Raw genomic sequence first — 282772 nt, 5'->3', positions numbered from 1 at the left:
AGAGATTTTATTCTTTCTGCTGCCTTTTTATGTCATGGCTCAGGATAGTTGTGAGCCAGTTAAAGGCTTGGGACCTTAATACGATATATTAATAAGATTAATAGGATACTCCACCCAAAAATTAAAACACTCTCATCATTTATGCCGTACCAGATGTACAGTATATGACTTTCTTTCTACAGATAAAAAATAAAAATAATAATAATACATCTCTGTGAGTCCATATAACGCAATTGTACAGGACATCCAAAGTTGATGCTTCAAAGTCCACACAGAACAAACACAATGGTAATACATATGACCCCAGTTGATGAATCAATGAAACAGTATTTAAATAAATGTTTTAACTGTAAAACATTGCTTGGCAAACTGTCAAACAAATGCACACATCTAGCAGTTGGCCTATCATTGAGTTTCAGAAGACATTAATTCCTCAACTGGGGTCATCGTGTTACCTTATTTTAACTTTGTGTGGTTTTTGAACCTCAGATTTGGAGGTCCATGTGAGACATGGACTCACAGAGATGGATTATTTTTCTAAACATCCCTGTGTTCATCTGAAGAAAAAATCATATTCATCTGACTGCATGAGGAATTTTTGGGTGAACTATCTCTTAAAGATTTTTTCCAGGGATTTTTTAAATCTTATATGGATGCTGACAACAAAACGTACATCTATAGTAGTGTATGTGCAGTAGTTTGTAGCCAGCAAAAAGCAGTGTTGATCATCAGCTCTGTCCACAGATTTTTGCCATGGGGCTAATGTCATTTTGTTGTCCACAGAACATGCGTTCATATCAAACACTCTGTGCCACATCAGTTGAGTCAGCCCTCAGGCCAGGGACTGAAGACTTTGTTTTATGGCTCCAGTGTTCTTTAGCTTCATGAAGTTTGCAGGAAAGTCTGTCCCTATAGTTCTTCCAGGGATTACAGTGATAAACATGATATTGATGTCAGATAGCAGATTTTGTTGGGTTGTATCACTAAAAGCATCTGTCATGATACGGCAAACCGTCAGTGCACAATTACTTTATTCATAAGCTTATATCATTGTGCAACATACATCTTATGAGTACATGCATTACAATGAAACGGCAGGCCCATCACATTCAAAGTGTGTCATATAAAGCATGAAAAGCTACATATATAAACATAATAAATAGTAAAAAAGCAAAATTTTAATTTACACTCATTTTGCTGACGTTTTTTGCACGCTTGGCTGATGCTGTCATCCATTCACACAATCCAAACCTCAGGGACTGCATGCAGTTCGTCCTTATCCTCCCCTTTCACTCCATCAGTATTATCTTTTCCTCCTCAAGGCCAAAACAAAGAGCTGAAATGGTTAATGCTTCCACCAGGAAGGCTGACAAATGACAGTCAAGGTTTTTTTGTTTGAAAATCACAGCATTTTAGTGAAACTGTATTTGTTTTCTCTGCTTTTTTATGTTAAATCCACTTTGCTGTAGATGTGGCACAAATGTTTTGATATTGGTATTACAGTTGATTACAGATTTGCTGAATTTATTATTTAAGGTTTCTGCTGCTGTTAGTTTTCTGAGAGAACATCTGACAAACATTATAAACTTGGGACATAACATTGCGGACATGACTGGCATAAATAAGCTTTTCAGCAAATAAATTACAACCTCCATGCAATGCATGGCCTATTGGTTACTACAAAGCATCTGTTTGCATCACAGTATGTACTACTATGATTTAAAACGCTGTTTCCACCTAGTTACATTTAGGTTTTGAGCAAATAATCAAAATTATAATAATACTGACAAACAGATAAGCAAAGGCATTGCTTGAAGCAATTCCAAACAAGCGTTTTTGTCTGTGCTGAAAATACTGCTTTAAGCCCCATCTCCCCCAAGGATTGTATATGTTTTTTTCTTTTCTTTTCTGGGCGATATGATCTTGGAACAAAATAACTTTTATAATACAGACAATTTATATACATTCCTTTAGTTTTAATCTCCGTGAAATGCAAGAGATGTAGCCCCCAGGCCATAGTCCACATGGGATCCAATTTAAAATCTTTATTTGAAGTTTTACAGTGTGTCCACTGCAGACGAGGTATCATTTCTATCCCTTCTGCTCCAGTGAAGTGAGTTCTCTTTCAACAGTGTAAAATCTTAATGAAAGCTTTGCGAAACTCAATGTTGAAAGTAGTGTATATGATGGGATTTACGGCACTGTTCACGTAGCCCAGCCACGTAAAGGCAGTGTAGAGTTCGGGAGGTACTTGGCAGTAAGTGTTCACTATGTGTGTGATGAAGAATGGCAGCCAGCAGATGATAAATACACCTGAAAATAAAGCACAGAGGTAATAATTCAGGTTTGGGTGGGAAACGTTAAGAAACTTGAGTTGAAAACCTATATAAAATGTTTCATTCAGGGGTATATATGTACGTACTGAACAATATTCAGTTACATGAAATCAAACAGTATTGTTAAAGCTGAAGTGGGTAATTTTCACACCATTAGTATCACCAAATGAAACTGCAAAAATCAAACACAATATTCTGCCTGTATGCTATCGGTTGGACAAACGGATAGTCCTGCCCCAAAAGTCACATCATTGGCTGTGCCAGTGTCGTTGTTGTCAGGCCGGTTTTTGGGGTTGCTAAGTCTACAGTCTTCCCTCAAATTGGGCTACTTTTCAACTGTTGCTGTGGGATACTGTTTCTTCTCTGCTGGTTAACGTTTTGACAGATTATTGAACTGTGCTAGATCTTCACAGTTTGGTAATGGAGGGACACTGGTAGGGATCTTGAGGTCCTTTACAAAGACTAACTGCAATTATGATAATTATGCTACTATATATTTCATCTACAAATTGAAATTGTGTATAATGCATTACAGTGACGGAGAAATTTGCATTTTAGGTATGGGAGTAGCACATGTTGAGTTTTGATATTTGGGGGATAGGGTCATTGACCTAGTTTTGGGCTATTTTTGATTGGCCATTGGGCTACTTTTGATATGCAGATCTGGCAACCCTACTGGTTGTGATGATGAAATACAAAGTAATGTTTTGAAAGTGCCACAGTGTTTACACTTTACAAGCAAATCAACCAAAAATGTTTAACTTCTAGTATTTTAACATAAAAAAAAAATCACACTCTTCACCATTAAAGTACTGCAAAGCAACACTTACCAAGGACAATAGCTAACATTTGAGTAGCCTTCTTCTCCTTCTGCTGGGAGATTTTGCGTTTGTTAAGAGTCTTGACCGATGTCTGTGTTTTGCCAGCGGGGGAGACCTGGATCCCAAATGCTTTGGCCCCTTTTGTGATATTGCTGGTGTTGCCATTTCTCTCAGGTTTGACACCAGCTTCAGGCGATGAGGGTGATATGTCAGTCTCTCTTAGATTAGAGTTAACCAGCCTGCTGTGTTGTTGACTTGTACCAGACTGATCCTGCTTCATCTGTCTCGGAGGGTTTAAGTTTGTTATTTCATCCATTTGGATGTCATCGCCATTGTTTATCACCTCCTTTATGAAGATCTAACAAAAAAAGATGAAAAAGAAGTCATTTTGGTTAAAAGTAGTGCTCAGGCTTTGATAATAAAAATGAAATGAATTGGTTCACTTTATCAAACAGCTCATTTAATAACAGAACAGTGTCTTGTTTCAGTCAACATAACTTTATATGAAGTCTACAATGGATGCAGAGATTCAATATTTTCTGACACACTGTCATTTTTCAAATGTCATCTGTCGTTATTACTTCTGGTACATATGACAAGCAGTTAGAAGCTCAAGAATCCTGTCAAGCGCAATATTTGGAAAGGGAAAGTAAACTTCGCTCTACCACGTTTTTGGTGTTCACAGGAAAATTCCCACTGGACTTGACGATCACAGTGCAGAGTTTCACATCATCAGGGTGGGTGCATTTCTGAAACACATGGGAGAAACACCAGACTGTTTTGACAGATTTAGACCAGAAAGGAATTAGTTGTCCTACCCTAGGCTCAGTTTAAATTTATTTGCAATTATAGAAACGTGCAACAGGAAGGTTGGCAATTCCGTTCAGTCAGTGATATTTTTCGCAAATGTCAGCTTATAGATCATTTTTATAGGTAATGTGCTAGGAAAAGTTTCCAAATCCTTTAACATTTTAAATGAGCTGAGGATTGCCAAAGCTTTGCATTCTCAATCTCCAAAGCATATGTTTTGGATGCACAAGTGGCCAATCTGTGTGACCTAAATCCAAAAGTTCAGCGTTTTGAAAACAAGACATTTGCTATATAGAAGGATAAGGATGAATTTTGCACTTCAAAATGAAAGCGCTCTTGAAATAAACATGATGTTGATCTGAGCCTGTTTTCATATCAGAATGCTTTGTAGGAGACACAGCAGTGACATAAACCACTGATAGGAGATGCTATGTTTACTTATGCCGTCAGGACACAGTATGAGAACTCCCTAACCACAAATGGCTCTCAATAATGCACTGATGCCCTTGCAGAAGCTTAGGATGGGTAGATAAGCTATCAGTTTCTTTGAATAATGCTATATTGAATTTATTTTGCTGCGGCACACGCTCCATGGAGAAGCCTGGATGTCTTTGCTCCATGTAAAACAATGCAGACTATAGCCATGTATTATAATAACAGTCATATGAAGTAGCGGTCATTTCCTGCATGGCACACATTGATTTGCTGTATGTCGGCAGAATCAATACGAGCAAAAAAAGAGGAAAAGGTCATTCTAGACACGTTATGATCATAGATCTAAAAAAATATATGCTACTATTTACTACTATCCAACTGTTCGTTACAGATATACTGCTACAGCTATATCACTGATATCCTGCTAATGGGAATTGCAGTGCTGATTAATTACTTTGAAATTCATTGACTCTGCAGTTTTTAACAATCCCAATTCACTAAACTCAACTGGAGTGCCAAGTAAGTAGAAACTTTCATCATCCTGCAGCTGTTCTCACCTTTAACGTCGAGCTCATATCCATGTCCGTAACTGGGCATGTGCGTTTGGTGTTGACTCGTTTCCGTCTCTTTTGCAGTACCACGTAGATCTGCACGTATACTAGCAGTGTTATGATGAAGGGAACGTAGAAGGATACAATAGAGGAGTACACTACAAAGGCAGGGTTTGCGATCACACACAGAGCATCGTTATGAGTGACTGCAATCAAAAATAAAGTGAAAATTAGTGACACTGTCTTATATATCATATAAACAAAATGAAGTTTACTGACCAGATAGGTAGAATAGATGTCTGGGTCAATAACATATATGACTGTACATGTTACAGAAAGTTAAAACACTTATTAAATATACTTTGTATGGATATTGGTTTTACGTGGTTTTGAATTTTTTTATATAATTTTCAAAAAAATAAATAAATTGTCACGTGGTATATCCAACTAAAAACTAAACACATATTTCTTTGCACTTTGAATTCATTCAACTTTTTAAATTTATTCACATTCAAAGTCATGCAGGGGTCTTTTTGTGATATTATTTCCTGTTTTATGTTTGATTGATTTATTTATTGAATGTTGGTTGCACCAAACGACCTCAGGAGACAAAGTTATTCAAAAATTAATGAGTTAAAATATTTTTAACTAGATAATTTTGAATTTTCCCCCTGTAAAAAAAAAGAAGAAAAAACTAAATTAATTCAGAAATGAAAAACATGTTCATCTTAGAAGTGTATTTAAATCACTGTATGTGTATTTTTAATCTGTTTTTGAACAATGAAAGATTAAGTGGAAAAAAATCTTAAAATTCTCTCCTGAATACATACTAATATTAAAAATAAATAAAAAAATAAATAAAAAGCACAGACAGAAACATAAAGGTATCAATGAAGCAGCTGGCATTACTTGTATTAAATACTGCAGAGTATAACGCTCAACTTCCCAGTCTCTTACATTATGATTTGTATTGTTCATGCCCACAAATCCCTGACCTCGTCCTCCCAGCACGAGCATTCAAGCAGAAGAATGCTGATTAAATGACTTCGTCTAATAAAACTTTTAAATGAAGTGGTGACCTAACTTAATTGTAGCTGCCCCTAACACCAGTGTGCATGCAAGTTAATGATACTAATACTCTTTAAATTCAGCTCTTACGTGCAAGCTGTTGTGCCATAATAATATTAATAAGCAGAAACCATTTGTTCAAGTTTAAGACAAGGCGATCCACTTACACAGAGTTTAGCTATCATATTCCTTTTGGATATTTAATCACATGCAGACTAATGCATATAAGATGAGACAAAGTGCACAGCAATGGACAGTAGATCAGAGATAAACTTACAGATATAAAACCGTATATTACCTTTTAATGCTTCTTTTCATAATGTCTGCCACAAAAATGTAATGTCTTTAATTTAATTCAAGGGCATTTCTCCACAAATGCATGCAGTGAATTGCCTTTAATTTGATTAATTAATCAGAATATCATAGGATTACAAAGTGTAATTAATTGACAGCTCTATGAAAAACATGTAATGTAATGTACAAGATTTTTTTTAAAGTCTCTCATGCTCACCAAGGCTGCATTTGTTTGATCAAAAAATAAATAAAGTAAAACAATAATATTATAAAATATTATTACAGTTTAAAACAACTGTTTTCTATGTGAATATGTTTTTAAACGTAATTTATTCACTTGATAAAAAGCTGAATTTTCAGCAGCAATTACTCCAGTCTTCAGTGTCAAATTATCCACAGAAATCATAGTAATATGCTGATTTGATGCTCAAGATTTATTTTCAGTGTTGAAAACAGTTGTGCTTTTGTAAAAACCATGATATTTTTTTCAGGATTCTTTGATTAATACAAAGTTCCAAAGAACAGCATTTTTTTTGACATATAAATCTTTGGTACCATTATACTGTAAATGTCTTTACTGTCACTTTTGACCAATTCAGTGCATCCTTGCTGAATAGAAATATTCATTCCTTTTCCAAAAAATAAAAAAGAATAATTCATAAATAAATTCATACTGACCCTGAACTATTAAATAGTTGGCCTGGCAATCTAGTTAGTGAATATATTTTCCCCTATATTTACCAGTATTATTGAGTCCAAACAGCAGTGGACATGATATTGCAAAAGACAGAATCCAGACGACAGAAATCATGACTGTGACCCTCCTCTTGGAGCTGTAGCGTGTGTTGTACAACATTGGCATGGCTACAGCTGTGTACCTGTGGGAGATACAAGACATAAATAAATTTGTTGTTATCTTACAGCTTTATATTACCTGTATCATATTCCTGCATGCCTCTGCACACAATTTTCCAAATATACCTGCATTCATGTGACCTATGATGTATAGAACCACATATCGGTGCTTCCCATGACCTCTGTAATCATTTTAAGACTTTTCTTCTAGTATCTGATTACTTACTATATAAATAGAGGAGAAGTTTAGCATGAACCGCTATTGATCTCACAAGTATTTCTTACTATTCTGAGCTCATGTGACATTGTAAGTGACAATGTACAATGAAGTTGTTGTCTTCATATATAACAACCACAGCACCAGATCTGGTTTATTTTCAGGTGTGCGGAAGCTGAGTTGGTCCCTCTTTTGAGCTGAGCCACCAAATTATGTCTCGGTCAGCATTAGACCACTCTTATAATAGCAGTGCAGAAACACCTACCTGTCGATACTGATGGCACATAGATTGAGTATGCTCGCTGTACACATCATCACGTCCAGGGTGACAAAGATGTCACAATGGATTGTGCTGAACCGCCACTCTCCCACCACCTGGGAGGACAGACATGGACAACTAAACGCTCTGCTAATTCTAGAACAATGCATCTGAATGCAAATCTACACTGTTAACTTGCAAATGTGCAATAGTTGTCAGAAGCTCTCTGGTAAGCATTGCGTATTACAAATATCTTTAGATTCTAAATATTCATGTTAACACCACAACCACCTGTCTTTCTCGTCTGCAAGTCTGTAGGAGTCAATTTGCAACAGCTTTAGCCACTATAATAATGTTTAAACAAATAAAATATTGGCACTTTCTCTGGTTTATGCGATAAAACTGGCAGAAAGAAGCAATATTATATAGCACAGGTCAGCTTCATCCACAGGTCACATCTCCTGAGTTGGCTGGCAGAGCTTTCTGAGCTGCCTCTGATTAATGTGTGTCCTCAGGCAAGACGAGGGACTCAGAAACCTCTTGATGGTCTTAGGTCCCCACCTCTGGAGTTTGCATTGCTGTCATTGATTAAAGAATTATTTGACACCTCTAATGAAAGCGGCTGTGAGTTGCCTGAATCAGTTCATCAGATGAAATGAGCCTCGCCGCTATCATTCTCAGACATCGCTAGTGATCAAAACATGTCCTTGCACTAATAGAGGGAGAAAAAGAGAGGGAAGTCGGCAAGTATGTAGTTTGTGAAATAGAAACTTTTTTAAATTGTTGTGCACAGAAAGAGCTAATCAGTATGGAAGCTTCTTTCCACCACAGAATAAAAATTGCAACGTTTTACCTCATAAATCTGACTTTTTTTCTTGCAATTCTTAATTTATATATCACAATTTGGACTTTGCTTTTCACAATTCAAAGAAGAAATGTCAGAATTGTGAGACATAAACTCGCAATTTTATTTATTGTTTAAAAGCTGTTTTTATTTCGTAACAGAAACGTGCTACCATAAATCAGAGCTGTGTGGCAATCAGAACTGACCTGAGAATGCATAGTTCTATTTGAGTCCTCAATTAAGAAAAAAAGATTGAAATAGAATGAAATAATGGTTGTGAAGAATGGATGGATGGAAATGTATTCCACTGCTAAGAATGAACTATGTTAGAATGCAAGTTGACATTTCATTCTCGTTGAACAGTAATCTGTGTATGTGACAAATAAGTTTTGAATTTGAATAATTTTTGAAATCTTGAATTTAGTTTGTGGCAGTGACTCTTTTTACCAGTTACATTGTTATGTCAGTAGTTGGTGATGAAGGACTGTTTTTATGAGTGAGGCATTGAATCAATTCTAATTCAACACACTGTGAGGCATGGACAATTCAATTCAAATTCATATTAATAAACTGAAAGGAGAACATTTCTTAAATTGTCAGTTTGGCCCAACCCTGCAGCTAAGCTAAAGAGCTTGATTTTATTGGTCATTTCTTGCTAGCATAATCAGGTTATTTTCATGACTCATTTTCATTCATGTTCTGAAGATATTCTGAAGTTGTTTATGGAAATTTGGAATGATGATCTCATCGGCCCTAATAATAATATTGAAGACTCTCATATTGCAATGCAACAACAGCAATTTTTATTTAGCCAATAAACATTTTAACCATCTCACAATAGCGCTCTTTAATGTTCTGTTCACGCATATAAATGATTCAAACTAAATAAATGATGAGAACGCAGTTACTCGGTGCTGCTCTTTAGGAGAAAAACAACACATCACAAGATATCAAAAGGCAAATTTAATATAGCCAGTTATAATAATGCTGTAAATTTGATGTGCTGCATCTGAAGTGTCACTTTTGACCCATTGTTCAGAGCTCAGTTTAAAATCACACAATCAACCTGCTTGCATTATTCTCTGAAAAACATTATTTTCTGCATGTACATTACAAACCTATGGATTTTGCTTGATATTTCATAGCTTTGCTAATATGTATGGCTCAATAACATCCACCAGGGAGGCTTCTCTTGGTTGAAAATAACTACTAACCCGTGGCTAGGATCAGATTTTCTAGAATTAGACATGTGCTGGTGGCTACTGCAAATTGATTGGCTAGAATGAGGTTTAAGACGGTGCCTGCAGCTTTTCTTTGTTAATTCATGCCCAGATTGATTCTAATGAGTTATGAAGATGGCGCAAGAATTTACAGTCTTATCATATGAGAATAATTCAATAACCCGTCCTTGCATTAATGTAAACCACAGATGGTCGGTTGTTAATCCATTTTAGCATCCAATCACGCTGATACCTACCTCAAGGTAAACCACCCATGGCATTACAAGTGTGGCAACTAGCAGATCAGCCACAGCCAGGCTGACTATCAGGTAGTTGGTAGTGGTCTGCAGGGCTTTCTCCCTCGAGACGGCCATGCACACAAGCACGTTACCGAAGACAATGACGAAAATGAGCAGTGTGAGAAGCATGGCGTAATAATTGTACTGGTGCCGCCCCCCTTGTTCCGTGCCATTGAAGCCCCGGGATCCATTTTCAAAGAAGCTGTCATTATAGGCATACTCTGTGAAGACTTCCATCAGATGGTTGAAGCCAAGCCGAGACCCTACAACCAAAGACAAGAGATTTTTTTATGAAAGAAATCCAGAACTAAATTTTTTTAAGTCACGTGTTTTGTATCCCAGTGTGTGTTTTATCATATTAACCAGATTGCACAGCGTGTGCCACTAAGTTTTGGCATAAAAAATAAATGTCTTATTGGAACACCTGAGCAGAAGCTTTCACTAGAAAGCACAGGGCCGTGGCCTTGCACTGCATGGTACACTGTGTAAAGTCTATCGGTTATTTATGGGTGATCGTTCGCACAGCTGTCCTGAAAAGCCTGTGTTTGAACTCTAGACGTGACTTGACTAACTAGGACAGAAGTCTCCTCCCTACTGTTTCCCTTGTACGATGTCCAAGAAAACAGACAGAAACATAAGCAGTATAAGCTAAATAATAAGTGGACGCGGGGAGGTGAGAGCATTTCACAAAATATCACAACAAACGGGCTTGTAGTATATACCGTCTCTGCAAATTGAGAAAAAAGGAAACTGCACAGTGAGCAGTTGCTTTTCATTCCATATTTATTATGGAATTTATTATAGTCTTAATGTGGAAATGGATGAAATTAATTTGCATTTCATGACAAATGAACCCATTCTGGCCATCTAAATGATATCAAACTCAGAACAAAGGTCTATTTGTCTTCTCAAATTATTTTGTATGTCATGAATAGATAATTTCTTATGGCTTTGAGAAAGAAGGTAATTCTTAAAGAGAAAGTTCAAAGGAATTCTATTTTTTTTCCCCAGCATGCAATAAATGTAAATCTTATTTTGTGTTCCTCTGAAGAAAGTAAGTCACACAGGTTTGGAACGACGTCCTAGAGATTACAGATTTTCCATTTTTGGGTGGACTGTTTTTACCATAAAAGTTTTATAAATGCCTGGCTAGATATCAAATTGTAGCATGTTGCAAATTCTATTTGAACACATCACATTGGTCATTTTACACTGCTTTGACTAACGTAATGTAAATAAGAAAGATACATAAGGGAAAAAGACAGAGGCAAGAATGCTTGAACCTTGCCGCACCTCGAATGTAACATCACTCAGGGTCTGAGCAGCGCCTTGTCGGCACATGTGCCACATAAATGAGCAAATGTGCAATAGCAATATTTCATCACTTAAACCGTTCAATATGATAGTAAAAATGCATTCTGTTGGGAAAAAAACCCCATACAAAACATCATCGTCACAGATATAACCCACTCTTGTGTAAAGGGACCACCACTTATTGGTTTTTCCACATAATTGCCTCTTTAGCCTTCTCAGTGTCAGTTTTGATCATGAAAGCTGTCTCAGAATTGACACTCCCTGCAGAGGAAGAAATAGGCATCACAGCTCAATTCTCATATCAATAATTTGTGATTGTGCTTGTTTGTTTGTTAGGTTTGTGATGGGATTTTCAATCAGAACAATTGAGGATGTGCATGCATCTTTAGATTAGTTTTAGTTAATTACAAGAAAAAAAATGTCTGCAGGAACAAACACAAGTAACTACTTATATTATGTTTGGTGTCCTATTTAGATACAGTGTAATTGTTGTGTACATACATGCTGTTATGTGAAACATGAGATTTGCATCTGCTGCATTATTATTATAACATTATGGTTATGGTTACTGCGGGACTCCAAATAAACAGTGTACTGTATGAATATCAGCCACCCTCTGTCACATTCTTCTCCCTATTGTTTCCTGTCTTTACTGTCTCCATCAATACAGAAGTCTATCTATCTATCTATCTATCTATCTATCTATCTATCTATCTATCTATCTATCTATCTATCTATCTATCTATCTATCTATCTATCTATAATTACACTGTATATTATGTATATAATACATGTAAATACTATTTATATTGTGATAGATTTTAACGCAGGTATGTATAATTAGACATTTAATTAACATAATTGCATACGTAGTGCAGTCTGATCTATATAATAGATACTATTAAAAATGTATACAGAGATTAGTTAAATTCTAATATTCTAATATAATGTGAGACCCTAAACACCAAAACTAAAACTCTAAAATTAAGCTATTCTAAGTTAAGATGAATTAAAAACAAGAGTGACAAAAGACATGGGTTAAAACCATGTCCTCTCCCTTACGATCTTATTCCCTCTCTCCCGTTCTCTCTCTGTCAAACACACGCTCACACATCATTGTACGCATAGAGAAATTACATTAATTAATTAATTAATTGGAAAAGATTACAACCAGCAGTTCACCCATACTCGTCTAAAACAAAATGCTTGTTTTTCTTCACGCAGTGGAATAAAGTTTCTCTGAAAGTGTCAGCATCAGCGAATATCTGTTAATTAGCAGCTCTATGCTTTCTAATTATTCATGAGCAGAAAATAAAAAAAGTTCACAAACGAGAGAAAATGCCGTGCTGTACCTTCAAAACCGCGACTTTCATCCAAAGAGCGGAAGTATCCTGTTTCTTAGATTTTAAATCCACTTTTCTCCATCGGATACACTTGTCCATCCGAGCGACTGTAACTGTATTCCTCTTCTGTCTCAATTACAGCTCCACGGCTGGAAACAACCACTGTAAACCGGCAAACACGACTACTTCCACGAGGAAATTTCATTTTGGCGATTAAAAGAAACTGAACATGATGTAAATATGCTTCTCCTTGTTTTGTGGAGGTGTTAAACTACACTTAGCAGGAGCAACCCATATCCGTTTGAGTCAAAGCGGAGTGTGAGCAACGCGCAGCATCTGAGCGCGTGCTTTACGCACGCGGTAACCTTCAGCATCCACTGAGGGACAATCTCAGTCCCTCCAACAGAGATTGAGAAGGTTGGAAACGAGGCGGGGCTGTTACATAAACATCAGTAAGAATAAAACACAAGTGCTGCATTCTTTAATCACAATCTCCTTCTTTTCAAAACCCTGTAATTGATCTGACTGATAGAATTACTTTCCTGGCCCTTTTTTTTTAAGGAAATTAATAATAAATTCCCATTTCAAACTGTAAAGTTTATCTATTAGTATATGAGTAAGCTGCTTATTATATATATATATATATATATATATATATATATATATATATATATATATATATATATATATATATATATATATTTATATATATATATATATATATATATATATATTTTTTTTTTTTTTTTTTTTTTTTTTTTTTTTAATTAAATATTTGTTTGGAATTAAAATGGTTATAATTAATTTAGGTTGGCGATGAGAGATGGCATTTGGACCTATCTTTTTGTTTAATCTACAATGGACCTCCAGATATCATGATTTATATCAATAAATTTTTTTATTTTCACCATTATCAAAATTGTCAGTTCTAAATTAATGTGCCCCCATAATCAAAAAACAACAACAACAACAAACCTATTCAGTCGGTTCCCAATGGACAAATTCAAGCCCTACCCTAATTCTTTTCCCATTTGAGAAGGCATTGGAATATACTTCACAACAGGGAAGAAAAGATGATCGCAGTTTCCATTCCATGTGACTTTAAATGGCCTTTATCTGTTATAGCTCAATCTCCTGATTCTTACTAACAGCTGTTAGGTGACAAATTTTCTAAGACTAGATTACATGGCACATTACAGCCAAACATGAGCAAACATCACTGGTACCCACAGAAGATTAGCTGTGCGTCTTGTCTTGGGGGCAAGGATGGAATTAGATGCCTTCAAATGGTCTTCAAGACTTTGGACACAAAAAAACCAAGCCCCCACTTCCCCTACAGCAACTGAAAGCAGATTTGAGGACTGGATCTGAGTGCATGGACTTTAGACATGGTAGACAGAAAAATTGATTTGGTGCCAACGTGTGGTCTCAACCATGTGTGCTAGGGCTATGAGACTATAATGCAATGAAACCACGGTGAGGTTATAAGTGCAAATACTGTGTGCAGCACTGATATGGCTTTAACAATGTAGGTAACTTCAAATATATACATGCATGAATGAAGATATTTGATGGATTTATAATCATGTTTCAGATTTGTAGTAGTTCATATACTGTATGTGCACTACATTGCCAGTGTCTCACTTATAGTCAGCCAGTGGATAAGCTATTACTCTCCTTAGAGAATGATGATAAGATGTGGGTAAATCATACAACCCTGTTGATATTCCTCAGAAATCAGATTGATTCTCCCCAAAAAATAAAAATTCTGATATCATACTCAACCTCATATCCTTCGAAACCTTACTTTCTTTCCTCTGTGGACTCCGCTGACTTTCATTATATGGACAAAAACATTCATTCTCAAAAATATTTTTTTTCGGGTTCTGCAGAAGTATTAAGCTCATACAGGGTTGGAATCACATGAAGGAGTGCAAATAATGACAGAATGGTCTTTTTTTGAGTGAATCTCTTTAAGCACAGTTGAAAAAATAAAAATTATACGTGGTTGAACTCAGTTCAACAAGCACTGTGGTTACAGTTTATTTATACCAAAGCTCTGTATCGTAAACTATTCAGAAAGCGGCTTACAACTTTCAAGTTGAAAAGTTCAGCACTCAAATAGCCTGGTGGAAAATGTAGGAGTCAGCATTCATTTGGCTCTGAAAGTCAAATGTGAAAGTGACTTCTGGTCTCTGCCGTCGGCGCGCTCTTTCCTTCCAACAAGGTGATTCAGACCAAAAATCTGTCAGTTATTCAAGTAAATAGAGTAGGTGTGAAGGAAAAGTCTTCCCTTGATTGGTTTACTTGGAACTCTATGCATAAATTCATGTTGTAAATGAAAGGACGTTTCTTGTAAGGCCAAAATGTCACAAGTTTGTGTACAAATTAAAGGAATAGTTCGCTGAAAATAAGGAGAATACTGCCAACATTTTCTCACCCTGTCAATTTATGGATTACTTTCTTGTTTCTTTTATAATACTTTGTGGTACTCTTTGTTTTGTTTTTTAAAGCTAGACAGTGCCTTACCCCCATCCACTTTCATTTTCGTAATAGAGCAGCTCAGACATTTTTCAAAATATCTTCTTTTCTACAAAATAGTTTGTAACAACATGAGGGAGAATAAATGATCACAGAATTTACATTTTTGGTTGACTAACTCCTGAAATCCTCATAATAAGTTCATATAAATAAAAGGAGTCATTTGACAATACAATTTACTAGGCATAAACTGCCAAGGGTAAACGCTGGTTCATGAAAATATAGCTTGTTTTTTTTTGTTGTTTTTTTTTTTTTTGTGGTAGTTTCGATGCTGATATATGTAAGGAAATTCACCTGGATATGCAGAGCTCCATCACAAATGTAACAGTGAATTCTTGGGTAATTTTTAAAGGTCAGCTTGTTTAAAAACTTTCCAGTGGATTGTTTTGGGGACACAAATCTGAAAATGCCATCCCACAATGATGATAAATCACAATGCACAACACAAAGCAGCAAAACTTTCTGAGACTAATGTCCTTTAAAGTGTGTGAGGGACGGCCTTACATTACCCAAACGACTTGCTGCCATCCCTCAGGAGAATACAGTACAGTCTGATCAGGAACATTTCCTCCACTTTCAGGGCTGTACTATAACAATGAAACTTCTATTTAAATAACTGACCCTGGGTTCCAGCAAATCGTGGGAGAGAGAGAGAGCCACAGGGCTACCATTATAACCCAGCTCAGACTGAATGGCCTCTATTAACTCCTGCTGATGAGCAGGCTTATATAGAATTCAAAACAAATCATTCTGACTTCAATAGCAGCCACTATGAAATGTGACTTTAAACTTTATTTTGAACTATTGACAGCCAGTGAGCTCTATGAAAATAGTTATTTAATAAACAGACCTGTGTTGATACTGCATGTTCTCGATGGTGAAAAGCCGCGCGAAGAGAGTCTGGCTGCATGAGGCTGGAGTTCTCAGAACAGATGGTAGAAAAAAATGTTATTTTTCTGACTCAGTGAATGTGAAGACTTGACAATGGCACATGCAGAACTTGAGAGCTGTCTGTCTGGCAAGTTGATGCAATGAGCTTTTGGCCAAGACGTCTTTGGAAAAGGTGCACTGAAGCATGATTGCTTTCCCTGCCTGTCTTTGAGCGAACTCTCCGCCTAGTTTATCTGTGAATGGAACTTTGAAGCACCATTATGCAGTTCAGTCAAGTCTGTGCCAAACAGCACACCAGCAAAAGCACTTTAAATGAAGCTAATTTATTACATATTCATATACAGTATTTAAAGGTATAGTTCACCCAAAAATGAAATTTTAACATTAATTACTCACCCTCATGTTGTTCCAAACCCATAAGACCTTTGTTCATCTTCGGTACACAAATTAAGATATTTGAAAAGATATATGAAATCCGAGAGCTTTCTGACCCTGCATAGACAGCAACATAACTGACACGTTTAAGGCCCAGAAAGGTTAAAGTATTTAAATACTTGTATAAATATAATATTTAAATACACAACAACAACAACAGCAACAACAACAATAATAATAATAATAATAATAGCATTTTATCATACATTTGGACTTTTTTTTGTCACTGTGGAGCTTGATAGCTCCAGTACTCATTTACTTTCATTTTGAATAAAAACAATTGCCAGGATATTCTTCGCATAAAATGTAGTGCCAGAACATTTATTTTTGGGTGAGCCATCCCTTTAATGCTAAAAAATAGATGCACAGAATTTTTTTTGTGAATTCACATATTTGATCTATCAACTTTAGCCATCAGGAGCATTAAATATATTTCGCAGACACTGCTGAACAAGCCATTTTTGATTGACACTGATTTGCACCAATTTAGTTTACTACACGGTGTTTTAAAATTCCTTTTTAAGCTGATATGGCAATAAGTCATGCTTATTTTAACTCTATCAAACTATTTGTGATAATACACATTGAAATGAAAATACATTTAGCCTGTTTTACTGGAATAATTGACCTTCGATAGTGTAATAGAGATGAATGACATGCAGTATGTGAAAATAATTCCAGTATTTGGTTCCAAGGTGACTTAAATTAATGTCTGAGCCTAGTCTATGAAAAGTATTACTCATATTTGTAAAAATAACCAATCAAAGTTGAGGTCTGACAGGACCACGGTGACCCTCTGTATTTAGCTAAACATGAAGATTTATATCTTATTGCAGGAAAAGATTCATCATAATGAATGCTTATACTTCAACTAAAAGTGCAGTTCTTGGCATTAGACTCGATTCATCCTTAATCACTCATTTCCATCAGTAAGTGCATCTGGGACATATCCTACAATATTAATGAATGATGCTATATATTAACAAAATGCATATCTTCATTAATATACATTAAGTGTGAGCAGCTGAGATCCTCACTGTTTATTTATGAACAAAGAGGTTATAAAAAGAGATCTGATGAAGGCATAGGCTGATTTAATGTAAATCCTGTTCCTGTCAATTAATCATTCTGCTGACAGAAGAGAAAAAAAATGGGAGGACTGATAGAAGGATGAGATTAGAAACAGAATTAAGGAGGAAAATATTGATTTCTTTGTTTTCTTCTTGTCTTTTCACATTCACAGATTTAGCTAATGATGGACTGTCTAAAAGGAGCACGGAGCAAGGAACGAGAAGACGAGGAATTTAGCACATCTAGAGTCTTTAATAGCCCAACGGGGAACATAGAGCACAGGGAAGACATTCAAGAACCAACAAACACTAACTGAGAGGACTAGGGCTTATAAACACAGGGTAATCAGGGAAGACAAGACACACCTGGAATCAAATTAACAGTCAGACTGGGGAGAAATTGGGTCACACGGAACACATGGGGAGCAAAACACACAAAACAGTCCACAATCCTGACATATCGACCCCCTCCCGGAAGGTGTGTCCTCGCACCGTAGTAACATCCAAAGGGGAGGGACGGGCGGGAACTAAGGAGGAGGCTCAGGAGGAGGACGGACACCCAGGAGGGGGCCAGCAGACAGAGACCAGGGAGGCGGCGAAGGAGGGAGGAGCCAGGGAAGAGACAGGAGGGACCCGGAGCAGGAGGCGCACAGCTGGACCCAGGCCACAACCGTGAAGATGGCCCACGGTGGAGCCGATGGAAGGAGGAGCCATGGAGGAGGGATGGCCGCCAACTCCAGGGGGCCGACCAACGGCGGCGGAGCAGGTGGTGGAGGAGCCCGAGTCGGAGATGGAGAGCCAATGAGCCAGGGGGATGCCGAGGATCCGGGGGGTGAGGGTGGAGCCGAGGGCTCCGGTGACCAAGGCAGAGGCCCAGAGATCCGCAGCGGAGCTGGAGCGACTGAGGACCCAGGTGGAGCTGAAAGGAGGAAGGAGCCCAATGGAGCCGGTGGGACGGAGTGACAAGGCGCAGCCAGAGGAGAGGAGTCCTGAGGCGATGGCGGGTCGACGCCTGACTAAGGCGGAGCCGGAGGGACGAGGGAGCCCGGTGGATCGATGGGTGACGGTGGAGACGAGGGAGCTAGGAGCCAAGGTGGAGCCACTGGGTCTACAGGCCGAGGCGGAGTCCGGGCCTCAGAGGCTGGAGGCGGAGGTGAGGGATACTCCAGCCCTGGCGACGCTGGAGGATGGCAGACCCATGGGGCTCGCACCGTATCGATAGGGGGCTGAGGGCGAGTGGGGGGGCTGCCAGACGACAGCGGTGGAGGAGGCAGGAGCGTGTGTGAGGGCGGGCATTTTCGAGGAGCGGGCACAGGAGGGCATTTTCGAGGAATGGGTACTGTCCACTCCACGAAGGCGGCGAAATCCTCTTGAGGATCATCTTCGGATGACAGCGCTCTGCACGCGGTGTTTAGGCTTGCATTATAGAATGAGCAGAGCGCGTCGTCCGGGTAGCTGGTGGCGTTAGCTAACAAGAGGAACAGTCTGGTATGGTCCTCGTGAGATAGGAGGAATTTAGGCCGGACGAGGGGATCCGTGGGAACACAACGGAAACAAAAAAACTGAGCAAAATGGCAAACAAAACAGAGGGTAGACGCAGAGGTTTTTGGTTGGTTCTTCTGTCACACTTTACCAAGAGCACGGAGACGAGGAATTTCGCACATCTAAAGACTTTAATAGTCCAATAAGGAACATAGAGCACAGGGAAGACGTTCAAGAACTGACAAACACTAACTCAAAGGACTAGGGCTTATAAACACAGGGTAATCAGGGAAGACGAGACACACCTGGAATCAAATTAACAATCAGACTGGGGAGAAACTGGGTCACACGCAACACATGGGGAGCAAAACATACACAACACAGTCCACAATCCATTAAGTGACAGTTAGCCATTAAAAATAAATAAAGAATTAAAAATAAAAAAATCATTAAAGATGACTTTTTCCTTGAGAATTTTAAAACTCAATAGCAACATGAGAAAATATCACAACTTGTAGTGTTAAAATGAAAAATATATATAAAAAATATCCATATAACAATGTTACACATGCACAAAACATATAGTGATTTTATATAGAGCTATATATCTATAGGCTATGTAACAATTTGACTCTTTCTGCAGCTTACATATGCAAGTAGGTGGTGACAAATGACCACTTTTTTTTAATCAACCCTTATGTTTTTATTGCGTTCAAAAACGCAGATTTATTCGAAACTACTCACCACTATTCCATGCTGTTTGGAGTTTGTGCTTGGAGCTGCACGTGAACTGATCGTCTTTTCATATTTACTTAGAACGCGAAATAAACATGTATGAACATCAGAGGTTATTTTATTTAAACTGCGGAAAGATGATGAAACAAACCATTTTTCATTAATCTAATCTCTTTGTTTGTTGGAAAAAATGGCAGATACGGCATTGTAATTGGTTAGATAGCCTGTCAGTCATGCAGGGTAAATTCAATACGTGTTGTTTAAAAGTTAAACGTGGTTAGTGTGTCGACATATAGCGCAACTGCGTTCACGGCGACCTAAGTTCGATTCCAGTCTCGGGGTCGTTTGCCGATCCCGCTCCCCTCTCTCCTGCCAGTAATTTCCTGTTGTATCTCTATTGTCCTATCTGAATAAAAAGGCATAAAGTGAAAGTGATGTGACATACAGCCAAGTATGGTGACCCATACTCAGAATTCGTGCTCTGCATTTATCCCATCCAAAGTGCACATACAGAGCAGTGAACACACACCCGGAGCAGTGGGCAGCCATTTATGCTGTGGCGCCCGGGGAGTAGTTGGGGGTTCGGTACCTTGCTCAAGGGCACCTCAGTCGTGGTATTGAGGGTGGAGAGAGCGCTGGACATTCACTCCCCCCACCTACAATCCCTGCCGGCCCGAGACTCGCACCCACAACCTTTGGATTACGAGTCCGAATCTCTAACCATTAGTCCACGACTTCCCAAAGAGTTATAAAAATAACTCAACAACAAAAAAAAAGTTAAACTTTTTATGTGAGCAGTGGTTTTTTGGAATGCTATAGGAAGCGTTCAGATGTAAAAGCCTCATAGTGCCTTTGAAATTTTCTTCTAAAATTAGCATTTTTATTAGGCTCCTGTGTGTAGGTTCAGTAATTTCACTTTAATGGCAATTAATAGGTTCTTTTTGTTGCCATTAATGTGAAATAATTGAACATAAACATAGGAGCCTGATAAAAATGCTCATTTTAGAAGAAAATTTCAAATGGCAGTGAGAGGCTTTTGTATCTGAACTCTTCAACCCCGGCTCATTTGAAATATGTACCTCCAAATATATTTCTGCAGCACCGTTTTTGTTATGTTGCTATAGGCACATATTGCTGTGTTTTTATTGCTTGTTTCAGGTACTTATTGAAGTGGTTCATAATTCAAATATCCGATGAGTGTTGTTAAAAGTTAATACTCTGTCGTGTTGGAAATATCCCCTACACCAAACCCACACCTAAACCTACCCGATAGTGTTAACAAGTGCAAAAGTGATAATAAATATGCATTTGTTGATGCAGCCGTGCTATTTTAACTTCCTTATGAGGATTTGAGCTGTTTTGTTGAACCGTAGTTTCACGGGATTCGTACTGAAACTCTTCATCATCTAAGTGCAACCCCGTATGGCGTGAGCTACCAAGCAAATAGTCTCAGCCTCAGACGTCAAACCAACAGAACGTTGATGAATATGGCACACAAAAGTGGAAATGTTTCAGGAGTTTCGAAGTCATTATTGGATTGGTTGAATTATACAGGATTTCCGGGAGACATGTGTGTCGCATCCTTTAACATTCCGCTTGGAAACAAAGATGCCGTGATGCCAAACCCCCTCACGAAAGAAGAAAGCCATCATGTTTACAACTGTGATGATGAGCACTTATCAGGATCAACTAAACACTGGATTTTCAAAAGTAAAAGTATGTGAAATATTTAAAGTTCTTTAATATACGTCCTAGAGTTTTACACACATGTAATTGTGGTGACATTTCCATGCCCCGAAATGTGACGCTGAACGAAACGAACTGTGATTGGTTGTTTGACATGTCTGTCAAACGGCCTCCTGGGCGGGCCTTGGCCAATTAAAGCTGCCATGGATTCCAGACCTTCAGCCGTCTGTCTGAAGGTCTGGCTACGCGAGAATACCAAGCAAACCTACTGAGTTAGAAAACTCATGCATATGAAGCTGGATATGTGACTCTAACCTTCAAATGCATCAGTTTTCAAATCTTGCAGCATGTTAAAATTGTCTTGAATTAATAACATAATATTTCTCAAGTAACTATGCCAAAATTAGGCTTTATTAATCGAAACTGTGGAACTGCAAATTAATAAAATAAAAAAGGAATGAAAAGGAATAAAAGTTGTGGGAGTTTTACTTCCTCTACTATTCATTTCAACTGGAATCTACAGAGATTCGTACATACAAGTACGTTTTTTGAGTTTTGCAGGAATGTAGGTAGAGGTGCGTATTTCCAATGAGCCCGTGTTGGAACTCTTCATATCATGTTCAAAATAGCAAAAAACTGTGTGCATATGTGAAAATGGTCTTTGACTCAGAACGTGGTGATCTGACTCTGACGTGCATCTGCCTTTTTAAGCCTGTTAAGCTGTGCTGTGCTGTCAAGGCTGTGAGCCTGCTGCTTCTAAATGATAAGAGTAAGATAAAACTGTGTCGAGAAAACACTTACGAGTCTTATCCTTCTTTTCTGTGATATGCAAGAATGAATCGGATCTCCATTAAAAATGAAGATGGAGGATGGGCTGATCAAGATAATACAAATCATATTAGATTGATTATTTCCACTTAATAGTTTGATTTTTTTTTTTTTTCCTAAATTGTTTTTTTTGTTCTATTGATAGAGGAACATTAATGCATGCAAATAGGATGAGCGTGATAAAGCAGGCCCAAAGTGATGTCTCTGGCTTTGACAATTTATCAGTCTGAAAACTCCATCTCTGCCACAATGTAAAATTCAACCTCCTCCTAGAATGTCATTATAAAATTCACAACTGACTGACTCACTATTCTCCTCCACCGGTTGGCTATGGGTGACTGACAGGTGTGTTGTCATCCATTTTTATGACAAATCAGACAGACTGCTCTGTTGAATAACGCTTCTCATACATTAACTTATTCTCTCTTTCTCAGTGTCCCGCAGAGCGTTTAATGGTTTGTGTGTCAGTTGGAGAACTGCTGACATAGATCTTTAGTTTTTGACAGAAGAGGAGAAAACTTTCAAGGTTCCTTTTGAAAAACAACAACAACAGCGGAATATTACTCTTGTGAGATTAATCATACACTGCAGAAAAGACGTTCCTACTCTATGTATGTCTTGAAGAATAACATTTTCTTTGATATTTTGATTTATAAGAAGTCACTGTACTACACTGTACTACAAAAATTACTCTTCAGTTCAAAAACTACTTTTCAGCATTCACTCTTTGCACGTTAAAATATAACATATGTTTAGTTCTGATTACTGTAGTTATTTCTTTTGAAAAACCCACACACAATGATTTTGCACAATTCTACGTCATGGTGATGGAAAAATGAGATGGGAGCAAATATTCTGTTCAAACATTTGATTGCTTTACATGTATATTTATTTTGTGTTTGCTTGCAAAACTTTTGCATTCCTCAGAGAATCTTTGTTTGCTTGCTAAATGTAAAGGTTTTGCAAAGGAATGCAAGAAAAAGAAATTTTCTCTGGGGAAAACAATAATTTTGCAAGAGAACGCAATATTTGAATGCAAAAGAATAGCACGATAATTTTTCTCCCATCTCATTTTTTTTCATCACCATGTCCCTTTAGAGGCTTCGTACTTTCAAGCTTTCATTAATTGTATGGACGAAATGGAGGAATTCATATAAGGATTCAGGCTTAGGCGCTTTATCACCTATTGCCATCTGAATTTTTTTCCAGACCAATTTTAAAAAGATACATTTAAACGCAAAATTGCAAAAGGTACTCTATAAAGACGTTTTTAAGATGTTTTTATAAAGTAAACCATGAAAACCTTGAACCTTGAATTAATTTTTCTTACATTATTGGAGAAAATAATAATTGTCTAACAAAATGTAGTAAGATTTATGCTTTAAAAAGTAAAAAAAAATCAAAAAGTGAAACTAAAAACATAACAGCCTGTGGTCCAGTTGATAATATTGATGCTCCAGCAGTTTTCACACACACCGGTGAAGTCTGGCAGGTGTGTTGCACATTTAGAATATATCAGTGGGATACTGGCAGATGGGAGTGAGAGGGTAGGGTTTGGGAACACCATGACCTTCAGCGTTGTGAAAGCTTGGCGTGCTCAACACTTAACGTCCCTGTGTAATTGTGAGGCAGATGAAGGTGCTCTGTGCCATGATGTGTTCATCAACTGCTGTTTGAGTTGAATCACACTTTTCATAGTTCAATGAACCCAGTAATTACTGAATAGCGAAATGAACTGCTGTGAAGAGCAGGGCCGAAAGCATCGACTCGGCTGTGTCTGAGAAATGCCGGGCAGTTAAGATCTTGTTAAACATATTGAACTTCAAGATGGACTTGAATATTTCAGTGAGGTCAGTGTAAGCACATTAGGAGGTCTAGCGCTCAGTTCTGCGGTGAGATTAGGGTTGATGTGGCATGACGTAAAATACACTTTTGACGGATTTTATTTTTGTCAGTTTCTTCCTAAATGCTTAAAGTAGGTCTATAATATCTAGAGAAAGTTATCTGTAGCATTCAATTCATCTGCCATAGCACCATCCAGGATTATTATATGAAATTGGCCCTGGTGAAATATCCACTATAATGTGACCCTGAACCACAAAACCAGTAATAAATGTCAATATTTTTAAATTGAGATTTATACACCATGAATAAATAAGATTTCCATTGCTGTATGGTTTGTTAAGATAGGACAATATTTGGCTGAGATACACCTTTTTGAAAATCGGGAATCTGAGGGTAACGAAAACAAAAAAAAAACGAAATATTGAGAAAATCGACTTTAAACTTGTCAAAATGAAGTTCTTAGCAATGCATGTTACTAATATATTTACAGTAGGAAATTTGCTAAATATCTTCACGGAACATGATCTTTACTTAATATCCTAATGATTTTTGACATAAAAGAGAAATCAATTATTTTGACCCATATGTATTGTTGGCTCTTGCTACAAATATACCCGTGCTACTTACGACTGGTTGTGTGGTCCAAGGTCACATATAAATAAATATTCGCATTAAAAAGTTGCTTGCACAAATTTCTGAATCAGAATTAGAATAAGCTGAATGGCTGTCAATGGAGACAGATGGTTTTTGCAGCCAGATAGCATTGTGGATAGAGAGATGGACTTGTAACCTGAAGGTCGTGGGTTCGAGTCTCAGGTCCGGCAGGGATTGTAGGTGGGGGAGTGAATATCTAACACTCTCTCCACTCTCAATACCACGACTGAGGTGAGACCCTTGAGCAAGGCACCAAACCCCCAACTGCTCCCTGGGCGCCGCATCATTGGCTGCCCACTGCTCCGGGTGTATGTTCACTACTGTGTGTACACTTGGATGGGTTAAATGCAGAGCACAAATTTGGCCACACACCACTTCCCCTTTTTTCCTTTTCCCTTACAGTATGGAAGCCCATTTCCACCATGGAGTAAAACTAAATATAATAAAATAAATGAACGAACAAATGAATAAACTTTTTTCTTGCAATTCTGAGAAAAAATGTCAGAATTGTGAAATATAAACTTCAAAATGTGAGATATGAACTCAGAATTGTGAGATGTAAATTCAGAATGGCAAGATATAAACCCAGAATTGTGAGATAGAAAAACAAAGAATTGCAAGATATAAACTCACAATAGTGAGACATAATCTCAGAATTGTGAGATATAAACTCAGAATTGGGAGATATAAACTCTGAATTAAGAGATATGAACTCATAATTGTGAGATATAAACTGAATTGTGAGATATGAACTCATAATTGTGAGATACACAGTAAACTCTTAATTGTGAGATATGAACTCATAATTGTGAGATATAAACTCTGAATTTTGAGATATAAATAAAAAATTGTGAGATGTTAACTCAGAATTGTGATGTTATAATTTTGAATGGTAAAATAAAAACTCACTATTGTGAGAAAAAGTCTGAATTCTGAGATCAAAATTCACAAATGCATTTTTTATTTTTTATTCCAAATTGTGAGATATAAGTTCAGAATTCAGAACAAATTCTGTTCTTATATCTAGCAACTCTGGTTTTATATCCTGCAATTCTGAATTGTGAAAAGAATAGTCTGAATAGCGAGAAAAAAAGAATCATTTACTTTTATTTCTGTATTCTGTCTCAGATACGGGCTTCCATAAATACAACATCTACCAGCAAGAGGCAATTATGCTAACCAGCCTCTTTGACCCCCTAAACTGCTGTATACATTTCAGTATCATTTTATGTTCTTACACACATGACTGCAACTCATATACACAAGAGATTTCTGTAATTCCTCCAAGTGCACAGGTTAGCAACAAATTGATTGTACATTTTGGGCTAGGATATCCAGCGTGATAATTTTTAGAGCACTTTGGTGTAATTAGAGGTATTTGAGCACAAGGTTTAATGGAGCTAAAGGTCACATCTTCTGATGGAATCTTATCCCATAATACCTTATTGAAACAATTACAGGGCTACAGCTCTGAAACAGGGATAACCTTTCCTCACAGAGCGCTTGATCCTTGTTCACTTTTTTGAAATATTAAAAAGTCCAGTGGAAATTCAATACCTCACTTAAAACATATTGGACACACTTGATCTGGAATATGAAACTCTTCCATACGAGACGTTGACAGATTTTTAAAGTAAACAGAAAGTTTTTTGGGAACTGAATGTGGCTTTTGGTTATTATTGTCCATTTAAAATGATTCTCTTCTTTATCTGTTCCTGTTCCAAAGCTATAAACCTCAGGCGCATGAGTTCATACTGAGGAGGGCAAATCGGCTGTCCTGCTAAACCTACTGGGCGACTGTGCTCCCAAAAAGTCAGGACAGAAAGGTTAACACCAGCATAGAACCACTGCTCAGGAAGAATAGTTTCCTCCCTGCCAATATCCAAAACTACTTCGTTCTGCACCACAAGGGAGTCGGAGGCAAAGCAAAGCTTCCCTGCCAAGTGTTTAAATTGCTTGTACTCCTTTGAATGGATTGAAATCCAGCATTTTCATGTTAGCTATAGTTAATCTCTCATCACTGATCCTTTCAAAGGGAAAACTGGTTTCACATTCACTGGTCAAAGTGAGTTTCTTTTAAAACTGACTCATTTTAGTTGATGTATTTAGTGAGCTTCAGAGCCACTTATAATCTATATGTTGTTTTCCTGTTTCTGAAAGGGTTGGGGGTTTTAGTGGGAATTTGGGGAAATCCTAAAGTCTCAGTGGATAGAAATGTTCTTTTAGTGAAATGCTAAAAAAATAGACTCATTTACATATTTCCTTCTTCTGTAGTCATTTATTTGGCTTTTGGATAGCTATGCGTGATTCGAGAAGCATATGCTACAAAAACACATTCTGAGAGCAAAACCATGTGGATAAAAATGATAAATCTAAATTGTCAAGACACCTTATTGTGACAAATGATGTTTACTGAGTCATCAGTGCAATAATCACAAAAACATTCAACAGGTGATTTACAAAAGCAAACATTATTTTCAGTTCTATCAGAAGAAGTGCAACATCAGGCCATGAGAAAGAAAATCAACATGGCTTATGATGTTATGTTGCGCTTTCATCCTTCCTTAGAGGCTTAGTGACACCTCAAGGACTAGTGACACCAAATGGTGAAGATAAATCACTAATCAAAAATAAACACACATAGGGTTACATTTACTTTTACAGAGCATTCTCATGCAGTATGTATAGTCTACCAAAGGTGGTTTTATGAGGTTCAAGAAACACAGTGTGAAATCCAGCTGTGAAAATGTGACAATCCAATTAATTGCTCATTTCTGGCAGTGAAGTGGGATAACATGTATTTCAGGAAAACATGATTGCACACAAATGAAATTTGTGCAGATAATGTTTATTGTTATTGTCCAATTATGCTGAATCTGTACTGTAAACAGATTAAATATGTACTATGAAAAACAAAGGTTGATATCTGTCATCCAAAAGATTAAAACCTCAGATTGCTTTTAGGAACAATCTGCCCCAGCCCCTCTACTGTCATTTATTATTCTGTGAGGATAAGCACAGATTCTGCAACAGAGTTTTAAGGTAAAGATATCTCAAACCATCGCACTCAAAAAAGAGCTGATGTCCACCGAGTTACTGGCCCATACAACAACTGATGTAATATGCACTGAGAAGTGATAATGCAAGCTCTTGGTTTAGGCATCTTGTCCTCTCAAAACACATTTTTCACAATTGCATGCTATTTGGATGACAACCCCAGTAAATGAAAGCAGCACTTCAAAGGCACCCCTAAAGCTAGCTAGTGTTGTCTGACAGATGTGATCATTATTAACTAATTTCTTCCTCATTACAGCTGTTGGCTAATATATTCAGTAGTAATTGAGTAGTTTTCATATGCACATGTATAAGCCACTGCTATAATCGCACTGCAGTCTTAAAAAGCTACAGAATATTATGACAATATAAAGCACAATTTATACACTGTAATATAAATTATAACAATATTCATAATACATGATTTATATATTCTGTAGAGAGAGAGAGACAGAGATTTATGTTTCAAGAGATTTCTGTCAAATTAATGCTGTTTTTGGAATGTTCTATTCATCAAAGAATACTGTAAAATAAAATGAAAATGCAGAAACAGAAAACAGGCTTGACAGGTTTTTGATTCAATAATTGCAGCCTTGGTGAGCATAAGAGACTTCTTTCTTAAAAAGAAAATCTTACCAACCCCAAACATTTGAACAGTATACACACTATATACTACGTACTTTTTGTATATAAATACATATGATACAAAGAAATCTGAGCTAGACTTGATAGACTTGGGAGATATTGTAGACCATGGCTCTACTATATGAAGTATGATAAAATAATCATCAAAGAAGGAACCTTTCCTACTTTCACTCCTGCTGTGATGTCAGCTGCTTGTCTGAAAAAGTCAAGGCGTAACTGTCTGTAAGTTTCATAATCTTTTATGGATTTTAATTGGTCTCTTCAGTTTGGTCGAATTGGCTTCAGCTACACATGGATCATTAAAAACATCTGTACCCAATGCGCTGGAATGGACCACATACTGACCACTGCTTTCACTGAATGATCTTAAAGAAATGTACCTTAGCAGCAATTAATGAAAATTTGCCATCAAGAGCAATATCAGTTTCCCCCAAGGAGGGCTTGTTATTTTTAATCACGCTACTTAATGAAATTCTGGCATGTTAAATTATGCACACGCTCCTGCAGTCTCCATTGTTGTGTAGTTTAGTGAGAGAGGGGTGTTCTTATGATTTTGCTTTTGAATGTGGCTGATGAAATTTCTAACAATTTTGATTTCTGTTAGTGTAAGTTAGACTCTAATGATGGAAAAGTCTCTGTCTTGTTTGTCCACAAACTGTCTGTCTTATGTCCCGACAAAGATCGATGGTCTGTGTAATTGCTGTGATACTGGTGACACCAAACAAAACTGCAAAAATAATTGATGTTCAAACTACTCCACAAACATTTTGAAACCTATTTGTATTTACTAGAAAGTGAAGCTTGTTACTTATAGTGGTTGTGGTATGATAGAAGTGCAGTTCAAACATCCTCCTGTTGTGTCTTAACTTACTAAACTACACTACTGGGCAAAATTTTGAAATAATTAAGATTTTTTCATGTGTTTGAAAGAAGTCTCTAATGCTCAATGGTGAATTTATTTGATCAAAATACAAAACAGTAGCATTGTTAAATATTATTACAATTTAAACTGTTTTCTACTTGAATACGTTTTAAAAAGCTATTTATTCCTGTGATGCAAAGCTGAATTTTCAGCATCATTAGTCCAGTCGTCAGTGTCACATGATCCTTCAGAAATCATTCTAATATGCTGATTTGCTACTCAATGTATTATTGTTGCTCAATTATTAATAATGGGTCTTATTATCATCAGTGTTGAAAACAGTTTTTGTTGCTTATTTTGTTGCTTTTGAAAGAAAGTTCAAAAGAATATATTTGAAATAGAAAACTTTTGTAAATGTCTTTACTGTCACTTTTGATCAATGTAATGGTGAATAAAATTATAGTTTTTTTTTATTAAAAGTTGTAATTACCCTAAACTTTTGAATGTTAATGTATCACAGTTTTGACAAAAATATTATACAGTGCAACCGTTTTCTACATTGATAATATTAATAAATGTTTCTTAATCACCAAAGTAGCATATTAGAATGATTTCTGAAGGATCAAGTGACAATGAAGACTGGAGTAATGATGCTGAAAATGCAGGTTTTCCATCACAGGAATAAATTACATTTATACTGAACTAGAAAACAGTTATTTTAAATTGTAACAACATAATACACATAATGCAGCCTTGGTGAGCATAAGAGATTTATTTCAAAAACATGAAAGATTATTCCATCTTTATAGTGTACAGTGTGAGCTAAAACGTTGGCATCTTTCGCAGCTTTCCTAACTACAAAGATTTCATTTTGAAAAGGAAGCGTCTTGCGTTTCAGCGCTACAGATGTGAAGAGTGGCTGCTTCCCCGTGTCTGATTTAGCACTACACTGATGTCCAGGTGTTCATTACACTAACAATAGAGCACATACGTTACCCTGTGCTGTAGTCCACGCTGCTTCTGTGACACGCATTACCAATGCGGCCTGGGTTGTTAATGCTCTTTTTGTTTAAGGCAACACCAGCCTGGATTTTAAATACAGATTAAATAAATTAGAGAAAGGCTTAGGTGTTGATCTGTATGTGCATGTTCTGCTGATTCGTGCTTTCTGACGTTTTGAGCCAGTGATTTCACTATTACCTTGCAACAAAACCATTTACATACACAATTACTGTGACGATCAACCAATTCCGAAAGTATTCCAGAGTCACAAACTCTTCAGGCATCCACAGAAACAGAGCAACATAACACATTGCTACATTGTTGTTTTCCCACTCTGAGATGTTAGTATGCAGAACATGCTCATATAGGAGTGAAAGCAGGTGAAAGTGCTACAAATAGAAAAATTTGCCACTGTGGCGGGCTTAAGCAAGCCGCTCACGATGCCCCCCATCCGTGGTGACACTTTGACAGTAATTTTTCAAAAACAGAGTGACACAACAAAGCTCCAACATAATCTTTGCGTACAAGCGGAGGACAGTATGAGAGACCGTTACTAACTTTCTGTGAAATTGATAGAGTGTGGAACAGAGAAATAAAGTAACGGCAGCACATCCTAGAGGAACGTTTGAGTGAAAAGCATTTCTAAAAGGATCTGACAGATTCCATATTAACAATGCGATTTTGTGGAAGGAGGTTTTTAAAATGATAATGTCTCTAAGAGCACTGGGAAAAGTCCTCTTATGGATTCATTTCTTGTTCTTAATTAAATAAAGCAAGAACTCTGTCGTCTCTCATAGCAATATTCTCATTAGCGGAGATTAAAATTAGATTAATTCAGTGCTGAGGCTGTAAACTTAATTCATCTTTCTCTCAGAAGAGTCTGTTTGCGTGAGAAGCGGAGATGAATGTCTTATTTGACGTTTTATGGTTTGCGATGACAACATGCTGGGCATGGGTGACTGCATTACAGTAATTTAAGCTTATGTAAAACTGGGGCCCAAGGGCAGTCACCATGACGTTGAGCTCCAATTACTCCAAGTCTAGAAGCCCATTGCTGCGGAAAAGCTGACATTGACCACAAGCAGTATGTAATGCACTTTTTATTGAAGCTATAAACTGACAGGGAAAGATATTTCATATTTGGGTGAAATGACGTTGAGAAGTTAATTAATTAGATTTTTTTTTATTTGATTTTAAAGTCCGCATGAAACCAAAAATTACAATATTCATTTTGTTAGTGCCTATTGAGGTGAACAATTAATTTGTTGGAAAAAAAAAACATTTTGTCTTGGTAATCTTTAATCAAAATCTGAACATTTGCTTCCACTCTGGAATGGCGTTCCTACTCTGATGAAGTCAGTTTGACAGTTTGGTTAGAATTTCCTTAACCACACACCTCTCCAACCAAATGAGAGATGGAGAGAAGGAGTGCAGAAATAAATTGGTGCTTGGGCTTCTTTAAAGAACTGTTAATTAAAAAAAAAAAAATGCCCATAGAAACTGCTAAATTGTTAAAGCTTCCACTAAAAAAAAAAATAGTCCACTGCAATATACAAAAAAACAACAACAAAAAACAAACAAATATGAAAGTAGCGGCGATTTCATTTTACAGTGAAGAGTGGACTCATACAGCTGTGCAGCGTTTCCATTGAGTCGATGGTGAAAGCAAGGAAATAGGTGAGAAAATAATTTAAGTAGTGAGAAGGTATTTTCCCCTCCAACACCCCAACAGTAATGATGTCCTTTTATACAGTAGCGCTTCTTGCTAAAGAGAAGAAAAAAAAAAATCTCATAGAGGCTCCAGCGAATCGAATCAGATCAGAGTGAACTCACTGAGGTGCGTCGGTTTTTCTCCCTGCATGGCCTGCAGTGCAGTGCATCAGATCATCTACGCCCCCTCTGGTTTTTGGTCGGGATAGATCTTCTCGATTTCTAAGAAATAGATTTCTGCCTCTTTCTTATTCTCTGCCATTATTCAGTCTTACAGATCTCTGAGTTGAAAATACATTCCCCCGTACCGCGTCTTAAAATGAGCTCAGTAGGGACTGCGCTTTGTAAGGAATTTTCTGAGAGCACTTTAATCAGCAGGACTCTATATTTGCCTTTCTTCTGTCCCTAATCTCTGAACTTTGAGAGGCAATTACCAGACAAAACAAAGAGTCTTTTTTCATTTAAGAGGAGCACACTGAGCTCTCCTGCAATATCATTAGGAGCCCCAGAAAGACACCTCAGAGGATGCTGACACGGGTAGGATCAAAAAGAACAACGCTGAGCGAGGTAAGAGACGCCCGGAGCACATGGAAATCAACCTAAATCAATTTGTTTTCAGATGTTGTCTCCAGGGACCACTTCACAAATGTCAGCCGCGAGGCCAAAGCATATGACAGGACTTGGTCTCTGTATAGTTCATTTTTAAACGAATAAGTGTGCTTTAAACGTCTACTTCAGTCAACTGCAATTACACTGTATGAACTACAGAGGGAGACAAAGACCATTGTTGACAATACAACATACCCTTTTTTCATTAGTGGCATTACATCTTCATTATATAACTATAGAATATTTGTTCAGTGTGTGATCATACAGACCAGCTATGATGATCAGGGTTATAAGACAATTAGATTTTTTTTTTTTTTTTGTAAACTACATACTATACATGTGATTTATAAGTGCACATATGATATATGGGAACTGTGATTGTCTAAGGTGTTGAAAATCTAGCATGCTTTCTCAAAGCTTTAATTTTAAAATAAAAAGTGTGTGTGTGTGTGTGTGTGTGTTTAGCACTCAGATGACATGCCATGTGTTAAGGCTGGGGGAAAATGACTCAAAATAATAAGCAGTCAGACATTTTTTGGAATGCATCACCTGGTTTAATATACATGACAAACTTTGACAAGTGATGAGCAGCTCCATTATAATAGGGTAGAGCAAGCGTAGTGTTTCTGTGGTGGCAACTGTGACCTATATAAAACAATGCAAAGGGCAAAGTTAACAGTGGCAAGCCGGCACCAATAGAAATAAAACATGAAAAATCCAAATCTATAAATTCATTATAGCAACAGTGAAAAAAGGAAATACATAGTCAAGTGTTATTTTAACAGCTGAATAGATTGTGTTACGAGTTCCAACAACTGTTCACAGTCAATCTGAAATGAGTGTGTAGAATTATAAAGCAAGTGTTTAAGGTATACAGATCGCACTGCTGCTGCTGAACATCACTGAACAATAACAACATGTTAGGCAATGTGGCTTCAGTACAAACGGCCATTGTTGGAATAATGTAATAATTATGCTGTTCAATCTAGTGCTAGTATTAATTCCAAGAACTTGCTTTAATGCTGCAAGATCATTCAGAAGACAAACTGACTGCTATGACCAATGTAAACACAAATGACACCATGTGTTCAATCACACTGCTGTACACAGTATGTCCTCATTACAGCCGTTTACGTGCCACCGTTTCGCTGATGATAGATTGCAAAGTGAGTTTGTTTGTTTTTTTTTAAATAAAAAGCAATAAAAACCCAAAATACTACAATGGGATTCCTTGTAGAGAAAATACAACAATAAAAACCAAGTCTAATTGGAATCCAGACTTATCTTCATCTATTTCTATCAAAAGAGTAAGAACAGCGCATACCAAAGAGGGAAAGGCTAACATGGGCATTGTGACAGTAATGATTGACATTTGGTTAAGAAAAGTGCGTGTATAGGCAGTATGATAGCTCTTCAGCTCTGGGCTGCTGTATTTGTATCTCTACTAAGGCAAAAGTTGAGGACAGATACATACAGATCCTCATCAGTCTGAGATTAGACGAGTGTTACTGCTGACCTCCACTGAGACAGCGGGAGATAATGAACCAGTTGATAGTTTGTTCCACACATCACATTATCAAGACGAGGGATTTGATTTGGCAGGTTTCCTGGTTTCTCAGAGCAGCTCTTGGAGTGTCAGAACAAGATCAGTGCCTTTTCTCCATTTTAAACAGGTTGATATTAAAAATCGTCAGTATCTGAAACAAAAATCAATGTCCAGATTTGGTTAGCTAAGATATATTGTATTATAAATCCTTATATATATATATATATATATATATATATATATATATATTAGTATAAGTATTTGAATTAAAACTTGATTATTAGATAAATGATCATTAGAATTACTATTCCACGTTTTTATTTTTATGCAAAAAGGAAGCTATTCTTCAAAAAAAAAATACACACATATATGTATTTAATTTGATATATATATATATATATATATATATATATATATATATATATATATATATATATATATACACACACATCTAATTATAAAAAAATATTCAAAATTATTACATAGTTGAAAAAAATGAAATTTTTTAAAATTGCAACCGTGCATATATGAAATATTATGTATATATGAAATTACAATTACAAAATAGTAGTAAAAAAATTAAAATAGTAGTAAAAAAAATTAAAATTAGAAATGCAATTGTGTTTCATTAATAAAAATCTGCACTTCCACACTACTCAAATCATGTTTCTAGAAAATTCCACACTGTTTTCTTTTCGAAGAGGATGTTACACAACCCCCACCAACAACAAAAAGTCTTCCTCAAATTACAAATCACTCCAGTTCTGGTAAAACATATCAGATGGCACTGCAGGAAGCTGCATAGAAATAATAAAAAAAGTAAATATAAAAGAGCAGTGCAATTTAGAATAAATGGATCCATGTCACATCACATCTATCAATGCATTCTCATATTCCAAATCACTTTAAACAATGTAAAATCATTGATCAAGGAGTTTGCAAAGAGAACAAACCCTGACCTCAGGATTACCGCGGCTATACTTTACTTCTCTTTGAATTATCTTGAGAGATCAGCTGTAGTTAGTAATTGCTTGGACAGATATGGCAATGAACAGAAGAGTGGCGTGTGTTTGAGTGGATGGAATGAAGACCCCTTTAACGATGTTAAAGGGGTCATGACATGAGAAATCAAATTTGCCTAGATCTATTTGTATATAAGAGGTCTTTGTACCATTAAAACACCCTGCAAGTTTCATAGCTTAAACCCTTCTCCTCAATAAGAACAAAGCATTTTTTTTTATCAAGTTCCAAAAACGGCTCGTTTGGATCTGATGTGCCAGATGACATCACAGGGGCACAAACATTTGCATAAACATTGCCTCCAGAGCAAGACACCGACGAATAGTCATCTTCTCACCATAGGCCCCGCCCACCGGCGTTCAATCGCTCAACGGCTGACACTTGATTACGCTGAAGGCGAGTGTCGCGTCGCGTCGCGTCAAAAGAAACTAGAAATTACAATCACTGCCGCTATCTTGATTACAATGGATACAGTATACAGATGCACATTCGCTTTCTGATGCAGTCCACACGCTTGAGTCTGTTGTCAATAGCACAAATGGAGTGAAAGAACGCTTGCTTTAACGCGTTTGATTTAAACAGCTCATTTGAGCTGCAAAAAAACTTTATTAACATTATAAGTAAACCTCAAGGAACATATTAAAATAATAATAAAAAAAATCCATGTCATGGCCCCTTTAAGAGAGGATGTGAACAAGGAAAGAGAGAAACAGACAGCGATGGTGGAAGGGTTCTAGTCAGCTACTTGGGATGAGCGGGGAATTGAAGATGTTTCTAATTGAGAGGTCAATTCAAAAATACCTTAACAGTGTGAGACTTTTATTCCGTTACAGCGGGTCCCGGGTTTTCTTTATTTTCAGAGGGAATGGCTAAGTAGTCTGTCCTGTAGACAAATAGGTACAAAAGAAAAAGGCAAAACTAAGAGTTGAAGGTGCACTGCTGCACCAACTTAGCCAGGACTCCTACCATCACCACATCAAAGGGATTGTTCACCCAAATTATTATAATTTTTTTTTACGCCTCACCATGTCATTCCAAATCTGTATGGTGTTTGTTTCCATGTAACACAAAAGTATTTTTAATGCAGCTCTTGCACAATAAAAAAGTGATAATTTTAAGGAGATATTCATTTATTTCATTCATTGTTAAATAATTACAATATAACAAATTATAAAATTACAATTTAATACAAATATATTGTTGTCTTGGATAAAAATTGAATGTAGATATTAACAGATGAAGCATGTTTTCAGTGTGCCATATAAAGTCAAGGGCTCCAAAATATGCAAATAGACCCTTAAATATAATAAAAGTAATTTAAGTTCAAATGCAAGTCATTATTACCTAATAATCACTATGTGTTTGTTGTATGACAAGCTGTGTAATTATTCTTCACAAATGTCTTTTTTGGAGAAAAAAAAATGACACCACAGGTCTGGAATGACAATTTATTTTTTGGCTGACTTATCCCTATAATACTCAGTGACCCTGGTATTGAATACTCGATGATGCTAAAATTTGGGGATCTCCGTGTTTTTTTCCTGCTGGCAGAGTGAGGACAGCAATATAATCACATATTCACATGACTGACAAACAAATCAAGAAGAAATGACCGAGAACAAATTAAAATGTGTTAAAGAGAGAGTAGAAAGAAAAGAGAGGATCAGATGACAGTAAAATCAATGAGTATCAGTTTGGAATCTGATTACTACAGGTAAGGCTGACAGGCCAGCACTTTATTTTCCATATGCTCTGCTTGACTGATTGGATTGAGTCACACTAATGCATGCTTTTAAAGCACTTATGCCCATTACCCGTATCTGTGTGTGTGCATGCCTGTGTTTGTGTGTCATGGTAGTCTATCATGCATCTAAACAACTCAAACTCCTGAATACAGTGTTAAATTTATCGTTAATGACTGAACCTTCAAGTTAGTCGATATTAATTGAATGTCATGTCTGTGTAAGAGTATATATTTTATCCTACTTTTCCATTAAGCTTGGAGAGCATTGAATAATTTAGTAAATATAGATAAATTTGATGGACGTAGGAATAGTATACCCAAAAATGAAAATTAGTTAATTTATTCACCCTCAGGCCACCAAGGATATAGATGAGTTTGTTTTTTTCAGCAGAACTGATTTGTAGAAATTTAGCATTGCATCACTTGTTCACCAATGGATCCTCTGCAGTGAATGGGTGCCGTCAGAATGAGAGACCAAGCGGTTTATAAAAAAACATCACAATAATCCACAAATCATTCACACGACTCCAGTCCATCAGATACCATCTTGTGACATTAAAAGTTGTTTGTGAGAAACAAGTTGTTTTCAACTTTAAATCATCGTTTCCAGCTAAAATCCGTCATCCTCTACCCATAATATTGCTTTCTCCAGTGAAAAATAAAAGAGAGAAATATGCACAGACCAAGCACTGTTCAAGTGAAAACAGCCTAAAACATTTCTAAACAAATATGTCAGTGGATTTTGATGTGAGAGGACAACAGAGGATGGGCTTTTTTACTGAAAGAAGCATTATAATGAATATGGACTGCTATTTTGGCCAGAAGTGACAGTTTAATGCCTTAATGCTGGGGAAGTCGTGGCCTAATGGTTAGAGAGTCGGACTCGTAATCAAAAGGTTGCGAGTTCGAGCCCCCGGCCGGCAGGAATTGTAGGTGGGGGGAGGGAATGTCCAGCGCTCTCTCCACCCTCAATACCACGACTGAGGTGCCCTTGAGCAAGGCACCGAACCCCCAATTGCTCCCCGGGGCGCTGCAGCATGGCTGCCCACTGCTCCGGGTGTGTGTTCACGGTGTGTGTGTGCATTTGTTCACTACTCACTGCTGTGTGTGTGCACTTGGATGGGTTAAACGCAGAGCACCAATTTCGAGTATGGGTCACCATACTTGACAATACGTCACGACTTTAATAATGGATTTGCTTCATACAAACAACATACATATTTTCACTTTACAAGACATTAATTGATGTGCTGGAGTTGTGTGGAATTACTTGTTGATTATTGTGATGTTTTTATCAGCTGTTTGAACTCTCATTCTGACGGCACCCATTCACTGCAGAGCAAGTGATGTAAAATTCTCCAAATCTTTTCTGAAGTAACAAACTCATCTATGTCTTGGATGCCAGAGAGTGAGTAAATATTTAGCAAGTTATAATTTTTGTGTGAACTATTCCTTTAAATGTTCCCCTCAAACCTGTAAACGTAAGACTAACTGAAGACACATGATAACGTAATACTCACGCAGGGTCCTGAGCCAGCTCCTCAGATTTGGAGATCTTCCTGTAGCAGTAGATCATTTCCACCAGCAACCATAATGTGAGGAACACCAGCAGCACATACATCATGATCTCTGAGTACAACGCTGTGATGTCTACACTCGCTGAGAAAATGAAAATATGCAATCAGAGGAAATTTTGTACAATTAATTGAGCAATCAGAGGAGGCCAGTTGGACTGATAAGGTGCCACTAAGGATGTCTGTGATGAATTCATCCAGAAAGTGACTCAGACAGTCTCAAGTGTACTGAAAATGAGGTCAAAAGTGCAAAATGCATGAGTGGGCAAGTCAACATATAGCTGATCTGCTGTAATGCATTAGGAGAGTCATTAAAGCTATTTCAGGTCACCAGAAAACTATAACCAAGTGCAACTATAAGTCACCTCAGAGATGAGCAGTTATGCTTTGCATCCAGGTGGTACTGTACATTTCTGATTGAATGGTTTCATATAACAATTTTAACCACTTTTTTTGAATGTTTATTTTTTTTTATTGTTATATGAACAAAAGCATAGCATGCACAGAAGATCTGCAGAGAATCCAAATGAATCAACTACTGGTAAGAAATTGTAAAAAATTAATTTAATTTAAGTTGATTTTAATTTAAAGTTTGCCCAAAAATGGAAATTCAGTCATTTACTCAGCCTCACGTATTTCCAAATTTGTATGACTTACTTTTTTGGAACATAAAAATAATTTATTTTGAAGAGTGTTGGTAACCAAACAGTTCTGGTCCCCATTGACTTCCATTGCATTGATATAATTGAAGTAAATGGGAACCACAACTATTTGGTTACCAAAATTCTTCAAAAAATATTATTTTGTGTTCTGCAGAAGAAAGTCAGTCGTACAGGTTCGGAAAGGCATGATGAGGGTAAGTAAACGATGACTGAATTTCAATTTCAATTTCCAATATCCTTTTAAAGTTCAGTTAGGTGTTCATTAGGCAGAAATGTATACATTTCATTTTTCTGCCCGTCCCTTAGAAGACACATTACAGTAAATCATTTGCATGCAAACACAAAACCACACAATGAAACAAACATGCACAGATACTTCATGTCAGCTTTCCCTTGGAGGACAATAAGACTCAAAGGTTATATGACACACTGTAAGACAGGTAAATTGTCTTTTAAAGATCAACGCAAAGTGATTGTGTGATCAGAGGTTCTCAGCTTCACCCTTCAAAGCAGAAGCCCACCCACAATGATCTGATTATATGAATAATTTATCAACAGACTATTCTGCATTTGAAAATGTGTTTTAAAAGGTGAGAACCACTGTATACAACAATGATAGTGCAGCGCATGTGACATTTTAGAGGCAACAAGTGCATATAAGTTTACTAAATCTAGTAAGATTGTAAAAAAAGGACCTGTGATCACATTATAAAGAGTATCTTTACAAATGTCTCATGCACTGCAGTGAACAGATCTAAAATGGCACTGAATGTAAAAGCAGAGTTGTACTGTAAGTATGTGGTTCTGGAAGGCTGCTTGCAATTCAAAATATCCTCTAAACCCACCACTTAAATACAACATTGTCTATGTCTATCTGTGAACCGAGACACTCACAGATAGAGATGATGCGTTGCGGTTGCATGATTAAATATAGACAAATATACATTAGGTAAAGTATATTCGATTGAAGTGAGAGGAAGTACTCTGCGTTTTTTCAGAAGTCTCAGGCATCCAGAGAATAGCATACAAACCAGAATATTTACATTACCCCTTACAACAGATAGAGAGGTAAGTGGCTGCTTAGATAAAGCCCTGAAAACAACTTCCTGCCTTCCAATAAGTAGGCTTAAATAACAATAAAAACAGAACAGAGCACAGCATTACTAGAACAACACAAACAACACATCAGGACACATATTGAAGGAAGGACACTGTACTGAGGTCAACAGTATCTGATTTTTAGGTTACAGCATGTTTGGAAATGGCCTGCGGCGCAACCATCCAAATCACACTGCAGATATGGAGTAATCAGATCGAATATGGCTAGACGAGGTACTGTAAGCGTCCAGCAGTGTTCGCTCACTTACCTTGCATTTTTACCTTCAGATCAATTCTGATTGTCATGGTGGTGGAATGCTTAAACGAATCGAACTCAAAGAAGCGTGACACCACACATTCGTATGTGCCAGAGTCATTTGCTGTGACATTTACGATGCTAATGGAGATGTCCTGCAGGTCTTTGCTGCCGTTCCATTTCAGACGGCCCTTCCAGTACATTTCTGCATCCTCTGGCTCCTGTGGCTCGCGATCATACTGATAGATCTGCACAGAGGAGATGATTGTGTGTCAGATATGCTTATTTTTAAATACATGTAGCAAAAAAGCTAAGAGGTAATCTCACAAGCATTCTTCTGTAATCTGATGCAGAACCGTTGTAGAACCAGTCCACTTTGGTCTCAGCAGAGATCTCCTCTCGTTTCATGCAGTAGATGCAGGTTAACTTCATAACACGGCCTACGGTGGCCTCTGTGTCTGATGACACGTTCACACACACCAGCCTGACCTCCTGAACTGCAGAAAACACAGAGTATTACCACACACACTGCATCTTTCATCAACATGTAGGACATCCAATCATGGCCTTTGGAGTGAGAACTTTCCACCTTTCCAAAAGCGTAGCATCAATCTGCATATACTTTATGGAGGTCAATTAAATCTGAAACTGAGATTTCTCAAGGGAGCACCAGAAAATGAGAAAGAGAGACAGAGAGAGATCATTATCCATTACAAGCTCCAATTCCAGAAGGAGCTCACAGCACTCCCAACTCCCGCTCAGACAAAAACATACCTTATTGCTGCAGACACATGTTAGTACCGGCAGCAGAGAACGCCCCATTGAGCAGGGACCAGGCCGAGGCCTCAATGATGTTAAGATTGTTCTGGAGTGTTCGCTCGACTGTGAACACAACCTCTCTGCCATTGTTGATATGGAGGCCATATTTACATAACTCACAGCCTCAAGCACAAGCTGTCTTATCGCGCCTTTTCAGTTTGAAGGGTCATATGGGCCAATGGAAATGGCAAGGACAATGTATAATAATGACTAGTTGTGAAATATTTTGCCGCAAGTCAAAGAATGCGAAGTTAGCGGTAGATGAAATTCTGCTTTAAATCTCTTAATGTTCTGATGACACCAGACTGCCACAATCTGTGAGGAGAAGCAGTGTGAGTCATTGGCACTTATGGGACCGTTTAGAGCTGAATTAATGCCATCTCTGTATGGGATTGTATTTTATTTTATTTTTTTACAGATATGTGAATTTGTGACTCACAAATAAGTACCTCGCATACCTCAAACAATGTCTGTACTAATGTTCTGATGTATGATTAACTGGTTTATGTACTACTAGATACAGACATTTAAGAGGCTACTGAAAGTAATTCTGGGGGGGAAAAAAGTGAACGGGGTCCCTGCAAATACTCAAGTGGTTTGATATATATATGCGTATATAATACTTGCAAAAAACCTAAAAAATTATAATAATAAATAAATATATTAATAAATTAATTAATAAAAAAAATTAATACATATTATTTGAGTTGTAATATGCTGATATCCTGTAGTGCTTATCACAACCACACATTATCTTAGAAATTACTTTAAATTACAAAAACTCTTATGCTTATTATTAATAAGATCAGTTTAACACATTTAAATACTATTACATTTTTGAAAAAAATGAAGACAAGAATTTGCATTTGCATCTATAGCATTTTCTTTCCTTATTTTAAATGACAAAATGGTGTGTGTCATTATTTATTGTTCAAATTATTCATTTAAAATTTCGAAACACTTACCAGCAAATATGAAGAGCAATAGCAAATGCAACACAAGCCTCATGTTAGTTGCCATACTGGGAGATCTAACAACAGGGCGGCGTCTCAGTCTTCCTGTAAGTACAGAGAGAAAAAAGAAAACTGACACTAACTTGATTTTGAAGAGGTTAAAATGTTTATATATGTATATATAGGCTATATAAAAAATTAAGATTCAGATATGAACTCCTATAGGTTCAGCACCACGGACAGCGCCCAATCGCGCGTAATTGTTTATTGATTACATTACATTTGACTTCAGATGTTAAAGTTACATCACTAGACAGAGAGACGTCGCACTGAAATAGCAAACTGAGGGAAACAACTCGGGGCTGAGGTTTCATGCAGGTCTAAATAAAGTTTGAGCTTTCTTACCGAGATACAAACATCCGTACCGTAAACGTCTTAAACTAGAAGCGGACGCTGCCGGTCCAAGGCGATGCTCGTGAATCTAAAGACCTGTGGATCTTAATGATTCCTGTAGAAAACTCGCGCGGAATAAAGAAATCCAGCGTCTCCACAACGAGCTCTTTCAGAAGATGTCATTGACAGATAAGAATTACTGTTTCCTTTTGCATCCACATGAGCAGTACAGATGCTCCGCCGTCAAATCTCCGCCGCTGTAGAATAACAGACGCCTGTCTTTGTTTTCTTACCAAGTAGCCACTTACTCATGACAGACATGCTCAGTGCGCATGTGCAGATGGGTCTACTTTCAAACTGACTTCTACAAACGTTGCTTAGTAAAAAACTGCTATTTTAAGGATACTTTTCATAAACGTTGACATAAGGTTGAAATAGTCACGTATTTAAAATGTTATAATATTTTAGAATTTCACTATACTGTTTAATCACAATATTGGCAGGCTAAAACACGTTTTAGCATGTTACCTTTTAGCGTTTTTTTGTTTGTTTGTTTGTATATCGATATGATTCATAATTGTTTTATTGTTTAATTTGGCTGAAAAGCCTATTATAGAATGTTCAGTGGCAGGTTTAATTGTGACAACTTACCCCATATACAGTATGACAACTTTAGCCCGCAATTTTTAATAAATGTTATTTAAAGTTTTCAATGAACTGTATCAGTGAAAATGTTCATTACTGTAGACTTTGTGTCTACACAAAAATTGTCTTTGAAGAATGAACCCAACTGTATTAACTGATCTTAAAAGTGTGACTAGCCTAGTCTCGCTATACTGGATTGTTCTGTTCAAGGCTGATACCTAATAAGTGATTTGTTTATAAGTGGTTGTGGAGTCCTGGGGCCCGTTTCAATAAGGAGGTTCAACCGACGAACTCTGAGGATGTTAACCCTGAAATGAGGAAAACTCTTGAGTTTCCCATCTCACAGTAAGTCAACTCAGAGTTTTCACTTAACCTCCTTTCTGAAACGGGCCCCTGATGTCCTGGCAACGTAGGCAACAGAAAGAGACAGATATGAAGCCGAGGCTTCGTCAGAGTCCACAAATTTAACACACATCACTGAGTTGTACACTAGCATTCATCCTTCAGTCGTCATCTCTTGTCTCTTCTCCCCTCATAAACAACATCCATCAACCCCAGCGAGAACAGCACATCATGAGCTGTATGCATCTGTAGGCTTCAATTGTCTCCGCTCGAGAACAGTATTTCATCATTCAAACCCACACGCTGGTCCTACTTAACCTATGCGTGGTCGGGGAAGCAGCTTCATCGCAATTACTGCAATTATTACATGAGTCACACCGAATCTAACCTTTCCAGTTTGCAGTCACCACATGAATGATGACTGTTGAAGAAACTGACAAATGCAAAATGGCATTTTTGAGCTTAAAAATGTGGCATATGGTCAAATGAAACCACAAAATTACAGCACACAACTTTTAGACTGCATGGGCTATTAAAGGAATAGCCAAAAATACTCACTCTCAGGCCATCCAAGATGTAGACCAGTTCGTTTCCTTAGAATTACTATACACCACTTGCTCACCAATGGATCCTCTGCAGGGAATGGATATAGTCAAAATGAGAGTCTAATCATCTGATAAAAACATCACAATAATCCACAAAACACTTTGTAAGAAACAAATCCATCATTGGACTTGTAACCTGAAGGTCGTGGGTTCAAGTCTCAGGTCCGGCAGGGATTGTAGGTGGGGGAGTGAATAACCAACACTCTCTCCACCCTCAACACGACTGAGGTGAGACCCTTGAGCAAGGCACCGAATCCCCCAACTGCTCCCCGGGCGCCGCAGCATTGGCTGCCCACTGCTCCGGGTGTATGTTCACTACTGTGTGTACACTTGGATGGGTTAAATGCAGAGCACAAATTCCGAGTATGGGTCACCATACTTGGCCACACACCACTTCCCTTTCCCTTTTCCCTATATATATATATATATATATATACAGTGCCCTCCAAAAGTATTAGAGCAGTAAGGCCAATTCCTTTATTTTTACTGTAGACTGAAAACATTTGGGTTTGACATCAAAGGATGAATATGAGATGAGAGATGAACATTTCAGCTTTTATTTACAGGTATTTTCATCTGGATCTGATACACAACTTAGAAGATAGCACCTTTTGTTTGAACCCACCCATTTTTCATGTTACCAAAAGTATTGGAACAGATAGAATTAACATAGATTAAAGTGAAAAAGACTTAATATTTAGTTGCAAATCCTTTGCTTTCAATAACTGCATCAAGCCTGTGACCCACTGACATCACCAAACCTTTGCATTATTCTTTTGTGATGCTTTTCCAAGCTTTCACCGCAGCCTCTTTCAGTTTTGGGGGGTTACTCTTTTCATCTTCTCTCAGTTTCAGTCCAATCAGTTTGGTTGCATCTTTCTGTAAATTGTCAGACACAATATTTCTGTAGACTTCTGAGTTAATTTTGCTGCTGCCATCATGTGTTACATCATTAATGAGGATTAATGAGCCTGTCCCAGAAGAAGCGATGAACGCCCAGGCCATTACATTACTTATGTAATGTGTACTATAATGTACACCTGTGTACACTGTGTTTTAGATGAGCTTGTATGTTTGGGATCATGAGCAGATCCTTTCTTTCTCCAAACTTTAGCTTTTCCATCACTTTGGTCCATAAAATCAGTCCATAAAACCTTGTCCCAGAATTTTTGAGGCTCGTCTCCTATTCTTCTTGCTAATGAGTGGTTTGCATCTTCTGGTGTAGCCTCTGTACTTTTGTTCATGAAGTCTTCTGCGAACAGTAGATAGTGATACCTTCACTCCTGCCCTCTGGAGGTTGTTGCTGATGTCACTAACAGTTGATTTAGGGTCTTTCTTTACAGCTGTCACAATGTTTCTGTCATCAACTGCAGATGTTTTCCATGATCTACCCGTTTGAGGTGTGTTACTTAGTACACCAGTGGTTTCTTTCTTCCTCAGGAGATTCCAAATGGTTGTACTTGCTATTGCCAGTGTTTGTGCAATGGTTTGATTGATTTTTCATCTTCTCTCAGCTTCACAATTGCTCGTTTTCACCCATAGACACCTCTCTGGTTTTCATGTTGGTTACACGTCTAACTAACTATAATTGCAGTCTGCATGGATCTGAAACTGAGCGCAGACATTCAGTGCTATTTATTGTTTGAATAATCTATTAATAGGACACACAAGGGCAACAAAACACAGCTGTCAGTCACATGTTCCAATACTTTTGGTAACATGAAAAATGGGTGGATTCAAACAAAAGGTGGTATCTTCTAAATTGTGTATCAGATCCAGATGAAAATACATGTAAATAAAAGATGAAATGATAATCTCTCATCTCATATTCATCTTTTGATGTCAAACCCAAATGTTTACAGTCTATAGCAAAAATAAAGGAATTGGCCTTACTGTTCCAATACTTTTGGAGGGCACTGTGTATATATACACATACACACACTGTATATATATATATATATATATATATATATATATACACTGTCCTATATCTATAATATTGCTTTCTACAGTGAAAAAGTCCAAATCATGAGAGAAATATACACAGATAATGATTCAAGCAAAAACAGTCCAAACAGTTCTACACAAAAATGTAAGCTGATTTTGATGTGAGACAACAACGGGGGATGGACTTTTTCCACTGGAGTAAGTGTTTTTATGGATTATGGATTTATTAAATTAAAATGCCTTAAATAACTATGGAACTGATGGACTGGAGATTTGTGGATTACTTCTGGATTATTGTGATGTTTTTATCAGCTGTTTGGACTCATTCTGACGGCACCCATTCACTGCTGAGGATCAATTAGTGAACAAGTGATGTGATGCCAAATTTCTCCAAATGTGTTCCGATGAAGAAACAAACTCATCTACATCTTGGATGGCCCAAGAGAGTAAATTTTAAGCACATTTTCATTCTCAGGTGAACTATTCCTGAGGTGAAAGTTAAAATGCTTTCAGTCATATAAATAGCAGCATATCTAAATAATGCACATAAGGACAAAAACTTAGAAAACATTTGAGAATTAGGATAAACATTTTTCTGACACTCCAGTAATCCATCCAGTTTGAAATGCAAATGCTATACGATAATGCTCACAATGGTTTAGACATATGCAAAAGTATACATGTATTCCCATCTTGCTTTTCCATACATATAAAACAGATTCCTCTTCTTTACAGTACAATTGGGAAGGATAATTTGTTGAGATTAGATCCCTGTTTGGATGCTACAGTACCACAAATGTAAGACTTACAATCTTTCTCATCTCACAATGAGAAAAACAACTATTTAATCTAGCTAAAGTAGTAATGTATGGGAACCCAGTGAAGCTTAGTCCAAAGGTCAGGATTACAGATTTCATCATTGGGATTATGGATGCTTTATTATGACAGCCTCTCAGGAAGAGAAGAACACATGGCTCACAGACCTAGAAATTATTTCTACACAGCACAGAGACCATTTGTTTCCACCAGCGCCAGATGCTTTCCAATCTTTTCCGACTCTGGATGAAACAATGAAGCAAGAAGTGAATTATGGATGGGATTGAAAGGGATGTCTCTCAGCAAAGTTCATCTGTACAGAGCTATAATACAATAGCAGGAGTGCGCTGCTTGGCGAGGGAGATGTTGCTGCAGGCTTGGTCTCAGCACTGACTAAAAAGGGCAGGCCTGCTGGTTCCTATACCCAGGATGCAGGGAAACCATGGCAACAGCAATGCAAAATGACAGTGTGGAGAGAGCAGGCCAGTGTAATGTTTTCATCCAGCCATGAAGAATGAAACCCTGTGAGTCTGTGTATTAGTATCAGCATGTTAATATCTTTATGAATAAATAAAAGCTCATCTATTTTTTATATAATATAATATAATATATAACATATTTAAAAAAATAAAATAATTTGCTCTCTATATTTTGGATTCAAAATTTAAAATGGGGGCGGGGTATGATATTTAAACATTTAAAACAAGAAATAGCATGTCATAAAATGAAAAATAAATATTTCTAAATGATAAAACATTATTGTCTCATTATTAGCTTAAGTATATGAATATTTTACTCTGTATGGGTAAAAGCCCATGTAATAATTAATAGAACGTAATACAGTATAATATAATAATATTCAATAAATAAATAAAATTCAAAATAATAAATGAAAGTGCTCTCTAAACTCCAAAAAGTCAAAAAATGTAAGACTTCAATAAAAACCTGGGGGTTCCTAATGTAAAGCTGAAAATAAAAATGTTTTAGGATATTTATAAATTTAAAATATGAAATGGCATGCCATAAAATGCAAAATACATATTTATAAACTATAATTAAAATTTTAGGTCACTAATCAAATAAGCAAATTTCTGAATATTGATCTCAGCTTCACAGTGATGACCTGCATGTTTCTCAGAAAAAGTCCTGTCTGAAACACTCGCATGCTGAGTAGGTCAAGAAACACTGAGGCTGTTATGTGAGTCTGCAGAAACTGGGCGGGCATGAGCAGCCTTTTTGTTTGCTGCTGAAGTATTTACCAATGAAAGGATTCCTTTCAACTTTTTAGAACAAGTTTCAACAGGTGACAAAAATGGTGTGTCATTCTGACTGCTTTTCCGGGCCTCTTACTATTGCAAACACAAGTGTTCTTTAAAAAATAAAAAATATATTTTTTACTTTCTACTGACAAAAACTATATTTTCACTGGATTTATGCTTTGAAGTTTAAATGCAATCACAATCAAAACCTGGTACATGCCTCTTGTAAATTATTTCCATCAGGGAACACTTGCCACATCCTACAGCCTCATCCTACTCCGTCTCTGTTTGAAACCATCTCCCATGAGGAAACACTGCAGCTTTTTAAACACCTACTGCTGAACTGCCTCTCCACACAAACCTCCAAAATATCTCTTCTGACCTCTTCCCATCAATCTCACCTCATTAATCCATTCTTGACCAGTAACTCTGCTGCATCAGGTTTTAAAGGGGCCATGTAATACGATTTCACCTTTTTAAATTTTATTAGTGTGTAATGCAGCTGTGTGAGCATAAACAACATCTGCAAAGTCTTTTACAGAATTAGCATAGTATCGCCTACAACGAACGGCTGGTAAGGGACTACAACAAAATAATTAAGGGTTAGTGACATCATAAACCCATATAAACCCCGCCCAATCCTGTTCCTTGCGTCCTCCTGCTCCCCACACGCTCTGCTCTGCATCTCTCTCTCTCTCTCTCAGTCAGATCAGCTCAGCTGCTCCAACAATGAAGTGTCCCAACTTATTTTCACATAGCTATGATAAACGTTAAACATGGACGTGCATGCGGTTGCCGTGCTGTATCAAAGCTTTAATCATGATAAAAACGTACATTAAAAGCTAACATAAGCATTAGCATAATAATAGCGTATCTAAAAGTATGAGACAACAACAAACAGGACCTTGTGTTCTGTAGTGAGGACCATCTCGGTTTAGACGCGCACTAGAGGCGGTTTAGCCAATCACAACACACTGGGCCAGCTAACCAATCGGAGCTCATCGTATATTTCTGAGGGAGGGGCCTCATAAAAGCAGGAAATTATCAGCCTGTTTATCAAAGAAGGGACAGAGAGGTGTGGAATAAAGGTAAATGATGTGACAAATAATGAATTGTTTAACAAACGAAGCATTAACACGTTAGATTGCACCCCATAAACACAATCAAGCCTCAAAAAAAACCAGTCAACCACCCCTTTAAAACTACCCCTCGGACATTATTTTCCAGGTCTGCTTCTTATCCAGCATGCTAAAAGATCCGGAAAGGGCTGAAAAATCAAAACTGGACAGACAACCCATCTTTTGTTTTGTTTTTTGTATTATTTTGGATCTATTTGAAGTTGCAATGTACCTTACCAGTACTCTTATCAAATAGTATTGATGAAACTATCAAAACAAAGTTTTGCCATCTATTGGCCATCTTTATGTTCTGTTATGTGTGTGGCAATGTTTCATTGAATAACAACCAGTAGCAAGATTACGCAAGCCATTTTCACACATCACTGGACTTGAAAACAGAAATGCCTGTCTAGCACTAAAGGAAGTCTGGTATTTTGTGCTACATTACAAACCTTTCAAATGAAATATCTCTATGGATCTCTGGCCCTTTATTAACTGGTGTAAACCATGTAAAATGAAGAAGTGCATTTCAAGAGATCTAGAGCACTTTCAGGTTTACGACATGAATTTTTGCTCAGTCTGTTAACCACAGGCAAGTGAAATATGGCACCCTGTTCTATGAATTAATTTATTTTGCCAATCCAACTTTGTCTAATGTATTTCAGAAGAAATGTTATCCAACGCTGATTCTAAGAAATAAGCTTGAAAAATGCCTAAATTATATCCTATAGTTCATTTGTTTTTCTTTCTCTGTCAGTTTTAATGTAAATAGATGTCATACTTGCTCTTTACAAGAGGCATTATCAACAGATTTCTCTAGAAGATCTACAAATGGACACAATTTCCATTTAAAACATTTACATGCCATATATAATAAATGACATCACTTACTGGAGGATGCTCCCTTAATGGACTTACCAGTGGATCTTCAGCCCTATAACAGAGGACAATATTTCTGCAAATAAAACGGTAGTCTCTGTAATATGTGACGCTGGGCTGTAGACTAGATTTCTGACTATGAGTTTATTACTCAAGCGGAGGCCTCTCAGGTATTGCAGCTGTCCGTTTGTAATGAAGAGAGCCAGGACAGAAATAGGCATGATCACAGCTACCTCCTCCAGAAATACAGCATGACAACCTGTTCATAAATAATGTATATTAAATAAACACTCAGAAAAACAGCAAGGCAAAAGCAAAAACATTTGCATTTCCTAAAGGAAATACAGTGCTTGCCGGGCAGCAAAAATATTTTTTGTACTAATAAGTAAACTGATATCCACAAATAATAATAATAATTATTATTATTATTACTGTATTGTTATTGTTGTTGTCACTACAATAATAATAATTATATTATTAAAAACAACAAACATAATTGGGCATTGTCGTTATTGTTGTTGCCGTTATTTAAAGTAGGTGCAGGGATAATAACAACAAAACAATCATAATAATAATAATTATTATTATTATTAATAACAACAACTATGACCATTATTATTGTCACTACAACAACAATAATAATAGTTCTTGTTATTTTGAACGTAACAACAATGATAATAGTAATTGTCGTTATTATTATCATGATTTTGTTGTTGTTGTTTATTTACTATTGTTGTTATAGCTGTTATTTATATTTGTTGCGGTAATAAAATAAAATAAAATTAATAATAATTAATAATAATAATAATAACCTATAAAATAAATGTTAGGTCACAAATCAAATAAGCAATTTCTGAATCTTAAAATGATAAATCTTAATTCAAAATCTTAAATATATTAATTTGTAACTGAACTTTCAAATGCAAAGTCAAACTGCTATGATTATGTAATTTGTAATGAAGAAACTATACTAAATTTAAATTACATTTAAACAAAATATATATAGACCAAAATAGACCATTTCACTAGCGGTCAATTTGAGCTCAAACAAAGATTTTCTTTAAGTTCAAAACTGTTATTTATTTTATTTGCAGGGATAATAATAACAGTAATGACAATGATCGCTATTATTGTTATTGTTGTCACTACAACAACAACAATAATAATAATAGTTGTTGTTGATCTTAAAAGCAACAATAATAGTATTTTTTGTTATTATGATTTTGTTGTTGTTTATCTATTATTGTTGTTGTGGCTGTTATTTATATTAGTTGTAGTGATAATAAATAAATAAATATAATAATCATAATAAACATATTATTATTATTATCAGCCTACAAAAAATAAAAATGACATTACATCTGTGTCAGTAGAGAATTTTATAACTTTGCATGCTGCTTTTCTCAAAAACAAAGTACAAGAGCATTAAAAATGAATGGCATATCTACGAAAAAAATCTAAACTTCTACAAAACAAAGTCTGAATGTGAGAGTATTATTCCGTATGAGGGCCTTGCAAACACTGCATCTACTTCAGCAGCAGTACGTTGAGTCTGACAAGTATGTTAAGTGGAAAGTCCGCCCTGGATGCTGCGTGGATACACTATTTGTTTAATCTAAACCGATAAAGGCAGACGGCACACAGCCAATGGAACTTTCTTGAGCGTATCAGCTCAAGGACAGAGAGTTGTAACACTGATAGCGGCTGATGACAGCTACCGCTCACCCTCCCTCCCAATCTGTTCACAGTCTGTTCCCCCTAGAGGAAAAGAGTTTAGCTCGGCTCTGAGCATGAGCGTGCTTGAACTGTTAGATCATTGACTTGAAAAGCACCGGAGGATGAAGTCCAGTTAAAACATGCTACACATGTTACTGCTCAGAAGTGCATAGCATGTTTAATTAGTGAATTTTTCCCTGGTTATTTTATTGACATAAGAAATTACACTTTTAAGATGATGTGTTTTATATCTTTGATTTGTTTTTATACATTTAGTATTTAAATCACATTCAAATGAATGACAATTAATAAAAACATTAACATTCAAAAGTTTGGGGTCAGTAAGATTTTTTTAAAATAAATTAATACTTTCATTCAACAATGAAGCATTAAAAAGTGACAGTAAAGATATATATATACATATATATTATAATACAAAAGACTTATATAAATGTAATTAATAAATGCTGTTCTCTTGAACTGTATGTTCATTTAAGAATCCTGAACAGAAATTTATCTTGTTTTCCACAAAAATATTAAGCAGCACAACTGTTTTCAACACTGATAATAAGAAATATCTCTTGATATTAGAATGATTTCTAAAGGATCATGTAACACTGAAGACTGCAATTACATTTTAAAATATATTTAAATAGAAAACAACATTTTAAATTGTAAAAATATTTGACAATAATGTTTTTTTACCACATTTTTTATCAAATAAATGCAGCCTTTAGATATTTCTTTCAAAAACATAAAAAAAAATATGTACCAATCCTAAATGTTTGAACAGTAGTGTAAATATTTGCATACATTGATAAAAATAAAAAATAAACCATAAAGATTCACAGTTTTAAGGTTGTGACTACATTTGCTAAGTTGTTTAGCATAACACTGCTTCTAAACCAGGGGTGTTAAACGTTAAATCCATCTCCTCCATGTCAGTTTTTGTCATAAACAGCAATGACATCTTCAAGTGACAACTGAAAGGACATTTTGATTTCTGTTTCTATTTCGTCTTGCCCTACTCATCATAACTGTACATTAAACATTAAATAGCTTCTGACTGGCTGTGACTGTGCCACACAAGTTTCACAGTCATTATGAATGGATAAAATGATTGTAACTTGTAAGATCTGTAAGAATAGAACATGGTGTAAAAACAAGAAACTGATTATTTTTAGAATAATCACCATTTTCAAAACTTATTCCTCATGCAGTCACACCCTTTTCCTCATCTTTGTCCATATGCTTGCTCTGCTTCTTGTTGCTCGATTGTCCTGCAGCAGGTGTCTGCTTCTCTGCTCCTCCACTGTCTGGTTTGTGTTTGCTTGGCGTCTGGCTGGCTTTCTGAGCCAGGACTGTGTCATGAGCCGGTCTGATTTCATTAGGACTCAAGCTCAGTTTAGAAAGTCTGTCTCTCATCTCCTTCAGTCTCTGATCCACTGTACACTTCTGTAGCTCCAGCATCACCTGCTGCTCCTGCAAGCATGGGGAGCGTCAGAGACACAGACAGAAGGGGTGAGAAATACATTTTACAATGTAAATTAATTTGGCCCTCTTGCAAATATAGCGTATAAGGGTCTCCATGAGGTGAGTCAGACTGGCTGTTACCTGAAGCGGTTTGTCAAACCTGGGTTCTTTCTTCTCCGGTGGCCTGCGTATGTGTATCCTGTGGAGTTCAGAGGAGAGCTGCTGGTAAACTTCATTAAGTCTGTTTATTTCTCTTTCCATACACAGCACCTGAAGCACAGAGGAAATATTTCCATAGACGTACACTCTTCAGAATAAATAAAACATAACATGCAAAACGTGCTTTCACTCACTGGGACTTGAGGCTTTAGGCTAGTTTGCCCTCGTCCTGTGCACAAAAGACCCACAATTGTACCAGTGTTCAAGTGTTTGCAAGGCTAAGAATGTTTTCTGTTAAAAATCGCTCTCAAAATATCTCACCATCTCCAGGTCTGTCTTTAAGAGTTGGTTTTAGTTCTTGGAGGAGCTGCTCCAACTTGAAGTATTTATAGACTTGAAGTCTAAAATTGATTAAAGTGAATGTTTTTAATGTTTTAATATATTCTTAATGTCAAAAACTCACCTCAGATTGGATACTAACCTCTCTGGCAGCAGGTGCTCAGTGAAATGGGTTTCAGTAGGTATTTTTACACCGAAGAAGTCCTCTACTAATGTTCCAAAGGCCTCCGGTGTGTTTTCCTCATCCATCTAACATGTGAGCGAAAGTCTGTTATAGCTCTTCCCTGGATTTAATATATATTTCAAACACGAGCCTTACCTTTCCATTCCTCTGGTCCTCAGTGAAAGAGTGATGAAACAACTGCATGCTTAATGCTGAAATGGCCAAGTGGAAGGCTTTTATGAAATCGAGAGTTTTTGAGCCTGTAAAAAATAGAAATGCCAAAAGAAAAACGTTTAATGTTTTTTATGTTTGGAGAACTTTGCAGATGTTACTGAAAGATGATACTTATCTCTTTATCGAAGCTTTTATAAAACAAAACACAAGCATTTTAGATCTATTTTATATGTTTTAATTGTCTTATTTTGTGTATTAGTACCTTTTATGTATTATACACTACTGTTTAAAAGTCAGTAAGTTTTTTGGTTGTAATATTTTTATTGATTTTTTCTGATATACATCACATTTAACAATCTCCAAACCCTTACCAACCTTAGAGTAACGCTCATGCTGTCCAATAATTCAAAAAGGAATTACAGGTTTAAAAATAAATATATAAATAAAAATAATAATAATAGTAATAATGATGATAGTAATTGTAAAAAAAAAAAAATAATCAGTGCATACATATAAATGTCTACATCAGAGAAAAGAGGGAAATATATAGATAAAATACAAAAAAACTAAATGTAAATTCAAATCAATGAAAGGGTATTATTTCAAATTGTCAACATAATCAATGAAAGGTTGCCACATCTTAAAGAATTGTTTTCCCGATCCTCTTAATGAGTACCTAATCTTTTCAAGGTATAGACAAGACATCGTTTCTCTAATCCATTGAATATGTGTTGGTGGGAGAGAATTCTTCCATTTTAATAGAATGGCTCTACGTGCCAACAAAGAGGAGAAGGCAAGCTTTTTACACATTGATACAGACAGCTGTAACTCCTCTGGAGCAACTCCAAACAATGCCACAATTGGTTCTGGTACTTAGCTAATATGTTGCACGAAAGATAGCTATCCAAAGGTTTTTCAGGAGAGATCGTTGGAAAATCAGATAAAAATGACCTAACATAATCTTACTTGCAAGACTCTAAAGAAATCAAATTTAGTAAGACCAAAGTGTGACACTAACTGTTCAAAAGAAGCAAATAAATTGTCGATAAATAAATCTTTAAAGCATGTTATCTCCTTGTCAGACCAACTCCTAAACGACCCATCATGCATTGAAGGTAAGAAAAAATGATTACGGGCAACAGGGCTAAGAAGAGAAGGATTCCTAAAACCAAATGATCTCCTAAATTAAGTCCAAATCCTCAGCGAGTGTTTCACCACTGGGCAATCGACAAAAGTATAAGAAATTAACTGTAATTTGGTAGCAAGAAGTGCTGGAAGGGAAATTTCTTATGGGCATATAATTCCATGTCCACCCAGGATGGTTTATTAGGTAGAAGGTGATAATGCCACCAATACAGTGCATTTCGTATGTTAGCTGCCCAGTAGTAAAATTTAAAATTAGGCAGGGACATACCACCATCTCGTCTAGGCCTCTGAAGGTATCATTTACGCAAGCGAGGATGTTTACCATTCCAAATAAAAATAGAGATAACCGAGTCCAGAGATTAAAAAAATGACAACGGAATAAAAAGATAAAGAAATTTAGGAAGCACCACCATCTTAATGGAATTAATGTGTCCAATGAGATAAATTTTTAAAGGAGACCATTTACAAAGGTCCTTCTTAATTCGTTCAAGAAGCATACCAAAATTATGTTTAAAGAGATGTTTATACTGGCGAGTGATTCAGACACCAATATAAGTACATTTATTTTTGACTATCTTCAGTGGTATGTTGGAGCACTGTAATTGCATATCTACTTTATTAATCAGAAAAAATTAACTCTTTTGCAGATTAAGTCTGTAGCCGGAGAGTAAGGTTAGAGCTGCAGGCAAAGATGTATGCGGGTTAGAAATAAAAAGCAATAGATCATCTGCATATAGAGTTACTTTATGCACGGCCTCACCACATGTAATTCCAGTAATCTGCTGACACTCATGTAGAGCAATTGCTAAAGGCTCAATAGCAAGGGCAAATAATAATGGGCTCAACGGGCAGCCCTGCCGGGTTCCGCGATGCAAATTAAAAGGTTGAGAAGATAGACCATTGGTCAGGACTACAGTGGAGGGAGCGCTATAAAGTAATTTAATCCAACAGAGAAAGACCGGGCCAAATCCAAATTTTTCCAAAACTAAAAAAAGATACTCCCACTCCACCCTGTCGAACGCCTTCTCGGCATCCAAAGAGACGACACATTCTGGAACGGACTGATGCTGAAAATAAACTCCATTAAGTAAACGGCGAATATTAAAAAAAGACTGGCAATTCTTTATAAACCCAGTTTGATCAGGAGAGATGATGGTAGGGAGAACATCTTCAAGCCTTGAGGCAAGCACCTTCGCTAAAATTTTCACATCACAGTTAAGCAAAGAAATGGGCCTATATGAAGCACAATCCAAAGGGTCCTTATCCTTTTTAAGCAATAAAGAGATACATGCTTGATTTAAAGTTGGGGGAAGAGTTCCAGTCTTAAAAGACTCAGAAAAACATTCGTCAGAAAAGGAGCAAGCTGTACAGAAACTTTTTTATAAAATTCTGACGGAAAGCCGTCAGGTCCTGGGGATTTCCCAGATTGTAGGGAAGTAATGGCAGCTATCACCTCCTCCTGTGAGATTGGTTCTTCTAAAAGATTACGAACATCAGATCATAAGGTTGGGACATTTAATTGACCAAGAAAATCTTCAACATCCTCCCTCAGAAAAGAGTCAGCCGCATACAAAGTAGAGTAAAAATCTCGAAACTTTTCATTAATAGTACTTTGATCAGTTGTATCTCTCCATTATCTAAACGAAGACCACTTATAATTTGTTTTGCCTGGAACCCGAACAACTGATTAGCCAATACTTTCCCAGATTTCTCCCCACTTTCATAAAAAAAACACTCTTGGTTCTCCTCAAAAGGCCCTCTATTTCATTGGTCGAAAGTAAATCGAGCTTAAGACTTCAATTTAAGATGCTTCTTATACAGATCTGGTGTGGGAGACTTAGCATATTGTTCATCCAACCTAGAAATCTCATTAGCAAGAGATATTTGCTTTTCTTTGGAATTTTTTCTTTTAGTAGTGGCATATGAAATAATTTGGCCTCTTATATATGCCTTAAGAGCCTCCCACACTACAGAGTCTGAAACATCTGGTGATTTATTAACGCTCCAAAAAAAAAGGAATCTGGTCAGCAATAAAGGAAATAAAATTCTCATCCGCCAAGAGTGAAGTATTGAAACGCCAGTTCCTCATAGCTGAAGACAAATTCAAAAAAGTCAAGTCAAGAATAAGCGGAGCATGGTCCGATATGATAATACTTTGGTATGCACAGGATTGAACTCTAGAAATTAGGGCATTATCCAAGATGAAATATTCAATCCGAGAGTAGGAATGATGGACATTTGAAAAAAAGGAATATTCTCTTTTTTGGGGATTCAGAAATTGCCATGCATCTGAGCATGCCATATTTAGAAGACGAACGGTCCAACACCGGGTCAAGACAGCAATTAAAGTATAAGAGAATGAGAATTTAGATCAGGAAGAAGAGAGAGAGCATGTTTGAAAAAACTGACATCATCAAAATTAGGAGCATAAAAATTTGCTAAAATTAAATTCTTATTGCATAAAGTGCCAGAGACAATTATATAACGTCCATTCTTATCTGATATAATATAATTTGGAACAAAGGGTACAATCTTATCAATCAAAATAGCTACACCTCTTGCCTTTGCCTGAAATGAAGAGTGAAAAATCTGCCCGTTCCACCTACAGTTGAGGCGAGATTGGTCAGTACTACGTAAATGGGTTTCTTGCAAGAAGGCAACCTCTGCTTTGAGCTGTCGAAGATGAGCAAGAACTCTGCTTCTCTTCACCAAATGATTTAAGCCCTTTACATTCCAACTCATAAATCTCAACTCTATACCCATTAATGTAGACATTAGAGGATTGTGAATGAAAATTGTGAATACAGAAAATTACCAAAAATTACCAAAAAAAGAAACCAAAAAACAGCAAAGAAACACCGATCACAGAAGATGTAAAGCGTCAGTAAGTTTTTAAAAAAATAAATTAATACTTTAAGGCCTGGTTTCACAGACAGGGCTTAGATTAAGCCATGATTAAGCAATAGTTCAATTATGATATTTAAGTAGTTTTTATAAACATGCCTTAGAAAAAACAATACTTGTGTGCATCTTGAGACAAAACAAATGCACTGAGATATTTTAAGATCAGTTAGAGCAAGTTTCTTTCAGTTGAAACAGCTCACTTACATTTTAGTCTGGGATTAGGCCTAAACCTTGTTTGTCAGCAAGGCTGCATTAAATTGATCAAAAGTGACAGTAACTGTCTTTTTACTTTGTAAAAAAAAATCTATTTCAAATAAATTCAGCCACCATATAAATAAATTACATTCTAAAATATATTAAAATAGAAAAAAAGTTGCTTTAAATTGTAATAATATTTCAAAATATTACTGTTTGTACTGTATCTTTGATCAAATAAAAGCAGCCTTCTGAGCATAACAGATTTCTTTCAAAACAAATTTTGCCCTTAAGTGACTTGCCTTGTTAAGTAAAGGTAAAAGAAAGCAGTTGCACTTAATTTTACAGTACGCGACCTTACATGTACTTACAGAGTATACTTATAATGTTCTTACCTAAGAAAGTACTGGTAATATAAGGTAACTACATGGGGTAACTACTCTTATATAATAACCTAGTTATTGTAATTACTATTATAAGTACATCGTATGTACATGAGGAACAGGACTGTAAAATTAAGTGCTACCAGGAAAGCTGTAGACAGTTTGACTACAGAAAATAACTATTTAGCGAAGACTAGGGCAATCTTTCTTACCTGAGGTTATAAAGGCCATTGAGTGTAAGAGAACAGAGATAAAATGGCCAGCATTTTGAAGCTTCTTCTCTAGGATGTACAGAATTTGATTGGCTGTGTCGTAATAAAAGTCTTTATGGCAGTAGGCCAGCATGTTATTACAATGAGAGACTGGCACCGTCCTGGCCAATAGCAGCATGACAGGGGGGAAGGAACAAGCTCTGCTCAGTAAGCGCACAACATGGCAGCCAAACAGGAAGACCGCGAAATGCTGTGGGGAAAGGCTGTCAAGGGCAACAGGGATCAGGTGCGATGGTTCACCCTCTGCTGGGCTGATAATTACTGAAGAAGAGAAAGCAGATGTAGGTCAAAACTCTGAAATGACTAGAAGACCTTACATGGCACACAAAACAGATACAATAGATAGATCAAATGTATTTTAAATAAATAAATACAATTTTTATATTTGTTAAAAATTATTCATTAAAAGTGCAGCTCTACTTTAGCTCACTGAATCCAAATGCACAAATGTGTACCGACCGTCCTGTCTTAAACGTGTGGGCGAGAGTCTGGAGTGATTCCTTTATTTCCTGCAGTGTTTTGGACAGAGGCGTCAGAGACACAAACTTGGCCAGCTCCTCTTCACTCACGCAGGGGATGGTGCTCTGCTGTTGACCTGACAGATGAGAGCATGTACTGTGAGCACAGCAGGAGCCCTGGGTCAAAGACTGCAAACTGGTTTTTCTCAAGGTCAAACCTGGATCTGAGGAAGCTGCCTCTGTATCTGCACCCACTTTAAACTCTGACATGTCTACAGGTGAAAACTGTCAAATGATACAGAAAAACTTAATGGGATAGTTCAGCCAAAATGAAAATTATGTCATTATGTACTCACTCAAACAGGTTTGATTATTTTTATTCCCCTGTGGAACACAAAACTGATGCATCTATAATAGATTCTGTGTATGGTTTGTGAATGAATCATTTCAGATTGGTTATGTGTGAACCGATTCACTGAAAAGAGAAGAGTTAAAAAAAAACAGTGCTATTTTAGTAATAATTTGTGTACTATTCTAGTTTTTATTTTATTTTAGCTTTAGTGATTTTGTTATACGTTTTTGTTGTTTTTATTGGATTAAGATTTTTGTTTAGCTTTATTTTAATTTTAGTAATTGTGCTACTTCAGCTTCAACTTATTTTATTTCAGTTAGTGTTGAAATGTAGGCAACATTTCAAATCTTGGTAGCACTTTACAATAAGGTCTCATTTGTTAACATTAGTTAATGCATTAACTAACATGAACTAACAATGAACATTTTTATGGCATTTTTAAATTTTCATCTTTTTCAATGTTAGTTAATAAAAATGTTCATATTCATGTTAATTCACAGTACATTAACTAATGTTAACAGATTGAATAATGTATTAGTAAGTTCCGAACTTAACATTAATATAATTATTGTTCATGTTAACTAATATAGTTAATTAATGTTAACAAATGAAACGTTATTGTAAAGTGTTTTTTATCTAATATTTACGTTTTAATGGTTTTAGTTCACAATAACAACACTGCCCAAAAGAACAAATGAAACGTTACACCAAGAAAAAGAGATAACACTTTTATGATTAAAGATATAATATGATCTGATCATAAAAGTATAAAAGAACCATTTGAAACATGCCTCACATTTAAAGAATGACATATACTTACAAGAGAGTATAAATAATGATAGAATTTAAATCTTTTACTGAATTATTCTTTAATATCACTATTGTGTGCGTTCATTGGTACTCCATGGCTCTGTGTTGCTTTAATGGACTGAAATAAGTAACCTGAGTGTATCCGGTGTGAAGTTCACTCTCTCGAGTGTCTCTGTTTGTTGCTGTGCTGTCCTGTTGCTGCCAGACCTCCCCATTCATCCTGCACAGCACTCCCTCCAAAGATCTCAGCACGGCCTCCATCAGCACCATCCACGGCTCTGTATATATACACATGTAAGGCTCGAGTTATTGCAAACTTCTGTCTCACCATCAGCAGTTTCTCTTTTCATCAGAACTTCATTGTCTAGTATTTACTTCAGCTGGTTCAGTTTTGAGGGTTCCATATTTTCTAGTGTGTCCTAAATACAAGATGTACAAACTGATAAGTTACAGAGATTGATCATGTTATCATCATTAATTCCATTTTTGATGCATTTCTTATCTTCAGTTGACTTCCTGTTTCTGTCTTACCCACAGAGCATCAGTTTGCTGGCACATGTTCCTGTAAAACTCCTGTATGTCTTTGTGGTGCTTTGCCAGCTGGGATGCCAGATGTAAATTCTGATCCTCTAACTTGTCATACAGCGTTTTCACATTAAACTCCTCCAGCTTCATAAGTGTAGTTCTGAAACCTTCACATCAATATGGGATTCGACAGAATTCAGAAGAGTTTTTTTATATTTATCAGCTGTCAGACATTTCAGATGATTGTCAGTTACCTCCTTTGCAAACAGCAGGTTCCTCTGATTCTGCTCCCTCTCCCACCCCTCTCAGACCTAGTGGCTCAGAGCCGTCCACACTACAACACGACACAAAGCACACTCAAAACTGCACCATGTGCTATTGATTGCTTTACATGCCACAAGTGAATTAAGGCATCACAACATAATAATGTACAATATGAAAAATGGATATTAATTTTGAGATGTAAGAAGGTTTCTAAAAAGATGCTAAGCAGCACAACTGTTTTCAACATTTATAGTAAGAAATGTTTCTTGAAGACCAAATCATCATATTAGAATGATTTCTGAAGGACCATGTGACAATGAAGACTAGAGTAATGATGCTGAAAATTAAGCTGTCATCACAAAAATAAATTATGTTTTAAAATGTATTATAACAGAAAAGGTATTCTAAATTATAATAATATTTCACAATATTACTGATTTTATTGTATTTCTGACTTCTGTCAAAAACTAAAGAAATCTTACTGACCCCAACTATAGTGTATATTGGTCAGTATTTGATTTTAGAATGTACATGCTTGTTTCTCACATTTTAACAATACTGTTACTATTATCTGACTCTCATAACATTAATATTAGTAACATAAATAATTGAATACCCCTGTTAAATATAATCTTTAGCAAATCTCAAAATGAATGTCTGTTTTTGATTTATATGTATGCCTAAATTTATATGTATCATTTAAAACAATTTATTTTGGTTTTTAGAGTTTTATTTTTAATTTGATTTTAGAATAATAACAATTTATCAGTTATCAGCCATTACACACAAAAAAAATAAAATAAATTGGCATATACTGTATATTGGCTAAGTTGTCAGAATTGTAATGCCAGTGCATTCCTAGTATTTTTGTCCCAAACTACTTGTGAATATCCCTTTGACAAACATCAAGACACCTCAGCAATAAGCAGCTGACTTACTTTTCTGTATTACAAACATATTCAATAGGAACATTGGGTTCACCCAAGCTGCGCCACTTGGGCTTTGGCCTCCCTTGAGCGATGAGGTTGGACCGATTCGGCCTCAAGACAAGAGCAGAGGCTGTCAACACTATTATCAGCAGCACCAACAGAGACAAAACCCCTATGGAGAAACACCAAGCACAACATGTTAAGCATTCCGGTTAGCAAGAAAAATGCCACTTTCTATTTTAAAAGCACCCAACCTGTGATAAGCCCCCAGTCTGGAAGGAGGTTTAAGCTGTGTTGTTTAACAATCCCGTGTCACACAAGCTGTGCAGGGGTCGTCGGCTGGAATGCAGCCGCTGTGGGGTTGCACTCAGAGCCCTGTTCACTCACGACCACTATCAGACTCCAGTCCGGCACTGCGTTATCCAAGAACACATACTTTCCTGGCTCCATGAACACATGTGCAAATCTAATAAGATAAATCAATGCAGATCAGCAGCATATCTGTGTTGAAAGCTACATGTGACATACCTATCTAGTCTTACCTGCTGGAATTTAGCTGTGTGTGTTTGACAAGATGCTGCAGACGTCTAAATGCCCCAAAATCCCAGCCAGGGTTACTGCTGAACAGGTGGTCCTTCTGGTACACTGGGAAGTGACTGTAGTGGCGGTCTAAATTCACAGAATGACATGAAATATACATACCACTAGGTATATTCAGTATTAGTGCTGAATTTGACAAAGTCATACCAGTGTGGTTGATGGTGAGCTGAAAGATGAGCATATCATTTGGGGACAGACATGTGATGGGATTTGGGATCCGTGGAAGAGGCTCGGAAACCTCATTCTGATCAGCATGTCGTTTCTTCCTGAAATCTCTCTCCAGAATTTCAACTGGTTCTGAAAGAAAATACTGCAAGCTTTAATGTTTTAATGAAGGCATAATGTACAGTTAGACAGTCATTACCACAAAATAAACCCAGACAAGGTGTTCTTGTACCATTTTGAAGAGTTTTTTGGTATGTATTAATGGCCAGCATACTATAAATGATACTGCTTATTTAAAAGCTAATAAATAAATGTGAAATACTAATCTCAAATTTATTTGACATCCTTGAGAATGCAGCAGCATAGAACTAGCACAGAATAGGAAATAAAAAGAATAGAAAATCAGTCACAATCATCAAATATACACGAATCGATCAGAATTAAGTATTACAGAGAGCTGTGTAGTAAAAAAAATATAATAACTGCACTAATTTACAATAAGAGTTCAATTCGGTAACATCAGTTAATGCATTAGGTATCATGAACAAATAAACAAATTTTCACAGCAATTATTAATAAATGTACTGTTGTTCATTGTTAATGTTTATGTTTGATCAAAATACATTTTCAATTTATACAACTGTAAAAAGTTTGGACTCGATAAGATTTTAAATTAAAGTTTTATGTTCTGGATTATTTTGATGAAAGATTTGGGCAAAATGTTTGAGTCTGGAGGTCAGATAAACACTGGCAGCTTACCTCTTACTAAAGAATCAATGAGCAGGGGGTCTTTTAAAATCCAACCAAACACTCCTTCAGGAGCAAGCTGGACGAAGTGGATCTTTCAAATGTTCTTGACATGAATATCAGGTCCCAGTACATTTATCATATTCTGAGAGAAAAATTAAACAATGTTATATTTAGTATGAGTTCACATCAATAAACAGCACAGTATAATAACTGAGACATAACAATGAATTATCTTTTTAACAGGTCCAGATCTCACCCTGCTCCAGGTTTTGCTTTCATCTGCGGCTGTGATTCTCAACAGTAGCTGTCTGTCTGTAACCAGTCTGGCAGAGAGCACCGGCAGTGTTGACATACATGAAGAGTTACACAGCTCCTCCGCTGACACGTACATATCGCAGTGACAACTGCAGAAAAATAACACAAACCTCTTGTTATAAGAAAACATCATAGTGGTTAAGTTTTAATAATGTGCACCACATTATGTAAAGGATAATATGGTTAGATGGTCATTATCATCGTCTCACATGATCCTTCAGAAATCATTCTAATATGGTTATGTTGAAAACAGTCGAAATACATTTTTAGGCATACTTTAATTAATAGAGAGTTCAAATGAACAGCATTTATTTGTTAATTTTGTTACATATAAATGTCTTTACTGTAACTTTTGGTCAATTTAATGTGCCCTTGCTGAAAAAAAGTATTAATTTCTGTCCAAAATCTTATTTACCCCAAACTTTTGAATGCCACTCTATGTAGCAATTGGCATAAACATCGAAATAAATAAATACTGTAAATGTATTTTCATTCCAAGTTAATGATCCCTAAAACATTAACTACTTGAACCTTACTGCAAAGTGTTAACATTATAATACACAGAAGACTCCCTCCTCACTGGAACAACAAACTTACATGCCCATCCCAACATCCAAAGTCCCACCCTGAGGTCCACATGTGAGGTTACAGGAGTAGGTGGAAGGGAAAACACATTCCAGCGTAGAGGCCAGTCTCACTTGACCTGCCCCACAGCGCCTCTTCACCTACACAGAATGAAGAGCTCCTTACTGTCTTATCACACAAATATACTGAAGAAACACAGAGCTGTTCTTCAGTGCACACATCTCACCTCAGGCTGACAGTTCAGTTCACTGTCTGCGGTGGAGCTTTTGAAGTCTAATTCATTATAAAAGACAAAACCGGTCTTACACAAGCACGACCCATCTGAGTGCTGGAACGCACGGTTTTTGCCTATGCAGGTACAAGAGGACGCCCCTATGAAAAGAAAGAAAACAGATACATTATGCTATGGTTTATTTTTTAAGAGTGTATAGGGCCATTGAATTTGTAATCATGTAATCAATAAAAATAGTTGTAGTACAATAGTAGTGAAAAATGTAATATAATCTAATTACAAGTGTTTCATTTTTGGAATCTGATTACGTAATCCAGAAGACATATAGGGCCAGATTTACTAACAGTAAATCTGGCTCCTAATCTGTCTTGCATTTTTAAAGGTAAAAACACATTCTGTGTAAATGGCCCCTAAGGATAAAGAAAGTGTCCTAAAACACACTCTGACCTGCATCTGAGGTGGACGAACTCCCACAGGGGAAACAAGCTCTCTGGGCGTGCAAGTGATTGAAGGTCCCTGGTGGGCATTTGTGACATTCCTCAAGTGATTCAGCACTAGTGCGGTTTCCATATGAGCCAGGCGGGCAGGGAACATGATCGGAGCTGCCTTGTGGACAAAAGTACCCGACTGGACAGGGTTGATCACTATAATGGTGTGAGCCTAGTAAACAGATCATTCAAATATTAAACATAATCAATCAGTGCTGCTATTGTTTGTATTATGGGAGCTCTTCAGTGCTGACCCAGAAGGCAGTGATGTCCTGGAGGGCAGAGGAGGCACTGGAGGTGAGGGGAGTGACTGGGCCGATAGGTGCCGGCCGCACACAGCACACAGCTGCTCTCCTGAGACTTCCTCAAACCGCTGGTGTTCAGCGGCATCCAGCCGTGCGGACAGGACAGCATGGTAGAGCTGTTGGCTGGGCAGTAATGTGGAAAAGTACATCTGCAAAAACAGATAAATAATTTTCTCTTAATCATATTTATATTTAAATTAATATAAGTGAGTGATAGGAAAAGTAAAAATAGAGAAATATCACAATTAATATGCAATATCAAAAAACCTCTCTTTGCAATATATTGTACATCCCTAGTAGGTTGCTGCTTACACTTGCTGTGGTGAGCTGTGGGTGTGAGATCCTTCGGGACAGTAGTATCCTGCAGGACACGGTGTGGGATCTCCTGTCTGGGGTCTACAGTATGAACCAGCTCTGCAAGGGGTCTCTGTGACTGAGCCTGTATGATGGATCACTTTATTACACTTCACGGTTATAATATGTACCTTTTATACACCTTTTAGTGCATTTGTAAATATCAGTCATGTAGAAATCACACTTACCTGCAGGACATTCGTAAGAAGCTCGACATGGGATGCCTGCTGTATTAGGCTGGCCCGTGGTGCGAGGGTCTGGGCAGTAGGTACCAGGAGGGCAAGGCTCACACTGACTGACAGCAGCTGCCCCTGGCTGTGCCCTCATGGTGCCTGCAGGACAGGGCACTGGGAAACCTGTCCCACTGCACCAGTGACCCGGTGGACAAAGGAAGCTTGACAAATCAGTGAGTCCTAGGGAGAAGGTTATAATAACAAAGTTTACTGATGACAGGAACACAAAGATGTAAATTAATGTAAATCCTCATTCTGTCCAAGAAATGAAGCAAGTATATGATTATCTATAGTATCTTATATAAGATATGCTACTGTTCAACATTTTGGGGTTAGTACGATTTTTTTAATATTTTTGAAAGAATCTCTTATGCTCACCAAGGCTGCGTTTATTTGATAAAAAAAATTGTGAAACCCATGATATTGTTAAATATTACTATGATTTAAATAACTTTTTTCCATTTTAAAATACTTAAGAAAATTAAAAATTATTGTGATGTAACACTGAATTTTCAGCAGCCATTACTCCAGTCTTTGTCATATGAAATCATTTTATGCTGATTTGATGTTCAAGGAACATTTCTCATTATTCAAAAAAACAGCACTTATTTGAAATAGAAAACCTTTGTAACAATGTAGAAGTCCATATTGTCACTTTTGAACTTTTTTAACTGTACATAAAATGTATGATTATATATACTATAGTGTGTTCTACAAGGTATGTCAGACCTGTGGAGTTACAAAAAGTGCCCGAGGGGCAAGTAAGACAGTCTCCTTTGCTTCCTGCCCCAGACGTGGGTCTGTATGTAAACAGGGGACATTCTCTTCATGGATGGGTTTATAGGAAGATGAATAACGTACCAACAGGACACGGTCCAGCACACTGTGCTCCCCACTCACACTGGTCTCTGTTGAGCAGAAAGGCAGCCTGAGGGGTGAACTCTGAACTGCTAGAGATGCACAGGAATCCAGCAGCGCACAGGCCTCTCACCTGACCAGCCCTGAATAATAATAATCAGACACAAAAACCCAATAACAGAATTTTCATTATTTTCAGAAAAAAATGTGATGCACGCATATACACTGCCTCAGTACATTTTTTGTTGTTGTTGTTTTGTGTTTGATTTTTAGGAAAGTAATGGTTTTATGTAGAAAGGCCACATAAATTTTATCAAAAGTGACAAGAAATTCATGCATAATGAAATTCTTTTTCCAAAATATTCAAAGAAATGTTGTTATTTTGAACTCCATATAATATAAGCATATAGTGACAATGGGTCTTCATGGCTGAACATACAAAAGTTTTTTAAGTATTATTAATATTTTTAATAAGGTGGTGGTGGTGGTGGTGGGGGGGGGGGGGTTCTTCTGTAGTTCTTCTGAAATTTCTATTATTTAAAGAATCTTGAAAAAATGTAAGCTTACAATGTAAAATGACACTTTCTACAAATATATTAACCAGCACAACTGTTTTCAACATTGCTAATAAGAAGAAATGTTTCTTGAGCATCAAATCAGCATACTAGATGATTTCTGAAGGATCATGTGACAATGAAGACTGTAGTAATGATGCTGAAAACTCATCTTTGCCATCACTAGAATAAATTTAATTTTACAGTATGTTATAACAGCTATTTTAAATTGTAATAATTATTACAGTTTTACTGTATTTTGACCAAATAAATGCAGCCTTGGTGAGCATAAGAGACTTTGTTCAAAGACATTAAAAATCTTACTGACCAAAACATCTGAATAGTAGCATACAAATAAATAATAAAATAAGAGAGAGTGTGTAAAGTTTATTTTCTAAAAGTCTGCAAGGTCATAAGTGTCCATGGTTGAAGAAACACTCTTATAAGATCTGTAAACTGACTGAACTTTCCTGGTGGGCATGGCAAACACTCTCTCTCCTCCTGCAGACCCCCAAACTCAGGTGGGGTGTATGTGCCATTGGGACAAGGCTGAGGAACCATTGTTGCTGCAATTACAAGCAGAATCAGATAATGTGCATGTACTAATGACACCACAGACACAATATAGAGAGTTACAGTAGCATGGGTTACCTGCAGGGCAGTAGGAGTGTGGCGGGCAAGGCTGGGGGTCTCCGATAATTGCCTCCTCACAGTAATAGCCTGGACGGCAGGGAATGCAGTTATCCAAGCCCGGATTAGGCTGGTACTGTCCCGTGGGGCAGGGCAAGGCCAGGGCTGAGCCCAAGGGACAATAATGACCCTGAGAGAGAAAAACCTGTCAGTCAGGTTGCTAGGCACAGATTAAAAAGAGATAGAAGGGTGTGAAGGAGGCAGAACTGACCTTGGGGCAGAGGAAGGCGTGCGGGGTGGTGGAGAAGGCTACAGGGCAGTAAAAGCCTGCAGCACAGGGTCCAGTTGGAGCATCCAGGCCCTCGCTAGCACAGTAATGCCCTGCTGGGTAGGGAAGACAGCTTTCTATGGAGTAACCCCCTGTGGGCAGATCAATATAATGAACACAAAACACTGCATGTTAGTAAATAAAGAAGGTAAATAATAAAATATTAATGCGCAAAAGGTTCCAGAGAATATGGAAAGGGCAATATTTAGAAGCATGTAAATTATTTATAATTATTTATAGTATACTGCTAGAGTGAATTTATAAGAGCAACTAAAGCTGAATCTGTGCAATATTATGAATTTAAGCCACACAGCCTATTGGATTTGATAGCTCATTCATTTTGATGTGCTATCCCTGGTAAATTACTCATATGCAATTACATGTTGTTTCTCTTGTTATTTTTGGTTGCGTATAATAATTGCCCTTTTGAACTGCTTTATTGTTTTTCCTTAGAGGCTCTAAATGTTTTATAGATTTATATTAAAATAAATGTGTGGGTCTGTCCACACCTGTGAGGTCACGAATGCTGCCTGCTGGGCAAGGCAGAGGCATTAGGGTTCCAGAAGGGCAAAAGTGACCTCGCAGGCAGGGGCCATTCCTGAGGTAGCCAGTTGTATTCAAAGGAGCAGGATTTGGAGACCCTCCTTGGCAGAAATAACCCTGCTGGCACTGGCCTACAAATAAAACAATTAATAAAACAATTAATCCATATGATACAGTCACAGACTAAAATCTGTGCTCTTATAAATAAGTGTGGGATGATATCAGACCCTGTGGTTGTGATGTTCCAGGTGAACTGCAGTAGAGGCCGGTAGGGCAGGGCACACAGGCAGCCTCCGACTGAGCCCTGGTAACATGTCTCAGTGTGCCCACAGGACAGGGTACAGCTGCAGCAGTGCCAACAGGGCAAAAATGACCGGATGCAACACGAAAGATGGCAGATTGTTAGCAAATATCATAGTATATACACTACTGTTCAAAGGTTTGGATTCAGGATTTTTTTTTTTTTTACAAATTAATTCAGATACATTTTTTGTTATCCTTTTTTTAATATTCAGAAAGGACACATTGTCATGAGTCCGGGTTCAGCAGTTCTTCCCGTTTCCACCAGAGGTCACCATCTTCCTTCCTCCCGGACTCTTCTCCGTAATCACATTCACCTGCCACATCACATACACCTGCTTAACCACACACACCTGTACACTTCACACTCCCAGCTGTTCTCCATTTGCCACAGACTATATAGTCTCCCCTCTCCCACCAGTCTGCCTGGGTTCGTTAATTGTTATTTGTCATTGTAGTATTTCTGGGATACATGCACTGTGTTGCCGGTCTGTATCCCAGTCCGTTTCTGTTTTGTTTTTGTGCCGTGTTAGCCTTTTTGTTTATTATTAAAAGCACCTTACCTGCATCTGGACCCTGACCCCGTCTTTTTGCGGCGCTTCTTCGCCGCTCCGTGACACACATACTGTAAAATTGATCAAAAGGGACAGGAAAGATATTTATAAATTTATATTTTATACGTTCTATTCATCAAATATTCCTGATATTAATGTATCATGAAAATGTTTCAAGGTTTCCATAAACAAAATTAAGCAGCACAACTGTTAAGAAGAAATGTTTCTTTAGCAGCAAATCAGCTTATTAGAATGATTTCTGAAGGATCATGTGACACTGAAGACTTGAGTAATGGCTGCTGAAAATTCAGCTATGCATCACAGGAATAAATTACATTTTAAAATATATTCAAATAGAAAACAGTTATTTTAATTTCTATAACACTTTATTTTAAGGTGTCATAATACATAGTAATTACCTAATTAAGTACTTAGTAGTAGCTGTTGTACTTACATGAAACAAAATGTACTTATGTAACTAAGTTATGGAACAGCCTGTAGTTACATTTACATTTAGTCATTTGGAAGACGCTTTTATCCAAAGCGACTTACAATTGGGGAATACAAAAAGCGATTCATCTTGAAGAGGCAATCCGACAGAGGAAGTTCTCGTAACACCAAGTCTCAGTCATTGTTCAAATAAGTACAAGCTAGTAAGGGAGGGAGAGAAAGATAGATTTATTTTTTTTTTTAATTTAGGATGAAGTCAAGTAGTGCCGAAAGAGATGAGTTTTCAGTTGTTGCTTGAAGATTGACAGGGATCCAGCATTTCGGATAGGGGTGGGAAGATTATTCCACCAGCCAGGAATGGTGAACGAGAATGTTCTGGAGAGTGATTTTGAGCCTCTCTGTGATGGTACCACAAGGCGTCGCTCACTAACAGATCTCAGACTTCTGGAGGGGATGTAGGTTCGTAAAAGTGAGTGGAAGTAGGAGGGTGCTGAGCCTGTGGTCGTTCTGTATGCAAGCATCAGTGTCTTGAACTTGATGCGAGCTGCCACTGGTAGCCAATGCAAGGAGATGAAGAGAGGTGTAACATGCGCTCTTTTGGGCTCGTTGAAGATCAGTCGTGCCGCTGCATTCTGAATCATTTGTAGAGGTTTGATGGCAGACCAGCCAGAAGAGCATTGCAGTAGTCCAGTCTAGAAACGACAAGGGCCTGGACAAGAAGTTGTGCAGCATGTTTTGTCAGAAAGGGCCTGATCTTTCTGATGTTGTGTAGTGCAAACCTGCAGGATCGAGCAGTCTTCGCAATGTGCTCTTTGAAGGTCAGCTGGTCATCAAAGATTACACCAAGATTTCTGACCGAAGTTGATGGGGTAATCATTGATGAGCCTAACTGAATCGTGAAGTCATGCTGTAGAGTCGTAGTGGCAGGGAAGACAAGAAGCTCCGTCTTTGCCAGGTTGAGCTGTAGGTGATGTTCTTTCATCCATGCCGAGATGTCCGCCAGGCAGCCTGAGATCCGTGCAGCTACCGTTGGGTCATCTGGTTGAAAAGAGAGATAGAGCTGTGTGTCATCGGTGTAGCAGTGATAGGAGAAACCATGTGCATGTATGATGGGACCCAGTGATGTAGTGTATGTGGAGAAGAGGAGGGGTCCAAAAACCGATCCCTGAGGAACTCCAGTGACCAGTTGATGTGGTTTGGATATCTCCCTTCCCCAGGCCACCCTGAAAAATCTACCGGTGAGATAGGATTCAAACCAGCGAAGTGGAATCCCAGTGATGCCCAGTGATGAGAGGGTAGACAGGAGTTGTACTGTCCAGGAGTTGTACCAGTTTGTTGTACTGTGAAAGAAACCGTGAGAGCTGGTTGAAGACAACTCGTTCGAGTGTTTTCCCTACGAATGGAAGGAGAGAGACAGGTCTGTAGTTTTCTAAAAGAGAAGTGTTTAATGTAGGTTTTTTTGAGCATAATTACAGTTTGTAATTATGTAGATGTAATAGGCAGCTACTGTTACACATATTTAACAAACCGAGTCTCTTACACAGCTACTAGTACACTTAAGTATAATCTTGATACACTTTATTTTAAGTAGCTTATGCCTGTGTAATATTCTGTCATTTTAATGCAATTAGAAAGGTATTACATGTATTTAAGCTGTGTACTGGTGGGTTAAATCAAACTAAGGTGCAGCTGGATAAGGTATACAGTATAGATACACGTGAAGTACACTTAAGTACAATCTTGATACACTTTATTTAAGTAGCTTATGTCTGTGTGCTTACATTTATAATTACGTAGTATAAAGTCTGCAACACATACGTAACAATCTTTTGGTTACATAAGTAGCTGTGTAACAGATTCGGCCTGTTATATATGTGTAACAGTAACTGCCTATTACATCTATATAATTACAAACTGTAAGTACAGGCTGTTCCATAACTTAGTTACAATGTAAGTATATTTTGTTTCATACAAATACAACGGCTACTACTAAGTACTTAACTGGGTAATTACTCTGTATTATGGACACCTTAAAATAAAGTGTTACCTTAATTTCTAATAATATTTCACAATTTTACTGCTTTTACTGATCAAATAAATGCAGCTTTGGTGAGCATAAGAGACTTTTTTCAAAACCATAAAATAAATCTTACTGACTGACAATTTTTAAATTGCATTGTAGGATGGGAAAAAAAAGAATTTGCAGCAGAATAGAAAAACGTAATTCATAATAATACATCATAATAATCTCAGCACAGGGCTGGACTCACCCATGGGACATGGGGACGGCTCCTGTGTGCCAGGGGAAGGACACATAGTGCCAGCTGGGCATGAGAGACAGTGGGCGACACCAGGAGCACTGCTGTATGTGCCAGGCTCACAAGGCACTTCCAATGGAGTACCAATGGGGCAACTGTGTCCGCTCTGACAAATATAACCCTGCAGTCCATCTACCGGTCGAGTACTACGACTGCCATTGATACACACATATCTGTGAGGGAGAAATAAAGCTGTCAAAGTATATTTCAAAAGAAAATCATTGTTTTATGAGCATACACCAGGTTTTAGATGTCTGATGAATAAATCTCCTCAACGAGCCAATCGCAAAAGCACTACACTTCCACTCCACTGTATCTGTTTTCCAACCCAGCCACAAATGGATAGAAACTGGATCCATAGATTCGTTTTAATAAGTTATCTTTCCTGACTCATTTGCACTTTACGTAACATTTCAGTAATGGAGAATATCAATAATAGTTTTAGCACTAGTCAGTAATGGACAATAAATCTTTAACATCTGAAATCGTGCCACTAAGATCCATCAGCAATGCACGAGTGCACCAGGTTGGCTCAACTCAAGTGGGTGTGGGTGTTCCGTTGTCAGATGATTATATTTTGCTACTGAAAAGCATAGATATAATTACCCAGCATCACAGAGAGCTGGATGGATGGATCATTGCAGTCTGCTCACAGAAGTACCCAGGAGGACACGGCTGACACTGCTCCGCCCCACTCAACCCTGGGGAGCTGGAGACTGTTCCAGCGGGGCATGGGAGAGAAGAGCCAATACCAGTTGGCCAATAATGGCCAGGCGGGCACATGCTGTTACCTGTAGATTCAATCTGCAAATAACAGACTGTAAATGAGTTTAACCCTTTGTGAACACATTGTGTCTTTTTTAAGAAACAGAACTGATGATATATACTACGTTTCCAGTGCAGTTGGGGCTTGTGGCACCCGAAGGGCAGTGAAATCCATCCTGGCAGCGCCCTGTAGGCTCTGAAAGACCATGGCGAGCACAAAACATGCCTAGACAGACAGATTACATTAATTAGATGTAGATGTAAATACAAACCATTCAAAAGTTTGGGGATAAATTATATTGATATGATAAATTAATGAAATAATGATCTGATTATATAATGTAATAATGATAATTAAGGTTTTCAGTAAAAAAGGTATTATAATGTGCAGCTTTTCGGGGTTTTTCGGGTTGGCTAAGTGTCTTCTTGGGGGTCTCTGGATCTGTAAAGGTTGAAAACCTTTATGAAAAGAGCTAAACAGCTCCTCCACAGTGTTGTTAATTTAATTAAAGTTGAAATAAAACATAAGTATTACATGAAAAACTGAAATAAAAATAAACTGAAGTACTAAAATTACTAAAACTAAAATGTAAATACAGACCATTCAAAAGTTTGGGGTCGGTAACATTTTTTTATATTTTTGAAAGAAGGCTCTTATGCTCACTAAGGTTGCCTTTGTTTGATAAAACAATACAGTAAAAACTGTGAAAATGTGAAATATTTGTAGAAATTAAAATAGCTGTTTTCTATCATAATATATTTTGAAATGTAATTTATTCCTGTGATGCAAAGCAGAATTTTCAGCCGCCATTAATCCAGTCTTCAGTGTCAAATGATTGTTCAGAAAGCTTTCTAATATACTGATTCCTTATTATTATCATCAATATTGAAAACAGTTGGCCTGCTTAATATTTTTGTAGAAACTGTGATACATTTTTACAGGATTCTTGGATGAACAGAAGTTCAAAAGAAAAGCATTTATGAAATAGAAATCTTTTACTATAAATGTCGTTACTGTAATTTTTTTTTCATCAATTGAATGCATCCTTGCTCAATAAAAATAGAACTTCTGTCAAAATATAACTGACCCACAAATTTTTGAACAGCAGTCTCTGTATGTAATATTCTTTTTGTTGTCATGTATTTTCAGTCTGACCTGCAGGACATTGTAGAAATTCATCTATAATGGCTGTCCCAGACTGTGGCTGCACTGTTCCTGGAGGGCAGGGGAACTGAGTGCCCTGTGATGTGCTTGTGGGGCAGAAATGCCCCAGTGGACATGGAAGAGGCTCTGCTACTGCTTCCCCTGTGTTGTAATGCAATAGGATCTATTGTAATAGATTTATAAGATGGTTTTAAACAAATTTTCTTGTAGACAGAATAAATAACGCACCCTGACAGTAGTAGCCTAATGGACATGGCTCACACTTTTCTCGGTGACTGTTGCCCATGACAGAGCTGTAAGTGCCTGCAGTGCAGGCCAGGGGCTTGTGTGTGCCTGCAGGGCAATAGAAACTGGCAGGACAGAGGCTCTGCTCCGGACTGCTGGAGCCCCAGTTACAGTAGGAGCCCGCAGAACATTCACCTACACGGTACAATAGAATTAGACAATAATAGAATATGACTCATGATTGCATCATACAACTCCAAATTCTGGCATAATAACAATGCTTTAGCAGTATTGTAATGGTTTTCAGTCAGGGGTCTTTGAACTAACCTTTTCCACAAAGGATAAAAAAAAGCTAATAATTTTCTCTAAACATTTTTGTGACATTTGAATGAAAAAACAGAATCTAGAATATTAAAAATATGGTTTGTGGGAAATGTGTGGGTATTGTGAGAGAATAGTAAGTGGAATTAAGTGGAATATTAATATAGTGAACTTGAAATGAATCATTGTGCTTAATCAGATCAGGGTGAGAAAAAATAGAAAAAAATTATGCACACTCCCCTTATCAAATATATTATTATTTGGGGGTCTCTGGGTCTGTTGAAAACCCTTATGAGTTGTTATTGTTAACTAAAACCTAAAACTAAAATGGTTCATTCATTTAAATAAAGCTGAAATTAAATGAAAATATCACATGAAAAACTGAAATAAAAATTGGCTGTACAAAATTAATAAAACTAAAATGTAAAGAAAGCTAAACAAATATTTAAATGCAACAAAAACTAATAAAAAATGACAAAAGCACATAACAAAATTACTTAAACTTAAAAAAAAAATCATTTAAAATATTAATAAATAGTATTATATTGTGTAATAATACTAAAATAACACTGTTCCAAAGAGCACCTGCTCTTGTTTCCAGAAGGCAGTATGCCCCCGGTGGACACAAAGTGCCAGTGCTGTTGTCAGTGGGGTTGGGAACTGTGGCCCGCACAAAACAGAGGAATCCAGGGGCACAGGGGCACAGGGTCCCGAGGGCTCAGAGAGTCCATCTGAACCACAGAAATGGCTCATAGGACACACCAGGCACTGCTCTGCATTTATACAAAAAAGTTAGCATGATATAAACAGAAGAATGCATTTAATCATGTTCACTTGCTCATTTATTGAAATACAGAACAGAATAAGTCACCTGCTGAAATGAGGCCAAGAGAATCACTGTATGTGCCTTTGGGACACGGAACTGGGTTTCCAGACTGAGTCTCATTGAGGCAGTAAAAGCCTTCAGGACAGACCAAAGGAGTGCTGACCCCATAAAGCCTCTTGTGAGGTTGATGCAATGGAAATCTGGAGGACAGTTTACACTCACTCTGTCCCGTCTGATCCTGAAACTGACCTGTGATCAAACAACAGCAACAATACATAAAAAGACCCATGAGTAGAATTGATTTTGCATTTGACCTCTTCTAGAAACGGTAGTAACTTCCTAACTTAAGTAAATTTCACTTAAACAGAGCCTTATAAAGTCAATGGAGCCCTATAAAGTCAAAGTAGCAGACAGTATATCTCTAAAATGGAGTATCACAGTACCTCCAGGACAAGGCATGCAATCATCTGTGCCCTTTCCCCCACTATCAGGGCGTTGGCACAGCACTGCCCACTGGACAGGGAGTTGGAACAGCACTGCCAATTTCACAATAGTGACCTGGACGACAAATATCCCCATACACGACTGACACGGGAGCTGAAGTCGGAGATCCCTCACTGCAGTAAAACCCTGTAGGAATATGACATGCCATATTAATATTCATCTTCAAGAAGTCCTGTGAAGGCCTAAAAAATGTCTGCTGTAAATGATATTCAAACCTGGCAAGCAGGGTCCACTGAGTGCGGTCAGGCCAGGCTCTGAGCAATAAAACCCTGGTGTGCAGTTTTGGCATTGACTTATGTCTGACAATTGACGCTGATTGCTGCAAACCAATATTTTTTTTTTATTATTGCATTTCATTGAATTACATTGTTAATAAATAAGTTTAAGTTAATTACATTTATGTTTTTAAATATAATGCAGTGCAATGAATGTTCTTTTTAGATGCTTTTAATATAAAGAATTAAAACAAAAATTCAGTTGTTTTGCATTATAATGTGTCACATCAATACCTAAATGTGCCCTTGGGACAAGGTATCCCTGCAAAATGTCCAGCTGGACAGTAAGACCCAGTTGGACACGGTATTCCAGTCTCATTATCATTTGGGGAGGCAAGGACGGCTCCTCCAAAACACAAGAATCCAGCACTGCAAGAGCCAGTTGGTAACACATTTCCTGGACAGACAAACAAACATCAGCTCCACATATCAGACCAAGCAGGATTAGCATGTTCTCTCTGGGGAAAATATAATCATTGTTCATGCGTCATACCTGACCCCATACAATAGGTCCCAGGGTCACATTGAGAGCATTCAGAAGACTCAGCCAATCCAGACAGATTCCCATAACTCCCTGAAGGACATGGATGCTGATTAGATGCTCCAACTGGACAATAAAAGCCAGGCTGACATGGAGTGTGTGTGCCATACCTAGTACAAGAAAAACATCCTTATGTAAAGGCATACAGGTCCTTTTCAAAAAATTAGCATATTGTGATAAAGTTCATTATTTTCTGTAATGTACTGATAAACATTAGACTTTCATATATTTTAGATTCATTACAACACAACTGAAGTAGTTCAAGCCTTTTATTGTTTTAATATTGATGATTTTGGCATACAGCTCATGAAAACCCCAAATTAGCTAAAAACATTAGCATATTTCATCCGACCAATAAAAGAATGGCCATTATGTTCATTTATGCACTCAATACTTGGTCGGGAATCCTTTTGCAGAAATGACTGCTTCAATGCGGCGTTGCATGGAGGCAATCAGCCTGTGGCACTGCTGAGGTGTTATGGAGGCCCAGGATGCTTCGATAGCGGCCTTAAGCTCATCCAGAGTGTTGGGTCTTGCGTCTCTCAACTTTCTCTTCACAATATCCCACATATTCTCTATGGGGTTCAGGTCAGGAGAGTTGGCAGGCCAATTGAGCACAGTAATACCATGGTCAGTAAACCCTTTATCAGTGGTTTTGGCACTGTGAGCAGGTGCCAGGTCGTGCTGAAAAATGAAATCATCTCCATAAAGCTTTTCAGCAGATGGAAGCATGAAGTGCTCCAAAATCTCCTGATAGCTAGCTGCATTGACCCTGCCCTTGATAAAACACAGTGGACCAACACCAGCAGCTGACATGGCACCCCAGACCATCACTGACTGTGGGTACTTGACACTGGACTTCAGGCATTTTGGCATTTCCCTCTCCCCAGTCTTCCTCCAGACTCTGGCACCTTGATTTCCGAATGACATGCAAAATTTGCTTTCATCCGAAAAAAGTACTTTGGACCACTGAGCAACAGTCCAGTGCTGCTTCTCTGTAGCCCAGGTCAGGCGCTTCTGCTGCTGTTTCTGGTTCAAAAGTGGCTTGACCTGGGGAATGCGGCACCTGTAGCCCATTTCCTGCACACGCCTGTACACGGTGGCTCTGGATGTTTCTACTCCAGACTCAGTCCACTGCTTCCGCAGGTCCCCCAAGGTCTGGAATCGGTCCTTCTCCACAATCTTCCTCAGGGTCCGGTCACCTCTTCTCGTTGTACTGCGTTTTCTGCCACACTTTTTCCTACCCACAGACTTCCCACTGAGGTGCCTTGATACAGCACTCTGGGAACAGCCTATTCGTTCAGAAATTTCTTTCTGTGTCTTACCCTCTTGCTTGAGGGTGTCAATGATGGCCTTCTGGACAGCAGTCAGGTCGGCAGTCTTACCCATGATTGCGGTTTTGAGTAATGAACCAGGCTGGGAGTTTTTAAAAGCCTCAGGAATCTTTTGCAGGTGTTTAGAGTTAATTAGTTGATTCAGATGATTAGGTTAATAGCTCGTTTAGAGAACCTTTTCATGATATGCAAATTTTTTGAGATAGGAATTTTGGGTTTTCGTGAGCTGTATGCCAAAATCATCAATATTAAAACAATAAAAGGCTTGAACTACTTCAGTTGTGTTGTAATGAATCTAAAATATATGAAAGTCTAATGTTTATCAGTACATTACAGAAAATAATGAACTTTATCACAATATGCTAATTTTTTGAAAAGGACCTGTACATATCATTAATTTGTTAAAATATCATTCATACCATTTTGAGGACAGAAAAAGCAGGCAGGGCACACCTCACCTCTATTTTGGCCTAGACTGGGCTGGAAGCTTCCTGGGAAACATGGCCTCTCTATGATGCTGCCCTGTTAGAGCAGTAAGTGAAGTGAAGTGACATACTGCCAAGTATGGTGACCCATACTCGGAATTTGTGCTCTGCATTTAACCCATCCAACGTGCACACACACAGCAGTGAACACACACACACAGCAGTGAACACACACACACCGTGAACACACACCCGGAGCAGTGGCCAGTCATTTATGCTGCGGCGCCCAGGGAGCAGTTGGGGGTTCGGTGCCTTGCTCAAGGGCACCTCAGTTGTGGTATTGAGGGTGGAGGGAGCGCTGGACATTCACTCCCCCCACTTACAATCCCTGCCAGCCCGAGACTCGAACCCACAACCTTTGGATTACGAGTCCGACTCTCTAACCATTAGGCCACAACTTCCCCAGTAATAATATGAGTATGTTTTATAAAGGTCACTGTCATTTTTATATTAAATTTGAACATATTAAGAGATTTAAATGCATTAAAAATTACAAATTAGGGAATTAGATTCAAATGAACAAAGTAATTTCATTAAATTCATGCCATTTCACTTTTGTTTTTTTATACTTTTACAGTGTATTTGTTTGAGTCGTTCTCAAAAATTTATATTTCAGTCATGAAAATGTTAAATATTAAAGGCAAATATTAAAAATCCCTTTTAAAAGGCACAATTATATAACCTAACTTTTTATTAAATAATGAAATGGTTTAAAGATTAGCCCGGTGCCTTGTTCACTTGTTCTCTATCTGGTATATAACGTCTTTGACTTTTAACGCTATGTTTAATGTTTTATTACTCGTGTTATTTTTTGCAGGTAAGGCAAGGCCTAATAAGTGAAGAAAAAATGCAAAACAAAATATTTTAATAATATAGTTTGTTCCTTTATTTCATGTCACTAGTGTCATCAATGTTACAATAAATAATAAAAACAATTATCTAAAAAATAAATGTATTTATAATAAAAAGAATAATATAAATTAAAAAAGTTTGTCCCTGTATTTAATGTAAAAATAAAATAAAAATAAATAAAATGTGTATATGGTGAGATTTCCACTTACACTTTCACAGAAGTGGCCTGCACCACACACATACTCTGGTGGTCTGGATGTGTTCTGTCCTGTGACGGTGTATGATAAGTTTGCAACTTTTTTGAAGCTTAAAAGCTCCAGTCCCTATTCATTGTAACTACATAGAAAAGAGCAACCAGCACATTTATAAAAAATAAAAAATCTTCTGTGTTCAACAGGAGAAAGTCACACAGGTTTGCAATGACATTAGAGTGAGTAACCCTAACCCAATAAAAATGAATCTGAATCTGAGTAAATTATGGCTATTTAATGACATATGTTAATAACAAATATACCAGTGTGCATTGTATACCTGTAGTACACAGGTCTCCTTTGAAGCCAGTGCATGTTTCTGTGATTTGTACAGGTGATTCTGAATAATCCTCGGACTCGGTTAAATCTAATAGAGGTCTGGGATCCAGATCGGTCCAGACTCCAGCACCATCTCCTTGAAAAAGTGTCAGTTTTAACAGGCTCATCCATTACCATATAAATGGTTAAGTATCATACCAAGAGTCCTACCTGAAATGTGAATTGAGCAAGTTATGTTGTGCTTCAAACCTGCTTTCAAACCAAAGCAAAGATCATACATTTGGAGGTGGGATGAAGGTATGAGGTCACAAAAACAGGTCTGCTGAGAGGGGGAGGCCTGAGGTGCGGTGGTATCTGCGCTGCCGATGCAGTAGTGACCTGGAGCGCAAAACCCTGTAGAGTATAACATAGGCATTACTTCTCATTATCATTCAGCTAAATTATTTTGTGATTTACAGTGTAACATTTATGATCTGCCAACCTAAGGGCTGAGAGGAGCCTGGTGCCAGGCAGTATCTGCTTGGAGGGCAAGGGGAGCAGTCATTAGAAGAAGTGGCTCCTTTGTCCTGGTGAATGAAACCGACAGGACAGGGTAATGGCGCACTGCTCTGCTCGGGGCAGTAATGTCCTGCTGGACATATATCTCCATACATCTGAGAGACTGGGGCAGGCTCTGTGGCTCCAGACGAACAGAAATGGCCTTTTATGGAGGTAGAACGAGATGTAAAATTAAGATATACACCAGCAGAACAGGCTCTAATGGGAATTTCTGTGGCATTGACCTGCAGAGTAGGGTCCGGTGGGGCTGATTAGTACACTGGTGTTACAGTAGAATCCGGGAGGACATGGAGAGCAATCCAGCTGAGATTGCAACCCCACAATCATACTTGCAGAGCCTGCAGGGAAGGGATGCGGGGTGGTGCAACCCTCCAAACAGTAAAAACCTAGTAGAAGAAAAAGCATAGTACACAGATTAATCATTAAAACCATTACGATTTTTAAAAAATAAAAATATGCTCATTTTAATAAAAAAAAAAATCATTGGATTACTATAATGTAAAAAACATTCAGTTTTGTGGTAATGAAAATCATTATTGAAAATAAATGACAATAGTAAAACAATAACGTCAATGCAAAATATAAGTAAGGACTTAATTTAATTTATGAAATACATTTAAATTTGGGGAGAAATATGACCCAGACATTTCTAGTTCATATTTCACCCCAAAAATCTAAATAAATAAGAATGTTTTTAGCACCATTAAGACTGGAAACTTTAAATATTACAAAAAATAACAAATAAAACAAAAATACTATATAATGGATAATAATAATGAAAATAATAATTTGCAGTCAGAATAGTAAATGTCAAATGTAGATGGAAGATTAATTTTCTCTTTTTGGAATGAATCCAGGAAGAAATATGATCCAGACATTTCTTGACATTCAAGGAGTCCTATTTTTTAGAACCATAAAGAATCAACAAAAATCACATTCACTTATATTAGTTTTAAAAATCAATGACAAATATGAATGTAGTATTTATATTCTAATTTTTTCTTTATGATTCTGGGGTAAAATACAACCCAGACAATTCCTTGACAGGCTTTGAGAGACTCACCCATTTAATATTTAGCTGGTGGGCATGGTTTGCAGGAAGGCTGGGATGGCAGAGGCTGATAAGTACCAGGCAGACAGATGGCAGGCTGGACGCTGCCGTACGGACACGCGTGACCATACGGACACCGACGGTCTGAACAGACAGATCATAAAGGTAAGAGACTGGCAGTATATAAATAGACAATGTCTAGACATCTCATGGCAACAGTACTAAATAATTCAGACAGCACTAGAGCAACCCTGTAGAGATGCTGTGGTTAGTCACAAAGATAAATGGCAGGAGAATGTAGACACGTCTCTCTCTATTTATGAAACCTGCTCAGTGTTCTGTACATCCAGTAACCCAGTTTAACGGATGCCCAGAGGACAATGTGGATTTCTGCCTCGTCAGTATTACATCCTACCAGGTTGATGTCCTGTTACAGAACCTGCTGGACAGAAACTGCCCTCAGGACAGCGGAGCTCCGCAGAGCTCTGACCCCAGTCTGGACAGTAGAATCCAGGGGTACATGGATGAGTCTGTCTCAGATACATCACCATGCTGGCCCAGGAAGGAACCTGTAACACAGAACAATCAGAGATCATTTAGTAAAACAGCAATCAGAAACAGACACAAGATACTGTGCAGCCGAATGCTAGTTAAACTTCTATAAATCAAATTGGAGGTGACATAGTAATGTCTCTTCAAAACTTTACATGATTTGCTACATAGCCCAAGGAAAAAGTGAAATGTATAAATAATGTCATTATTTATTCCCCCTCATGTCTTTCAAACCTGTATGAAACAAAAAGAGATGTTTTGAATGATACTAAAATTAATATGGGGTTGTTGAAATTTTTTTTATGTTTTTGAAAGACGTCTCTTATGCTCTTATGCATTTATTTGATCAAAAAGTACAACAGCAATATTGTAAAATATTATTTCAGTTTAAAATAAATGTTTTCTGACTGTATTTTAATATATTTTAATATAATTTATTCCTGTAATGGCAAAGCAAAATTATCATCATCATTACTCCAGTCTTCAGTGTCACGTGATCCTTCAGAAATCATTCTCATATGCTGGTTTGATGCTCAAGAAACAGTTCCTATTATTATCGATGTTAAAAAAAAATTGCAGTTTTTTTGTGGAAACCAACATACAGTTTTTTCAGGATTATTTTCAGCATTTATTTGAAATAGATAACTTTTGTAACATAATAAATGTCTTTACTGACATATAAATGACTTTTTTTTATCAATTTAATACATCCTTGCTGAATAAAATTCATTTCTAAATCTTACTGATCTCAAACTTTAGAACAGTTGACCATGTTCAAGCTCCAAAAAGGGCAAAAAGCACAATAAAGCTAGTACATACTGTACTACTTGTGTGCTATATTCCAAATCCTCTGATGTCATTTGATGGCTTTATGTGAGAAACAGACCAAAATCTAGGTCATTATTCACTGAAAATCATCCATTTCGGAGCTCGAAAAGCCATCATCATTCTATGATTATACAGTATTGTTTGGGAAAGAGCAGCGTGAGCATTCTGCTAAATATCTCCTTTTTTGACTTATAGAAGAAACATAACCATACAGGTTTGAAATAACATGAGGGTTAGTAAATAATGTTGCCCTGCAGGACACACATCCCCAATGAACTGAATCTGAGCCCCAGGTTCTTCACAATCTAAACAAAAATTAAATTAACTGCTATTACAATGCTTCCATTCATTACCATGATCAAACACTGGGGTAGGTGGAAAAAATTACCTGTGCTGTTGTAGTACTGAGGCGTATGGGGTGTGTGATCTTTGAATACAGTAGTATCCCGGACTACAGGGCCCAGAGGGTGAACTCAGCCCAGGTTCTGCACAGTACTGTCCTGGTGTGCACGACTGACACATCTCTACTGATGCTGCTCCTATTCAAACATCCAAAATGTAATTTTCATTCATCCATATTTAAGAGCACAACAATGCTACATATGCTGGAATAAGACCTTCTAATGAGCCAAATGTGCCAAGAGGACAGGGCTCCATATGGCTAGCACCCGCTGGGCAATAGAAGCCAGCAGTGCATCTGCCTCCCGTGGAATCTCCAACTGGCTCTGAGAGCGAGGCACCCTGGTTACACACGTAACTGCAAAATCCGAGAGATTAGCATGAGAAAACAGGCCTATATTATTCAACAGGACATTTATGAGGACATTGTGGGAGCTGAGCTGGCTAATAAGCTCACTCACCCTGGAGAACAGTTGCCTGTAGGGGTGTCCAGGCCAGAGGAGCTGCAATATTTACCAGGGGGGCAGGAGATACACTGAGCCTTGCTAGATAGGCCTAACTGACCATTAAAAGTGCCCACAGGGCAGGGGAAGCTCACTCCGGACTCTGAACCTGTTGAAAATACACAGGATAGAGTAAAAAGAGGGCTCAAGTGTCCTCATCTTGCACTACAGTAATTTTGCCAGTACCTGGAGGGCAGTAATATCCCCTAGGACAGGGCACAGGTATAGAAGTTCCACCTGTTACTGTGTCTGAACCAGCACAAAAATATCCAGCTGGACACACAGAACATTCTTCCTATGGGTATAAAGTAGATGCAGCATTTATCTTCAAGCTTTCATAGTGTTTTCCTTCCATTCCTTCAGCATCATTTACTGCATGTCAAAGAGTTTGATTTTATCTTCTTATGAAAGTGTCATTAAAACTTTTTACCATGCTTAATCCCTTATTTTTGCTACTTTTACGTATAGATTTTATAGTTTTATATGCCCCAGACTCACACTTTCGATCTTAAATTGTGAAATTCCGTTATAAAAATATGAATCATTTCATGTTTATAAAAATATGTTGATTTAAATGAAGTGAAACAATCATTGACTATTTCATTATTTATTGCGTGAAAAACACTAAAACATTACAGCTGTACCACAGTTGTGGAAGCATTCAAAAATAATAAATGTTACATATATATTTTTTAAATGATATTATCAAGAACTTGTTTACTTGTTTACCAAGAAGAAAAGTGACAGTAAAGATCATGAGCAAGATAATATGAGACGTGCTGAAGAAACAAAAATCAAGGTAAATGTTACTTGTAATATGAATATTTTAATTGTGCATAATTTCCAATGAAGCTGTAAATTTTTTTAATTGTAAATTATTTAATTACATGGTAGAAAATATACTTTGAAATTAGTACTTATTTTCCTTAATTGCTCCATAAACACCATTTTCACCACAGAATGCTTATTTGAGATTTACTGGAAATCAGTGTTATTTTAGTATTATTTATACACTATTATATTTATTAATATTTTGAATTAGCTTTTATTTTTATATTTTTATTTTACTTAAAAAAAAAAAAAGTTTTATTAATTTTGTTATGTGCTTTTATCAATTGTGTTATTATTGTCATTTATATCAATTTTGGTTGTAGTAATTTTATTCTTTCAACAAACGTATTTATAAACATATTATTTTAAAATATGTTTTTATGCTTTTGTATTTTAGATTTTTGTTTATATAGTTTTAGTTTAACAATAATTGGAATTACGAAGAAACACCTTTTATATTACCAATTTCAACAGGGTGTTAATCATGTCTCTCTCTCAACTGACCTGCCCCTGGAGGTTCTGGTACGTCCCAAGCGGACAGGGAATCTGGGCAGGGCTGCCAGGTGGACACATATGCCCAGGTGAGCAGATGAAGTGAGCAGGATGGGTGGAATTTTGCCCCTGTGGGCAGTAGTAGCCCATCTAGCACACATGAGAAGATAAGGAGAGCCCCCTACTGGAACAAGCAAATCCTACAAAGAAAATGTCCACAAATCAGTAGAGACCAAATGATCTAAAACAAATATAGTCCAAAGAGCAGTACTGACCTGGAGGGCAAGGCAAACAGTCAGACAGCTTAGTGTTCCTGCTGCTGTTGCTGTAGTAGCCTTCTGGACAAGGCTCAGGGGACGAGGACCCTATGGGACAGTAGTGTCCTTGAGGACATCTACCACCCGTTCCTCCATCTACAGGTGTGGGGGACACAGCTCCAGAGAGACAAAAGTGTCCAGCTGCGCACGGTCCAGATACACCACTCTGTCCAGGAGACTCGCAAAACAAACCTGCTGGGTGGAAAGTTTGTGGGACATTTCTCAGCCGAGTTTTGACATATGCTGAAAGCGCAAGGGGCTGTGACTGAAAATGGTGTGACTCAAATGGTTTGAAGAAATAGGGCAGCATCACCCTATGAGAACAAGAGATGCGTAACACTGAGAAATGACTTGATAGGAGTTCAGTCGCTTGTAGAAATGGTACCTGGAGGGCAGGGTAAATAGTCTTCATGGCTGCTCATTCTTGTATGGGGATTAATAGTTCCTGTTGGACAGGGGTGCTGATTTTGTAGATGGGTGCCCGTTGGGCAATAATGGCCCACTGAGGAGGAACCATTGGCAGAACAGTAGTAACTGAAAAGTAGTAAGTGAAAAGATTAATAATATTAATAATGTAAATGATTCATCTTTACTGTACAGTGGATGATTGGATGGTGAAATATATAATTTTTTGTGCCACTAGCGGCACTTAACAGCTAACAGAATGCAAAATTAATGATAGCTTTCCTGAACACTCCACCATCTGCAATTGGGCAATTGATAAGAAAGTGCCGCCCCCCAAATGTTCAACAGTGCCTGCCCACTTTTTATTTTTATTTTTTTCCCATGGGTTTTTAAAAAAAATGTCTACGTTAAAGAGCCATGAATTTACAATTAACAATTTACATGTTGCGATTCTCTGATTGGTAGAATGAATGGGATTTTTACTTCTGAAAAAACAGAGTTTTGGAAGAATTAACGTATAAATGTTGTACTTCTAGCTGTCTCTGCACCACCAGGGATAGCAGAAAGTATTTTAACATTGAAAAAAATATCTACCCTTCTACCCCTGGGGACACAGGTTGCAGCTGGCCTGTCTCTCTCTACTGCTGATAGATCCTTCTGGACAGGCTTGAGGAGCGCCTGAGCCTCCAGAGCAAAAATAACCTGCGCGGGAACAGAAAACAGGATGAGGTGGGCCGGTTTGAGGGGAATGTGGGTGTTTTTAATCTGCCTTGAATTGGGGGATCTGTCAATTACCTGTCGGACACGGTCCTCCTCTGTGATCGTTGATTGGGCTGTTGGGGAGTACAGCTCCCTGTTTGCAGTAAAAACCTTCCCAGCATTCTCCACTGGGTGAAGTCAGCCCAGATATGTCCCAATAATGGCCAGCAGGACATGACAAACACTCTTCCTGTAAGAAAATGGTATCCTTGACCTAAGGGGCAGACAGATAACAGCCTAAAAGTGACTGCTGGATTTGGGTGAAATCAGTCACCATGTTTATGTAATGCGTCTCTCCACTGTGTGGTGCTGTTTGCAATTTAATTGAGTTTCTTGAACCTGTTATAAACTTAGGTAGTAATTAATTGACACTAATTTTACCACTATTCTAGTAGCATCATATAATGGATATGTTCGGAATACCATACTACCATACTATAATTAATGTAATATGAATCTCTGTAGTATATATTATAGTAAAGTAAAGGTTTTTTTGTTTCTTTTGTATGAAAACAGAACTGGAGCAGAAAATATCAGCTGTGATATAAAGTCACATTTATATGTATATAAATTGATATTATATTTAAAATATATATATTTTATATATTAAAAATAATTTACATCACATACTGGAGCATCTAATTAATCAGATATAGATAAACAGTACATTAATAAATTTCATGCATTAAAAATAAAATTTTCATTTTATTTAATTATTATTTGATCAGATTATTTTTTACAAAACTTTTTTTTTAAATTACTAAATTTTTCCAAAATGATAACTGGATGCCTCTCACAGAATTTAATAAGCAGTGGGTTGAGGTCATGTGACAATGAAGCACACTACTGTTTAAAACATAAATGCAAACTGTTTCATATACAGGTACATCTAAAAAAAAAATTGAATATCGTGAAAAGGGTCAATATTTTTTGTCACTCATTTCAGAAAGTGAAACCCATATATTATATAGATTCATTAAACAGAGTGAAATATTTCAAGCCTTTATTTCTTGAAATTTTGATGATTATGGCTTACAGATAATGAAAACCCAACATTCAGTGTCTCAGAAAATTAGAATATTACATAAGATCAATAAAAAAAAGATATTTTAAACAGAAATGTCAGGCTTCTGAAAATTGTTAATTTCTATGCACTCAATACTTGGTTGGGCCTCCTTTTGCATGAATTACTGCATCAATGCGGCGTGGCATGGAGGCAATCAGCCTGTGGCACTGCTCAGGTGTAATAGAAGCCCAGGTTGCTTTGATAGCGGCCTTCAGGTCATCTGCATTGTTGGGTCTGGTGTCTCTCATCTTCCTCTTGACAATACAAGAGGAAGGTCAGGCGAGTTTGCTGGCCAATCAAGCACAGTAACACCATGGTCATTGAACCAGCTTTTGGTACCTTTGGCAGTGTGGGCAGGTGCCAAGTCCTGCTGGAAAATTAAATCAGCATCTCCATAAAGCTTGTCAGCAGAAGGAAGCATGAAGTGCTCTAAAATTGCCTGGTAGAGGGCTGCATTGACTGTGGACTTCAGAAAACACAGTGGACCAACACAAGCAGATGACATGGCAGCCCAAATCATTACTGACTGTGGAAACTTCACACTGGACTTCAACCAACATGGACTCTGTGCCTCTCCACTCTTCCTCCAGACTCTGGGACCTTGATTTCCAAATGAAATGCAAAATTTGCTTTCATCTGAAAAGAGGACTTTGGACCACTGGGCAACAGTCCAGTTCTTTTTCTCCACAGCCCAGGTAAGACGCTTCTGACGTTGTCTCTGGTTCAGAAGTGGCTTGGTAGCCCTTTTCCTGAAGACGTCTGAGCGTGGTGACTCTTGATGCATTGACTCCAGCTTCAGTCCACTCCTTGTGAAGCTCTCCCAAGTGTTTGAATCAGCTTTGCTTGACAGTATTCTCAAGCTTGCGGTCATCCCTGTTGCTTGTGCACCTTTTCCTACCCAAATTCTTCCTTCCAGTCAACTTTGCATTTAATATGCTTTGATACAGCACTCTGTAAACAGCCACACCTTTCAGTAATGACCCTCTGTGACTTACCCTCTTTGTGGAGGGCGTCAATGTTCGTCTTCTGGATCATTGCCAAGTCAGCAGTCTTCTCCATTATTGTGGTTTCAAAGAACAAGAGATACCCGTAATTTATACTGTGGTCATTAATTGAAACTCAAATGTAAATATTCTAATATTTTGAGATACTGATTTTTGACTTTCATGAGCTGTAAGCTCTAATCATCAAAATTAAAAAAAAAAAACTTTTGAAATGTTTTACTTTACATGTAATGAATCTAAAATATACGAAAGTTTCACTTTTTGAAATGTTACAAGAAAAAATGAACTTTTTCACGATATTCAATTTTTTTTAGATGTACCTGTACTTTTTCAAAATTTTTGGCAGAATATACAAGCGCAGCATCCAGTAAGCAGTACACTAGTACTCCATTCCAAACACCAAAGCACCAACCAGCTGGGCACAGCAGCCGGGCTCCATCCACACAGTACCAGCCAGCTGTGCAGGGCCAGCACTGAGAGGTTTGAGTGACGGTTACAAAAGTCCCAGGATCACATGGAAGAGGGAGAGTGGTTCCTGGAGGACAGTAATGACCATCAGGGCAGATGTGGCCAGAGACCCCATCAATAGGGGTGGGAGTCTCAGCTTTCTTGGCACAATAAAACCTTTTGGGGAAACATGATGCCATAAGTTAAACTAGGCATCTGTATTGAAGTTATAGTGTATATATCACTTGGCTCATACCCTTTAGAGCAGAGTGCACTGGGTTCAGTCAGACCAGTAGAGACACAGTAAAACCCTCCAGGGCACGACTGGCAGTCCTCTGCACTCCTTAGTCCTGTACTGTTAGACCATGTTCCCACCGGACAGGGCACGGGACTGCTAGTGCGTAGTAACAGACAGAGACCTTCAAAAAACTCAATGAAATCAAATCAGTAGTATTACATCAGAATAACATGTATAAAAATACTACATCACATGCTATATCATGTAATTAAACAAAATTAAATAAACAGCAGTATATATATATATAATATATATAGATAGATGGGATATATTTTTAAATACAAATATATAAATAAATATTGTATATTTATTTATACATATTCTATATAATAATTCTTATAATATAATATAATAAATATAATATAATACAAAAATAATATATTAAAATAAATCTTAATTCTTATAATAATTCTTATTGATAAATCAATATTATATATATTTTCAGCCAGAATTTTAATAGCAGTACATGCCTATTATTAAACTGTATCATCCTTAGTACAAAATATCTTGTAGGACAGGCCTGATAAAGGCTAATTTTAGTGGGTGAAGTTACTGAAATACCTTTTGGACAATAGTTACCAACTGGACATACTGTCCCAGTAGGACCATCCAAAGGACTGGGTGAATGGGAGCCCTCTCTACACCAGAAACCAGCCAAACACAATCCTACAAACAATCATTTGAACACAGGGCTTGTATAGCAAAAATATATGGAATGTGTGATAAACACACGATTCAGACTGTTTATTGAAATGTCATCAGTCTCACCTGCAGGTTCTTCAAGTCCAACATCCGGACAGTAATGTCCTGACGGACACAATAAACAGTCGTTTTGACTGTCCATGAGCTCACAAGGGTTATAGGTGCCAGCAGGGCATGGAAATTATTCAGCATAGCCTGTTCCTTTTGGACAGTAATGTCCCTTTGGACAAGGCTGCAGGAAAGACATATTTGCAGCCCCAAATGTTTCATCACAATAAAAACCTGATGTAGGAGAAACCAAAAAATAGGATACAAGCTTCAGTACATTTTTCAGAAATAGAAATGTGGGAGTGTGTCACACAGTTTGCTTTAGATGGCTGCAGCTTGCCTGATTCACAGATTGTACAGTTTGCCTGCTTCTGCTTGTCCTGATATTTCCCAGTGGGACATAGAATTGGGACAGGGCTTCCTGGGGAACAGTAATGACCAACCAGACACAGCTAGGTCATCTGTCTGACCAGCCGGACACCAGTAACCTACCAAAAAAAGGACAAGGACAAGATGTAGAAATTGTTTAAAAGGCACTTTACTAGTCTGGGTCATGTGCAGTGATGGTTCTCACCCTGCCTGCAGGGGGCGGTAGGAGCTGACACTCGTCCTTGCTTACGAGGCCCGCTGCTGGTGAGAAAGTCCCAGCTGGACATGGCTGTGGTGCACTAGAGTCCTCGTCTGGGGAAAACGATAGATATTCATAACTAAAATAAATTCGACTGAGGCTGGTTTTAAATCAGCTACATCTGCATGACCTAGTAATTACCACATTAAGTTCCTGGAGGGCAAACGTTGCCTGTGATGCTATCTGTAGGCCTGGATGAAGTGGCTTCCTTTGTGCAGTAATAACCAGGAGAGCACGGTCCACTCGGCAGGGCTAGACCTGTTTTAGAAGGACAGGTATAAACAGACCATTTTGCAAAACCACATAGGGAAGTTGTTGCTTTGCATCAGGTGATTACGCACCGGTTGCATTGCAGAAAGCTCCTGGAGGGCAAGATACAGGCTCAGAGGTCCCAGCGGAACAGTAAAACCCCTCCTGGCATCTGCCTCCGGTGGAGGACGCAGGGCATAGGCAGTTAGCATTAGTGTAGTTGTCCAGGTCAAAGGGCTGAGCGTTCCAGGCAGCAGATACACAAAACCATCCTGTGCGATGATTTTATTTGTTGAAACTCAAAATGGGTTTCATATTTAGTTTAAATATAGATTTTTTTACTCGTGGGATGCACTCACCTGCTTTACATTTCCCAGACACAGCGGACAGTTGCTCATTCTCACAGTAGTGGCCTGGAGGACAGGGCAGGCAGCTGTCCAGGCTGTGGGTCATCGGCTCGGGGTTGTAATAGCCTCCTGGGCAGGGAAACTGGGTGGCATGCTTTGTCCCTTTAAAAAAGATTAGCACTGCATATTACTGAGGTGTGAATTCTTTAATGAAATATGTATTCTTTAATGAAAATTATACTTTTAGTTTAGTGCCCCTAGCAGATTTTTTAATGTATGCTATTTAGTCAAATTTTCGTTAAACAGGCAATCAAGACTACGAAAACTCCCTAGACTTTCATTGAGGGGGTCAAAACCTTTGCACAAATAAGAGTAATGCAGTATTTAAGTTGTCTATCACTAGAAAAGCTTAATGACTGTCCTTGGACAGCATGCTAAATCATGCAAACAGCTGTTAATCATGCTAAAACATGCTAGAAACATGCTAATCATGCTAGAAACTTGTTAGTAAGATGTTGACAACATGCTAATCATGCTAGAAATGTGTCAGCACTCAGCAACATGCTAATCATGCTAAAAACATGCTAGCAACATGGTAACAAAATATGAATCATGAAAAAACGTTAACAACATGCTAACCCTGCTATCTACATGCTAGCAACATGCTAGTAACTTAAGGTGACTAGACGTGCCACTTCCTAGGGACATGTTCTGATTTTTATATTGCCTAAAATAACCAGGTTTTGGCTATTTGCGCTGAGCAGACTGATCGTTGTATGACCTCTAGCACACGTATGTCTGCAAGATGTCTGTTAAAGATCTCTTGATCTGGAAAGCATCTGCTGTCTACAAACGTCTGGAAGACGTCTTTCAGATGTCAGTTTTACATACATTCTAAATCATAAACATTTTAAAGACATCTAATAGACGTCTATTTGACATCTAAAGGGAAACGTCCTATAGACGTATTGCAGATGAGCAAACACCCTAAATAATACGTCTTGCAGATGTAAATGCAGACATCAAATAGACGTCTCGGAGATGTACGTGTGCTATCAGGGTAGGAATCCTGTGGCAGTACGTGTCCCCAGGAAGTGGCACATCTGGTCACCTTATAGTAGCATGCTAATCATACTGGCAATGTGGCAAACTTGCTAACAACATCTATTTATGTTAAAAACATGCAAATCCTGCTAAAACGTGCTAGCAACATGCTAATCATGCTAGCAATATGCCAATCATGTTAGAAACATGCTAACAACATGCTAATTATGCTAGCAATAATTACGTTAAATCATGTTAGCAATGTGCTAAATCATGCTAGCAAAATGTTATCAACATTTATCTAATCTATCTAAACTTTCAAACTTCAGACTTTTAAAATTGCTTCAAAAGGCTTTTTCAAGCCAACTTAAAAGTTTGTTTACAAACTTTACTCATCTAGCTATTATATAATACTGATTTGCTGCTCACGAAACATTTCTTATTTTTATCAATGTTAAAAACAGGCATGCTGCTTTATTTTTTTTTTTTCTGGAAAGTCTAATTCTTTGATGAATAAAAAAGTTCAAAAGAATTAAAAGAGTTTATTGTAATTTTGAAACAGAATTTTTTTGTAAAAATTTAAAATTCTTTACTGTCAGTTTTGATCAGTTTAATGCATCCTTGCTAAATGTATTAATTTCTTAAAAAAAATCTTATGACACAAAAACTTCTGAATGATAGTGTAGATGAACAATCTTTTGCCAATATAGTAATCAAATATATATACCAATTTGGTACCAATAAAATACCAATATATTGTGCAACTATATTTTGGTAATCCTAACATGGGGGTGGGGGGGGGGGGGCTGTTGAATTTATCTTGTTTTAACCATTCTTTTTTATTTTATTTTCACTGACACTCATTAGAATGTTATTTTCTTGCACTGTATGCAGTACTTTTTGCACAATTTTTTTTTCCATTCATATTTCATTCTGTCTCTTACCATCAGGGCAGTAGAATCCAGGAGGTCAAGGGTACATAGTGTATTTACTGGTACTCTCTAGGCAATAGTATCCAGCATGGCAGGGAGTGCACTTAATCTGTCCTGTCAGGTTTGTATAGGTGCCTGCAGGGCAGAGAACAGGCACAGCACTGCCAGCGGGGCAGAAGTGCGCTTGAGGACAGAGACCACCTTCAGAATCAGAACCTGTATAAACCATAACACCACAGTCAATAGCGGAATACAAACAGACAATCAGCAAATGATGCCATCAAGTTAACAATCAAGGTTGAATGGTCCCACCTATGGATGACGATGCCCCGGCAGGACAGTAGAACCCCTCTCGGCAGAGTCCAGATGGTCTACTCAAGCCAACTGAATCGCAGAATTGCCCAGTAGGACATAAAGAGCACCCCTTCTCAGTGACATACAGACTATAAAGACAAAAAGAAATCGGTTAATTTCATTTACTCATCTTGATTTGGTAGGACCATTTAACCCTGTGAGTACAGTACCTGTTTGAAAAAGTGCCAAGCGGGCAGGGTAAAGGAAGGTTGGTGCCCTCAGGACAGTAATGACACGGCCCACCCACCCCTGTGCTAATATTCGCATCAGGATTCTTGAAATTTATGCCTGCAAAATTCACATGAGCCATATATGCTTAGACGCCACGATCCTATTCAACAAAATGAAGACAAAGCCAAATGTCGATGTAATCAGACATACCTGTGAAGCAAAAATACCCAGCCTTGCAGGGACCAGTAGGTTCAACCAGTCCCCAATCCTCACAGTACATTCCTTAAAATGATAGGTGGGTATGATGAACATAAAACTACACCAATGCTATTAAAACTGCCAAAGGTGTAAGTAAAGCAGGGGCACTGCTCTCACCAGCTGAGCACAGTAAACACTGCTCTACTTGGTTTTGTCCTGCTTTGGGGCTGTATGTGCCTGGAGGGCAGGGGAGGATGTCCTCCACTGTGCCCCCCAGGCAGTAATGTCCCTCTGGACACAACTGGAGCTCCTCCCCCTCCGGACACAGCCATCCAGTGGGACAGTCACTGCATTCTGCAGCACCTGCATTCACACATATTGACAATACACTGATCACAACTTACTTTATTATGCTTTGAGTTGACATTGTGAATAACTTGACATGCATGAGCTGAAGGCAAAGAACAGACAAGATGCAAAGAGGTGTTTATGACAAATGTAATTATAAATAACAATATGAATTTTGCATATTTTTGCTAAATATGAAAAGTATGCACCACAGTGGTGATGGTAAAGTTTTTGGACACACTACAGCATCATAAAATTGCCACACAAAGAAAAAAAAGAGAGAGAGAGACCCAATCATAAAACAGAAGAGCATGAACTAATCATCTAGCATAACTAGAGTATTAGGCTAGAGTATTAATAAATATAGCATACTTGGATGTATACTTAAAAGAAATTGAGGCCACGTTTGACCAGTGCTATTTTAGTATTATGTATCTACTATTATAGTTTGTATGAATATTTTGAATAAGCTTTTATTTTCATGTTTTTCCATTTTCTATTTTAATTCTAAACATTTTAATTCTTTGTTTGGTCAAGCTTTTGTCATTTTTATTACTTTTTATTATCTTTTTTTTTATATTTAGCATTTTATTACTTTTCTCCCCTTTTTTCTATTTAGCTTTCATTTCTTTTTATTTCAGTTTTAATCATTTTAATACGTAAACTTAGTTTGTTTCAGTTAATACTGAGGCATCATTTTTTTAAATCATAAAGCATAAAATCATAAAAAAAATCAAGGCTCTTTTTACTTACCATTTTTAATATACTATTAATTAATCTTCTACTTAACTAATTAATCTTCTATTAAACTATATACAAAGCATAACATGCTAATTGGAATTCTGAATTTCACAGACTGCACTAAAATTACGCCATTATAAAATGTTTTGAGTCTGACAGAACTCTGGACATAAACTCTGGATATTCAGGTTCAGGAAAATGCACACCTGTAAAGTAAATATAAAGTATACCTGTGCTATTTGAGTGTGTTCCATCAGGGCAGTGCAGAGGGGAAGTACAACCCTGTGGACAGTAATACCGCGTCGGACACCTGTTTCCTGTTACCCCATCATCAGGCATGGCCGTTTTAGCACCACCCGCACAATAAAACCCTATATGACAGAACAGAGGAGAACTGGTCAATTATAAAAACAAAAGTCAATCTGGAGGAATTCGAGAGTGTCAATTTGTACCTGGAGCACATATTCTAGTGGGCTGAGTGAGGCCAGAGCTGTTGCAGAAGAATCCAGCAGGGCAGAGCCAACAGGACGACACATTCTGGGCCCCCAGTGCATTACTCCAGGTTCCAGGAGGACAGGGGTACTCATGAGGGTGTCTGGTGCCTGCTGGACAGTAATAACCCATGGGGCATATGTCACCATATCTGGAGCTAATCTGTAAAAAAAAAAAAAATGGATGAATAAATTAATGAATAGATCTTTGATTTTTTGGGATTAAAACCCACTGATCAATATGGGTGATTAACAGTGTGCTGTTACCGGAATGGCAACATGAGATCCACCAGTGCAATAAAATCCAGGCTCACAGGGTCCCTGAGGAGCAGTTAGTCCAGGAGAGTGGCAGTACTGACCAGCATCACATGGGCCGCAGTGCTGCAGATCTTCCGAACCTGAACTTGCCGTGTATGTACCCTTCAAATGAAAACAGAAAGTCAGATGAGGAAATCCTATGAACATACCATTCAAAAGATTGCATTTTGTATTGTAAGTGTTTTTCAATTTTAAATTGTAATAATATTTCACAATATTACATTTTAACTCTATTTTTGATCAAATAAATACACCCTGGGTGAGCAGAAGATAAAAAAAACTTTTGAACGGTAGTGTATAATAGATGGAAAATGAGGTTTCATACTCACAGGGGGACATGGGTGAGCAATTAGAGATCTAGCAGTGCAGAAGTGTCCAGGTGGGCACAGGGGCTGCTGGGATAGGCCTGTCTTGTTGCACAGTCTTCCTGATTGGCATTCAATGCATGAGTTGTAGCCTCTTCCCTGATGAAAAAGAAGTTAAATGGAAAATGAAACTGAAATTTAATAAAATTGATTCAATGAATACAATACAATGAAAATGTTACATGGTGTAAATGCTCTAAACGTGTGACTTACTGGTTGGAAAGTTCCCAGTGGGCACGGTTCAGCCCTCACAGATCCTTGCAAAGAGTAGTGTCCCTCCTCAGCTTCATGTTGGACTGGTGTGGCTGAACCTCTGGTGCAGTAATACCCCGCAAAGCATGGACCAAAGGGGGATAAAGAGTTTGTTCCTAGACAATAATAACTGAGAGAATAACAAAAAAACATAAGAACTGTAATTTAAGATTTTAAATTAAAGGGATAGTTCACACAAATATTACAATTCTATCATCATTTACTGAACTGTTGACTCAAACCTGCATGACAATCTTCTGTGGTGCATAAAATATATTTTTATTTTTATTTATTTTTTAAGACAGTGGAAGTCAATGGTAAATAAAACAGTTCGGTTGCTAGCATAATAGCCATAATAGCAAATTATATTCACTTTCTGTTCCAGAGAGAGAGGCTATGGAGAAATATATTTCTGATTCTCTAGCAGCAGGGTTCATCCGTCCCTCCTCTTCTCCAGCGGGGGCGGGGTTCTTTTTTGTGGGGAAGAAGGACGGGTCCCTGCGACCTTGTATTGATTACCGGAGACTGAACAACATCACGGTAAAGAATACTTATCCTTTGCCGTTAATGTCTTCATAATATTTTATTTTATGTTCCACAGAAGAAAGAAAGTCATGCAGGTTTGGAACAACATGAAAGTGAGTAAATTATGAAAGAATTTTCTTTTTTGAAAATGCTTTAAAAAAGAAAATTGAATGCTTATTTATGAGGGATGCTTATTTTGCTCTTGCAGTCATACCCTGGAGGACAGCGGACACACTGCTTTGCATGTTGGAGACCCGTGCTGTTACTGTAGGTTCCTGAAGGGCAGGGCTGTGGGTGAACTGAGCCTGGTGGGCAGAAACTGCCAGCAGGACACACACCCCCTTCATGACCATCAGGAGGAACCTGTCAAGGCCAGAAAGTTTGATTTTTAATTAAAAATGAATCAATCGAAGGCAATGTTAAAGGGATAGTTCACCCAAAAATGGAAATTCTGTCATAAATGCCCTCATGTCATTCCAAACCCAAAAGACCTTCATTCATCTCCAGAAGACAAATGAAGATATTTTTGATGAAATACGAGAGCTTTATGACCCTGCATAGACAGCAACGCAACTGAAAAGTTCTAAGCCCAGAAAGGAGGTAAGGACATTGTTAAAATGGTCCATGTGACATCAGTGGTTAAACTGTAATGTTATGAAGCTAACAGAATACTTTTTGTCCCCAAGAAATAAAAAATAACGACTATTCAACAATTTCTTCTCTTTCATGTCGGTCTTTGACGCGCGTTCACAACAGTACCACGACGCATGTGTGTGCTGCTGCTGATGCATGAGCTGGCATTCTGACGTAGAACGTCCATCTCTCTTAGTTCATCATCTGTATATTGTGGTTCAAATAAGTAAGGCTGGGCAAAAAATTGCAAGTCATCCTCTCTGATGGAATCTTCAGACATGTTTACGAAGACTGTTTTATATGCAGGGTTTGTCACATGGACCTTTTGGGCCTAGAACGTGGTAGTTACGTTGCTGTCTATGCAGGGTCAGAAAGCTCTCAGATTTAGTCAAAAATGTCTTCATTTGTGTTCCGAAGATGAAGTAAGGACTTATGGGTTTGCAACGACATGAGGATGACTAATTAATGACATAATTTTCATTTTTGGGTGAACCCTCCCTTAAAGGATAAATGAAAAGTTTTTGTGTAATAATCTTACTGGACTCGTAGACCCCTGTCTACAATAGAATCCTCCTTCACAGTCCCCTGTGTGCTCAGATTTGCCCAAGCCAGTGCAATACTTCCCCCCACTACATGGGGTGCACTGTGACACTTCACTCAGGGCTGGCCGGGATCCAAATGTGCCCTCTTCACATGGCTCTGGGGCTGAGCTGCCCTCAATACAGAAGAAACCTGTCACGGTTCATGAATTCACTGGTTTCTTCATGTCTCGTGCATTGTTGTTCTCTGTGTGTGTGTATGTGTGAGTGGGCGTCGCCGCCCAGTGCTCATCAGCGCGCCAGCTGATCTCATTACCCGCACCAGCTGCTGCCAATCCACTCACCTATAAAGTCTCACCGCACTCTCCTGTCTTTGTCAGATCGTTGTTTGATGTCCTCCGTATCGTGCTTCGTGTGTCGTCTGCTTCAATGTTCCTGGTCCTCGTCTGTCTGGAGTCTTCGTGGTTTTCGTCATCTGGATATTCACCGTCACTGGATTCACCGTCACCACTCATCATCAGCACGCTGTCCATCTTGTCCCTGCGTCACCATCCCATCCGAGAGACAGTGCTGTGCTCATGTCATCAGACTAAATAAACATCTTTGTTTCACCTGCATCTCTGCTTCCTCCTTCTTGTCGTGACAGAACGATCTGACCTACATGGAAGCAGCAGGTGGAACTACTTCTTCACAAGAGGATTTTCTAAGATCCAGCGTCTCTCGGATGGATGCCCAGGAAAGGAGCATGAAGGAGTCGGGACAGGCGATTCGTGCTCTTGTGGCGCAGGTGTCTGAGCTCACCCAGCAAATGCAACATCTGCAAAGTCCCGCTGCGCCACCCACACCGCCAGCTCCCTTCGTACCACCGGAGAGCGTCTCCCAGTCAGAGCCCCGCCTACCAACTCCGGAACTATACAGCGGTGAGCCGAACTTTTGCCGTGCCTTTCTGACTCGCTGTGCTATGCATTTCTCCCTGCAGCCCAAGACCTTTGCCAGCGAGCAGACCAAGGTGGCGTTCGTGCTCACGCTGCTGACTGGGAGAGCAGCATTATGGGGAACAGCGGTGTGGGAGAACCAGGATCCATGCTGCGCCTCGTTTCAGACACTCTCCGCCGAGATGAAGAGAGTGTTTGACCGCGCGGTCGCTGGGAGAGAAGCCGCGCGGAGTCTGGCGGATCTCAAACAGGGGGAGAGATCCGTCTCTGACTACTCCATTGAGTTCAGGACCTTGGCGGCAGAGTGTCAGTGGAACGAGGAGGCGCAGTGGGATATGTTCCTGCATGGGCTGGCTGATCGCGTCCAGAAGGAGATCTATGCCCTGGACCTACCCCCCACACTCAATGGGCTTGTCGATCTGGCGTTGCGTGTAGACTCCCGGCTCTCTCGAGTCGAGCGGCGGAGGTTACCCGCTCGGCTTCCTGGGGAGACGTCTACACCACGAGCCAGCGGCAGGGACGCGGTCAGTCCCGTCTACGATCACGAGCCCATGCAGGTCGGGCGAGCTCGGCTTTCCCGGGAGGAGAAGGAGAGGCGGAGATCCCAGGGCTTGTGCCTGTACTGTGGCACGGCAGGACATTTCGCCCACAACTGTCCAGCAAAGGGGGCAAGCCCGACAGTAGGTCTGAGGCTACTGTCGGGTGGGATCTCCGCTGAGAAGACCTCATCGACATCTACACTCCTCCCGGTAAGACTACGATGGTCAGCCCACACTCAGGACTGTCACGCACTGCTGGATTCTGGGGCTGAGGGTAATTTCATGGACTCTGCTTTTGCACATAGGACTCAAGTTCCCCTTCGACCCCTCACACAGACCATCGCAGTTCACGCCCTCAATGGCCAAGCCCTTCCCATTATTTCCTTCACCACCGGACCCGTCACACTCATTGTATCTGGCAACCACTCTGAAACCATCTCCTTTTACATTCTGGACTCCCCCCTCACACCCATTGTTTTAGGTCACCCCTGGCTCATCAAGCACAACCCCAGAATCGATTGGCAGCAGAGAACAGTATCGGAGTGGAGCAGTAAATGTTATGAGTCTTGTCTTATGTCTGCTTGTCCGTCTGTTTATGTTTCTACGTTTCAGGAGGAGGCAGTGGATTGGTCAAACGTGCCCACGGAGTATCACGACCTGAAGGAGGTGTTCAGTAAGTCTCGGGCTGCTTCTCTCCCTCCACATCGTCCCTATGACTGTGCTATAGAGTTACTGCCAGGTACGTCTCCGCCTAAGGGCAAATTATATTCACTTTCTGTTCCAGAGAGAGAGGCTATGGAGAAATATATTTCTGATTCTCTAGCAGCAGGGTTCATCCGTCCCTCCTCTTCTCCAGCGGGGGCGGGGTTCTTTTTTGTGGGGAAGAAGGACGGGTCCCTGCGACCTTGTATTGATTACCGGAGACTGAACAACATCACGGTAAAGAATACTTATCCTTTGCCGTTAATGTCTTCAGCCTTCGAGAGATTGCAGGGAGCGTCTATTTTCACAAAATTGGATTTACGTAATGCTTATCATTTGGTCCGCATTAGGAAGGGGGATGAGTGGAAGACTGCTTTTAACACCCCTAGGGGGCACTTTGAATACTTGGTCATGCCCTTCGGGCTGTCCAACTCCCCAGCGGTCTTCCAGGCACTCGTCAATGACGTGCTGCGAGATATGGTAGATCAGTTCATATATGTTTACCTGGATGGCATACTGATTTTTTCTTCATCTCTCCAGGAACATGTGCAGCACGTCCGGCGAGTGCTTCAGAGGCTGCTAGAGAATGGGCTTTTTGTCAAGGCGGAGAAATGCGCTTTTCATGCACAGTCTGTTCCTTTTCTAGGGTACATTGTGTCGTCCGAGGGAGTGCGCATGGATCCTGACAAGGTTAAGGCTGTGGTGGAGTGGCCAAGTCCAGATTCCCGTAAGGCCCTACAGAGGTTTCTGGGCTTCGCCAACTTCTACCGGCGTTTTATTCGCAATTTCAGCCAACTAGCCGCGCCTCTGACCGCCTTGACCTCTCCCAGGACTACGTTCAGGTGGTCAGACGCAGCTGAGGCTGCGTTTGCCAAACTGAAGGGCCGCTTTGTTTCAGCCCCCATCTTAGTCACCCCTGATCCATCACGTCAGTTCGTGGTGGAGGTCGATGCGTCAGAGGTGGGGGTAGGTGCAGTGCTATCCCAGCGCTCTCCGGCGGACGACAGAATGCATCCATGCGCGTTTTTGTCCCATCGTTTGTCCCCTGCCGAGAGTAATTATGACATTGGTAACCGAGAGTTGTTGGCAGTCAAGTTAGCATTGGAGGAATGGCGTCACTGGTTAGAAGGGTCGGGGGTACCTTTTATCGTATGGACCGATCATAAGAACTTGGAATACATTAGAACTGCCAAAAGATTGAACTCCAGGCAGGCTCGGTGGGCACTTTTTTTCGGACGTTTTGATTTCACTCTCTCGTACCGCCCGGGTTCCAAGAACATCAAACCCGATTCCTTATCACGTATTTTTGACCGTTCCGATCGCCCGTCTACTCCCGAGTGCATTTTTCCAGAGACACTAATTGTCTCCACACTCACATGGGAGGTCGAATCGAAGGTCAAAACAGCCTTACAAGGGGTAACGCCTCCGGTCGGCTGCCCACCGAACCGTTTATTTGTGCCGGAGGGATTACGGTCCAACGTTATTCAGTGGGGTCATTGTTCCAATGTGGCTTGTCATCCAGGAGTCAGTCGCACTACATCTTTAGTCAAGCAACGATTTTGGTGGCCACTTATGGCTCGTGATGTTCACAGTTTTGTTTTGGCTTGCTCAGTTTGTGCCACTGGTAAGACTTCCAATAGACCCCCAGATGGGCTCCTTCAACCGCTGCCGGTCCCTTCGAGACCCTGGTCCCATATCGCTCTAGATTTTGTCACCGCCCTCCCACCCTCTCAGGGTAACACGGTAGTTTTAACCGTGGTGGACCGATTCTCGAAGGCGGCCCACTTTATTCCCTTGCCCAAATTACCCTCAGCCAAGGAGACAGCGGTAACAGTCGTTGACCACGTCTTTCGGTTACATGGCCTCCCGACGGACGTGGTTTCCGACAGAGGTCCCCAATTTGTGTCCAAATTTTGGCGAGAGTTTTGTAAGTTGCTGGGTGCTACTGTTAGTCTGTCCTCAGGGTTTCATCCCCAGAGCAATGGTCAAACTGAGAGAGCCAACCAGGATTTGGAGAGAACGTTGCGATGTCTGGTCTCCAAGAATCCTTCCTCATGGAGCCAACAACTGTCAATGGTGGAGTACGCCCACAATTCGTTACCAGTGTCATCTACGGGCCTGTCTCCGTTTGAATGCAGTATAGGTTACCAGCCACCAATTTTTCCTAGTCTGGAATCCGAAGTCGCGGTTCCCTCCGCCCACGCCTTTGTCCAGAGGTGTCATCGCACTTGGACTAGAGCCCGCGAGACTCTACTCCAGGTGGGAGCGCGCACCAAGGCCAAGGCCGATCGCCACCGGTCTAGACCTCCCGTATACGTCGTCGGTTCCAAAGTGTGGCTTTCTACTAAGAACATTCCTCTCCGCTCCGTGTCTAATAAACTTGCTCCTAAATTCATTGGCCCGTTTGCTGTCACCAAGATCATTAGTCCGGTGACAGTCCGCCTCAAACTCCCTCCAGTGTACAGGAGGATTCATCCCGTTTTCCATGTGTCCAAAATTAAACCCGTGTTTTATGCACGCATAAATCCGCCAGCCCCGGTTCCCCCACCGCCGCGACTCGTAGAAGGGGAACCCGCTTATTCGGTCAATCGTATTCTGGACTCTAGGCGGAGGGGACACGGATTCCAGTACTTGGTGGACTGGGAAGGTTACGGTCCGGAGGAGAGAAGTTGGGTACCTGCTAGAGACATTCTGGATCACTCCCTTATTGATGATTACAATCGACAGGTAAGGGAGTCTGGGAACGCCAGGAGGCGTTCCTAGGAGGGAGGGTACTGTCACGGTTCATGAATTCACTGGTTTCTTCATGTCTCGTGCATTGTTGTTCTCTGTGTGTGTGTATGTGTGAGTGGGCGTCGCCGCCCAGTGCTCATCAGCGCGCCAGCTGATCTCATTACCCGCACCAGCTGCTGCCAATCCACTCACCTATAAAGTCTCACCGCACTCTCCTGTCTTTGTCAGATCGTTGTTTGATGTCCTCCGTATCGTGCTTCGTGTGTCGTCTGCTTCAATGTTCCTGGTCCTCGTCTGTCTGGAGTCTTCGTGGTTTTCGTCATCTGGATATTCACCGTCACTGGATTCACCGTCACCACTCATCATCAGCACGCTGTCCATCTTGTCCCTGCGTCACCATCCCATCCGAGAGACAGTGCTGTGCTCATGTCATCAGACTAAATAAACATCTTTGTTTCACCTGCATCTCTGCTTCCTCCTTCTTGTCGTGACAAAACCCTGACATTTAAAGAATAAAAAAAAAAAAATATATATATATATATATATATATATATATATATATATATATATATATATATAGTTACCTATATAGTATATAGGTTTGGGGTCTGTAAGATTTTTAAACTATTACTCCAACCTTCAGTGTCACATGATCCTCCAGAAATTATTCAAATATACTGATTTGGTGGTCAAGAAACATTTCTTATTTTTAATGTTTTATTTTTATGTTGTAAACACTTTTGCTGCTTAAGTGATACATGTGATACATTTTTAAAGGATTCTTTGATGAACAGAAAGTAAAAAAAAAAAACACAATGTATTTAAATGCTTCCAAAGGTGTAAGTAAAGCAAGTAAAGCAAAAACTAAATATTTAATGTGTCCACGCTGAATAAAATATATATTTATTTTTTTTTCAGAAAAAAAAAAACAGTCTTACTGGCCCTAAACATTTGAGTGGTAGTGTATTAGACACAGTGAAGTAAAAATGGCATGCTAGCATTCTTAGTCATATTTACCTGTGGACAGACTGTAGGAGTGTGTGTGGCCAGAGTAGGACAGTAGTGACCAGGAGGACATTCCACACAAGCTTCTCCTCCATGTCCATACGAGTCATTCCTGAAGAAGCTAGACTGGCACGGAAATTAGTTTGGATGTCCGGTACCAGGAGGACAGAAGTATCCATCAGAACAGTTTCCTGTCTGATTACAAAAATAAACAAGATAAGTGAAAGTTTACCCAAAAGCTCCTTTTGTATTCTGCATAAAAAGACAGTCAAATGGGTTTGGAATGACTTGAGGGTGAATATTTAATATTTAATTTAGTTTCTTTGTCAGGTTGGTGGGGGCTGGTGAATTATTACTTTAATAGACTAAATAATCCCCAGACAGTTTAAAACAAAAACTACAGGGGAGCCATACTGGTTCAATAATGGGCTCTTCCTGGGGATTCTCTGTGTAGCAGTATTTGCCCTCTGGACACTTTGTGCAGTCTGAAGGGTCACGTAGTCCTGGCTGTCGACTGTAGGTTCCTTTGGGGCACGGAACAGGATTAGGATCCTGAGTAGGGCATAAATAATAGAAAAGAAAATAGTTGCTATGTATCGTGCCATTGATCATATGACACGATGATCAACGATGTTCGTAATGTTTCTGAGCCTAGAAATGATACTTACAATGCTTCCACCGGGGCAGTAAAAACCTATTGGGCAGAATACCGCTGAGCGCTGGGGTTCTCGATCCAGGCCCTGTGAGCAGAGGAAACCTGGGGGGCAGACCATTACTCTGAGCATGGCCTCTTCACTGGTGGTCTCATTGCTGCAGTAGTGACCCGGCAAACATGGCTGACACTCAACTGATCCCTTATCCTAACGAAAAAGAGCAAGATAGAGAGCCGGAAGAAAGGGAGACAGATAAATGAAATGGTGTATTCATTTATTATAATGAGACAACATGCATTAGAATAGAATTAGCTGTCCAGCTTACAGAATAACTTCCTGTTCCACAAACTTTTGGATTTATTGTGGCCGGATGAGGACAGAAGTAGCCAGCAGGACACACAGAGCAATCCTCTGCTCTCCGGCCCCCCTTTATCCGACGAAATACACCTGGACATTTGCCCTGGACACATAGGAAAAGTCAAATACACTGAAATCTTCTCCAGCTTTATCTTTGTTATTTCAGCCAATGGGACTGTTACTCACGGTGGACAGGAAGTGGGTTTGGATGTACCCTCCTTACAGTAATAGCCTTCTGGACAGACCTGACAGTCCTCTTTCCCGCCGTTACCAATCTTTGTGCTGTAGGTGCCTGGAGGGCATGGATGCTGTGAGCCATATAATGTACCTGTAGAGATAACCACATACAATACATCAAGACTTCAATCTGACTGTTCAATAGTCTTAAAAAACAATTGTTGTCTATGCAAGGTCAAAAAGCTCTATCATTTCATCAAAAATATCTTAATTTGTGTTCTAAAGATGAACAAAGGTCTTCCGGGTTTGGAATGACATGAGGTTGAGTAGCTAATGACAGAATTTTCATTTTTGAGTGATAAATTCCTTTAACATGTCTTTCTTCAAGGTGGAAGAACATTCAGATGTTTCCCACAGCTTTAGTACCTTCAGGACAGTAGTGTCCCGAGTTGCATCTCCCAGAGGGAGCCCCCACTCCTGCTAAACAGTACCAGCCTCTCGGGCACGGCTGGCACTCGCGCTCCAACTCCAGTCCACAGCGGTCGCTCCAGGTACCAGCTGGACACTTGTGCTGAGTGGGAAACATAGTGCCCACAGGACAGTAATGTCCAGGAAAGCAAAAAAGCGGAGGCCTCTGGACGCCACCAGTGCCTGTAAAAGCAGAAATTGAAATTAAATAAAGTTAAATAAAACGTACAAAAGCAACATGGCTCTGAAGGTAGTCTGGCACCTTGAAGACAGGCATAACGTGCGGGACACTGCTGGCACTGGGAAAGGTCAGTGAGGTCTGTGCGGTTACTAAGGGTACCAGGAGGGCAAGCGTTGGATGGGTCATTTGGTCGAGTAGAACCTGATCGGTACACAAACCTGAAAAAAACAAACAAAAAAATACACTTTTTGGCCAGAAAGTGGGTATAAAATGTGACATTAGCTAGATGGTCAGCTGCCCAAAATCTCTAAAACCAACTAAATGGACCAGCCTGATAAGTACAGGTCAGGTTGGTTTCATTTTTTTAAAATGCACTAACCCTGGCATACAATCCACATCAGGAAACTTCAGTGCAACTTGTGTGCATGCTTTGCCCGGGTAACAAGGTCTGCAGTCTGCCAGCGCATCCTGTCCCTCCAGAGGGTTAAAGGTGCCTGGTTGACAAGGCACTGGGTCACTTGTTCCTTCTGGACAATAGAAGCCTGGTGGACACTTTAAACAGTCCTTTACACCTATGATGAAAACAGAGACAAATATCAACACAATGGTAGATTTATATGGATGCGCTTTAATGAGAATGAAGGTTTTAAGAAAGAAATCTTACTCAGCGCGCCCTGATGTGGGGTGAAGGTCCCTTGAGGGCATAGGATCTCACTGAGTGTGCCTGCTGGAAAGTACCTCCCACGGGCACAAAGCAAGCAAGAACCTGCAGAACCTACAAATTAAGAAGGGTTTCAAGTTTTCTGGCCTTTAGTCCATGTCTATTAGCCTGAGGAGAGTGGACTTTTGAAAGTTGACTCAATATATTTTTGTCAATTAAAAAAAAAAAAAAATTTAATTAGAATAATTACTTAGTAATTTAGTATTTTAAATAAGTACATTTTATACATTTTTATTAGAATACTATTGTGTTAAAATGTGAATGTAATGTGTGTACATATAAGTGTATGTGTGTATCATATTATATATACATATATGTAAAAGAATGAAAAGAAGAAAAACAAAAAAATTTACACAAACAGCACTTTTACTCTTAAAATTACAAACAATTATCTACATTTTAAGTCTGTCTGTTTAGGTTTACAACAATAAATTAAATAAACAGAAATGGAGATGTGCTTTACTTAAACACAAAGCTATGATTTAAAACGTTACAAACAACTTTTCCATTGCCTCTGCACTCCAGACCCACATCACACACTCTTACAGTGCATCATACTCAGGAAACAGCTGAGGGCAGGAAACCGTTCAACAGCAGTGGCTCATGTGGGTTTAGGAAAATTAAAGTTGCAGCTTACTGCAATCTTCGGTAAAAACACAAAATTATAACATTTAACTATTTAGGTTTCTACAAAAGACAATGTCTATATAAGCCCAATCATCTTTCACAGATAATATCATGACAACAAAAAGCAAAAGATAATGTGTAATATGCATATGTGTGTGTATGAATGTGATCATGCATATGTGTGTGTTGGGTTCATGCCCTAACCTGCGGGACAGAAGCGACCCTCTGCACACCTCTTGCAAGCTGCCCTACTTGTCTGACCCAGTTGTCCTCCTGCAGTTCCAGCAGGGCAAGGTGACCCGTGTGGCACACCCGTGCCTTCCTCACAGTAATACCCTTGTGGGCACAGAAACTGAGAGCTGGGCCTCCGAGACGTGCCCTCCAAACAGTAAAAACCTAGGAAGAACAAAACAATTCCAGTTATTATCGTGTGCATTACAATTATACAACATTCAGTTCTGACCCTCAAATTTATAGACTGGGATGTTTGTCTGTTTCCAGACAGAATATCAATCTGTGAGTTAGTGGTGGGGATTTTAAAGTGACTCTTTCTGTAGGTTACATTGTTACACCAGTAGATGGCGACAAGTGACTGTTTCTTTATGAGTGAATCATTGAATCAAACAACTGATTTGTTAAAAACACCCAAGAAAACTTTATTCAGAAACGAAATAGCACTACTGCATGATGCCTGGAGACATGTATTTGTTCATCGTGCTTTGACTTTGTTTGGAGCTATTTTGCTGCCGGAGCAAAAACAGACTAAAGTTATGTTTATATTAGGAAAAGCAGCCTTCTGTTGGACAATGCAGCTAATTTGCATGAAAAACTTGAACCCATTGAAAAATCTGCAAAATTCCTGATCACACAGATTTCTTTAGGAAGCACTGGATTTTGCCCATGAAATTTTGCAACGATAAACGTGACCTCATGTTTGGCTAATTGTCAGCAAAATTTCACCGGCAAACAATCCATTCTCTACTGTTAAGAGCACAAAGTACTACTCACACAGACCAATCAGCTTTCTGTTGAAAATGTTACCCCTTTATGTCAAATTTCCAATTGCACGGATTCCTATTACAATCACAGGATTTAACCCTCACGATTTTGCTGACCATTGGCGAATGTGAATGCATTTTAACCACCAATACTGTGTTAAAGATGTTACCCAATATTAACTTTTTGTTTACTGAACTGTTGTATAAAAGCCATTTCAAATGAGCACTTTTGTTTCTAATATTTATAACCTGCACAGCCAGTCAAACATACAGCGCTCTTACTCTTGTTATATTGCTCAATTGTGACATTACCAAATAGAAGCATATGTAAAATCAATACATAAGTAAATTTGTAGGACATCACAGGTACCTGCAGGACAAATAGCACAGTCCCTTTCTCTCTGTAGCCCCTCCTTTGGTCCATAAGTTCCTGCCGGGCATTGTATTGCGATATTTGCAACACAGTAATGCCCTGCAAAAACAAATGTTAACACTCAAAAGTTGGTATTGAATGTCAAAAGCAAGCAGCCCAACCTGAAATACTGACTCACCTGCAGGACACACAACACAGTCTGATCTCTCTTCATCTCGGTATGTTCCAGGGGGACAGGAGATAAGCTGCCTTGACCTCTGACTAAGATGAGACTGCCCCCTTGACCAGACCGGAGTCACTGTTCTCCTGCAGGCTGATGAACCATTGCATTTTTTACACTCAGTCTGGCCCGGTATGTCTGAATAATTGCCCACGGGACAAGAAAGAGGTGCAGACATCTTTTTGTACGGACAGTGGCTTCCTTAAAGAGGAAATTATAGGGATTTACAAGGAGTTTTGTGTCTGTAAGATTGTATGCATGTTGTGACATTGATGCTTGTGTTTATTTTGGCTTTAGCAGGTGCAAGCAAGACATCAAATGCATGTGAATTAAACATGGGAGTCCATGTTTACCTGCAGGACACAGCTGACATTGAGCACTGCACAGAGTGAAATAGTAGCCTTCAGCACACTCGACACACTCCGTCTGGTTGAAGTTTGGTTCTTCTCCGAGGCCACACTAAAATAGTGAAATAAATACAAATGAATGAATAAAAATGCTTTACACCAAAGTTTATGCTTAGGTTGAGTACAATATTACCAAAACGGAGGGAAAAAATCTCTGAAGCTTTACTTTAGTTTGTGCCCACCTTCATTTGAAAACCCTCTATGCAAACAAAGCCAAAGGGGCACGGCAGGCACTGGGTGAGTCCCTCTGGACAATACTGTCCCGTCACATGCTGTAAGGTTGCCTGATGCGCTGTCACAAGAGAAACCAGTGGGACAAAGCTTGCATTCCACATGGTCTTCTGTGCTAACCAAGCCTGGGACACAGGGCTTTAAAAGACAATTACAAATACAATAAGGTTCACTTTACAAAAATGTTCTATTAATGCATTAATTGAGATTAACTAACAATGAGCAATGAACGTTTCTTACAGTATTGTTAAAATTAGTTAATAAACAGCTGTTCATTATTAGTTCACGGCAGCTCAGGTACATTAAATAATGTTAACAGATACAACTTATGTATTAGTAAAAACTGAAATTTAAATTAACATTAAGATAAATAAATAATGCTTTATTTATTTATAGGTTACCTGGCAGTCCTGGATACTGCTTTTTCCAGTATAAGGGTTAAACATGCCAGTGGGGTATTTTCTGGGTGCAGACACATTGCCAGAACAGCTGTAATGTAAGGAAAGGAAAAGAAAATATTGTGTTTTGAATATTTAATACAACTACACAAAATCTTCTATAACCCTAAAATCACACTTACAACTTCCCTGCGGGACACTCGAGACAAATCCCTGATGAAAAGTAGGTTCCCTCTGGGCATGATATTTGAGTCTGATTACAGTAGATTAAACGCTCTGAACCCTCAGGCCTCATGTCACCTCCTGCATCAAAATATTAAAAAAACTAATTACTAATTGCAACAGTTATCAATAAGCACACTGTATCATTGACCAATATTCAATCAGTAACCACATTTAATTTTTTTAACACACAAAATGAATTCCATCTCATGCTGATGGTACCTACCTGATACAAAGAGATTCCATCTCTGTCTAAAGCCAGTCCATGTTATGCAGAAGGAAAATAAAAGAAAATACCGGTTCATGGTGATCGTTTTTAAGCTCCCCGTTTCATCGCAGCAGACTTCTGTTGCTCTATAGCCCCTTTAAGTCTGTCAGTGAATAGGGACACCTCAATAATTGAAAGTGAAATTCAAGCCATGTAACTCAATTCCAGTCAGAAGCCAGTGATACACTTACTGGGCAAAACTGTAAACTTCTAGAATATCAGTCTGTTTTTTAAACCATGGACTGTACAGGATCTTATTTACCTTTCGATTTCTTAATATTAGAGGAATAAATATTTTATACCTACATGCACTTACATTTGTACTGATATTCTGAGAAAAGGTAAACAAACATAGATGTGTATATATATTGTATTAATGTAATAAGAACATGTGCCATTAATGATACACATATATATATATATATATATATATATATATATATATATTACAATTTTAAATGAAATAACCTGAATATTTATTCACAAGATTTATGCAGTGTTTATTTACATTTGAAAACAAAGAAAGCATTAGAAAACAAAATACTGTAACTCACATTAAAAAAGAAACACACATGTAATACAAAGATAGTACATGTTAAAAAAGATTATGATGGAGTGACACTATTTTTTGTGGTAATGTGAAGGCAGGATGTTTCCTGTTCCTTTACGTTAAAGTGAAATTTCAAACCTCCGCAGCTGTGTCAACCGTACTAACCCCAAGTTTCCACAGCAAAGCATGAATGTGATCACTGGCAATGGGCTGATAAATTAATCAAACTGCTGGGAAAGTCACTTTGATTCATTAACATGGATGTTATCAAGAGTCAGACTGTGAACTTCCTTTAATATCACTCATGCAATTTCCATTTAAACTGTTTAGATACGTGGAAAATGTTAATTAGATAATAGAAACAACAATCTGTAAATAACTTGTGGGTTAGAACTGTGCTATTTGTTTAACATTCAAATCTATTGTAATTTCCTTAAGACGTACCCTGCATTATTTTATATGCAATAATGATTATATATAATGTAAATTTTTAGTTAAATGAATACCACAGTGCCATGCAAATCAAGCTGCAAAAGGCGCTCTGCTATGTATTACAATCTACCAACGCCTCAGTTAACCACATTTTCCGGAGGCAGGTGCTATTTAAAAACAAAACCCACCTCATGGGGAGGAGCTTCCTTTTGCTTTTCTATCATGCTAAATACAACTGATCATTTATGCAGATATAAGAAAAAGTATCTTGAATGAATGCCAAAACATGTTGCTGATTCCTCTGATGCTACTTTTACACCTAGGATTCCAAGGTAATGTCATAGAGATGCTACACTATCATTTTTATTTATTACGAACTATGATATAAATGATATCTAAAATATTAGATGTTACTGTAAATACTTTTACTGGTATTGAAATGAATATATAAGTGCAGTTTCAAGTTGCTGTTAACTTCATGGCTCTTTACAGATGCTGTGAGTGCTGGAATCCAGTGTGAGATTCAGAATGCAAGACTCCAAGAGCCATTTACTTTAAACTGTACCTACAACTGTTCCAGTGGCTTCACCCGTGGTTATTGGACATGGGAAAGCACTCCAGCATGTAGCGAGTGCCAATGGAAGCATGAGAGATCAAGTTTACGAGATATGTGCACTGTGAGCTTGTACATACCTTATCTAATTATGGAGCAAACGCGTTATAACTATTCTTGCCTTGTTGAAGAAAGTGACCGTCCTGGCCTTCCTCGTAAAACAGAGCTTCTGGTAACACTGCAAGTTCATGGTAAGAGGTTTGAGTTTATTGCTAACAATGAATAACCTAAACTGCAAAAAAAAAAGGAATATTTCACCCAAAAATATGAATATTTAAAAAAATATATTAAATATTAAATTTAGTCACCCTTTGATCTTACAACATGTAGATGAGTTTGTTTCTTTGACAAGAACAGCTTTGGAGAAAGCGTTGCATCACTTGTTCACTAATGGATGTGCTGCAGTGAATGGATGCCGTCAGAATGAGAGTTCAAACAGCTGATTAAAACATCACAGTAATCCACAAGTAATCCACACATCTCCAGTCCATCAATTAGTGTCTTGTGAAGTGAAAAGCTGCTTGTTTGTGATAAACAAATCCATAATTTTTTTTACTTTCAAGCCATTGCTAAAATATGTGCTTTCTACCCAAAACATTACTTTCTCCAGTGAAAAAGTCATTGTGTCTGAATCAGGAGAGAAATGTGCACAGGTCAATCACTGTTTACAAGCAAAAATAGTCAAATATGTCGGTGGATTTTGATGTGACAAAAAGGGAATGGACTTTTTCACTGGAGCAAGCGTTATGAATTATGGCCTGTATTTTGTCCAGAAGCGATGGTGTGAAACTAATGTAGCAAATTAGCTCAAAAGGGAATTGTATGAAAAATAATTACAATTAATTATGATTAATTACAATTATTTATATCGGCTGACAGTAATAACTGTAGCAGAAATATATTGCCATCAACTAATCTGTTCGTCCAGCGAACATTCAGTGTAAATTCATATCAACTCTAAGAAAGGTTATTTTCTTGGCCACAGAAAATACTTTCCTAAGTATTAATACATTAGAGCATGTAGTATGGATCAAACATCGTAAAGGGACATTAATTTGCAAGGCAGAATCAGAAACTCATGTAATTTGTGCACAAGAGTTTTATTATCTAAACACTAACGCAGACTAGTCTAACATTCAAACAAACCAGCACACAATCACTCATACATGGGGAAAGGGCAAATGAAAGTTGATGGATGAAATCAGGAAACCAGAGAACGAAGCTATGAAAAGAGTCAGTTAACCACCTGAATAAAACCATCAGCGCCATTTATAACGGGGTCTATAGCTTATACTAAACCTCTGTTTCGTTTAGTTAAATGTACGATACTTGCAATGCCTTTGGTCGTTGAACGAGTGTCCGGATGCAGTCTCAGATGAAAGTTCTGATGGTTTGGTGGTGCTGGAGTTCTTCAAGTTCTTCCGGGTTTGAAGTGTGATGAACTCCAAAAGATGTTATTCTGGCTCGGTGGTAATTGGGAGTTTTCTTCTGCTGAGATCCGAGGATCCTTGGTTGAAAGGAAAGTCAAGGCCGCAAGGCCTGGCACAAAAACTTAAGGGTCCAGAAGAGTTCTAGCTCACATCCTCCTCTTCCTCTTAGGATCTAACAGAACCGCAGACTGCAGGGGCGTCACTGATGTAAGAGCTTTATCTGCTATAGAGGTTACACCTCTGGGGTGTCAAATAGCCAATGGAGTCCTGAATTTTTTAAGGGAAAGTTTTACGACTCTTTGTCTCTGAACATGGTAATTTGCATAGGTAATTCGCCTGGGTTAATGCACAAACTACTAAACACTAATATGTTGCATAGGCAGTGTTGAGCAAGCTACTTGGAAAATGTAGTGAGCTAAGCTAACAGTTACTCTTCTTTAAATGAAGCTTCACTACACTAAAGCTACAGCCCTGGGAAATGTAGCAAGCTAAGCTACAGCAACATGGCAAAAGTAGTTTACTACATCCTAAACATGGTACAGCTAAAGTGATATTAACTAGTGATCTATCGTAAGCATGCATAGAACAGTATACAATACACAAAAACATATACAAGAACAGTAATAATATACACAATGACCTGAAGATATGTGTGTTCATTCAAAGAAAGGTTTTTCTTTTAATTAAATAGAGAAGCGTCCATTTTTATGGCATAATGTATTTTTCCTAAGGGGAAATGAAGTGAGTTGCTCTGCCCGCATTCCTTTGAGCAATAAAACAAGTGTTATCAGATGGGTTGTCATGGAACCAGAGGCCTGTTCTGCCTTTCTTAGGTGTTAGATACATTTCGGGGGAAGGGTCCACAGACCCTCATAGATGGCCCTTTGGTTAGGTGAGGGGGCACAAGGGATTATTTGTTAAATATAACAAATCAACCTGATCTCACAGAATTCCGTGTAATGTCCACGGACCCTTAACGCCAAATCCGTGGTGGCATCACGGAATCGCCGAATATTCCGTGATGGGCTCACGGAACTGATATCAATGTAAGTCAGTGACAGGCATCATCCGTTGTCCACGCACGGATAAGCGGATTCAAATATAACTGCATCGGAGTCACTCTTTTTACGTGGTCCACACACGGATCCGCTGATTCAGTTATTTGGAAACGTAAGCCTATATCAGTTTAAATATTGGGGGCACTTTAAGACCTATTTCAAATATACTTCACGTGAAATATTTTTCACCATGCCTGAAGCATTCCTTTGTAGTCGTTTGAGTGCTATAGCTTCCTCTTATCGGCTCACGTTCCGTGACGGTATCACGGAATCTTCCGTGGTCACCTCAGTTTCATCCTCACTGAACGTTATTTAGGCCAAAGAAGTCTTCAAGACGTCGTCTGCGATGGCAGTTAATCTGTCAATCTCTCATCTACCCCTGTTTTCGCTGTTTTCATATAATTCAGTCTGATCAGTTTGTAGCCTTTTGCTTATTGTGAATTTCTGTGGCGGCACCACGGAATCTTCCGTGATAGACTCACGGACAACCTCGGGTCTCACGCAGTTTACCCTAATGTTGTTTCATTTAAAATAATTTGGCCTAAACTTCATCTGTCATTCATCAACCGAAATTGATGGGCCTACAAGACCGAAAGTTCGATGAGTGCTGTAGGCTTTAATGCAAACGTGAGTAGCCTATAATGTTGAGTCTATAACTGAAATCCGTGGCGCCGCCACAGAAATTCACAATAATTATTATTGTGAATTTCCAACCCAGTCTCATGGCAGTTCGTGATATAGTCACGTAATTTAATCTATTTATTCGTGGCAGGGGCACGTTTATTTCGTTATTTTCGTGCGAAAAATAACGAATGCAATCAACCTGTTTATTTATCTAACGTTATTTATGTATTTGTTTATTTATTTATTCATCGATCGATTGATTGTTTATGTCTTTATTATTTTTATTTATTAATAACTCCATCAATCGGTGGTGCTGACGTCATTGTAAGGCGCGATCCCAGGGTGCACTGCGGTTTCCGCTCGGTAAGTAGAACAGTTAATTAATACAGAACAATCCTTACATTTACGGAACAAAAACTGTTTAATCAGGTCAAGAAGTTGTTGAGAACCTTTAGAATCGCAAGGTAGCAGTTTCGTGATGCAATAAATGACAGCAGATATTATAAAAATATAACATGCTGCACCAAATGTGTAGTAGGCTAGCTAAGACATGTTAGCTAATTAAATTCAAGCTTGTTTATTTTTTCATATATAATTATGCAGGATGATATCATAGGAGATTGTGTGATGTGTGTTCAGTTACCCATATTACAGTACGTTAGCTCAATCACAATACTTTATCCATTTATAAATGCTCAGATGAAGAACAGTGTTGCCAGATTGGTGTGTTTTCCAGTAATTGATCAAAATCCACACACAATTATATAGTAAACACACAAATCTTACCAATAATAAATTATACAAATTAACTCATAACTACAACAATATTGTGGCTCATCATATGGCATAATAAAGCAAATTAAGTGTTCTCTGAAGAAGACTACGTTGTAAACTGTTTTCCATGTCTGTCATTTGCCTTAATAGGGTACAACAGAAATATCAAAATGCCACCTGTCCAAGCCCTTTTTATTCCACGTATGACAACTCAAAACTGCACAATCTGCCAACACTGATGAAGAAAATACTGGTCAAAATGTAAGGAGTTCAATATTTTTTTTTTTTCTCTCTCTCTCTCTCTCTCTCTCTCTCTCTCTCTTATCAGGTCTTTTAAATTTGCCAGCTTCCAACATTCTCCTTTATTTTAACCTCCCTCCACACACACACACACACACACACACACACTCCACACACACACACACACACACTCCACACACACACACACCAAAGGCACTTTTAAGAGCCACGTCCGTCTTGTTAACCTGTACTTGTCTCTCTGTAGCTCACTCTCTCTCTCTCTATTTACATTGTTGTATCTGTCCATCTTTCTGTTTATCTCAATAGGTCTTACAAAAACTATTTTAACACCTTGTCTGTCTGTTTTTTTTTTTTTTTTTTTTTTTGTGTATATTTCTACTTTATATTTCTTGTCAAGTTATGACGAGGCCTAAATTCCGGCCCTGCCCATCTCGCCAGACTCCCGATCAGGCAAGCAGGAAAAATTATGTCTGCTTTGGAAGTCTGTCCACTAAACAAAAAATAAATGACAAAGTGGTGTCACTGGATAGCCAGTGGGGTGATAAATGATAAATGACAAAGTGGTGTCAAGAAAAGCAGAAATGTTCGGCGCATAATTGATTCTGCCCGTATTGCAGTAAGTAAAATGCAATTTTTGATAAGTGTTATTTGAAGTGTAACTGAAAGCCCATGTTTGTCACATAGTGAATATCATAGACTGTTAGCAGTATGATGTGGCCTTAATAAAAAAGGAAGACTCTTTGTCTTTAAATTTTCCTAAAGAGAATCAATAAGTTGTGTTCTCTGTCAAATAATGAGTCAGGCATGTTGGCAATGATAGAAAATAAGAGTACTGTCCTTATCTGAAATTGAACTTTGATCGTATAAAAAAACAGATTAAATTCAAACTCCATTAAATGACCTTAAAATAAAATTGCTTTACACAGTGCTAATGTATCTAATAATTCAGTGGGTTTAACTAATGTGTAGTAACTGCTTTTCTTCATTTCAGGTGCGGAAACTTGAGGCAGTGGGTTGCAAGCCCATTTTATTTATTGGAAAACAAAATAAAAAGGCTTCAAATAAGTGGGTTGCAGACATAATTACCCATCTGCACCCCACTCCTGTCAATAGAAACTTTTTGGAGAAGAGGAGAAGGGCTTATGAATTTATCTTGACTAAGGGTATGAGCAATATTTGTGTTCAGAAATAATTATTATTTAAAATACGTGTATTTTTATTTGTTAATACAATACAGATTTGAAATTAATGTAAACTTGTATTAAAGCAACCTCCACAGCACAGCAGCTGGACGGTGACATCCCCATAGCAGAGCAGCACAACAGCCCCAGTCAGGAGCAGTGCAGTGGTTCCATTTTGGAGCCAGAGAGCCTCAACGAGGAGCAGCCGGAGAGCCTCACAAGAGGACCTGCCAGAGAGCCTCACCATGAAACAGGAGAGCCTCACTGAGGAGCAGCCGAAGAATCTCACAAAGGAGTCAGAGACTGTATTTATACTCAACCCTGTTTCTCTGTTTAAACCACGCTCTCCAACTTCTCTCTCTCCTCCATATTCTACTACTTTTACAGCTGTTCTTCCTCCACAGTCTTCTCCTCCTCCACCTCCACTGCCATGCTCTAAGTCTTTGCGACAAAGGAAGAAAAGGACAACAACCTCAATCTGTTCACCAGCACCTTCTGCCACCTCGGTCTCTCCTCCATCTCTTATGTCCACAGATCTCTCCCTTCCACAGTCTTGTCCTCCACCTGCTGCCTCTTCCATCTCCCAGTCCTTGAGTCAAGAGGGGCCAAATGTGAAGAAGAAAAGAAAGGGTAAGTTTTGTTTGCCGTGGTATACCTTAATACGCAATATTAATAAATTTGCTCTCAGACAAAGTTGACTTTAGGCAAATTAAATTTATTCGCGTCATCAGGTCATTGGTAGCCATAGCCAATTCACTGTATTATTTTCTTTAGTTATTTAGCTGTGTTTAAGTGGACAGTGTCCAAGGGCTGTGGTTAATGTCGATCACTGACTCAAAGGTGCAGTAGGAGATCTTGGAAAATGCTAACTTTAGCCTGATATCACTGAAAGCGAATGTACCACCCTCCCTGCAAATCGCCGTCCAAAGCCACTCCCCCCCGAACACATGAACACACACAGATCAGACAATCAGAGACAACATAACTACAAAACATCACATGTCATTTACCGGTGAGAAAACTTCATAGTACAATCAGTAAAAGTACTACAATACCAAGAAGGAAGGTCAGGTTGTTTGCTTGCCATTCTCGCTCTGTCTGCGTAGTGTATGTGAACGCGCTGATGAAGTATCAATGTCTGCGCAAACAGGGTGCGCAGAGGTATGCAAATGCATGTTGACAGGCAGGGAGGAAAGCCAATAGAAACACTTGGAACGAGCATTTTGATTGGATGTACATTTCTTGGGCCTACGCCTTCCACAGAATATATAAATACATATTAAATACATTTAGACCACTTAACTTAATGACATCTTCAGGATGTGAAGAGACTTTCAACCAGCATAACAAAAAACATTTCTGAAGACAATCACCTATTGCACCTTTAAGCTAGGAGGGCTTTTGGAAACCCAGCCCAGGACATTTTGCTTGATCCACAAAAAGCAGGGACAAAGTCACTTGGACACAAGTGGACAGGACCACAGATCACCTCACAAGTGAAATTACAACTATTAACTTGAGATTCAACTACAAAGCATGACACTCATTGCTTAATAAACTTTCCTTGTTTTTTGATCATTAAGGTTGCCTAAAATTTAGTTGGCAGAAGATCTTCCTATTTGATAAAATAACTGGGGAAAGAATAAATGAGGTAAAATGTCTTTTATTAGGCTACTTGCTTGTTTTGGTGACTGATTCTGGCCTTTAAAGATAATAAACCAATATGTTATGCCCTATCCAGTAATTGCTTAAACAGCTCAAATAATAATTATTGTGTGTGTGTGTGTGTGTGTGTAGGGCAAAGCAGAATTGAAAGTCTACTGGTTGCCTTGCACTGTGTGGTAAGTCGTGTTTTATTAACTCTTTCATTCCATTATATTGCTAAGTAGTCTATTCCATGACCATTATTATGTAGGCAAAGTTAAAATGGTGTCTTGCAAGCAGCACAGAAGTTTCTGTTATTGATGTCTGTGGCAAGAGAAAGGCTGATGGTCCGTAGTCTGGACTGAAACTCAGAGAGTGTGACTGAATTTCAAATTCTTGAAAGAATATACCATTATTTTTGATAGAAAAAGGAGAATGATCTACCTCCTTGTGTGGATTTAGATATCTAGTTATTAGTTAGAGCCCAAAATTTTGTGATTGAAGTGGACACAATGGATTGTGGGAGCTGGACAATTCAGTGCTTTCAAAGTAATTATACAATTTTAAAAATAGTTGACAGGCAGCCAGTGTATTGTCAATAAAATGGGGCTGATGTGACCATATTTTTATTCAAGTACTACATACACAACTAGCTGAAGCTTATTTATTGAGCAGGACATTTACCCAGTAATGCATTAGTAGTGAATCATGAACGCATAAAATAATTTTTCAGCATCTGAAACATTAAACTTGTCATAATTTAGCAATATTTCTAAGATGGAAAATGCTGTTCTACATGTGATTTTCAATGGATCGATTGCAGTCAAACGAGATCTGTGGTCTCAGTTGTACTAGATGATGTAACAATATATCCATCAAGACACAAATTAATAAACTTGCATCTTATTTTTTGAGGTTTTGGACCAATAATTGTTTCCAGTAGTGTCTTGCAATGAAGACTAGAACAGTGACGGTAGTGGTGATAAAATGCATGAGGAAGATTAGGGCAATGAGAAAGAGAAGAGCAGTATTAAATATGAAGAAGGGGAGAACAATGATGTATGGCAGAGCGAGCAAGATCCTTATCCCTGAGTCTGTAGAACTGGCAGATCTGCTTGGACTGCAACATGAAAACATGCCGAAATGTTAAAACTTATTATATTCTGCAACTTATTCTGCAAGTCATAGCCCTTTTCCAGCTAATCCAAGAATGTTTTTTTAATAAATGACACATTTATTGAGAAATATCAATAAATATCAGTGAAATAATTAAATTAAACCCAACAATGATCTTTATTTTTGTTCTGTATTCTAATGATATGTTTCACTTATGATACTTACAGTGGCAAAACTTGGGATGACACATGGGAGCCTGCCAGCGAGTTCCAGCATTTTTTCCCAGTGTCTCCAAATCCCCACCAGCTTTCACCATGACAGTATACTCACCATGAACACCTGGACTCGTCAAACACACTTCAATTCTGAGTGTGTTGTTGTTATTGTTTTGCTTGCTGTTCTTCATTAAAGTTTTTGCACAGTGCATACACTCTTTTAGTATTTTATTTTTTTTTAAAGTTGTCATTTTAAAGACCTTTTACATTTGTCATGAACTGCGTAACAGCCAGGTAGTGTAGCATGGAGAGGACATGCTACAAACATGCTGTTTGTTATAATGGCATGCCCAAAGATATTATTTTTAAAGATTTAGGTGACAATTCATTTTTTGAGAGCAAAATAGATGACCCATGAGATTTTCTTAGATCCAATGAGACTGCTCATAACTATTTATATTCAGTTATGAAAAGCTAGACTGGTTTTATTTGTATTGGAATAGTAAGGCTGATTACAAAACTTGCTAGCAGTTGCCAAGTGGTTTAGTATTTTCTTTACTCTTTACTAAACTGTCTAAAAAAAGGTTAATATCTTATGTAATTGAGGTCTGAGATGTGGGAACAGTGAAGAGAGAGAGGGCAAACATTTAGCATTTTAGGTCTAATCATCCAATATTGTCTTAAATAACCTGTATAGCACTTAATCTTTTATAACATTTTGGCCAAATATATTCAATCTTGATTTTTGTAAAATGTTGCAAAAATATGTTAGTTTTTTTTGGTGTAAAATTACGGTTTGGACATATAAGGTAATACAAATATTTCTAAAAATACCTGGAAGTATCTACACATGAGCATGTAAAACAAATTTCTTTTAAAAAAAAAAAAAAAAACCTTGTGGAGCATGTCCCCAGTTCTCACCTTTTTACCCCGTTACCTGTTTGCATTTCTGTATATAAGTTTACATGAACTGTCTGTCTGTCGTGCCAAACATGAATAAATACCATAAAATAAATATAATAACAATATATTTGTTGTTACATATTTCTCAGTTACATACATGTTTCCATTTTGTCTGAAATATAATACATTTATTAATAAGAATGATTATTTAAATTTTTATATTTCACCAAAACTGATTGCTTTTATTTGTACAATTTTATAATGAACTGCTATTTTTATGTCTTTAATATCAAGTATCTAGGTGAGAGAGGATACTGTACTACACCTGTCTACATTTGTCTTTAAGGTTTGACTTACTGATACATTTTGGGAAAGGATTATATATTCGTATGTGTGTGTGTGTGTATATATATATATATATACAAATTAAACATTTATACAATACATATATATACAAATTAAACATTTATACAATACATATATATACAAATTAAACATTTTGAAATAGTTTATTATATTTATTTCTTATCCAGTACACAGCTGTCACAGTTAGTTACCCTCCGGTTCAACCATACCATGGTAATCAATAGGCCCTTGCTTTGTATATATTTAATATATTTTTATTTTAGTGAGAAGAAACCAATATTTAACTAACCTTCTGGTATAACCCACCTTCAGCTGGAAGATCCCGTAATGACCATATTTGGACAAGTGTGACGTGATTTTGACATGGTGTGCCTGGACTAACTTTTAGGCAAAAATAAGGTGCTTCATGTTGCAAACTATGTTTTACTGACATTATAACTTCAGTAATACTGTCATTGAACAATTACAGATTGCTATGTTGCAAGAAATTACCCATTTACCGAAATCCTAACCCTAAACCTACAGCGTAAATAGGGAACTACAACTTACAGTGCCATGTCCCATCAATAGCGTGACAAAGGCTTATGGGTAATGTAGTTTAAAAACCTTTTAGTAATTAAATAAAGCAAATGCTATATTTAATGAACAAAGGGATATCTAAATATGTTCATTGTGCAAATCTTTACGATATATTTGAGAGCCAGGTCGAAATTTGGTATTTTACTAAGAACACTTTTTAAAACACTTTTTTACAAACTTTCTATAAATGTGAGAAAACTGTGTCCAACATTATTTATTAAACATAGGATAAGTAGTTGTCCTGCTGTTTTTCCCTTTGATATGCTCATTGGACTTTGAGTTACAGCCATTTGAAATGTGCCGTTTTTTTCCTCTTCCAGGGGGCACTTCTGGTCCCCTGGGGGTGGAAGGGCAATAAAACCTATACAGATGTACTATCTTTGTCATGGACAACAAACTGTTGTCACATTTATGCCTGAACATTTTTATTTCTGCCCCTTTCTGTATTTACAACATGCTTATGTTAGGTTTTGATGGTGCTGTGAGACTCTGAAAACATAATACAGTAATACATTAAAATTTACACAAAAAAAATGTCTAGGCAACATATTATTGCTTTATATATCATTCCTTTTCCTAGAGCACAATGGCAATGGGTGAATGTGCATTTAGTGTTGGGAAATAATGATTCTTCATCATGTTTTTTTTTTTTGTTTTTGTCATGCTTGTCTATGTCCCTATTATAATCTGCTTATTCCAGGTTTCAGTTGTTATACAGCATCCTAAACTAGGACACAGGCATGTGGCCACAGTTTTTTTTCCTCAGCCCAGGGCTGAAGACCTAAAATTCCCTTTTCCCCTGTGTATCATATTTCATTTGATTATTATTAATCATGATTATTTAGTCTTGTAGTTGGTTGAGCTCAACTATTTTATAGACAACTGTATCTAATGATCATTGTCAATATGAGTTAATCTAATTATTTTCTCGATCACTCAACCGATTGTTTGGTTTGTAAAAATTATGAAAATAGTGAGAAATTTCACATTACCCAAAAAGATATCACAAATACTGTGAGCAGTTGAAACCTCAAAATTATATATATATATAAAAAAACATAATTAAGCAACTAAAAAAATGCAAATCTTACAATTTTCTAAACTGGAACCATGCATTTCTTTTTGCTTTAATCAACTTATGATCAACAAACTGACTAATTATTTTGGCTGTACTTATACTGCAAGTATAAACTACTGAGTAGTTTTATTTATACCAAAATGTCATATGATCATCAATGTCAAAATGAGCTGCAAGATCAGTAAAAAAAAATTCTTGTTTGAACTGTAGCCTAGCACAACTACACAGAGGCATGAGAGGAAACAAGTAATCTAGAGGACATGTACCTCAAATCTGTACTTTAATACAGTACTTAGCCTTACAATAATGCACTGCATGACCACCGCTGACTGGTTGTAGAGGCATGCAGGCATTCATTTTTATGTATGTAAGTGAAAAGACAGACACTACACTTTGGTTATATTTATAAGGTGATCAACAGCAGATTTTATTACATGCTTTAGATTCAGGGTTAAGGTCAAGGTCACTGTCAAGAAGAAAAAGGTGTCACTGTCTCTTGGATTACAGTTCGTCATCAGAAATGTCGGAGTCACTTTCATAGTCATCAGCTGACAGTTTGTTTAAGAAGTTGATGTTCTCTGCTCCAGACAAAACTTGCTGGTACTTTACAGTCTCTTGCTCGCACCCTCATTTCTCTGGCTTTACGTTGCTTTCTGTGGATGATGCTCTGCAGACCTTTCAAACTCTCTTCACTTAGGCCACATTGCGAATCTTAAAAGAATGAAATAACAAAATAACATTAAGCCTCCCTTAGAAACTTTATAAACAGTCATCATTGTGTATGTTTAATAGAGCTGCCCCCTAATACTAACGCAAAGATGTTAATCTTTCAGAAAAGTCATAGTTGGATTAATTTGTATTTAATATGTCCCTGTAATTACATATGTGGGGCAGGACATTCAAAATTTGAAAATTGAAAGAGTTTCAAGGACAACTCCAAGCAAGATTCCCAACTTTCAGCTACCAATTGCTCTGTATAAAAAAATACAATAAAAAAAAAAAAAATTAAAAAAAGTTGAGCCAACTTAAAATTAAGGCAACCAGCTTTTTGCAGATTTTTGAGTTCTCTCAAGTTATTTTTGTAGGAGATTCTCAACTTTTTGTTGTATAAACTTAAAACAACAAGTTGAGAAAACTCAAAAATCTGCTGAAGCTGGTTGCCTTAAAAATTTAAATTGGCTCAACTTTTTTGTATTACAGTGTGGATAGAGATTTGGGCAAAGTGTAATGATGGCTCATATAGCTACATATGATGATACAATGAAATATGTTTTCATTAATAGTCTACTTTTTACTTTAATGATTAGACAGGACACGTCCTCTATGTAATTACAGAAATATGGCATTTAGTAAAATGTAATTACAGGAATATGGCATTTAGTAAAAATCAGACTCTTACTAACAGTTAAATCAAAATAGTCTAACAGTTATGATGGCTTAAAGAACTTATAACATTCTTTCTCAGCCCTGGACCTGGAACTGAGTATTTTGTGAGTCCATTTTCCAGCAAAATCTTTGGTCAGGGGCAACCCTATGCTTAAGTTTGTGCCATATATTACAAATACGTACTTTTCAGTGTCTCACTGGCAAACAAGCAGGACAGTTCTCTGAGGGTATCAGCACGAGTTGAAAGATATTTCCAGTGGTTGTCCATCTCTGCAACAAGAATCTTCTGCTCCTCCTGAAGTCTCAATGACATGATGATGTCGAATGCCTTTCTCTTTGTCCTGAGATCGACAGAGTCTGGAACGCATGAGAAAAACTTATGTTATACATCAACCTTCAAAGAATCTTTAAAATCATATGGGGTTGAAGACTGACATTTGAAGCATTGTGGGTAATGTGTCAGTATGTATAAGAACTGTCAGAAGACTAGTGTACATACCACTGTGTGGTATCTGCCATGGCCAAGCTGTCTCACCAGACAAAATGGTTTCTAAGCACAGAGTTTCAGTGTGTGGGAAAAATTACAACAGTAACATATATATATAAACACATACACACACACACACACACACACACACATAATTTCCTCACCGTCTGGCCACTCCTTTACATCATTGAGCCAGTCTTCCAATTGGCTCTCTGTCACTGCCAGTTCGACTTTCATAGACTCTAGGTTTTGCAGAGCTTTTGTGGTCTGCAATGACAAGAAATCACAGATAGTACAAAAACAAGAACCAAATGTTCAATGCACAGCTTCAAACACTAATAACATACATTACTGAACATCTAAAACAAATTCTACTGATGTTATTACCTTCTGATAACGGTGGGTCAGTGTGGTGCCCAAATTGTTGAACTTTTGCTGATTCCAGCACATGGCCATGAGAGTCAGCATGTCTGTGCGTCCTTCAAACAGAGAATATCATGTTACCATATTCCTCCTACTTATTATTTAATAGTGTAACTAGTGCAGTATGTGGTCATTTTACCTGCTTTGGACATGTGTTTTGTGGTCACTGCAATCCTAGACAGGAAAGCATTGCACTGTTCCACCTCCTCCCCTAGTGTTAAACCAGCCCCATCCTGATATGCACCACTCCATTTCACCTGGTTAGGAATAAAAAAAATCATAATGCTGAGAAAGTTTTGACATTCATTTGCAGATGTTCAGTTTTGATAATCACATAGCAAAGTTCACCTACCTCGCATTTAAAATCATGGGCTTTGGCATGGAATACTGAAAGGAAGGGCTTCATGTTAAGAAGGTGCTGGAGCTCTGGGCAGCTTTTTGCAACTCTTTGGAGGTAGGCCCAATATTTTCAGGTAACATCCATACAGAAAAAAGTTATTTGCCTACTGGCCAGCTTTTCTTGCAGGTACAGGGGATAGACAAAAATTTCACCCCTGTACATATTTAAAGCAAAGAGCAGCACTCCGCGTCGACACACCGCAAGCTCCAATCCCTCCTCGTCTACCTTGCTTGCAGATCTTTGGGAGGTCTCTCTAGCTGCTGACCACTCCCCTCCACAAACACCTCTTCCACTGACCTATAATATGGAAAATGGTTGATGAAAATAAGACTCTCCTAAACAAACTCTTCAGTAAGAGGTAAGTGTAGTCCTGTATATAGTCTAATCGTCTGCGATTTTACATGTTTGGATGTCTTGTGAATGTAGTCCACAAATCTGGTCACATCTTCATCCTTAGCTATGAATACATCTTCAAAGATGGCCTGCTCTTCAGATCTAAAAAAAATTATAATAATAATAATAATAAAAAATACAGAACAGGTACACAAAAGTTTATGATACTTTGTAATCAAATTGTACTTGGTGCACATTAAAGAGATATTTATTCTTATAAATATTGTTTCAACAGTGTGATATTATACACAATTTGAAATACCTAGCTGCATTCTTAAAACGGTAATGCTTGCGGTTTCCATCTACTGAAACTGCCAGCATATCTGGGGTGCACGCAGGACAGATGAAGGGCTCTTCCTTGCAGATTGTGTCCACCTTATATCGCACAGCCTCCCACTCAAAAAAACTTTTCAGAAAACTGTCAGTGGAGATCTTGCCAGTCTATTAAAATTAAGGAAACCAACAGCTAATAATGTTCAACAAATATATTAGCATCAAACAGTGTTTCATCCCACAATACAAAGAGATTAACAATACTGTAGGATAAATAAATTCAAAACTCACACGACCAAAGCGGACAGTTCGCTGATCCAGCATTCTTACAAATGCTTGGTAGGACAGTCCTGGTGCTGCCATCTTCATTTCTTCAAATGAGAAAAAGACATCTGTGGCATAAATTGTGGCAAAGTGAAGGGTCGCAGGCCAGTAGGCACTTCGATTTAGGTCGACCACTCCAGCAGCCCAAGTGGCTTGGCATGCCTCACAACTCAACTCAGGCATGCTTAGATCATATTGTCCTGGAAAAATAAAAAAAACATCCACTTTAACGTAAACCTTATGATTAATGAGGGTTTGGATTCTTTAAACAATTTTTACATTACTTTGTATACTTTTTAAACATTACTCAGAAGTCATATGTAGATTTTACATACAGGCCTGTGCCAAACTTGGGTGTAGAGCATGTATAGATTTTTATCTTCACACCCTTACCATTCATTGTGATCACAGCAACAGTTTTCCCTGCTGACCCTCAATAACTCTGATGAACAACCACAAATTTTGTCAGGAATCTCCACAGGTACAAGCCGTACTGAAAAAGATCAAACATGTGAATTAAGATCATTTGTATTGACTGAGAAATATAACAGTGCAATGGTTCAAAGATAATGAAGTACATTGCTGAAAAAATATAGAAGAGATGCTCAAAAAGCTTCAATTCAATATCAAACAATAAGAGACAAAAAGGCATTATTTAAATAGTAAAGCTTATGAGGCCTAATGATTCTGAGAATGATATGTATGTTGTACACTCACAAACCAGAACTTACCACAATGGGAAAGAGCCTTATCTACAACACGAGCTGTTGGAGGCAGTGGCTGGTAGTGTCCAGGAGTCATGGCATCTCGGTTATGGAGAACATGTCTGGTGTGCATGCTGACATCACATTCAGCACAGAAGAAGGGGCGTAGTCGACAGTCACCACACCGGACCACAGCTGGACTGCTCCCACACTGTTGGCAGATGTGTGTTGCCACATTTTCTTGTGCCGCAGCGGTGTTCACCAGACAGGGTCTCTCTGTCCTCCACCTCTCTGAAAAGAGACTTTGTCGTGTGCTCCAGTTCGAGGAAGCTAGGAGAGGATCTCTTGAGTTTCCAAGAGGTGATGCCTCATCATCTGAGGTATTGCTCAGTGAGTGCTGGATATCTTGCAGAAACCACTGTTAAAATAGTATGGAATAATTAAAAACAACACTTTAATATATACATTAAAGTGTACTGCATGGAGTGCCTTTGACTGTGAAAAGGCCAGTATTCTGCCAAATTTAAAAAAATGTAAATTTACACAATGAAGTACACACCAACAGTCTCTGGAGCAAAGGTCACCTCACAGTTAGTGTCAAGAGCGTTGATGGGAAGATCAGTTTTCCGAATGTGATCAGCTGCACCAGATTAAAACAAAAAACAAAAAAACATTTACAACATTTTCAACTTCTCCCAAGGCTTGTTGCACAATTTTACCTCCCTTATAACCAGCCTGAAATGGCCAAAGCTCACTGTTTAATGTTTAGTTGGAGAGAAGGACTAGCAGACTTTTTATTTCCCAAACCTAAATGTGGACAGTACAGTTATCTATAAGGTGTCATATAGATGATGAAAGCAAATAAGACAGCTTGCTGTAGAAGCAGATCATTTAAAAAAGAAACAAGCTGGTTGGCTTCTGACAACACACTCAGAACAAACATAGCCTTACCAAGACCAATATTTTAGTGTAGTTTATACTGCTTTACACAAATACTGTATGTAATCAATTTATTTTCATGTCAAAAATCAAATGAGTGGTTCTGGTTTGATAGTTTCCCTGACATATTACTTGTTTGATACATTCATAAGTGCCTAATCAATGTAGATATTCAATAGATAATGAATGAAAAACTATACTGACCCTTATTTGACTGATTCCTGCTTGATCTTGGCCTTGCATAGACAATGTTTCCATCAATGTCTCTCTTTCTCCAATGCACCCTTGGTTCAGGTGTCTTTACTGGAGCTGCTTCCTCCTCTTCCTGCAGCTCACCAAGCAAGTCATCAAGACTGTGGAGTTCATCATTGAGTTCTTGATGATCAACCAGGTTATCCAGCTTCATAAATTGTTCTTGGAGTTCTGAACTACTCGTGGTGATGGGCAGAAACACAAACAGACAGAAAGACTCACAACAAAGATGAACAGATACGACAACTAGAGATGAGAACAGAGAGAGAGAGAGAGAGAGAGAGAGAGAGAGAGAGAGAGTGAGCTACAGAGAGACAAGTACAGGTTAACAAGACGGACGTGGCTCTTAAAAGTGCCTTTGGTGTGTGTGTGTGTGTGTGTGTGTGTGTGGAGGGAGGTTAAAATAAAGGAGAATGTTGGAAGCTGGCTAATTTAAAAGACCTGATAAGAGAGAGAGAGAGAGAGAGAGAGAGAGAGAAAAAAAATATTGAACTCCTTACATTTTGACCAGTATTTTCTTCATCAGTGTTGGCAGATTGTGCAGTTTTGAGTTGTCATACGTGGAATAAAAAGGGCTTGGACAGGTGGCATTTTGATATTTCTGTTGTACCCTATTAAGGCAAATGACAGACATGGAAAACAGTTTACAACGTAGTCTTCTTCAGAGAACACTTAATTTGCTTTATTATGCCATATGATGAGCCACAATATTGTTGTAGTTATGAGTTAATTTGTATAATTTATTATTGGTAAGATTTGTGTGTTTACTATATAATTGTGTGTGGATTTTGATCAATTACTGGAAAACACACCAATCTGGCAACACTGTTCTTCATCTGAGCATTTATAAATGGATAAAGTATTGTGATTGAGCTAACGTACTGTAATATGGGTAACTGAACACACATCACACAATCTCCTATGATATCATCCTGCATAATTATATATGAAAAAATAAACAAGCTTGAATTTAATTAGCTAACATGTCTTAGCTAGCCTACTACACATTTGGTGCAGCATGTTATATTTTTATAATATCTGCTGTCATTTATTGCATCACGAAACTGCTACCTTGCGATTCTAAAGGTTCTCAACAACTTCTTGACCTGATTAAACAGTTTTTGTTCCGTAAATGTAAGGATTGTTCTGTATTAATTAACTGTTCTACTTACCGAGCGGAAACCGCAGTGCACCCTGGGATCGCGCCTTACAATGACGTCAGCACCACCGATTGATGGAGTTATTAATAAATAAAAATAATAAAGACATAAACAATCAATCGATCGATGAATAAATAAATAAACAAATACATAAATAACGTTAGATAAATAAACAGGTTGATTGCATTCGTTATTTTTCGCACGAAAATAACGAAATAAACGTGCCCCTGCCACGAATAAATAGATTAAATTACGTGACTATATCACGAACTGCCATGAGACTGGGTTGGAAATTCACAATAATAATTATTGTGAATTTCTGTGGCGGCGCCACGGATTTCAGTTATAGACTCAACATTATAGGCTACTCACGTTTGCATTAAAGCCTACAGCACTCATCGAACTTTCGGTCTTGTAGGCCCATCAATTTCGGTTGATGAATGACAGATGAAGTTTAGGCCAAATTATTTTAAATGAAACAACATTAGGGTAAACTGCGTGAGACCCGAGGTTGTCCGTGAGTCTATCACGGAAGATTCCGTGGTGCCGCCACAGAAATTCACAATAAGCAAAAGGCTACAAACTGATCAGACTGAATTATATGAAAACAGCGAAAACAGGGGTAGATGAGAGATTGACAGATTAACTGCCATCGCAGACGACGTCTTGAAGACTTCTTTGGCCTAAATAACGTTCAGTGAGGATGAAACTGAGGTGACCACGGAAGATTCCGTGATACCGTCACGGAACGTGAGCCGATAAGAGGAAGCTATAGCACTCAAACGACTACAAAGGAATGCTTCAGGCATGGTGAAAAATATTTCACGTGAAGTATATTTGAAATAGGTCTTAAAGTGCCCCCAATATTTAAACTGATATAGGCTTACGTTTCCAAATAACTGAATCAGCGGATCCGTGTGTGGACCACGTAAAAAGAGTGACTCCGATGCAGTTATATTTGAATCCGCTTATCCGTGCGTGGACAACGGATGATGCCTGTCACTGACTTACATTGATATCAGTTCCGTGAGCCCATCACGGAATATTCGGCGATTCCGTGATGCCACCACGGATTTGGCGTTAAGGGTCCGTGGACATTACACGGAATTCTGTGAGATCAGGTTGAACAAATAGTTGTGTGTCTGATTGGTCCAAATGCTACACTAAAATGCCTTAATGCCTTAAGGATTTTTTTTTCTTAAAAAAATGTAGCTTTTTACAAGACTTTAATGGAGTCATGTGGATTACTGGATTATTGTGATTCTTTCATCAGCTGTTTGAACTCTCATTCTGACGGCACCCATTCACTGCAGAGGGGACATTTAACACTAGATGTAATGTTAAATTTCCTCAGATCTGTTCTAATAATGAAACTCATCTAGATCTTACATGGCCTGAGAGTGAGTAAATTTTCAGCAAATGTTCATTTTTGTGTGAACTATTCCTTTTAATTATTGTCAGGACTTTTCTTACCATTTTTGCAATCCCTTATACAGATGAATCTGAAGAACAACTAACACCTCCTAAAGGACTAGCTGGTAAGTCTATAAATTAAGGATCGGTCAGGATAGTTATACTTACTGTACTATTTTTAAGGCCATTATTGATTTGTATTAATATTTTGAATGTTGTTTCACTGGTCTAGATCCATCTCTGAGAATAAATTTGTATAGGGGTCAGGCAGAGTCGGATGAAGTGCTTACATCATTATCTACCATCGAAGTGATGGCAGGAACCTCACTCAAACTTCAATGTGTTGCCCTCGATAACAAACACTGTGAGGTGCAGTGGGTCAGAGAAAACAGTACCCTCCCCTTGGACAAAATAACTGACACCATAGTACAGTGGAGTGAAATCAAACCAGAGGATAGTGGACGATACAGGTGCCACACCAAAGGGACCTGCACTGACCAGGATATCACTGTGGAAATAGAGGTCATCACATCGGGTGAGCGCTTTTACACTTCCAAAAATATATCAACCCATTTTCAGATTCACATACAACACAGTCCATCAGGTCAGCATTTTGCTATACAGATGGATTCGCCTGGGCCAAGATCTTTGCAGCTTTTGCAGTGTCGGCAGTAGTTATCCTGACGGCCCATCTGGTGTATCTGTGCTACAGAAAAGGATGTAAGATCATGGATTCTGCTAACAGAGTCCATGAAAGGTAATGCACGATTTTATGTATAAAATTAAACATGATGAAACAGCAAAACATATCAAATCTCTTTCATTAGCAGTATCTGGTCTCTTGTAGGGTTACATCCAGAAGTTCTGTGGGGATAAGGCCACTCGCTCAAGGTCTTTTTCAATTTATATTTTATTTTACTAATACAATATATGTATATACACTAATTGTCAAAAGTTTGGAACAATAATTTTTTTTATGTTTTTGAAAGACGACTCTTATGCTCAATTTATTTGATCAAAAATACATAAAACATTTAATATTGTGAAATATTATTACATTACTTTTAAAACTTAAATGTTATAATATGAACTATTACTTTTTCTCTTTTAATATATTTTAAAATGTAATTTATTCCCGTGATGGCAATTCATTACTCCAGTGTTTAGTGTCACATGATCTTTCAGAAATCGTCCTAATCTGATTATTTGCTGCTTAAGAAACATTTCTTGTTATTATCAATGTTATTATCAATGTTATTTTTGCTGCTTAATATTTTTGGGGAAATTTTTCAAATTCTGGGGTCAGTAAAATTCAAAATAAATAAATATGAAATAAATTAATACTTTTGTTCAATACAGATCTATTAAAATAATCAAAAGTAACAGTAACATTAAAGTTACACAAGATTTCTATTCCAAATAAATGCTGTTCTTTTTAATTGATCTATGCACCACAGAATCCTGAAAAAAAATATGTATAAAGGTTTGTACGAATATAGCACAACTATAGAAACACAAATAAGAAATGTTTCTTGAGCAGCAAATCAGTATATAATGATTTCTGAAGGATCATGTGACACTAAAGACAGGATTATGGTGCTGAAAACTCAGCTTTGCCATTACAGGAATAAATTATATTTTAAAATATATTAAAATACAAAAGATTTTAAATTGCAATTTTTCACAATATTACTGTTTTACTATATTTTGACTAAAAAAATTGCAGCCTTCATGAGAATAATAGACATCTTTCATTAACATGAAAAAACCAACCCCAAACTTTTGAGCAATAGTGTATCTGAATACGGTCATCTGAATGGTAGTACCATTCAATAGTTAGTTGATGCACATAACATTTATTTATTTAATCCCAGACAGCCAGAGCGATCATGAAGTCCCTTATGCTGACATTGTGATCTCCGTGAGAGGATCCAGCAATCCGGACCTATCTGACACCTTTAACCAGACTTCAAAAAACCAAAGACCAGTGAGAATTAATATTATTTTAATATTATAAATATATGCAATTATGTAAGGATTTTTACAGGGTTGTTTGATATCATGGAACCAGATGTGTGACAGTGTGAATTGTGTTTTGCAGAGATGGAGGGACGAGCACAGAGCAGGGCAACTGCACACTTCAGCTGACAGACTGCACATCCACTCTAAAGAGGTCACTAGGAAATTAAGCACAACGTCTGAATATGCTGTAATTACATACTCCTGTGAGGCTCTTAGTTAGTTACTTCAAAAACTGCATATCTGATTAAAAAATAGAAGGCAAAATGTGAAAATCGTGAATAGCTGTCTGCCTAATTTCTGTTCTTTGCAATTAAAAACTGTAAAACTGTTAATGCATGTGTGGACTTGTATGTTTGTTGCTTTTATAGTCTTGAAGGAAATAACTACTGCATTATATTTGCTTTGCAGCTCATAAAAACATTTTTACTGTGTCAGCTGCTTTGCTGTTTTTGACCAAGAAGGTCTATATGACTTAAATTAATAGTAAACCTAATTTATATTATGAGTCTAAAGTCCAATTTCCCAATTGTGTGGTTTATTTTTCTAATAGTAAAAAAAAAAACACCAGTTCACACCCCTCTAAATTATTTTTATTTTTGTTAATTTTAGGGGGAACATACCCCAAACCAGCCCATAGCCTATATACCTTGTTTATAGTACTAATAAAAGGTTATTAATTCCTTGCAATTTGTTCACACTTCACACACTGAGCGAGCTTTGGACTCTGAAAGGTGTCCAAAAATATTATCATATTTACCATGTATTCACCTATACTTCTATATATTGTTATTGTTTTGATACTGTTAGAAAACTAAAATGATTCAGACTGGATCGTGACTCAGGATTCAGCATCGCCTAACAAAAAACACGAGATGCGGAAATGTTTCTCAGGTCGATACAGTAATCTCGATAGTCAGGGATTTATCAGTGACTATGGCAACGTTATGGCATCATTTGTTTGTAGTTATTCATTTCAAATATAAAATTAAACTTGTATGTTACAGCTACAGAATAACCTTTCTTCTATATATGTATATATATATATATATATATATATATATATATATATATATATATATATATATATATATATATATATATATAGCAAAATCTCTATAAAAAGGCTGCTCCCAAAATCATATTTGGCAATAAAATAAAATAAACAGACCGCTTTGAATATTTACTTGATACGGATCGTGTGCGCCAATATGAAATTACCCTCCTGAGAAACCAGATACACTGGGAAAAAATTTACTTGCAAAAATACTACCTACCATTTTATATTGCAGGTGTAAATAAATATACACAAAATTCTGGTGTATCCTACTAATGTTTTGCCTTTTGAACATGACGTTTTGACCCTCTCCGCTATCTGTAGTTGGAACTAGGTGTCGGTTGCATAGCAACGGTTGACAACATTCGACTCGTTTTGAACGGTAAGAAACATCACACCAGAACTCCTGGCTAAATTATTAAATATATATTGACTACCCTCAACAAGGCAAGAAAATATGGGCTTGAAAGCACGTGTTCCAAATTTACACAGGAACAAGCCAGTTTGTCTTTCATTTAGATGATTTTTAACACAACATATGTATTGTCAATGTCACTATATGTGTCATGCAGTAATGCTAAACATCTTAATGAGAAAAGCATTGCATTTAATTATTTTTCTAATTATGTGGAAAACATTAGTCTACAACACCATTAACGTTTAATGCACACATATTTTCCCTAATTAAACTCAGACCTGAGAGCTGTAGTATAAGATGTCTGTTCCCTTCTCCAACACAAACCTGCGGATCCCTAGAGGCTTTGGGAATTTATTGGAGGGTCTTGCTAAAGAGGTGTTGAGAGACCAGCCTGAAGACATCCCCTCCTTTGCTGCTCTCTACTTCACAAAGCTTCTTAAAGCCAGAGAAGGTAACTGAGATGCCTTTGATCGTGATGTTTAATCGTTTTTGATGACATATGAATTACTCATATATGAGTTAGTCATTATATGCTTATACAGTATGCCTTTGTCCAAGCCAAGGCAAAATTGATTTTGTTTGCAAGGGCTAGTATTATTAGATCAACTATATTGTCGATGCATGCTTGAAAATAATGAACGTACAAACGAATGCATGTTTTGTTTCAGAAAGTGGCCTAGACCCAGCAGAGTGGGGTGCAAAGTTGGAAGACAGGTTCTACAATAATCACTCATTTAAGGTATTTTATAAAAAAAAAACATTAAGAATGAGACAACACTCTTTGAACCTTCAGATTATACTAGTTTCTTCTAATGAGGTGTTTGTTCTTTTCAAAACAGGGCACAGCAATACAAGGAAACTACATTTCACCAAATATAAATACAAGGTGTGTGAATGAGGAAGTGTGATTTTACTCTTTCACTCCCCCTAACAGTTTTCCAGAAGAGAGAAACAGCCAAGACTGAAGTGAAGCAGTGTGAGATTTTAGACAATAAAACTAATATTGACTCATAGGATTGCCTGTAGTATGATTTCCTTGATTCTGGTTGCACGTTCTTGCAGTGCAGCAGTTTTATAGCAGGATGAACCTTGGCGGGTGGCTCTCGGTTTCTGAGGCAGGGCTTCGATCATTTGATCAAGCAGCGGGCGGCTTTCAGAGGATTGATTGTAGTGTCAGAGCACAGATATGCATCTGGGTTGTACATTAGGATTCATTTATTACTCCTGTTGTTGTTGTTTGTTCTTTTATTACTTACATTATCAATCACTGTTGCATATATAAAATTATCCTTGCCTTCTTACATGTCAATTTTCAGAAACAACGCTGGCCGTTCTGAAACTTTTGGAGACAATGAAACCCTAAGCTCCCCATTAAAAGACCTCAACACTAATAATTCTGAGGACACTGAAGTAAAGCAAAAATATGAGTTAGATAAGAAGCTTGATGAGGAATCCGGTGAGACAGAACATGGACCTGATGCAGATATTCCCTATGTGGGAATGGCAGATGTTGATATATGTGCTCAAGAGCTAAAAGACCCCAGCGGGATTCCAGAGCAAACATCAGAGGCACTGAAGGATGATGAGGTTGCAAAAGAAGCTGTAGATATTGATGTCTGCAGATCAGAACTTGAGCCTACACCTTTGCCTTCCTTTGGTGGTCTCGCAAATGTGGATGTATGTGCTGAAGAGATAAACCGCCCATCTGAACCTTCTCAGAACAACAGAGACTTGGAAAGCCCAAAATTGAATGAAGGAGAGTTTGAAATAGAAGATGAATCTTTTGTTGAAATCCCTTCACATATTGAGCCGGATGTAGGCAAGCAAGCAAATGAAATGTCTGATGATGATGATGGCCATACTGAAGATGCTGAACAGGGAGTTTTAGAAATGGCTGATAGTTTATTAGAAGACATTGATCCAGAAGAGAAAAGCATTGAGCAGATTTATGTGGAGGAATCAACTGAAAGTACTACTGAAAACGCAGTTGAAGTAGAGCAGGAATCAGAGGAACATACTGAAGAAAAGGATGACTTACCAGACATTGGAAACCAGGAAGAGACCAATCATGACTACAGCTGCACCAATGAATTTGTAGAAGATGCAGCTGATTCCACATCTGATATCAATAGTAGATCATTGGAAATGAAAGACACATATATTGACTACAGTGATGAGACATATGACAGTAAAAATGAAGTCATAGATGTTCTAGATGAAGTGCACCATCACTGGTCTACTCATACAGGTGAGCATGAAGCTGAGAACAGCACTGATGAACAGAACACTTCTAAAATTATGGATGCAATGTATGAGGAAACCCCAAAGCTAGTTAACGACAGTGAAACTGAAGTCACAGAGGACATGATAAGCAATGAGATTTTAAATGCTGATGTACTGGATGCTTCTGAGAAAGATCTAAACACAGAGAACGTAAATGAAGGGAGTAATCTTGACAGTGTTGCTGAAGAGATGGATCTGGACATTTTGAACATGCCTCAGCAAAATATGGTAAAAACTGAAGATGAGGAGAGTGATTTAACCCATGATACTAAACCAAAGGGAGATATTTTGCCTTCTGAAGCTGAAGAAGCTGATCCCAGGCCTTTGGAAGGAGAAAAAGAGGTTATCAGTGAAGCGCGTCCTACAGAGTCACAAGAACAGACTGAAAACACTGAGAATGAAGGAGATCAAGAGGATCAGTTGGAGGAGCAGAGGGATAAAATCCAGGAATCGACACTTGAAAGTGAGAACCAGGAAAATCCTGACAGCATAGAACGAAAGGTAAGGGATTTTTGTTGCTTTCTTTTCTTTTTTTCACCACCATTGCATTTGGTAAACAAAAAAATGGTATTTGTATAAAATAAAAATGTGTTGTGAAAAATAAAAGTTATATATATATATATATATATATAATAGAAGCTGCATTCTAGGGCCATGAAAATAATCTTTTTTTTTTGCCTTCCCATGTTTCTGAAAAAAAAAAATACATTGAGCCAACAATTACTGTGTCACCATGTTTTGTAATTCAGCACACCACTTTCCTTTACAGCAGTGTGCTTTCACACTGTTTAGTGTGCTTTAAATATTTAGTTGTTTTCATTACATTGTGGAAGTGTACAACAACATTGATCATATTAATTTTAATAAAATTATTATTTTTATTTTTCTAATATTTTATTTAAATGTGTAAATTCACACACACATATTATTTATCTTTTTTTATCATTTGTATATTTTGTTTCTCATGTATTATAATTGAAGTTCAAGGAAAGCCACTCAAAAAAGTAAAGTTCAATAAATGCAAGATGTTTCCAAAAATATATTGAGCAAAATAATCATGATTATGATTTTTGCCATAATCCAGCAGCCCTACCCCATCCTTATCTGCAAACTATTCCTTTTTATTGTCCCAAGTTAGTAAGTAAAAATAAAATCTTCACAGATTTGTCAGATCAACAGTATGGCTCTCTGTCTCTCCGGAGAACAGTGATTGAAGATGTCCTGAAATAGTCCAGCTGGTGAGTGCAAGACTGCGAGAGGGTCAAAAAAGTTCAAACTGTACATCCTATAGCATATAAACACGCATAGACCCAAACAAATGATTGCAACATTTCATAAAGAGATATTCAGAAAGGTTTAGATATTTTAAACCAAGAGGTCAGAAGAATATCCATATGCTTCTTTAAAGGGGTTCGAATGAGACTGATTTGGTGGTGTTTCCATGGAAACATTTTACCGACCATTTATCTGAGGGAGAAACTGATCTAGATTTTGTGAAATTTCCAAAGAAACAGAATATGTACCATATTAGCTACTTCGCTTTTCAATCCTCGTCCAAAGTAGAGTGTTTCGAGTTCTTATAGGGGTTAATTAGAGACACACACACTAAAGCAAAGCTCTCTTCTTCTCGCTCCAATGTAGGTCATCTAACCTGACCTATATCAACTCTTGTCCAATGACTTTATACGCTGTAGGAGGAGCAAGGGAATTGTGTAAGTGCTATTTTCAGGAACAATATTCATGGCTATCATCAATCTCGGGCACGACTGTAAAGTCACCTCATCTTCTTCTTGGAAACTCAGTGTTTTAACACTTCGGTGCTCTGTGAACCGACTTCATTAGCTCCCAGCCTTACACCTCCAGCAGATGCCAAGAAAAGAGAACTGATACCATTACAGCACCGAGCTGCATCTTCTCTTTTTAATGTTGGTAGGGTAGGAGGCAGGAGATGCAGCAGTGTTCCAGAGAAATAAAGGGCAATGGATTTACTGTCTGTTTGTCTTACTCTACAATATAATGCCACAGGGTGGAGGAGGCACGGACTGTGTGGGACTGACTGAGATGTGGGGAGCTGCTTCTAGTATTTTCGTAGCTTATGATGATAGCCCTCAGGAATATTTTGGACTGTGAATATTTAAAGTTATGTTATATAATTGTTTGGACCATGGTATGTCTCTTTTCAATCATTCTCTCCACTGAAAATCAAGTGTCTCTGGTCCTGTTGGTAAAAGGTGTCAGGAAAATGAGAATAATGGCGGTGTAAACGTCAGCATTAAACAAAATATTTGCAACGAGCAAAGAACTGAGCGACAGTGTCAGAGTGATGATGTTCTCTCTCTCTCTCTCTCTCTCTCTCTCTCTCTCTCTCTCTGTCCTCCCACCCTATGAGACTATGAATTATAAGGATAGTTGGAGGAGAGGCGTATTTGTCCAAGGCATTTTGCCGTGTGAGGAGGTTTACGCTGTGTTGCACTTGCACAAGACGAGATCACGTTTATAAACGTCTGTAATTGCGCGTCATGGATTGTCATATCGTAAGTATAGACCACTTTAATCGTTGTTGTTGTTGTTTTATTGAATGTATATAATTAATAAATGTATTCAACTAAATTATATTGATAATAAAACATACTTTAACTTTTTTCTTTAGGCTACTGATTTAGGACAGAGAAAAGCTGAACTTGTTTGCAAATACTTGTTTTTGTATTTCGAAACTTTATGTCGGTGGTAAATTCTATGTCCAGTAAATTTGGGAACTATTTATGGGTTTATGTCCTCAGATCTATATTTTGTGCTCACCATCATTTCACACTTTTTAACCGTTGACTCTTTATGCAAATGAGTAAGCTTTTTACAGTTTATGCTTAAACCATTAGGGGTTCAAAGGATCCCCAAATAGTTATTCATATTAATAGCATTATTAGAAATTAATTGGATTATTAAAATATTTAATTAAAAACTGTAAATTATGTAAAAAAAAAATGCGTACCGTCTTAGTGAATGAAAATTAATCAGGTGGACTCTTGGTGGCGCTAAACACAGCAATATATATATATTAAGATTAATAACTTTCTATTAAACATGGCCACCTAAAGCCAGTGAAGAATATATGGGGTGTGGCTTTATTAGCTGGGTATATGAGTACATTTGCATATTTAAAAAGTCAGCCAGCTTTCAGCAGTCAATTGCCACAAACCTTTTGGGTAAGGGTCTGAAAAAGCATGCAATGTGGTATTATATAGAGAAAAAAATTATATAAAATGAATGTAGTTATTGTGCATAAATTGGTGTTAACAAATGTCAGCTCTCGTTTTAAAATATGAACAAATATGTGAGATTATGGGCTAAAAAGGTCCTTTTGCTGGTACCCCAATTATTTCTGCTTGCTCTTTGTTTGTTATGCATATGCAAAATGATTGGGCAAATGTATCATTTATTTTAAATGGATTGGTATAGACATGGGAAAGGCTTGTGACTGTGCAGTTTCATTACAGGTGATCCATGGGTAAGCATGCACTAAGCCTCAGAGGTGGCAGTAAAATGAACAGATGTTTATTTATAGAGGGATTGTGGAACGCCTCTGCCTGTGGCCACATATGAGATATGTTGGCAAAATTCTTGGTTAATATGAAAAGGAGGCTGATTCTTAGTTTAAAAGTGGGTGGACATGCTCCTACCAGGGTTTTACAATGGACTTCTGCTCATCACCCTCACACAAGCAGTTTAAAGACTGCCAACCAGCCTCTGCTGAACCATTTTACATATGCTAGATTGTTGTGGTGGCAGAAAGCATGTGGTTTCACAGCTTCAGGAAGACTTAATGAGACATATAACATCACATCCCACCACACACACTGCTTGATGATGTGTGCAGACATGCTTCACAGAGCGAAGGAAGCTGGTCACAGTTGGTCTTTGTAGCATCTGTGTGGTTATGTATTTGAAATCATTGCATTTATGTTTCAGTTCATTTTATTTTCATAGGTTCAGGTAAAAGGTTTCTTACACTCTCAAAAATAAACATTACTTATGGTTCTTTGAAGAACTTTTAACATACATGGAACGTTTCCATTTCACAAAAGGGCCTTTATAGTGGAAAAGGGTTCTTTAGATGTTCTTCACACTAAGAAAAATTGTTTCTCTTTGGAACTGTTCACTGAAGGGTTCCTTTGGGAACCCAAAATGGTTCTTGATGCAAAAACCCCTTTATTTGTAAGAGTGTAATGGAGAAGAACAGCATTCAGTTGGAAAGACTCAGTTTCTGTGGAGCTGATAGATAATGACTCATTGCAAGGGGGCTTAAATGGGCAGGAGATGCTAAACCCACTATGGTGGTATATAAGATCTTAGAGGATAGTCTGAATCATTCTAAACAAGAGTGAAATCAATATGAAGTAAACCCAGTGTCTGTTTTGCTAAATTTATCACTTACAATTCATCATTCAGGAGGAATGCAACCAGCCACAAGAGGAAGAGGACATCATGGACATCCCATTGGATGACCCAGAGGCCAATAAGGCGGCCGCCAAAATCCAGGCCGGCTTTCGTGGTCATATGACCCGGAAGAAGATGAAGCCCGGTGAAAAGCCCAATGAGGAGGTGAGCAGCAGTGGTGAGGCCCTCAACGGCAGCCAAGGGGACTCAGGTTAGTCTCTGTCCCCAACAGTCATAGTCAAGAGGTAGACTCAACACCCATCCCACATGGTGCAGAGGCCACCAGCTATTTTGATCCAATTCAGTTTGGCAAGACATTCAAAAACCCTCACAGAATTTGGCTTTGAGATCTGAAATAAACAACCAGAGCTTTGAACTTTCATGAGAGTTCAAGAGCGTGTTGATTCGCTTTCTTTCTGTACTGTGTACCAAAGATTTTGAATAAAAAAAGCAGGAAATATTGTGCCCATTATAGTAGGTGAGCCACAAAAGAACTCCATCGAATCTAAAATGAAAATGAAAAATCCATCAATTATGTTTAATGAGTCATGTCTTTATACTGAGTAAACATAATAAGACATGCTCAAGGGTGCAATTTAATTACTCTATGAGTGCTTTGAATAATTATTTTCTTAATGAAGTAATTATTAATGAGCACATCTATCATTCTTAAAAGATTGCAGCCGTATTAAAAGGCCATTCCCCGATTTATAGACAGCCAATGGAGTCCACAGAGTCGCTCTGTAGTCTCTAATATCTCAGTTTGTTGAGACACAGATCTCTCAAATCTAATTTCCTTTGTGGGTGGTTTAAGCCTCCACAATTCCAGGACTCAATATTAAAGCCTCTCGCAGATTTATCCCCCCTTTCAATTTTCTTTCGAGTTATGTTTTTGTTTCTGCACAAAATTGCCTCGTTTTCTATAGAGATGCTGGATAAACTCAGTATGCAAATGGTTCTTGAGCGCTTGATCCCCGGAGATTCTATTTTGAAGCAACAAATAGGCCAGTGCCGATGGAAAAACCATAACGTTAATGTTCTCACACCGAACCCTCCATTTGAACTACCTTTATCGGTGTCGTCCTTTGAGGACGAACCGAACAGATCTGGTCATTTGATGTGGAAAGTGGGGCAAGCAATGAGAATGAAGGTGTCCTTCCAAGCTCCAGCCCAGGCCCAAATATCTCTCCTTCAGCAGTGTCGCTTCACTCAACCCCACCTCTGTGCCGAATTTAGGCCTTTCCCAAGCAACATCAACCCAGTTCTCGGTTGCTAAGCATTTTATGTATGGAAGTGTTATTTTTATCCTCAGGTGCATCTGCATCGCTGAAACGAGGCTGTGCTCCGTTTTACTCGGACAAAAATAAAAAACCGTCTATGATCAACTGGCAAACACGATCAATAAGTAATGCTCTGTCGCATACGGTATATTTTGTGAAGAATGCAAATGTAGCTATCAAGCACTGCAAAATACAATTTTCTAACTCATTGTTTTTTGTCATATTTGTTCCAGCACAAATATGTAAATATTCTTAAATCAAGGACTTAAGATATTAAGTCTTTTTTTATGAAAAAAATGTATCAAAATGAAATGAGGTTATGCCTTAAACTGTGTAATTTCAGTGTCATTGATATACTATTATAGTTTTTGAGAATTGATAATATTTTAAATTAGATTGTATTGTTATATTTTCAGTTTTTTATTTATTTATTTAAAGGTGTAGTACATTTTTGTGTTTATATATGTGTGTGTGTGTGTTATTGTTTTTTGATTTTTGTTTATTTAGTTTTAGTTATTTTAGTATTTCAAAGAAAATGAACGTTTTTATATTATTTCAGTTAATGTTTCTTAAAAAAGTAATAAAAAAGTTTTTATAGTTTTAAATAGTTTTCCTTAGTATTGAGTTTATTTTTCATACCCCATTTGACATATTTTTTCTTGATATTCTTTCAGATATTTTTCATGAAATTTTTAAATATTTGTAATGGAAAACAAAACAAAAATAGCAAGTAAGAAAATCTTTTTTTGCAGTGGGTGATGTTACATCATTGCCTTGTCACTTAGTAGTTGACTAGACAGCTGTTTGTTTCCAAACTGAAGTGCAGTAAATCTAAAAAAAAAAAACATATTTCGCAAGCAGGGGGAACAGACGGAGTAGAGACAGAGGCCACATCTGGACCAGAGCAGTGAAGACCCTTCTCAAGGTGGACAGCTTATAGGACGCTTTCTCCAGGGATTTTTTTGTGTCCAAAAAAAGTAGTTAAATTAGGCTGGATATGTCATCTGATGTGTGAACTCTTTCTCTGTTTTGTGCTTCTTATCCAGTCTGGGTGAATATCTGCTCCAGCATGCTGTTGCATCCCACAAAAGGCATCTGTATACTGTATATCTGATATTTGTATAAATCGGAGAACAGAGAGTGTAGAATTTAACACAGGCTTTTTCAGTTAGACAGTCAAGTAGACTTAAAACAATGCATCATGATTGAGTTTTCTTATTTTTGTTGCTTGATATTCCTTACTTGTAGTATGTTATGGTAGTATGTTAATGATTGCCTTGATTTGACCATGTAGCCACTATCACAATAAGATGTGAAATTTGTTTATCATGGAATGTTATCAGTTGTTTATAATTGTGTTGACTGATTTGTTTGGTTTGCTACCTGTAATATGTTGAAAATGAAATCAGAGCTTCCAAAGCAGCATATGGCATGGCAAGATCAACTATAATTTATTTAATTCTGTTTAATTTGTAAAATTATTGATACTAAGTCTCTTAAGGTATAGTGCGTATCATTAGAAATATAGAAATTGAGTTGTGAAAGTTTAACGAGTGATAGTCAAGATCACCTTGCATGTTGGCATCAGCATCAAGCTCTGTATCAATTGAAAAATTAATAAAAACGCAGAAATTTGTGTTGCCTGCATTGAAAATGATTTTTTTGCAGTCAGGGGCTGATCATTAGTCTTTTGAAGTCCTTATATAAAGAGTCCAATAACAAACAGGCAGTTTTATATATATATATATATGCAGCAGAAATTGAAATATTAACCTACACATCAGTCTCATTAGTCCTGCTCGAGCTTCTCACTGGAGGGCTCACAGCTGGAAGGCTGTGCTAATGAGACCTGGACAGTCATTTATCAAGGTCAAATTGCCACATGCCCTGTGTTATACTCAATATTGCATGTCAAAACAGCATTTAGGCCTATAATAGCATTAACTGTTTTCGAGTCTGTTCCAGTGTGTAGCTGTTTTCTGATAAATGTGCATGTGCCAGAGCTATAATGAAAGAAATCTCAAATAAATATTATAATAATTAAATTTTAAAACACAGCCACCACAAAATCAAACTTTAGCACCTCATCTTACTTTGAGATCGTTCTGAGGTTAAATACAGATTTAAAATAATAAGATATAATTTAATAGCTATGATACTGTTTTTGAAATCAAATCTTTGCTCAGCCATACAACAGGAAACACTGGCATCTAACAATGCCTTGGGAAAAAAAAACATATACATAAACCTAAATAGGACATTAAACAATTATCGAATAAAAATGTGTCCTAAACTCCTGAAACATTGGTGTCTCATATGCAATTTGGGAAAGTAGTCAATTTAATATGTGTGTGAAAATATTCAGATGTAACCCCCTTTGTAATCATTAACATTTTCATAAGTAACTGTCTCAGTAACTGTAACTAATTACATTACATATCATTTTCATAGAGAATCATTTTCATGAGAACCAGATCTGTCTGTGCTGTAAAGAATCATTCATAGTACCTGTTTTGAAAACCGATCACTTAAATTTCAGATCAAATGATTTTAAGACTTGAAATATTGTGGACAATTTTTATAATACTATTGTGTTGCTTTTGTGTCCTTTTCGAGCTTGATATCTCCAGTATTCATTGATTGTAAGTTGAAAAAGATCTGCTTTTGTGTTCCACAGAACTAACTCATACAGGTCTGAAATGACATGAGGGCGAGTAAATGATAAAATTAACATTTTTAGGCTAACTATCCCTTTAAGAATGAGATGTTTGAGAACATAAAAAATGAATCTGTTTCCTCATGACGATATTAATCACTCAGCCATTACATTAAGAGCTGCACTTAATTAGACTGTGTACTGCAGTTCCTATAATTAAAGACATGCGGCACTCAGTTAATCTTGTTTTTCAAGCTGACGTAACGTGAACATCTATTACGCACTGAATCACCTTCTCAGGTTAAACAAACAGGACTGATTTCATAAATCCTGCTTTGAAGGTTTTAATATTTCACAGTGACTGATTATATTTGTTGTTTTATGGCCTAACTTTATGAAGTCGATTTCCTCAAATCTAGAGGCTTTCGATCCATTTTCGGACAGACTTTTAACATTTCTAAACTTGGACAGGCAGAAGGAAAAACTGGACAAGATGTCTTCCACACAGCAACAAAGACCTGCCATAATTGTCATTTTTTTGTGTGGCTCAACTCTTCTTTCCCTGGTGTGAAATGAGTGTTGGAAGTCAGTCGCCCACGTTCCCTCCTCCGCATGCAGGCCTCAGCTTTAGGGGCTCCAATGTAACCTCCCAGAATGAAGTCTGTCACTGGCTCCACGACTTACATTCTCCTAACAGCATTTTTACAGGTTGCCTATGGCAACACAAAGTGCCATAAGACAGACTTCTCTCTCAGACTGCTGTGTGTGTCCCATGATTCCTACCCTCTACAGACTGCTGCTTACAATGCAGTAGGCCTACTGCCGACCGCACAGCTGCCATAAGCCAAAAAACACTCAGCTAACCTGCACAACCAGGGCTCTCAAGTCTCACGCATTCACCGTGACACTCACGCATTTCAACCAGTTCACAGGCTCTCACGCCACACCTTGTATTTCTCACACTGAGAAGGGATAACTTGTCCCGCTATACAGGTACATCTAAAAAAAAATTTATATCGTGAAAAACTTCTTAACTTATTTCAAAAAGTGAAACTTTCATATATATTTTACATTCATAACATGTAAAGTAAGACATTTCAAAAGTTTTTTTTGTTTTAATTTTGATTAGAGCTTACAGCTCATGAAAGTCAAAATCCAGTATCTCAATATATTAGAAATGTTATATTTGAGTTTCATTAAATGGACATCTCTACAGTATAAATTCAGGGTATCTCTTGTTCTTTGAAACCTTGGCAATGGTCCAGCAGACAATCATTGACTCCCTCCACAAACAGAGTATAGTAACAGAGGGTCATTACTAAAAGGTTTGGCTGTTCACAGAGTGCTGTATCAAAGCATATTAAATGCAAAGTTGACTGGAAGGAAGAAATTGTGTAGGAGAAGGTGCACAAGCAACAGGGATGACCGCAAGCTTGAGAATACTGTCAAGTCAAGCAAAGCTGATTCAAACACTTGGGAGAGCTTCACAAGGAGTGGACTGAAGCTGGAGTGGACTCAGTGGATCAAGAGTCACCACGCTCAGACGTCTTCAGGAAAAGGGCTACCAAGCCACTTCTGGAACAGAAACATCGTCAGAAGCATTTTACCTGGGCTAGGGAGAAAAAGAACTGGACTGTTGCTCAGTGGCCCAAAGTCCTCTTTTCAGATAAATTTAAATTTTGCATTTCATTTGGAAGTCAATGTCTGGAGTCTGGAGGAAGAGTGGAGAGGCACAGAACCCAAGCTGCTCAGCAGTGCCACAGGCTGATCGCTTCCATGACACACCTTACTGATGCTGGAGTTTGTGCTAAAGGAGCCCCGACAAAGTATTGAGTGCATAAATGAACATACTTTAAAGAACTGGAACTTTTCTGCTTTGGAAATCCTTTTTTTGATTGATCTTAGGAAATATTCTAATATTTTGAGATACTGATTTTTGACTTTCATGAGCTGTAAGGTCTAATCATCAAAAAAAAAATTACTTTATATGTAATGAATCTAAAATATATGAAAGTTTCACTTTTTGAAATGTTACAAGAAAAAATGAAAGCCTTTTTCACCATATTCTAATTTTCTGAGATGCACCTATATGTCAAGCTGTGTGTGTGTGCGTGTGTGTGAGAGAGAGAGAGAGAGAGTACACATTTCAGCTTATGATTATTTTATTTTTTTTCTGTTGTGTTTGGTGCACATTTTGCTGCCTAGGGTGGGGGGCTCCCATATAAAGCACTGTGGCTTCCCCACTCAAATTCAGATGCAGTGGGTTTGAACAAAACCAAAACTAGGAACAGTTTGACTCTGGATGGAACACTATTATCTGTCATGACAGTGATTTATGTGCAACTGTGCAACAAACCTTTACAACAGAAAAAAAGAAACATAAGCTGAAATGGGTACTCTCTCTGTAATGTAATGCTACTGTATGTGTACAGTATGTACACTGAGTACTGCTGTTCAATTGGCTCGTTTGGGGCTAAATTTATTTTTATTTTTGATACATTTGTATTTTTAAATACATAAATCTTTTTATTTTATTAGAATGAATTTGTCTTTCATGAGTTTTACCGATGTTATCATTTCTATTTGTGCTGGTCAATTATGAACAATAGGTAAAATTGAACTGCAAGCAAACACTTGGGCGCAGCACGTATTTGACTTGCTCCTCCCCTTTGAGTGACTCCTCCCCTTTCCGTGGCCCCTCCCCTAATCTCACTCCAAACTTTTGTTATAACTTGAGAGCCCTGTACACAACACAGGCACGTTATGATTTTTAGCCTGAATGATCGGATTACACTTGAAAATTTGTGTGTGTTTTAACACAAAACAGGAGAGTGGATTTGCATAACTGACAGTTAGTTTCTGTTTTGCCTCACAGAAACATGCTAGCATTAGCACTGGCTGGCTGCTAGAATCTCATAGCATCTCAGTTGTGGAGTGATACTGAAATAACTCTTCAAATCTGAAATATCTGTCTTAATCTCAACACTTCTTTAACTTTCATTTTTCGTGCTTAATTGGCTCTTATGTATTTTATATTAGCATTCCATCAAACCCTCCAGCAGAGGGAGCCTGTATATAACAAGTTTAGCTCTCACAAACAGATTCATAAGGTTATGACATTTATTTTATGTGCATTTTAAAAACGGCCTCTTTTTCCCGATGAGCATATACAAATAGTATTTGGTCATTTATATGAAGCTAAAATAACATTAACAGGCCTCAGTTTTCAAATGAAACTTTAAAAAACTTAATTCAAAATTGAATTTAGCAGCTATGGCTATTTATAAATGAAGTAGCTACAGTAAGTTTGGGATGAAGTGTTAAAATTACAAAAAAAAAAAAATTGAAGGATAAGTAATTATTAATCATTATAAATAATATAATACAATTTTAAAAAGTTTTTAAAAGTTTTTAAAATAAAATTATAAATCATACATATTACAACAGTATACAAATAATTCTAAAATAATTACATTTACAAATTATATTTAATTTTAAATACAATACATTATAATTACAATCACAAACAATTATTCTTAAACAGGAAATGATAGTTAAAGAGTTGACCTGTAAGCTATATTTCAAGTCTTGTGAATAGACTGCACACAAAATGTAGTGTATTCAGCTTTGTGTGATGAAATAGATTAAATATTTAATCATTATTGCTGGAAAAAATATCCAATGAAGCATCCTACAAAGCCCCTAAAGGGACATAGTGATGAGATAAAATTTTGATGGGAGGAAAAATTATATTTTGTTTTCTTGCAAAACCAACTTTCCTGAGAGTGTAACGCAGGAGAACGTTTTTAACAAATTAATTATTTTTTTCCCCATAAAATTATCTGGTATCTCATGAAGTCCAGTGCATATAGCTTCAAGAGGATATTCTCCAGCAGAGACGTGTGTGAGGATCTTTCATGCTTTCAGTGCACTATTGACCTTGGATGTTCCCACTGACTCTTGACAGATTTCTTCACAAGATGAGAGAGTCCGGGAGGACTTTTATCCTCCAGAGGACAAAGGCTAATGCCAAGCTGTGTGTGAGTATGTTTGTGTCTCAGAGCCCTGCTAAAGCTTTGATCAGCCAGAACAGAGGAGACCCTTGAGGATAACAGACTGTATGTTCTGTGAAAAGCTGCTGCTTTCTGACATTCTTTGCCATTTTGCATGCATCATCTGCTCTTTTTACTGAACGGGAGAGTAACATTTCAAAGTTTGATATGGGACAAATACAAAGTCTGGATTATCAATTTTTAGCTCTCCTAATTTGCTGTCTTGGTTTGGCATATATTATCAGAAATGCCATCTGTTGTTTTATTACATTTTTTTCACTGTGTACTAAACAATCAGTTGTGTTTGCTAGCATCACCATACTCATAGTTGGCATTAAAGGAATAGTCCCCCCCCCAAAAATGAAAATGAGCTGTAAATATACACACCCTTTGGCCATCCAAAATGTAGATGAGTTTGTTTCTTTATCAAAACAGATTTGGAGAAATTTAGCATCACATCACTTGCTCACCAACGGATCCTCTGCAGTGAATGGGTGCCTTCAGAATGAGAGTCCAAACAGCTGATAAAAACATCATAATAATCCACAAGTAATCCACACAACTCCAGTCCATCAATTAGCATCTAAGATGCATGTTTATAAAAAACAAATCCATTATTAATACCTTTTTTAATTTAAACAGTTGCTTGCAGGTAAAATAGGAGTCCATAATCCATGATATTGCCTTTCTTCATTGAAAAAGTAGCCTCGTCTGAATCAGGAGAGAAATGTGCGCAGATCAAGAACCATTCAAGTTAAAACAGTTCTAAACAAATACACTACCAGTCAAAAGGTTTTTTTTTTTTTTTATCAAAGAAACCTGAAAAGAATCTACTCAGCTGTTTTCAACATAATAATAATAAATGTTTTTTGAGCAGCAAATTAAAATATTCCAATGATATCTGAAGGATCATGGGACTGGAGAATGCTGAAAATGTAGCTTTGATCACAGGAATAAATGACATTTTACAGAACGCACTTATTTTAAATAGTATTTTAAATATTTCACAATATTACTGCTTTTGCTGTATTTTGGATCAAATAAATGCAAGCTTGGTGAGCAGACGAAATTCTTTAAAAAATAGTAAAAAACTTACTGCTCAAAAGCTTTTGACTGGTAATGTATGTTGGTGGATTTTGATGAGAGAGGACAACAAGGGATTATGCACTTGATGGATTTTTTTTTTCTTCTTACAAAAATGCAGCTTTTCACTTAAGAAAACAATTGATGGACCATGTGGATTACTTGTGGATTATTGAGATGTTTTGCATTCATATTTTCTTAAAAAGAAAAAAAATATTCTTCTACACTCATAGTGAATATTTGCTTCTGTCCGTGGGGGTGTGAAAAAACACCCAGTCAGATGACCACAGCATCAGCTGACCGCTGCAGGACAATGACATTATCTTCTAGACAGACGTGTGATGGATAGACCACAATTTATTTTCAGCAATGGAAACTTCAAACTAAAATACATGTTTATATTAAAAAAAAAATTGTAATAGTTAAAATATACTTATAATAAAATGATAAATTAATGAATACATTATTAATGATTGAAAAAAATAATATTATAGTATTTTATTGTTCAAATAAATAGTCATATGATATGTATTATTAAAATAAATGAATTTGAAGCTGGTCATACAGTAAATCCATTGTCTCTATAAGAATTGTTTAAAACAAAGCATCCGGCTCTTGTGCACAAAGGCCTTTTCGCTGAAGGCTGATGCCTTAGCAACCTGTAGGTCCTCTTTTCATCCGTTATGGTCTGGTGGGTCAAAGATATATGGGGCTTACAATGTGCTCATGTGGGAGGGCCTGGTAAGGGGTGGTGAAGTAGAGAGTTTTTTTTATTTTATTTTTTTTTTAGAAAAAAGCACTTATCCCTGAGCAGTTGTATAGTAGCTTAAAAAATGTTCTCCTTCAAGTGCCAGAACTTGAACCCTTTGACTGATTTGCCTGATTATAGCTTAATGGCTTCTACTAAATAAATGTCAGTGCTGCATTATCTACCAATGAATTTTCACAATCATAGCTGAGGCATATTTGGCTGAGGCATACAGCGTATTTCCTTATATTATATTGTTTCATTATTATCATATTTTTTATTATCATACTTTTTTGAATCTTTTGATTGGTTGATTTATTGATTGATTCAATTATGGCCATTTTAACTTTTTACTTATTACTTAATTTATTTGTTATTATTTTATTTATTTTTTATCTTTTATTTTCTATTTATTGATTTATAGTTTTTACTTTAACTTTTTTTTTTTTTTAATACTCCTCCTAGCACATCCTTTAAGCCATGTGGGTGTATTATATCACACAATTATGTTCTAACGTGTATATTGTGTCATATGTGACTGCTCAAATCTGTCATGTAACAGAAATAAGAACAAAAACACGTCTCAAACCTCAAATTTCACACTCATCGTAATGCCTTTACTGCAGAGACAAGCACACACATGCACAAATCCACACACACAAAGGGCCCCTGAAAATAATCACTGTGGAGAACCTTATAAAGTGAGCGAAGCACACACACACACACACACATACAAGCTCGCACATAGGGCTGTTGTTCAGGCTGGGGTCCTGAGAGCGAGGTTCAGAGCAGCCAGTGTCCCGTCTGGCAGGAAGCACTCTGCATTCTCAGCGACGTGCCTTGAGTGGACAAATCATGCTGATTGTGTGGGAGAGAAACCCAGTGCTGCTCGCAAGATGAAGGCAGAGAGGGAGGCATCATGCAAAGAGACAGCCGTTCCTTCACCGTTTCTTCTCCTGTGGCTTTTTATCTTTTCTTTGGCAGGTAAGACAACATCATGACTTTTCTACTGTGCATGTTGAGGGAAAACTTTCTAAAGAAGAGGAAGAAGAAAAAGTGTATGTCGTTGTCAGTTTCACTTTTCATTGTGTGTTTTGTTTGTGGGCGACTGGATGACACATATCACAAATAGAGCGATCACTCAAGTGAATTAATTAGGGCACTTGATGAAATTGTACTTTTGAAATGCTTTTAAATGTTTAGTTTTATTAGAAATACTGTCTTTTTAATATGAATGCAATAGTAAGGAAGTTAGCAGGCAAATGGAATGAGTATATGACACAAACTTTAAAAAAAAAAGTGCACATTGCAAAATATATTTACACCACAGACCAGTTTTTGTATTTTGTCTTTAATCTCCATCCATGCATTCGATTTATTTTAAAGGCCGGATTTGTGCAAAAAGTCTGAACAACAAGTGGCATGAGCTTGATGACTTCACATTTTCTTAAAACCAGGTACAGATGTGTCAAGGAAGGGGACGAATGCAAGAACATGTCCTAACTAAAGCCTAGTGTTCCTTGGAGAACTTTGATTAGCAGAATCACTGGGCCCCACTGTCTACATCCCCCATCCACAAAAGAGCATGTCTCTTGCACCCTGCCCCTGATTGGAGGAGAGCGAGCCTACAAACCAGACCTTTGTTAGCTCATCCTGGCAAGACCTCAACACTGAGAATTGTTGCCACAGCGATTGAGCCATGCCACACTGACTCTCACTGCCCTGGCAAAGCAGGCAAAGGACATGTTGGCTCACTCAGGAGCAATAAACACAAAGCTGTTTACCAGCAGGTGTCTCACTGGACAGTTCAAACAATGTGTACTTGCGGTTCATATTGCAAAAACCAGCTGAAAATAAAAAAAATAATCAGTTTAGTTAAAATATAAAAAGTGAAGACAAAATATTTAATTTAATAATGTAATGTAATTTAATATAATGATATATATATATTCTTAATCTCGAATCTGATTGGCTGAGAGGAGTGCAATATTTTAGTGATATCTGAACTACAATCGTTTCACGGCAGTGCCTATATACAGCCATATCACATTGCTATTTGCGGGATATTGCTCTATAAATATATATATAGGGTACAACGGGGCTAAAGGCCCACCTTAAGAAAAAATGTGCTATTTACTGCGCCTAAAATGTATAATTGCAGAAAAAATATATATGTTGTATTGAACATTAATGGAGCAACAGATTTTGTGTGAAAATAAATCATTCAATTTGTTTATTTTGTTTAAAAATCTTATAAATGTATGAGGTGGCAAGGGGGGCCTTTTCCCCACACACGGGGTAAAAGGCCCACCAGCATGGGGTAAAAGGCACACGGTATTGATACAAATACTTCAGCTAAAATAATGTTTTTTTTAAATAATGTCTAAGTTAATACTTGTTCAAAACAATCACTTTAGAAAAGTTTGTACTATTTTCTGCTGATTTTGAAAAATAAAATAATTATTTTTTTGTTCAATAAATATACTGTCATTAAAATATATGTTAATATAAAAATATATTTTAAAATACAGAAACAAAATCATTTTAATGAGTAAAGTTTCTGAAAGCATTGAAGGAGATCCAATGATAATTGAATATATATTTACAGTAGTAACAACAAATGATATTTTATTATATGATATGATTAATATCATGTTTTTAAATATGATGGTTTCATTCTAAACATGGTGATTATCTCTAATATGGACACCAAACATAATATATGATATTTACCATCTGAATCTAACCATGTCATGTCAACAAATGGAAAAGTCAGTGATCTATTAATTATCATGTTAATTACTGGGCGCTTTTTACCCCAAACACCATATTTGACATATTCTTTCATTATTTAAAAACGGTTGCTTTAATTATCTTAAACAAAACTGAAAATCATAAAGAAGACCTTTGTCTCAAAATATATGCATTCATTTTTAGCGATTCTCATTTGCTACTTAAATCTACAACATAAAAAAAAAAAAAACATAAAATATTAAAATATAAATATAAAATATATCAAGAAAGCACAGAATCAACTTGCTGCATATACACGTGCATCTTGAAAAGCGAGAGTTTTGGAAAGTGCTAATTCCTGTATTATATATATAAACTGGACTTAATAATTTATATTGAATAGTTATGTATTTTTGAATAATATAATTGAATATTAATATATTTGTATAGATATATTAGTGAAAATAGAAAAGCATATGATGCTAATTGCAGACTGAATCTTCTCCCCTTTTTTGAATTCTTACACATTCCAAACTAATAGATTTGAAAACAATCTTTCAAATTTAGTTGGAAAATGCATTGAGTACATTTTACTTTAAAATATAGTAATTTTGTGTAGTTTTAAAACAAATCATATTTATATTTATTCATTTGTCATAAATGTTTACCCAAAGCCACTTAGAGTACATTTAAGGTATTTAGGCAGAATGTAGTGTAAACTGGGGCAAGTACTGATTACAGCATTGTGAAAAGCTATACAAATAAACCTGAATTGAAAAATGTAACAAAATGTTGCTTTGCGGTTTATTATATCTTTTTTTCTGACTGCTCAGGGTCATTTAACACATATTGGCCCAGTTTCACAGACAGGGCTTAGACTAAACCAGGATTAGGCCATTGTTCAATTAGGAAATTTAAGTAATTTTTATAAACATGCCTTAGAAAGAAACATTACTGGTGTGCATCTTGAGACAAAACATATGCACTGATATATTTTAAGATCAGTCAGTGCAAGTTTCTTTCAGTTAAAACAGCTCAGACTTACACTTTAGTCTGGGACTAGGTTTAAGCCTTGTCTGTGAAACCGGGGGATTGACTGTTTGTGACAACATGCCCCAATTGCTGGAGTGCCACTTTAATGTGTCTGCTTGTGAATGTATTTTCTGTATGTATTTAGGTGTATGTGGGGTGAACATCAGCTGTCCGTCTCCTCTAGTGCGAGGCACACTAGGAGGCTCAGCTCTTCTCTCTGTGACCTACACCAGCACCAGCTCCGACCAGCCCGTTATTAAGTGGCAGCTGAAGAGAGACAAACCTGTCACTGTTGTCCAGTCCATTAGTACGAACATCATCGGGAACCTGAGGACAGAGTACCGCGGCCGAATCCTCCTGTACGAGAACGGCTCCCTGCTTCTGCATCACCTGCAGCTGTTAGACGAGGGCACCTATGAGGTGGAGATCTCCATCACTGATGATACCTTCACTGGGGAGCGATATGTCAACCTTACAGTGGATGGTAAGACAGACAGTCATTCTAATTAAGTCAAGAGCAACTTTCCTTATACATGTTGTCCTGTTCTATCACAGTTCCAGTGTCCAGGCCTTTTGTTCACATGGTGGCCTCGTCCGTCCTAGAGCTGACTGAGTTCTTCATACTCAACTGCACTCATGATAGTGGCACCAAACCCACCTATAGCTGGCAGAAGGGCGGGAAATCTTTGACCAATGACTCACGTCTGCTCCTCTCACATAACCAGAAGATCCTGACCATCGCCCATGTTGTGATATCAGATGATGATATCTACAGCTGTAGGGTGGAGAACCCCATCAGCAGTATGAAGAGCCTGCCTGTCAAACTCACTGTCTACGGTAGGTGTTGAGACTCCACTGTCACCTTCATCCGTGAACTATGACCTGAAATGTTATATTAAGTCTTGCTATGTTACATAATAGATAGGAACGCAAACAAATTGGAAAGGAAAGATAACCAAAAGATGCATGACATTTACATTCTTGCATTTGGCACGACATGTTTATCCAAAGTAACAAAACTTGCATTCAGTGTACACATTTACATTTGATCAGTTATTGCTTTCCCTGGGAATCAAACCCATGACCTTGGCATTGTTATAGCGCCATGCATTTGTTTAAGCTTCAGAAATGCCTTGATACATTTAACCCTATACGGGTACATGTTATTACCATAAAGGTATACGTATTAGTACCTAAATGGTACATTTTAGTGCCTTGTAAAGGGTACTGCCCCATTGATAACTTTTCTACCTATTTTAAAGGTAGAGTATATTTAAAAAATGACATAAACAAATAAAAAGAGGCGTTTGTGTGTAGGATGGTATAATGTGAATATTGTACATTACATTTTGAATACAAATTATACTTCAAAAACATTTATTCAAGGCTTTCAGCATTTAAAGGGATATTCACCCCCCAAAATAGAAGTAAATTCTAGCATGATCTAATCATCTTTATGTTGTTTCAGAAATTTCTGCACAACATAAAGAAAGATTTTATGTATCTCTTTTCCAGTAAATAATAGTTCATAGAGACCATGACTGTCAAAATCCATAAAGGAAAAAATAAACAAATAAATAAAATTGTGCGTATGACTTGTGCACTATTCTAAGTCTTCTGAAGCAGTGTTGTTGTTGTTGTTGTTGTTGTTGTAAACTAAAATTAGAAATCGGAATAGAAATTAGAAATTTTAGTAATTGGAATAAAGCTGGAATAAAACTAAGAATAAATTTTACATGAAAAAAAAGAAATTAGAGAAATGCTGTCTTACAACAAACACTGAAGTACTTAAATTTGCTAAAACCAAAAATAAAAATGTAAATGTACAAACATTTATAAAATGTATTAAATCTTTATAGAAATATTTGAAACAAAAACAAAAAAGCAAATAACAAAATTGCTAAAACAAAGTAAAAATTCAAATGGAAACTGAAAGATAAAAATAAGATAATGAAAACATATAAATAAATACTATAACAGTATATAAATAATACAAAAATATCACTGCTCCAAAGTCACATTGACCACTTAGTGACTTTGAAGACTGACAGTCACTGTGAAAAAGAGCTGAAGATTCTTCAAAAACTGAAGAAAAATAAATAAATAACAGCATACGGCTTTGGAACAGCATGAATGTGAGTACAAAATGAAAGAATGTTCATTTGGGTAGTTGGAGTGTTTATAAAAAGGGCTGATGAAGGAGATTGTTTATGAACAAGTGTTTTGCTCCACTGGAGCCCAGCTGATCCTCTCATCCATCTACCTCTTCGCTTGCACACATTTCTGTCAGAACACTGAGCCCAGCAGGGTCCTGCATTCCCTCTGCACAGTCTACCCTTTAAAAAAGCCCCAAGTTTCCCCCATTCATTCTTGCACTTGGTATTCCTGGCAACCTGCGCAATCAATCTTCCATTTGAGGTCTCCTTAATTTGGACCTTGTCTACAGAGTAGTTTGGTCCTTCAGAACGCTGTTCGTTTTCTGGAGAGGAATGATGTACTATGTCACCCTGTATTCTCCTTTAAATTTTGCAGGACGGAGTTCTCTCTATATCATTCTCTCCACGGGAGGCATTTTCTTACTCATCACCTTGGTGACTGTGTGCGCCTGTTGGAAACCCTCCAAAAAGTACCAGCTCTATTGTCCTTATCCATTCTCTTTGATAGGTCTAAAGCAAGCCACAATAATTCTCACCAGCTCGCACTGTTGTTGTAAGAAAAGTCTTTCTTGAAATGTTAGGAGGTCAAAGTTGCACAGATCAGATGAAAAACACAGACCAAAGCAACTGATTAAACTGGAAAGAAGTAATCTTTTACACATTTAGCCTTCCGTTTGTACACTAAATGCATATGGTATTGCATTTGATATTTCAATCACAGTCAGGTATGTTGCTAACCAAAATACATCATTGTTCAATCTACAGAAAAAGGCAAGAGCTTGCCGGACAGAGCAGACAAAATGTAGCAGAGCAGAGCAACGGCAATCATGAGGGTAACAGCAATTCACTGTTGTAGAATTACTCTCAATGTTAAATGAAAAACATTTTAAAGATGCACTCAGTCATTTTTCTCATTAAAAATATTACTTATAGTAAAATATGTTCAAATTGTTTGCAGTGTTGTTTCTGTTAGTGTATGGGAATATTATAATATTATATTTTGAATTAGCTTATGCTTATATTTTTAGTTTTCATTTTGTTTATTTTATCTTTAATTTTTCATCTATTGTTTATTATTTATTTCAGCTTTATTTCAATAGGCATTTTTGTTAGTTTTTGTTTTAGTAGTAATAACAATAACAGTGATGTAAACTCACACTCACATCGCTTTTTTTAATGTAATTATTATTTTTTTTAATAACTTACTTTTAAGTCTTGAACATTCTCTTTACTGTAGTTGATATTGTGCCTGCTAGAAATTACCAGAACCGTCGGCACCCAGGTGGACTATATGTCCTCAAAGAAACGGTAAGAAATTATTAATATTACTATTATTATTATTAATAATATATTGAATTGTTGTTGTTTTATTATTGTTGTTATTATTTCCAGGATTTCCCTGATGGAACAGATAAGTCTTCCTGTGATTTTATCGATCCTATTGATCCCCTCAGCCCACCTTGTTATCCCAGCATGGCTCCACCTTCTGCACACTCTCCAGATGCTTATATGCATTCAGGAAGAAGATACCCCCGTACCCCCGTCCCCTCTCCTCCATCAACCCCTCATCCGACTCTCACTCCACCACACATGGGCAGCTTAACACGCAAACCCCACCCTCAGAGACTAAGCCCCTCTCCTCCACATGCAGAAGAACCAGAAAACAATATGCACCACCACAGCCTCCAGCGATGAGCAACACGATAGAGAGTTTTGAATGTAAAATGTCAAGGATAATGTCAGGTTATGAGACTATGTGGGTATGGTCATTTTATTTAGTCATTTTTAATAGTTATCTTATGCAAATTGTAGTATTTTATGGTGGATGAATGGTGTAAAGGACCAAAACGTGTAGTTGTAAAGTAAAAAAACGAATTTACCAGATAAGTACATGGATGTACCGGTAGGTTTAATTGTTTTCGTATACTAATAGAAACATTTGATTTTTATCAGATTCAGCTGTGGTTTATACGTTAAACTAAACCAATAGCCTCTAATATTTTAAAAAGAAAGAAATACTGTTATTCTGTTGAATTTCATCTATATTGAGCATTATTGGGATCTCTTAGGATTTATTAAAATGGAAGTATTACAATGATTTTATTCTTTTTGTTTGTTCATTTGTTTTGACAGAAAACAAAAGTAAATTTCACTTAATATCACTTGTTTCTGAATATTCAAAAAAAGACAAACCTTAAGGTACACACTTGACAATTTACACATTTTAACCACCAGAGGCTCCCACATCACCATCAATCAATAAATCATCTGCATCATTTCAAAGCATAGACCACAAATCAGCTTCTCTCTCCTTCCCTTTTTCTGTAGAACAATAGAAATAGTTTTTAATTGAGTCACTTTAACTTGATTTACTGAGTAAATAAAGTTTCACCTGAAGGTTTTGGTTCTGTTATCCAGAATGTCTACATTATGTTATATTACGTTATATTTGTTTATATTGTGAAAGCCTTACATTACATTTACATGTAGTCATTTAGCAGACACTTTTATCCAGAGCAAATTAATGAAGTTGCACATTACCTTATAGTGGAAGTGGATGGCTGGTTTTAGAAAATGATGAACATATTCTGTATCTTTAATTTGACACTAAACGTGCATTTGATCAAATTTGCATTAGAACAATATACATTGGCTCTGGCTTTCATTTAAGTAGACATTGTTCACATTGTTGTGAATTTAAAATATAATAAGGCCAAATATAATGTGAAGCCTGTCTGCTTTATATAAAGGAGCAATGCTGTTAAAAGTCATTCCAAGTCAAAGTATGCTGATATTTTGGAAACAACCTGTGAGTTTATAGTGCATTTTTAATCTGTTGAGCACATCTAACTAGCAGTTAGACAACAACAGTTGTCACACTGTCAAACATTTGTGTGTGATCAGTCCACCACAGTGTTGGGCCGTAACTAGTTACAGTAATAATATTTCTTTGTGGAGTAACTAGTAGTGTAACTAATTACTAATAAGATTTCAGTAATAATATTACAGTTACCATCCATAAAACAGCGAGTTACTTTTGATGCCTCAACACCTACTGATTTGAAGTCCAACAATCCAATAATTCCGAGATTTATTTTCATAATTTGAAACCAGAGCAGCAGGAAAGCTTGGAATATGGAAAAGCTTACATTCAACGGATGGAAATATTGCCATTGTGTTAATTTTGTGAGAAGAAAAGATTATCTGAACACCATTGTGTAAGTTGTGGCATTACTTTACTCTGGCATTACATGGCTTACCCACCCACATCCCTCTGATCCCGATATAAATTGTATTACTATAATATTAAATGAAACATTTTTTTACAAACTCATACTATTTCTTTTGATAAAATAAATCATGAAATATAATAGTATGTAGGTAACAGAGAAATTATATCTACAATTAGCTTCAAGCAACATAATTAATGTGGTTAATGCAACACTTAAAAGTCACTATCAATCACCACTGAGTGTTTGCTATAACCTCTGACTGCTATCCAATGTGGATTGTGGTCAAATGATGAGGCAGAAATATATTGGGTAAGATACGCAATTACAACTTGTGAAGGAAAAGTAATGTAACTAGTAGTGTAACTAATTACTGTTGCCAGAAAGTAATAATTAAAGGAATAATATTACTTCTGAAAGGAGTAACTAGTAACGAGTAATAAATCACTTTAAAAAACAAGCCCAACACTGGTCAACCAATCAGATGTCAGATATTGTAAAGTTCAGGACTTTATTTTCACAACAGAACAAATTAAAACAGAAAATATGTAACACTTACTCCATAAATAGCTCATTCACCTTGTTTTTAAATGCAGAAGGATGAGTATGAGGGTGCAGCAGTGAAGTTTTGAGATAGCAGGCTGAAGATGATGTGAATAGTGCTGTAATCTGAATTATGCACTTAACTGCATTGTTGAAATTATTGGCGTTAGGTTTGTTTTTGCTTCCACTCAAGGGTTAGCAGTTCGATCACTCTTCTTTGCCTATGAACGCTAGTACTTGACATGGTAAAAGGCATTGTGTGTAAGTGGTGATTATGCAGAATGGTTGCAATCGAGGCTCATGGGAACATTTTGGAGTAGATACTCTAATCAGACCAGAAAACCCCAAATCAGAATGCCTGATTCTAAATGCAGTTGTATTAAAAAATCTTTCCACTCACTCTTTAAACTTTTCCATATTGAGTAAAGAATATAGTGGACTGACTTCAACATCATAAGGCAGCCAGTCTTTTGCTTTGTTTATTTATCATTTTGTGTGGATTTTGAAGTCAATACAGTGTGGTTGCTTTTCTCATCTTAACAGGTCAGAGAAACGCAATACGAATCCTTCCAGAAGACTTTCAAGCTTCAGACACAGAGAGTGGGTGAAACATTAAGGATGCTGAAAAGCAAAAGGAGAAGATGAAAGGGCCCTAATGGAGGAGTTTTCCATATTCCTATCCAGATCTGGCCCGGACACACATCCATAAACTGAACAACCATAAAGCCTTTTATTATCAGAATAATGTCTTCCCCTTAGATCCTTTATTATTGAAATATGACCGGACTCTTCTCTTTTGTCCCATGATTAGCAGCAAGCATATGCATTTCTGATTACCCGAGGTGTGATTTTCTTTCTCACCTAGTTACATAAGCTTTAAAATTTATGCTTTTGTGCAGGTCCGTTGTTAAACTGCCTTTGGTGATGTTGAAAGTTAGACGTGAACTTCATTGGCCAAATGGTTAAAAAAAACAGGTTTGACCTCTTACTATCCACACTACCCCATCCAGTCTTATGTTCTTATTAAAACCATCAAACCCCCTGTGTTAGCACTAAAACAGCCCCTCTGGGCGGCCCAGACTGCTAATCTATTTCCACAGAGGAGTGTAGTCAATAGCACATGAGACTCAGAGACTTAAGACTTAGGAAGCTATTCTGGCCCCTCAGGGATGAGATTATAGAGAGAGGAGGCTCAGAACAGGTTTGTGCTTGTATCTGCTGTTCACACTTCCATCCCCAGTTTGTTCAGGCTGTTAATGATCCAGCCACAATGTGTGGTTATGTCAGCTGACCAGAACATATGTTGCTCTGAGTGGACACAGAAAACTGGCACATTACATTGACAGAAATGTAATTGAATTCACCCACAATTACTTTCACACAGCCTCAATTTTATAGTAATTGCTGCATTTTAATGTAAATTTGCCTTTTGTTTGACCTCAAAGTTCTTAGTTTTCCATTAGCGATACAAATGTGTTATAAGACCCACGCATATGCATATGACATAATGGACCATCACTTTTTCAGACGTAAATATAGACTCCAGGGTGGGCTGCTAAATTAAGCAGGATGAATGAGGGGACTAAATTAAATGATTACAACAGCAATAACAGACATCAAGGGGGCTGGGCACCTTTTCACCATAGTAACTGTTCCCCCTGACAACGGTGAAGAGTGACAATTATATTCAGGGTCCTTCAATATACCCAGGTTTCCCTTGCTCACTTGCTCTATTTGGCTCCAATGAGCACCTGGGACGGCTGGGAACGCTGCCTGCAAGCGGGGAGAACTGGGAGCTGCTGACGCCGCACAGGCAAGACTGCTATTTTCTGACTCAAACATTCTATCTGCAACGGTACGAATAGAACATTTCATTACGTCCAGATTAAGTTACATGGTTAGAAATAAACACGGCCTGCTGTATCTTCAAGAAAGGTTCCGAGAAAGTCTCAGGTAACACCATGTCTGATTGTTTGGCAATCAGAGTCAATTGAGGCTTATTAAAGTTGTACTTCTGCACAGATGTGCACTATAAAGTGTATTCTGTGGATTTGATTTGTCTTGTGAGAACACTTAATTGGCTTTTAAAGAAATAATTTGCCAACAAATTTTAAGTCTTTTCTAATTAACTTCAGACCTTTATGATTTTCTTCCTTCTGTAGAACACTAAAGAAGGTATTTAAGAATGTTTAATCCCTACAGGGTTAAAGCAGCTCTGCTCCATAGTATGGTTAGCACAATTCTAAGGGTTAACTGAATCGTCAATTACCTCTTATTTGTTTGATTGACAGCACAAGACTACATGGTTAAAGACTTGTACTTAAAATTCTTTCTTTATTTCTTGTTTTGCAGAGAACATTTTGTGGTGGGCCTTTTGAGATCTGGTTTTGGTGGATCTGCTCCTGGATAGGGGTACCAGGACAAGTGGCTTACTAGTTCATCCTGTCAGCATGGGGTCTGGGTCCTCCTCCTATGCTCCCAAAACCATCTATTTGGATGTAGATGGTAAAGTGCAGAAGGTGAGTGTCTCATTTTAGTGTATGTTTACCTGGATTTAAACTCACAAGCTGGTTATCTTGCGATCATGAAGTACTATTGGTGGTTGACCAATAACTAGAATGCAGGGTGGCTGATGGCCAATATAATCCTGACAATTTAATGAGTTGAATTAAATGCACACACACAATTGCTTAAATTAAATGAATGCATTTTAGGAAAAATACTGAAGCAGAATTATTATCCATTGACAAACAAAATGGCTAAATATGGTCCTGGTTGATACAGCAGTTCATTACAAATATTTAAGTCCTGAAATGCGGAATCAAAGCCAATAAACCAGATACTAAGCAGTTTGTCATGGCACTAGTAAATCTGTCAAGAGGAGTGCTAGGAGATCAGCACAGGTTAAAAAAAAATGAAGGTGGCCTGTTCCACAGGTGTGACTGACATTGCATGCTTGTGACACTTGACACATTGTTTTCTCCTGTTGTTTCCTAGAGAATGGCTAAAGAACTATTAATAATTGTGTTTAAGTCCATTTTACAGAATGTTGTTCTACATACAGATCTTACAGATGCTCAATCATACTCATTATCTGCATATTATAATCTTTGATGGATTAGAAATACATGTGTCAGTTTCAGCAATTCATCTTGAAGCGTGCACAACTTCTTAAGAGCTCAGAGCCAAGTAGACATTGAGAGCATTGAGTGTGGCATATGTTTACTGTAGTACAGGATCGATTGGTGATCTGAACCTGTCTACCACAGCTGCCTCTTTCACCTTTGTTATTCTCTATTTAAATGTTTTTAAATAATAAACGAATTTAATTGAAAATATGAGTTCTAACATATATATCTATTGTAAATGTAAGATTTACACTATATTTATTTACAACCCAAATTCCGGAAATGTTGGGACGTTTTTTAAATTTGAATAAAATGAAAACTGAAAGACTTTCAAATCAAATCAGCCATTATTTTATTCACTATAGAACACAGAGAACATAACAAATGTTTAAATTGAGAAATTTTACACTTTTATCCACTAAATGAGCTCATTTCAAATTTGATGCCTGCTACAGGTCTCAAAAAAGTTGGCACGGGGGCAACAAAGGGCTGGAAATGCAAGAAATTTTGAAAAGATTCAGCTGGGAGAACATCTAGCAACTAATTAAGTTAATTGACATCAGGTCTGTAACATGATTAGCTATAAAAGGGATGTCTTAGGCTGTGTCCAAATTCAGGGTCTGCATCCTCCTTAGGATCCTTCCTACCCGGTTGAAGGAGGAGGGATCCTCCGACGTCCGCAAAACCCGGAAGTCGGTGTTTGTGAATTTGGACAGCCTACCCTTCTTTCAGTTCCCTCCCTTACCCGTTGCTCATATCCTGTCGCCTAGCAACCGTGACAGCGCCAAGCAAGAAGCGGGAAAATGGACAAACAAAGAGTTATTCTCCTCATTTTAATTCTTTTGGAAGAAATAAAGCAATTAAATAAATTAAATACTTTCTTTGCTCGTTGTCGGAGAGTTTTTTATATCAGACTACAAGACAGTCACATCCAGGTAAGCCATTATAGCCTATTTTTATTTGTTTTTAAGTATTCTACTAATTTCTCCTACAAATTCATTGAGCCGAAGCATAAACTTTAGCTTGTTTTGTCAGAGAAACTCCTCTCCCACTCCGCTACCGCTTGCTTCGTCCGCCATTACGCTCTGCCGAAAAGAATTATGGGATAGGTAGGACGGGAAAGGATCCACCACACCCATCCTTCCAATTCGGGGAAAAGGAGGACGTATTTGTGGGCCGCATTTGAAGGATCCTACGAATTTGGACAGCCTTCGTCGCGGCGCTGTGACGTAACATCCTTCAAATGAGTACTCCGAAGGATGCAGACCCTGAATTTGGACACAGCCTTAGAGAGGCAGAGTTTCTCAGAAGTAAAGATGGGCAGAGGCTCTCCAATCTGTGAAAGAGTGTGTAAAAAGATTGTGGAATATTTTAAAAACAACGTTCCTCAACGTCAAATTTCAAGGGCTTTTCAAATCTCATCATCTACAGTGCATAACATCATCAAAAAATTCAGAGAAACTGGAGAAATCTCTATGCGTAAGGGACAAAGCCGAAGACCTTTGTTGGATGCCCATGGTCTTCGGGCCCTAAGATGATACTGCATCACTCATCGGCATGATTCTGTCATTGACATTACTAAATGGGCCCAGGAATACTTCCAGAAACCACTGTCGGTAAACACAATCTGCCGTGCCATCTGCAGATGCCAACTAAAGCTCTATCATGCAAAAAGGAAGCCATATGTGAACATGGTCCAGAAGCGCCGTTGTGTCCTGTGGGCCAAGGCTCATTTAAAATGTACTGTTTAAAAGTGGAAACGTGTTTTATGGCCGAGTCCAATTTTGACATTCTTGTTTGAAATCACGGACGCCTTGATTTCCAAGTAAAGATGCTAACTAAAGAGGCTCCGGGCTACAGAGGAGGGAGACCTTCCAGCATGTTGTCAGCGTTCAGTTCAAAAGCCAGCATCTCTGATGGTATATGGGGTTGCATAAGTGCATACGGTATGTGTAGCTTGCATACGTCAAAGATGACCACGAACTCTTTAGCAGCTGGAAGCCTATATCAGGCCAAGAATGGGACCAAATTCCAACACCAAAACTCCAGAAACCTCGATGCCCAGACGTCTTCAAACTGTTTTGAAAAGAAGAGGAGATGCTACACCATGATAAACATGCCCCCGTCCCAACTATTTTGAGACCTGTAACAGGCATCAAATTTGAAATGAGCTCATTTTGTGCATATAATTGCAACATTTCTCAGTTTAAACATTTGTTATGTTATCTATGTTCTATTGTGAATAAAATATTGGCTCATGTGTTTTGAAATTCTTTTAGTTTTCATTTTATTCAAATTTAAAAACTGTCCCAACATTTCCGGAATTCGGGTTGTATATTACTCTTCAAAAGTTTGGGGTCTATAAGATTTTTAAATGGTTTTGGAAGAAGTGTCATATGCTCACCAAGGCAGCATTAATTTGATCAAAAATATAGGAAAGACAGTAATGTTGTGAAATATTATAAAAATTTATAATAACTCTTTTCTGTTTTAGTATATTTTAATTATTTATTCCTGATGGCGTTACTCCAGTATTCAGTGTCACATGATCATTCAGAAAAAAAAATTATATGCTGATTTAGTGCTCAGTTCTGAATGAAGTTTTAGACCATTAACTTTGTCTCATGTTTCTGCTAAAATTAAAAACAGATAAATGAGATGATACTATGAATATATAGATCTGCGTAAAGTGTGAAACTTAAGCCAAAGTCTCTATTTAATCTCATTTCTTCTTAGGAGCAACATTGAGATAATAAAAGGGATTTTTCTGGTGGAATAAAAATCATTCATTTATCACTGCACCTTATAAACACAAATTAGGCCTTCGAAAAAGCTGATCTACCACTTCTTTAAAATCCCCCAATATTTTCAATGACATTTCAAGATACTTATCTCAAGATATGTGTTTGAATTGCATTGCCGTATTAATAGCACAGTAGCATGAGCGTATTGTTTTCTCTTTGTAGTACAAGTATGACGACAAATATACCCATAATACAACTAACACACCCTTATTTGTCCTGCTCAGGTGCTTTTCAGTCGTCACTGCAGCCCATGTGATATCAAAGAACTGCTGTGTTCCTCCTCCAACATCCCTAGGTCTCTATATCACTGATATCAGCACTAATCAACACATCAATCCATTTTGCAAAACTGCAGTGGTTGAGAGTGAAGTTCTCTGTAGTGTACAACACATTCCGTGCCAGACATAATAAATTTGTCAACTTTGTATTTCTTCTGTCAATAGGAACACTGCTATAATGATGGTGGACCCTGAAGGTGCACTTGTGTCCATTGATCCCACGATGCCCACCAACACCCCCAAGTAAAACGCAGCCTGGCCCTTGTTGTTTGTATGAGCAATTATGTTCATTTTCAGTTTAATCTGTCAGTTAATGATCCCTTTTTGTCCCATTTTGTAGTTCCCTGTACAAAGTCATTCCTTTGTCTACCAGCCAGCTGGGAGGTAACATGCATCATTTTGTTTACAGTGTTTGATTCACTTATGACCTTTAGTACCCTAGATTCACATTTGCTCATTATAATTTAAAGCTAAGAGGTGTTCTGCCCTGATTTATAGCCTGTGTATTTAAACTCCACAGAAAAGGAAGATATGTTTCAGAATGTGCTCTCACAGGTAGCAGAGCAGTTCAGCAGGTAATGGACATGTTTATTTTCTCATGGACTGAAGATGAATCTTTATCACCATAATGTTTTTGTACTAAAACCAGGAAAAAAAAAAAATTCCTTCACTCCACAGAGCATTCAGGATCAACGAACTAAAAACGGAAGTGACCAACAGACTGGCAATGCTGGAGAAGAGAGTAGAACGTATGTAATGAAAGTGTTGCTGTTTGACTACTTTCCTCTTGTTATCTGGTTTGATTGTTGCTCAGATTTAAATCTTAAGTTCACTACAAGACTCACATGAATCTAAACAGATTTTCAGTTCAAGCAGCATGTGAACTGATCATCTCTTACTCTTTACTAGTTATTGCATGAAATAAACATGAATGAACATCAGAAGGTTTCTTGTTTCAATCTCAGAAAGACGTCAATACACACCATTTTTCAAGTTCAGGTCCACCGACGTTAATCTACTCTCCTGTCGGAAAAATGGCAGATTCAGCATTATGATTGGTCAGATCGCCTGTCAATCAAACTCCTGGCAAAGTGTCAATTATGGCTTGTTGAGGAGAGGTTTGATATTGCTTATGTAAGCCTTCAAGCTTCTGTTTAAGATCCTGAGGACAACCCTGCACCATATCTAGGGACCCAAATATCATAAAGACTAGACTCTTTTGGCTCATGCCACCCTAGCAACAGCACAGACAAGTGATAACCACTCTTCTTACTATGGTGATTTTCTATGCAGTGGAGGGGTTAAAGGTCGTGGAGATCGAAAAGTGCAAAAACGATTTGAAGAAGCTAAGAGATGAGATGACATGCAGAGCAGGAGGAAGGTAAGTGAAAGAAAATATCTTCTAGTAAGGTCAACGCAAGCGTGACGATCTATCTTTTTATCCATCTGGAGGGGCTCTTTTTCAAAAAAGAAACACAAATGTATCTACAGTGCCCTCCAAAAGTATTGGAACAGTAAGGCCAATTCCTTTATTTTTGCTGTAGACTGAAAACATTTGGGTTTGACATCAAAAGATGAATATGAGATGAGAGATTAACATTTCAGCTTTTATTTACAGGTATTTTCATCTAGATCTGCTACACAACTTAGAAGATAGCACCTTTTGTTTGAACCCACCCATTTTTCATGTTACCAAAAGTATTGGAACATGTGACTGACAGCTGTGTTTTGTTGCCCTTGTGTGTCCTATTAATAGATTATTCAAACAATAAATAGCACTGAATGTCTGCGCTCAGTTTCAGATCCAAGCAGACTGCATTTATAGTTAGTTAGACGTGTAATCAACATGAAAACCAGAGAGGTGTCTATGGGTGAAAAACGAGCAATTGTGAAGCTGAGAGAAGATGAAAAATCAATCAAACCATTGCACAAACACTGGCAATAGCAAGTACAACCATTTGGAATCTCCTGAGGAAGAAAGAAAACACTGGTGTACTAAGTAACACACCTCAAACGGGTAGATCAAGGAAAACATCTGCAGTTGATGACAGAAACATTGTGACAGCTGTAAAGAAAGACCCTAAAACAACTGTTAGTGACATCAGCAACAACCTCCAGAGGGCAGGAGTGAAGGCATCACAATCTACTGTTCACAGAAAAAAATTCTGGGACAAGGTGTTATGGACTGATTTTATGGACCAAAGTGATGGAAACGCTAACGTTTGGAGAAAGAAAGGATCTGCTCATGATCCCAAACATACAAGCTCATCTGAAACACATTGTACACAGGTGTACATTATAGTACACATTACACAAGTAATGTAATGGCTTGGGCTTTCATCGCTTCTTCTGGGACAGGCTCATTAATCTTCATTAATGATGTAACACATGATGGCAGCAGCAAAATTAACTCAGAAGTCTACAGAAATATTGTGTCTGACAATTTACAGAAAGATGCAACCAAACTGATTGGGAGATCCTTCATCATGCAGCAAGATAATGACCCAAAACATAGTGCCAAAACAACAAAGGAGTTCATCAGGGGCAAGAAGTGGAAGGTTTTAGACTGGCCAAGTCAATCTCCACACTTAAACCCTGTAGAGTATGTATTTTACCTGTTAAAGAAGAGACTGAAGGGAGTAACCCCCCAAAACTGAAAGAGGCTGCGGGGAAAGCCTGGAAAAGCATCACGAAAGAATAATGCAAAAGTTTGGTGATGTCAGTGGGTCACAGGCTTGATGCAGTTATTGAAAGCAAAGGATTTGTAACTAAATATGAAGTCTTTTTCACTTTAATCTATGTTAATTCTATCTGCTCCAATACTTTTGGTAACATGAAAAATGGGTGGGTTCAAACAAAAGGTGCTATCTTCTAAGTTGTGTATCAGATCCAGATGAAAATACCTGTAAATAAAAGCTGAAATGTTCATCTCTCATCTCATATTCATCTTTTGATGTCAAACCCAAATGTTTTCAGTCTACAGCAAAAATAAAGGAATTGGCCTTACTGTTCCAATACTTTTGGAGGGCACTGTAAATGACTAATCAACCACTCTCCTTTTAGAGTGAATTGTCCATGCAAATACAATTTCTCAGACGATGGAAAGAAATTAACTCCTAGACGTGACGTCCCCAGCTACCCAAAGGTGCTTTAAAGTTTTATGACACGCTTTGATTGAATTATGGGCCCTGCGGCAGAACATCTTGTCTCTATGTGGTATTAATCTCTCTTAATCTTGATTTCCTCAGTACACACTTTCTCAGGAGACCATTGAAGCGCTGAAGAAACCAACCTTTGATGTTTGGCACTGGGAGCACAATGAAGTGAGTCTGACTCAGTGAAATATTCAATACATTTAGAGATGAAATCATGCACACATGCTAATTTTATGATTTCCTGTTTATCAGATGCTGAGCTGCCTTGAGTACATGTACCATGACTTAGGCCTTGTGAAGGAGTTTAACATGAACCCGATTACTCTCAAACGCTGGCTGGTAAGAAAATTAGTATAATTGTAAAAATGAAAGGGTGCTGAATTTTCCAGGTTAACAGCTCTGATTCTGATTCTTTTTATATGTTCTCAGCTGGGCATTCAGGAAAATTACCGCATCAACCCGTTCCATAATTTCCGCCATTGTTTCTGCGTGAGTCAGATGATGTATGGCATGATCCACCTCTGCAACCTTCAGGTGAGAACTCTTACGTACGTAGCAATTAGCACAGCAATTACTGTGGAAGAGTAAAAGTGGAAACCTGTGTGTGTGGCCTACAGGAAAAGCTCACTCTGACAGATCTGGGCATTTTAATGACTGCTGCCGTGTGTCACGACTTAGACCACCCTGGATACAACAACACGTAAGATCTTCCCCTCTGTGTAATTATGCTCTCGAGTCAGTTCTCATAAAAACATACAGGTGTACCCAGGTATTTTCCTACACGTTCGTGATGACAATTTTACAGCCTTATATCTGCACCGTTTATCTTAGTAATCATTCCCATGACATATGACGAGATAATGTAGTGCTGTATATATGCAGGTACCAAATCAATGCTCGTACTGAGTTGGCAGTGCGCTACAATGACATTTCACCCTTGGAGAATCACCACTGCGCTGTGGCATTCCAGATACTCTCACTGCCGGAGTGTAATGTATTTGCAAATGTGGACCCAGAGGCCTTTAAACAGATCCGACAGGTATAACACAAAATACCAACTCTTGTTTAAGAAATTTAAGGGGCCGTTCACACAGAATGCATTTTTTTCTGAGAGTGCATGATTATCGTGGCCAACAGAATTCACAATTGCAATATTATTATATCAATAGAATTAATTTTTTTAATAAATAATGCTTTCAGTCAAATTCATCTTTAACTTTGTTTATTTTGTGTTCTCTTTTATTTGGCCAGTAAATCACACTCAAAATATGAGTGTAGGGAGGCTGAGAGAAATATTTTAACCATAACTGTATATAAGCATACAAAAAACAACTTCCTATTGATCTGTGCTTCCCGCAGACTCTGATGTTTAACAGCCCATTTTTTTACAGAATCAAAAGAATTCCCATATTGGTGGATATATTTTATTCTAGGTGTGAAACCTAATTTCAAATTTCATATTCTCCAACATGAGCAGTAGTAGCTTTGTACTGTCGTTGTCTTTTTTCCCTTTAATTTATGACAGGTAGTGTTAAGGTACAGTACCGCCACCTACTATGTTGGCGTGTCAGCAAGATATTGGCGCTGGGTTATTTATGCTATTATTGCATGTGTGGTACTAACGTGAGATCAATATTAATTTTTTTAAATATCATGTTTATTGTCAAAATCAGTATATTGCAACATCCTTACACTAGATGCTGAAAAAGATGTAAGCGCAACCATCAAAAATACTTCCGTCTAGCACATATAAAATTGAGAGTGGTAGAAAGCAAAATCATTCTGTGTGAATGGCCACAAAGTTATTTTTTTGCAGTAAATGTTCTTACAATTTGTAGGTATGTTTTTATTATGACAATGTATTGGCAGGCTATCATCACACTCATTTTGGCCACGGACATGGCCCGGCATGGCGAGATTTTAGACTCGTTCAAGCATAAAGTGGACAATTTTGACTTCACCAATGAGGAGCATGTGACTTGCGTAGGTATCATTATACCCTTTCTGCCAAAACCACATCTTAAACTAGCTATAACCAGCAAAAAGGTTTTTTTCAGCAGTATATGGCATGAATTTGACTGGTACAGATTTGTTGACAGTAAGACAAGTAAGAATTTGTCGTCTTCTCATGTGTTCAGCTGAAGATGGTTCTTATCAAATGCTGTGACATTTCCAATGAGGTCCGGCCTACAGAGGTGGCAGAGCCGTGGGTGGACTGTCTGCTGGAGGAATATTTCATACAGGTTTGCTGACTCTACATCTTGTGTTATAATTGCTCTACAGTGACAGGTGGGTTTGTTTACGCTGTCTTGTCTTTGTTCAGAGTGATAGAGAGAAATCTGAGGGGCTTCCTGTGGCACCCTTTATGGACAGAGACAAAGTCACCAAGCCCACAGCCCAGATTGGCTTCATTAAATTTGTTCTCATCCCCATGTTTGAAACTGTCATGAAGGTAGGTGAAATAGTCAAACAGTATAGTAATAGTTCACCCAAAATGCAAATTCTGTCATCATTTGCTCATTTCATGATGTTTCAAATCATGTCATGTTTTTCCTCTCAGCTCTTCCCTCAGATTGAAGAGATTATGGTGCAGCCTCTCAGAGACTCACGGGACCATTATGAGGAGCTGAAGCAAATTGATGATGCCATGACCGAGGTAAAGACTCCTCAGCTCATAGTCATAGCTCACTGAAAGAATTATAAGATGTGATATATATATTTATATATGTGTGTATGTGTGTGTATACATACTGTATATATATATATATATATATATATATAGATAGATATATTATATGTCATAGACATATAGACTTACACATCATAGATCCTCATTATAGAGCCCCATCTTGCTAACATAAAGGTATGTTTTTTGTTCAATGAGGCACAGAAAAAAAAAACTGAAAATATGTCATTAGGAGGAAAGAAGAAATAAGCACTGCTGTGAGCATAATGATACTGTGTAAGTATATTTGATACATTATACAGTGAGTACAGTGTTTTGTTCTTTTAATATTCCAGACAGCCATTATTTTCATTGTTATATGCTTTGTTTTCTTTTTCCTTCACTTGCATTTTATAGTTATTTTCCAGTAATCTGTGCTTTTTATAGTGGAGCATTATTGGAAGAGTGATCATATGACATATGAGTTTTATTGTGTAATTTTAGGAGTCTGATTTTTGACCCGTCCGCACAGTGTGGGCAGAGTTCTGGTGCGAGGATCTGTGAGACGCTGGGCTGCTGTTGAAGACGGCTGGTTTGAATCCACTGAATCTAAAGGGTCACTTGATCGACTCATGAAATCACGAGTGGCTTCCTTTTGCCAACAGACTGCTAGGCCGGTCTGATTATTTCTTTTTGTCATCAATAAGTTATAAAGCCTTTTCGGCTGACATGGGCATATATATTAATCACAGCAGTTTTAATCCTGTTTGATTGGTTTTTGTTTATTTTACAGTGTTCAGTGGAAAAATTGCATTTCTATTGCATGCACATTCATAGTATGTAGTCATCTGAAAGGTTTGTGATCCCAAAGCAATTAGGATACCGGATTACAGCATGATGTATAACCGTAACTAGTGCCTTTTGAAAATGTGTTTTGATGATTATAAAAGGTCAGCATGATATGATACAGTTCCTTTTGTCAACTATTTCTCTCCTGAGTTCCTCCAGAACACAGCAGTTCACATTTAGGTGGTTTTGTGGTGAGCACAATACCACTGTAAATCTGAATATCAGCTTTAAATCAATGGATTTGCACTAGAACATCCAGATAGATGATACAACTTAAAGGAAAATTTGATCATAATTTACACTCCCTCGTGACTTTTTTCCTACAGAACATAAAAGAAGATACTTTGAAAAAGTCCTGACTTTCATTTTGTGGACAGCTGAAACATTCTTAAAAATATCTTTTTTTAGTGTTCTGCTGAAGAAATAATGTCATACAGGTTTGGAACAACTTGAAAGAGAGTAAATAGCAGAATTTAGATTTTTGGGTCACCATCCCTTTAAATGAATCAATTTCTTCTTATGCTATCTGAAAGGTCATACCAGAAGTCATACCTGCTAACCACGTTCAATATTTCTATCCTTTGGCTCAATGTTCTCACCATTTTTTGTTCTCTGTATCCTATTTGCTCTGGTTTGCTTCTAATACTTCCTCAGAATAAGACAAAGTCTGTGGGAGTTCTGCCTCCTGGCTGTTCTTTTCTCCCTTTATCAATGTGGTAATAAAAGCTCTCGCAGGAGGTCACATGTGTTCGCTATTATGACAAGGTTAGGCCTGTATGCATCATTACATTCATATGTTTCACTGTCAGCGTTTGGCGTCTTCGCCTTTAGAGCAGCACATTTTGATGGATGGAGATCACGGCACATATTTCCTTCGCTTAGGGCTGCGTAACTTGTTGAAACAGCACTGGGGTGCAAAGTTTGTCATTGCAAGCTATCAATTAAAGCAGATTTTAAAAGATGAATGGAAAGTGATGTATAAATAGATGTATTTTTAAGTCACATGACCCAAAATGCAGGTCTAAAGCACAAATTATATAGCGCTGTTTGTCTGTCATTGTTCCTGGTGCACATGTACGCCTCAACCTGTATTTTAGAGTCATGCTTTTTCCATCCCAACTGGATCTGTTTGTGCCTTTGGCTTGTTTTCATGATAAATGGCATCATTTTTTATAAATGTCTTCATCTTGTTGCCTCTATTAGTTGATAAGCCTTAATTTAAGCTTTCAATTACCCATCTGCTGGCATGTCTTGCTTTGTCTCCACTCGACTGTGACATATTGAGTTCACAGATTATCAAAGCCTGTTTCATCACCCACTTCAGAGAAACGAAAACATTAATTTGAATGAAAACAACGCTCGTTCTGATTCCAGTGCACCCAGGCCCGCCTTTGCTTTTAGTAACATGCACAATATATTTACACTTTGATTGCATTTTTTAACAGCTCTTGAGTCGTCATTTAGACATGTTAGAAAAAGTCCCAACATCACTTTTATCCTTCCCATACTAATTAAGAATCAACAAAAAGTTGTTTTGTACCCAGAAGGCACAGACTGACCCATTAAGTTGTGTTTTGTGTGTGCTGGCACCTTCAGGTTTTGTTGCCTGTGCTCCACTGACTGTTCACAGGGTGGCAATATTTATCTAAAGAGCTCTTTTGTGCTCTCCACTCAGACCACTGAAAGAAGAGCAATTAGATGACAAAAGAAAAATTCTCAAGAGTGGAAACTGAGAACAGTAAAGAAAGTCACACCCAGACATATAAAAGCCTGGTTTTTGGTGATATAATAAACTTACTGTGTGACGTATTGTATAACTTTTTCAGCCATTTAATATATTTCTGACAAATAACTTTTTACCATGTTTCAATATTGTTGAATATTGTTTTTGTTAAATGTGACATTGGTAGTGGTTGAATTTAATTTTCTGGAAATAAAATATGTAATAAAATATGAGAATCAAGAAATGCTTTTCTAGGTCACTAATTAAATATGCAGTTTTGTAGATATTGTCGATTCCTCAATCAATTTTTAATTCCAATAATATATTTTGTAAAAACAAGTATTAAGTTAGAAAATATCTAAATATGAAACCAAAATAACATTTGCACTAATGGTCTCAGGCATTTTTATGAATATTAACATAAACGTAAAATATAGTGCAATTTACTTATATTTATGTATGCTGTTCAAAAGTTTGGGTTCAGTATGATTTCTTAAACACTTTTTAATGTTAAATTGATCAAAAAGACATTTATAGCAAAGACATTTATAATGTTATTTTTAAAAAATAATAATTGAATAATTGAATAATTAAAAAATAATTCAAAATAACGTTTAAACTTTTTATTCATCAAAGAATACTGAAGAAAGAAATGTATCACTGTTTCCACAATAATATTAAGCAGCACAACTGTTTTCAACACTGATAATAATAAAATGATTCTTGAGCAGCAAATCGGCATAGACATAAATCGATTAGACTGGACAGAGGCATCAGGAATAAATTACATTTTAAAATATATTCAAATAGAAAGCTGATTTAAATTGTAATAATATTTAACAATTTTCCTTGTTTTTTAATTTTTTGTCAAATACATGCAGCCTTGGTGAGCATGAGAGACTTCTGTCAAAAACAGTAAACCGACCCCAAACATTTAAATGGACAGTATTTGAACTTTTCTGGTAGCTTTTAAACATTGAGGGGAATACGTTTGGTATATGGTGCTCATTAGTTTTGGTTTTCACAAGCACAAGTTTCCAGAGTGAGTCTCCTGGAAAGCAGCACACATTATCTGTGTGAGGAATGGGCCTCTGGTAATTTGACTCTGCTAAAATTCTCTCTCTGCCACTTATCACCATTTATCTAGTTTCTCACTTGAAGCTGTGCTTGTCAGTGAAAGTGTGTCGGAGATAAGTTCCCTGGAACGTTTTTACAAAACAGATTAAATCTGCTTTGTGTCACTGCGGTCGATGTGGTGTAAACAGCAAAGTCAAATTAAAAGTGATTTGGATTCTCTTTAAAGGACCGCGTTGCTTTGCTATCCTTTATTGCCATTAGTTTCCAAATCTCTCTTGCTAATTAGGAGCTTTTCCACCAATGAATTATTTTCAGGGTATTGTGACAATAGCTATGTGTCGTATTTCCAAATGCTAGACTGGATGTTTACAGTGAAGAGACTGTCAAAGTTTATTTGTCAAATGTACATCAACACAGACGTACTTGTTGATAATGAAAATGTGTGGGAAAAAATATAGTCAACATTTGAAGTGGCTCATCAAAGTTGTTCTAAGACAAGAACGCATGTCGGTTTTTGGTTTTAGGACAACTTTGATGAAAGGTTTTGATCCACTTCAAATGTTGAGTAGTGTGCATAAAACAAATGATATAAAACAAGAGCAATATTAAAAGATGTTAAAAGTGAGGCGTGCATTTGTAAATGAGAAGCATGAATTGTGTTAACTCTGAGTGAGTAATAGACAGCAGGGGAGCTTTAATAACATTCCTCATGCAGACTCTATTAAACATCAAAGCTGCAGAACTCTCCCCTCGTACTGTATTTCCTCTCTAGATACTGTCTTTGTCTAAACTCATAGGTCTCCTCTAGTATGTGTCTACTTTCTGTGTTTTCGTAAAGGGGGGCAGAGTTAACGGCCAGTGTTCGGGCTGTCAGGGGCCACTCTTTTAGGGGGGACGTCTAGATTTCAGTTCACCACAGACCCATGAATCATCTTCCTTTAGGAGAAGAAACAGCACTGAGCAGAATGTTTCATTTCCTCTCTTTCTCAAATCAGGGGTTCTCAAACTCTTTCACCATTTTGAGACCCACCAATGAAATATAAGGAGAAAAAATTGGTTTGTTTTTCTTGTTAACTTTTTTCAGTGCAGTAATGATGCATTGACATGGGACTTGCGGTTCAGGAAGCGAGTCATAAGGATGATTCATTAGTTGTACTGATTCAGTGAGCTCATTCAGTGAAAAGTTTGTCTGAAGTCTTAAACCGCTAAACCGAGTCTTTCTGAAGCATTCCTTAAAAGAACCGCTTTATAAAAGTCCTTAGGTGGAACTCCATTATTTCCATGAGAATCACTAAAAACCTGATAATGATTCATTAAAATAACCGACTCATTGGAGTTCATGAATTGAGTGAGACCCACTTATTTCCATAAGACCCACTCAAAATGAACTATGAACTACTAAATACATTTAGTGTTTACGGTAACACTTTTTATACGAAGTAATGAAGCAATAACAGGTACAGTTCAAGTGAGTCAAATGTTGATTCACTAGCTGCTTTGGCAGAGTTCGTTCAGTGAAGGATTCATGATGAAGAACTGATTCTTCAGTTTATGAGTTTTTTTAATCATTTTAAAAACCTACTAATTTGTTCATGAATCAGTTGGGACCAACTTGCTCCAATGAGACAGACTACAAAATTAATGAAATACGGGTATAGAAACACATTTATTCTCTTTACATCAACCCTTTTTATTCTTAAATCGAGTCATATGACTCAATGAGTTTGTTAAGAACTCATGGAAGGATTAAGCAGACTGATTCCTGAGTTTGTGAATCTTTTGGATGCATAAATTTAAACTGCTAATTTAATCTGTGGCAAAATTTGTTCATGAAACTTGTTCCCACACTTCGAAAGCACTGCTCTATCTGTGGACTTTTTTTTTTAATTATAAAACTAATAAAAATAAACTTATTTAAAAGACACAATTGTCCAGTTCCTCTCAGACAGTCCAAAGGCAAACTGAGAATGTGCTTCCTGTGAGGTTTGCGTGGCTTCAGGGGCATTCTTTAGATAAAGTCAAACCGCAATCTGGTCGACAGACAGCTTTTACAGGACACCTCACACTTCCCAGACAGCGAACACCTGCAGTGCTCATCAGGTCATTTGCAGTCTAAACAGTTAAAGCGTTACAATACTACAAAAACCAACTGTCTGTTTGTGAGCCAGACTGTGGATATCTGGGACATCTCGCAGGATTTATCAACAACCCGACGGTTAAGTCCAGACAATGTGGTGATAAATATTTTGTTTAAAAGAGAGAAAAAAACAACATGCCTCAGAGGAGATGGAACAGACAAGCTAGTTTCCTTTAAAAGTCTGGAAGCCTCCTCTCAGGATGGACCCACAAAACCTCACTCTGCATGAGATCATACTGCTCATAACATCACAAAATACACTGTGTGTCCATAATTTATGCCTGGAGAATCCTGCACAGCGGCCAAAAATGCCTTAACCACGATTTAGTTTTGGCAGTAATGTCCTTGGAGAATTGCCTTATCTCAGTCATTTGACTGCTACATTTTTTTTCACCCCTATCAACCTCTGCTGTGCTGTATTTTGAAGATGTTACTGTTTGAAGTGACTTCAGTAGACTATTCATCAGTATATTCAAAACAACGGCGTCGAACTGATTTGAGATGTGTATGATATCTCAGTATATATCATCTTAAAAACATTGGCACATGATTGGTGCATTTCTCAAGACAGCATTGCCTTTGGTCCGACTTCTCTTTATTCTTTTCCCCTACATTTTTATTTCTTCATTTTGCTTGACTGTGTCCCACAAGAGTTCATAACTTTCTGTTTACAAGGTTCTAAAGGTTTTATATGTCTGCAGCCGTAGACGCTTTATTTGGTTTATTTGGTGGTAATTTGTTACATTTATATAGCGCTTTTCTGGGTACTCAAAACGCTTTTACATGAAAGGGGGAATCTCCTCAACCACCAAATATATATGTATAATAATAATAATAAGCTCAAGAAACATTATATTTATATATATTATATATTAAATATTATATATATTGTAATTAAATGATTTAAAAATGGTGCATCATTCCAAAACATTTCATGAAGGATGTTTATTATATTCACTTCTATTAAAAATAGACAAGGCAAGATGATACCTGAATGTAAAGTATGCTGTACTCAAATTTTAAAGTGCCTTGGGACCCCAAACAGAATTGAAAAAAAAACAGTAAAAGAAAAAAATCAAGTTGTCTGCGAGCGATCGGGCCAGATGTGTTTACATCTCCCAGTTCTGCATTTATCTCCAGCAGGCATCTTGATTGCAGTTTGGCAGCAGATCACCAGCTGTATGTCGGCTGTGCCTTAAGACAGAACATAGAATTGCGATTATCCACGCCTCCTCCAAACATTAACTGATATTAACCCTAACACACTTTACCGTTGTGCTCTGCATCCGAACACACATGTAAAGGTTTTTATTCAACCTTTCATTATCACCTAGGCTTCAGTTTGTTCTTTATTGTCTGGTAATAAAAAATAAGTGCGGAAACACAGAGTGTTGCATGGTATAATCACATATGGAAAGAATGATTCGGGTTTGTGAAAATCGGTTTTCCAATGATTTTCCAAAGGGAAGTTTGCCAGGATTGTTGCAGCCTAAAGTAGAAATGCAATACATTTTCCATGCAATTAATACAATGCATCTTGCAATGGATGGGTTCACGTGTCTCCAGAAGATTCGACAGCACCTGATCAAGGCCCATAAGCCTGCAGCACCCAAACCTCACCACTGGAAGAATTTTCCAAGGAATACATGGCAAATTGATGGGTGCAGCGATGACCTCACATGCCGCAGATGACTGTTCCCTCAAACTCAGCAGGGAACTCTTATTTATAACCAGAGTGTCAGTAGATATAATCATTTACAGACTGACGTGATAGAGCACTGGCCAGATGTGTGCGCACAGGCCTGTGACAGCCAGTTCTGTAATTACGAAAAGACCAAGTCTCACTCATGGTATTGTAAAGACAGGCTTGGAGTGGAGCTCCAGCCGTTCCATTATGCCATTTAAATGTGGATTTTCTTTCATCTTTCATTTGAGTCGGAGCTACTTCTGAGGTTCCTAATGCTTTACTAGGATGAGCCCAAACATGTTTGTTTGTTTTGTCATCTGAAGACCCTCTTCTTGCTTCTCACACTTTGGGAATTTCCAAAAAGAAGTGTGTGTGGAAAGACAGTTTCCACCAGGCAGGAGAAGAGTTAAATAATTACACTAGCCGCTCCAATGCTCTCTCTTCAAACACGCTTTGGAACGTAACACGGGTTTTGCTGGAACCGTCCCATCTGGAAGCCACTTGTTCGGGTCAAAAACAAATGAGAGCTGGGGGAGGGGTCTGTCACATACATGAACCTTTGGGATGTCCAAACACACTAATAAATTCACAACTATTTGTTTTCCACAAGCAAGTGAATTTATGGGTGTCTTGGAGTTTCTTGTATAATAGGAATGTGTTGAATTTAATTAAATGTGTTTTATTTTCCAGATGTTATTGCAACACATAATTAATAATAAGAAAGTATAAGAAATCTTATTTATTTTACTATTTATATAGATTATATATTTGTACTATTTTAGTATTTATATCATCTATCTATATATAGATATATTCACATAATTAATAATAAAAATGTATAATAAGAAGTCATTTATTTTAATATTTAATGTAGCATTTACATCATATATAAATATTAAAACAATACAGATCATTTCAATATTTATGCGATATATATGCATAACATACACTACCATTCAAAAGTTTGGGGTCAATATGATTTCAATGTTTTTTAACAGAACTGTGAAACCTTTATTTTTCAGGACTATTTGATGAATAGAAAGTTTAAAAGACAACATTTGTATGAAATAGAAATATGATGCAGCATTATAAATGTATTTACTGTCACTTTTGGTGAATTTAATGCATTCTTGCTGAATAAAACTATTAATTTCTTCCAAAAAATCTTACTGACTCTAAACAGTACAACAGTATATCAATAGTATAATATACAAAAGTATATAAAATTATTTTAATATTATATTGTTACTGTTTATATGCAATATATATAGAGAGAGAATATATATTTTATTTTTTATATAAAATCTGTTGAAAACTGTGAGACTTAAGTCTTAGCTATTAGGCTACTAAGCCTCAGTCGTCCTGAGCCTTTAAATCAAAAAAAGAAAAAGAAAAAAGGCCATCGGATACAGTTTCATCTGTGTTTTGCAGGCTTAACACAGTTGCCACGGTTTGCTGAAATAGGGAATGTGATGTGCATGTGCTCTGCAGATGTTGGGCTCTTGTTGGGGATGAAAGTGGGGTGGCATTGGGCATTGTGTGCCCACTCAGACCTCCCTGAGCTGTTTACTCACACACCCACATGAGAGATTCAATCCTCATTATAGCATGACACAGTAAGAGTGGGTCTGCAAACATTGCTCATGGTCTGGATTGAGTCCTGTTCTCCGTTTGTGCTTTTTCTCCAGGGGGTGAAGTGCTCTCACAGAAGCACACATGTAAGGGGATACCCTTCCATCCACCATCCACAGACCAAAGCTGTTCAGACAGATATTTCCACCATGTGGAAGTGACAGCAGGACTTTTTATATAAATCCCTCTTTATGTTGCTCTGGAATAATGATCAAGCTACAGAATTCAGATCTCACCCATACTGCATGCAACTTTTGGAATAAGCCAACATGCAGATGTTCCTTTTCTATTTTTCTGCCAAGTTCAGTCTACAGGGATCTTGAATCATATTGATTCAATGATTTCACTTATAATCCAATGAAAAGTTATTTAAAGAACATGATTTACCAACAGGGGACATCTTTTATCTGAAAAAGATTTACTGATTTTTGAAACAGGAGTAGAATGTGTTTTTAAGAGCTGAAGAATTGTTCCATGTGCGACTCTTATCTATTTCAATGTCAGTACTTTCATTATAAATCTTACCCTCACCAGGGAGAGGATTTTGAGGCCTAACTGTTGAATTAATAACGTTTAAAACAATTTAATATCCAAGGACATCCTGTTGGCCTGAGCAAGAGCTTTAGCTTACATTTTTTGATAATCTATGTATTTTATGCTGGCAAATGAAAACATTTTATTTGCAAATTCTTTTTTTCTTTTTTTTTCTTTTTTACTCATAAGCTACATATAGATCAAATTATTTGAATGGCTAGCACTGATGAGGTTTTGTCAAAATTGCAAGAATGACTTGTGTAAAATGACTAGCATATGTAAGAATGGGTGGAAAATTACAAGCATCCAGTATAATTTTTCAATGTTTGCATTTCTAATGAATCCATGGTTCTATATTTGATATTATATTATTTAACTATATTATAATATTTGATCAAAACATGCTAAAAACATAAGTTTCACACATATGTAAAAACACACATACATAAAGAATATAATAAAATTACATATAGTATGTGTGTGTGTGTGTGTGTGTGTGTGTGTGTATACTGTATATTATAATATAAAAGTAGTTAAATTAATAATAAAAAGTAATTAAAAAAAAATTATAACATTGGCAGGCAAGTAGAAAACCTACTAGCTGCTTGCATGACTGTGCCATCAGAAAAAAAAATGGTTACTGTTGAGCCTTATAAAGTAATTTGATGAAAGATTATGACACTGTTTGCTCTCAGTTTGGCATTTGTTAAACTCAAACTGTCCTGAACTGGTGCAAAATCTTTGTGGTGTAAATTCTCTGTGTGAAATACATTCTTTCAACAGAGGAATTGTGCATTAGAAATCTTTAGACTCAAGCACAAGTTTAACCCAAATACCACACAAACATTCTTGCCAATCATCACGTAAGAAAACATTCTCAGGACATTTTCTTAAGTAAGACAAACATTTCTTTGTTGTTGCATTGAAAGAAGAGGAAATAGGTAGCAGAATGCCTTATTTTTATATTGTTTGCTAAGTTATTAAGTCATTGCAACACCTCAAGGGGAATGTTTAGAGGAATTCCGTTTAAATAAATGCACCTGCAGACTCTTCAGTCTTTACAGGCTCATTAGACAGAGCGTATCCGCTCAGAGACAGTTTGCGTGAAAACATACAAGTTCTCTTTATGTGAAAGGTTAACTGTTTGTCACCTCATTATAGGAGTTGCGCCTATACAGGCCCTTATTACATACATGTGCATATATGAGCTCTAAATCTTTGAATAGGGTCGAAAGCACAAAGCAGGAAATGATGATCTTAAGATGGCATAGATGACGATTACAGTGGAACAAAAACAATGGCAAGACTCGTCGGTGCTTGTCCTACTCATCGTATTTCTGTCATTGCTCTGCATATTGAGACAACAAACCACACACTCACGATCAAACACACCAAACGCCTGGCAAACAACAGCATTAGATGGTTTTTTTTGGGGGGACTACTTTGAAACTGCAGTTTTTGAAGTTATAAGCTAATTATAATGTTAAGTAGAGTGAAGTTAACCTTGAAAAAGTGAGAATATTTTACATAATTGATATTACATATACTTTGCATCCAAAATTTCACCTAAAGATCTGGACACATTTACCATTATTCAGTGAATTTCTCAGATAAAATCTAGTCATTTCAACAGGAATCCACATAACCGTGAATTTCATATGAGTGCAAAAACTTTCCAAACACAGACTTTACAACGAGTTCAAATTGGTCACATGGATTCTCTATATTAACCAAAAGAAAGCTGCTTGGTTTGAAAGTGACCGCTGTGTGAGTGGTACTTCATACATCTCTACACTTTTGCTCAAAAATTCCACTAATGTGACCACACCTTACATTATGCACCTATAGATTCAGTCATCATTTACTCACCCTCAAGTCAAACCTGTATGAGTTTGTTTCTTCTGTTGAACACAAAAGATATTTTGAAGAACCCAAAAGTTGCTAGTAGCCATTGACTTCCATAGTATTTTTTTGCATACTATGGAAGTCAATGGCTACCAGCAACTGTTCATTTACCAGCATTCTTCAGAATATCTTCTTTTGTGTTGAAAAGAAGAAACATACTCATACAGGTTTGAAACAACTTGAGGGTGAAATTTCATTTCTGGGTATTCTATTGCTTTAATAGTGTTGCTCGTTTTACTCCTCAGCGCTGGATGGGAAAATACAAAATACCATGTTTAACTCAAAGAACAGTCTCAACAAGAATTAAAATATGAAATATTACAAATCTACTTAAAATAAAAGATACATTTTTGCTATCCTGACCATAACTCATCTATAATTTATAAATTGCATACATTGGCATTGTTTCCTTTAGGCCATGTCAACATTTCAGATAAAGTTTTACAACACATGAAGGATAGGAATCAGCCTTCATATCACTATTTGTTGATACTATCAACATATAATGATATGAAGGCTGATTCCTATCCTTCATGTGTTGACCACATCACACCATGTGGATGCTCATTACGTAAGTCACTTTTAATGTGATGAAATGTGAAGAAACTTCCACCAATTATATTGGTAAACAAGGACAAAAGTTGAACAAGACACATTTAGTGTTGTTTTTATGTGATATTATTCCATGTTTCGTGGTGCCAATGTACACTGTAAAAAATGACTGTGATTTTGACGGTAAAAAGCGGTGAAAATTCTACAGTAAAAACCTATGAGATGGTTAACAATAAATTCCTGTAAAATTTACAGGGAAAAAAAAGTAAACTGACGTTTCCAGAATTCCTTGCGTTGCATTTCAAATTTTGTTTGAATTTGATGTTTTTTCTTTGAAAAAAACTGTTTCTTCTTAGTTTTTTTCTTATCAGTTATGTTTATTAGGGTTGTATGTTACATCTAATGTTGTTAAATTAATGTTTATTGCATATTTCAGTTGAATGAGTCTCACCATGTTGGTGTTTAGTGCTTGTGTGAATGACACTTTGCACCTTCTATGCTATTATTTAAAAGCTGCTTGTGATGGGCTTTGGTTCATCATGTGACTTTCTCATCACCACCTGCATTTGGTGGTTATCAGTGTCTTTCAAAGGGACAAAACAGATTTCAATACTTCAATAGGTTGGTATATTAACATTATATCAGTTAATGAAATTATGGTATTTAACTGTAAATTTAAGTTAAAACCTAAAATGTTGTTACTGTATTTTTTAATGGTAGAATTCCAGCAACCATAGCTGCCAGTTTTTTACCGTAAATTTTACGGAATTTTTTTACAGTGTACCCAGAGAAGAGGAAGCATCAAATGTCCACTCTTTGTCCAACCGTAGACATATAACTCAGCACTTTTGTAGCTCTATACACATTTTAATAGTTTAAACAATCAGAAGAGACTTGAAACAATGGCCTGTTCCAGTGTAGCAGTGCGGTGTGTGTGTGTGTGTAAGCATCTGATAGCTAAATTAGTGAATGCCTTGTTAATGATTTACAAAAGTTATACACTATAACCGCACCAGGACGCCAAATGTCACTTTGTACTACTTGGAAAGACTGTAAAGGAAAGGGAGGTGGTGTGTGGCCAAGTATGGTGACCCATATTGGAATTTGTGCTCTGCATTTAACCCATCCAAGTGTACACACACAGTAGTGAACACACACCCGGAGCAGTGGGCAGCTATTGCTGTGGCACCCGGGGAGCAGTTGGGGGTTTGGTGCCTTGCTCAAGGGTCTCACCTCAGTTGTGGTATTGAGGGTGAAGACAGTGTTGGTTATTCACTCCCCCCACATACAATCCCTGCCGGACCTGAGACTCGAACCCACGACCTTTGGGTTACAAGTCCGACTCTCTATCCATTAGGCCACGACTGCCCAAGAAACGCATGATTTCCAGAAAAACCATTATGTAAAGCAAGATCTCACGATATTAACAAAGATCACGATAGCAACAAAGATCTCATGATAACTGGAATACATTTACATTCGCACTAAATACATTTTACATTACAATTAAAACAGACAATGTGCATCATACAGTATGTAACTGCAAAATGATGCAAACATTCAAAACAAAAATGGGGAGTAACAGCTGGTCAAACGTCATTGACTAAGATCCCCCCTCGCTGTCTCTTTTACCTCCTCCAAAGCTGTAAATGCTTTAGCTTAGCCAGTCACAAAAGGCCATGTTTACCTGAACTTCCCTCCAATCTATCACCTGTATTGACCAGTGTCCTGACCCAGCTGACAGTGTTTACTCAAGCCCATAGTCTGTCTGTTTGCTTTCTCCTCCAGTGAAGCTCTCCAGCACATGTGCCCATTGGTGATGTGCTCCCTGAGGAGGTCACATACTTGGGCCACCCAGCAAGAAACACATCACCTGGTAATAAGAGCTCTGATGTGCCACAGCTGGAGGATCTTCTCCTCAAGAGGTAATTCTCTGTATTATATTTCTCTTAGCATCGTAAACATTTCCAGGTCTGGTGTATGGAAATTATTATCCTAGTAGCTATTGTAGAGATCCAATTCAGATAATGAAAGTTATTAAAGTTGGCATGAAATAAAAATTCACCAGACTTTTACAGTATTATGACGTATATTTAGGACTTCTCCAATCATATAAATTACAAGATGAATGTTTACTGGACTGAAGCAACTTTTCCACAATTTCAATTTTTTTAGTTTATTTTTTTATTTCATATGAAAACATTATATGTTTGCCCTGTAATGAAAACTAGAGAACTTGGATACACTTTAAAATCGATTTTTCTGACAGTTATTTCATATGTCAGGCTTTACAGTGTTAAAGTGCTACCATTTATCATAAATAAACACAAACAAACAAAAATAAATGATTAAATATGCTGGTCTTGCTGGACATAGAAATGTAAATGAAATGTCAATGTTTTTTTTCACTCCCGTGGTATGATTTCCATAGTTTAAAACGTAGGCTACTTAATATTTTTCATGGCTGATTTTCATATTTTAAGATTGAAAGTTTGTAAAAACATAGCCTACTGTAGCCTAATGTGACCACAAAAACGCCCCTCAAATCCCCCATGAAAACACCCAAAGTTGAAGAACTATATTCTGGATAAATCTAAATAATTGAACATAAATATCCCCACATAATCTACCTGTCTTGTAAATCTACTATCAAATCAAATTCATAAACATGTAACTTTGAGGGTGATTTTGAAGTTTCTGACTTTTCTCCTAAACAGGCTATATTAAATAAAACAATATCGCCTAATATAAATTTATACACAAATATATATTCTGCTTTGTTTATGAATATGACGGTTACTTACATTACACAAAGAGTTTAGTGCTAGAAATGTATCTGAGGAGTGTGTTATTTGAGAGGTCGCTATGCCTTTAAGAGTTTCCTGCGAAACTTTGGGAGGCCGTTGGACTGCTGCACTTTGGATAATGAAGGAAGTGACGAATCCGCAATCCTAGGAGAGAGAGAGAGAGAGAGAGAGAGAGAGAGAGAGAGAGAGAGAAAACTCCAGAGGAGAAAAACAGAAAGTAAGGTTGAAGTCAGCGTGAAGCGCACTGTACTGAATGAAGCTCATGAATCAAAGTTCCCTCACTGAGAGACGCGACACGATTCATCCGTGCGAGACGCAGCTCTCCTAAATGTTTATTTGCCAAACGTGAACGGTCTCTAGACCTGTTTTAAAGGACTTTATGAATTCTCTTGTATATCCAGCTTCCAAAAAATATGGATGAAGTTGTGAAAGTGGAGCCGCTGTGATGTTTTGAGGAGATCCGCATCAGCGACTGTTATTCCCGTGGATTCTCCTTCTGAGCTCGCTTTTTGAGTTTTAGGATTATCTGGAATGTTTGCGAGGTGGATTTCGCCTGGTTTAGTTCGGTTAACTGTTTTGCTTTGGCTGCTCACGGTGTCAGTAACTCTCGGGTCTGCTTCAGAGCTGAAGGTGAGGGTTCGTTTGGCCGATGGACAGATCACAGATGAACTTCTGGAGGCGGACAATGAGAGAGACTCCATCACTTTGGAGTTTAAACAGGGAGATGGGACCCTTATAACTTTTGTGGCCGATTTCAAGCAGGTAAGTTGAATATTGTGGCCAGTATGAATGAATGTTTGTGGTGGCTTAATCTGAATGTCACAGAAGTGTGTTGAAATACAATGCATTTTTCATTCATAGTGGCTGAATTAGGTGTGATTAGTCTTAATGTCAGTTCAGGCATTTAATTATTAGTTTTACACTTAAACAGTTGTAAGTGATATTACATTTATAAAGAAACATCTGAAGGACAGATGCTCTGTTACTTTCAGAATATGCTATATTCTACGTATTTAAACTGAATGATCTTAAAATTATATTAAGAATACATTTACATTACATTTATTCATTTAGCTGACGCTTTTATCCAAAGAGACTTACAATTGCTATATATGTCAGAGGTCGCATGCCTCTGGAGCAACTAGGGGTTAAGTGTCTTGCTCAGGGACACATTGGTGTCACAGTGGATTCGAACCCGGGTCTCTCACACCAAAGGCATGTGTCTTATCCACTGCGCCATCACCACCAGAATAAAAAGTTATTATTGTGTTGTTGTGTTTTTCAGTTTTTACATACATTTATAGGCCAGTATTATACATCATTACTCTATTACTTTCATACAAACAATATGCAATATAAATTTAGCATATTTTGCATTTTATAATTAATAATTATACATTTTTATATTACTAATTACGTATAAATTGTCTTAATTATATTAAGAATCTGAAGTTGTTTGATAAAACATTTGCGGTTTTTTTCTTTCTTTTTTTATACAGTTACATTTATTTAGTTGGCTGACACTGTAATCCAAAGCGAAGTACAATGCATTCAATGTATCTTTTCAAAGCCCATCTGATTTGAATAATTTTACCTACATTTCTTGCTCTACTGCATTTCTTTTTTCATTTACCAGATCATAAAGCCTCAAATATTGGTGATTAAACTTGTAATTTGAGAAGTGGTTACTTTTCCTTCCTTTTACCATTATAATCCGTGTACTTGTGTTAAATCATCCACATTAGCACTGAACTTCTGACCTGAGGTCAGATTCTTTCACTGGTGATCATACCATCAGGATTAGCAGTGGCACCGTCATTGCCCTCATCCCCTTCAGTTCAGTCACGTCAGCAGCCCTCTTCCCTCTCGCGTCCCCTGATCCTGCACAGACATGGTCAGTGTGGGGGTTTGGATCACATTTGGGAAGGCTTGAACTTTTCCTTTCCTCTTTTTATCAGTTCCACTGGCAAGCCTGTCTCCATTCTTCTCACATGTGTTTCTCATCTCGAGTTTCCCCTGTATCTCAGGGATTTATGGAAAGTTGAATTAAGGATGACTTCCAGCTGGATTTACTGCACGCTGCACTGCAAAGGCTTTAATGGGGATGGAGGAAGACAAATACTCATTCATTAGAAATATTACTGAATGAAGTATGGTTTTCTGGAATTTACATGGATGAAATGCCAACCATGGCATATTTTAGATCAGATTCAGCCAATATTGTTATTCTGTCTTTTACATGGCATCATTAAAGGGATAAACTTAAGAAGAGAGAAAGTTTTTCCTCCCGTTTAAGGTTTTAAAGAAGTCTCATACAGTTTTCTTATGTATGCACAAATTATACAGCAAGGTGTTTTTTTTTTTTTGTCACCATTCAGTTCCAGTTTCAATAGAAATCAGATGAGATTGGAATTTGGAACATCAGATTATCTAGAAGGAAAATGTCAGTGGTTGTGGCCAATAGTTTTTTGGGGTTTTTTTTGCATACATTTCCATTTCCAAAGCATACATTTTCATAATAAAAAAAAACAGGTATAGCCGAGTAACAGACTAGCCTTTTTCCAGTCTGTGTGGAAAACGTGGGCTGTTTGAGATTCTTCAACCATGGTCTGCTTCAGCTCTGTTTTGGGGCTGCAGGAATTCCACTAACCAATCACAATCCAGCTGTGCCTGTTTGGTGGAAGAGATACTATGTGTGATCGTAAATCTTTCATCTCCAACTCAAGCTCTTCTCTTAAACTGTTCCGTTGTTTTTGTAGTGGTATTGTGTTACTCATCGCTCTGCCTCTGCCCACTGGTAGCATAGACAGCGGTGAAGATGAATTAATCTCAACTCGCATCCTCTGCCAACTGAGGAGCAGACCGGTCTGCTTTTATGCTCATCTTCCATATTGGGATATTTGTGACCTGCTTGGACTCAGTCCAAACCTCCTCTTTCCTTTGAAATGTAATCGGCACGTAACTTTTAGGCTTGCTGGAAACTTCATCACATTAGATTCAACTTTAGAGCAATCATTTATTGTTGCTTGTGGCAAGACGTGTTGCGTTGGCTTTGGTATGAGGAACTCATCATAAGTTCAGTGGCATTTCGAAGTTGTTTCGCTTTTCAATTTGTCATTTTGTCACTTGTGGGAACTTGTCTGTCTTTTATGTGCCAGTTTTTCAATCAGCATGCAGTGTGTTTGGATGCTATCCATGTGCGTGAACCTGCCCAGTCTAACCTGTTTCAGAAGGTCCCACTGAGTCTGAGTCACGTGAGATGGATGTGACCTTAACCACACACTGCACACCGCACAGGCTTGAACAATCTCTCTCATGAAGCGTCATGACACAAAAACGGTGTGCATTGTCTCTAACTAGTTTGAGATAAATACAGATTGAATTCAAATTTTCATGCAAGTGTGTCGGCAACAGGCAGGCCATTTCTGGCTGCCCCTTGGCTACAAGCTGATGTCTTTATTCAATGCAGAATAAGACAGATGTTGACCCTTTGAATGCTGCTGAGCAGGAAGAGGCCTCTTTTACCCGCAGAGAGAGCGGCACACACTGTTATGCAAAATGCTTTGAACTGTTCAAGTCAGTTGATCCAGAGCACATTTGCGCAGTGAGCAACTGAAATATGCTGATTTTTAATCATACTTTTCTTGAACCTCCAAGCACAGCAATCCTTTAATTTGTGTGTGTTGCAATTTGTTAAAACTCTTGATTGCAGAGCACAGATTGCTTTAAAAAAATCCCTGTGTGAACTTAAAATGGACTGTCTTCATGTTTCATAAATTGTCACAAGCAAATAGCAGTTTGATTGCTCAAGATTGCTGTCATTGTACCTTAGCAGCATATGGTGTACTTAATCAACATGCTAGTTTCTTCCTCAGTCACTGGATTTCTAGATATGAAGGATACACAAATTTACACTTTTTTTCAATGGCAGAAGATTGAAGACCATAAATATTTGTAGTAATTGTGCAAGCAATTGTCCAAATCCAACTTTTAAATGAACTTCTGATGGCAAATTTTTCACTTAGGAGTGAAAGTGAGAGATTGTGAGCATTGCAACAGATGTTTTACCTTTTTATTTTACTTTTAATCACTATTGAAGCATCAATTGTTCTTTAATCCTGTAATTGTATTTCCTAATAAAGTTACTGGGCAGCTGCCTGCCAGCTCACCAAACCTAGTTTTTATTTGCATAGGAACTTGGTGAATGCTTTTGGACCTTGAAGGTATATGAAGAGTATTTTACTACTTATAGCTGAATCACTATATAGCCAGAATTAGTTTTCATTATTAAACATGCTTTATCATTATTAAGGATTAGCTGTTTCCTTAAAGCCCCTCTAAAACTGAATGTTTTAACAGCCACAAGAGAATAAATAACCACCGATCTGTTTGATTCATTGCTTTATGAATCAAGCCTTGGGTTACATCAGTTCTTGCTGAGTCCAACTTCCCATTGAAAGGCATTGTATAACCCAGGGTTACATTTTTGTTTTCTTGATGAGGCATATCTTCATAGACATGAGATGTACTTCCTCTTTTAGTTCACAGGCACAGCATGAATCCTCCCTGGTGCGTTAGGGTCTTGTCTTTTCTTCTCCCACGCTCTGACGTCTCCCTCTGGGTCTTGTGCAATACCTTTGGCTTGGAATGTTGTGTTGAAATATTGGCATAACAGTTATAAAGAGGCATCAGGTTTAAGATCTTGAATTATTATTCAATACATGAGCCTTTGTGCCAAATCAAGATGTTTTGTTAGTTATGAGATGGTTGTGGAAGGAGTTAACAGCCCATAGGAGGTACCGCCGTGATCCTGACTAGAGCAGATGAGCATATATCAGTGACTGTGAAGCACAATCAGACAGCTGTAACGGGGTCAAAAACGTCCCTGCCGTCCCACAAGAGCTCAAGTTAGCCACATGCCAAATGAGAGTCAAAGGTCACACGTTGACAGCCCAGTGGAAGCAATGGCCTTCCATTACCATTAGAGCCAAGCGCCTCTATTTTTGCCATGCTGTTTGGTTTTTGGTGTCATATTCTTAAGATGTTACCAAAACAGAATTGCGTCAAGTTTTATTTAGCGCAATACATGGTGTGGTTTTGTTCTTAGGTGTGTAAGACCTCAAATTCCTCTTGAATTTAAGCACAGCTCAAACATTTCTCCCACGCTCTCTCTTTTGTCCGAGGTTGCTGTTCATCAGAGCGAAAGGTTAAATGCTGGCATGCACCTGTGCCTTTTCACAAGCCTCCTTAGAAAACCAATTAAACATCTCTGCCGTCACAGAAGGAGCTGTAATCCAGTTAAGGGAAATTCTAGACAATAGTGTTTCCGTAACTTCTTCTCAAAGAGGAACCACATTCACAATAAACATTTAGCATACCTGATTCTTCTGGATCATGTCTGCATGCCTTGTTATTTGTTTCTATTAATCTTGAAACTTTACCCCACTTACCTTTAACTGCTCTGGGAGTTTGGTTATTTGCAATGCATGATAACTGTTCAATCTTTTAAGTCTTGCCAATCTGGAATTTTTTTCACAAGGGAAATTTCAAAGCATGCAGACCTGCATTCTGACTCGATTACTTCAGTCTAGTGATATGTCTTGAAGGAATAGTTCACCTGAAAATGAAAATTGTCACTCTTTACTCACCCTCATGTCGTTCCAAACCTGTAAGACGTTCTTTCTTCTGTGGAACATAAAAAAATAGTTTGAAGAATGTTTCAACTGTTTTTGTCTATACAATGAAAGTTGTTTTGGAATCCATTGACTCTCATTGATTGGACAAAAAACATGAAGACATCTCAGGTTTGCCATAAGTCATGCAGGTTTGGAACAACATGAGGATAAGTAAATGACTTTAGCTAGGAAGGCCAGAAACATACTTTACGCAGATCAATGCTTGGCAAACATGCATTTGTATGCATTTATGTGGTAGTAAAAAGTACTCCAGGGGGCTTTAGAGTTACCTTCAAATGTCTACGCCATTAAACCAGATGCGTTGTTACTCAAGTAGCAGCTATAAAAATGTCGACAGTTGAATGTGTGCTATTGCATTTACTAAACTGTTGCTCCTCCATGACATTGAGAAAACTGACTGTAGAAAAGAAGAGCATTTATGTTAACATTATTTATGGCACGTTATGAATTATGTTCAGATAGATTTCAAATATACAGTATGATGTGTGAAACCGTGCATTCACATACAGTATCACAGAAATGAGTACACCCCTCACATCTTTGTAAATATTTTATTATATCTTTTCATGTGACAACACTGAAGAAAGTACACTTTGCTACAATGTAAAGTAGTGAGTGTACAGCTTGTATAACAGTGTAAATTTGCTGTCCCCTCAAAATAACTCAACACACAGCCATTAATGTCTAAACCGCTGGCCACAAAAGTGAGTACACCCCTAAGTGAAAATGTCCAAATTGGGCCCAAAGTGTCAATATTTTGTGTGGCCACCATTATTTTCCAGCACTGCCTTAACCCTCTTGGGCATGGAGTTCACCAGAGCTTCACAGTAGGGGTGTGCGATATGACGATTTTTGATCGTGGACGATAAAAATGTCTCCACGATCTGCTTTTGAAGAAATATCGTAGTATCGCGCTACCGCGCACATTGTCAAATACAGTTCTGGTCTCCGTCTCTATATACTGTACAACACGACATACAGCAGTAGAGTTACTCAGACAGGACACTGCACTTATTCGCGATCGCAAAAGTACATTATTTGCATACAAGCCTTGCTGGTTAAATGTTTAATTCGCGCGCTGGTCTGACGTGCGCTTGTTCTGAGCGCATACACCTGAAGCACGCGCACTAAAACGCCTGTCTAACAGCGCCTGATTACTCAACTAAGTTATATTTTGCGCTAATACTGTCAAAACACACAAGGTTTACATACAGACGGAGTTGGTTATCTCTAAAATGAAAGTAAATAGTTAAGAGAGAAACGGATGCGTGCCTGAACTGTATATTAGATGCGTGCAGCTCTTAAAGGGACAGGACACTAAACATGCTGTCGACTGTCATTAAAGGGATAGTTCACCCTAAAATTGAATTTCTGTCATTATTTACTCAGTGGAAAACCAAACAGTTGCTGGTCTACATTGACTTTCATAGTAGGAAAGAAAAATCCTATGGAAGTCACTGAGGACCAGCAACTGATTGGTTTCCCACCTTCTTCAAAATAGCATTTATAAATGTTCAGCAGAAGAAAGAAACTCATTCCGGTTTAAAACAACTTTTGAGTAAATGATGATATAAAAATACAACATTATGACAGAATTGACAGACAGATGACAGAATATTAATTTGTGGGGGAACTATTCATTTAACGTTAACAAAACAACAAAACGCAAAAGAGAAAAATCCCTCTCTATTCTTGACTGAAAAACTTTAATACAGTTGCTTTAGGAATCAGTCTATCTAGTGTTTTATTTTTATATTTGTTCATTCAATTTCATTGAATGCTCTGCTAAATACACCTATTGTACCTGGAAATAAAGCACTGTTTGTTTTATTTGTATATTATGTGTATTTGTAATGTGTATCTTTGTTCTTATTTTTTAATAAGAAAAATAAAATAATGACAAAGATTTTTTTATCTTCGCCCACTTTGGCCTAAATATCTGCCATGCATCTTTGTCTTTCTAGTTTGGCTGTAATGCTCAGACAACTTGTAAAACCAAAATAGTAAAACTAACAAAGAATCGGGATAAAAATCGTGAATCGTGATATTTCTATAAAAAATCGTGATATGATATTTTTCCCATATCGCCCACCCCTACTTCACAGGTTGCCACTGGAGTCCTCTTCCACTCCTCCATGATGACATCACTGAGCTGGTGGATGTTGCTTGAGCTTGCGCTCCTCCACCTTCCATTTGAGGATGCCCCACAGATGCTCAATAGGGTTTAGGTCTGGAGACATGCTTGGCCAGTCCATCACCTTTAACCTCAGCTTCTTTAGCAAGGCAGTGGTCGTCTTGGTGTGTTTGGGGTCGTTATCATGTTTGAATACTGCCCTGCGGCTCAGTCTCTGCTTCAGTATGTCACAGTACATGTTGGCATTCATGGTTCCCTCAATGAACTGTAGCTCCCCAGTGCCGTCAGCACTCATGCAGCCCCAGTCCATGACACTCCCACCACCATGCTTGACTGTAATCATTACTTTGACTGTTTTTTTTTTTTTGGAGAGATATTGCCATTTGATTTTCAATTTTTTAATTTGCAAAGTCAAGCTTCAGCTCAGTATTGTCAATAATGTGCAGCACAGTATGAGTATTGCTACCCTGCTGGTAAAAAACTAAGCAAAAACAACATAAACCATCACAGAAATTATTTTTGTTTTGGGCATTATTCCAATAGGAATTACTGTTGTTCTATTGGTTGCTATCTGCTAGATTACATCCCACCAATAGAATGCATTAAATACCAGTAGACACCATTATAGTTTACATTAAAACCAATACAATTCCTATTATAACCTTTAAATCCATAAAATTTTCTATTGTGTTTTGGGAGGGGTTCTACCGTTGTTGTTGTTTTCTGTAGGGAAGATTATAATGGTATTACTACATTTACTGAATTATTGAATTTCACAGGAAATTCACTATAATACTGAACTTTGATTTCAGTGATTTGGACTATGAGATGGACACTTGCTTCTTGCACTCTATGTTGCACTTTACTTTTGCTTTAAAAAAGGAAATTTCATAGAAATTTGGATTTCATTTGGTTTAATAAAATATTCCTAAGTAAAATTGTAGATTTACTGCGGGAAATTAATCATTTAGATTAATCGATAAATTAGTCGATAGATTAATCAATAAAAATAGTCGTTAGTGGCAGCCCTAAGAGCGATAACACCAAATTTAACACACCTGCTCCCCATTCACACCTAAGACCTTGTAACACTGAGTCACATGACACACGGGAGAGAAAATGGCTAATTGGGCCCAATTTGGACATTTTCACTAAGGGGTGTACTCACTTTTGTGGCCAGCGGTTTAGACATTAATGGCTGTGTGTTGAGTTATTTTGAGGGGACAGCAAATTTACACTGTTATACAAGCTGTACACTCACTACTTTACATTGTAGCAAAGTGTCATTTCTTCAGTGTTGTCACATAAAGATATAATAAAATATTTACAAAAATGTGAGGGGTGTACTCACTTCTGTGAGATACTGTATATTTTCATAGATTGGGCCTTAGAGTAATTGTTGTGGGAAATTAAAAAGAATCTTTATTCCTTCGCGATAATATCGCACTTGCAATGAGGCAAAAGCTGCAGTAAGTCCATGTGTATCTTTCAGTGAAGCCCAGTTCTGTGATCAGCAGTAAATCTCAATCCGAAGGCCAGAGAGCGCTCTCACGCCGAAACTCCAAATAAGCCCCGCAGAAGAAACCCAGGAAATGCTGCAGCTGAATAAACAAAAGATTTAACTACTTTCATTAATTCAACGGGACTAATAAACACAAGACTACAACAATATATGGTTTATCTGAGTTCTAAAGTTTCTAATAAAGTTTTTAATAATGCAATGCCTTTATCACTGCTTAGAATACTATGAAATATGTTGCGTGCCTTATTCTGTGTAAGAAGCCACATCATCTCACTGAAGGATTTATTTCAAACACTCGACTGACGTAATGAAGTGAGTTTGGAGTAAAAACGTTATTAAACGTGGTATTTGCACATGCTTTCAGAAGGAGCAGTATTTACTACACAGAGCCGTAGTTCACGGAGAAGCTAAGCAAACAATTTTCATTAGTGCTGCGCAATTTCATAATATCGATGTATAATATCGATGATATCGTCAGTATTTTTAGCGTTGCTTGTCAGTGAACTACGGCTCTGTGTAGTAAATGCTGCTCCAACTGAAAGCAGGAGATGGAGATTTACTACTTATTATAGAACCAGTTTTGCTGACAAGATGCGCACGACTATGACAAGCCCTTTATCGCCCAGCCCTACACAGATCTGTCTGTAGTTTACTCACAATTTGAATATAATAATGCAAATGTTAATAATGCATGTAATATGAAATCCTGAAATATACCAACTTGTTTTGCACAACATCATTTTTTTTTATTTCTCTTGTGTATCTGTTGTGCAGTACAAAGTTTTTTGATGACAACATGTGCATTATATTGGAACCACGCATCTTAAGCAATTCCAATTAATGCCTCTTGGGTAGATGTTATTCATGCCAGTTGACACAATGGAAAGCAGTACTTGCAAACATAAAACAAAAATCTTTAATGTGGCAAAACAAAGAGCATTTAATTGACATGGTTTATAAAATCATTCATCAGTGTCACTGAATAGTACTGGCAGAATTAACAAAAATACATTCTATCACATCTTTCATTGTTGGTAGTCTCTGGAGATGAATTGAGATGGTGTTTTATGTTTAAGAAACACAAACAAACATGAAGTTGGAAGGCTAGTCTTATATAAACTACCACAAATTCAGATCCAAACAACAATCACTTGGATACAAGTTCCAAAACTTTAGCACAAAATAAAGCAATAATCCTTGGGAAGGCTTGAGTCATCGTATGTGCACTTGGCTTTAGTTACACTAACAGTCAAAAATTTGGAATAATTGTTATTGTTATTTTTAAGATTTTTGAAAGAGGTCTCTTATGCTCACTGAGGCTGCTGATCAAATTGATCAAATGAGACCGTAAAGCCATGATGTTACCAAAAATGTCTATTACAAAATAAATGCTGTTCTTTAAAACATTCTAGTCATCAGAGAATTCTAAAAAGTATATCAGTTTGAACAAAAAATTTAAAGCAACAAATAGGGGTTGACCAATTATCAGCCTGGCCGATATCAAGCATTTTTATAGTTATTGATATCGGTCATTTTCAAAAGTGATTTTCCGATGAAATAGGCTAATTTAAAAGCATTTAAAGATAATTTGTCAGATCCCTTGTTATTCTTAATTTTGACATTAATTTTCTTTTTTACACCAGACATCGGTTATCGGTCTACTTGATATGTAATAATCAGTATCAGCATCAGCCCTGAAAATCACATATCGGTCGACCCCTAGTTCTCAACATTGGTAATAATAAGAACCAAATCAGCATATAATGATTTTTGGATGTTGTGACTCTGAAGACTGAAGGAATGGCTGCTGACAATTCAGATTGTGTGTGTGTGTGTGTGTGTGTGTGTGTGTGTGTGTTTGATCAATTAAATGCAGCACTGGTGAGTAAAAGATAATTCTTAAAAAAAAAAAAAAAACGTTAAATCATTAATTTACTTATACTTGTATTATTTTGACAAATATCTGTCCCCCCTCCCCCCATATTCAATGCAAGTCAATGGGAACCAATGCGGTTTTGGACTCCAGACATGGACAAACAGTTGAATCCTCTTTCAAAATATCTTTGGTGCAGCCAACCTTTCATCTATGACTTTTTTGTTCTTGATAATGAATCAACGTTGTATATCTGATGTGAATTTTATGGCATGAGCACCATTTGGAGCTGACAGTGAAAGCAGCGCCAAGTTTTGTGACAGTGCCACAGCCAGACGTCAGCATAGTCCAAACAGACACATTGTGATCCTGCAGCAGAAAGCAGGACCAGGAGCAGAAGATAATGTTTGCTTTGACTTCAGAGATGCCATATATTTCTTCAGGACTGTCAAAATTAACTTTTCGGCACTAAGATTTATGTTCTGCCTCTAATCTGGGCATTTGGTAGACCTGCTGAAGGTGGGTGAACGACTGAAAAACTGAGCCCAGGATCAAGCTGACTGAAGTATTTACTCGCTAACCTGGCTTAGACATGTTCCTGCATGTAAGGGGTCAAACAGAGAATTGTAACAAGACCCCGGAGGAAAGCGAAAGAGAAACCACAGATAAGGAAAGAGGAAATTGCCAAGCAATGAAGATAAAGCATAGTTGTAAAGAGAAATCAATGATTGAGCAACTGATATCAGGTCAGCTCGCATCAGCAGATGTGAGTGGTCTACCTGTGCAGTGTCAGTTTGCTGGGTTTCTCCTTGTTGTCATTGAGGTGTTTGCAAAGCAGTGACGCCAACCCTTCCCTGTAATTAAACTGAGTGCCTAGAGCAATTCCCCCACCAATGCCCCCTTCTCAAACCAAACCGCCTGTCTGCCGGCTGGTAGGTCCTTCTAGTGCCGGAGCTTAAAATAACAACGGCCTGCTCACTCCCCCCCTCTTGTGTTTGCTGATTGTTCTGTCACCCATGCGGTAATTCCAGCAGGTCTGCCTCCTCCGTCAGTCTAATTACCTTCCTGCTGCTTCCTCCTCGGAAGAGCTTCCATGCAGAACGGTTCTTTATTAGCACTAAAGTTTTGAGTTACATTTAACATTAACTTAGCATCATTTCATGTCCAGAGACAGGGGTCTGTGTACTTGCTGTCTTATGTTATAGTGTCTATTGTGAACAAAGTTTCACACAAATGCTAGTAGATAGTATTTGAACCACTTACTGATCCTTTTCCACAAAAAGTATTATTTTGTGATCAAGATCTGACCGAGGACAAAATAAATTAGCGTAAGCATTGTAAAAATACACTACTTTTCAAAGGTTTGAAGTGTTTTACAGCATAAAGCAATATTATGAAATATGATACATTTTTTTAAATTAGTTTTCTATATTTAACAATGTTGATAACATTTCGTGTTATTATCAATGTTAAACACAGTTGGGTTGCTTTTTTTTTTTTTTTGTTAAAATACTTTTTTTTCTAAATTCTTTGAATAGAATGTTTAAAAGAATAGCATTCATTTGAAATGAGATTATATATATATATATATATATATATATATATATATATATATATTTATTAGGGGTAGAGGTCGACCGATTGATCGGCCGAGTTTTGGCATTTTTTTATTAATCGGCATCGGCAAGCAACATGTGATGCTGCCTCGTGCGGCAAGCAGATTGCCATTCCACTGGCACAACGGATAACCCTGTGATGTCCCCCTCTGCCTGCTAACTTTTTGAAGAGAGAACTACCTGGTAGAGCGGTGCGATTAATCGAAATCGAATCGCAATCACGATTTGAGCTGTTGTGATTTGCTAATCGCAAAGCCTGCGATGTGGACACGATATTACTCTGATCCAGATCACATGCACGACTGCCAGCCTTGAGTGACAGTCTTACTAACCAACAGAGTAAGCGCACCTTCTCCCTGATCAGCACTGCTCTAGCCAACTGCGTAAACACCCACCGTTTAAAAAGGGTCAGATCGAAAGTTAGGCAAATTAAAACTAAAGAATATATATATATATATATATATATATATATATATATATATATATATATATATATATATATATATATATATATATATCTATCTATCTATCTCACGGACGAGCCGCACACACTTTTATACTCACGGTCTCGCGTCCGGTTCTGCTCCGCAAGTCTCTCACGAGCGCATCTGGCAATATGGACGAGGCCTGATGCACGCGCACAACCTGTGTCCACTCGCGCCTGGCTCGGCGTTTAAAACGAATGTAAATTAAGTCTAACTGCTTGTTAATTTCACTTGGATGATATTAAACATTCAGCACATTTTCCACTTGTTCTTAAAATCCCCAAAATACTTAAAAATGAATAAATCAGCCCGTGTAACATGTAATACTTTAATAATTGACTAAAGAAATACAGTTCTTTTATTTATAAAAAATAAACAAATCTTTCCTGTGAAATTCAGTAATTCTGTGAAGTACAGGTGTATCTCAATAAATTAGAATGTTGTGGAAAAGTTCATTTATTTCAGTAATTTAACTCAAATTGTGAAACTCGTGTATTAAATAAATTAAATGCATACAGACTGAAGTAGTTTAAGCCTTTGGTTCTTTTAATTGTGATGATTTAGGCTCACATTTAACAAAAACCCACCAATTCACTATCTCAACAAATTAGAATACTTCATAAGACCAATGATAAAAAAAAAAAACATTTTTAGTGAATTGTTGGCCTTCTGGAAAGTATGTTCATTTACTGTATATGTACTCAGTACTTGGTAGGGGCTCCTTTTGCTTTAATTACTGCCTCAATTCGGCGTGGCATGGAGGTGATCAGTTTGTGGCACTGCTGAGGTGGTATGGAAGCCCAGGTTGCTTTGCGAGCGGCCTTCAGGTCATCTGCATTGTTGGGTCTGGTGTCTCTCATATTCCTCTTGATGATATCCCATAGATTCTCTATGGGGTTCAGGTCAGGCAATGAATCTAAAATATGACTTACAAGAAAAAAATTAACTTTTTCACCACTTTCTAATTTATTGAGATGCACCTGTACATAATAAATAATATTTTTCAAATAAATCGCGAATACGGAAACATTTGATTTTGTGTCGAATGAGAGACCCAACGTTGGTTTCAGTTTCGTTTTAGCCTAAATTAATTTGTTTTGGCTTGTCGTTTATAGCTAGCTTAATTCTTGTTCTTTTCTAAATACTGTTAATTAAAAGCATTTGTTGTGGAGTGAGGGGAACTAAAATAGCCTAGCTATGTTTACAGTGTTTATTATAATGTTTGTAAACATTTCACGTCGGCATTAGGCCTATTTCTGAATGAAATAATAAAATGCGACTTATACGTGACTTTTCTCTCTCTCTCTCTCTCTCTAAAAAATGCAATTTTTTTATACGCACAGCATATTTTAAACATGCAGCAAACCTTTTTAAATATTTTGATAAATTACTGAAAAAAAATTAACATCCTTGAGATGAAGGGGAAAAAAAAAGAAAGAAAGAAAATCGGCCAAACATATCGGCCCAAAAAATCGGCATCATATATTGGCCATCGGCTGCCCTGATTTCTAAATATCGACATCGGCCAGAGAAAAACCCATATCGGTCGACCTCTAATTAAGGGTGCTCTGATTGATCGGCTACCGATCACTATCGGCCTATAATCATGTTGGGATGTTTGATCGGCAGTCTCTAAAAAGGCTGATCTCAAAAAAAATTATTTTAAGCTGAAGACGTGCCTGCTGTGAAAGAATTGACAGGACATACAGCGGCAATGTCTCAGTCTCTGTCCGGCGTGGGTGAAATAATTATAATGCTGTACAATTCATATTTCTTCATTAAATAACTTATAAAGTCATTTGAAAGGTTTCTGTGAGACATAATTTCACAAACAGCATGAATCACTGCGCGCGCTCTCTCTCATCTCTCAAAATGCGCAAATGGCTTCAAATCACATCGCGTCTGCACTATAAGCGAGCTGTACACTGCACAGTTGACACAGGAATTGTCACTTGCACAATCAAGGTAGTGTCGCATCGTAACTAAAGTTTATAAATTGCATTTCTTTTTAATTCTTGTCAGTGTTAAACCATTCAGCGCTCGTGCACTCACGCACACTCGAAGCGCACACGCATAACGCCAGGTTCACACACACACACCGTTAGCGTTGCGTATGCAGTGTGTATTCTTTCCGCGCTCATGTTAACGGATTAGAGCGTTCATACGGCACATGGTTGCGGTCCAGCAGTGCGTTCCAGGAGCGGTGCGTCTGCAGCAGTGCAGGACTCGTTTCCGCTGCACACTTGACAGCGCATTGTTCTTTATGAACCACAGGATTGCTTGTAAAAGATTTAAATGTCAAAGGAAAGGCAGTAGAGCTGACTTTCTGTCAATGGTATTGTCAGGTTTGTGATAATGTAAGAAAAGTAGTTTAAATGTTTTGTCACTGTGCAACAATTGCACGATTGTCAAAACAAAAATGCTGTGCATGATTAAACGTTTAGGTGAGATAAATATACATTTTTGAAAAATGTCTAGAAAAATGCCCTCCTGCACCCTTCAAATGAAAAAATCCCCTCTCACAAGAGTTACCTAAGGGGAATTCATTTTCAAAAATGAAATTCAGGCCCTGAATAAATGTCTAAAAATCTTGATTGGATCATCACTATAAATAATTCTGCATGATAAAAAGAAGGCTTTAAAAAATCTGTATGGGTGATCGTATCGGCAAATACTGCTTTCTATGATCGGCCTCAAAAATCCTGATCGGAGCACCCCTAATAAATAAATAAATATATATACGTATATACACACACTATATTGCCAAAAGTATTGGGACACCCCCTTCTTTAGAACAGGAGGAGGCACTTCCAAAACTGTGGTAACACAGATTATGAAGCATAATTCACGTATTTAAAAACTGTATTTCCATCTCTGTTGCAACAGTTTTGAAAGTGTCTAAAATGAATGTACCCATATACAAGTCATGTGTTTGGTGATGAGTTTTTGGCTCAAGGTCTGCATTTAAAGTCACACCAGAGGTGTTTAGATGGGATTAGGATTTTGCTTTATGCAGACTAGTCAAGTTCTTCCACACTGACTGAATCAATAATTTCTTTTTGAACCTTGCCTTATACACAGAGGCACTGTCATGTTAGAATAGAAAAGGATTCTGTCCAAACTGTTGCTATAAAATTAGAAGCACACAGTTCCCTAGAATACCATTATATGCTTAAACATTAAGATTTGTACTCATGGAAATTACTAAAGTAGTCAAACCTGTTCATCTCAAAAAATTAGAATATCGTGAAAAATTGAATTTTTTGTAACTTATTTCAAAAAGTGAAACTTTCATATATATTTTAGATTCATAACATGTAAATAAGATATTTCAAAAGTTTTTTTTTTTTTTAATTTTGATGATTAGAGTTTACAGCTCATGAAAGTCAAAATCCAGTATCTCAATATATTAGAATATTTATATTTGAGCTTCATTAAACAACCATCTCTACAGTATAAACTCGGGGTAAAATCTCTTGTTCTTTGAAACCACAATAATTGGGAAGACTGCTGACTTACTAATGGTCCAGAAGACAATCATTGACACCCTCCACAAAGAGGGTAAGTCACAGAAGGTCTCATCAAGTTCAGGAGCTAACGGAGCTACGCGGCTTGATGATGGCGCACTGGCTTACCAGCAGTAAGAAACTGGGTCTCTTCAGGGAAACTCTCTCTTTGGGCGGTTCTGAGGATCTAAAATTCTGCCTTCTGGTAAGTTTCAGCTGTAGGCTCTTGAGAATCAGATGGGGCCGCCCCATGTAGGTACTCTGCAGTTGCTTTCACTAAGTCATTAAAGCAGTGGAACTCATTGGGATCAGGAGGGGAAGGGTACCGAAATCTGTTTTTTGGGAGCTACTCGTGATCGGGCAGTTATGAAAGCTACCTCAACTTGGCCACAACCATATCACCCTGCAGCCCAAGACCGGTTGCCCACTTTAGCTAAGCAGGGTTGAGCCTGGTCAGTACCTGGATGGGAGACCTCCGGTGAAAACTAGGTTGCTGTTGGAAGAGGTGTTAGTGAGGCCAGCAGGGGGTGCTCACCCTGTGGTCTGTGTGGGTCCTAACGCCCCGGTATAGTGACAGGGACATTACACTGTCAAAAAACACCATCTTTCGGATGAGTCGTTAAACCGAGGTCCTGACTCTCTGTGGTCATTAAAAATCCCATGGCACTTCTCGTAAAGAGTAGGGGTGTAACCCCATTGTCCTGGCCAAATTCCCTCTATTGGCCCTTGTCTATCATGGCCTCCTAATAATCCCCATACACTTGATTGGCTCTATGACTCTCTCTCCTCTCCGCTCCACCTGTAGCTGGTGTGTGGTGAGCTCACTGGCGCCGTTGTAGCTTGGCAAGTGGATGCACACTGATGGTGGTTGAGGAGAGACCCCCCCCCACATGATTGTAAAGCGCTTTGGGTGTACAGCAATACACAAAAAAAGCGCTATATAAATGCATCATTCATCCATCCATTCATTCATTCATTCAACTTGATCGTGTGGATCTTCAGTACACAGGTACCCAACACAACCATAAGCCCGCCCTGATGCATCGCAGAAGATATGGACTTCTCTGATACAACTGGGGTGGTCCAAATGAGGCTTCACATAACATTGAGGCAAAATTTGTTTCTCCAGATGGGGTAGTTCACTCTCCCATGCCAACCAAGCTTCCAGTATATCACTAGGGAGTAGTGGGTCATCCCATTCTCTCTGTTTATTCCACAACAGTTGAACAAGAATTTTGGCTGTTGTGGTGAATGGGATGATGAACCCAAGTGGGTCATACTGGCTGGCCAACACTCGGTAAATATTCCTCATAGGTTGTGGGACTTGCTTCCTTCAAGTGGGATTTGTATATCAGTGTGTCAGATTTACACCTCCATCGTAGTCCCAAAGCAGGTTACTGCGGGTCCATTTGACTTTGGTTGAGCCACTGATCACTGTCTTGAGACAGTATTTCTGGGGGAAGGTGCCTTATGACTTCTGGGACATTGCTTGCCCATTGCCTTAACTCAAAGCCACCACCATTCAGCAGTTCACTCAATTAGTTAACCAATGCTTGGGCCTCTTCAGGAAACGAGAAGCTCTGGAGGCAATTGTCTACATAGAAGTGCCTTTCGATTGCATCACGGACATCATCACCTCCTTGACTGTGTTCAGTAACGTGCCTTTGAAGTGCATAAGTTGAACAGCATGGGGAACAGGTAGTTCCTAATGGCAGAACCTGTTATTTGTGTACACTAGGTGGGCTGTCTCCATATCGCGCCACAGGAACCGTAAGAGTGGTCTGTCTTCAGGGAGAAGTCTCACCTGATGGAACATACCCTTTACGTAACTGTTGACAACTGTGGAATGTTCTCTGAATCGCAGCAGGACACCTAGTAGTGAAGAGCTCAAGTTGGGGCCAGACAGGATCAGTTCATTCAGATTGTTTCCTTGATAGGTAAAGGAACAGTTGAACACAATTCTGGCTTTCTCATTGTGAGTCACCATGTGATGTGGTATGAACCACGACTCTCTGGAGGACTCCCACACTTCTTGACTCACCTTCATGGCATATCCTGAGTTCTCAAGTTTCCGGATTTCTGAGTTGTATGCTGTGGCACGATCTGGGTCTCTGAGGAGGCACTTCTCTGTACTTCGTAGGTTGGCAAGGACTGACGTTGGTGGGGCAAACAAAGTGGGCATGGATTGCACCCTTAGCAAAGGTGTGGCATATCGCTGGACTCCATTTATGTCCACCCTAACTGTCTTAGTATGCAAGAGGTCCATTGCTGCCTGATCCTGTCGAGACCTGGTAACCAGCTTCTCGTTTCTGTATGGCAAGATGTCGAGCTTCCAAAGTTTTTCAGCATGATGATGCAGCTTGGCTGATGGGGAGAGAGTGGCTGTGAACAGGCAGGACTGGGATCCATTCTGTTGTGGTAAGTACTTAGTAGGACCTTGAAGTGTCCAGTCAAGTCTTGTCTTAACAGCAACAGGCCCCCCAGGAGGTCCTAACCTTACTGGTATGATTGGGGTTATCAGGTGTAGAAAATCTGAACCAATGAGGAGAAGGGGTTTGGCACCTTTGATCTCTGGCAGGGGCAACTTTCGCAGGTGTCTGTATCTGCACTGCAATAGTTTAATTTGGTACGTGTGCTCTGCTAGGCCTAACTGAGCGGCAGTGAAGGCTCCTCCAATCTTGTAGACTGTCTCAAGTTGGCTGGCTGGTGAGATAGTGAAGGACACAGATGAACCTTGCATCACCCAAAGGTCTTGTCGCACTGTTCTTAGGGTAAGGCTCTCCAATGGACCCTGGAATTTCAGCTTTCGTGCTGCATCTTGGAGGAGGATAGTTCGCTCCGATCCATCATCTAGGATAGCGTAGGTTTCCAGTGTATGACTGCCATTATGCAGGAGCACCTTACTGACCTTAAGAAGGACTTGACTGCATTCAGCCTTCCTGTCGAGGTACAGGATATCAGTGGAGGATTTAACCAGTCCGCAAGTCATTTCAGCATTGGATTTCTCCTGTTTGAAAGAAGAGCAGTCAGATGTTTACCTTTGCAGGTAAAACCTTTGCAGGCACTGTGCCGCTTGGTGACTGTAGCCACATCTCCAGCAGCGCCGGTTGTTTATAATCCACTGCTTCTGCTGCTGCTTGGTGAGCTGAGAAAAGTTAGAACAATCATCCAGACTGTGCAGGTTATTAAAGCAGTAAGGGATAGTATACTCTAACCTTTTCAGGCCACTGTGAAGTGGACTTTGCAGCAGGAGGTGCTTCAGTAGAGGTTGTTTGGGTAGAGCCTAATAACACAGTCATTGGCTTGCTTCGTGCTTTACTATCTCTCTTGGGCTCTCTTTGTCTTTTAGCAGCCTCATTGTGAGTCTCTATCCGATCAAGTATATCACCGCCTTCCTGGATCTATAGTTCATACTCCAACCACTCAGAAAAGTCCAGGAGGGAGGGAACTCCTCTCTTCAAGGGGTGAAGGTATCGTCTAAAGTTGGCTCTGAAGTCCTGTGGTAACTTACTGCTCAGTCTGGCCACATGTGATCCGCACTGAAGTTCAATGCGTCCTTTTTGCTCCAGTTGTTCCAACTACAGTTGCTAGAACAGTTGTTCTAGCATTCCAACCAGAGCTCTAACTCTGTGCAAATTTACGGAATCCAACAGAATCTCCTGATCGGATAGTTGGCCCATCCATCAACTCTGCAGTTCTCCGCAAGGCCAGTTGGTGAGGTTGACTATAGTGCTGGATGACAGAGGCCATAGTATCTGAATAAGGGTATAGAGAGTTACTGTAAGAGTCAGTGATGAGAATTGCTTCTTCGAATTTGAGATGGTCCATCAGAATCTGGTATTTGAACCTCTCTGTAGCATCAGGGGGGAGAATGTTCTCCAGGGATATTCGCAGCCTTGCAAATTCTCTAGGGTCATCACAGATGAAGTCTGGGATGGAAGGTTTGGGACCCCTATATGATCTCTCTTGTCTATGGGGTTGTAAATCAGTGACGCTGTAGTTGGTGGCAGTGGAGGGGCTTCTGTATTACCAGAGTTTGACCACAACTCTGACTCCCCTGCACCATCACTTGGCTGACAATACTTTAATGTGGATGGGGGAGATGACCGCTTCAGTTCTAGTATAAATATGTTCCTTCAGCTCCTCCATAACATCTGTGCTACCTGGATTAGGCCGTTTCAGGCTCTCATCTGAAGTCACTGGGGGAGGTGGTGGTGGCCAGTCTTCCTCCTTTTCCTTAGTAGCTGACTGCTGGGCAAACTGAGGTGGTATATCAGCTGGATGCTTCATTCTAACACTGGGGGAAGGCTACTAATTGTGAAAGAGGATAAGGCGACAAAACAGCACTCTTGTCCATTCGATGCTGCATGTCCAACACAGCCTGGTGTAACTTCCTATTATCCTCCTGTAGCTGCTGGAGAACTTTTAGCACTGATGGGGTATACTGAGATGGTATGGGAGTTCTCTCATGGAGGGGAACATGAGCGGAGGCTGAGGGCATTTCTTCCATCCCTTCTGTGGTCCAGTTGTGGGGAATGGAATACTGTGGGAGAGACGTCATCTCGGCAGATCTCTCCATATGTCTCTCTCTATCCTTCATCCTTGAAGAATGTTGACTGGAGTGGTCAAGTCCTAGTGGACGTAGAAGATCAACCTCGTATTCCTTTAACCAGGCAGTAGGATGCCTTGGGCGGTGTGAGCGAACATCATCTGGTCTAATGTCTCTGTCTGATGGAGCACGGGCCATATCTGTCCACAGAAATCACCAGATCCAGCTCGAAGGACCAGTTTGTAATGAAGGATTCAATCTGTTGCCAGTTTAAGTGATGATCACTGTGGTCCATTGGTTAGAATGCATGAGGCTTGCTTTCATCAACAGTTTCTTTATTCCACACTTGCAACAGGTGGATAGAGATGTGGTTCTACAGAAATAAATAATACATATTCTTAGTCCAATTACATCAATCATCCATCATAAATACATTACTGTATAATTAAATATGGCACGTTCAGTTAAATAGTTACTAAACTTGGTCTATAATGGATAATTGTATTTATACATTGACAGCAATTTGCTTGAAACTATTGGCAAACTATATGTTTAGGCCATAACCTGCGTCACACGTCTCATTAAATATAAACAATAACAGTAAGTAACAGAAACAATCGTCTGTAAAGCCTAATGTAATATCAGCGATTTATATTTAACAATATTCACGATGCAAGATGCAATATTAGTTATAATAATGTCATCGAATATCAAACTAACCGTAGATAAAAAGTGCTGCGTCATCCAGTCATTTAATGGAGAATCACAGAACAGTAATGCAGTAACAGTATATAACGTGAATAATATCACTTAGACCACTCTTTTTGTCTCAGTAAATATACATAGCATGTAAACATTTATATACTCACTGTTTGTTGCACGCACAAATCCACCAAAGAAACAACAACTAGCAACACAGAACTCTCACTGACCGTCACATCGCTCAAACTAAAATGTCCTCTAATGCGTTAGTCTTTGAAGTCATATTAAAGCAGTCCGTTAGTGACCTCTACTGGACTGGTTCGTACAATCCTTTACAACACTCCTACTTTGCGAGCGAAACCCTGAAAGCTTGCTCCCTTCTGTCGGCTCAGTGTTCAAGACCTTACTGTGAAAAACAAGAGGAGGAGGAGGGAGTGGGGGGAATGTGTCTTCTGCTGGCAGAGTCATGGGGATGCTAGAGCAAGGAGAAACTGATGAATGGGTAGACAGGTCCACGGCCTTGCTTTCCTCTCTGGGCTTTCCCATAATGCCTTTACATGGAAGTCTTTATAGGTACAGGGGCACTGCCAGATATCTGGTCTGGTTGCTAACAGCAACTTAATGACGTGCTGAAATATACAGTTTCTCTTTGTTGTTCTAGCCTGGAACGCTATAAAATCTTCAATGAGGGTCTGACTGTAAACTTGAAGGTTGACAGCTGACTTTCATATGCTTTTTTTTTTTTTCATTAAATTAATCAAAAATGACAGTCAAGATGTAATTATATATTATAATATAATTATATATTATACTATAAATGACTTGTCACAAAAGATTAAAAAAATTCATTAAACTTTACATTCAGCAAAAAAACATGACAATTTCCACAAAAATAAGCAACAAAAAACATCTTTTAACATTGATAATCATAAGAACCATTAATAATGGAGTGCCAATAATTGATAATGATTGAGCATGAAATCAGCATATTAGAACAATTTCTGAAGACTGAAGACAATTCAGCTTTGCCATCACAGAAAAAAAAATTGTAACATGCAAATTTTAGTACTGTTTTTACTGCATTTTTGTTTGAATAAAAGCTTTCTTTTTTTTTTTTTAAAGATTTATTTTTGGATAGGGATAGGGTAGTTAAGTATTGACAGGAAGTGAAGTGGGAGAGAGAGAAGGGGACTGGATAGGGAAAGGTCCCCGAGCTGGGACTTTGAACTCGTGACACCCGAAGCGCAACAGCACTATATCCCGGCACGCTGCCCACGAGGCTATTGGTGTCGACTGAATAAAAGCTTATTTCAAAAACATAAAAAGAAAAATGTAATTACTTCAATTCACTTTTGACCGCTAGTGTATTTCTTAAGGAGTGGCACAGTTGAAAGATGACTACATGTTTTTCTTTTCAGGATGTGAAGATCTTCCGGGCGCTGATCCTGGGAGAGCTGGAGAGAGGGCAGAGCCAGTACCAGGCGCTCTGCTTCATCACACGGCTCAACCACAATGAGATCATCCCCAGCGATTCCATGGCCCGACTCCGACAGGTCAGTCAGTTGCTCCCAGGCTCCCTCGGAGGCTGATAACAGGGCAGGGAGAAGTCACTCGGGTGAAAACAAGCAGAGTTGAGCTCATGAGTTAACTGTGTTGTGTAGGAGTGTGATGTTTTAAATGGGAGAGGAACAAGGCTGTAAAAGGCCTTTGAGTAGTTCCTGGGAGGGTGGCCAAGGTCTTAGATGTGTAAATATGACTGAAAGGTGTGAGAAAAGACTGGAAACATCTAGCTTTAAAGAACGACAGGACTAATACTAAAATCTTCCTTTGTGTATTACAGAAAAATCCCCTGGCCATCCGCACGGCAGAAGAGAAGAGAAGCACGGAGATGCTGAGCATGAACGTAGCAGTCAATTTGACACGGACATGGCAGCTGAGCGCCCACATCCACAACATGTGCAGTGTCGCCCACGAGGCGGTGTACACACGCGAGGCTGATGTCAGACATTGGCTGGACAAAGGCAAGCATGCTTACTGCATCCCTTAATTACACCCTACCAAACCCAGCACGCTTAAATATATCGCTGACATAGTGCACTTCACATATTGACCCTCTATAGCCTGATGTATGAAATAATAGTCGCACAAATCACTTGAAATCCAAAATAACCTTTATTCAAAATATGTCAAAAGTAAATTAATCACGATTTCAAAAAAGCACACTGTAGATCATGTATCATTTGACACATCAGGCTTTAATGGTGAATTATAGATACCAACTACAATGTATTTTCATGATTGAAATTATAGTCTTTGAACCATTGATTAAATTCTGCATTTTTGCAAAGTTTTGATGCCAAGAAAGGATGAAACCAGGTTATAAATGAATATATTGTATATATAAATGTGCATAAATATATTTTCAATGTGTTTATATATTTGTATATAAATATGTATTTGTATATAAATATGTATTTGTATATATGTATTAATAATATTGAACATATAGAAAATTTAGACAAAACATTTCGGTAACACTTTAGTATAGGAACCAATTCTCACTGTTAAATAGTTTCTTATTAGCATGCCTATTATTAACATATTGGCTGTTTATTAGTATTTATAAAGCACATATTCTGCATGACCATATTCTACATCCCTAATCCCACCCAATAACTAAATTTAACAACTACCTTACTATTAATAAACAGCAAATTAGGAGTTTGAGGCAGAAGTCATAGTTAATGATTTGTTAAAAGTGATGTGATTTTAATAATTAAAATATAAAATATATAGCAAATATATCAATTGTATTAGTAAGAATAATAAAATATATGATGTATCAAGAAAACTTTTATAATGAAAAGTGATGTGATTCTTAATTGTATAGAGTAATTGTAATAAACCTCTGTCTCTCTCTATATCTATTATGTCTATCAATATCATATAAAAATAGAAATGAAATTATTATGAATAATTAAAATAAATTATGGTATCACAAATATATAGTGAAAAGTAATGTAATTTTAATAATGATATTAATAACTATATTTAGACTATATTTGTAAAATTATTTACATTAATTTTATGACTTGATTGGGTTAAATACTAATATTAAATAAGACTCTTTACTTGAATTATCATGTTTAGCTCATTATATCATATCATTATAGACCAGTGTTGTGAGTAACACGTTACAGAAGTAACGGATTACTTTTTACTGTAACGCAGTAGTGTAAGGCATTACTAATCAATTTTCAGTAATATTTTACTCTGTACATGTTCAGTAATGCCTGCAGTTTTTTTGTTTTTTTATTTAAAGTCGGGCTCTGACTTTTTTATGTCCCTATAGGGCTGGGCTTCGGGACAATATTCACGTCATAGTTCAGACGCGGGCCGGTCCTCGGGCCTGTTTTAGGCTTCTCCTTATCTTTATATTTTAGACATCCATCAATTATTAATGAAAAACAATTTCCGTGCTGGTGGAAATAACATGAGTCCGTGCTTGATGGTGTTTAGTGTCCCGCAGCAGCAGCGAGCCGTCAGCGCAGCTGAAGAGTTCTGCATTCAAATACACGCAATAAAGCACAAGCCCCAGCAAAAGTAATTACCATGAATGTGTCCGGGGGAAATAGTAAGGATTCGCCATCTCCTTGTTAGACGCGCCTTTACAGAGAAGTGCATTTTCACGGATAACGATTATATTAAATATTTTTTGTTTTAATTTTTATTTATTTCGTTAAGTAGTAATTTAAAGCTTTCTATAGATATATTTATCATGTCTGTGAGGCATGTATTCGCCGACTTTCGGTTCATTTTTGTGAAGCGCTCCTGTTCAAGATAAAAGCACAACGTTTTGTTGACATTGTGAGTGCACACAAATAAAAGTAGACCCTTTACAGTTACGAATGATATTTCTCTTACCTTTATGAGCAAAAATTATGGTGTAAGTTGTTTCCATTGAAAAAAAATTCCAATTGATTGTGCTGGTGCCTCCATGTCCTGCGCTTTAACTTCCATTCTCCGCACAAACTGGATGCATCACACATTTATCTAGGTTTAACGTTTAAACATTGTTATATGCTTGAACTGTTTTAGTATATCTATAGATTTTATTTTAGGCAAGTCATGATGATTTGAGAAGGCTAAATTGATCAAGCTTAAGCTATGATCAGCCTGCCGGTCTGCTGCTGGCCGCTTGGTCGTTACTTTACGAAAGAAAAAACTTATTTAATGAACAAAAAATGCTCCAAACGTTTTTTCTAAATGAACTTAATAAAAAGCCAGAACGAAATATAAACACTTTGCCATTAGGGCAGGGCTCTAGTACATTTTGTCATTTTAGAATGTTAAGCTGATGTTAAGATATTTTGGTGAAAGGAACTCAAAAGTAATACAGGAGTCATGTACCGCATTACAATTCTGAGACAGTAATATTGTAAGGTATGGAATTACTTTTAAATAACAGTAACAAGTAATCTATAATGTATTACAGTTTGGAAGTAACTTGCACAACACTGTTATAGACCTAGCGACAGTAAAACAATAAAAATAATTGAGCTTTATCCAACTCTTTTTCCACATCAGTTTAATGTAGTTAGACATAGTACAGATGCATTACTGTTTTAATTGGAACACATCTGCATTTGTTACGCCTCACTGACCTACATAGTTTGAAGCTTGATGACCTTAAACTATAATAAATGATTTTTCTGATTCTTCAGGAATGGAGGGCTCCATGTTCGAGCCTCAAGCCGTGGAGGTGCCAGGCCTACAGAGCTGTGGGACAGTGAAGGACCTGTGGCAGCCTTGCTCCTGCAGCTATAACCTCAGACTGGAATGGTACCCCTGCTTGCTGAAGTACTGCCGCAACAGAGATGTCCCTGGCAGGGGCAGCCCGTATAAATGCGGCATCAAGAGTTGCAGCAAAGGCTACCAATTTACTTACTATGTGCCCCACAAACAGCTGTGCCTATGGGAGGAAGAGACCTAGAACCACATATGCTTCTGCAAAAACATATTTAATGTGACCTTCACCACCTCCAAGCCTTCAGACTCGTGCCTTCTGCACAGAGCAGAAATTATGCTAGATGGGTGTGGATGGTGTGTGATTTGAGCAGTTTTCCATGTCTTTGAGCTGGCCAGTAGTTTTAAAGCTCTTTCTGCTTTTACAAGCACCGTGGAATGGAATTGAGACCCAATTGAGTCTGGGATGAACAACCTGTGAATTAGTCAGTATATAACAAGATGTAATCTTAAAATTAGCTGGATCTTGTCAGGTTGCCAATTTTCATTTTTTTTCTGAAACTGATATTATTTATTTTGCAGTGGGATATGATTGAAGACACTTAAGCACAGCGCACACGTTCAGAGAAAATGCCTTTTTTCTCGCTCTTTTTAGTTTTGTATTTTGACTGTTAGATTCAAAGCACTGTGGTAGTACGCATGCTTTGATTATTGGTACATACAGAAAATGTTATTAATTGAGTCATTCAACGTTTAATTCAGACCGATTCAATCATGTGAATTATCTCACCTCGAGTCTTAATGCTGGGATTCTTTGGGAGTGTTTTCATTTTCATAAGAATGGACTTGTCTTTACTCCGTTGCACAATAGTATCATTTAAGGACCAGTTGGATCAATACAGTTTGAAAAATGGGCTCTCATTAGTTGGGAACAGGCAACATTGCAAGAGTGACATGAGGAAACCAAAGTAATTGTATGTTATTCGGGAAATAAAAGACAGAGTAAGGCACCAGGCTGATGAAATCCTGTCACTACTGTGTATCCAACACTACCATCTTCTGGTTATGCAGCATTACTGTCACTCAGGCTCCTCCAATCAGTATGACCTCGAAACATCAGCAGAGCTGTGAAACCATCACAAATACGGATTCACAAACGTCCTAGAAGAAATCACTTTCATTCGACAGGACCAAATCCGCAGAGTGAGCTCTATCATGAAGAATAGAAACTGTATTATTGTTTCACATTTCACAACATTCACCTTCAACTCACAACTTGCCTCTCTTACCATGTGAATGTTCATGTTTAACATGCCACAGGTGACTCGGTTGTCCTTCATGGTACTAAAATGTTTATACTGATTTATTTAATTTTGTTTGAGAGTTTAAGTGTTATGTTAAGTGTTTTTTGAGATTACACCTCCCCAAACAGCCATTGTCTGGGATACAAGTGCCTTGGTGACTCAGTGTTTACTGACTCTTTTTAAGGATAAAGCTGGTATGAATAAAGTATCAAAACTATTTTCTTATGAAAATGAATATGAGCATAATATGAAGTCATTTTGAATAAAAGCTCCTTCAGCAAAGTCTCTTTTATAACCCGTGTCTTTTTTAGTTAGGAAAACAAAGATGTTTTTTGCAGAGCTGCAACATTGTGATTTGGTGTCAAGCCACCTATATCGTTTAACATTTTATAAATACTGTAAGAATGATTTTAATGTTTATTGTTATACACTACTGTTCAAAGCAAGCACCACAACTGTTTTCAACATTGATATTAATAGGAAATGTTTCTTGAGCATCAAATCAGCATATGAGAATGATTTCTGAAGGATCATGTTACACTGGAGTAATGATGATGATAATTCAGCTTTGCTATATCAGGAATAAATTACATTTTGAAGTGTATTAAAATAGAAAACCTATATTTTAAATTGTAATAATATGTCATAGGGATGCTCCGATTGATCGGCTACCGATCATATCGGCCGATAATCGCTTGGGGAAGTTTGATCGGTGGTCTCTAAAAAGGCTGATCTCAAAAAACCGATCTCAAGCTGATAGTATGTTAAATAGTATGTTAGTATGTATGATAATTGATAGTATGTTAAAAGCGCATTTTAGTTCATATTCATGGTGCCTCAAAATAGCACATCTGAGTTCACTTAGATGATCTACTAGTACTAGTACTGAAGTATCATTTTTAGTATATTAAGTTCAAAATGAGTGCGCGAAAATAGAGCACTTTAAGTACATTATGGAAGTGCACTTGTTTTTCACTTGGGATAAAAGGCCACCTCATATACAGCTCACAAAATCAGGCTTCTGCTGTGTGTAAGCTATTGCACAATTGTAAAAATAAAAATGCACTGCATGATCAAACATTTAGGTTCCTCCACCCCTAAAAAACAAAACAAAAATCCCCTCTCACCTAAGGGGGAATTCATTCTCAAAAATGAAATTCAGGCCCTGAATAAATGTATAACAATACTGATTGGAGTATCACTATAGTATCACTATAAATAATTCTACATAATAAAAAGAAGGCTTTAAAAAGATCGGTATCAGTGATCAGATCGGCAGAAACTGCTTTCTGTGATCGGCCTCAAAAATCCTGATCGGAGCACCCCTAATATGTCACATTATTTCATTTATTTTGTTGTTGTTTTTTTCAAATTAATAAATACAGCCTTGGTGAGCATAAGAGACTTTTTTAAATATTAATATTTATAAATATTTTAAATTATTCTACCTAATATATTATAAGCATTAGTATGTTAATTTTATATGATATATTAAACATTATTCATTGGAGATATTATTATTGAATAAAGAGTTACTCACTTGTTCACTGACAATGAAAGGAAACACCATATAGATAACTTTTACTTTACTTTTGTCATTTAGCAGACGCTTTTGTCCAAAGCGACTTACAAATAAGAAAAAGTAACTACAACTAAAAGTTACAACTCTATAAATACTATATACCCACATATTTAAGAAAATAAAGAAATTAAATAAAATTGACACATGCATATAACAACACATAACAACAAAAAACAACTTGCTACTATGGTCAACAAGCAATAGCTTTTAAAAGGGAAAAAAGTAAATATCTCTCAATTATTATTATTATTGTTATTATTTTAAGATAATTTGTCATTTTTTTCCCCTAGTATTGAAAGCTCAGCATATACATTTCCTGATTTTTCTCCTGACTATTATGCACTTGTTTATTTATTTGACCTGTTATTTAAACACAATCTTTTAAGTTCAAAGTAACCATAGTTTTACTGCCAAAATACTTTTGCTAATTTAGTATCAGCCACGTCTTAAAAATGAAAATGGTAGAAACACTGTTCGAATCAAATCTCGTTTTTATTGATTATTGTTTTAACGTAGTGACCATAACAACGGCGGTAACTATGGTTACGGTGTGTTTTGTTGTGAAGGCTGCGGTCCGCACCAGCAGAGGTCGCCGTGCTGTAAGGATGTGTCTTCCTCTTTGTTGTCACTTGTCATCTTCGCGGTTGTCCAGCTGCTGAGGGGCTGAGCGGCTGAAATGTGGCTTTTGTTTGTGTGGTGATTTGCGTACCATCTCCAAGACGATGCCGGAGCTGATCACTGAGATCCCTCGAGGCCTCGTGTCTGTGATGCTGAAACGGGAGGCACGAAGGAAGACTGCTTCCACGCTGAGCCTGAAGAGCCCTCCAGCCTGTCAATGAACATGCTATTGAGGTGACTATTTTAAGAGGTATATACTTTTTCCTTTTTTTAAACACCAGATTTAATTTCATGGCTACACGTTAAACCCGCTCATCTTAATTTAATGAAGGGTGGTAGTTAATTTAACTTTAGCCAACCCACAGCTCAGAAGATTAGCTAAAGTCTGGATCCAGCAGTAAGTTAGCTGTTTTGCACGGTGACAAAGATAAGTTATATATATTATTCCATTATATTTTTTTATTTCAATATTGAATTAGTTTTATTTAATTTTTACATAAGAAATGTGCATTTACACTGAGCATGCCTGTTTTATGAACTATTGTGATGGCAAGCGTAAGAAATTGAACGATTACTATTAGTGGTAAGTTACTTGTAATGAATACATTTGCAAATAAAAATGTCTGTTCCCAAATGGTCAGGTAATTTTATATTCCAATAAAACAGAAATAAGAAAACAGAAATGCATTTTTAATTAATTTTACTGTTTTAGAAGTTAAATGTATAAAAGTATAAATGCAGTGCAGTAATTGATTCTAAATATATATATATATATTGCATAAAAATAATAAACACAAACATTGGTAACATTTTGTTCATTTTTTTTTTTTTTTTATTAACCAAAAAGCAACAGGCTCTTATGATTTAAAATGGCAGTTTTTGGTTTTGTTTTGTTTTAATTGAATAATTTTGCCTGCAGGAGCTGGACTATGTTTTAAATTAATTTATTATTTTGTAAAAATATTTTATTGTATTTTATTCATAATTAATTTTATTTTGATAGAATCTGTTATAAATAAAAATAAGAACTATTTCTCAGTTCCCAAACCTACATATATATCAGTATTTGATAAAATAACCTAATATTTACATAGTTCAATTGCTTCACATCCAAGGTTTGGATAACATTAGGATAAAAAGTTGTGGATAAGGTTGCTGCTGTAACTTTTGAGCATTTATGTATTAATTATTTTTATTGGAACTTGTTATGAATAAGAATTATACCCCTTTCTCAGTTCCCAAAGGTACATAGACTATATCAGCATTTCGATATATATATATATATATATATATATATATATATATATATATTTAATAAAATAACCTAATATTGACAGTTAAACTGCTTTACTTCCAAGGTTCGGACAACATTAGGATAAAGAGTTGTGGATAAGGTTGCCCCAGTAACTTTTGAGTGTTTATTTGATCAATTATTTCTTATTAAGCCTGCTATGAAAGAACTCTTTCTCAGTTCTCAAACTTGCATACAGGCTATATCAGTGTCTGGATTTATACGTTAAATTTAAATAACCTAGTATTGACCTGGTTCAACTTCAGCTGCTTTACATCTGATGTTCGGACAACATTAGCATTAAGAGCTGTGGATAATGTTGCCACAGTAACTTTTGGTCTACTTATGACACACCCAGATACAAGCCAGACTCTTGTATTTCTCAATCCACTGCTAGCCCTTCAGACATACTTGAATGGTTTTAGCACTTATTCCACATAAGAATCAAAGGAAAAGTGTCATTTTTATACAATCACTCAAGCGCTGTGGTGCTTCACGTAAGTACTCTCATGAATGCATGCATGCAGTCTAACATGGTAAAGTGTTTTGTGAATGTGACAGCTCATTGTATTTGATTAGGTTCACAGAATAAAGATGTCACCATTGGTGCTGGGAGTCGGAGCATGCTTAGCTGGGTGGATTGCTCTGTATGCTTTGCTGTGCTACACAAATGGCTCTTGTGGCTATGAATGGAACTGTCGGCTAGTTACACTATTCCATGGCATCCTTGCAGTCTGTATAACTGCTTACATCGGATACATAGATGGACCGTGGCCTTTCACCTACCCAGGCAAGATGTACTAAATGTTAATATATATATATATATTATGGGTGTGCGACATATACTGACTGTTTAATGCAGCTCAGAGGTGGCATGAATGTATTTACACTGCAATTTTATTTGCATAAATGATGCAATGAGATTGTTTCAAATACAAAATTTGGAACATTAAAATATGAAATAAAAAAGAAACTAAAACTGCCAGTAGATGGTGGCAAATCACTTGCTGTGTCCAAATCAATTGGTGGAGTACATATTGTTGATTGTTTATTTAAACAGTAGGCTTGTATAATAGTGATAAATGAATAAGATAATTCTTGCCTCAGTTACGGATGTGTAGCGTGGTATACTAGTGAATACGTTGTTTTGTGTTGTGAAAATTGTTTAGTAGTTAAAAGGAAATGTTTTAATGATTGTGGTGATTCAACACTGATTAATGAGTGATGACGTCGACATAATTGGTGACTTGGTTATTTATTATGTATACACAAATACACACACATGCATGTCTATATTTTAAGCCATATAATTTATATTATAAATAAATGTATTTAAGTGGCAAAGCAACTGTTCAGGAGTCATTGAATTATTCACTCAACTGATTTGTTCTAAATGCAGATTCAGTCAGCAACAAAACACCAGTGTTTGTTTCTCAGAGATTTGTATTTAAAACTATTTTTGTTGGTGAAATGGAGCCCAAACAGACAATATTATGTCTATAAGTGTAATATAAATATAAAAATGTAATACAAATATAAATGATGTCTAAATGAAACTCACATAATATTAAAATCTTGTTTATTGCTTTGTTGTAAAAAAAATCTATATCACATTTGCAATCATGCTGATATTTGGGGTGTTTTTGTTTGGTTTTTGCAAAGTGAATAAAATACTTAATGTCAGCTCACACACGCCGATTTTGCTAAAACTTTGTACTGTTACAATGTCGGTAGTACAAGTGCATGATGTGTATATTTTTTCTGTGTTACCTACATAAAGGTATCATCATTATTTAGACTTTTGATAAATCCAGGACTTTTGTGAAAACTACTGACTGTACTTCCACATTTTTGAATTCCCGCTCACGGATAGTCTGATCGAGCCCAGTGCATTATGGGTGAAACATTTTTCCTAGCTTTCTTCACCACAGCCCTTTTCTCTGTTTTTTTTTCTGGTCATTAAAGAAAAGCTACATATACAAAGCTTCTACTATATAGACAGCCAACTTTGATCAAAATCCTATCTTGGCAGCTGCAAATTAACCCAGTAAAACAACACAATATTATCGCACACCCCTAATATATAAGGTTGTCTTATTAGCATTGCCATATTGTCTTTTTTTATGACAAATGCTAATTTTTTACTATATACCATTTGCAGGTACAAAGAACACCCCTCTGCAGATCACCGCTATGGTGGTCAGTCTGGGCTACTTTATCTTTGACATGGCCTGGTGTGTGTACTTCCGCACAGAGGGCCTGGTGATGCTCGCCCACCACACCATGAGCATCCTGGGTATTCTGCTCACTCTGTGGTTGGAAGAGTCGGGCATCGAGTCTTGCGCCGTGCTGTTTGGCAGCGAGATCACAAACCCCCTCCTTCAGACGCGCTGGTTTTTGAAACACTCCGGCCGCTATGACAGCTTCCTCGGAGACGTGGTGGACATTCTATTCGTGCTGCTGTTTGTGTTCATGCGCATTTTTGTCGGCGGCACCATGCTGTACTGTGAGCTGATCTCTCCGAGACCCAAGTTCATCATTAAATGTGGCGGTGTGGCCATGTACGCGCTGTCCTGGGTGTTTGTGGTTGATATCGGCCGCTTCGCATACCGCAAATCCCAGCTCAAATACCAGCGCTGGATGAATCGACAAAGGATGGCAGTGGTCAACGGACATGGTGTGAAGAGAGACTGAAAGATCTCTCAGATCAGCGGTTTGGCCTCTCGTTTCTAAACCTGGAGAGAATAATGAGAATCAGAACAAGTATACCAGCTAATAAAGCTCTGCAGCTAATAGATGTTTACATATTTTTAAAAGGATATCAACCATTAAAGTTTATTTCTGGTTGGTAATATACATGTGGGAAAACATCCATGCTGTATCAGAGCCCTTAAACAGTCTTAATGTTTTTTATTATTATTTGCCATTATGATTAACTCAAAATTCTTACAATCAAATCTAATTTGATATATTTGTACTCCTAAAGAATGAAGTGTTTAAACTCTTTAAGTACTGGTAATATTTGATATTTTTGTAATTAGGAACACTACTTGTTAGTAATTTTAATTAGTGATTTTGCTTTTCCATTTTTTCATTAAACTTTTAGTACGTGCAATATTCAGAAATGATCATGAAATACTAACTAAATGTTTCTGGAAGTTTACTGAATGATTTGTGTGTTATTAATGACTTGAATGAAAAAGTAAATATTGTCTTTGAAATGTAACATTTTTAAATTGTAAGACTGAGTGATGATTTGCATCAGTTATTTATCTGTTATGGTGATTTGACCACACCAGTTCATAAATCAATAAACATCATCATCATTACAATAATGTATTTTAGGGTGTTGTAATGTTGCAAGTGATCAATGAAAGATGTATTCAAAGTATCATGACTTGAATACACCTCTTCTGATTAATGTGATCAAATTCTGAATTACAAATCATTAAGATATTGGGGTTTAATAACCAAAATCGAGGTTAGGTGTTTTAACTGTTAAGAGATTGTATAAAAATAATAATAAAAAATTGCTATTAAAAGGTTAAAATTGGTGGGTTAGGTTTAGTGTTTTGTTATTTCTTTTAAAAAGCAGTGAAGCAGTTTTGATCTAAAATATTTATTTTAAAGGTTTTTTTATTAGAGTGTTTTGTTTTATTGAGGTGGAAATCTTTTTAAAAAATCGTCTTCATTTACATTTAGTCATTTAGCAGATGCTTTTATCCAAAGCGACTTACAAATGAGGACAATAGAAGCAATCAAAACGATTTTTCTAATAATTTTCTTGCAAATAAGTACATATGTGCATCTTAAACGGTTTATTATTATTATACAAAGTATAATTACTAACCAAAATCCAATAAAATGTACGTTGAAGGTCCAACTCAAGTAAAACGCATTGCAGTTTTGTGAACGTCCACCATGAGGCAAACTAACATAACACTTGAACGCTTTTTCTAGGGCTTGACGTTTTTTTATTTAATCAGTGGCTGCCTCACATTTTCCTACAAATTAATTTAATTCATTTAGCCAGCTGACTGTAAATCTAAAAATTATCGACTGTTATTTAAAAAAAAAACATAATATGACAAAAGGTGTCCGAAGCACAAATGTTCCATTCAAAACAAGCACGTTTTAATGCAATTATGAGCAAAATACTAAAAATCCTATTCTCAAAGCTATATGAAACTGCATTAACTGTAGCACAGACTCTTTTTTTAAACATGTCCTAATATTTTATTTTTCCCTGACTTGACGCGTTTCCAGAGTTTGAGTTTTGAATTACCATCTTCACTCCAAACTATAACCAAAACACTGACAGTTTCTCAAATTCCAGTGAGCCTGTCTACCTAAACAGCATTTTTATGCACGTTGCGAGGCAGTTCAGCAAAGCGAGCGTGAACTGGGTTGAATCGGAAATGCAGTCCATGCAGGCGGCTCACTAGGTTTTGAGACTCAACCCCGCATCTCAACTTTCCCCAGCCTGATGGACCGGAACCTACAACCTCCAAACTGATTTCAGCGTGGACCCTCGCTTCCATACGAACTCGGTATCATCTGGAAAAACACTCGGGAAGAGCTACGCGAACTTTGTCGGGTGGTTTTGTTTATTTTGATGCTGAAGTGATTTCGTCGCCGCTCCATGGAAACTCTCCGTGAGATGACACGTGTATGAGTGCGTGTTTTTTTCCCTGTCTGGATGACTGTGGGATTGGTGTGGATGCACACGGCTGTTTATTATTGTTGTTGGGGAAATATCGCGTCTCATTTTTGGAGTGGACGTTATTAGGTTGCTGTTAGCTTTAGCATAGCAAGGCCTCGTTTGCGGTAGTGCTGCTGTGTTGGCTGTGGACGTACACACATTCAGCATTAGGAAGCTCAAAAGTGTTTTAATTGTCAAAGGAGTGTAACTTCGAGCAGTAGGAAGTGTTTCATCTTCACCTGGGAGCTGCTGCTGAATATGAAGGTAAATTTACAGCTGCACAATAACGGAAAATCAAGTAACGTTTTTGTGTAACTTATACAGAACACATCTAGTTTTGTTTTATGTCCAAACTCCAATTACAGTAGAGTATTTATTGTGGTAATGTTATTGTTTATTATTTTTTTGTAAACCGCACCATTACTCGAAGAACCAAATGTTCTTTGGGTCACTTCAGGATACTTGCAGACTGCCCCCCCCCCCCCCCCCCCCCCCCCCCCATATAATATGGTTTTATATTTTCTAATATTTAAAGTCATCTCGTGGGTTGTTGTTTATGTTTATGATTGTATGGAATCATTGGGATTAATTGCTGTTTTGTTGCAACTTTTATAATAAATGTTATGTTTATATTTTTTGTGAATAGTGAACCTCCTGGTCTACACAACAAAATATGGATGCAACAGCCTCATGCAACATCAGAAACCGATGCCTCTCCTGATGCATCTGAAAATGACTATAGGATATAGGACGAATAAAAGCTAAAAACAAAAGCCCAATGAGCGACACACGGTCCACAGTCACTGACAGGTATTTATGAGTTATGTTCATGTTATGTAGACAAACTTACTTCTGTTATATGATCCATACATTTAAGCAGACATCTCAGCCCACATCTGTGTTAACTGTAGTGAACTGTATTGGACAACATTGAGCTTGCATTGGTTTAGTTTTGTAATATTGTGTGTGTGATGTAGGTTTATGGTTATGAAGTCCGGTTTTTTGCCGGTTTTGTGCTTTGCTTTCAGTTTTGAGAACTCATTTTCCATTGGCCAGTCAGTGTATGTACGGGAATTTGTACATACTCAAGTTTCTGTAGGTTTGCAGGTGTGTTGTATAAATACATTCACAGACATGCTGCGTTATCTATCATGTTGGCATTGTTTTTTGACTTGTATGTCTTTTGACCTATCAGCAGTGAAAATTATTTAACTTAAGTGCAATTTAGCCATGATGAGCAACTTTCATGGTGCCTGTTGCACTTGAAAAGTCATTTACTGTGGCAACATTTTGACTTTGACAACTTCTGTGGCATTATGGGAGGGTTTGTTTTGAATATCAGCAAATGCAGTAGTTCTTCTGGTCTTTTTATGCCTACTGTTTTGTCAATATCTAATATTCAGGCATAGTACTCAACTGATATATTGCTTTTTGCATACTATATAGTAGAGAATTACTCATACCATTGGAGTACCTGTTTTATTTTAGTTTTTTTATATCTTATATAGTTTTTATTTAATGTTTTTATACTAGTTTTATATCTCAACTTGCTTTTTATTTGAATTTTTATATCAGTAATTTTGTGCTTATTTCAGTTTAATTAGTTTTAATGTTTCTATTTTTCTATTTAGCTTATTTCAGGTTTATTAGTTTTATTTATTTTTATATATTTTATTAAATATTTTATTTATTTCAATTGTTGAAGACTATTTTTAGTAGTTTTAGTTAACAATAACAACACTGACCTGAACTGCTTTTTTGTGCATGTTATGTGCGAAATACGTACTTTTTGTTTTTTTCTGTTGCGTGATATGCTTGTTTAGCAATGCTGGCGTCTTAAATTCTGCATCAACCAATATTCATGCTTATGTTTGGTTTTGTTTTGTATAATCCTGTCATGTTGCTTACAGTGTATCATGCATTTCTTATATAAATGTGATCCAAACTGTCTCAAATCTCATTTCAGAAGCCAAATGGCCACACAGCAACAAGCCTGAAACTTCGGCAAATAGCGACAAAATTGATCATTTTATATAGACAAGTGGTTTAGAAGTAAACAAATGTAATGTTGTATTTTATTGTATTGTGCTGGTTCACAGCATTACGTTTTACTTGCTTTTTAGACCAGAATTCAAATCAAGTAAGAATTTTTGTTTAATTTCATCATTCTGCCATTTGCTATTGATCATTCTCAGATTTTTTTCATAAGTAATTAGTGGAAACTAAGCCATGGGAAAATTCAATAAATGTATCAACCACTGTTTGCTCATCCCTCACATACTTTTCATTCATGATGGCTGAAAAACGTCAGTCAGAGGGTGTTTTCTAATGGTAAGCTCTCACAGGTCCTTGCCACTGACGTCACTGTGGAATAGCAGACTGGTTGTCTGTCTGGTCATCTCCGTGATGACAGATATGCTTTCAGTGCTGCAGGGATTGAAACACAAGCATAGGAAGGTAACTCTGAGGGAGAGATTCACTTGTTGATCTACCTAGTAGAGTAGCAATATCCGGATTGAACAGTTTTGGCCACCCAGGCCCTAGTTGAAGATGATTGGTGTTCATCTCATCTGTTATCACCGCAGGTGATGCATTGTACTGCACAGTGTATGTGGCTAATGCATCTTTTGTTACCTTCAGCCATATGGCGTTCTGTTTTAATCCTAAGGTTATGCCAGTTCAAAGTCATTTGTTGTTTCTTTGTGTCTAGACCTAATTTGCTTTCACCCCTACACTGAAGAATGACATGTAAGACATAACAGGATATCCTGTAAGCAGATTGGTTAACAGCTCTTAAGTCTGTGAGCGGATTGTTTTACGTAGACATTGTTCCTGTATAGTATTTAGGATTGAAGCAATAGTTTAGTGTAAAGCAGCATTTCAGATTACAGCTTTACAGCACATTGAAGGTAGGTACTCTGAATTGTTAGTTTACTGTAAAAAAACAAAAACAACCTGATGATTTTTTTCATTAGCATTCATTAAATTGTATTAGCAATTTCTTAATACATAAAAAATGATTTACAAATTGATGATAAAATTGATTCATTTCATATAAATTTATCAAGAAACAAATTAAAATAAAAACAAATAATATATATATTGCTCATTTAAAATCTTTTCCCACCATAATAATGAATAATTGTTGAATTAAACATTGCTGGCACTCGTATATGTTCATTTTCACATTCTGAAACGTGTTTCCTGTTCATCAGTGAAAAGCAGAGAGCAGCTTAATAACCAATTTGCTTAAAATAGCTGTGCTGCTGTGCTCTGATGCATAGCGTCATTAATGATATTTTGACACTCTAGTATTTGAAACTGTACTGGCATTAATACATTCTGAAATGAAATGCATGTTATGATCATTACGGCTGTAGCTCTGGTAATAATGTAAGCTAGTTAGTATCAGTTAGCAATGATTCAGTAATGTTTGTAGTTTCGTTGGGTGAAATGTCATGAAGACATTTTTATTTTGACCATTGATTATTTTTTTGCAATGTTTTTTTCTGACAAACACAAACTCTTAAATTCATGTTACTGTAATGTGAAATTAATCTCATTCTCATTACTGTAATACAGCAGTGTTTCCTGCATCGATCATGCTGCGCTACTGGTTAATCCGCCGCACCGTGACCAAAATATAATCGCTGTAGATTTTAACAGAAATTTTTGTATGGAGAGAAAAAACCTTGGGTGTTGGAAAATAATCTTTTGACAACAAATAATCAACCCTGCTTTTTCAACTGGGTTTTCCTCGCTGGCTGCATGCAGCAATAAACCTACTGCAGAACATGCTTTTCAGTTCCCCACTGAATTGCTCCATTAGGGCGGTTCTTTTTAATGAATGAGAACTAATTAAACACAGCCCTCTACAGTCTGAATCATCAGCTAATGTAGTCATTGTTGTTTGTTGTTATTTATTATAAAGCTGTTTGGGTGTTCCCCCTATGCAAAATAAATAGGAAAAAACAATAACCAAAAATCATGGTTTCTCTGTCTCTATAAATTGATATACATACTTACATAATTAAAATTAGTACATATATAATTATAATTTTTTTCATGTTTTTATATATTTATTTTATTATGTACGTAATTTTGCAAGTAAATTGCATATAGTTTGTATTTTAGCTGTCAGTATATAAATCTAGCTGCATTGTGGTTTATTAAGCTGCTGTACAGGCCAGGGTGTGCATAGACTGTGATCATGCAGAGCTCTCTTGAATCTCAGACTTTCAGTCCATTATTTCTACACACAAAACCGGTCGGCCCACTCTAGTTTTAGATCATAGTGTAAACACGAGGGCTATGTTCTCCTGACACACGCCCAGCGCTTTCTGCAATACAAAGATTCACGGTTGAGGATTTATGAAGCAGCGCGCTGATGCTTTGAGTATGATATTGTTGTGTGCTCATCCTTGTAGCCATAGTGGCTGACAGACGCTCTCACTGGAGTGTAAATGAAGAGTGGAGTGGGTTGGCCTCACACCCTGCTGCCACTTTGGCATGCACACAACAGCTACTCCTTCTCTTCTCAGGTGCTCTTTCTGCTCCAGATCTGTCTCAGCCCCTGCTGAGGCACAGCAATGTCTGACACCCCCAACCCCCCCTCCGTTCTCCCCTGCCCCCTCCACCTCCAGATAAATGGGCCTTTCACTACAGCACCGGGCCACACCTATGCTCACCTTTATCTTGGGTGAAGCAGCTGAAAGTCTCAGAAACACACCTAGTTACTCCGTTGTCAGACGAAAATATGAGCATGTAAGCTTAGCAGCAGGTGAGTCATCCGTCTTGTCAAAGCCCTCATTGTGACTTCAGCAGTGCTGCCTCGTGTCTTACACCCTTCTGAGCTGAAATGGAGAAATTGGTTTCTTTTTGTCTTGATGGATAGGGTGGAAATGCTGAAGTTTGTAGATTAACAAAGATGTTTGATGTTGGATTTGGGCAAGAATACCAGTTTTGCCCAGTGGAAAATCTTAAAAAAAAAAAAAGCACAAAATCATAGCTCGGAGGAAGGCTAGTCTGTGCGGGGTGGATATTCTGGTTTCTCTGGCAGCGTAGAAAATCTCAGTTGACAGTCATGAAGCCCAGACCGCACTGTGAAATCAACTGGAAGTCTATGAATAGAAGTAACTCTGAAATCTCAGTCTCACGCAGAAGATAGCCATGAATGCACATTTTGTTACAAAATGTCCCTTTGGGAGTAATGTATATTGCGTCAACTGCCAAGAAATGCATTTCACATGGCCATTAAAGTAATTATTAATAAGTATGGGCAAGTTCTCCCTAAGGTTCAGGTATGGTGTTTTTCAATTTTTCAAAACCCATTTACAGTCAACACCCTTGAAATTTGAGTCAGGTGTTTTTCAGCTTAAAAGCACACTTGGTTGTTATTGTTTTCATCAGTTAATGATCATGTGACAGCTGTATGATTACAGGAATGGCTTGATTAGGGTTGTAACGGTATGAGATTTTCACGGTATGATAATCGTCTCAGAAAATATTACTGTTTTGTGGTATACGGTATTAAACTATCATTATTATTATAATCATCAACTACAATGACCCTTAAATGAATAAAAACAGATATGGTTTTTGGTTGAACATGGTTTATTGTAACAAACTTTTTTTTTTTAATGAAAATAAACTAATTTTTTTATGGAAGTATGAGTCTACCTTTTGGGAAAAAAAGAAAAGAAAAATAAATCTCCCATTTGAACAAAACAAGGGATAAGTTATTTCTCTTTATATTAGACGAGAATAAACCAAACTGTCCTTCCTCTTTAACAGCATATATGGGAGAGCTAAATGTGCAGGGTCATGTTTGTTAATAATTTCCTGAGATTATCATAGCAGCATGCATTTCTTTGCTTTTTTTCAGGTCAGGTTATGATGAAGAAATGTAAGCATGTTGAGATTTTCAGGGCTCATTCTTGACCGCTGAGGTGAGAGAATGTGTCATCCTCTCCGAAGGTACACTCGTGGCAGGGACACAAAGATACTTTCTGGCCTCATTTGCCAGAAGAGGCATTTCGTCAGCATGCATTTTCCACCATGCCAGTGGGTCAGTGTCCGCGCTGATGGTTGGAAGAGACTTGTACATCGTCACTTCAGACAGAACCTTATCACTGACATTCTCATTTCCTGAGGTTGCCTTGTTCTGCCTAGATGAAGTGATTCGCTGTAGCAAACCAGATAGACTTTTTTCTTTCTTTTTAGTGGTGGTAGTACTGCTGCTTCCCGCTTCTGCTAAATTTTCTCCTCTTTCTGTTTGAGGATGTTCTCTATCCAAAGGAACTGCTGTTATCCAGGGTTATCCATTGTGCCAGTGGAATGGCAATCTGCTTGCCGCACGAGGCAGCATCACGTGTTGCTTGCAGACGCGCCTGTATATTAATCGGCCTAATTTGCAGCACAATCGGCTGATGCCGATTAATAAACAAAATGCCAAAAATCTAATTTGTATCACTCGTTCCACCTGCTCTGTGTATCTCCCTTGCAAGTCTTCTCTCATTACTTGCTTCATCTGTCTGATGAGTAGATTGTCTTCAGCTTGCTCAGAGAGGATTTCGCTGCCAATGTGCTCCAGTACTGGTGTGAGTGAGGACAGTGTGACCCGTTTCTCCGATGCCAGGGCATCAGTGAGGTCATAGAGTGGTTGAAGGAGCTGATTGACATTCTCAAGAGTGGCAATGTCATTATCTTTTGGCATGAAATGCCATGCACTCCTGTCACTAGCCAGGACTGCACAGACAGCCTGCTGTTGCTCCAGGAACCTGGAGATCATCTCATAAGTTGATCCCCACCTTGTTACCACGTCATGGATGAGGGCATGCTCAGGGAGTTCTAGGTCTGCCTGTTTTTTTTTTTTTTTTGTTCTCTCTTCCTTTTCCAACTCCGAGAAAATCCTTGAATCAAGTGTCTGCATGCCCTGACAGCAGATTCAACCCTTTGGGTCTTCAAGGCTTTGCTAATGACCAGATTTAAATTGTGACCAAAACAAGTGAGCCAAACACAAGAGAACTCTGCAAAGGCCTTCTTCATATTTGTTGCATTGTCTGTGGTAATTCCGCACAGACTTTCTTTTGAAATCTTCCATTCCTGGAGCATATTTTCAAACATCTCGGAGATGTTTTCTGAGGTGTGGTCTTCAGGAAAAAAATGAGACTCCAAACAGTGGCACTTAAGCTGCCAATCTGAGGAGAGGTAGTGGACTGTAAAACTTATGAATGGCTCCCCACCTCCACTACTGCTGGTCCACAGGTCTGTGGTGGCTGAAATCCACACAGCTTCCTTCAGCTGTTCTTCAACACTGGCCCTTACCTCTTTGTACATGCGAGGGATTTCATTGGTGGAAAAGTTTTTGATGGTACCTTGTACATCGGGACTGCCTTCTTCATCAGGTGGAGAAAGCCAGGTTTTTCCACTACTCTAAAGGGCATCATGTCTTTAGCAATGAAATAAGCTCCAGCATGATTCAATTCTTTCACTGGTTTGGATGTAGGATCTAACTTGATTCCTTTTGCAAGTGACTGTGTGACAGTTGGTTGAGCTGGATCAGGAAGCGTCTTTGCAGAGGTAATTTGACCCTAAAGAATTAACAGAATTATAAACATGATTAGCATGTAATTACATATAACCACATAATGAACCAACAACATGGATGTAAATAGGAACTGAAATGTGGATATAACTTGGATGGGTCAAACTAAACGTGTTAAAATTCTAAAACATGTCTAATAAATTGTATTAAAAAAAAAATGTAACTTTTTATTCTTAATTTATTAATTATTATTTAAGAATAGAGTCTTATGAAATGTATTTTATTTCCAATTAAATACATTTCATAAAATTCAGACAATTCTGGGTTGTCTGATATAATTGGTCAGGGTTCTATAATTCAATACAAAATATATTATTGAAAATGCAATCAGATGAAATGTAACAACTTTTGTTTGTCTACACGAGAGGTTTACTAAATTAAAACATGGACAAAAAACTATACACAATAGTAATATATTTCAGTCATTATTTCTGCAGGCTAAACTAAACTTTTTTTTGACAGGTTGTACTAAACACCTATGAGTTTCAGTCAGTGTATTTGATTTCTTTTAAATAAAATTATAAAATGATTAAGTGTTCTCTCAGAGTAGCTCTGAATATGTTCATGTGTTCATGTCTTCACATAGTGAGTGAGACAGCAGATGCTTTAAAAACCATGAGTATCATGCGTACTTGAGTGTGTACTAGATCTACTAGGCGCTGCTCATTCATACAGAGAATGAATGAGCTATATATAGCTGCACAGCTATATTTTGATTTATTCATCCATCTATGAAGTCGCACATTTTACGTGGCATCTATATTATACTGTAATTGAGTCCAGTTACATGACTGGATTCCGGGATTCCCTCTGCATCACAGAAATAATACGGCCTTAAGTTATAAATGGAACTTACCTTTATCTTTACGGAGGGATGGTGTTCGCGAATATGGGAGAACATGTTCAACGTATTTCCTCCTTTTGCAGCCACTCTTCGTCCACATTTCTTGTAAACTGGATATCCATCTTCAAGGACAACCCTGCAATCGTTTTTCGGATACCCAAAATATTCCCATACTGCAGATTTTTTTAAAAATTTCAGCAGGGGATAGAGATTAGAATTCGCAGCCTCTGTCTCGGACATTTCCGCCGCTGTACAGGTATGGGTGGAGTCTAAGCTGTCAAGTGGAAAGAAGTTGCATATACGCAGCAGCGCGGGTGAGATCTGGTTTCATTTTTTTTTTTTTCAAAACCGCGGATAAGCAAATGTGCACGATATGATAATCGTACATGTCAATATCGTGATAAACCGCCATATCGGTATACCGTTACAACCCTAGGCTTGATGAAGGGATTTGTTTTGAATTAGCTGTTAGCATATAAATTAGCATACAACTGTTTTGATGGTTATATCATGTGGTGATGATATGTGCTACAAGTACTTTCCAACCTACAAGGCTCAAATGTCATGCAAGAAAACAAATATTGTGTCACATTGGGCAGATATTTGGAGTGTTTGTGTGTAATTATTGGGCGGACACATGAATATAAAAAAAAAAAAACTGACAGCTTTTGCTAAAGGGCCGTATTTTGCTGCATTCCAAAGTTCAAGTTTGGTGAACTCTGCTCTGCGAATTCATGTCACATGAAGAAGATCAACTTGAGTTCTTATCTGAATTAAAAATCGCAAACTTTAAAGGGATAGTTCACCCAAAAATGAAAAATACCCCATGATTTACTCATCCTCAAGTCATGTGTATATGACTTACAATCGGAGTCTGTACTTCTGAAGTGAATCAATGCATTTGTGTAAGAAAAATACCCATATTAAAAACGTTATAAACTGTAATCTAGCTTTCACCAACTGTTGTGAGTCCGTTTACGAGAGAGAGGCATTCCAGCAGATGATGTAGGACGTAACAATAGCTTTACTTTGAATGTAATAAAAAGTACATATTTTCCAAGTAATATTTGGAAAAAAAATGTATGGCTTTAGTACAATGTAGTGTTGTCAGAAGTTGGTTCTGAAATTTTAAAAACGTCAATTTCCCACTAAGATTTGAGAGCTGTTGAGCAGATTCTTAAACAGCGCTGATTGGTCATTGTGTTCACGCGCTCAATAGATATGACTGTGATCGGCTACAATGATAATCTGTTCACGCTCTTCACCGAACGCTCACACAGAAGCACATGGGAGCGTTTGAAAGCCGCATCTATCAGAGGATCCCTAATATATCTGCAGATAGACGGATCCGCTGTTAAAGAATCTGTTCAACGGCACTCAAATCTTAGCGGGAAATTAACGTTTTTTAAAATGTCAATACTGAATGGCATCACGGTCGTTACTTTTGACAACACTAGTAAAAAATGAAAGGGAAAAAAATGTTTTTTTAAAGTATTTTTGCAAACAGCATGTTGTCTATATAACTTCAGCCTTATTTTCTCGCAGGCTCACACAGTAATGTGAGCCTGCGAGACAGCGGATCCGTCTATGCGGATCCGTCTATGTGCAGATATATTAGGGATCCTCCAGCGGACAGTGAACACAGCTGCAAAGATCATCGGTGCCCCTCTCCCCTCCATCCTGGACATCTTCCTTACACGATGCTCCAGCAAAACCAACAGCATCGTGAAGGACTCCACCCATCCCTCCCACAGTCTCTTCCAGCTCCTACCATCAGGAAGACGGTACCGGAGCATCAGAGCCCGCTCCGCCAGACTGCTCAACAGCTTTTTCCCCCAGGCTGTGAGAGCCCTGAACTCAAACCACCCCGCCCCCCTCTGAAACCCCATGCAAACCCCTACCTCCTGAACATGGACCACCCCCCACCCCAAACCTTACCACACCAAAGAAAAAACTGTATGGAACTTAAATTTTTTATTTTTTTTTGTGCAATTCAAGTGTGCTACACACAGGTGAGTGGGCCTGTACAAACCACCTGTAGTAACACACTCTCCTCTATGTGCACCATGGACACTTTACACTATGGACACTCTCCTCTATGTGCACTATGGACACTTTACACAATGGACACTTACACTTTACACTATGTGCACAATGGACACTTACACACACTGCTGCGTGTGCACAATCTCACAAAAGACTCAGCAATATATGTATGTTTACATGCTCATGCACTACAAATCATCCTGCACTGTTCCCCAACCAGCTGCTGGCTCAAATGTCTCTCTTTGCACATGTACAGTACTTGTGAAGCATTCGTATAGTTTGTATTTTTTATCTTCTATTTTTTAGTTTGTATAGGGTAATATTTATGTGAAGCATTCGTATAGTTGTATTTTTTTATCCTTTATTCTTTTAGTTTGTATAGGGTAAATACTTATAGTATACTTATAGTTAAATCTGTCAGTAGGTTAGTAGTGTATAGGTTTATAGTGTTTTTTACTTCATTGTTGTATGTCTGTATTTATGTAGCACCGTGGTCCTGCGAGACACGACATTTCGTTCCACTGTATGTCCCCACATGTAGCGGAATGACAATAAAGCTCAACTTGAACTTGAACTAATGGGTCTTTATACGTGAAAGTATATTTTAGGAGAGGGGTCACTAGCAAAGGGTCAGAATATTTAGGCTTTTATGGCATCAAAACAGTACTATAGAAATATGTCATTTCCAACCAATCAGATGGATGTTTTTTTACTATACACGCTGCTTCAGATGTCCCAGGAATTAGGCAACGGGTTTCCTCAATTTTTTTAAGTTAAGTCAACTTATCACTTTTTACAGTGTAGCAGCACAGCAAATGCCAGCTGAGTTTGGAGAGTTCTTTCACAGGGTTTGTTTGAACATAGATTCCCCTATACACGGCAGCAAGTAGGAAATGTGGAGCTGCAGCCAATAGCCCCCTGGCTGTGGAGAGGGGGAGGGACATTGACCGAGGGTTTGCAGTGTTGTGATGTAGATGTTAATGCTCACATGCACTCTCCGATACCAAAACGCACGAAAGGTGCAAGTCTTTACCATGGTGCGATGCAAGAGGACATATGTGGCTGGTCACATGACGTTGAAGCTTGCTGCCAGTGTTATTTTCAACATCAAAATTAACATCTAATATTCTCTGTTCCCTGTGCCATATTGTGCCGTATAGGTCTGATATATTCCTTTTCCATTGGCAGTCTTGGCTTATGCAATCCCTGAAGTGGAGACCAGACTGCTGTGCTGTATTTTCTCCGGTACATTAAGCTGTGACTGAAAAGTGTGGGGAGAGAGAGAGAGACGACTGCCTCTCTGCAGAAGGCGATTGGATATGATTTATTCGTCTGTCCTCTTCTCCCTCACGCTGCGTGGATGCTTAAATCTTATGTAGTTTCTGGGGCAGCGTGGCAAGTCAGGCACACTGGGCCAAGATTAATCCTTTGTGTTGCGTGCTTTACTGCTGTGAGATGCTATGACAGTTGGCTGCAGGATTAACGCGGAACCGATACACTAAAATACAGATTTCACCCAGGGAAAATCACCCAGCCCTAGTATGTGTGTGTGCATATATATATATATATATATATATATATATATATATATATATATATATATATATGTATATGTATGTATGTATATATGTGTGTGACCCTGGACCACAAAACCAGTAATAATTTTCCGATGTATACATCATCTGAAAGCTGAATAAATAAGTTTTCCATTGATGTATGGTTTGTTGGGATCGCACAATATTTGGCCGAGATACAACTATTTGAAAATCTGGAATCTGAGGGCTCAAAAAAATACAAATATTGAGAAAATCGTCTTTAAAGTTGTCCAAATGAAGTTCTTAGCAATGCATATTACTAATCAAAAATTAAGTTTTGGTATATTTATTATAAGAAATTTACACACTATCTTCATGGAACATGATCTTTACTTAATATCCTAATGATTTTTGGTATAAAAGGAAAATCGATAATTTTTACCCACGCAATGTATTTTTGGCTATAGCTTAGGGCTGTGCGATTAATCGAATAGCAATCGCGATTTGAGACGTTGCGATTTGCTAATCGCAAAGCCTGCGATGTGGACGCGATATTACTCTGATCCAGAGCATTTGCATGACTGCCAGCCTTGAGTGACAGTCTTACTAAACAACAGAGTGAGCGCACCTTCTCCCTGATCAGAACTGATCTAGCAAACTGCGTAAACACCCACCATTTAAAAAGGGTCAGATCGAAAGTTAGGCAAATTAAAACTAAAGAAAAACGTATGTAACTTCAGCTTCGAAATGACAGACAACAAACAAAAAAGGTCATTTGCAAGAGCTGAGTCACAACGCATATCAAGAGCTCCCTTATCGGTTCTGCTTTCAGTACTGGAGAATAAAAGATAAATTTTTAGATGTTTTTATTAGTAGGCTACATGAACGTTATCTTACACATTTTATCTCCCCAACAGATTAATTTGAAATAAGTTTATAATGCATGTTCGCTAATTCAGAAGACCGCACACACAGCCTGTATCTGTGAATGCTTCTCATACTCACTCCGCTCTGCCCCACGCTGCGCGTCTCACGGATGAGCCGTTTACACGCAGCCTGTCTCGTAATGCTCTTTTATACTCGCGGTCTCGCGCCCGGTTCTGCTCCGCAAGTCTCTCACGAGCGCATCTGGAAATATGGACGAGGCCTGAAGCACGCGCGCAACCTGTGTCCACTCGCGCCTGGCTCCGTGTTTGAAAGTAAAGTAAGTCTAACTGTTTGCCAATTTCACTTGGATGAAATAAAACATTCAGCACATTTCCCACTTGTTCTTAAAATCCCAAATACTTAAAAATGAATAAATCAGCCCGTGTAACATACTAATACTTTATAATTGACTAAAGAAATACAGTTCTTTATTTATAAAAAATAAACTAATCTTTCCTGTGAAATGCAGTAATTCTGTAAAAGTAGTAATACCATTATAATCTTCCCTGCAGGAAAAGCAAAACAAACAAAAAAACAGTAGAACCCCTCCCAAAACACAATAGAAAAAGTAATGGATTTAAGGGTTATAATGGGAATTGCATTGGTTTTAATGTAAACTATAATGGTGTCTACTGGTATTTGATGCATTCTATTGGTGGGATGTAATCTAGCAGATGGCAACCAATAGAACAACAGTAATTCCTATTGGATTAATGCCCAAAACAAAATTTTTTTTATGGAAACTGTAAGAATTTCTGTGATTTCTATTATTATTTTTTTTTCAGCAGGGTAACTATACTCATACTATGCTGCATATTACTGACAATATTGAGCTAAAGCTTGACTTTGCAAATTTAAAATCGCAAATCAAATCGCAATTGCAATGTGTGTCAAAAATATCGCAATTAGATAGTTTCCCCAAATCGCACAGCCCTACTATTGCTAATATACTCCAGCGACTTAAGACTGGTTTTGTGGTCCAGGGTCACACACACACACATATGTATGTATATGTGTTTGTGTGTATATAAATATATAAATGTGTGTTTATTTCTGATGATTCTGATATTTAGATCTGCATGCATCACAAAAAAAAAAAAAATAAAATAAAATTAAATAAGTTGATAGATATATCAACTTATTTTTTAAGTCGTTTTGTTTTTCACTTTAGTCCTGCTCCATCATGAGCATAATACATTTAGTCACTGTTGGTCCACTAGCATACTCTAGTTTAGCCAACAGGCTTGCAGCTACAATTAAGGCTATATAATGTATAATAAATCTGTTTAAAAATGAAGTTTTGAGGTTTAAGATAAGTAATGCTAATTAATGGTGTCTGCGGTGTCTTGTTTGGGTTGCTCTGCATAAACCGTGCCAACTTGGCTGGCCGAAACACCCTTACAGTAGCAGAGCATGAAGCTTCTTTAGGAGCTTCTTCTAATTAGCAGGCTGCCTGGCTTTAGTTTTTGACAGAGAAGGACCCGTGTCGGTTGTGATCTTTTGTTTTTGGGAGCCATGGATGGGTATGAGTTCTGACTACCCCTCGGCGTCAGCTTGTCCTCCTGACCTTGGTGGTGACAGTGTGTTGTGAACTTGGCTTACTCTCTGCTTTCCCACCTCCTCCTGCAATATCAAAGAATTTAAACAGACAATCTAGCGTGAAGAAATGCACATCCTCCAGCCCTGTCAGGACGGGTGATTGAGTTTATTGGAGCAGAAAAGTAAAATCTCCCCAGGCTACTGTCGCTCAGCCCCCCCGTTCCTCATTGTGATGTCACCTGGGGGAGGGGCCGCTCATTTCAGAGGCCCAGCTCAAACAGTCTCATCTGACACTACCCTAAATGACACTTCCACATCCACTTACCTTTTCATTTAGGTTCTCTTTTGCTCTCGCTTCCCATTATTACGTAGACTGTATCTGTGTGTGTGCACTTTCACAAGCACACACATACTCGCTGTGCTCTTGTTTGATCATGTCATTACTCAGTCATCACTGTTTAATGGGTTTTAACAGCTGATGTTTGGAGCAAATGTTGGCTCCTGTTAGAGCCAGTTGGTGCGCTTGGGGCCATAAAGACTGCCTCTCCTATCTGTCCGCAAATAATTTGTCCTCTTCTCATTTGCCTAGATGCTTTCCCAGATTTGCTTATTCATTTTGGTTTATAATGGCCATGCATGCAGCCTTTTATTTATTAAATGACTTGATTGAGCTTTTGTGAAAAGACATCCGCAATGTTTATTTTTCTGTTCACTTCTGCTTCACTTATTTCCACTGACTCAAGCAGCCAAAATTTGACAGATCTGCAAATGAGACCTCATCTTTTGGAGCAGGTGGTTTTGTTCCTAATAGTTTAACAAGAAGTTCCTCATTTGGTTATTTAAAGGAGAAGTGAAAGGCTGTAGTGTACATTTACTCAGGCGTGTCCGTGTGATGTTATTTCTTAGAAAAAAATATTTTCTTAACACTTCATGTGAATCAGTTACAGGCATCTTATAGGCTTTTAAATTTATAAATGTATGTACAGCATGATGTGAATCACCACAGAAAATAGTTTCAGTAACTTTGTTTGCTAAAATTTATTTTATTTTTATTTATTTATTTATTTATTTATTTATTTATTTTACACACACAGTTCAAAAAATGATTGTTTGGCCTTGAGTGTTGTACTCATCACTGAATTGTTTTGCAACATTTTTATGTCAAAAAGAAATGTATACTTTTATTTGAATTTAAATAATGAATAAAGAATTAGATTTTTCATTAAACATTAGATTTATCTTTTTACCTGAAAATCAAGTTATAAATGAAAGTGATAAATGAAATCTTTGCATGGTTTTTGTTTATGTATATTGAATCCAAACATTACTTCAAGTAACATTACTTCCTTGTTACTTCACAAGGCTATATTGTGAGTCCTTGTCCTGTGGTTCGTGTTGAGTATTGCCATCTGGCTGTTGGGTCAGGTCACTGTCTGACGCACACAGACTCTTGCAGAAACGCATACATGACCATTTGGAGCGATGCGGCCCTGCTCGACAGCGGTGATGTCATGAGTTGGAGCACAAAGGTCCTCTGGACCGCATTGGATACAAACAGCAAGTGTTCTTTCTTCTGCAAAGTCACTGCTCCTTCTCACTCGCCCTCTGCCTAGCACTCACTTGTTTTTTCCTCCAGTGCTCAAGCCAGCACTGATATCATCCCTCGGCCCCCCCCCCCCCCCCCCATCTTCCTGCCAGCCTGCTCACCGCAACCTGAGCATGACACCATCACATGCTCACACATAATGCATGCACTAAAGAAATCTGTATGGTGAACTTCCAGAAAAGTGTGGAAGAGAATGGATAACGTAGCCAAAGAGCCATGTTGTTTTCCACCCCGTATCCCATTTTTCCTTCAAGTGGTTTCTGACAAACACGCCTTTCAGAGTCGAGTAATTGGGGTGTCCCTCATGCAGGTCTTTTTGGCTTCGTGTGGAACGTTTTTCCATTATTGCACAAAACCTCAATTGAGCAGAGAACCCACCCCCTCCACCTCACCAATCCCCTCTGCCGTTCTTGCACTTCCTTTACTATTACAACTCACCCCCATTGCTGCCGCCTCCTCCAGGAGTGAAGATGACCTCATTTGCATCAGACAGTGCTGTTGACTCTACATTTAGCAAACTCATCTGATTCTAGAGAGTATGCAAGTTTGTTTTTGCCATAGGAGGAAAGAGAAAAGTTTTTGGTAACACTTTATTTTAAGGTGTCATAATACAGAGTAATTACTTAGTTAAGTACTTAGTAGTAGCTGTTGTACTTGCATTAAACAAAATGTACTTATGTAACTAAGTTATGGAACAGTCTGTACTTACAGTTTGTAATTATGTAGATGTAATAGGCAGCTACTGTTACACATATGTAACAAACAGAGTCTGTTACACCGCTACTAGTACACTTAAGTGCAATCTTGATGCACTTTATTTTAAGTAGCTTATGCCTGTGTAATATTCTGTAATTTTAATGTAATTAGAAAGGTATTACATGTATTTAAGCTGTGTACTGGTGGGTTAAATCAAACTAAGGTGCAGCTGGATAAGGTATACAGTGTAGATACACGTGAAGTACACTTAAGTACAATCTTGATATACTTTAAGTAGCTTATGTCTGTGTACTTACATTTATAATTACGTTGTATAAAGTCTGCAACACATACGTAACAATCTTTTGGTTACATAAGTAGCTGTGTAACAGATTCGGCCTGTTATATATGTGTAACAGTAGCTGCCTATTACATCTATATAATTACAAACTGTAAGTACAGGCTGTTCCATAACTTAGTTACATGGTAAGTACATATTATTGCATGCAAGTACCATGGCTACTACTAAGTACTTAACTAGGTAATTACTCTGTATTATGGACACCTTAAAGTGTTACCAAGTTTTTTTTCTCTCACAATTCTAAGTTTATATCTGCCATTTCTGACTTTATGAACTCAAAATTTCAAGAAACTTGTTAATTCTGACAAGAAAATTCTAGCAATTGTGAGAAAAAAGTCAGAATTGTGAGATGAAAAAAAATGCGATTACATTTATTTTTTATTCTGTGGCTGAAACACAAAAAAAGAACAGAATTGTGTCAAACTCAAAATTCAGATAACAAAAATCTAAATTGAGAACAAAATTCTGAGAAAAAATGTCTGAATTGGGTGTAGGGCTGCAGCTAATGATTATTTTTTTATTGTCGACTAATCTGTAAATTATTATTCAATTAATCTATTTATTATTTTCTTATCAGTTGATGAATTCTTTAAACTATCAATAAATAATAACTGTAACTTCTGCTATTAATCTTAAGATTTTATTCAAGCGTTTTCTCATAATTAATATTTTACAAGAATAAATAACAAAAAAAGAAAGAAAAATAATAAGAAAAGTGAAAAAGAAATAATGATAACAATAAATAATTAATTAAAAAGAAAAAAGAAAAAGAAAATAACAATAAATAATAATAAAAATAAAAATAATAGCATTAAATAATTAATAAAAAATAAATAATAGGCTAACAATAACATGAAAAAAAGAAGAAAAGATTAACAGGACAGTGATACAATTAATAGAAATGCACATTATGGCTGCATTCACAGTTGCTGTTAGGGACTGACAGCAGTTGCTTACAGGTGAGAGACTTTAAAATGTTTTATTTATTCAGCAGATTAAAACATCTGCTTGAATACATATCTGTATGAACGAACAGCTGAAGTCACAACCGCATTCAGGACACTAGAGCGACAGAATAAAAAATGGCATCAAAACACCGGGAAGTTTTATCACAGTTGACAGCCCGTTTTTAATAAAGGAGCCCAGTCGAGGCTTGTCCAATCCAACACACAGTTAAACAACTAACAACAACTTTAAATGCTTTGTTTGCGAGTGCAGAGTGCGCGTTTGGCGCGTGTGTCTCAAATAGCTCATGCGATCGCGCCCACGGCACTGACGGAAGCTCTAGTGGATCTTAGATGAACGCGAATCATTTCTCCGTCTCTGTGGGTGAATTAAACCCGTCATGATTATATAGGCAACTCGATGTCCCGTGCTGTTCCGTTCATTCAGCGCAGCTTTGAATGTAGTTGTTAATCCTGACAATGTAAAGGCGTCAGTTCAGCTATATATATGCGGTTCTGACTGTCGTATTATAATAATAATGCTCTATGAACGCAACTCTATGAAGTGATATTGCCATACTAGCCTTTACCTTCTGCTCTAGAGTCTTGTTTGTGTTAAACATTGCAGAAAAACAGTCTTAAGTAGGGATAACTACAGGCTCGCGCAATTGACGTACATGGCTAAAGGTGCGACTCTTCGACGCACTCTATGCTAATCAACTTATTTTCATAATCAACGTATTCGATGACGTCGACGAATCGCTGCAGCCCTAATTGGGAGAACTCAAAATTTAGTTATTAACTTAATTGAGAAATAAATGGCAGAATTATGAGAAACTTGTATATTTTTTTCTTATTCCATGGTGGAAATAAGCTTCCATAAGAGAGGCTAGACCAGCTGGAGACGAACTAAAAAAAATCCTATATAAAAACTCTTAACAGTTGTGGTCATAAACACAAATAGCAGTATTCTTACATGTACCATAAGCGTGCATGATTCATTAGGGAGAGAATAACATGTAAATGGAAGGATTATTGGCTGCTTTGGTTGTTTGGATTTACTTTTCCGTTCCTCCTCCTTTAGCGGGAGGTTTTTAGCCGGACCATGGAACGTTTTACAGGCCCTTTCATAAATGGCCCATTCAGTTCCCTCAAACTGCTCTCAAAATGATCCTGTGTCACTACAGAAAGCTCTGATACAAGCAAGAATAGCCCCAGCTAGAAGACTCAAGAACTACACGATTGTTTTGACTTTTCATTTTAAAGTGATTGTTCATCTGGAAATGACAACTGTCATTTACTCAAGTTCATGTTGTTCCGAAGATCCTGTATGTACTGTTCAAAAGTTTGATGTCAGTAAGATATTTTAGCTTTTTGTTATTCAGCAAGGACTTTCAATTTCAAGATTTCAATTTTAAATAAATGCTATTTATTTGAACTTTCTGTTAATTTATAAAAATCAGCATCAGCAAATCAGCATTTTAGAATTGTATTTGAAAAATGATATGACACTGAAGACTGGTGTAATGGCTGCTGAAAATTCAGCTTTACATTACAGGAATTAATTGCATTTTGAAATTTATGAAAATAGAATAGAAGTTATTTTAAATTGTAGTAATATTTCACAATATCAATGTTTTTGCTGTGTTCATGATCAAATAAATGCAGCCTTGGTGTGGGTAACAGATTTCTCTCAACAGTAGCTACGTTTACATGGACACTTTTTGCTTCCATCTGAATGAATTCATTCTGATTGACGAATCCGAACATAGTGTTTACATGAACGCTAAATAAAGTCTAAATAAATAAAATCTAAATAAATCTTTTGACATGCGCACACTGCATGAAAATTCAGAGTTTCCCACTGTTGTCGCGTATTGTTTTAAAAAGTACACTTGATATTTAGTTACTTCGGGTCCTAATTAGTCAACGACCAGCACATTAACTATTGTGCAGTGCTGCTTACTTTAGAAAGCAGTAAAAGTTCCCCTTCCCATGCCCAAAACCAGTCGTCTGTGGATGAGAGTCTTAAACAAGGACTGGTGGGACGTTGTCCTGCTCCACTTCACATACGCTGAGTGAAAGCAGCGTTTTAGAATGACTGGACACTCATTTATGACTCTTTTATTCACCGGGAAGAACAGCTCGTTCCGTGCGTCATTATGCTATTTTTACGTCACTGAACATACGCAGTACTTTCCAGTTTCGGTTTTCAATCCGATCAAGTGTTTACATGTGCTTACATTTACATGTAAGAATCTACATGTGATTGTGAAGGTTTTTTTTTTCTACTCTACATCTAACACAATGCTTTTTAAGGTCCAAAAACGCCTACAAGTTCTGCAATATTCAGAGTCTAGTCAGACTAGACTACTATTATGATGCTTTTAAAAATTAATCTTTTTTGTTGCTTAACAGACATGGTTACTATTGGTTACTATTGACATGGTTACATACTCGGCACTCAAGATGGCGCCGAGTATGGCTGCTGTGGTGTGGAACGCTCCCGTACTTTTGTTGTTTTTGTTTGTTTGTTCTGTGTTTAGTCATTCTCCTACTGTCAGTTTTACCAGAGACGAACTACTGGACATAAGGCAACACACACTGGACAATTTTTTTCCGGTTTTTGATTATTCAGACGCTTTGTTGGATGTTTTGGTCGGAGGGGCAGCGGTCCTAGTCAAACGCGCGCTCAGACGGAAAAGAGGGAAGCGCGCCGGCGCGCTGGTTAAACTCCGCGAACGCGGCTTCCGAACTGCGCTCCCAAGCATTCATCTAGCGAATCTCCGATCCCTTCCTAACAAAATGGATGAACTACTTCTCCTCACCCACACAAATAAGGACTTTACAAACTCTGCTGCATTGTGCTTCACTGAAACCTGGCTGAGTGAAAACATCCCGGATAACATGCTTCATTTGCCTGGATATCAGCTGTTCAGATCAGACCGCATCACGGAGCTAACGGGGAAAACGAGAGGTGGTGGACTATGTTTCTACATAAATGAAGGTTGGTGTTCAGATGTAACAACTCTGAAGAAGATGTGTTCTCCTAATTTGGAGGCCTTCTTCATAAACTGTAAGCCGTTCTATTCACCCCGCGAGTTTTCCTCCTTCATTCTCGTGAAGGTGTACGTGCCTCCGGACGCGTGTGTGAGCGCCGCGATGCAACAGCTGGCTGAACAAATATCTGAAACAGAGCAAAGGTACCCGGACTCTTTTTTAATCATTCTTGGAGATTTTAATAAAGCAAATCTCTCCCGCGAACTGCCAAAATACAGACAGCACGTTACATGTCCCACCAGAGACAGTAATATATTGGATCATTGTTATACAATAATTAAAGATGCATATCACTCTGTCCCACGGGCAGCTCTGGGGCTCTCTGATCACTGTTTGGTTCATCTCATACCGACCTATAGGCAAAAACTCAAATCTTCGAAGCCTGTATTAAGAACTGTTAAGAGATGGAACAATGAAGCAGAGCAAGATTTAAAAGCTTGTTTTGACCTCACTGATTGGAGTGTTTTTGAAGCCGCTGCCACCGATCTGGATGAACTCGCAGAGACTGTAACATCATATATCAGTTTCTGTGAGGATATATGCATCCCCACCAGGACATTCTTATCATTCAATAATGATAAACCGTGGTTTACTGGGAAACTCAAACAGCTTCGTCAGGCCAAAGAGGACGCTTACAGAAGTGGGGATAAAATCTTGTATAACCAGGCCAGGAACAGACTAACAAAGGAGATCAGAGTGGCTAAAAAGAACTACTCTGAGAAGTTGAAAAAAGAACTTTCAGCCAACGATCCGGCGTCGGTATGGACTGGTCTGAGGAACATCACCATGTACAAGACACCACCCCCACAGTCTGTGGAGAATCAACAACTGGCTGACGATCTCAATGTGTTCTACTGCAGATTTGAAAAGGCCAGACTGACACCCAGCACCCGCTCTGATCTGCACTTCACACATTCACCTTCCCCCCCTGCAACCCCCCTTACTCCCTCCCCCACCATTCTACCTGCGTTTAAAGTCTGTGTAGAGGATGTGAACCGGGTCTTCAGAAAACAGAAATCTAGGAAAGCTTCAGGACCAGACGGTATTTCACCTGCCTGTCTAAAAGTCTGTGCTGACCAATTGGCCCCCATCTTTACACAAATCTTCAACAGATCTCTGGAGCTGTGTGAAGTTCCCTGCTGCTTCAAACGCTCCACCATCATTCCCGTCCCCAAAAAGCCCAAAATCACTGGACTTAATGACTACAGACCTGTCGCACTCACGTCTGTGGTCATGAAGTCACTTGAGAGACTGGTCCTGGCCTACCTGAAGGACATCACTAGACCCTTGCTGGATCCTCTTCAGTTTGCCTATAGAGCAAACAGGTCTGTGGATGACGCTGTCAATATGGGACTGCATTACATCCTGCAACACCTCGACAAACCTGGGAATTATGCAAGGATCTTATTTGTGGACTTCAGCTCGGCCTTCAATACCATCATACCTGACCTTCTCTCAGACAAACTGAGACAGCTCTCTGTGCCCTCCTCCATCTGTCAGTGGATCACCAGCTTCCTGACAGACAGGCAGCAGCTAGTGAGGCTGGGCAAACTCACATCCAGGACTCTCACCATCAGCACTGGCGCCCCTCAGGGTTGCGTTCTCTCCCCACTGCTCTTCTCCCTCTACACGAATGACTGCACATCAAAGGACCCCTCTGTCAAGCTCCTGAAGTTTGCGGACGACACTACAGTCATAGGCCTCATCAAGGACGGTGACGAGTCTGCTTACAGACAGGAAGTTGAGCAGCTGGCTGTCTGGTGCAGTCTTAACAACCTGGAGCTGAACACGCTCAAAACTGTGGAGATGATAGTGGACTTCAGGAGGAACCCCCCTGCTCTCCCCCCACTCACCATCATGAACAGCACTGTGACTTCAGTAGAGTCATTCAGATTCCTGGGCACCACCATCTCTCAGGACCTGAAGTGGGACAATCACATTGACTCTATTGCGAAAAAGGCCCAGCAGAGGCTGTATTTCCTCCGCCAGCTAAGGAAGTTCAACCTGCCTCAGGAGCTGCTGAAACAGTTCTACTCTGCAATCATCGAGTCTGTCCTATGTTCTTCTATAACTGTTTGGTTTGGTTCAGCTACCAAAACAGACATCAGAAGACTACAACAGACAGTTAGGACTGCTGAGAGAATTATCGGTGCCCCTCTGCCCAGCCTCCATGAACTTTACACCTCCAGAGTGAGGAAAAGGGCTAAGAAAGTCACTCTGGACCCCTCACACCCAGCTCACTCTCTATTTGAACTGTTGCCCTCTGGCCGGCGCTACAGATCACTGAGCACCAGAACAGCCAGACACAAGAACAGTTTTTTCCCCCAGGCCGTATCCCACCTGAACAACACATAACACACCCCGGTACTGTACATCTGTAAATAACTCATCAAACCTTCATCTGTACATAGCACACATGCACATTCACAGTTCTGTCTATGGTCATGTCTCTTTTCTGTATATTTTTATTTTTATTACTATTGTTATCCTTAATTATTGTATATTCTCTTCATTAGTGTTCTTTATCACCTTAATTATATGTTGTCTGCACTATGTTTGTACTTTCTGTACTGGAAGCTCCTAACACCAAGACAAATTCCTTGTGTGTGCAAACACACTTGGCAATAAAGCTCTTTCTGATTCTGATTCTGATTCTGATTCTGATTTACATACAATTAAAAGCTAGAGTAAATGTGCAAATCATGGCCCCTGTTGGGAGCGGGAAGAGAACTGCTTCATGTTGGCCTGTACCGGCACTCAAGGTTAATTTTATCAATTGAGTTTTAATTGAAAAAGTCAGTGATTGACGGCTGCTCTCTTATTAGACTTGTCTAGTTTACCAGCGGTGACAAATTGCTCTGCGTAATCTACCGGCTTCATAATAGGTGGGCTAATCCCACCGAGTCCTTTCCATTACTTTGCTGAAGTGTTAATTTCACAGTTAGCTGACCTCTGACGCAATCTTAGAAAAGTTAGTTAAGCATTTGCATGATTATTCCCTGTGTTCAGAGCAACACTGCAAATGTCTCACACTTCATTGTGAGGGTATGGAGGCCACTCTCTCCGATACTGTCCCGTAATGAACTGGCCGTTTGGCTGACGCGCAGAGTTCAAAATCGACAAGCTGTCAGGCTGACAGACATATGTGAGGTCTAGCTTACCCTCCATCATTTAAAATGCTGAAGTGATTGTTTCGCAGAGATGTTTCTCATTCTGCACATTATTTTCAGTCAGTTTGGTGTTCTGCGAGGTCCACGGGTCAAGCTTGTGAGTCCAAGGAAATGGCAGTGGGTTGTTAGTACAGTGGTTCTCAGTTAGCAGTCGGGACAGGCCTACAAAGGGCTTCTTCAGCACTGTGTCCCATCACCGACTGGCCTAGAGAACAGCGGTTTCTCACACGGCCTGTGAGCGAGAAGCAGAGCACTGTTAAACACATTCATCACACCTCAACTCACCTTACAGCCGAGGCTACTTTTAGACCTGGAGTCATAAATACTGCAGGCTTTTCCACTTGCCTTTGTGATAAGGAACCGGCTGGACTCATGCGTAGCCTCTTAATTGATGTGTATTGAATAGGGCGACTTAAGCGCGGCGGGGCACATCTGTTGTCCTAGCAGGAAGTTAACTAGGCAAATAGTGATTGCACACAGCAAGAGGATGCTACTCAACACTACACAATACACAGTGCCATCAGTCAGTGGACTTAAAAGCTGCAAAAAAGCTGAATTAATAGTTGATGAGTTCTTTAATGCTGTTGCTGATATCTAAAGAGCAAGGTTGTCAATCTAATGATGATAAATACAGTACAGTTAGTACAATTTTATCATGACCTGATACATGCATAATCACTGTAACTAAATGAGCTCATATTATACAGACTCTTTAATATAAGAATAACAAAGTGTATTATTCATTGAGAATTGATGTTTTAGAACAGACTCTTATGCTTATTTTAATCAGCTGAAAATAGTCAAATGTGGATTAATCAGTCAGTCACTGATCTGAATGTTTACTGCTTAAGATAAAATATTCCCAGATTTTACATTAGACATCGAGTGATGACCCAACACAGCTTGCAAAATTGTTTATTGTACAGAAGTATTGATTAATTATTATATGTTATCAATATAAAGATACAATATTATTATTTTTATATTGTAATGTTAATATTGTCATATTAATTTATATCATTTTATTAATAGTAATTTTATCTAATTCAATATATATACTTTAATATTTTTTCCATAATTCTGTGTATATGTATATATGTGTATGTGTAGATAGATAGATAGATAGATAGATAGATAGATAGAAACTCAAATATGAATCACCTGTTTCTTTACTGTAGAATGTGGTTAACTGGACAAGCCTGAACATCTATCTGTCTGTCTGTCTATCTGTCTATTTAATTATTGCATGATTTGAGCTAAAGAAGCACAATGTATGATATCATGATTTATTAGCCTATATCATTTATTTCCGATTTGAAATATGTTTTACATTATTATATAACTTATTCCTGATTTGAAATATGAAAAGTAGCTTTCACAAACATGGTCTTTCTCCATTCAAATAGACAGAAGCTTTAGTTGCATGACTGGAAATAGCTGCCCAGGGGCGTTGCCAATATGGCCGCAGAGTGAACTAACTCGTCAAAGGGACCTAGGGAGTGTTGTTTATGAGGAGTTTTGTTCATTTTGTTTTTGGAGATCAGGGCATGTCACATAACCTGTCCATGTTGGCATCTGACAAATTTTACTAACTTACACCAAGTAGCAAATTCACTTGTGTTAAATATCTATAGGTTTGATGTCCTTTAATTTCAGCAACAACAAAAATAAGAGAAGCATTTTCTAAGAACCACTGGTGTATTATGTTATGTGCTCATTGCAGTATGTTAATGTATTTCATTGACTTTGTATATTGATTTCTCCTGTTTGTGTTTACAGAACCAGTAGCATTCTCCGCAGAGACCACCCTCCCGACAAGAGACCCCAAAGCGATAAGCAGCCTGGTACCCCTACACACGAGTTTGACCCCACAGGTAAATTTCATCCGAGAATTTCGTTCACACTCTACTCATACAGAATGGCAGTGTTTAGCTGTCCTGACTGCTCGTGTGTGCGTGTGGTGTGGACTGAAGCACACTGCTCCTCTCACACAGTCTCTTCAGACTCTAAAATGGAAACCGTTTCCTCCACACACAGCACAGATGGAAGGCTGTGCCCGTCCACTAACTGCAGTGGAGAACGGCTTTAAACAGCGGCATGATTCATACTTGCTGACCATAAACGATGCACATGTTCCTGGCCCCGGTTTTGGCAGTTGAAAGACATTGTCAGTGTGTTTTTCTTTCAAGTTTAGCCTCTGTTTTTCCTCTCAGCTGCTGGTGAGAGTAGAGAAGGAAAAGCAGTCCTGTGCATGGACGTTAATGTGAGGTTTATGGTGGAGAACAATATGATAATCGTATCGATTAAAATGCGATTCACATTGTTTGGAAGGGGAAATGTTTTCCTGTTTGATTGAAAGACAAGTGAGATGATGACAGAATTTCATCAGGGGTCTTTTCAAAGATTTCTGAGCTATTCTGAAGTAGTTTTTCACATGTGCGTAGTATGTTTTATAGGTTTGATCTAACATGAATATCTCACTTTCGCATGTTGGAGAGAATAGCGGTGAATGAAGGATGTGATGCATGTTTATTTCTGATGTACCTTTGGTGTTGGACTCACCTCTTCTGATGCATGACTAACATCTTAACCACAGTGTGGCGTTCAGTGTCCTCTGGGGTTGGGCGATATAACTTAAAATATGAATTTAGTTTTTTATTATTTTGACAGTATTTTATGTTGTTTGTTTGTTTTGAAATGGCATATTTTTTTTATTTTTTTTTACAGCCATTTTTGTCCACTACTTTCAAAGAGATTAATACAAAAAAATAAAATAAGTTAAAAATAATAAATAATGCAATACTATAATAAGACCATTTTTATTTATATACACCAATATAACATTGAATCAGAGATTCAGAGTGCTGCTGAAATGAGTCCTAAAACCCAGAAACAAGTTAATATTTTTGCATATGCGGTTCCTTGGGCCCGGGTTTCTTGAAGTCTTTGGTCAAATGCCTGAAATAAGGTCTATCACAGGTTGAAGATATTTTCATATTTTATTCTATGACATAATATACACCAGTAATAACCTTTGTTTGTTGATCGATGTTTGTTGGTCACAACTTATTTTCTGCAACAATCCAAGAACAATGGAAAAATCCAGTTGGTGGGTCCAACATGATGCTAACTTCTAGCTTCTAGCCAAAAAAAGTCATCTCTCAGCACTCTGATTCATGGAAATGGATTCAACTTACAAACATCAACACAGTTTTGCTGCTTCGATTTAAAGAGATGGTGTTTATATATCTCTGTCCTTACATTCTTTTGCCCTCAAATTGCAAAATTACCTAGAAGCCGAACAAAAATGCATAGTTATAAAAAAACCACACACATTAGAATCATTGCACTATTCACAATGTTGCTTAATCTTACATCTCCAGGAAGTTAATTTGAGATACATTGATATATCACCCAATCTTCCCAATATCTCTTTAGGAGTGTCTGAGAAGTGTGGCTCTTTTGTGTGATTAATTTCAGCCCATATAGCCTTGCATAATGATGGAGACACTTGTTATAAATCATATACGTTCTGTTAAACACTATCACTGATTACATTTTTGTGAGAAATTAAAGTAGGCAAATTCTAATCAAGTCCACAGTTTACTCTTTTGTGTTATGATTAGCTATGATTAACCATATTTCAAGATGAAAGCAAAAACCAACATCCTTGCGTAATCGTTTTTGAGAATGTTATCTCGTTAAAGTACTTTTCACCTCAAACTCTGTTTATTGGTTATATCCGCATCTGTGCCAAGCATTGATTTCTGGGTTAACACCTGGGGACCTTAATACCTGAACACCTTATTAATCATTTCGGGGGAGACACTTTGTTAATATGCAAGACCTTGGGGATTTGACTGCTTATCAATAGACAATGACCCATTCCAAAACAGCCACACTGTGTGTAATTGTGCCATTGCTCATTTTTTCATTTGAGTCCTCTTTCTGTGTCCTCTGTGATATGTGCGCGTGTGTCCCGTGTTGTATCATGATGTTGTGTGGCTCAGACGTGCTGGTGCAGAAGAGTGGATTTGTAGTGGCTGACAGGAGACCCGAATCTTGTGGTAAGATCATCGTACTGTTGCTGTGTTTCTAGTTTTGTCTTTACTCTTGTGCAGGTGATTCTTCTGAAGTTCAAGTGTTATCAGCGTTTATTTATGTTCAGCTTCCCTGCTGAGTTGATTTTGGGCTCTGTGTGTGTATTATTGGAAAATAACAGATAGCATTATTCTTAATGGTTCAGAAGATAAAGACTGAGAGAGTCAGGATGCTCTGTTTAACTGTTACAGATATACTTTAACTATTTAACTACATGATATACTTAGAACTTACTGATGATTTTTTTTATCAGTGAGCAAAGTGAAATGTTTGCGCTACAGTTGTTAAAAAAAATGTGATTTATAAATTTTTGAAATATTATTCAAGTTTAAAATTGTATATTTTAATATATTTTAAAATGTAATTTATTCCTGTCAGTCAAAGCGGAATTATTAATATTATTGAAGTTCGTATCGATGTTGAACACACTTGTGCTACTTAAAGGGTTAGTTCACCCAAAAGCTGTCATTTAATTACTCCCCCTCATGTCGTTCCAAACCAAAGACCTTTGTTAATTTCGGAACAAAAAAAATCTGATATTTTTGATGAAATCTGAGAGCTTTCTGACTCTGCATAGACAGTAGGGCTGTGCGATATTGAAGAAAAATGTGATATGCGACACCTTGTTAAATAATACGATATGATATTGCTTTAAGTGTGTAAGAATCAATTTAAATTATATTTAAAAAATATTAAAAAACTAAAAATGATATAATCAATCTTTCTTGGAAAAGAAAGAAGCACTACAACTTCTGAATGTGAGCAGCAGTGCTTTACCATAATAAAGTGTATAATAAATTCATGTTTATGAATTACACAGACGGGGAGCACGGTAGGATAAAAATAACAACATAGCTGGTCATAATATCACAAACTTTTAAAAGTCCCACTTTTGATTATGAGCTCGACAACTTCAAGCGATCAACTCACATTGCTTTCATATGCAACATTTAACTACCACATTCCTATTCACGATCATTCTGGCTGCATTTGAAGGCAGCATCAGTGAAAACAGGCAGAGACAATGATAGCTTTAGCAATAAGCCTTACAGAGTGCCAAGAAGCTATTTCAGAAAGGCAATTTGGAAAACAAACACGTGATACTTACTTTGTCTGGAGCTGACGTTCACGCACAAAGTGTTGGTATTGATTCCTAAACATATAGGAGACACTACCTATTTTTTCCTGGATATTTCCTTCGAAAATTAAATTTAACCACAGTGTCCTGGGCTCAGATGGGGGAGATTATGGCGACTCTTATGTTCATTAGTGCATCCCACAACACTTGTAAAGCCTCTTTGGCACTGACATTGTATATATCTCCAGTAATGGCGGACCGCAGCTTCTCTCTCAGGGCTGTGTTTTTGCTAATAGGACAGAGAGTGTCACAAATGGGCAGGATTTTTTCCCCTCAGTGACGTGAACAGAATCTGAAACAGTTCGTATGGAGAGACTGTTCATGATTTATTGGTTTTATAAAAAAGAGTTGGTGGATTTTTAACATTATAGGCTGGTTGTTTTCACACACTGCAGCCACACAACTGTGTTCAAACACTTTATAAAAGTGATTTTTGCATTTTAGGTCCCCTTTAATATCAAGCAAGTCATGTAAGTAACAGTCGCATGCCCAGTCTATTCTCTGCTATATGCGTTGACCTAAAACATAACTTTTCGCATCGTTTAGATATCGCATGCCATTGCAATATGCATATCACAATTTGTACATTTGCGGTATTTTGATCATTTTGATATCATGCAGCCCTAACAGACAGCAACACAAATACCATGTTCGAGGTCCATAAAGCTAGGAAGGACATCGTTAAAATAGTCCATGTGACTTCAATGGTTCAACCGTAATTTTATGAAGCTACGAGAATACTTTTTGTGTGCAAAGAAAACAAACATAATGACTTTATTAATCAATTTTTTCTCTTCCATGTCAGTCTTTGACACATGTTCATGACAGTATCTCGACATGTGTGTGGTGCTGCTGACGCTGGAGCCCGTGTTCTGACATAGAATGTCCATCTCTCTTAGTTCATCGTCTGTATATTCTGGTTGAGTAAGTAAGGCTGGGCAAAAAATTGCAAGTCATCCTCTCTGATGAAATCTTCAGACGCGTTTACTAAGACTGTTTTATGTACAGCTTGCCTCATCCTCTGCTTGTAAACAAGGTGCAGCACATCTGGGTTCTACGGCAGGCTATGCCAGCTCCTGAATCAGCAACACCACACGCATATGTCGAGGTACTCTCGTGAACGCGCATCGAAAAAAAAATTGTTGAACAAAGTCCTTATTTTTTATTTTCTTTGCCCACAAAAAGCATTCTCGTAGCTTCATAAAATTAAAGTTGAACCACTGAAGTCAAATGGATTATTCTATTGATGTCCTTACAACCTGCAGTTTTTGAATGAAGGCAAACACTTTTTCACACAGGGCCATGTGGGTTTGGATTTTGTTTTCCCTTCATTAAAAAAAAACCCTTCATTTAAAAACTGCATGTTGTGTTTACTTGTGTTATCTTTGATTAATATTTAAATTAGTTTGATCTGAAACATTAAAGTGTGACACACATGCAAAAAAATAAAAAATCAGGAAGGGCCAACACTTTTTCACACCACTGTATATTACATCTGTGTGACTTTGAGCAGTTCATATTCATTTCTGTGATCTGAGAACTGAGACTTTTGTTTTCAGATCTGATGAGCTATCAGTTTTGAAAGTAGGCCCATCTCTCACACTGCAGCATTAGATGACCGTGATAACCCACGTCTCCACTGCTCTCATCATTTCTTGTATCTTTCCATTATTCTGGGAATGGGGCTAGATTTTAATTGGATTGCGAGATTGATGCGTTCATTTCACAACTCTGCAGATTTTTTTACATTGCCAAGTACTTTATGCCTGTGACTGTCTGCACTTACTTACCCTGTCAGTTCGATCAGGTAGTCATTGTTACTGTAATCTGCTTTGATAGGCCTCTCCTGATGAATGCTTTAATAAAGACATTGGCAATCCAGTAAAATAATTTTCATAGCACTTTCATAGCTCAATTTCTCTCTCTTCTTGTTCTCTCCCTTCCTCCAGGGCTGGTTCAGAGATGCGTGATCATTCAGAAAGATGAGAACGGCTTTGGGCTGACCGTCAGTGGGGACAACCCTGTTTTCGTGCAGCTCGTCAGACAGGGTAAGATGTCCGTCTATCATGCTGTCTGTCTTTCTGGCTCCGCCCACAAAAGCTGATGTCTGTTGAGACTCACCCCTTCCCAGACTTGATAAGACTTGGCTGCAATTCAGAAATGGAGCTGATGTGCTCTGAGCAGGACCAAGAGGACACATGAAGCATTATAAAAGAGAAGCAGGGCAAATACATTAGATCAAGTTTTAAATTAAACGCATTTAATTTGACTGGAATAAAGACTAGGCTGTGGAGGGATTGAAGTACAGTGTGTATCTCGTTACAGTGCTGACAATTGTTTAGCTTTCCAAAAACATTTCAGTAGACAAAACTGTTTTCAGTGTTCTGAGTTGTCAACATTTGGAAGGACTCGTTTTGTAAAATGGACTCAAAAACATTTACAGTTTTGTTTTGTTTTTTATCGCATGAATTAAAGATATAAATTAAATTGAATTTTTTTATATTATTTTTATTGTATTATATTGTTGAATCTGAAGCTGATTATGGCAATAAATTTAAATACAACCAACATCTGAGTTTATGAAAATTACTTAGTTTGCACGTCTTTCTAAAGACTGTAAGTGTGTCCCTCACAGCTTTGTTTTCTACCGAATAAAATTCAGTATGGCGTCTACCCTGACTGAAGTCTATAAGCTTTGACCATTTTAGGGGGCAAAAGAAAATTGTGCGTGTTACTCAACTTATCTTACTCTTAACTTGTCTGAACAGCAAAAATATATCTAAATATATACGGTATTTACAAAACTTTTTTTGATCTTAGTCTGAAAGATGGTCATTCAGGACATAATACACGTCATGCTGTGTGGAATATTCTCTGGAACATGTTTACATGAGACGTAAATGCATGAATACCCAAAATGGAGGTTTCATCATTTGCAAAATGACAGTGAAAACCAATTTGTGTGCAGTGTAAATGGAGCACATAAACCACATAGCAATGTGCTGAAAAACCACCCAGAACCTCTTAGCAAACCAGATGGCAGCACTCAGAAAATGCTTTCAATTCATAATCGTCTCCTGTCTTTTGGTAGATGGTGCTGCAATGCGTGCAGGTGTTCAGACGGGGGACAGGATCATTAAGGTGAGACGCTTACAAATGCAAGAGCTGTATTTCTCACTTCCCACTCTCTTCACCACTGCATTTCAGCATCTGTCTATTCTGCCACCTGCTGGTCACAAAATGACCATGTTTGAGTCTGTATAAGAGGACTCGCATGGATATGGCTTTATATTCAGAGTATTTTGCATTTTAATGTTTGTCTCCTCTGCTTTAGGTGAACGGGACATTGGTGACGCAGTCAAACCATGTTGAAGTGGTGAAATTAATTAAATGTGAGTATAAATCATTTGCTTGGGTAAAGACGACATCTTTCCACCGCTGACCAAAACTCATTTGTTCTTCACAGCCGGCTCATATGTGGCCCTCACAGTATTAGGCCGGCATCCTGGGTTGCCCCAGATCCCCCTCTCTGAGGTAGACCTGGGCCTCGGGTCACCTGGGGGTTATGGGGACCCTTTTGTTACATCTCCCAACTCTTACAATGCACCACCGGAATGCACTTCCTCTCCTCTGGTATCATGGGTAAGATGCCCATACCTTCCTGCAAATTGTTTTCCCATCTGATTTTGTTTTGTTTTTCAATTTGTTTTTATTTGTTGTAAGTTCACTTCCTTATATCTCTACGCCAATTAAATTATGTAATCAAAAATTATTATTTGCTCCTCCTTGTCGTTTGTCAACCCAACCCTACACAGGAAGAGAACAGTGCTCCACTCAACCAAAGAATGGACAACAAGAGGATGGTGTCCAAAGAGCAACAGGACATACAGGTCAGAATCGAAATATCAGACTCAAAACTGCTAGTTTAAAGTGGGCACACATGCTACTTTCAATTTCACAAAGTGTGCCTGTCAGTAAAGTGTTGAGTTACAGAGCTGTATTGTTGCAGTATGACTTAAGTTGATAAGAATGAGGCCTTTCCTGTTGGGAGGTAATTTAGAGCTTTAGGATAGCTGATAAGTGAGAGGGTAGACTTAAGACTCCTCCCACTACGTTTCAACACAGTTACCACATTCACATTTCTTGTAAACAAAGATCTGTCATTCTCATTGTCTTGGAGAGCAGCATAGAAGAAGACTTTAACAGAGCAGAGCAACAAGTTGATAGGGTTATAGGCTGTTACCCTTTGACTGTGTGTGTACGAGATCTGATTATATAGTATATGAAAATGTCTCTTCTTTAGGGACTGAAGGATGACTACAGCAGAACTCCTACACCCAAACCACTACGGGATATCCAGGAAGCCAAAAAGCACATTCCACATCAGCAGGGCCAGCTTAACAGGGCTACACACGTATGACATTTTGACCAGTTTAAATTATATTCATATTCAAAGCATCAGTAACACACTGTTAGGGACTGGTCAAACGATTTGGATGTAGCTAGAGAGAGAGATTGTTTGATTATAAATATTTTTATATTATATGATATTAAAGTTAGCCCAACTGTTTTCATCATTTAATATATTGATGATAATAATAAGAAAGGAGTACCAAATCAGCATATTACAATGATTATTGGAGGATCATATGTCAAATTCAGCTTTGCCATAACAGGAGTAAGTTACATTTTAAAATATTTTATATAAATATCAAATGTATTTAATTTATGTAAATAGAAAAGTTTACATATTAAATAATAATATTTCACAATATTTTTTAAAAACCTTTGAATTACTAAAATAAAATATATTTGTAAAAATGTGTATTTTTGGGTAATAGCAGCTTCCACTTGTTTCTTTAAGCGATCATTTTTAGGCAAACAGTCTTCAGATATACTATATATTGATATATTGCTTGACCATTAATTAGAAATTATGTTAGTTTCAAAAGATCTTGAATCTGACTGAATAGCTTTGAATTATGCGCACATGTATTGACTGTAAATCTGTGCTTTAGGAGAGTCTGTGTCTCAGGAACAGTGAAGATGGCTGTTGGGTGAATGAGGATCAATATAAGGGAGATTTCAGCCCGGAGGTTTTCTGGAGTGGACGTTCACTGTCATCTGTAAGTGTACACCACACTCTCTTTTCTTTGAGATATCTTCACTGATCTCAGTTAAACAGTGGCACTTATGACGAGTGTACTTGGTGGCTCTTGTTTCTTGCTTCCCTGTCGTGTAATTAATTGTGTTTATGGTGTGTGATGTACAGGTCCAGCGCCGGTTCTACCCGGCCTCTCCAGAGAGCCAAAGGCAATCCAACTGTTCCAGTCCGAAGAGCACCCCCAGAGACAGCCTCAACTCCTGGCCCTCCCCTGAGGTCGAGGACGGCTCCGTCCTGGTGAGAACCATTGCTTTTGACAGACCTTTCCGCCTGATTTCTGATGAGCATGATTGTCACACCTCTCTACTTCCCGTAGGATTCTCGTTTCTCATCCACCATAGGGAGCCCACTCTCCCGCCTGGCTTCAGAGATCATTGCAGCTGAAGATGATGACTTTGACACTGAGCAGGAGCAGGTATTTTTAGTTCCTTTCCCTCAGTGCAGGGAGCTTGGTCTTGGTCACCTGCCTCTTTAACTAGATCTGATGTGTCTCAGGTGAATGGACAATGCAGCTGCTTCCAGAGTATCGAGCTGCTCAAGACTCGACCTGCTCATCTTGCTGCCTTCCTGCACCATGTGATCTCTCAGTTTGACCCTGCACCTCTGGTGAGTTCCAGCAGTAATTAGCAGTGCTTGCTAAGGCAAGCAAGACTATTGATCATTCTTTCTAAGCAATCAGATTTATGGTTTTCACTTGATGGGTAATAAAACAGGCAAAAGAATCTCATGGAGTTGTTTTGAAGAAGTGATTAGACTTTGGATTAAGATTTTTGCTTAAATCTGTTTTTTAGACCAACTTTTTAAACTATAAGCATGCCTTCATAGATTCGATTCACCATATGTGAGAATTTAAATTGTTTTGCCATTATGCTTTTCATGAGCGGAGGATCCAAATCTCAATACATTCATTCAAAAACGAAATTGTAGCATATGCAATATTTCACTAAAGTCTTCATGCATGTCACAAACTCTGATGTAATAACCAGTTGCACAATGAAAGCACAATAAACAACTCAAAAATCCAAACTGCATGTTTGGGTTAAGATGCACTGAGAAAAGTAATTTTTAATCAAATTTCAAAAAATTAAGAAGAAATTAATCAAAACAAACAAAAAACTAAACAAAATTTAATTAAATAGTCAAAATGGAATTTTTTTTTTATAAATTTGATGCCTGTTTGAGCAAAGTTATAGAGTTATGGATAAATATACACTACTGTTTAGGGATGGGACGATACACCTACCTCCCTATTCGATACTTACGTGCCGATACGATATGTATTGCGTTTTTTTTTTAAACAAACCAATTGATTTTTAAATCGTTTTAAAAAGAATCGCGATAGGTGAATCGTTTTTTTTTACTACCACCCCTACTACTGTTATGGATAAAGCTATGGGTAAAGATAAACTGCTGTTCAAAAAACATTTATTATGTCAGCGCCGATAGCCTTGTGGGCAGAGCTTCCTTCGGGCGTCCCGTGTTCAAAACCCAGCTCGCAGACCTTTACTGATCTCGTCCCCCCTCTCTCTCTCTCTCTCCAACTTAATTTCCTGTCTAACTACTGTCCTATCAAATAAAAGGCAAAAACGCCAAAAAAAAAAAAAAGGTTTTAAAAATAAAACCGTTGAAAATGTCACTTATTTGAAATAGAAATCTTGTGTGACATATGTCTTTACTGTCAATTTGATCAGTTTATTACATCCTTGCTGGATGAAATGATTAATAATATTAAAAAACTCCTGACCCCAAATATTTGAAACGTGGTGTTTACTTGTGACTATATCAGTATCATCAGTAATGTTTTATATTTAAATCAGGCAAACAAATTTACTAATCTTTCTCAAATTGCTGTTTATCACTGCTACTTACACACTTATTGCTATTTATCTCACTTCCCTCCACAGCTCTGCTACCTGTACGCTGACCTCTACAAACAGACCAACTCCAAAGAAACACGGCGGATCTTCATGGACTTCTTGACACTCTTCATAGACCGGGGGGCAGTAAGTGGAGCTTTTCACACATCATCTCTTCTCGCTCAAACCCGTCATTGTCTGCTCTGCCTTGGTATCATTTGGTCTGCGGGCAAGTGGAGGCAAAAGCCTGTATCCACCCAGATCAACTGTGCCTTTTGTCTTGAGAGGTGTGTGGAGGGTTACTCCTTTCCCAGCACCCTCAGGGTAAGGAAGCAAACACGCTCTCAGACAACCTTTTACCTCCACGGTCATCGCATATTGTTGTTCTTGAACTCTGTGTGTGTGTGTGTTTGTGATTGGGTGCGCGTCTTCCCTGCAGCAAACTTTGTTCTCTTTCTGCCAGATGGACGGGTAGTTAATTTTGAACTTGTGCATATCTTTTCCCACAGCTCTGCTGTTTTGTTACTTTGTTATTGTAGTGTTTGTAGTTGTTTTGCAGGAGAAAAAAAACTGCTGCTTTTGTCAGAAAGCCCTTTTTAATTTTTATTTTTATTCAACAGAATTTGAAAGTCGCTGTGCCTGAATCCATCTCCTCTGAGCTCGGTAAGCACAGTTAATTTTAGAAGCATCTTAATGGAAGCACAAACGTCTGTTGTTTGTGTGTTCATTTCAACATCCAACCACATAATCATTTCTCAGCCCTTGGTGGGAAACCTGCAATTGTTCAGAAAGCACAAATCCTGTTTAACATTCATGTTGACTCTTCGTGTAATTATGGATTTAGCTTCTGAAGGACTTGGTCACTCTGCCCGTGTCATGTTGACATTGCTTGAAAAGGCAACATGTTTAGTGACGCATACTGATGCCATTTCTGTTCATGCAGGTTGTTTACTGGTCATGTATGGGTGTGTATTTGTGAGAATTGTTTTTGTTTTGTATATACCTAGCTATAATTTGGGGCAAAATTATCCTTTGGGGACATCTGAGGATGTCCTCAATTGAAAATTGTTTTATAAATCATGCAAAGTGTTTTCTTTTAAATAAGATTCTGCTTTGTTTAAAGCAATTATTAATACATTTTTTATTAAAAAAACATGTTTTTCTATTATATCTCCCCATTTAATTTGTGTATGTGAGTCTGACATTGTCAGCATTGTCACAAAGACAGTAAAGCTTGGTCACCATGATCATTTGCTCAATAAACATACTGAAAAATGTTTTTTTTTTTTAAATGGAAAATATGAAAACTTAATCTTAAATTAATATAAACCTATGAAACATGTGACTACTAATTATTTGTGTGTACATGTTGTCAGAGCGGCGGAGACCAGAGCTGATTCCAGAGGAATTACACAGGCAATATATACAGACAATACGGGAAACTCTCCTTCCGGATGTACAGAGAAACTTGGAGGACTTCAGGTCAGGAATATAGATATTCTCATTTCATCACTAACCTGTGCTGCCACGTTGCACTCCTTCAGATTGACAGTAACACGTACAAAACAACTGCATCCACTCTTACAGGCAGAAGCGCAGTATGGGCTTGACCCTGGCTGATGTAGAGCTGTCTCGTCTGGACTCTGAACAGCTGGCTCTAGAGAAAGAGCGATCTTGCGCTGAAAACATCCTCTCCAAGATAGATGACGTTCTGTGAGAATTACACACAAATCACTTAAACAAAACAATATACTTTTTATCTGACCATTAATTTTTTCTTGACATTCATGACAATAATCTAGTTTTGCAATCTTTCATAGTCTTGCTATAGTAGCTATCAATAATATGTATGATTTAATCTTCAGTTGCAAAAATTTTATAATTTGAATCATGAATATGTATTAATATTAGTGCTGTCAAACAATTAATCGCCATTAATCGCATACAAAATAAAAGTTCTTGTTTACATGATGTGTACTGTGTATATTTATTGTATATATAAATACACACACATTCAGTATACATTTTGAAAATATATACTTATTTACATGTGTATATATATATATATGAATATAACTTACATTTTATGTAAATATATTTAATATATAAACATAACATATTTTTCTTAAATGTATACATGCATGTGTGTGTATTTAAATATACATAAATATACACAGTACACACATATATTACGTCAATAAAAACTTTTATTTTGGATGCGATTAATCACGATTAATTGTTTGACAGCACTAATTAATACACATATATAATTATTTGTTCTGAATCTGCTTGGCTTCAGTGGCTGTTTGGCTAAGACTTAAATGATAAAAAATAGTCTTCAAATGGATAAAAATATCATGTATTATCACCCTTTATTTATGAGTTTGATTTATGTATTTCAAATACATAAATATCAAAATACAAATTAAGTTAATAGACAGAAAAAAAGATTTGGCTAAATGATATTGATCTATATTATCAGAGCAAATACATAAATATCAAAATAAAAATGTAATAATGTCTATAGACTAAAAAAAAAATTAGAAATGATTTAGCTATATTGTTTACTAAAAATGCGGCTATATTATTTTCAAATAAAAAAGGCTTTGGCTATATAATTATCACCGTTTTAGCTCTTTAATTTATCCATTGCATTACAAATTCATAAATATCTTTGATAGACTAAAAAGATTTGAGAAATTATTTAGCTATATTGCTAAATAAACATTATTTAGCTTTTTTTTGTTCAACATTTTAACTTATTTAACGCTTTTCAGAGAAAATACGTAAATTTCAAAATATATTTTGAATATCCTACTCCACATACTCAAGATTGTCTGCTCAGCGACTGTTCTCCATCTTATACGCGTGTCTCTTTCAGGTTGACATCACAACCCGCAGAAGAGGAGAAATGGTGAGAATTTTTCATGTTTTCCTCCGGCAAACCTCATCCATAATGATCGACAATAAAGACATTAAGGATGAGGGTTATTTGATCGTGCGTAAAGATGTTGCGTTAGATTTGTTTGTAAATTGCCAGCCTGGGGTACGCCAGCATATTGACACTTGATACAAATACAAGATGCTGCAGAACAGAGCAATTTAACTTAATCTTCATGCATTTCCTACTCCTCATTTACCATACTCTAGGCAAACATATTTGAGATGCCATATGGAAACACCACAAGCCTGTATGATTTATGAATGTACAGGACATATGTGAGAAGATAGATGGTGAACTTGTGCGTGTGTGCACGTGAGTTTTGAGACATATGGCAGAAGGCACAATAAGATTGGAGTCATGTGGAACAGAAGGAGTTGGCCACATACAGCCAACAGCAAATCTAAATCTAAATGAAAGACTTCGATTCTCAACGCTGTGCTCTAGTTACTAAGCTTGGACAGGGAGTGAGAACCAGTTCAATTCAACCCTAATACACAGTTTTGTCTTTTCCAGCAACACCATACAGTATGTGATCTTTATGTACATGAAGCATCTCGGAGTTCGAGTGAAAGAGCAACGAAACCTGGAGTCCAAACGAGTTCGAATTAATTTTCTTCCTTCCAAACTAAGAGTATGTGTTTTCTGACACCTCAAATTTTCACAGCACGACCACATAACTCTGTTCCAAAACCTGACTTGCTGTTTACATAGGCAGTTACCTTCTGAGGGAACATTCTAATGGAAATTATTTTGACTGATTTGGAACATTCTTTGTAAAATACTTTGACATTAGTATAGTTTTATGTCAGCATATTAATCTAATAAATATAAAAATGGATAGCGCACACAAATTGATGTATTTTTTGGTTTTTGTTAGACAGTGTAAAAAATTATAAATAAAAAATAAAATAATGTATTACTACTGTGCTGTAAAATAAATGTAAGAAATTACATTTTTAAATATTTTACTATATTGCGCAGGAAGATTTTGTGGTCATGTTGAACGCAATGGAATCACATTGATATAAATCCATGAACACGATCCATGCAATCCATTTATAATGAACATTTTTCTCATCTTGTATGTATTGTGCAATTTAGCATGCTATGTAAATGATACATAATTAGTGTGGCATAATTGCGTTGCCTTCATGTCCGGAGCAGGCTTATAATGTCTGAAATACTCCCTCTGTAGGCAGTTTACTAGGTTATGGAACAAAGCAGTTGTCTTCTCAGTCTTCCCATGGCAAAGTCGTTACCCTGAGGACTGTTGTTTTATTCTTCCTGAACAGAAAAGCAAAACAGAGAAGGAAGGGGAGGAGAAACTAAAAAGGCCTCGCTTTCCCATCCGGGTGCCCCCGCGGTGGCCCAGTCGCGTCGATTCAGTACCATGTAAGTCTAATGCAAAGTTCTACAACCTGCAGCTATTGAAGACACAGGCTTTTTTTTCTTAAGGCTTTGAACTTTTTTGTGGATTCAAATCCAGTATTAACCAGTGGCTGGTTTGAAAAAAATGTACTGGACATATATTGTTTACAGCTGTGAAACGGTCTTTGATGTTATTTAATTAAAAACATATTAGACATATTAGTAGGCTTGGCTTGTTTTTTTGTTTGTTTTTAGTAAACATGTTAAAACACTGTCTGCATTTGTTTGTTAAAATGTTTATTCTGCCATCAAATATACACTACTGTTCAAAATTTTGACATAAGCACTGCTTTATTTAGCATATTAGCATTTAGAACATTTTATAGATTATATAGATAAATAAATAGATTTATTTTAATATCAAATAAATGCTATTCTTTTCTATTTCTATTCATCAAAGAATCCTGACAAAAATCATGGGTATCAAGGTTTCCACAAAAATATTAAGCAGCACAACTGTTTTCAACATGTTTGTAGAGCAGCAAATCAACATATTAGAATGATTTCTGAAGGATCATGTGACAAAATTCAGATTTACCTTCACAGGAATAAATTACATTTTAAATTATCTTACAATAGAATAAAGTTAAATTTGATCAAATAAATGCAGCATTGGTGAGCTTAAGAGACTTTCAAAAACATTTAAAAAATTGACCACAGACTTCTGGTAGTGTAGTAAATGTTAGGCCTGAAAGCTTGTGATTCCTGGCAAATTCTAAAAGCAGAAGACTTGTCCTCATTTTGCTTTCCTTCCTCTGGGTGGTGAGAGATTCATGTTGATGGCGAATCTTGTTTGGTGTGTGTTTGAGCAGCTGGGAGGGTCGGGGACAACATTAAGCATCGGCCTCAGAAGCAGATGTCTCAGCCAGCTTTGGGTGGGTCAGAGCTGATAGAGGGTGGACGTCTGCGGGGCAGTCAGTCTAGTGAGGGCTCAGACCTCCTACAGAGCCCGAGTTTGATCACCTCTCCCCCCTTCAGCGCCCCTTACGGCTCACTGTCAGACCCCTCGGGCAGGGACCCGGAGTTTAGTGAGTACTGCATCTCCATCTCATTCATCTGAGTGATCGTTCCTTTCATTTCCTGGATATGCCGTCTGAAAATGGCTCTTCTGTGTGCTCAGGTCCGTCTGCGTTGGTTCCCCGGCTCATTGATGGGCTGCAGTCTGGAGATGTGCTGGACAGCATCTACCCACCCTGTGACTACATCCCATACAACATGGACCAGCTAGATGAAGATGGAGACAGGTGCATGTTTAAAAGATTATGCAGCAAAGCATCTGTTTTTTTTTTTTTTTTTTCTGACATATTTCTAACATAGTCTTGATCTGTCTCAACGCGTGGTTACATTTACTGTTGTTTTGCTAAATTTTGTCAGCAGAATACAGCCAATTCATTAGATATGTCCTCAATTGTGACTAATGTATCACATGAGTGCAGAAAAGTTCATTCATGCATCTCTACACTCTTGACAATGGATTTTTTAATTTTCTGCCAGCAGAATTTTGTTGAAATTTCAATAATGTGACCACGCCTTTTAGTATCAATCGCTAATTCTTCAACTTCTTTTCTCACTATGTTAAAATGGATAGTTCCCCCCAAAAATTAAAATTACTTCATGATTTACTTGCCTACAAGCCATCCTCTGTGTATATGACTTTTTTCTTTCAGATGAATACAATCAGAGTTATATGAAAAAAATATCCTGGCTCTTTCAAGCTTTATAATGGCAGTGAATGGAGGTTGAGATTTTGAAGCCCAAAACAGTGCGTCCATCCATCATAAAAAGTACTCCACACGGCTGAATAAATGCTTTCTTGAAATGAAGCAATGCATTTTTTAATATAACTCTGATTGTATTCGTCTGAAAGAAGAAAGTCATATTCATATATAGGATGGCTCGAGGGTGAGTAAATCATGGGGTAATTTAAATTTTTGGGTGAACTATCCCTTTAAGGATAGTGTTGTATCAATTATCAGTAGATACTAGGGGTTTTCTTTTTTCTTTTCTTTTTTTGTACTTATTGATTGATATAGAATATTTAATTGTGCATGCTCTTGCGATTTTTACATTCTGAATACCTTTGCCACTCATTTAAAGTTAATATTTTAAATAATAAAAATTGAATAACACTGTTAAATATAAGCTTCATCAAATCTCAAAATGAATATCCATTTTTTTAAACTGGACATAATGTTGGGTTGTCAGGGTTTTTCCTGCATTGAAAATTTTTTGGCGGCTGCCAGAACAAATTTTTGTCCCGCCAAAGCCGTATTTTATTGATTCATGTTGATGAGTAATGTAAATGACTGCTGTGCTTGTGATGGCACGCATGTTAACTGAGGGAGAAAGAGCAGAGAGTCCTTACCCGAGAAAAAAAACTCTGGGCCTGTTTACACCTGGTCACTTCATGCGTTTTCTCTGTTTGGACGGCACATTCGGAGATTTATTTTGTTTTTTATTTTATTTTTTAAACCGAATTACCGGTGTTGTGAATTGTGCTTAAAAAAAAAAAAAAAAACATCTTCATCTTCTCACAAGCGTTCCGCACATGCAACTAACATAAAACACACTTTCAATAAAAGAAAAAGCTGTAACCTTAATAATAAGAAGAAGAAAAAATATTTAGCCTTAATAGTCCACAGTATAGCCTCAGGTTATTTAAATGACAATGTGTTGTTAAAATCATTTACTTTAGACTGAGTGAGGTGAAACCAGCCACAAAGCAGTTAGTTAGCCAGCTGCTGATTTTATTCAGATGTATGGTAGAAAATTAGACCACTAGTTAAATATAATCTTTTTAATGCTACTTTTAAATCCTTTTTCAATATTGATATAATTATAATTATGAGATCTAGCAAAGAAGGATCCTATCTTACAAAAATATGAAAGCCAGTTTTATTATATTCCCTGACAGTGGCAGTTTTTTTCTTTCATGAATAAATAATAAAAAATCACAAACTGTTTCTTTGCATTTATTTTAGTTATGGTCCATATTGGGTTCGCAGATCACGTGGGGAGGGTACTTCTTACTGTGTGTGTGGATGACCGTCAGCCACCACCGAAGACCTTTTTTGACCCAGGAAAAACCCTAGTTGTCTAAATTCATTTGTAGATTTTTTTTATTTATATGATATTAATATCAGCCATTTCTTGCTTATCCATAAAATGACTCATCGTATCATATCAGGATTTTAATATCAGTGTGGTCACTTTGTGTCAGTGAAGTGAGCAAGTATGTCCTGTTTTCCAGACTCCTTGATGGGGGCACACCTAAACTGAATAGAAGGTACTGGACGATCACCCACATCACTCTGTCCACTGTGTCCTAACCAGAAGCGACATGATAAAGTGACAATCGATAAAAGCTATTTCTTTTTTCCCTAACCAGCTGTAATGACGACATTTTCTCTATTTTGTGCTTGGCTGCCATGCTCATAGTGCAGTCTTATAAGTATCTACCACATTGAGCATCACAAATCAACTGATTGGCTGAGATTATACCAGTAGTTTCACAGTCTGAATAAAATGTTTTGCATTAAAATTGGTTAGAATACAGTGTTAACCCTCTTTTTGATAAGCTTCCTGTGTGTATGCCCTCTTATTGTGAATCAGCTCTCACATTCAGATACACATTGAGCTAATGAGGGTGTTAATCTGTGTACCATCTCCTCCCTCACAGGTTTGAAGAGCTGCAAAGTGAGGATGATCAGGGGAGTGATGTTTACTCTGATGTAGATCCTCCAAACTGGCAGCAGCTGGTCGGGCGTGATATTTTAGCAGGCCTGACACCTCACGAGATCAAGAGACAAGAAGTCATTAATGGTAGGATCTTGTTCGCTTTTCACTACATAAGTCAGACAGTTGCACATCAGATTTAACGTGCACAATGCATTGTTAGAGCTGCTGTTTTGGGTTTTGGTTTGCTTTTGAAGTAACTCTGTCTATCTGATGCTTGCAGAACTGTTCTACACGGAGCGAGCCCACGTACGCATGCTGAAGGTCCTAGACAGTGTCTTCTACCAGAAGCTCACCCGAGACAACATACTGCCCCCTGCTGACATCAAGAACATATTCACCAACCTGGAGGAAATCGTCCAGTTGCACAGTATGTTTTCTTCCAATCATTTTGTATTCCGATAAACCACCACGTTTCAGATCATGGCATCTGCTGTTTAAAATTTCAGTCAGGATAGCAGATCAAATGACAGCGATACGCAAGAAGAACGAGTCATCGGTCATCGACCACATAGGAGATGAGTTGCTGTCTTGGGTAAGGGCTCCTGTTTTGCTCGTATCCTTTGGCCGTTGTGGTAGGTCTTCTCTGGGTGATAAGACTCCCACACGCTCACAAATCCTCTGGCTTGTTGTTTTCTAGTTCAGTGATGGAGAGGAGGAGAAGATCAAGCAAGCAGTGGGCACTTTCTGCAGTAACCAGCCCTTCGCCCTGGAGCTCATCAAATCCCGGCAGAAGAAGGACCAGCGTTTCACCTCCTTCATGCAGGTGGGTCGAGACTCCTCGCTGGCCGCAGGGCCATGAGAGCTGCAGTTCACTTTGAGAGAGACTGTGTTTGGAGCACTACAGACACACAGTGCTGTTCAAAGTTTTGGGGTCAGTAAGATTTTTAAAAAAATCTTTTGAAAGTTTCTTATGCTCATCAACACTGCATTTATTTCATCCAAAAAAACTAAATTGATATGTTATTACTATCAGTAATAAATGTTTTCTACTTGAATATATTTTAAAATATAATATAACATTTTTACATTATTATAATTTTATAATTATATTATAAATAGATAAATTATTAAATATTATAATATTAAATATTTAAAATATAGAATTTTAAAATTATTACTCCAGTCTTTAGTGTCACCTGATCCGTCAGAAATCATTCTAATATGCTGATTTGATGCTCAAGAAACATTTCTTATTATTACGACGTGTTGAAAATAAGGTTTTTGCGCCTTAATATTTTTGTTGAAACTATGATGCATTTTTTTCAGTAGTGTTTGATTAATAGAAAGTTTAAAAGAATAGTTTATTTGAAATAAATATATTTTGCTGATTGAAACTATTCATTTCTTTAAAAAATCTTAATGACCCCAAACTTTTGAATGGTTGTGTAGATTTGCATGTTTCACAGAGTTGTTTTCGTTTTCCTTATTTAGGGCTGTCAAAGTTAATGTGTTGATGCATGTGATTAATTAAATAATGCTGGTAGCACATTTATTCACTTGACCGTTTCATTCTGTTGTGTATGTATTCTTTTAGGAGGAACAGAATGTGTGAAAATGTGTTAACTTATTTGAATTTGCAATTCAGTCATTTTAATTGCATTTTAATAAATTGACAGCCCTACTACTTTTACAGCAAATGGCAGGTTTGCTGTGTTGATAGTGTTACAGCAGAAGAGATGCATAATCTAAATATCTAAAGTAATCTCTGAATTGTTAATAGTATCAGCTTTGCCTGGCAGCCAAACATCAGAGAAAAGTAAGACAAAAGAGATTTTGTTTAATTGGAGCTATATTTGTAGGATATACTGTAGAATCTTGGAGATAAGAGTTTATGAACCCTTAGGCAGATGTAGTTGTGTAGAGCCTTGGGAGAGTTGAGAGCTTGTGTTTGCCTCTGCACTGTTTTTGTCTCATAGTAGAAGTGGATGCAGGGAACACAGAGAGTAAGACTTAAGATTTAACAACCTTTCCACACACACTGCATTTTCTGAAATCAACCGCGCTAATCTCTCCATTGAGAAAACTAGTGTGTAAGCACTAGAACATAAAGGTGTAATAAAAATGTCAAATCCACTGTTATGCTCATTATGCCAGCCAGGTGTATATTGGAGAAAATAGAGCTTTTTCACATCTTAAAGAAGCAGTTCACCCAAAATTGCTGTTGTTTGTTCACCTCCATGTTGTTCCAAATCCATTTGACTGAATTTCTGCAAAGGAACAGAAAAGAAGAATGTTCACGCTGCTCTTTTCATGTATTGAGAATTAATGTGACCAATGAGAATATAATATATATATATATATATATATATATATATATATATATATATATATATATATATATATATATATTAGTATACTATTATAGTATTTATTAATATTTTGAATTAGGTTTTATTTTATATTTTCAGTTTTCATTTTAAATTTAGTTTTAGTAATTGAATGTGCTTTTGACATTTTTATTAGTTTTATTTTTATTTCAGTGTTAGTTTCATTAATAGTACTATTTCAGATTGAACTTATTTCAGTTAGTTTCCAAAGGCATCATTTCTAATTAGAATTTTTTTTTATCTAATTTGTCATTTATTGTATGTTTTATTTCAGCTTTATTTAAAAAATAATAATAATAATTTGGTCAACAATAACAAATCTGGTATAGAAAAGAGCAGCATAAACATTCTGCCAAACAACTCCTTTTGTCATCTACAGAAGCAAAAGTCATACAGGTTTGGAAAAAGATGAGTGAATAAATGATGATAGTATATACATTTTTGATTGAAATGTCCCTCTGATGAAGTGACAGTATATTTACTGATTTCAGAGATGTATTGTGGTTGTTTACCAAGACATTAGTGATTCCAGTTACCTTGCTGATGGATCACAATGTTGTGACTTGCAGAGGATTACTTTCTCACTTGAATGAAGGATAAAACCCACACTGAAGTGTATTATTCATGATATAACAAGGAAATATGCAAAAGATTAGGGAGGATTTTGTTGTGGATTTGCATGTACTGCTGTCCTCAATTTCTTCTTTCATTGTCCATTTATCTGTACCATCTACAGGAGGCTGAAAGCAATCGACTGTGTCGACGATTACAGCTAAAGGACATCATCCCTGCAGAGATGCAGAGGTTCACCAAGTACCCCTTACTGATGGACAACATTGCCAAGTACACAGGTATTTTCCTTCTCCATGCATCCATTCTTTTTAAAGCATTGCATTGCAGTGAGGTTTACATTAAAGTTAAATAAATGCTTGTTCTACTCAATATTTAAACCAAATTCACCTCAAAAAATTTAAAAACAAAATGGCAATGTTTAAGATTGACATCCAAGTTTAATAACAGATGTGACTCCTGTTCTCCTGTGCGCTTAAACAGTTGGAGAACGAGGGAGAACATCTGTTCTGTCATTTTCTGTAACCCGAAAGGGCTTGTCAATCATAGCATTGTTGATTGACAGCAAAAAAATAATCTGTGACACTCTCACCTCATGCCATAGGTATGTCTGTGATGTGACGGACAGCTAGTTGTCGACTGGAACAACTAAACTCATTAAAAATTCAGTTGTAATTCCTGAATATTTTGAGGAAGTCACTTCCGTTATTGAATGCAGTTGACCATGTTCTGTACTCTGTACAACTCAACTCTGTACAAAACCTCAAGACAACCGTTATTTTCAACACTGATAAGAAGACATGAAGAAATGTTTTCATGAGTGGCTTATTGGAATGATTTCTGAAGGATCATGTGACACTGACGACTGGACTAATTATGCTGAAAATTCAGCTTTGCATTATAGTGAGAAATTACCATTTAAAATATATTAATATATTATATTTTAAAATAAACTATCATTTTATAAGATATTTTATACTATTATAGTATTTATTAATATTTTGAGAATATTTTCAGTATATATTTTCAATTTAGCTTTTTTTGTAATTTTTATTAGTTTTTCTGTATTTTTGTATCATAAATTACAATTTAAAATAAGTATTTTAAATTGAAATATTTCAAAATAAACTAAACTTATTTATTAATACAATTATTTATTTACATACGTTCATACAAATCTATATTATATAGTTTTTTTTTTATACAAAACTATATGCAGATTTGTTTTTTATTTCTTATTATATATGTTGTCATTTTGTAAAATATTTTGATTTTCACAGATCCCCATCACCCCCTTGCAATCCCAAAATTTTTGGGAAAATTAAGGATTAATTCTTGAAATATTTGTGGGAAGAGTGTGTATGTTTGACAAATAAGAAGTCAGACCCTCACCTTTATTGTGTTGGCAATTCAAAAAGTGTGTGCTGGCTGGACACCAACCATTTGTAAATTAGAGCTATGCCAGCTCTTAAATCCCCATTATTATTCTGAAATGTTCTGAAGTGGGAACCGCACACTTTCAAAGCGTCTCTCACATTATTTGGCAGACGTGTTAAATTGTGGCTCACTTGGCATTGTCAGAGGAAAGCAATAAATGTAAAGTATAACTAGCGATTAAGGAGGAGGTGATTCTCCTCATATTCATCGGCACTTGGCAATAGTCTCAGTGGAGGGCACTAGAGGAAATGGAGGGCACTTGGCTGGCCAGGATGTTCTTAAAGAGTTGATTAGTCTCTTCTTGAAATGTGTGTGCATGTACGTTATATATCATCTTTACCGACAGATGAGTCAGAGGAGAAAGACAAAGTGAGACGAGCAGCCGAATGCTGTCGACACATTCTCAGCCACGTCAACCAGTCTGTGAAGGAGTCTGAGAATAAACAGGTAAGCCGTGCTGCCACTCACTCTCCTGGCTCGAGGTAGGCAGACTTTATAGCCCCAGGTCAGCTTAAAGAAAAGACTGGAAAACCAAAACTTAATGATTGTCAGCATTCATCTTTAGGTTAAAATCTTCCAGGTCCTCTAACATCAGCCCTGAAACTGCTCTTAGAGTAGAAACAGGATGATGCAATCTGCTGGAGATCATTTATAAGAAAATTCATTAAAAATCTCATCTTCTCCAGCATCTACAGTGTATTTCATAAACGATTACAGCTTTAAAGGTTTTTTGTTTGGTTGCTAAATTCATAAGAGGTCAGCCAATGTTAATGGATTCTTCAGCATAAATATGTATTTTGTTTGAATCCCACAGAGACTGGAGGACTACCAGAGACGCCTGGACCTCTCTTCCCTCAAGCAGAGCGAGAACCCCATGATCTTAGAGTTCAAGGTTAAGTGCTTACCATATAGATTTGTCTAGGTTTTTTCCTAGAAAACTGTATTTGAGAAGCAGAGAATAGCAGGTTATCCCACCAGTTTCATGTGGATCAACGTCAATCATATGTGTGTGTCTGAGATTCATTTTTAGGAAGACAACATCGTGAGGAGCTAAAATCAAGTTGTGTATTTATTCAGACAGACAAAAATATGGTTTTCTTGGCATCCTTTTAGATTCTGTAGCTTGGAAAATTTACAAACTTAGTCCAAACCCAATCCATATTATGGTTTCAAATTAAATTAAAAATGGGTTTTAAAGTGTTTCAGTCTAAACCATTTGATCAAATTTAAAGCTTTTATTATTCAGGACATGACATGACTGGAAAAGTTTTATTAATGTATGATTAATATTTAGTATATTATTAATATTTTGAATGAGCTTTTGTATTTTTTTATTTTAGTTTGTTTTTATGTGCTTTTGTCAGTTTTATTAGTTTTTTTTAAATACCTCTATTAAGCTTTATTTTTATTTCATCTTTAGTCATTTTAGTTTGACTAAATTTTAGTTGCCAAGGCAACCTTTCTCATTTTCCCTTAAGTTTTTATTCTGTAGTATTTAAATGTTATTTTATTGAACTAAAAAGGTAATAGTTTTTGGTGCTAGCATTCATAATTGTATTTTGTGTTTGACTCAGAGTTAGGAAGTTTTTAACATTTAATTTTGATCTTTGTTAACAGATTAAAACTATTCTATTGGGTTTTAATTTTTACATCTCTCTGATTGAATAGCATCAATAAAAAGAGTTAAAACTAAAAAGTAATAGTTTTAAATTTTGAATTTACCCTTTAACGCTCACAACATTTATTACCCTCTCTGAAAATGTGGATCCAGTTTCATTTATTTGATTTGTCAGTGTAAACAATTAGTCGATCCACATAATAATCAGATTTGAAGAGCATACTGTATGAATAAAACAGTAAGTCCTTTCTACAACGAGGATTTTAAGGATGCAAGTTACTCATTCATGTCTTGTCCCACAGAACCTGGATCTCACTAAAAGGAAGATGGTCCACGAGGGTCCTCTGTCCTGGAAGATTAACAAAGACAAAACTATTGGTAAGCCACTGCTCTCAAACTTCCCAAAAGCTTGCTTTTTTGATGATTGTATAATAACACTAGTGTTTTTGCCTCTAGAGCTGTATACTTTACTCCTGGAAGACATCCTGGTGTTGATGCAGAAGCAGGATGAGCGTTTTATTCTCAGGTGTCACAGCAAGAACCTCGCAGGAACGGCTGACACGAAACACATATTCAGTCCCATCATCAAACTCAGCACTGTGCTGGTGCGCTCGGTGGCGACAGGTGAGCGTCTGACTTCTCATTAGTCCCATACACACTTCCCCCACATATATTTCAAGAATTAATCCTTACAGGGTTCCTTGATTTCCCCACACAGATAACAGATCATTCTTTGTGATCTCCATGTCCAAAAACGGAGCTCAGATTTATGAGCTGATGGCACAAACAGTGTCCGAGCAGAGAATGTAAGTTTTCATCACTTCTCTCTTTCTCGTGTTTCTGCAATCCACTACTTTATAGTTTATAGAGCAGCGTTAATTGTCTTTTATATCAGGTGGCAACGGCAGATTGCTCAGAGGGCAGATGTTATAAACGCCAAACCCCACAGCATCATTCCTTTGCCTCAGCACGAGTGAGTTCCTCTCTACTTACTACTTAATTTAGATCATTTTTATGTTTGATTTTTAAAATATTGGTCTGGGACGAGAGTAACAATAAAATCTATGCATAAAATGCATTAGAATGTAGCAAATTTAAACGATAAAGGCCTTTACCTTACATACTGTAACTGTTCCTTTATGTTCTAGTGGAGACAGAGACGGTGTTGAGTTAAGCAAGTTCAGCAAAGGCTCTGAACGGATCTCCACAGGAAGCATCCAGTCCGCAGGTAGCTGTGCATGTACAGACGCTCCTCTGATTGTAAAAGTGTTGATTGCCACCATACTCAACTCAAGACTTCATCATCTGTCCTCAGAGAAAGACAGTGAATTTTCGCCTACGGCAGCCCTGCGGGATTGTGTCCCGGAAGCCAACCCTGGGGAAGAGGACCAGGTCCCGAGAGCTGGCAGGGATGGCTCGTATCTGGACTCTGAACTCTTGAACGGCAGGGACGCAGACTCTCAATCTTGTTCGTCTAAAGCAGATGAGGCCCTTAAAACCTGTAAGAATGCTTTTGAACTGCATTACCTTACAAACGCATCCTTTTCATATCATGTTTTATTTTTGACAAATAATAAATGTGAAATAATCATTTACATAATAAATTATGCTTGCCAAACATCTTAACAATGCCAGATTCCTTGAGTTAAAACTACTGTGCCTGTTTGTTTTGGCTTGTCCTCAGCATTGGGAGGCAGATGTCTTTGTGCTGCCAACTCAAGAAACTGACAACTCAGCCTCTATAGATTAAAAAAAAAACTCCAGGAAAGACTTATTTATTTTTAAAATTGTATTTTAATTAGTTCAGTATCTAACAATAGAAGACTTTTAAGATCTTGTACTTTTGCTTCCTAATGGGATTCACTTCTGCTGAAAACAATAAATATGTGAACTTGGGATCATCTCTGTTTTAACATGAAGCTTTATGCAATTTATAAGAGGTCAACATGGGTCTTTTGGTATCTGAGCATCATGTTGGGAAGCAGTTTGTTTTAGTAGTAGGACTCATTTCTGCAAATCAGTTCCCTTGAACAGTTTGTTTCAGCGAACTGATTAAAAAACCCACATTGTAAGCCCAGTGTGGTGTATTTCATGCTCTAATATGTTCAAATAAATCCATAGATAGGTGCATATTCCCTTTTTTGTTAAAGGGATAGCCCACTCCAAATGTTGGTAACCAAACCGTTTTGGTTCCCATTGACTTCCATTATATGAACAAAAAATATAATGGAAGTCAATAGGAACCAAAAGTGTTTAGTTACCAACATTCTTCAAATTACCTTTTTGTGTTCTGCAGGGAAAAAAAAGTAATAGAAGTTTGGAATGACATGAGGCAAAAATGACATTTTTAATTTTTGGGTGGACTGTCACCTTAATAAATCATTTTTATTATAATTCCTATTGTAACAGTTTGTTGCAGCAAAGATTCAACTTATAAAATATAGTCGTCATTCTGATTCAGTTAGATTTATGAACAAATAAGACTGATTTTGTGAAGCAGTTTAACCAGCTCAATTAAAAGTCTATACATTTTTAGTTTTCTTGGTAACATCAGTTATAAATGGGGTCTCAATATCACGCTTGTCCTGTATGTTATGTAATCAGCGTCTTCATTTCAGGTTGTTTTGAGGTAGTGGATCATTTAATAAGGTCTGTGTACACGTCATGCTCTTTTTCAGTGGCGGCGCTGAAGCAGGTGCTTGTGACTCAGCTGATGGCTCAGGATGAGGGTGAGAGATTGTGTCGATCGGCTGGCAGTCGTCTTCTCAGGACCACCTCTCTACGCACACCGGTGGAGCACAGCTCCACTCGCACCCCTAGTCGAGCTCAGGACTACACCTCTGGAGATACGGGCTTCTACGAGTGCCCAGAGGACTACGGTGAGTGTTTGACCAAGAAAGTCTCCTGTCCTGAGTTAATGCTGGTTTATATGGAGAGGTGGAATGTCAAGATGTGGCATGGTGGGTAGTACACATGCTCCGATATCCAGGTGTCCTGGCTGATTGTAGTTGTGCTTTCCAGCAGCTTACCTGGTCCTGGAGGGGTACGGTGGCCCAGGCGAGAGCAGTACAGATGACGACATTCAGGTCCGGGGAAAGGAGTCGAGTTTGGCCCACAGCTGTGCTGCTGACTCGGGCATCAGCCTCAAGTTCTCCTCACCCTCCTCAGGCAGCACGTCCCGCCTCAGCAGAGAGGTCCTCTCACATCTACGCTGCCTACAGGCCAACCTCAACCACCTCAAGGTCTGTCTGCTCTCACCACTCTCTGAATTTTAGGGCTCCACAATATATTAAATATTCACCATATACTCGTGATTGTTTTGTTGGCTATATAAAATGTGATCTTGATGATTTTAGTGCACTTTTTTTGAGGCCATTCAATTCTTAAAGTCAGTCATTAGACTAGTCTTGTCATTTGCGATATGGGAACATCAGGTTTTTTTGGAGCAAATTTTTTGCTAAATGTTTTTTTTTTTATATATATAGTTCATACATTTTAGCCACTATACTGAATTTGTATGAATGATACAGATCAGATTTTTGTCTAAGAACCAATATGTAGAAGTAATTTAATTTTTTTTGTTGTAATTTATTAATTTTTGCAATTATTATTATTTTTAATATATGCACAAATGTGTGTATATATTACAAAATAAAATCAGTTTTCAAAATTGTATACGTTTATTTTATTTAAATGTATTTATTTATACATACATACACACACACACACACACACACATACATACATACATACATATACATATATAATAATATATATATATATATATTATTTAATGATCTTTATTACATTCATAATAATTGTATCACTGTTCATGACTTAATAATCATAATTATACATAATGTATATGTATATTATTTAATAAAACAAAACAATTACATTTATTAATACAATAATTAATTTTAATGATTCATAAATAATGTATTGTTGTTAATGATTTTATAATTGTAATATATTATATTTACATTATAAAAATGTTGTTTATAATTAACAATACAATTATTAATTATATTCATTTAATGATCATCATTGTCAATAAATATAAATAATATAATAATTAGTGCTGTAAAGCGATTAATCGCACCCAAAATAAGTTTGTTTGCATAATATATGTTTGTGCTGTGTATATTCATGTATATATAAATACACACATGCATGAAAAAAATTATTTATTATATTTGTTTATATATGAAATATATTTATATATAATATAAATTATATGAATATAAATATATACCTGTAAATGCATGTAAATATTTTCAAAATATATACTGTATGCATGTGTATTTATATATACATAATAAATATACACAGTACACACACATTATGTAAACAAATGTATTTTGGATGTGATCAATCGCTTGACAGGATTAATTAATTTAAATAATTTATATATATTTGTTTTTATTCTCATTTGAAGCTATTGTTTAAGAAATAGCTGTTTGAAAAATTTGGTAATTATCCAAATAATATATCAAATAATAACTAATAACTGGATGTTGCTATTTATTTATTTATTACTAGACTTAATATTAAAGAAACTGTTTTTGACGTTTATTAATGATTATCAGTATTTCTTTACTTTTAGGCTTTTTAAGCATCAAGCAATTTGAATAATAACTTGTATTGTTTTTCAGGAGATGGAAACAAAGTATTATAATCTACTTCGCCAAAGGCCTGTTGGGTCAACCGCAGATACGGACGAGAGCAGAGGTAACGTGAACACCACTGTGACTGCTAAACATTTCAGATTACACAGCCTTTGACTCAAGAGTTTCTGTTTCAGGATTATTCCATCACTCTGATCTGTCTCATTCCTCCCACAGATAAGAAATAGAGTGGCAGAAGTTCCCGGCTCCTGTGATGACGGGGGCATCGCTTCTATCCGTAACATGCTCCGCGCATGCCTGTCTTCCTCACTGCTGAACACCTCCATCCAAAAATGAGGGGAATATTCTAACAAGGCCTCTCGCTTCTGTCAGCACTCGTCAATTAGGGAAGACGGACTGTCTCCTCTCAGCCTTACCTGTCCCGAGTACATGTCCTCATTCCAACGAACGTGGGCAGCCCAGTCTCTTCTCCTTCCCCAGCAGTCCTAGCTAGAGAAAGGAGAACTATACCAAAATGTACAAAGTTGTGCGTTTAGAAAATATATAAGCTGAGAAAGGATTTTTTTAACTAATAATGTATTAAGCTGTTTTCTTTTTTTAAATCCCAAGATGTATTTATTTTTCCTTTTAGTGTTTTCCATGTTTCTCGCATGCTTTTGGCTGTTGAAACTCTTAAGCTGTCTGTCGCTGTAGGCTCCAGTGTGAGTGAACAGGGCGAGCGCTCCAGAATTCAGACTCTTTTCTCCCTTACAATTTTTACGCGTGGAAGCCCAAATCTGTGCAGTACATAAAGAGAAGTTTTTGCTCAAGGCCTCCCTCAGTTACTCCAGCCAGCTGACATTCCTCCCAGAGCCCTGGACTGAGTCATTCGCCCCTGAGACCCTCCTGCTGAGATAAAGAGAGGATGGAGCTCAGGCTCTCTTGGTCTGCAGCTACATTTTGATGAGTGCAAAAAGAGAAGATTGGCCATCAGGATTGAAGGTGATGCAAAACCTGGAAATAAAGATGCAATGACAAAACCTTTGTTCTGATCAATTTTGGCAGTTTTTTTAAAATGCAGGCATATGAGTGCATGTGCTGGAAGGTTCGTGATAGCTTGTCAATCAAAACTGCATAACTGCAACTCACTATTGTGATTGTCCTTTAACATGGACAAGAGGAGTTGAGAAATAGTATGTGATTTCGGTCAGAAAAAATGGTTGAGTAGTTTCATATTTCTTTTTCTTCACAAGACGACAGGAAGCTTTTTAGCATTAGTGCTACTAAATGGAGAGCAAAGATTGCGAGCATAATTAATGCTCTAATTATGTGCTGCCATAGAGAATGATTGGAAATTGAGTTTGTTTTTGAAGTCGTGCAAGCCTGTCTCCTCATAAACCAGCTAAATGAGTTGTGTTTTCTGGCAAGCTTTATCGTTGTTCTTCATCAAGGGTACATAAATTTGGTACCAACTAAATTGTACAGTCATCATTCACCGTTACAGCGTTTTATGATCAATACCAATTTGCTTCTGCCATGATTCTTTCCTTGACACACCCAGTGTGTGAATTAAACACTGACTGTCGGTGTGATGAATCTTTATAGTACTTTCTGTGAGGGATTTTGGAGTAAAGTCTAAGGTTTGGCTTTTGGGACCCGTAGTCTTTAAAATCTTACATAAAGAATATTTTAACAAAATGATTTTATTTTGTTTGGAATAGTAAGTGAATCTATAGTAATGTTAGAAAACGTAACTTTATATATATGATGTAGTGATCTTAACTGCAAGGCTTCGGGCTGCTTACTGTTGTTATGGTTATCTATTCAGATGATTGCGAATATATTTAGTGCTATATGAAAATACTAGAGGATTAATTATCCGATGTTTCATCACGATACGA

General features: G+C 37.5%; 12 protein-coding genes across 34 annotated transcripts; 9 read left to right on the top strand and 3 right to left on the bottom strand.

Annotated features, from left to right (window-relative positions):
• Nucleotides 1-1013: 1013 nt before the first annotated feature.
• Nucleotides 1014-13042, bottom strand: LOC306854026 (D(2)-like dopamine receptor). The gene is made up of 8 exons (XM_079391808.1): nucleotides 12676-13042; nucleotides 9968-10272; nucleotides 7653-7762; nucleotides 7057-7193; nucleotides 4960-5159; nucleotides 3823-3906; nucleotides 3167-3515; nucleotides 1014-2313 (listed from the first exon to the last, which is right to left on the bottom strand). The coding sequence occupies exons 2-8, from the start codon at nucleotides 10244-10246 to the stop codon at nucleotides 2126-2128; spliced, it is 1347 nt and encodes a 448-aa protein (XP_079247934.1). The 5' UTR covers nucleotides 10247-10272; nucleotides 12676-13042; the 3' UTR covers nucleotides 1014-2125.
• Nucleotides 13043-33242: 20200 nt separating this feature from the next.
• On the bottom strand, nucleotides 33243-50582 carry LOC306854328 (sodium channel regulatory subunit beta-3-like). 11 transcript variants are annotated; one of them, XR_013782822.1, is made up of 8 exons: nucleotides 42793-43101; nucleotides 42400-42492; nucleotides 40943-41112; nucleotides 40629-40863; nucleotides 38546-38684; nucleotides 36083-36164; nucleotides 34232-34412; nucleotides 33253-33360 (listed from the first exon to the last, which is right to left on the bottom strand). XR_013782822.1 is itself a non-coding variant. In XM_079392240.1 (7 exons), the coding sequence occupies exons 2-6, from the start codon at nucleotides 42452-42454 to the stop codon at nucleotides 36101-36103; spliced, it is 663 nt and encodes a 220-aa protein (XP_079248366.1). In that variant the 5' UTR covers nucleotides 42455-42492; nucleotides 42793-43101; the 3' UTR covers nucleotides 33243-34412; nucleotides 36083-36100. The 11 variants fall into 11 exon arrangements, 8 of the variants coding, with proteins under 8 accessions (XP_079248366.1, XP_079248369.1, XP_079248370.1 ...); XR_013782821.1 differs by lacking the exon at nucleotides 42793-43101 and adding an exon at nucleotides 50431-50580 and having other exon boundaries at nucleotides 33254-33360; XM_079392240.1 differs by having other exon boundaries at nucleotides 33243-34412.
• Nucleotides 50583-112863: 62281 nt separating this feature from the next.
• Nucleotides 112864-134978, top strand: LOC306854171 (uncharacterized protein). The gene is made up of 8 exons (XM_079391987.1): nucleotides 112864-112962; nucleotides 113123-113434; nucleotides 132710-132751; nucleotides 132859-133161; nucleotides 133251-133383; nucleotides 133474-133517; nucleotides 134501-134613; nucleotides 134728-134978. Exons 1-8 carry the CDS (start codon nucleotides 112917-112919, stop codon nucleotides 134866-134868), a joined length of 1134 nt encoding a protein of 377 aa, XP_079248113.1. The 5' UTR covers nucleotides 112864-112916; the 3' UTR covers nucleotides 134869-134978.
• LOC306853998 (uncharacterized protein) lies at nucleotides 116643-122553 on the top strand. 5 transcript variants are annotated; one of them, XM_079391766.1, is made up of 8 exons: nucleotides 116643-116718; nucleotides 117280-117390; nucleotides 118382-118553; nucleotides 118658-118876; nucleotides 118976-119201; nucleotides 120155-120222; nucleotides 120369-120412; nucleotides 121559-122553. In XM_079391766.1, the coding sequence occupies exons 4-8, from the start codon at nucleotides 118817-118819 to the stop codon at nucleotides 121647-121649; spliced, it is 489 nt and encodes a 162-aa protein (XP_079247892.1). In that variant the 5' UTR covers nucleotides 116643-116718; nucleotides 117280-117390; nucleotides 118382-118553; nucleotides 118658-118816; the 3' UTR covers nucleotides 121650-122553. The 5 variants fall into 5 exon arrangements, with proteins under 5 accessions (XP_079247892.1, XP_079247890.1, XP_079247893.1 ...); XM_079391764.1 differs by having other exon boundaries at nucleotides 118658-119201; XM_079391767.1 differs by lacking the exon at nucleotides 120155-120222 and having other exon boundaries at nucleotides 118658-119201.
• LOC306854035 (uncharacterized protein) lies at nucleotides 124876-131257 on the bottom strand. Of its 2 annotated transcripts, XM_079391819.1 has the most exons (16): nucleotides 131226-131257; nucleotides 130554-130664; nucleotides 130006-130229; nucleotides 129422-129502; nucleotides 128890-129280; nucleotides 128552-128651; nucleotides 128126-128358; nucleotides 127824-128002; nucleotides 127570-127663; nucleotides 127121-127465; nucleotides 126908-127025; nucleotides 126733-126824; nucleotides 126510-126612; nucleotides 126358-126408; nucleotides 126042-126215; nucleotides 124876-125183 (listed from the first exon to the last, which is right to left on the bottom strand). In XM_079391819.1, the coding sequence occupies exons 10-16, from the start codon at nucleotides 127172-127174 to the stop codon at nucleotides 125017-125019; spliced, it is 759 nt and encodes a 252-aa protein (XP_079247945.1). In that variant the 5' UTR covers nucleotides 127175-127465; nucleotides 127570-127663; nucleotides 127824-128002; nucleotides 128126-128358; nucleotides 128552-128651; nucleotides 128890-129280; nucleotides 129422-129502; nucleotides 130006-130229; nucleotides 130554-130664; nucleotides 131226-131257; the 3' UTR covers nucleotides 124876-125016. The 2 variants fall into 2 exon arrangements, with proteins under 2 accessions (XP_079247945.1, XP_079247946.1); XM_079391820.1 differs by lacking the exon at nucleotides 131226-131257 and having other exon boundaries at nucleotides 124878-125183; nucleotides 130006-130299.
• A 1069-nt stretch (nucleotides 134979-136047) lies between the features above and the next one.
• On the top strand, nucleotides 136048-140533 carry LOC306853819 (uncharacterized protein; the record flags this gene model as incomplete). The annotated part of the gene is made up of 6 exons (XM_079391467.1): nucleotides 136048-136084; nucleotides 136397-136571; nucleotides 136789-136859; nucleotides 136960-137006; nucleotides 137437-138904; nucleotides 140429-140533. The coding sequence occupies exons 2-6, from the start codon at nucleotides 136418-136420 to the stop codon at nucleotides 140531-140533; spliced, it is 1845 nt and encodes a 614-aa protein (XP_079247593.1). The 5' UTR covers nucleotides 136048-136084; nucleotides 136397-136417.
• A 292-nt stretch (nucleotides 140534-140825) lies between these two features.
• On the top strand, nucleotides 140826-145763 carry LOC306854529 (neurogranin-like). Its single transcript, XM_079392649.1, has 3 exons — nucleotides 140826-140937; nucleotides 142850-143048; nucleotides 144976-145763. Exons 1-3 carry the CDS (start codon nucleotides 140923-140925, stop codon nucleotides 145026-145028), a joined length of 267 nt encoding a protein of 88 aa, XP_079248775.1. The 5' UTR covers nucleotides 140826-140922; the 3' UTR covers nucleotides 145029-145763.
• A 7625-nt stretch (nucleotides 145764-153388) lies between these two features.
• LOC306854072 (hepatic and glial cell adhesion molecule-like) lies at nucleotides 153389-161215 on the top strand. The gene is made up of 7 exons (XM_079391871.1): nucleotides 153389-153640; nucleotides 156567-156905; nucleotides 156977-157258; nucleotides 158954-159047; nucleotides 159343-159410; nucleotides 159815-159885; nucleotides 159970-161215. Exons 1-7 carry the CDS (start codon nucleotides 153553-153555, stop codon nucleotides 160270-160272), a joined length of 1245 nt encoding a protein of 414 aa, XP_079247997.1. The 5' UTR covers nucleotides 153389-153552; the 3' UTR covers nucleotides 160273-161215.
• A 3585-nt stretch (nucleotides 161216-164800) lies between these two features.
• On the top strand, nucleotides 164801-174677 carry LOC306853845 (high affinity cGMP-specific 3',5'-cyclic phosphodiesterase 9A-like; the record flags this gene model as incomplete). Its single annotated transcript, XM_079391496.1, has 18 exons — nucleotides 164801-164869; nucleotides 168507-168577; nucleotides 168726-168803; nucleotides 168901-168944; nucleotides 169081-169135; nucleotides 169239-169309; nucleotides 169854-169941; nucleotides 171624-171705; nucleotides 171809-171883; nucleotides 171968-172054; nucleotides 172145-172249; nucleotides 172333-172415; nucleotides 172598-172754; nucleotides 173585-173698; nucleotides 173854-173958; nucleotides 174039-174167; nucleotides 174276-174371; nucleotides 174600-174677. The coding sequence occupies 18 exons, from the start codon at nucleotides 164801-164803 to the stop codon at nucleotides 174648-174650; spliced, it is 1560 nt and encodes a 519-aa protein (XP_079247622.1). The 3' UTR covers nucleotides 174651-174677.
• A 13677-nt stretch (nucleotides 174678-188354) lies between these two features.
• LOC306854618 (out at first protein homolog) lies at nucleotides 188355-217707 on the top strand. 2 transcript variants are annotated; one of them, XM_079392783.1, is made up of 5 exons: nucleotides 188355-188401; nucleotides 189906-190045; nucleotides 212785-212919; nucleotides 213207-213387; nucleotides 216091-217701. In XM_079392783.1, the coding sequence occupies exons 1-5, from the start codon at nucleotides 188368-188370 to the stop codon at nucleotides 216357-216359; spliced, it is 759 nt and encodes a 252-aa protein (XP_079248909.1). In that variant the 5' UTR covers nucleotides 188355-188367; the 3' UTR covers nucleotides 216360-217701. The 2 variants fall into 2 exon arrangements, with proteins under 2 accessions (XP_079248909.1, XP_079248908.1); XM_079392782.1 differs by lacking the exon at nucleotides 188355-188401 and having other exon boundaries at nucleotides 189483-190045; nucleotides 216091-217707.
• A 1860-nt stretch (nucleotides 217708-219567) lies between these two features.
• Nucleotides 219568-224245, top strand: LOC306854390 (TLC domain-containing protein 5-like). 3 transcript variants are annotated; one of them, XM_079392346.1, is made up of 3 exons: nucleotides 219568-219850; nucleotides 221487-221697; nucleotides 223069-224244. In XM_079392346.1, exons 2-3 carry the CDS (start codon nucleotides 221502-221504, stop codon nucleotides 223599-223601), a joined length of 729 nt encoding a protein of 242 aa, XP_079248472.1. In that variant the 5' UTR covers nucleotides 219568-219850; nucleotides 221487-221501; the 3' UTR covers nucleotides 223602-224244. The 3 variants fall into 3 exon arrangements, with proteins under 3 accessions (XP_079248472.1, XP_079248471.1, XP_079248473.1); XM_079392345.1 differs by having other exon boundaries at nucleotides 219575-219866; nucleotides 223069-224237; XM_079392347.1 differs by lacking the exon at nucleotides 219568-219850 and adding an exon at nucleotides 221283-221404 and having other exon boundaries at nucleotides 223069-224245.
• Nucleotides 224246-225287: 1042 nt separating this feature from the next.
• Nucleotides 225288-282471, top strand: LOC306854099 (rho guanine nucleotide exchange factor 12-like). 5 transcript variants are annotated; one of them, XM_079391917.1, is made up of 40 exons: nucleotides 225288-225873; nucleotides 226256-226419; nucleotides 251723-251817; nucleotides 257132-257230; nucleotides 258274-258323; nucleotides 258517-258574; nucleotides 258649-258824; nucleotides 258998-259072; nucleotides 259486-259596; nucleotides 260201-260308; nucleotides 260455-260583; nucleotides 260663-260761; nucleotides 260842-260952; nucleotides 262251-262349; nucleotides 262823-262865; nucleotides 263579-263684; nucleotides 263790-263915; nucleotides 265084-265116; nucleotides 265660-265777; nucleotides 266439-266538; nucleotides 267387-267602; nucleotides 267695-267818; nucleotides 269825-269860; nucleotides 270254-270396; nucleotides 270533-270679; nucleotides 270759-270844; nucleotides 270950-271075; nucleotides 273376-273490; nucleotides 274993-275093; nucleotides 275461-275538; nucleotides 276567-276642; nucleotides 276721-276888; nucleotides 276983-277070; nucleotides 277160-277237; nucleotides 277413-277492; nucleotides 277580-277765; nucleotides 278943-279143; nucleotides 279286-279506; nucleotides 280920-280995; nucleotides 281109-282471. In XM_079391917.1, the coding sequence occupies exons 2-40, from the start codon at nucleotides 226388-226390 to the stop codon at nucleotides 281117-281119; spliced, it is 4125 nt and encodes a 1374-aa protein (XP_079248043.1). In that variant the 5' UTR covers nucleotides 225288-225873; nucleotides 226256-226387; the 3' UTR covers nucleotides 281120-282471. The 5 variants fall into 5 exon arrangements, with proteins under 5 accessions (XP_079248043.1, XP_079248044.1, XP_079248045.1 ...); XM_079391918.1 differs by having other exon boundaries at nucleotides 225312-225873; nucleotides 279289-279506; nucleotides 281109-282465; XM_079391919.1 differs by lacking the exons at nucleotides 225288-225873; nucleotides 226256-226419 and adding an exon at nucleotides 228455-228518.
• The last annotated feature ends 301 nt before the right edge of the window (nucleotides 282472-282772 follow it).

This window comes from Barbus barbus, assembly GCF_936440315.1.
Source record: "Barbus barbus genome assembly, chromosome: 34".
Taxonomy (NCBI): Eukaryota; Metazoa; Chordata; class Actinopteri; order Cypriniformes; family Cyprinidae; genus Barbus; species Barbus barbus.
Note: the sequence above shows the minus strand (reverse complement) of the source record. Positions and strands in the feature narration are given on the sequence as shown.

What these genes read in the sequence shown, in the direction of transcription:
- LOC306854026 (XM_079391808.1), bottom strand. Translation starts at nt 10,246, where the DNA reads ATGGAAGTCTTCACAGAGTATGCCTATAATGACAGCTTCTTTGAAAAT. An exon ending in GTTTGGACTCAATAATACTG is followed by an intron (nt 5,160 to 7,056) that starts GTAAATATAGGG and finishes TTTTGATTGCAG; the next exon opens with TCACTCATAACGATGCTCTG. An exon ending in CTGTGAACACCAAAAACGTG is followed by an intron (nt 3,516 to 3,822) that starts GTAGAGCGAAGT and finishes TTTTTTTGTTAG; the next exon opens with ATCTTCATAAAGGAGGTGAT.
- LOC306854328 (XM_079392243.1), bottom strand. Translation starts at nt 42,454, where the DNA reads ATGGCAACTAACATGAGGCTTGTGTTGCATTTGCTATTGCTCTTCATA. An exon ending in ATTGCTCTTCATATTTGCTG is followed by an intron (nt 41,113 to 42,399) that starts GTAAGTGTTTCG and finishes TGTTTTCTGCAG; the next exon opens with TTCAGGAGGTCAGGCTGGTG. An exon ending in CAGATTACAGAAGAATGCTT is followed by an intron (nt 40,864 to 40,942) that starts GTGAGATTACCT and finishes TCCTCTGTGCAG; the next exon opens with ATCTATCAGTATGATCGCGA.
- LOC306854171 (XM_079391987.1), top strand. Translation starts at nt 112,917, where the DNA reads ATGTTGCTGATTCCTCTGATGCTACTTTTACACCTAGGATTCCAAG. An exon ending in AATAGAGGTCATCACATCGG is followed by an intron (nt 133,162 to 133,250) that starts GTGAGCGCTTTT and finishes TTTGCTATACAG; the next exon opens with ATGGATTCGCCTGGGCCAAG. An exon ending in GCTAACAGAGTCCATGAAAG is followed by an intron (nt 133,384 to 133,473) that starts GTAATGCACGAT and finishes GGTCTCTTGTAG; the next exon opens with GGTTACATCCAGAAGTTCTG.
- LOC306853998 (XM_079391764.1), top strand. Translation starts at nt 118,817, where the DNA reads ATGAAACAGGAGAGCCTCACTGAGGAGCAGCCGAAGAATCTCACAAAG. An exon ending in CTGGGGAAAGAATAAATGAG is followed by an intron (nt 120,223 to 120,368) that starts GTAAAATGTCTT and finishes GTGTGTGTGTAG; the next exon opens with GGCAAAGCAGAATTGAAAGT. An exon ending in TGGTTGCCTTGCACTGTGTG is followed by an intron (nt 120,413 to 121,558) that starts GTAAGTCGTGTT and finishes TGATACTTACAG; the next exon opens with TGGCAAAACTTGGGATGACA.
- LOC306854035 (XM_079391819.1), bottom strand. Translation starts at nt 127,174, where the DNA reads ATGAAGCCCTTCCTTTCAGTATTCCATGCCAAAGCCCATGATTTTAAA. An exon ending in CCCATGATTTTAAATGCGAG is followed by an intron (nt 127,026 to 127,120) that starts GTAGGTGAACTT and finishes ATTCCTAACCAG; the next exon opens with GTGAAATGGAGTGGTGCATA. An exon ending in TGTAAAGGAGTGGCCAGACG is followed by an intron (nt 126,409 to 126,509) that starts GTGAGGAAATTA and finishes CTCTGTGCTTAG; the next exon opens with AAACCATTTTGTCTGGTGAG.
- LOC306854529 (XM_079392649.1), top strand. An exon ending in CGGCAGCCAAGGGGACTCAG is followed by an intron (nt 143,049 to 144,975) that starts GTTAGTCTCTGT and finishes ATATTTCGCAAG; the next exon opens with CAGGGGGAACAGACGGAGTA.
- LOC306854072 (XM_079391871.1), top strand. Translation starts at nt 153,553, where the DNA reads ATGAAGGCAGAGAGGGAGGCATCATGCAAAGAGACAGCCGTTCCTTCA. An exon ending in TTTTATCTTTTCTTTGGCAG is followed by an intron (nt 153,641 to 156,566) that starts GTAAGACAACAT and finishes GTATGTATTTAG; the next exon opens with GTGTATGTGGGGTGAACATC. An exon ending in GAGCAACGGCAATCATGAGG is followed by an intron (nt 159,411 to 159,814) that starts GTAACAGCAATT and finishes TCTTTACTGTAG; the next exon opens with TTGATATTGTGCCTGCTAGA.
- LOC306854618 (XM_079392782.1), top strand. Translation starts at nt 189,815, where the DNA reads ATGTTTGCGAGGTGGATTTCGCCTGGTTTAGTTCGGTTAACTGTTTTG. An exon ending in TTGTGGCCGATTTCAAGCAG is followed by an intron (nt 190,046 to 212,784) that starts GTAAGTTGAATA and finishes TTTTCTTTTCAG; the next exon opens with GATGTGAAGATCTTCCGGGC. An exon ending in CCATGGCCCGACTCCGACAG is followed by an intron (nt 212,920 to 213,206) that starts GTCAGTCAGTTG and finishes TGTGTATTACAG; the next exon opens with AAAAATCCCCTGGCCATCCG.
- LOC306854390 (XM_079392347.1), top strand. Translation starts at nt 221,502, where the DNA reads ATGTCACCATTGGTGCTGGGAGTCGGAGCATGCTTAGCTGGGTGGATT. An exon ending in GTGGCCTTTCACCTACCCAG is followed by an intron (nt 221,698 to 223,068) that starts GCAAGATGTACT and finishes TACCATTTGCAG; the next exon opens with GTACAAAGAACACCCCTCTG.
- LOC306854099 (XM_079391917.1), top strand. Translation starts at nt 226,388, where the DNA reads ATGAGCGACACACGGTCCACAGTCACTGACAG. An exon ending in AGAAACTTGGAGGACTTCAG is followed by an intron (nt 263,685 to 263,789) that starts GTCAGGAATATA and finishes CCACTCTTACAG; the next exon opens with GCAGAAGCGCAGTATGGGCT. An exon ending in GAGATGAGTTGCTGTCTTGG is followed by an intron (nt 270,845 to 270,949) that starts GTAAGGGCTCCT and finishes GTTGTTTTCTAG; the next exon opens with TTCAGTGATGGAGAGGAGGA.